The sequence below is a fragment of the Salmo salar genome, chromosome ssa10, assembly GCF_905237065.1.
Source record: "Salmo salar chromosome ssa10, Ssal_v3.1, whole genome shotgun sequence".
In the NCBI taxonomy this organism is placed as follows: domain Eukaryota; kingdom Metazoa; phylum Chordata; class Actinopteri; order Salmoniformes; family Salmonidae; genus Salmo; species Salmo salar.
This window is the reverse complement of record NC_059451.1, coordinates 40,381,044-40,669,401: the sequence shown is the minus strand read 5'-3', so window position 1 is coordinate 40,669,401 and position 288,358 is coordinate 40,381,044. Positions and strand designations below refer to the sequence as shown.

The following is a 288,358-nucleotide window of genomic DNA, read 5'->3' as shown; positions in this document are numbered from 1 at the left end:
ATTTGATCCCGATCAAACATCTCTGGAGAGATCTAAAAATAGCTGTGCAGTGACGCTCCTCATCAAACCTGACAGAGCTTGAGAGGATCTGCAGAGAAGAATAGGAGAAGCTCTCCAAATACAGGTGTGCCAAGATTGTAGTTTCATACCCAAGAAGACTTTAGGCTGAAAATCACTGCCAGAGATGCTTCAACAAAGTACTCAGTAAAGGGTCAGAATACTTATGTAAATGTGATATTTCAGTTTTTTTATATACGCTTTCAAAATGTAAAAAGAAAAGTGTTTTAACTTTGTCATTATGGGGTATTGTGTGGAGATAAATGAGGAAAAAAATACATTTTAATCCATTTTAGAATAAGGCTCTAAAGTAACAAAGTATAGAAAAAGTCAAGGGGTCTGAATACTTTCCGAATGCAGTGTAAACTGGGCTCTCTCTCCCCTTGGATCCTTTCTACTTATTTCTGGTTTTTAGGAGTTGGTTGAAGTGATTTGTCTGGTTTCAAGGTGAAGGGTGACGATGGAGAAGCTGTATCTATTCTGCAGCCATTTTGTTGTTGTTTTTTATGTTCTTGTTTACGCCAATGATGACATTATTGATGTTTATGTTGTTGTGTGCATAATGTACCCCGTCCCTCCCTGCCCACCACTCCGCAAGACAATATCTGCTTCTACTTAATCCTTACAACGTGTGTGTGTGTGTGTGTGTGTGTGTGTGTAACTGCATGTGTGTGTTCATATAAGTGTATGTCTGTGTTTTTGTGTGTGTGTGTGTGTGTGTGTGTGTGTAACTGCATGTATGTGTTCATATAAGTGTATGTCTGTGTTTTTGTGTGTGTGTGTGTGTGTGTGTGTGTGTGTGTGTCTTTGCCAAGACCAGTTGGATGTGTTCAGCCCACTGCTGGCCTCACGATTCCAGGTTCAAACCCAGTGTTGACATTCTTTCCCTGAGTGCCTTCAGATGGTTATCTGCACAGGGCCTGTGTGCTAATGGCAGCCTATTCCTTATGGGCCCTGGTCAAAAGTTGTATAGGGAATAGGGTGCCATTCGGGATGCAACCATACTGTCCAGCATAGCACACGGCCTCATGTGGCTCTGGTCAATAATAGTGCAGTAGGCAATAGTAGTTCTGGCTGACCCTGATCATATGGTGGATAGTTCGTCCCTTTCCTATATTAGGGAGCGATGTTTAAATCCCCCTCCTCCCCCTCTTCTCCCATCGCCTATCTCCCCTTCTGACCCGGTCAGGTGGTCTGGGCTCTGCTATGTCTTTAACGATTTGTCAAGGAATCTTTGCCAACTACGTGGTCTATAAATATCAGGAGCGAGCGACTGACTTCCTCTCGCTTTCTCTCTCTTTGCTCCCCCCCTCGTCTGTCTGTCTCTCTCTCTTTCTCTCTCTCTCTGCTCCCCCCTCTCCCTGTCTCCCTGTCTGTCTGTCTGTCTGTCTGTCTGTCTGTCTGTCTGTCTGTCTGTCTGTCTGTCTGTCTGTCTGTCTGTCTGTCTGTCTGTCTGTCTGTCTGTCTGTCTGTCTGTCTGTCTGTCTGTCTGTCTGTGTCTGTCTGTCTGTCTGTCTGTCTGTCTGTCTGTCTGTCTGTCTGTCTGTCTGTCTGTCACTCACTCCCTCTGTCTCACTCTCTCTCTCTGCTCCCAAAGCAAGTTAAATGGATAAACAAAAGTGAAATATACAATGAAGAGTGAAGAGTAAACATTACACTCGCACAAGTTCCAAAATAATAGAGACATTTCAAATGTCTTATTATGTTGTATTTACAATGGTGTTTGTTCACCACTGGTCACCCTTTTCTTGTGGCAACAGGCCACAAATCTTGCTGCTGTGATTGCATACGGTGGTATTTCACCCAATAGATATGGGAGTTTATCAAATTTGGATTTTTGTTTTCGAATTCTTTGTGGATCTGTGTAATCTGAGGGAAATATGTGTCTCTAATATGGTCATATATTTGGCAGGAGGTTAGGAAGTGCAGCTCAGTTTCCACCTCATTTTGTGGGCAGTGTGCATATAGCCTGTCTTCTCTTGCGAGCCAGGTCTGCCAACGGCGGCCTCTCTCAATAGCAAGGCTATGCTCACTGAGTCTGTACATAGTCAAAACTTTCCTTAATTTTGGGTCAGTCACAGTGGTCAGGTATTCTGACACTGTGTACTCTCTGTTTAGGGCCAAATAGCATTCTAGGTTGCTCATTTTTTTTGTTAATTCTTTCCAATGTGTCAAGTAATTATCTTTTTGTTTTCTCATGATTTGGTTATGTCTAATTATGTTGCTGTCCTGGGGCTCTGTGGGGTCTGTTTGTGTTTGTGAACAGAGCCCTAGGACCAGCTTGCTTAGGGGACTCTTCTCCAGGTTCATCTCTCTGTAGGTGATGGCTTTGTTATGGAAGGTTTGGGAATCGCTTCCTTTTAGGTGGTAGTAGAGTTTAACAGCTCTTTTCTCTCTCTCTCTCTCTCGCTCTCGCTCTCTCTCTCTCTCTCTCTCTCTCTCTCTCTCTCGCTCTCTCTCTCTCTCTCTCTCTCTCTCTCTCTCTCTCTCTCTCTCTCTCTCTCTCTCTCTCTCTCTCTCTCTCTCTCTCTCACTCTCTCTCTCTCTCTCTCTCTCTCTCTCTCTCTCTCTCTCTGTCTCTGTCTCTGTCTCTGTCTCTGTCTCTCTGTCTCAGTCTCGGGACCTAGAACAGCTTGCGAGACACTGGTCTCAGTCTCATTCTCAGGTCATTATAGTGTTTAGACTATTTCAGACTCGCGAACTCTGGAATTCTGACAGTATCCAAACACACCATAATCTTGGTAAAGATGTTCCTGAAGCTAACTTAATGGTGTTCCATCTCCTTGCCAATGCATAGACCATCCTCTATGACAATCTAACAACACACACTCATCCTCAAGCTTTTTGGACTTGATTTGAAAACGTTTCTAAACCATGACATCACTTCCTGTTGTTTTGACAGAGAACACAAGCGGGGAGCAGGCCGGGGCAGGGGCTGAACGGCGTGCCAACGGCACCATGACGACGACCACAACGGTGGCGGTGGGCGCGGTAGGTGTGGAAGGCGGAGGTGGTGGACATCGGGGGGCGATAGAAGCCAAACCGCCACTGCACACCAAGCTAGACGTGATCAAGAAGGAGCAGAATAAGAAGAGCCAGAGCTACAAGGTGGAGTCAGTGTCTGGGGGAGTCATCTCCGACATGCACAACTTCTCCCTGGATAACAAAAGGGAGACCGAGTATGTAAGTAATGACTATTTCCAGCACCATGGATAAAGACACTTAACTAATACCTACCACCACCTATCTCTCACATACTGTACAAATGACCTTACCAAACACAGATACACACGCACACACACACGCACACAAGTTCCCACCCCTCCCATCATCTTTACTGAAACACACACTCACACTCACTATATGTCTATCTTGTGGTTTGTTGTATTTTCATCATGTGTTTGTTAACATACATTTATTTACATTTATAGTGTTATTACAGTGATATTGAGATGTAAATACATTTCTAATACATTTACACTGACCTATATATATATATATATATATACATTTACACTGACCTATATATATATATATATATATATATATATATATATATATATATATATATATGGTCAGTGTAAATGAATTAGAAATGTATTTACATCTCAATATCACTGTAATAACACACTATATATATATATATATATATATATATATATATATATATATATATATATATATATATATATATATATATAGTGTTAATGCAGGATTTTGCTGTGTTATTACAGTGTTATTACAGGGTTAGTACAGTGTTAGTAAAGTGTTATTACAGAATAATTACAGGGTTAGTACATTCTTAATACAGGGTTAGTATAGCATTATTACAGGGTTAGTACAGTGTTATTACAGTGTTATTAGAGGGTTATTACAGTGTTAGTACAGGGTTAGTATAGTGTTATTACAGTGTTATTACAGGGTTAGTACAGGGTTATTACATGGTTATTACAGGGTTAGTACAGTGTTTATTACAGGGTTATTACAGGGTTAGTACAGTTTTATTATAGGGTTAGTATAGTGTTAGTACAAGGTTAGTACAGTGTTAGTACAGTGTTAGTACAGGGTTATTACAGTGTTAGTACAGGGTTAGTACAGTGTTAGTACAGTTTTATTACAGGGTTATTACAGCGTTAGTACAGGGTTAGTACAGTGTTATTACAGTGTTATTTTAGGGTTAGTACAGTGTTATTACAGGGTTAGTACAGTGTTATTACAGGGTTAGTAGTTTTATTACAGGGTTAGTAGTTTTATTACAGGGTTAGTACAAGGTTATTACAGTGTTAGTACAGGGTTAGTATGGTGTTATTACAGTGTTAGTACAGTGGTATTACAGGGTTAGTACAGTTTTATTACAGGGTTAGTAGTTTTATTACATGGTTAGTAGTTTTGTTACAGGGTTAGTACAGGGTTATTACAGTGTTAGTACAGGGTTAGTATGGTGTTATTACAGTGTTAGTACAGTGTTATTACAGGGTTAGTACAGTGTTATTACAGTGTTAGTACAGTGTTATTACAGGGTTATTGTAAGGTTAATACAGTGTTATTACAGTTTTAGTACAGTGGTTTTACTGGGTTGGTACAGTTTTATTACAGGGTTATTATAGGGTTAGTACAGTGTTATTACAGTGTTATTACAGGGTTATTATAGGGTTATTACAGTGTTATTACAGTGTTAGCACAGGGTTAGTATGGTTTTATTACAATTGTTATTAGAGAGTTAGTACAGAGTTAGTATAGTGTTATTACAGTGTTGTTACAGGGTTGGTACAGTGTCATTACAACTTTATTAGTGTTATTACTGTGTTATTACAGGGTTAGTACAGGGTTAGTACATTTTTATTACAGGATTAGTACAGGGTTAGTACAGTGTTATTACAGGGTTAGTACAGTGGTTAGTACAGTGTCATTACAGTTTTATAAGTGTAATTACTGTGTTTCTACAGGGTTAGTACAGGGTTAGTACAGTGTTAGTACAGGGTTAGTACAGTGTTATTACAGGGTTAGTTCAGGGTTAGTACATGGTTAGTACAGTGTTATTACAGGGTTAGTACAGGGTTAGTACAGTGTTATTACATGTTAGTACAGGGTTAGTACAGTGTTATTTCAGGGTTAGTGCAGGGTTAGTACAGTGTTATTACATGGTTAGTACAGGGTTAGTACAGTGTTATTACAGGGTTAGTGCAGTGTTATTACATGGTTAGTACAGAGTTAGTACAGTGTTATTACATGGTTAGTACAGGGTTAGTACAGTGTTATTACAGGGTTAGTACAGGGTTAGTACAGTGTTATTACAGGGTTAGTACAGGGTTAGTACAGTCGTTAGTAATGTTTTACTGACGTGTTGTGTGCTGTCTGTGTAGGGCCCATGCAGGAGAGAGATGGAAAGCATCCTGAACAGTCTTAAAATCTCCAATGTGCTCAACCCCAGAGGCTTCCGCATCCCTAACTGTGACAAAAAGGGCTTCTACAAGAAAAAACAAGTGAGAACACGCGCACTTACGCACACCTAACAAACCCCATTTGTTGTTCGTAGTGAGTCAGCAGGGTGCATTTATCTGTAACGTTAGCTGTAATACCAGGTTATTATTGATGTTGATAATGTTGTTGATGTTGCTGTTGTCAAGGCAACGTCAAAGAAGGCTGTGGGGGGCCTGGGCGAGATTTCTTTCTGAAGCCTTTTTAGTGAGTGAGTGAGTGTGTGAGTGTGTGTGAGTGTGTGTGTGTGTTGGGGGGGGCTTGTATTACTGTCCTCGTGGGTACCGTAAATCCCCAAAAGTCCCCACAAGGATAGTGAAACAAGTAAAATGCTCCATTGTGGGGACATTTCCCAGGTCCCCACGATGACAAAGGCTTTTTTAGGCTTGAGTGTTAGATTAATAACCTCTTATGGATCCCTTAAGCACGAATCCCGCTCGAATCCCGTTAGCGGGATTGATTTGACAACATCCAATGAAATTGTAGCGCGCCAATATTATGAATATCAATATTCAACCTTCACGAAAATAGAAGTGTAATACATCAAAATAAAACGTAACTTCTTGTTAATTCAACCGCTGTGTCAGATTTCAAAAAGGCTTTACGGCGAAAGCAAACCATGCGATTATCTTAGGACAGCGCCCCGCATACAAACACATGAAAATCATTTTTCAACCAGGCAGGTGCGACACAAAAGTCAGAAATAGCCATATAATAAATGCCTTACCTTTGAAGATCTTTTGCTTTTTGCAATCTCAAATGTCTCAGTGACACAATGAATGGTTGTTTTCTTCGATAAATTCCTTCTTTATATCCCCAAAATGTCAATTTATTTGGCACGTTTGATTCAGAAATACACCGGTTCCAACATGACTACAAAGTATCTAATAAGTTACCTGTAAACTTGGTCCAAACATTTCAAACAACGTTCCTAATCCAACCTCAGGTATCCTAAAATGTAAATAATGGGTTAAAATTTAAGACGGAATAAACTGTTACTAATACGGATAAAAACAACGTGAGGCACGCTCCAGTTCACACGCAACAAAAGACTAAAGCCCTTCAGAGTGACGCCTACAAAGAACAGCCCAACTTCTTCATTTCTCAAAAGAAAAACATCGAACAATTTCTAAAGACTGTTGACATCTAGTGGAAGCCATAGGAACTGCACTCTGGGCCCTAATAAATCACATCTCCCATAGAAAACAATTGGAAAACACAGTGACCCGAAAAAATGTTTTCCCTGGATGGATTGTGCTCGGGGTGTCACCTGCCAAATCAGTTCTGTTATACTCACAGACATTATTCTAACAGTTTTAGAAACTTCAGTGTGTTTTCTATCCACATCTACAAATTATATGCATATCATAGCTTCTGGGCCTGAGTAGCAGGCAGTTTACTTTGGGCACACTTTTCATCCGGACGTGAAAATACTGCCCCCTATCCCAGAGAGGCTTGCAATTAGGGTTAGAGGTAGAATTAGGGTTAGGGGTTAGGTGTTAAGTTTAGGGTTAGGAGTTAGGGTTAGGGGTTAAGGTTTGGGTTATGGTTACATTTTGGGTTAGAGTTAGGGTAAGGGTTAGGTTTAGGATTAGGGGTGAGGGAAAATTGGATTTTCCATGGATATCAATTCTAGGTCCCCACAAGGATAGTAAAACATATTCTGTGTGTGTGTGTGCGTGCGTGCGTGCCTGTGTGTGCGCGTGGTGTGTGTGTGTGTGCTGAGTCAGGATGGTCTCTGAGTCATGGTGGTGTTAATTGACATTTTTTATTTCTCAGAATTGTATCTGTGAATATGCACTACATGACCAAATGTATGTGGACACCTTCTTGTCGAACGTCCCTTTCCAAAATCATGGGCATTAATATGGAGTTCGTCTCCCCTTTGCTGCTGTAACAGCCTCCACTCTTCTGGGAAGGCTTTCCATTATATGTTGGAACATTGCTGAGGGGACTTGCTTCCATTCAACCACAAGAGCGTTAGTGAGGTCAGCACTGATGTTGGGCGTTTAGGCCTGGCTTACAGTTGGCGTTCCAATTCAGTCCAAAGGTATTATATGGGGTTGAGGTCAGGGCTTTGTGCAGGCCAGTCAAGTTCTTCCACACCCATCTCAACAAACCTTTTCTGTATGGACCTCGCTTTGTGCAGGGGGCATTGTCATTATGAAACAGAAAACAACCTTCCCCAATCTGTTGCCACAAAGTTGGAAGCACATAATCGTTTAGAATGTCATTGTATGCTGTAGCGTTAAGATTTCCCTTCACTAAAATTAAGGGGCCTGAACCATGAAAAACATCCCCAGACCATTATTCCTCCTCCACCAAACTTTACAGTTGGCACTATACACTGGGGCAGGTAGTGTACTCCTGGCATCCGCCAAACACAGATTTGTACGTCGAACTGCCAGGTGATGAAGCGTGATTCATCACTCCAGAGAAAGTGTTTCCACTGCTCCAGAGTCTAATAGTGGCAAGCTTCACACCACTCCAGTTGACTCTTGACACCGCACATGGTGATTCTAGGCTTGTGCGGCTGCTTGGCTTTGGAAACCCATTTCATGAAGCGCCTCTGGAAGCAATGTCGGCACAAGAACTGTTAGAGTTCTTGTGCCGACATTGCTTCCAGAGGCAGTTTGGAACCCGGTAGTGAGTCTTGTTTGGAGAGAGTGTAGTTATGTTGGTGCTGTAGCCTACTAGCACTATGGCATGGTTTCTATTTGGTGACCTTTGGCCCACTAAGATGTTCTCTTAGAAACATGTGTCCCTCAGACGACTGGATGCGAGTTTATATAAACCTGTATGTGCTGTGCCAGCTCCTGCCCCACACAGTGTAGGGAGATAGAGTTAGAGGGGTGCAGGGGAGATAGAGTTAGAGGAGTGCAGGGGGGAGATAGAGTTAAAGGGGTGCAGGGGAGATAGAGTTAGAGGGGATCAGGTGGAGATAGAGTTAGAGGGGTGCAGGGGAGATAGAGTTAGAGGGGTGCAGGGAAGATAGAGTTAGAGGGGTGCAGGGGAGATAGAGTTAGAGGGGTGCAGGGGAGATAGAGTTAGAGGGGTGCAGGGGGAGATAGAGTTAGAGGGGTGCAGGGGGAGATAGAGTTAGAGGGGTGCAGGGGGAGATAGAGTTAGAGGGGTGCAGGGGGAGATAGAGTTAGAGGGGTGCAGGGGAGATAGAGTTAGAGGGGTGCAGGGGAGATAGAGTTAGAGGGGATCAGGGGAGATAGAGTTAGAGGGGTGCAGGGGGAGATAGAGTTAAAGGGGAGCAGGGAAGATAGAGTTAGAGGGGATCAGGGGAGATAGAGTTAGAGGGGATCAGGGGAGATAGAGTTAGAGGGGTGCAGGGGGAGATAGAGTTAAAGCGGTGCAGGTGGTAGGGAGATAGAGGTAGGGGTGCCAGGGGTGTTGAGGTAAACCCGTTGAGGTCAATGTTTGCGGTCACAGAAGACTTATGACCGGGAAACACAGTGAATAGGAGACCGTGTGAACCATCTAGGGTGACAATACTAAGCAGAAAGGAGGGTATGGAGAGGAAGAGAGGGGTTAGACAGAGGGGGAAGAGCGGAATTAAACGAGCACAGTCATGAAAGCAAGCTGTTCAAGTCAAGGGTCCCCTAGACTAAAATAATAATCCTGTCTGCAGAGGCTGTGTGTGTGTGTGTGTGTGTGTGTGTGTGTGTGTGTGTGTGTGTGTGTGTGTGTGTGTGTGTGTGTGTGTGTGTGTGTGTGTGTGTGTGTGTGTGTGTGTATAATGTGAGTAGCCCAGAAGATAGACGAGGGGGGAGCCATACCTGAGAAGGCTGCAGTGAAGTCTAAATTTAGTTGCAGTTATATGAATTGGCTCAGTGTACCAATGAAAGCCAAGCATGCCTTACCCTGTCCCACTCACTGACTCACCCCCCCCCCCTTCTCTCTTTCTCTCTACAAGTCATCTCCCCCACTCTCTCTAAACCTCCCTTTCTCTTCCACTCCCGTCTATTCATTCACCTGGTCTTTCCCACCATCTTCCTCCCTTCTCTCCTCCCTTCTCCCTCCTCCCTTCTCTCTTGCCCTTTCAGTCCATCCATCCTCCCACCTGGTCCAACTTTGTTGGGTGGATAAGGAATCTCCTTGTCACGGAGGGTAGGGACAGGCTTCAGTGGGTATGTGTGTTTGGACACACCCCCTATCCTCCCCACTCCGCCTCGCTCCCTCCCTCCCTCCCTCTCTTTCTCTTCCCCTGCATCCATCTATCTCCCCTCTGTGCCCCTCCTCCTGCAATCCCTCCCTCCCTCCCTCCCTTCCTCGCCAGCAGAACCAGGCTATAAGGTCTAACTCATTGAGCATGGCTCAGAATGCGTTCTGGAAGCGTACTCTGTCGCTGGCCACAATGGCTTTATAATAACTGACTACCCCCTCAGGGACAGAAACAGATATTTTCATTCTGTCTCTCCCTGTCCCTGTTTCTCCCTCCTTCTCTCTCTCCCTCCATTTCTCTCTCTCCCTCCATTTCTCTTTCTACCTCCATTTCTCTCTTCCTCAGTTTCTTTTGCTGGGTAATGAATTACAGTCTGTTTGGCCCGACTATCTCTCTCTTTTTTCTTCTCCTCAAATCCATCCTTTTTATTTCTCTCACATACTGCTATCTCTCAATATATAATGTTGCTATGCATCTCTCGCTCTACCACCACTCCAGTTGATTTTCTCTTATGGTCCTATCTTTTTACACTACCTGTTGAATGATTCCCTGTACAGCAGGATGCATGACCACAGTGCTACAGTCCATCTACGGGGCAGCAGAGCAGTCTCTATCACTGTTGAATGTATGCCTGTGCTTGTTTCAGAGTGGCTGCACTTAGCCCTGCTTTATGTAGAAAAGCAATATCCTGCAGCCATGTGTGGGCCAGGAAGGCCCCCCCCCCATACCCCTTGACTTAATCCACATTTTGTTGTGTTACAACCTGAATTCTAAATGGATAAAAACAATTATATTATTTCTTACCCATCTACACACAAAGTGAAAATATGTTGTTAGACATTTTTGCAAATGTATTGAAAATTAAATTTACATAAGTATTCACACCCTTGAGTCAGTACTTTGTAGAAGCACCTTTGGCAGCGAAGAGCTTTCCACACCTGAATTGTACAATATTTGCCCATTATTCCTGTTTAAATTCTTCAAACTCTGTCAAGTTGGTTGTTGATGATTGCTAGACAGCCATTTTCAAGACTTGCTGTAGATTTTCCAACAAATATCAGTCAGAACTGTAACTAGGCCGCTCAGAAACATTCAATGTCATCTTGGTAAGCAACTCCAGTGTAGATTTGCCCTTGTGTTTTAGATTATTGTCCTGCTGAAAGTTGAATTTGTCTCCCAGTGTCTGTTGAAAGCAGACTGAATCAGGCTTTCCTCTAGGATGTTGCCTGTGCTTAGCTCCATTCAGTTTATTTTTATCCTAAAAAACTCCCGATGACAAGCATACCCATAACATGATGCAGCCACCACCGTGCTTGAAAATACAAATACAGTGATGTGTTGTGTTGGATTTTCCCAAAACATAACGCTTTTTATTCAGGACAAAAAGTAAATGTATTTGACAAATTTTTACTTAATTGCCTTGTTACAAACAGGATGCATGTTTTGGAATATTAGTGTTTCCTTCTTTTCACTGTGTCATTTAGGTTAGCATGGTAGAGTAACTACAATGTTGTTTATCCATCCTCAGTTCTCTCATACCACAACCATTAAACTCTGTAACTGTTTTTAAAATCACCATTGGCTCATGGTGAAATCCCTGAGCAGTTTCCTTTCTCTCTGGCAACTGAGTAAGGAAGGACGCCTGTATCTTTGTAGTGACTGGATGTATTGATACACCATTCAAAGCTTAATTAATAACTTCACCATGCTCAAAGGGATATTCAGCTTCTAGCTTGTTTCTCTTCTACCAATCGGTGCCCGATTTTGCGAGGCATTGAAAAACCTCCTTGGTCTTTGTGGTTGAATCTCTGCTTGAAATGCAAAAATCTGATGAAATCTGATTGAGGGACCTTACAGATAGTTGTATGTGTGGGGTTCAGAGATGGGGTAGTCATTCAAAATCATCTAAGGATCGGTGTCCCGCTGGAGGGTGCGCAATTCAAATAAATAATCATAAATATGATGGATTTTAAACATTTAGGTACATATAAGTGTCTTATATTGGCTGAAAGCTTCAATTCTTGTTAATCTAACTGCACTGTTTAAAGTAGCTATTCCAGAAAAAACATGCCATGCGATTGTTTGAAGACGGCGCCCCACATCAAAATATTTTTCCACTGGCACAGGTTTCATACATTCACATATAACGATTAAATATTCACTTACTTTTTAAAAATCTTCCTCTGATTTGTCATCTAAAGGGTCCCAGCTATAACATGTAGTGTCTTTTTATTAGATAAAATCCTTCTTTATATCCCAAAAAGTCAGTTTAGTTGGCGCCATCGTTTTGGGAAATCCACTTGTTCAACTTGCAGAGAAAGGTATCCGAAAATCTACCGATAAACTTTGTTTCAACAAGTCAAAATACATTTCTATCTACTCCTCAGATACCCTAAAATTGTATGTTCAATAGGAAGCTGATTTTAGCAGGTGCATAATGTCTTCATGGCGCCCGCAAACACGAATTTCCAAGACTGTGTCCTTTAACTAAAACTTTTATTTCTTATTCGTTTTTGAAGTTACAAGCCTGAAACCTTGAACATAGACTGCTGACACCCTGTGGAAGCCATAGGAATAGCACCCAGGGAGCTAATTTTCAAAATGGCGTTTCTCTTGCTAAGAGGATGATCTCAAAAAAAATTCTGGTTGGTTTTTCTTTGGATTTTCTCATACCATATCTATTGTGTTATATTCGCTTACATTACTTTTAACACTTCTACAAACTTCAAAGTATATTCTTTCCAATGGTACCAATTATATGCATATCCTGGCTTCAGGGCCTGAGCTACAGGCAGTTTACTTCCCCTTCATTCAGGCAGGAAGTGGAGAAAAAAGGGGCCTAGCCCTAAGTTAAATTCAGGCTGTAACGCAACAAAATGTGGAAAAAGTAAAGTGGTGTGAATACTTTACATTCGGAGAGTATTCAGACCCCATGACTTTTTCCACATTTTGTTACGTTACAAACTTATTCTGAAATAGATTGAATAGTTTTTTCACCTCAAAAATCTACACACAATTACCCATAATGACAAAGCAAAATTAGGTTTACAGAATTGTTTAACCTGTTTGGAATAGGGGGCAGTATTTTCACGTCCGGATGAAAGCATGCCCAAAGTAAACTGCCTGCTACTCAGGCCCAGATTTGGATCGAAAACACTCAAAAGTTTCTAAAACTGTTAAAATAATGTTTGTGAGTATAACAGAACTTATTTGGCAGGCGAAACCCCGTGGACAAACCATCCAGGAATTTCTTTGTTGTTGAGGTGACTCTGTTTTCAATTTGTTTCCTATAGGAACCTAGATTTCTGTGGCACTTGGCTGCAGTTCCTATTGCTTCCACTAGATGTCAACAGTCTTTAGAAATTGGTTGATGTTTTTCTTTAGAGAAATGAAGAAGTATGGCTATTCAGAACGAGGGTCCAGCCGAGTGGATTAAACTGTTTTGATGCGCACTCCAGGTCACGCGCTTCACGTTGTTTTTATCCGGTATTGAACACAGTTTATCCCGTCTTAAATTTTATCAATTATTTACGTTTTAAAATACCCAAAGTTGGATTAGGAAAGTTGTTTGAAATGTTTGGACAGCGTTTACAGGTAACTTATTAGATATTTTGTAGTCATGCTGGGCGAGTTGGAACCGGTGTTTTTCTGAATCAAATGCGCCAAATAAATGGACATTTTGGAGATATAACGACGGAATTAATTGAACAAAAGGACCATTTGTGATGTTTATGGGACATATTGGAGTGCCAGAGAATAAAGGAAAGCCGCACACTCTAAGAGCTCAGATGCAAAAAATTTATAACCAACGTTTCGACAGCGAAGCTGTCTTCATCAGGGTATCATCACAAACACTGCGAGATGAGTAATTTATATAGTGTCAAGACACACAGGTGTTTGTAATCATGGCCCAGTATGGCCTAATATCATTGGTTAACTCAAATATATAAAAAAAATGGCATACAAAGAACATACAAAAAGACAAACAAATGGATAGCATACGATCATAGCATTTGTAGTCTAAAATGTATCTAACAAACAATTACAATGGCAAAATCACAATAATCACAAGAATGGCTTCAGATCAAAGTCTATGTTGAGACCGAAGGGAGCAAGGGTCTTTAAATTAAAGATCCAGGCAGCCTCTCGTTTTAACAATAAATTATCAAGGTCGCCCCCTCTCCTCGGGAGGGTGACATCTTCAATGCCAATATAACGCAGAGACGAAATCGAATGGTTTGCTTCCAAAAAGTGGGCCGCAACTGGGTAAGTCAAGTTTTTGCACCTAATGGTGCTACGGTGCTCTGAGATACATACTTTTAATTCACGCTTTGTTTTACCCACATAATTTTTACCACAGGTACAAGTTATAAGATAAATAACTGCCTTAGTGGAACACGTAATAACACCTTTAATTGGGATAGATTTCCCTGTTTGGGGGTGTTTGAAGGATCTACATTTATAAGTGCCATTGCATTGAGCACAGCCATAACACTATGTAATTTCCATCCAGTATGGGCGCAAATAGGCGTTGTTCAGGAATATCTTGGGGTGGTAAATCAGAGTGTACCAATTGGTCTCTGAGATTTCTGCCCCGCGAGAATACGACCAGGGGAAGATCAGAAAACACATTACCGAGACTATCATCATATTTCAGAATATGCCAATGTTTGTGAACGATTCCTTTAATTTGTTCAGAGCACTTTGAAAAGCGGGTAGTGAGAACGCAAGAATGCGTCTTTTTGCGAGACTGACCTTGAAAAAGGTCATGTCTCGTTTTGTTTTGAATTTTCTCAATGGCAATATTAATCTGATCATTGTTGTACCCCCTCTCCTTGAACTTATCCTGAGTCTCAGCCATATTTCTGTCGAAATCTGATTGTTTAATACAAATTCTTTTGATTCGACAGAATTGGCTGTAGGGCAAACTATTTTTCAAGGGAAGTGGGTGACAACTATCAGCCCTCAACAAACTGTTACGATCAGTAGGTTTCCTGTAAAGATCAGTGTATAAAACATTATCTTCACACAAGATCAGAAGATCAAGAAAACTGATTTGACGTGTATCAGATTGCATAGTAAATCTCAAATGTTCAGAACAGGAGTTAAGAAAAGCATAAAACGCCTGAAGCAGTTCTGCATCACCCCTCCATAGAACAAAAATATCGTCAATACATATTGGAGTGCCAACAGAAAAAGCTCTTCAATGGTAAGGCATTAATTATATCGTTATTTCTGAGTTTTTTGTCATGCCTGGCAGGTTGAAATGTGATTGTCATGTGTTTGTTTGATGGAGTGCTGTCCTCAGATAATTGAATGGTTTGCTTTTGCCGTAAAGCATTTTTGAAATCTGACACGGTGGCTGGATTAACAAGAAGTTAAGCTTGAATTTGGTGTATTGCACTTGTGAATGTATGAAAGTGAAATATTTCTAATAATTGTTTTTGAATTTCGCGCTCTGCAATTTCACTGGATGTTGTGGAAACGTTCCACTAGCGGAACCCCTAGCCATAACAGGTTTTAAAATACTGAAATATAACATTTACGTAAGTATTCAAACCCCTTACTCAGCAATTTGTTGAAGCAACTTTGGCAGCAATTACAGCCTCGAGTTTTGTTGGGTATGACGCTGCAAGCTTGGTACACCTGTATTTGGGGAGTTTCTCCCATTCTTCTCTGCAGATCCTGTCAAGCTCTGTCAGGTTGGATGTGGAGCATTGCTGCACAGCTATTTTCAGGTCTCTCCAGAGATGTTCAATTAGGTTCAAGTCTGGGCTCTGGCTGGGCCACTCAAGGACATTCAGAGACTTGTCCCGAAGCCACTCCTGTGTTTTCTTGGCTGTGTGCTTAGGGTCGTTGTCCTGTTGGAAGGTGAACCTTCGCCCCAGTCTGAGGTTCTGAGTGCTCTGGAGCAGGTTTTCATCAAGTATCTCTCTGTACTTTGTTTCGTTCATCTTTCCCTCGATCCTGAAGTCTCCCAGTCCCTGCCGCTTAAAAACATCCCCACAGCATGATGCTGCCACCACCATGCTTCACCGTAGGGAGGTTGCCAGGTTTCCTCCAGACGTGATGCTTGGCTTTCAGGCCAAAGAGTTCAATCTTGTTTTCATCAGACCAGAGAATCGTGTTTCTCATGGTCTCAGAGTCTTTAGGTTCCTTTTGGCAAACTCCAAGTCGGCTGTCATGTGCCTTTTACTGAGGAGTGGCTTCAGTCTGGCCGCTCTACCATAAAGGCCTGATTGGTGGAGTGCTGCAGAGATGGTTGTTCCTCTGGAAGGTTTTTTCATCTCCACAGAGGAACTCTGGAGCTCTGTCAGAGTGACCATCGGGTTCTTGGTCACCTCTCTGACCAAGGCCCTTCTCCCCCGACTGCTCAGTTTGGCCGGGCAGCCAGCTCTAGGAAGAGTCTTAGTGGTTCCAAACTTCTTCCATTTAAGAATGATGGAGGCCACTGTGTTCTTGGGGACCTTCAATGCTGCAGAAATTTTTTGGTACCCTTCCCCAGATCTGTGCCTCAACACAATCCTGTCTTGTAGCTCTGCAGACAATTCCTTCGACCTCATGGCTTGTTTTTTTCTCTAACATACAGTATCGTCTGTGGGACCTTATATAGACAGGTGTGTGCTTTTCCAAATCATGTCCAATCAATTGAATTTACCACAGGTTGACTCCAATCAAGTTATAGAAACATCTCAAGAATGATCTGTGGAAACATGATGCACCCGATCTCAATTTCGTGTCTCATAGCAAAGGGTCTGAATACTTATGTAAATAAGGTAATTCAGTTTTTTATTTTCTAATACATTTGCAAACATTTCTAAAAACCTGTTTTTGCTTTCTCATTATGTGGTATTGTATGTAGATTGATGAGGATTTTTTTATGGTAACAAAATGTGGAAAAAGTCAAGGGTACTCAAGAATACTTTCCGAAGGCACGGTGTATATATATATTCATTCCATGCATTACAATGAGCCCGTCCTCCTATAGCTCCTCCCACCAGCCTCCACTGATATATATATATATATATATATATATATATATATATATATATATATATATATATATATATATACACTGCTCAAAAAAATAAAGGGAACACTAAAATAACACATCCTAGATCTGAATGAAAGAAATAATCTTATTAAATACTTTTTTCTTTACATAGTTGAATGTGCTGACAACAAAATCACACAAAAATAATCAATGGAAATCCAATTTATCAACCCATGGAGGTCTGGATTTGGAGTCACACTCAAAAGTAAAGTGGAAAATCACACTACAGGCTGATCCAACTTTGATGTAATGTCCTTAAAACAAGTCAAAATGAGGCTCAGTAGTGTGTGTGGCCTCCACGTGCCTGTATGACCTCCCTACAACGCCTGGGCATGCTCCTGATGAGGTGGCGGATGGTCTCCTGAGGGATCTCCTCCCAGACCTGGACTAAAGCATCCGCCAAATCCTGGACAGTCTGTGGTGCAACGTGGCGTTGGTGGATGGAGCGAGACATGATGTCCCAGATGTGATCAATTGGATTCAGGTCTGGGGAATGGGCAGGCCAGTCCATAGCATCAATGCCTTCCTCTTGCAGGAACTGCTGACACACTCCAGCCACATGAGGTCTAGCATTGTCTTGCATTAGGAGGAACCCAGGGCCAACCGCACCAGCATATGGTCTCACAAGGGATCTGAGGATCTCATCTCGGTACCTAATGGCAGTCAGGCTACCTCTGGCGAGCACATGGAGGGCTGTGCGGCCCGCCAAAGAAATGCCAACCCACACCATGACTGACTCACCACCAAACCGGTCATGCTGGAGGATGTTGCAGGCAGCAGAATGTTCTCCACGGCGTCTCCAGACTCTGTCACGTCTGTCACGTGCTCAGTGTGAACCTGCTTTCATCTGTGAAGAGCACAGGGCGCCAGTGGCGAATTTGCCAATCTTGGTGTTACATTTACATTACATTTAAGTCATTTAGCAGACGCTCTTATCCAGAGCGACTTACAAAATGGTGCATTCACCTTATGATATCCAGTGGAACAACCACTTTACAATAGTGCATCTAAATCTTGTGTTCTCTGGCAAATGCCAAACGTCCTGCACGGTGTTGGGCTGTAAGCACAACCCCCACCTGTGGACGTCGGGCCCTCATACCACCCTCATGGAGTCTGTTTCTGACCGTTTGAGCAGACACATGCACATTTGTGGCCTGCTGGAGGTCATTTTGCAGGGCTCTGGCAGTGCTCCTCCTGCTCCTCCTTGCACAAAGGCGGAGGTAGCGGTCCTGCTGCTGGGTTGTTGCCCTCCTATGGCCTCCTCCACGTCTCCTGATGTACTGGCCTGTCTCCTGGTAGCGCCTCCATGCTTTGGACACTACGCTGACAGACACAGCAAACCTTCATGCCACAGCTCGCATTGATGTGCCATCCTGGATGAGCTGCACTACCTGAGCCACTTGTGTGGGTTGTAGACTCCGTCTCATGCTACCACTAGAGTGAAAGCACCGCCAGCATTCAAAAGTGACCAAAACATCAGCCAGGAAGCATAGGAACTGAGAAGTGGTCTGTGGTCACCACCTGCTGAACCACTCCTTTATTGGGGGTGTCTTGCTTATTGCCTATAATTTCCACCTGTTGTCTATTCCATTTGCACAACAGCATGTGAAATGTATTGTCAATCAGTGTTGCTTCCTAAGTGGGCAGTTTGATTTCACAGAAGTGTGATTGACTTGGAGTTACATTGTGTTGTTTAAGTGTTCCCTTTATTTTTTTGAGCAGTATATATATATAAATAAGAGCACACACTCTCAAATACGCACACAACACACTCACACCTATAAAGGCAGCATTATGAATGTGTGGGGTGAATGAAGTGTGCACTGTTAGCATCAGCCATGTGGACACCTCGTGTCTAATACTAGGATCAGAGCTATGGCTCAGGGGCTAGGGCTAAGAGGCTAAAGGCTAATGTTTAGGGTTTAGTGGTTTAGGGGCTAGGGCTCAGGGGCTAGAGGTCAGGGGCTAGGGCTAAGTGCAAGGGCTCAGGGCCTAGGGTTTAGGAGCTAGGGTTTAGGGGCTTTCGTTTAGGGTTTAGTGGTTAAGGTTCAGGGGCTTGAGGTCAGGGGCTAGGGTTCAGTGGCTAGGGCTCAGGGAGTATGGGCTAGGGTTTTGCATTTAGGGGCTAGGGCTTAAAGGCTACGTTTTAGCATTCAGGGCTTATGTGCTAGGGTTTAGGGTCTATGAGTTAGGCTGCAATGTACTGAAAATGAAGTGATTCCTTTTTTTGGTATCTTTATTATTACCATGTCCTGCAGGCAAATTACCTAGTGGCCTCATGGGTGGAATGTTCTAATTTATTTTTCATCATTTCATAATGAACAAACTTTTAATTTTTTTTAAAGGCCAAAATCTGGATTTCCTATGTCAAACTCAAAATTGTATAAATATCAACTCTTTATCAGACATGGACAGGTGTCTTCATTTTTTAAAGCCCATAATCATGTGTGTGAGGTGTATAGTTTTGGCTCAAAGTAGATTTGTTTAAGACTACCAAGAAATCCACAAATCCAAATTGGCTATACTTAAACTACTTAACATTATCCTTAGCTCTGGCCTCTTCCCCAATATTTGGAATCAAAGTCTGATCTCCCCATTACACAAAAGGAGACAAATTTGACCCCAATAATTGCCTTAGAATCTGCGTTCACAGCAACCTCTTGAAAAAACCTCTGCAGTATCATCAACAGCAGACTCCACATTTCCTCAGTGGAAACAATGTACAGAGCAAATGTCAAATTGGCTTCTTACCAAGATAAGGTATGACAGACCACATATACACCCTGCAAACCCTTATCGACAAAGAAACAAAAACAAAAGCAAAGTCTTCTCATGCTTTGTTGATTTCCAAAAAGCTTTTGACTCAATTTGGCATGAGGGTCTGATCTACAAATTGAGGGAAAACGGTGTTGGTCGCGAAACATATGAAATTATAAAATTAACGTACACAAACAACAAATGTGCATTAAATGAAAATTTGCACACAGATTTCTTTCCTCAGGGCTGTGGAGTGAGACAGGGATGTAGCTTGAGCCCCACCTTCTTCAACATGTCTTCAGAAAGTATTCACATCTCTTGACTTTTTCCACATTAAGTTGTGCTACAGCCTGGCTTTAAAATGTATTATTAAAATTAAAATGTAAATTTAGATTTTGTGTAACATGATTTTTTTAATGACTACCTCATCTACAGTATGTACCCCACACATACAATTATATGTAAGGTCCCTCAGTCGAGCAGTGAATTTCAAACACAGATTCAACCACAGAGACCAGGGAGGTGTTCCTATGCCTCGCAAAGAAGGGCACCTACAGTATTGGTAGATGGGTAAAAAAAGCAGACATTAAATATCCCTTTGATTATGGTGAAGTTATTAATTACACTTTGGATGGTGTATCAATACACCCAGTCACTACAAAGATACAGCCGTCCTTCCTAACTCAGTTGCAGGAGAGGAAGGAAACCGCTCGTGGATTTCACAATGAGGTCAATGGTAACTTTAACAGTTGCAGAGTTTAATGGCAGTGATTGGAGAAAATGGATGGATCAACAACATTGTAGTTACTCCACAATACTAACCTAAATGACAGTGAAAAGAAGGAAGCCTGTAAAGAATAAAATAATCCCAAACTTGCACCCTGTTTGCAACAAGGCACTAAAGTAAAACTGCAAAAAAATTGGCTAATAAATTATCTTTATGTCCTGAATACAAAGCATTATGTTTGGGGTAAATCCAACATAACACATCACTGAGTACCACCCTCCATATTTTCAAGCATCGTGGTGGCTGCATCATGTTATGGGTATGCTTGTCATCGGCAAGGATTAGGGAGTTTTTTTAGGACAAAAATACATGAAATAGAGCTAAGCACAGGGAAATTCCTAGAGGAAAACCTGGTTCAGTCTGCTTTCTAACAGACACTGGGAGACAAATTCCCTTTTCAGCAGGACAATAACCTAAAATCTACACTGGAGTTGCTTACCAAGATGACATTGAAAGTTCCTGAGTGGCCTACTTACAGTTTGGGCTGAAATCGTCTTGAAAATCTATGGCAAGACTGTCTAGCAATGATCAACAACCAACTTCACAGAGCTTGAAGTATTTTAAAAATAATAATGTGCAAATACTGTACAATCCACATGTGCAAAGCTCTTAGAGACTTACCCAGAAAGACTCATCGCTGTAATCACTACCTAAGGTGATTCTAACATGTAGTTACTCACGTGTGTGAATACCGATGTAAATGAGATATTTCTGTATTTACATTTTTTTTTAATAAAAAAAATCTAAAAACATGTTTTCACTTTGTCGTTATAGAGTATGGTGTATAGATGAGTGACCAACATTTCATTCATTTTGAATTCAGGCTGTAACACAACAGAATGTGGAATAGGTCAAGGGCTATGAATACTTTCTGAAGGCACTGTATCAATGAATTGGCAAGAGCTCTACATCATTCTGATGCACCCGGCCTCACACTACTGGACTCAGAAATCAAATGGCTACTGTTTGCAGATGATATGGTCCTTCTGTCCCCAACCAAGGAGGGCCACAGGTTATTTCAGACTTAGGCCTTGACAGTGAATCTCAGAAAGACAGAAATAATGGTGTTACAAAAAAGGTCCAGATGTCAGGACCACAAATACAAATTCTATCTAGACACCATTGCCCTAGAGCACACATATAATTATACCTACCTCGGCCTTAACATCAGCACCACAGGTAAGTCTGTGAACGATCTGAAGACAAGGCAAGAGAAACATAAAACTCAACATCCCAATTAGAATCCGGCTAAAAATACTTAAATCGTTTGGAGAACCCATTGCCCTCTATGATTCACGTCTGGGGTCCACTCACCAACTAAGAAATCCCAAATTGGACAAACAATATCCTTCGCATACAACGTAAAACTTCAAATAATGCATGCAGAGCAGAATTAGGACTATATATGCTAATTATCAAAACTCAGGAAAGAGTTGTTAAATTCTACAACCACCTAAAACGGACCGATGCCCAAACATTCCATCACAAAGCCATAACCTTCATAGAGATGAGGCAAAAGAAGAGTCCTCTCTGCCAGCTGGTTCTGGCTCTCTTCACAAACACAAACCGACGCCATAGGGCCCCTAGGGCCCCTAGAAAACAACAAGATAACTATTTCACACACTGGAAAGAATTAACCAAAAACAGAGCAAACTGGAATCAGAATCTGGCCCTAAACAGAGAGTAAACAGTGGCAGAGTACCTGACCAATGTTACTGACCGGCTATGTGTCCACTGTCCACAAAATGAGGTGGAAACTGAGCTGCACTTCCTAACCTCATGCCAAATGTATGGCCATATTAGAGACACATATTTCCCACAGATCACACAAACCCACAAAGAATTTGAAAACAAATAAAACATAGATAAACTCCCATAACTGTTAGGCGAAATGTCTCAGTGTGCAATCACAGCAGCAAGATTTGTGACCCATTCAAATCAAATCTTATTGGTCACATACACATGGTTAGCAGATGTTAATGTGAGTGTAGCGAAATGCTTGTGCTTCTAGTTCTGACCGTGCAGTATCTAACAAGTAATCTAACAATTTTCACAACAACTACCTTAAACACACAAGTGTAAAGGAATGAATAAGAATATGTACCTAAAAATATATGGATGAGCGATGGCCAAACGGCATAGGCAAGATGCAGTAGATGGTATAGAGTACAGTATATACATATGAGATGAGTAATGTAGGGTATGTAAACATTATATAAAGTGGTATTGTTTAAAGTCACTAGTGATACATTTATTACATAAAAATTTGTATTATTAAAGTGGCTAGAGATTTGAGTCAGTATGTTGTTAGTGATGACTGTTTAACAGTCTGATGGCCTTGAGATTTAACAGTCTGATGGCCTTGTTTTTCAGTCTCTCGGTCCCAGCTTTGATGCACCTGTACTGACCTCACCTTCTGGATGATAGCAGGGTGAACAGGCAGTGGCTCGGGTGGTTGTTGGCCTTGATGATCTTTTTGGCCTTCCTGTAACATAGGGTGGTGTAGGTGTCCTGGAGGGCAGGTAGTTTGCCCCCGATGATGCGTTGTGCAGACCTCACTACCCTCTGGAGACCCTTACAGATGTGGGCGGAGCAGTTGCCGTACCAGGCGGTGAAACAGCCTGACAGGATGCTCTCGATTGTGCATCTGTAAAAGTTTGTGAGTGTTTTCGGTGACAAGCCAAATTTCTCCAGCCTCCTGAGGTTGAAGAGGTGCTGTTGCGCCTTCTTCACCATGCTGTCTGTGTGGGTGGACCATTTCAGTTTGTCCGTGATGTGTACGCTGAGGAACTTAAAACTTTCCACCTTCTCCACTACTGTCCTGTCGATGTGGATAGGGGGGTGCTCCCTCTGCTGTTTCCTGAAGTCCACGATCATCTCCTTTGTTTTGTTGACTTTGAGTGTGAGGTTATTTTCCTGACACCACACTCCGAGGGCCCTCACATCTTCCCTGTAGGCCGTCTCGTTGTTGTTGGTAATCAAGCCTAGCACTGTTGTGTCGTCTGCAACTTGATTATTGAGTTGGAGGTGTGCATGGCCACACAGTCATGGGTGAACAGGGAGTACAGGAGAGGGCTGAGAACGCACCCTTGTGGGGCTCCAGTGTTGAGGATTAGCGGGCTGGAGGTGTTGTTTCCTACCCTCACCACCTGGGGGCAGCCCGTAAGAAAGTCCAGGACCCAGTTGCACAGGGTGGGGTCGAGACCCAGAGTCTCGAGCTTAATGTCGAGTTTGGAGGGTACTATGGTGTTAAATGCTGAGCTGTAATCGATGAACAGCATTCTTACGTAGGTATTCCTCTTGTCCAGATGGGTTAGGACATTGTGATTGCGATTGCGTCGTCTGTGGACCTATTGAGGCAGTAAGCAAATTGGAGTGGGTCTAGGGTGTCAGGTAGGGTGGAGGTGATATGATCCTTGACTAGTCTCTCAAAGCACTTCATGATGACGGATAGTCATTTAGCTCAGTTACCTGAGCTTTCTTGGGAACAGGAATATTGGTGGCCCTCTTGAAGCATGTGGGAACAGCAGACTGGGATAGGGATTGATTGAATATGTCCGTAAACACACCAGCCAGCTGGTCTGCGCATGCTCTGAGGACGCGGCTAGGGATGCGAGGGTTAACACGTTTAAATGTTTTACTCACATTGGCTGTGGTGAAGGAGAGCCCGCAGGTTTTGGTAGCGTGCCGTGTCAGTGGTACTGTATTGTCCTCAAAGCGAGCAAAGAAGTTGTTTAGTTTGTCTGGGAGCAAGACGTCGGTGTCCACGATGGGTCTGGTTGTCTTTTTGTAATCTGTAATTCACTGTAGACCCTGCCACATACGTCTCCTGTCTGAGCTGTTGAATTGCGACTCTACTTTGTCTCTATACTGACGCTTAGCTTGTTTGATTGCCTTGAGGAGGGAATAGCTACATTGTTTGTATTCGGTCATGTTTCTGGTCGCCTTGCCATGATAAATAGCAGTGGTTCTCGCTTTCAGTTTTGCGCGAATGCTGCCATCAATCCACATTTTCTGGTTGGGGAAGGTTTTAATAGTCACCGTGGGTACAACATCACAGATGCACTTACTAATAAACTCGCTCGTTACCATAAGAAAAGGGCAACCAGCCAAACAACATTGTAAATATAACCAATATTTGTATTTTTACAGTATTCATCTTCCCCTACCATTTGTACTTCAAATACTGTTACGACACCGTACACAGCTGATAACATAACATTTGTAATGCCTTTATCTTTTTGAAACCTTTGTGAGTCTAATGAGTTACTGTTAGTTAGTTTCTAATTTCTTATTGTTTAAACTCAGCAAAAAAAGAAACGTCAATTTTTCAGGAACCTGTCTTTCAAAGATAATTCATAAAAATCCAAATTAACAGTTTAAACACTGTTTCCCATGCTTGTTCAATGAACCATAAACATGAACATCCACCTGTGGAACGGTCGTTAAGACACTAACAGCTTTCCTCCGGTAGGCAATTAAGGTCACAGTTATGAAAACTTAGGACACTAAAGAGGCCTTTCTACTGACTCTGAAAAACACCAAAAGAAAGATGCCCAGGTCCCTGCTCATCTGCTTGAACGTGCCTTAGGCATGTTGCAAGGAGGCATGAGGACTGCAGATGTGGCCAATGGAATAAATTGCAATGTCCTTACTGTGACACGCCTAAGACAGCGCTACAGGGAGACAGGACGGATAGCTGATCATCCTCTCAGTGGCAGAACACGTGTAACAACACCTGCACAGCATCGGTACATCCGAACATCACACCTGCGGGACAGGTACAGGATGGCAACAACAACTGCCCGAGTTACACCGGGAATGCACAATCCCTCCATCAGGGCTCAGACTGTCCGCAATAGGCTGCCTAGAAGGCCAGCATCCCGGAGTCGCCTCTTCACTGTTGACTTTGAGACTGGTGTTTTGCGGGTACTATTTAATGAAGCTGCCAGTTGAGGACTTGTGAGGCGTCTGTTTCTCAAATTAGACACTCTAATGTATTTGTCTTCTTGCTCAGTTGTGCACCGGTGCCTCCCACTACTCTTTCTATTGTGGTTAGAGCCAGTTTGCACTGTTCTGTGAAGGGAGTAGTACACAGCGTTGTACTAGATCTTCAGTTTCTTGGCAATTTCTCGCATGGAATAGCCTTCATTTCTCAGAACAAGAATAGACGGACGAGTTTCAGAAGAGAGATCTTTGTTTCTAGCCATTTTGAGCCTGTAATCGAACCCAGAAATACTGAATCTCCAGATACTCAACTAGTCTAAAGAAGGCCAGTTTTCAACTGTGCTAACATAATTGCAAAAGGGTTTTCTAATGATCAATTAGCCTTTTAAAATGATAAAGTTGTATTAGCTAACACAACGTGCCATTGGAACACAGGAGTGATGGTTGCTGATAATGGGCCTCTGTACGCCTTTGTAGATATTCCATAAAAAAATCTGCTGTTTCCAGCTACAATAGTTATTTACAACATTAACAATGTCTACACTGTATTTCTGATCAATTTGATCTTATTTTAACGGACAAAAAAAAATGTCAGCAGACTAGAACAGCAGCGCTGGTTTCCCAGTGTTACGAGATGTGCCAAGCCAATAGATGGCGCTGCTGTTATGTATATCTGAGTGTGATATTATATAGTACTAGTGAGCCAAGTTAGGCATTACTTACTATGCACTGAATGGAGCTGTATGCATGCTAAAGAGTGATGCTGAAGTAAAGACTTTCTAATCATCATTACCTTGCTCTTGTATAGAATGAACACCATACAAAACATGGTGTCAGAAGTCAGAACCAAATAGGTATATCCTTGACGAATCAAAATATCAAAATGACACACGGATAAATGCACAGTAGGAAGGGACGTGCCAACTTGCTAACCAGCTACAAAATATTAGAATAACGACAACGACAACAATGGCTTACCCAGTAATTCCACTACCAGAGCCTATGGACATGAAGGGCGATACGTACAACAACTGGACATTTTATCCAGCACAATGGAAAAACTATGAGATAGCTACCGGTGTGGACAAAAAGAATGCAAAAGTCCACATAGCAACTCTGCTAACCGTGATTGGAAATTAATGTTATCTCTTACAGCGGCATCTTCATATGGCTGAAGCAGAGAGAACTGACCCGGTAAAAATGATAGAAGCGCTAGTGAAACACTTTGAGCCATCCAGGAACGTGATCTATGAGAGGTAAATGTTTAATGCTTGTCAACAAAGTCATTGTGAAACATCAGAGCAGTACATTTCAAATTTGAGGAAGCTTGCAGACACGTGAATTTGGTGCATTACGAGAGGACTAGTCCGTGACAGGCTTGTCATAGGCACTAAAGATATAGCTGCGCAAGCACGCATGCTCAGAGAACCGAACCTCACTCTGAATAAAGCCATTGACGTATGGTTCAAGTGAACAACACAAATGCAAATCAGGAAAAATGGTAGAGGTGAACCAGAGACTGTAAATTATACCTCCCGTGAGCGATGTTCAGAATCAAAATGCCAAACATATGGTCGTAAACAGACAGAGTTTACAGGGGATAATAACAAACATTGAATGCCAAACGAATTACCCTGTCATTACTGTGGTTCAGTGCATGCCAAAGCTAAATGCCCAGCACATGGTGTCACCTCTAAAGCATGTGGCAAACGAAACCACTTTGCCAGAGTTTGTAAACAAGCACAACACAAACCTCAATCTATTAGAGGAAGTTAATGAGTCAGATGACCAAACATCAGATGCAATGTGGTACATCTCACAGGTTAATTCTGTGGAAGACAAGGCAAAAAAAAGTGTTAATTAACCTTAAGCTAGCTCCACTCTGTGATGAGCCATTGACATATGACCCCAGCCATACAATTAAATGTCAACTAGACACAGGATCAACAGTGAATGTCATAAGCTATGGGGACTTACAGTGAGTCATGCAAGATGGCAATCCAGTTGTCCTACCCAGCAAAGCTATACTATATGACGGCACACTGATAAAGCCAATAGGAGAATGCAATCTCAAAGCAGATCATGATGGAAAAATGTTTTATATCAAATTTCAGGTCATGGAGACATCCTAACTTCCTCTGCTGTCAGCTGACACGTGTGAAAGACTCAGCCTACTACATGTGCACCATAGCCATGTGTTACATCACGTCGACACCCCAAGCACCACATCAACTGAGGTTATCAAGACAACTGAGGAGATCATCTCCAAGTACAAGGACGTATTGGATGGGCTTGGCTGCCTTCCTGGAGAGCTACACCTAGAAGTAGACAATGCAGCTCGGCATTTGCAGCAGCTACCAAGACCTATTCCACTGAAGGAAAGGGTCACAAAGGACATACATTCAATGGACAATGCAGACATCATCATGAAAGTCACAGAGCCAACACTGTGGATCAGCAACATGGTTGTCATTGAAAGACCTTACTGAGATCACACTTCCAGATGCCCTCAATAGAAGAGATTCTACCAGAGATATCCAACGCAAAGGTATTCTCAGTTCTCAATACCAAAGATGGATATTGGAAAGTCAAACTTGATGAAGTGAGCAGCTATCTAACAACTTTCTGGACACCTGTAGGTAGGTATAGATGGCTGAGAATGCCATTTGGAATCAAGCCAGCAGCGGAAGAATACCAACGCAGACAGTGTGAAGCACTACAGGGACTAAAAGGAGTGCGTGTGATTGCAGATCACTACTCTATGGATGTGGTGACACACAGGAAGAGGTGATGGCAGATCATGACAGAAACCTCACAGCTCACCTGCAGAGAGCAAGAGATGTCAACCTGAAGCTGAACAAAAATAAACTCAGGTTAAAGCTACCTAGTGTGACATACATGGGTCATCTTCTCACCACAGAGGGCCTTCGCCCTGACCCAGAGAAAATAACAGCCATTCAGAACATGGGTACACCAACCAACGTCAAGTCACTACAGCGGCTGTTGGGGTTTGTGAACTATCTTGCAAAATTCATGCCTCGCCTATCTGATGTGTGTGACCCGCTCAGAAGACTGACTAACAAGGACATTGAATGGACATGGCAACCACAGCATGACGCAGCAGTTGAGACTATCAAACAGTTAGTCACACAACACCCAGTGCTCAAATACTACGACCTGAATGATGAAGTCACACTGCAGTGTGATGTCAGTGGGACAGACAAGTTTGGGCGCAGCCCTTCTACAGAAAGGACAACCTGTTGCATTTGCCTCCAGAACATTGACTCAGAGAGAACAAAGATATGCACAGATTGAGAAAGAATGCATCTCCATTGTTTTTGCATGTGACAAGTTTGAACGGCATTTGCATGGCAGAGAGATCATTACAATACACAGCGACCACAGACCGCTTAAGACGATCTTCAAGAAATCCCTACTCACAGCACACAAGCAACTGCAGAGAATGTTGCTAAGGCTACAAAGATACCAACTCCATGTGCAATACAAACAAGGCAAATAACTACATGTAGCTGACTTCCTGTCCAGAACAGCTCAATCAACCACAGAGCACAGACAAATTCAAACACCAGCCACGGTCTACACCAGGGGTCACCAACACGGTGCCCGCGGGCACCAGGTCGCCCCCAGGGACCACATGAGTCGCCCACAGGCCTGGTCTAAAAATGGCACAACTCACTAGTGAGCTGCGTCTGAAATGTAATTGTATTCTGTTGTTATTCTTTTAATCACACTTGCATTTATATATATATTTAAAAATGACAATATCTTAAAAATATTTTCATTATACATGAGTTTAGATAAGTTTAGGTGAACTCTGACCTACTCTAGTTCAAAGGTCAGTATTGTGCACGTGAAAAAAACAGTGCTTGTGGAGAGTAAGCTAGCGGGCGCTGCGAAGAAAACAAAAGTGATCGGCGTTGAGCACGTGATGACTCCCGTTGTAAAAATCATAAACAACATCCGCTCCAAAGCAAAACAGCACAGGATTTTCAAGGTGCTATTGGAGGAGATGTCAGCTGAATATGGTGACCTGCTGCTACACACAGAAATCCGATGGCTCAGCAGAGGGTGAGTTTTACTTCGTTTTTTGTCACTTTTGGGTGAAGTCAAAGAGTTCAAGCAGTCCAAAGGCAAAGACGTCTCACTGCTAGAGGACACAGAGTGGACACTTGACCTTGCATTTTTGACAGACATTACTGGGAAACTAAATGACTTGAACTGCAAGCTGCAAGGCAAAGGTAAGACTGTTGTTGATCTGATAAGTGCTTTAAATGCATTTAAAGCCAAGATGAACATTTTCTCTGTGGATTTACAGAAAAGAAAGGTGCTGCACTTTCCCTCTGTGCAGTCGGTGCTGAAAGACAATGCTTCTGCATCTGAGACGTTTGACAAAGTTGCAGAAAAGTACTGTGAAGTCATAAACAGACTTGGGCAAGAATTTGAGAATAGGTTTTGTGACCTTCATCAACTTGAGCCATGTGTGTCGTTCATTTCCAATCCTTTCATGAATGTGGACACAAGATTCTTTGCTGAGCAACTAAGTGCAACGTTCAACTTGGATGCTGGACAGGTGGAGATTGAAATCATAACATTGCAAAATGACCTCCACCTCAAAGCCTACCAGGCTGCACCAAACTTTTGGTGCCTTGTTGACACAGAGAAGCACAGTGGAGTATGCACAGCAGCTATGAAGGTTGGTAGCCTGTTTGGTTCAACCTATCTCTGTGAATCAGCATGAACTTCATCAAGAACAAACACAGAACACGCCTCACTGATGCACATCTGAAAGACTCACTCACAATTGCAGTGTCAAGTTACACACCAGATTACAATACACTGGTGAACAGCATGCAATGCCAGTCTTCCCACTAACAAAGAAACAGATACCAGATGTTGTCAGTGGCAACATGGCAGTGCCATGGCGAAGTTGAATTAAAATATTGAAGAATTGTGTTCAATTTAAAAGTGTGTTAAAAAATGCAGCAGATTTGGTCATTAGTTCAGAATGTGACAAGATTTATTTAAAAATAAGTAGATTTTTCTAACATTACATAATTGATAACTTTTTGAGACATAGTGCAACATAGTTCATGATTTGTTAAAAGGGTTTGTCAGTGGCTAGTGAAAATGGGACATTTTTCCTATGAAATGTAGTGATATAAGTGATCATCTGAAAATGTAACAATTACTGAGATTAAAGTGCTGAATATTGATATCTGTTTCGCACCTTATTGTCATTGTTGATAATTATTGTGAGAAATTATTAACGTGATCAGTGTCTTCACATAGATGAGTATCATTAATCATTATTAATAATGTATAACTAAAGGCAAACTGAGCAAATTTGTTATTTCAGAAGAGCGTATCAAACTGGTAGCCCTTTGTATGACTCAGTACCCATGAAGTAGCTCTCAGTTTCAAAAAGGTTGGTGACCCCTGGTCTACACTATGGGTCTAGTCACAACTGACCTGGAACAGGTGGATCACACCAGTGATGTCAACCTCTCAACTAAGACAATGGAGTCAATCAAAGCACACTGTTCCAAAGACCTACTGTTTCAGGCTCTGTACGCACAAATCACCAACAGCTGGCCTGGAACCAAACAGTCTGTGAGTTACACACTGAAGGATTTCTGGATGTACAAAGAGGAGCTCACCACAGAAACTGATAATCAAAGGAAACAGGGTCTTCATCCCTGACATGTTACACACTGACTTTCTACACAAAATACACTCTGGCCACTCAGGCACAGAGGCCAGTCTCAGAAAGGCACGTGATGCTGTTTTCTGGCCAAGGATTCCAGAGGACGTTAAGATCTTTATCAGCAAATGTGCCATGGACCCATGGAAAGCAATATTGGCATGGCGGAATACTCCAACAGCGACTCATGTCCAGACACACACACACGATCCTACCAACCATGAAAAAACTGCTCAAACCCCAAAAATGTAATTCCAAGAAAACAAGCCAAAGGGCTGACCGCAAAACATCACTATGACAAACATGCCTGTGACATGCCCAACATCATCCAAGGACAAACAGTAAGGGTTCTTCTCCACCCCAACAACTCAGTCAGCACTTGAACAACTCAGTGACCGGTTGTATAAAGTACTAGTGAATGGTAAAAAAATACTGCACAAACAGAAAAGACATTCGTCTAGTGACAACAACTCAGGATCCCCCCGAACAATCGGCAAACAAACACGGATGAGGATGACTGGGGACCGTGGAACGAACCCGCCATCCTGTGAAAAACAGGCTGCTGATATGGAAGCAGCCCCACTGCCTGAAAATATCACTTTGAGACACACCAGAACCAGGGCAAATATCAGGCCACCTGTGAGATACTCCAGAGACTATGTTGTTTAATCTGAAAGGTTATACATTTTTGGTATTTTTTTTCGTAAGAGGGAAGAGGGTAGCCTGCTTATTGACTTTGAAGTTGATGCTTATTGAAGGTACTTGAATAAGAACACAGTTAGATGTTTTTGTTTTCACTGGCAAGGGTCTAACCCCAGGTCTTCTGTCTATGAGTCGAGGAGGAGTTATCTTCATTTGTTCGGTAAAGAAAGATGTTACGAGATGTCGCCAAGCCAATAGATAGCGCTGCTGTTATGTATATCTGAGTGTGATATTATATAGAACTAGTGAGCCAAGTTAGGCATTACTTACTATGCACTGAATGGAGCTGTATGCATGCTACAGAGTCATGATGAAGTAAAGACTTTCTAATCAACATTACCTTGCTCTTGTATAGAAAAAACACCATACAAAACACCCTGCGGCCCTCCAACTGGCCTTGGTAAATACTATAGCAACTCCATGTTCACCTTCTCACGCCTTCTCTCACTTTAGATCTTTCTCTTTCTCCTCTTTCTCTCTTTAGATCCCTCCCTCCCTCCCTCTCTGTCTCTTGCTCTCTATCAACAACAAGGTGCTTTTTTCTCAGCATAACCCCACAGATTTAAAAACTTACTGTAGCATCCCGCAAGCCTGATACACAGAACCCTTCAGAGAGAGATTGAAAACACACATACATACATGCATGCACTCACACACTCACTCACACACCCACACCCACACCCACTCACACACACAAATGTTTGTTTTACTATCCTTGTGATGACCAAACAATTGTTTTCCATTCAAAATCCTATTTTCCCTAACCCCTAACACTAACCACTAAGCCTAAAAAAGCAATTTTCCTTGGACCAGTGAAATGTCCCCACTTGTCCGAATGTTCCTTGTTTTGGTCATCCACAGGGATAGTAAAACCAAACCACACACACATTCTTGCCCGGGGATGTGATGTTTGAGTTCTGCTGAGGCATGACCTGCACACGATTTTGATAATCATCCAAGTTGAGAAAGGAGAGCGAGAGAGAGAGCGAGAGAGAGAGCGAGAGAGAGAGCGAAAGAGAGAGCGAGAGAGAGCGAGAGAGAGAGAGAGAACAGTCTGGCAGGTGGCTGTGGAGGACAGGTGTTATTATTACATTAGAAAAGTAAATCAGTGTAATTTTAAATCCTTTCCGTGGAAACACTAATCTGTTTACATTCTGTGGTCGTGTCCAAATACCCATATTTGCGTCCTAAATAGTAGGCCTTTTAAATATGTGAAAAAATTAAGTTTAATAGTATGCAACATTTCTAAAATCTAGTATACTTTAAATGCCCGGATGTCACACTCATTTGGGCTTTGACAGCAGCAGATCCATCCTCTCTCTGTCAAAGTTGACAAGAGTTTTATTTGATACACTGTAGGTTGTTAATATATTGCATTAAATCAATCTCTCTCTCTCTTTCTCCCCCTCTCTCTCTCTCTGCAGTGCCGTCCTTCCAAAGGGAGGAAGAGGGGTTACTGCTGGTGTGTGGATAAGTACGGTCAGCCTCTCCCTGGCTATGATGGAAAGGAGAGAGGAGAAGCCCAGTGTTACAACCTGGAGAGCAAATGAGAGGCAGAGAGAGGATGGGGTGATGGAGAGAAAGAATGAGGCAAGAAGGAGAGAGGAATGGGAGAGAGAGATACTTTTTTTTTACTCCTGCCTTGCACGTAACCATCGAAAGAGTGCCGGACCGTTGACCTCAGGTCACATGACTGCCGGATGGGGGAGGGAGAGGGAGGGAGGAGGAGGGAGGGGAAGAGAGGGGGAGGGAGGTGAAGGGAGGGGCAGACTGGGACAGCACAGCCTAATAGGCCAAGCCTTCTGTCCATCATCTGCAGCTATCTGCTCTGTGCTATGGGAACCTCTAGCTACCCCTCGTATGAAAACAAGAGAGAGAGAAACTAAACATCTGCACTATTATTTTAGAGAGAGAGGAAGGAGGGACTTTTCCACTCACTTTAAAGAGGACTTGTCTGTGACTGTGACCCAACGCAACATGCTTGGGTATGTTTGTGTGTGTATGCATGCATGTGTGTGTGCGTGCATGTGTGTATGCCTGCGTGTGAGCATGAGTGTGAGCATGTATGAGTGTTTGTGTGTGTGTGTGTATGTGTGTGTAAATGCTGTCTTTCAATAAGCTCAGTTTAGAGGTGTAAGAAAACCTCTTGACATCCAAACCCTGCCCCCTTCTATCCTGTCGTGCAGAGACTCCCCTTTCTCAGGGTCCATCATTATGAAGGCTTATGGGTAGGCCGGCCTCTGACCTCTTCCCTGCCATGTTGGACACTACTGGCCTTCCCCACTGTCTCCATAGCAACCAGCTTGTCCCGCCGATGTGCTGCGTCACATTTACAGGTTTAGGGGGAAGGAATGGAATGGAGACGGTGCCGAATAACGGTGCCTTAAACCCACACTGCCCCTCTCCCCCTCTTCCCCCATCCCTGACCCCTACCCCTCCCTTTCTCATATTCCTTGGTTAGCCCTCTGCAGTCCTCATAGGACCCCAGGAAGAGTAGCTGCTGCTTTTGCAAAAGTTAATGGGGATTCAAAAAAATAAATAAACAGGTTTAATGTTACCACCCTGCAGCCTTGGTCTGGTTAGCTAGCTGGCGGGTTGGGTTAGCATAGTTAGCCAAACTACCACTTCTTCATTCAGGAAATTGGGCCAGTGGTGTTGTCATGTCAACATGGTCCCTCTATCTGCAGTACTCTTCCTGTCTATGGTGCATATGGCCTGGTGTGGGGTCCTTTAGACTGGGCCTGCACAGTGAGACCGGGCTGCTTTCTCTGCCATAGGTGCCAGCTTCGAGGCCAAGCACAACCACTTAAAGCACTTTAGCTGCACCCAACCAACTTCCCTACAGCGCTCCTCGCAGTTAAAGACAATTTGTACCCATTGTAGCGTAGTAGTCATACCTTTTCATTGGTGGCAACATTTAACAAGGTTTATAGCACTGTAGAACAAAACATCAACAACAAAAAAACAAAACAATGTTACACAAGCACTTCTGACTGTGACTTTACTCAGCCTAGAGAACAAATGCCCCTCCTCAGAATTTCCATTCTATGCAAAGTGTGTTTTATTTTTGTTGATATTGTTCTTGGAGATGCTTGTATGATCTTATGCCAACATAACTCCACCAGGTGGATGCAGCACCAAATATGCATTCAAGAAGCAGACAGGGGGTCTGAGGGAGGGGGCGTGGTCTTCCTAGAAGTGCTCCCTGCTTCCTGTATGACGCTTTCACATATCCTGTGTCTGAAATGGCACCATATTTCATATATAATGCCCTATGGGCCCTGGTCAAAAGTGATGCACTATATAGGGAATAGGATGCCATTTCAGATGCAGACTTGAACAGTGGAGTGTGCAGGACAAGGAATGCTAGCCCAGTAGCTCGGTAGCATGGAATTGGATGCACACACACTTTAAAACAAACAACAACAACGACATCTTAAAACCAACCAACCTGCTGAGGCTACAAACCATTCTATTTGAAGACTTGATTTCGGGGGAGGATAATTAAATTATGTTTAAGCTATTGCCCCGCCCCTTCCCAGTTCTTTGTTAGTCTTTTTCTATATTCAAAATGTTTTCCTGGCTATGTGGCTGACACATGTACGGTACTTCAAATTAAATAAATAAAGAAGTTATTTATCTAAGAAAGAACTATAAACTGATCCAAAGTACGTTTTTTTATTACCAACAATTCAGTGACTCACTGATTGTACAACAAACTCGAAGTTGATTCAGCGTATTTTGGGGAATGTAATCACTAATGAATGTTACATTTTTTTATTAACATTTTCTTCTATAATTATTTTTGTAAACTTTATACATCTCTGGTTTGTTGGCCACGGTAACTGTCAGTCGGTCAGGCACTCAGGTCACTGGTCTGTAGTCTAATCGGTTTGTAACACAGTTGGGGTCAGTTTTATTTCTATTCAGTCAATACAATAATCTGAAATTCTTCATGAGGAAATGTTGAATTTGAATTTCAACTGACTTTTCTGATTTAACTGAATGGAATGGAGCCCAATCCTGTTGTGTAATCCAATGGGTCTGTAGTCAAGTGAAACTCTCAGTCAGTCCATCAGTCACTGCTCCAGCACTTCTCTCTGTACACACCAATGTTCACACCAACGTTCACACAAACGTGCACAGCAATGTGCACGCGATGCCATCCCGTCTCAGTCTCGGTCCACTGTGCAAATCCAGGGGCACCTCTGTCTCTGTAACATTTTCTCACTTTTCTGGTGGTCATGTAAGAATCTCTCTTTTGTTCACGGGTAATTGTACTTTATTTTTTCATTTTGTTTCAAGTTTTATTGTTTAAAGAGTTTGATTCTTTAAAGAAAAAAAGCTTTTCATGTTACTAAACTAGAAAATCACACAGCTATTATTTTCTTTGAGAAAGGAACATTATTTTGTTAAAATATAATTTGTATTTAATGTCTTTTTAAAATAAAAAATAAACACTATTTTCATTTACTGTTGAACGGCTCGAGGGTGTTTTTCGAGTTAGTCTGTGTTACCTCAGAGAGCTGAGAAGTACATTCAGTACTCAATACTGTCCTACTTCAGAGTTATAGTAAGTAGGCCTACATTCAATAAACTGTTTACATCAAATGTTCTAGCAGACAGGGAGGCAGTTGGCAACCAAAAAGATGACCAGAGGAATCTATTTTGATCGTTGATGAAAAGGTTCAGAGGTACTGTTTTTCTCATCACAAATCCTTTCTATCCCAGCTCCCTCTCTCCCTCCCTACCAAATCCCTCCCTCTCTCTCTATTTCCCTCTCTCTTTCTCTCGCTCTCTCTATTTCTCTCTCTTCTTCAGCCTTGGAATATGGCAAAAATAATAAAGCTGTGGTGCCAGGCAGGCTGGCAGTGGGCACGTTGGGGTGGTTGAGGGAAACACACACACACACATAAAGAGAGAGAGAGAAGGCGAGAGAGAGAGAAAGAAAGAAAGCGAGAGGTGAGAGAGATAGCGAGAGAGAGAGAACACAGCACACTGTAGACACACAACCTAGAGCCTCAGGCACTGCTACAGCGCAACAAGACAGAACACCATGAAGTTTGAGCAAGGTGTATGTGTGTTTATATGGTTGGGTTGGTTGTTTGGTTGGAGTTCCACAATATATTGAGGAAACAGTTTTATTAGCAACGCATTCCTCTGTGTTACAGATAATGGCTGTGTCTGAAATGGCACCCTAATCCCCATAGGGCTTTGATAAAAAGTACTGCTCTATATAGGGAATAGGGTGCAATTTCAGACGCAGTCGAAGTTTGTAGCTTTATGCTAGGGCTGTTTATGCACATACTCCTATATGGCTGAGGCATTCACCACATGACTACGCAGTCACACACACTGCCCAGGGCATCAAGATTTATCTTATCGTCAGGAATTATTTGATCATTAAAAAGAGTAGGCTGCTCCAGCCGGATTACATACAGTTGAAGTAGGAAGTTTACATAGACCTTAGCCAAATACATTTAAACTCAGTTTTTCACAATTCCTGACTTTTAATCCTAGTAAAAATTCCCTGTCTTAGGTCACTTAGGATCACCACTTTATTTTAAGAATGTGAAATGTCAGAACAATATTTCAGCTTTTATTTCCTTCATCCCATTCCCAGTGGGTCAGAAGTTTACATACAGTCAATTAGTACTTGGTAGCATTGCCTTTAAATTGTTAATCTTGGGTCAAACATTTCAGGTAGCCTTCCACAAGCTTCCCACAATAAGTTGGGTGAATTTTGGCCCATTCCTCCTGACAGAGCTGGTGTAACTGAGTCAGGTTTTTAGGCCTCCTTGCTCGCACACGCTTTTTCAGTTCTGCCCACAAATTTTCTATGGAATTGAGGTCAGGGCTTTGTGATGGCCACTCCAATTCCTTGACTTTGTTGTCCTTAAGCCATTTTGCCACAACTTTGGAAGTATGCTTGGGGTCATTATCCATTTGGAAGACCCATTTGCGACCAAGCTTTAACTTCCTGACTGATGTCTTGAGATGTTGCTTCAATATATCCACATAATTTTCCTCCCTCATGATGCCATCTATTTTGAAGTGCACCAGTCCCTCCTGCAGCAAAGCACCCCCACAACATGATGCTGCCACCCCTATGCTTCACGGTTGGGATGGTGTTCTTTGGCTTGCAAACACCTTTTTCCTCCAAACATAACGATGGTCATTATGGCCGAACAGTTTTATTTTTGTTTCATCAAACACGAGGACAATTCTCCAAAAAGTACGATCTTTGTCCCCATGTGCAGTTGCAAACCGTAGTCTGGCTATTTTATGGCGGTTTTGGAGCAGTGGCTTCTTCCTTGCTGAGCGGCCTTTCAGGTTATGTCGATATAGGACACGTTTTACTGTAGATATAGATACTTTGTACCTGTTTACTTCAGCATCTTCACAAGGTCCTTTGCTGTTGTCCTGGGATTGATTTGCACTTTTCACACCAAAGTACGTTCATCTCTAGGAGACAGAACGCGTCTCCTTCCTGAGCGGTATGACGGCTGCGTGGTCCCATGGTGTTTATACTTGCGTATTATTGTTTGTACAGATGAACGTGGTACCTTCAGGCATTTGGAAACTGCTCCAAAGGATGAACCAGACTTCTAAAGCTTCTAAAGCCATGACATCATTTTCTGGAATTTTCCAAGCTGTTGAAAGGCACAGTCAACTTAGTGTATGTAAACTTCTGACCCACTGGAATTGTGATACAGTGAATTATAAGTGAAATAATCTGTCTGTAAACAATTGTTGGAATAATTACTTGTGTCATGGACAAAGTAGATGTCCTAACCGACTTGCCAAAACAAGACATTTGTGGAGTGGTTGAAAAATGAGTTTTAACGACTCCAACCTTAGTGTATGTAGACTTCCGACTTCAACTGTACATAAGAAATTATTAATAAAACAAATGCAGTAAAGCCCAAAGGCTATTTCCAAGATGAACAAGATAATATATTTGAGGTTAAATGTTTTTATTAAATATATCACTTTTAATTTTTAATTTTAATTTTTTACAATACAACTCAATTACAAAAGTGTCCATACACATGAGTGAGCAGTCAGTCACTTTGGAATAAAAATGACATCTCTCTCTCTCTCTCTCTCTCTCTCTCTCTCTCTCTCTCTTTCCTTCTAGCTCTCTCTCACACTTTCTCTCTTTTCCTTCTTGCTCTTTCTTTCTCTCTCTTTCTTTCTCTCTCTCTTTCTCTATCTCTCTTTCTCTCTCCAACAGCAGCATGTAGACAGAGCACGCACATCACAAATCAAACACGGTCAAACCACACAGTCAAACGACAACAATTTGTTCTTTGTGGTCATAATGCGTTCATGGTCAGAAAAAGAACGGTGATGCCAGTCAGTAAAGTAAAATGAAAGTCCTCTTTGTAAAGTGAAAGTCCTCTTTGACAGGAGGATGTATCAAAATAATAAAGACAGACAGTCAGCAGAGACAAACAAGCACCAGGAGGTAGGTCAAGGTAGATACCCGTCAGAACAGGGGCAATACAGGAGCATTACCCATCATGCAATTCTGCAAACCCCACAGGACCATAGGATATTGAGTTTCTTAGAAGGTAAGTATGCCCAAATTAGTTGTTTTCTGCATTCACTGATGTAGTTGAGTGTCAGCATTTATGAATCGTATCAGAAAAAAAACACAACAAATAAACCATGGCAATGAACATGAAAAACAATGAAAAGTAACATAATAACAATTAGAAATCCTTCTAAAAGACATTTTGGTCACACAGTGCTTTTGTTCTTGTTTGGTTCGTTTTAAAAAGTAAACCAGCAGACAAACTCCTAAAGACCAGAGCGAGATCAACTCGGCAATATGGAGTAACTTAGGGCATAGATACATATGTGCACATCATACACTGATAAAAATACACATATAATAATAATAATGATAACAATGCTAATAACAATAAGTCAAAATTATATAAATATTCTTAACATAAAAATAACAAAATGAAGAGATACATAGTGTGAAATAAATAAAGCTGTAGAGTTAAAGTAAATGCATGAAAATATTAACAATGACAGTGTGTACCTGAATATCAAACACCACCATTTACAATTAATAAATAACAGGTATCGAAAGAAAATAAGTGGTTTAGAGTGTGTGTGTGTGTGTGTGTGTGTGTGTGTGTGTGTGTGTGTGTGTGTGTGTGTGTGTGTGTGTGTGTGTGTGTGTGTGTGTGTGTGTGTGTGTGTGTGTGTGTGTGTGTGCACGTGCATACGTGCGTGTTCTGCATCAGTGGTTGATCTCATAAGCGCACTCAGCATCTCCCTCCAGATCAGTGGATCCCAGAATCTTCTTTCCGTTCCAGAAGGACACACACCAACACCTGCCTTTCTGTCCATCAAGAGATGACTCACACTGTGAGAGAGATGGTGAGAGAGAGATAAAGACAAATTAGAATGCCTGGGTTTTTTTTACACGCCGTAACACACCTCCACCTAACACACCTGTTCAGATATGCTATGACCTTCATCTGTGTGCAGCCGCACCTCATGGGGCAAACATACACCCATTCCAAGACAAACGTGTGTACAGGCACACACACGGAAAGGCACACACGCGTGTATAGTCATGCCGCGCCAAGGGGATGACACTAGAGTGAAACTAGCTGAATGTGCTCCAAGGTGTAAGCAGTGCTGTACACATCTCTGCACACACATTACTCTTTCTGGAGCTGTGGTTGGACACACACACACACACACACACACACACACACACACACACACACACACACACACACACACACACACACACACACACACACACACAGTGTGTCTACCTGTTTGGCTTTGTAGAGTCCGTGTTTGTCACAGTTTGGCAGATAAAACCTGATCAGTTTGTCTCCTAGCTTCTGTTGTGACTTAGCAATCTTCTCCAGAGCTCTCTGTAACTCCACATGACAGGGACCCTGGGAGGAGAGGGAAAGAGAGAGATAAGGAGTTTTAAGTGTATTTCTTTGTACTGTGTAGGCATATTTTAAGTGTTTTATTCATCTTCACTTGCTTCTAAATCCGTCTCTGAAGGGGCTACATGGGAGACCTGACCCTACCTGTATAGAATTATCTAAGGGCATGCTATCAAAGTAGTGCTGCTAGATAGAGTAGAGTACTGCCTTCTCACTAGTCATCAAAGGTAGCTGTTCTATCCAATCAACCCACACAGTCAAGGCCTGTTGTGACAAAACACTGGTATTTTGTAAAATTGTTTCATGATAGGTCATAAGGTAGGCTAATGCACACACACACCCGCACCCACACGCACGTGCACACACACTTCAAAGTCACTCGAGCGCCCCCTTGCGGTATGATGCTAACTACCCACAACCCAACCATCCTTTGACTCTCCAAAAGTTTTAAGAACGTTAAATTATAATTGCAAAACGGTTAGTACATTTTCCGTGAGCGCTCACCTGCTCCACCAATTTCTTTCGGATTGCGTTAACTTTGGCTTTCATGCTCTCCAGCGCGTCCGCGGCGGCCCGGGGATCGAAGGGCTTGCTGTGGCCGTGGAGATAGAGGCTGGAGCCGGGGTCTGATACCATGGCAGCGTTCTCTGTCTCGGCATAGTCCGCCGCTCCTTGGTCTGGAGAAAAGAGGGAATGAGTTTCAAGAAGGGGAAAAGCCAGTAGAAATCACAATCTTGATTGCACTTATGCACTAGTACATTTGCAAATGATGAATAATGTGCAGTCTAATTACTATTGGGATATAGTTATCCATATTATTAGGCTAATAGGCTTTTTAAAATATATGTTATTATTAGCTTATGTCAACTATAGACATTATATTATGTATATATCCCAATATATATTGCATATATGCTATTTATAATCTAGCTATAGCCAAAACATTCTGCAATTAGGGGTTACATACCGGGGTTTTGGGGCACAGGGCTCCTCTCGGGCTCGGGGATCTCCGTGCATACAGCCTGGCCTCGAGTGAGGGAGTGCAGCGGCCGGAGGTCGCCGGGTCTCGGGGTGCACCTCAGTCCGGACCCGCATGGCGCCGTGTAGATTCCGCACAGATCCCCCGTCTTCAGGGCGCAAGCGAGGCAGCATCCACAACCAGGCTCACGCAGAACCTCCGCACAGCCGGGCGCCACCGCTGGACACTCGCTCAGCTTCTCCGGAGAGCACGGAGCGCATCGGATCGGCTCTTGCGCTAACACCGGGGACCCCAGGACAGACCGGACCAGAACAGAGCAGCATACCGCTGCTGCCACCAATACATTTCTGTGAAATAATCCACTCATGGTATAAGGAGAGTCTGGAATAAGGAAGAATAGTAGTTTATCAAAGGTAAGGAGAGTTAGAAAAAACACTATTCGTTCCTGTTCCTTAGTTTCTTTCCTTTGATTTTGGAAAAATGACTACTACTTGCGCGCAGCCTTATTTATACCCTGGTCATTGTAAAATGTTTGACGCATCTGCATTATGAATGACTTCTAAAAAGAAGGTGTAATGATCCGACGGCTTCTGATTGGCCCTCATATGTCCAGTCAGAGACCTCATTTGAATACAACACGCAAAACACAATATCGTATTTATTTTGGAACAGGCTGTGCTCGCACGTCGCGCTCTCTGTAGACAGAACATCAACCAGTGACAGTGTGACGACATAACCGTTTGGTGTTGCAAGTGAGGAAAAGGAATTCTGTATTCTCACACTATTGCCAGAATAACATTCTGTCATCCCTGTCAGTCTATATAGCCCATCATGAATTGATCTGATTTAGTAGGCTGATGCTGAACGGAAGCAGTTTAGTTCAGCAAACAAGTGAAGACCTATTTCACCGCCACAGTGTGGTACAATGCCTGCTATTCATGATTTTTTTAAATTTAAATATCCTTTCAAACTTCTTACACAACTTCCAGCAAAAACGAATAATGACTGCTGATTACGCCGGTTAGCTGGTTAGCCTGCCGGGGCTGCACCTAGTAGGCTACTGTAAATGTCCAGCACTAATTGAATTTGAGAAGGCATCCATGCACCGCGCAGATAATCCGGTGCAAATGGGGGTCACGGTGTACAGTGCTTTCTGAGTCACCCCAATAGGCACAGACTTCAATTCAACCTCTATTCCACGTTATTCAACGTCATTTCGTTGATTCAACCAGTGGGATGCACGGCAGCGGGTCACCGACAGTGGAATGCGACCTCCACTCCCGGGTACTGACGGAAGCCCCATTTTGGTCTCCACAGCGCCGGAGCTGACCGGAGGAGTACAATTGTAGTTACCCGTTTCCTTTCCGGTGTTAATAATAGACCGTGCGGAACGAGGCTGCACTGACATGGCCAGAGACACGTCCCGGGTCCCGCGCGCACGTGTGTGTGTGTGTGTGAGAGAGAGAGAGAGAGAGAGAGAGAGAGAGAGAGAGAGAGAGAGAGAGAGAGAGAGAGAGAGAGAGAGAGAGAGAGAGTGCTCTTGGCACACCACAGGGGTACTGGGGACAGTGCTGAAATAGATTACCATGTTACACTCACACCCTATGTCACAGGGCAACAGACCTGGCAATGGTGGATGACTGTGTTATTCATTTAGGAGGCTGAAAGTGGAGAGGCCAATATTACAGCTAGGAATTGGTCACGCTAGGGAATGTTCTCAGGGGTGACCGCCAGGGGCCAGAGATGGTGAGCAATGCATAGAGGGGTGAACTGAGGATACCAACCATGACTGTAATGGTGGACGAAGGGGGGTCCCAAATGGCACCCTATTCCCTTTATAGCGCACTACTTTTAAACAAGGGTCTGTATCCCAAATGAGTTCCTATTAGCCTTACAGTGCACTAGCTCTACTTTTGACCAGGGCTCTCCTTGTGTCACCACTAAGCAATATGTCATCATGCTACATGCAATGACTTGTAAGAGTGCATCATCTTCCTACCAAGTGGTTAAGATTAGACCCACTTCTCATGTAACCGACTGAGTTACTGTTTGTACTCCTTCTATAGCCCCAAGCTGAATAAATACTGTATATAATGAGACGTTTAACATCTGAAACCAGTTGAAGTCTGAGGTGATCTAGTCAACGATCTTCTGGAATGATGCAATACTAGTAATAGCCCACTGGGCACAGACGTCTTTTCAACGTTTATTCCACATTAGTTCAACGTAATTTCATTGAAATGACGTGGGAACAGCATTGATTCAACCAGTGTATGCCCAGTGGGAGGCAACTCAAGTCTTATTGAAGGAAAGGATGCTCTACAGCAGGGGTTCCACATTTTTTTCACTCAGGGCCCCCTTTCCAGCATTGGGGAACGTCCCGTGTCCCCCGCACACACACACGCCACGTCTATTTATATGGGCACAAGAACTGTTCATGATACTACCCAATTCCGAAATTACACATTGTGCATTGTATTATTACAACATTCAAGAGTAAGTTTAAAGCCGGACTGAGTTCCGCCCCACGTGCAGACCCACAGTTTGGGAACCATTGATCTATAGCTACGGCACATCTTGAAGACCATTGATGCAAATGCAGAGGGAGAAAAAGAAATAGATTTTGCATTCCTTTTTATGTTGTTAAAAATTTTTATAATGAGAATTCATTTAGGATCTGATTGAATTCCAGCCAATAATTTTATTTCATATGTCAAACTATGCAGTGAGTTGACTAGTTCATGTTACAATTCAAAATCAAAGAGCCTCTTTGTGTCTAATCATTGGCATTCTATCTGCCCATTATATTTCCTTTTACTCCATTAATTAAAAGGCCAATCTGGGATTGATACATACATTATTTTACTTTAAAATGAATTATATATAGCCATTGACAGGGGTGGAAAGAGAACTGAAATATCCTACTCATGTAGAAGCAGTGCTAATGTAATGACATTTTACTCAAGAAGAAGTAAAATTACTGATGTAAAAAAACTACTCAAGTAAAAGTAAAAAGTAGCTCCTTTAAAATATACTCAGAGTAAAAGAGTTGATTGTAATTTAGTTATATTTAAAATAAAAACATTGACCTGACTCCCTCTTTCTCTCACTCACTCACTCACTCACTCACTCACTCACTCACTCACTCACTCACTCACTCACTCACTCACTCACTCACTCACTCACTCACTCACTCACTCACTCACTCACTCACTCACTCACTCACTCACTCACTCACTCACTCACTCACTCACTCACTCACTCACTCACTCACTCACTCACTCACTTTCGTTCACTGACCAAGAGTAGAAAGAGTACTGATATATCCTACTCAAGTAGAAGTACTATTACTTTAATGAAATTTTAGATGTAAAATTATTAACTTTGAAAAATACTTTTAAAAGCTACTTAATTACAGTAAAGAGTTGCTGTAATTAGTTACTTTACACCTCTGTTCATTGATCTCTGGTCATTAGCTTAGTACAAAAAAAACAGTGGTGGTGTGAACGCTTTGTTGTTGTTTGAATCCCAGATTGCCCCCTTATGGTATGGGCTGGCTGGCAGTCAATAGGTAAACTGCCCTGTAATGCACTGGAGAATGTGGACCAAAGGCTGTGTTTATACAGACAGCCCAATTCTGATATTTTTACTTTTGACTAATCACATTAGATCTTTTCACATCAGCTCTTTTTCAGAGCTGATCTGATTGGTCAAAAGACCAATTAGTGAAAAAAATATAAGTTTTGGGCTGCCCGTGTAAACACAGCCATAGTGACCTAGGGTTCCCTGAACCATTAAACACACATGTTCTATTGCACCAGTCATGCTCTAACGTCTATCCCACCTTATTAAATTATTGTAGTTTAGGGCTTTATGATCAGTTTAAATCAGTGTTGCATGTGCTGCTATAGTCTCTCGTGACAGCACGTGAGATTTGGTTCTGGGTTCCGAACCTCAGATTAGGTGTGCTTAAGTGCTGACATTGATGTGGAATGGCCAAAGGAATGGTCATTGGAGCCTATCGTCCCAAATGGCACACTACTGCCTATGTGCTCTGCTCAAAAGTAGTGCACTATATAGGGAATAGGGGGCCGTTGGGGATACAGACCAGGTTGGCAAGGTTGCCCAGGTTGCCAAGAGGTGACCCAATGTTCTAGAGCAGGGATGGGCAACTGGCAGCCCCCCTTTGAAGCCCCACGGATCAATTTCCAAAAATGAAAACATTTTAAATAACAATAACAATTTTTAGGAACTCATTCGGGATCTCTACTTACTGTTGAGAGTCAGAATAGTAAAATACACAAGTTGCAAATTTGTTTGTGCATCAGCAGTTTTTCTCTTGTTATGTCAGTCGCTGGCAATCAATCAATTGGCCCATGTCAGCTAACATGTTTTAGATTTGTAAGTTAGTCTAGCCAGCTACTGTATCTAAATTTGTTGCAGTAATGGTCGGATTACGGACCTGGAGGCCCCCTTTGATTTTGGAAGTCACTCTCACTCAGATATCATATTAACATTTGTATTAGTTTTACCTTAATTTAACTAGGCAAGTCAGTTAAGATCAAATTCTTATTTACAATGACGGCCTACACCGGTCAAACCCGGACTACGCTGGACCAATAGTGCGCTGCCCTATGGGACTCCCAATCACGGATGGTTGTGATACAGCCTGGATTCGAACCAGGGTGTCTGTAGTGACGCCTCTAGCACTGAGATGCAGTGCGTTAGACCTTGCTCCACTCGGGGCAAAATGTGTAGAACTGAATGAAATTGGCTTAAAAACGGCAAATATTTCTCTGAACCCTTTGGCAAAATGTGTAGAATTGCAGGAAATGAACTGTAAAACTGAAATATTTTCTCTCCGCCACATTGCAAAATGAGTAGAATTGCATGAAATGAGTTATGAAACTGCAAAATCTTCTCTCCGCCCTATGACAAAATGTTTAGAATTGCATCAAACTTGGTTTACTGGGTGACTGCACTTCCTGATTGGGCCTAGTTTTAGATTTGGTTAATTAAGAAATGCTTGTGGCCATGACTGAATTCAGACGTCAGTTGGTTTCGGGTTGATGTGACACCCTTGTGTGTGTTTACAGTTGGGAAGAGTTACGCAAAATTATTTCACCAATTAGCTTCAGCCGGCTGGTGTGTGACAGTGGCAAAGTTGGTTTGACTTAAGATAGCCTATCTCCGGGGCTAGTTAGGGACCGTCAATAAATTGCACAATGTAAATGAGACAATGTTTTCATGTTGGACAACTTTTAATTTTCTAATTAAATGCTTTCTATATGTGTATATGACTTTCTACAATTTGTAGTTGATTTGAGTTTTTCAAGAGATTGAAATTAGGAGCTATTGGAATATTCACATATAAGCTATACGTCCATTAGTTCCGTCTTGGCACCGTCCTGGCCAATATGTCATCATCTGTCACCAGAGACCATATCTGTGGCCCAAATGGTACCTTATTCCCTACAGTGCCATCAGAAAGTATTCGTACTACTTGACTTATTCAACATTTTGTTGTGTTACAGCCTGAATTCAAAATTGATGGAAAATGTCATTCTCATCCATCTAAACACAATATCCCATAATGGCATAATGAAAACATTGATTTTGCCTATGCTTAGCTCCATTCCCAAATTGTTTTAATCTTGAAAAACTCCCCAGTCCTTAACGATTGCAAGCATACGCATAACATGATGCTGCCACCACTTTGCTTGAGCTTGAAAATATGGAAAGTGGTACTCAGTAATGTTTTGTATTAGATTGGCCCCAATTGTTTGCAGTTTTACTTTAGTGCCTTGTTGCAAACAGGATGCATGTTTGGGAATATTTCTATTCTTTACAGGCTTCCGTCTTTTCACTTTGCCAATTAGGTTACTATTGTGGAGTAACTACAATGTTGTTGATCCATCCTCAGTTTTCTCCTATCACAGCCATTAAACTCTGTAACTGTTTTAAAGTCCCCATTGGCCTCATGGTGAAATCCCTGAGCGTTTTACTTCCTGTCCGGCAACTGAGTTAGGAAGTACGCCTGTATCTTTGTAGTGACTGGGTGTATTGATACAACATCCAAAGTGTAATTAATTAGTTGATCATGAGCAAAAGGATTTTCAATGTCTGCTTTTTTTTACCCATCTACCAATAGGTGCCCTTCTTTGCAAGGCATTGGAAAACCTATCTTGTCTTTGTGGTTGAATCTGTTTGAAATTCACTGCTCGACTGAGGGGCCTTACAGGTAATTGTATGTGTGGGGTACAGAGATGAGGTAATCATTCAAAAATAATGTTAAACTCTATTATTGCACACAGAGTCCATGCCACTTATTATGTGACTTGTTATGCAGATTTTTACTCCTGAACTTATTTAGGCTTGCTATAACAAAGGGGTTGAATACTTATTGACTCAAGATATTTAACTTTTTATATTTCATTAATTTGTCAGAAATTCCCAAAACATAATTCCACTTTGACATTATAGGATAGTGTGTAGGCCAGTGAAAAAACCCCAATATTTAATCAATTTTAAATTTGGGCTGTAACACAATAAAATGCGGAAAAAGTCAAGGGGTGTGAATACTTTCTGAAAGCACAGTACAGTACATAGTGCACTACTTTTGACCAGAGCCCTTGGACGGCAACATAAAGAGAATAGTGTGCCAATTAGGACACACACCATAGCTCCATAGTGTAATATCCCGGCTAAGGTCCTGAAACCCCTGTCACCGCCAAATTACAACTAGCACCATTCGAACCGTGTGTTGCCCCCCTCAGAACATCCTCGCTGCCTTGCGTGGACTTGTACCAAATGACACCCTATTCCTTATAAAGTGCACCACTTTTGACCAGTATTCATAGGACTGGTCAAAAGTAGTCCACTATAAAGGGATTAGGGTGCTATTTGGGATGAAGCCTGAAATCAGCAGAGGGAAAGGTCCGGATGATGGAGCGAGAAGGAGACAAAACTATGGGATTAATATACAGCAAGCACAGCATGTGAACAACACACTCCACTGCGCCTCCATGACAGGCCTTATCTATGTCCCAAATGTCACCATATTCCTTACAAAGGTAGTGCACTGTATAGAGAATATGGTGCCATTTGGAGCACAGGCTGTGGAAAGATCTTACCTCTTACCGCTGTCAGATCAGAAGAGAAGAACAACCTAACAAAACCAAGTCATCCCAGGTCAGGGGCAGACAGACCCAGTTCCCTCAAAAACAGCACGACATTTCAAATACAAGCATGACTAGTCACAGTCCCCCCTCACCTCTTCAGTTTGTGTTTTTGGGTAACAGGCCTGCTACGTAACTTTTGAAACCTGGACATAAAATGACGCTCTGGTTATTTTTCAAGAATTGAATGTGTGTCTGACACGTGGCTGGCGAGTGACTGAGAACACTAGATGAAAGGGCTCGTGCTCGGCTCACGTTGGCAAGAAGTTACACCTAAAAAAAGTCTACAGAAAACCTACTGTTTTGCTAAAACCCTAGTGTAGCTCCCCTGTAAAGAGGGTATTTGAGGGTCTTTCTCTCTGTAGTCACATAATCACAATCAAAGGTTAAGGTGGCATTGAACATTATCCAACTGGATTGTGTTTACTACAGAGAAGAGGCCTGATGTCACACGCATACACAGCCACACACACAAATACGCACCTGTAAGTAAAGGACATGTCCATTTATGGTAAGCTAAACTTTGCCTTGTGTGTGACGTAGTAGCAAGGATAACTGAGGACAACCAGAAAGAGAAAACAGAGGTGATCTAACACATAAACACAAGACTGTACAAACAGATCTGGGATCAGGCTATGATCCGAATCTGCATCCCAAATACTAGAATAAAGACCTATGAGCCCTGGTCAACAGTAGTGCACCACATAGGGAATAGGCTGGCATTTGAGATGGAACCATCACCCTCCTCCTATGGGAATCAGCTCATAAGAAAGAATGTGATGTGAGTGGTCTCAATGACTCTAAGCCCCTAGAGTTGTTATTTCTCTCTCCTCCGCCCCTCTCAAGATTCCTTTTATCAGTTAATCCCCATCCTATTAACCAGCCTGGCTGCACAGGTCACACACACGCACACACACAAACACACACAAAGACACATACACACACATGCAGGTCACAGCACGTTGAGCTGTGGGAGAGAAACATTGAAACAGATATAGAGTCACACGCGGTTGGGCCGGTGAAGGAGGTTACTGCTGGTAGAGTGTGTTTTGTTTTGGGTCCAGAACGAACCTGGGCTCGGTTTCCCAAAAGCAGGTGAAGGCTGAATTCCTTGTTATAACCTTTGTAGGACCATCGTTAAATCTCTGAGCTGTTTCCCAAAACCATCTTAACTAAAGTTGCCCCTAAAAACGCTTGTTCTTTTCCGAATGCCTCAGACCACTCGTAGAACAGTTATTTTCCCTACCGCATCACTTTATACACAGAAGACCTCCACTAAATATAGAATCATCTCTGATAACTTCACAATGAAGTTGACCAGAAATACAAAGTTGCCAATGGCTTTGCAATTGTTACCAACAAGCAAATGAAAAAGGAGATGATTTCATTAAAAGACGTGATAATATCTCTCCAGGAGCTGATCCATAATAAGTATTGTGGAATAATTATAACATTGAAGTTAGATTTGAATAGAGAATGCTGATCGTTGAGCAGCACTATCTTTCTTTCGATCCTATCAGTATCAACATGCCTTAAATAAGCACTTTGTGACTGTTCTGTTTGCGTGTTGTTTTGGGAAACACATTACATCTTTGGCTGCTGTAGAAAAGACGCATCAGAAGTCCCCATAAGAATAGTAAACAAACTCAAATTTAACCAACTGGAGACATTTTGTTAGTCCCCACAAGGTCAAATGCTATTTGTAGGGGGTTTAGGGTTAAGGTTAGAATGAGTGTTAGGGTTAAAAGTATGTTAGGAGCAAGGGTTAGTTTTAGTGTTAGGGTTAGGAGCTAGGGTAAGGTTTATGGTTAGGATTAAGGTTCGGTTTTTTGGTTAACGTCAGGGTTAGGTTTAGGGTTAAGGTTAGGGTTAGGGTAAGAGTACGGGTTAGGGTTAGGGTTAGGTTTAGGGTTAGGGGTTAGGGAAAATAGGATTTTGAATAGGACTGAATTGTGTCCCCCCACAAGGTTAGCTGTACCAAACTGTGTTTGTGTGTGTGATTGTACACTTGTGTGTGGGAAACTAAGGAAATCCAGGCTCCCATGCACCAGCATCCATTGTGTTTGATTTCCTCCTCTTTCTGTGTGTAGCTGCTGTGCTCTCCCCCTCTCTCTCTCTCTCTCTCTCTCTCTCTCTCGCTCTCTCTCCCTCGCACCCCCCTTTCGCTGCAGCAGCTTTAATAAGAGAGAGAGAGATAGAGAGGAAGAGAGAGAGATAGAGAGAGAGAGAGAGAGAGAGAGAGAGAGAGAGAGAGAGAGAGAGAGAGAGAGAGAGAGAGAGAGAGAGAGGAAGGTGGAGGAAGCCAGGCTAGAGGCTCATCTTGGCCAACTTGATTAGACACAATCCCATGAATGAATCAGGGGAACTATTTTTGATTTGCCAAAGTTCATTAGAACATGCATAATACACCGGGGGGAAGTTAACTGGCTTGGTAGATTTGATTTCCAGATTTACCTTATGCAACTATGACACACTTCACAGAGACTAGAATAAACAAAGTTATTCTTACTGTGAAACTACACTGACACCGTGACGAGAGTTTACTCTCAGACCTCCGTCAACGTAATAACCAGATTAAATCGGGTACGTTTTTTATCCGGCCGTGAAAATACTGCCACCTATCCTAAACAGGTTAACACACTTAGTTCTGCACTGTCTGTCTGTCTGTCTGTCTGTCTGTCTGTCTGTCTGTCTGTCTGTCTGTCTGTCTGTCTGTCTGTCTGTCTGTCTGTCTGTCTGTCTGTCTGTCTGTCTGTCTGTCTGTCTGTCTGTCTGTCTGTCTGTCTGTCTGTCTGTCTAAACAACATTTATTCTTACCAGCATACTTATGATTTGTTTAAACACTTAGTTCTGCACATAGAAATCAACGGTAGGCAACAACACATCTGTCAAGCTGATCCTCAACACTCGGGCCCATCAGTGGTGCATGCTTAGTCCCCTCCTGTACTCCCTGTTCACCCACGACTTGCTGACGATGCAACAGTGGTAGGCCTGATCACCGACAACGATAAGACAGCCTATAGGGAGGAAGTCAGAGACCTGGCAGTGTGGTGCTAGGACAACAACCTCTCCCTCAATGTGAGCAAGAAAAAGGAGCTGATCGTGGACTACAGGAAAAGGAGGGCCGAACAGGCCCCAATTAACATCGACGGTGCTGTAGTGGAGCGGGTCGCCAGTTTCAAGTTCCTTGGTGTCCACATCACCAACAAACTATCATAGTCCAAACACAGCAGACAGTCGTGAAGATGGCACGACAACACCTTTTCCCCCTCAGGAGGCTGAAAATTGATTTGGCATTGGTCCTCAGATCCTCAAAAAGTTCTACAGCTGCACCATCGAGAGCATCCTGATCGGTTGCATCACCGCCTGGTATGGCAACTGCTCGGCATCCAACCATAAGGTGCTACAGAGGGTAGTGGGTACGGCCCAGTACATCACTGGGGCCAAGCTTCCTGCCATCCAGGACCTATATACTAGGCGTGTCAGAGGAAGGCCCCAAAAATCGTCAAAGAATCCAGTCACCCATGTCATAGACTGTTCTCTCTGCTACCGCACGGCAAGCGGTACAGGAGCACCAAGTCTAGTTCCAAAAGGCTTCTTAAGTTAAAAGAGCTTCTACCCCCAAGCCATAAGACTGCTGAACAATTAATCAAATTGCCACTATTTCTATATTATGTGATTGTTATAAAATTGTCATACCATGGATCTTTTAGCTATTTGATTTGGAATTTTAGGACCTCCGTAGGTATCATTTTTATATTTTGTATTTTATTTGATAAAATATTGAATTTGGCCTTTACAACTATAGCCCATAGAAACGCATTGAATTACAAATTCATAAATGGAAAAATAGACAGTCTAAAAAGAAATCATAAGGGATACGATTTTGAAGTGTTTATCCTATATCTAGAAGATATAGGAAAGCTCAGGAAATATTTTGTTTTTTTGGACACATTATTTATTTAACCCCCTATTGGGGTGGGGGGGGGGCACGGAACTACATCCATACTTCCATTCATGTTTTAAACCGGAATCGGGTTACCTTTAGAGGAGTCCCATGACACTTTTCGGGATGTCTCACGGTCTGACAAGCACAGCTTTAGCTCAGCCACCTTCCACTGCAGATGCGGTAGGCCGACATAGGCTGATGTGGTGAATTAAGACGCAGCCCATGCAGAAAAACAGATATCTCTAGCTTAAACTGACAGATTTTGATGGGGATTTGTATTATGATACTTAGATCTGACAAACACTTTGGAAGGGGTAGTAGTTGGTAGAGTTTGGTATGAGGGTTTTGCCATGGATGGCAGTCGGGGAGGCCAGCCCCCGGTCGTGGATCAGGGGAGGCAGGTACCAATGAACAAAGTCGGAAACCAACAGGACCCTGAACAACTTCTACCCCCAAGCCATAAAACCGCTAAATATACTGAACAAAAATATAAACGCAACATGTAAAGTGTTGGTCCCATGTTTCATAAGATCCCAGAAAAGTTCCATATGCACAAAAAGCTTATTTCTCTCAAATTTTGTGTGACAATTTGTTTACATCCTGTTAGTGAGCTGGGGACAATAAAAGACCACTCTAAAATGTACAGCTTTGTCACACAACACAATGCAACAGATATCTGAAGTTTTGAGGTAGCGTGCAGTTGGCATGTTAACTGCAGGAATGTCCACCAGAGCTGTTGCTAGATAATTTAATGTTAATTTCTCTACCATAAGCAGTCTCCAACGTCGTTTTAAAGAATTTGGTAGTACGTCCAAGCAGCCTCACAACCACGGACCATGAGTAACCATCCCAGCCCAGGACCAGCCACCCGGACAGCAGATGAAACTGGGGGTTTGCACAACCAAAGAATTTCTGCAGAAACTGTCAAAAACCATTTCAGGAAAGCTTATCTGCGTGCTTGTTTGTCCTCACCAGTGTCTTGACATGACTGCAGTTTGACGTCGTAACCGGCTTCCATGGGCAAATGCTCACCTTCGATGACTACTGGCACGCTGGAGAAGTGTGCTCTTCACAGATGAATCCGGGCAGATGGCAGAGTGCCCAATGGTGGTGGTGGGGTTATGGTATGGGAAGGCATAAACTACGGACAACGAACACAATTACATTTTATCTACGTCAATTTGAATGCACAGAGATACCGTGAGGCGATTCTGAAGCCCATTGTTGTGCCATTCATCCGACACCATCACCTCATGTTTCAGCATGATAATGCATGGTCCCATGTCGCAACGATCTATACACAATTCCTGGAAGCTGAAAATGTCCCAGTTCTTTCATGGCCAGTATACTTGCCAGACATGTCACCCATTGAGCATGTTTGGGATGCTCTGGATCGACTTGTATGACAGCGTGTTCCCGTTCCCGCCAATACCCAGCAACTTCGCACAGCCATTAAAGAGGAGTGGGACAACATTCCACAGGCCACAACCAAAAGCCTTATCAACTCAATGCAAAGGAGATATGTTGCGCTGTATGAGGCAAATAGTGGTCTCACCAAATACTGACTGTTTTTTTATCCACACCCCTACCTTTTTTTATGGTATCCATGACCAACAGATCAATTTTTGTAATCCCAGTCATGTGAAATCCATAGATTAGGGCCTAATGAATTCATTTCAAATGACTGATTTCCTTATATGAACTGTAACTCAGTAAAATCTTGGAAATTGTTGCATGTTGCATTTATATTTTTGTTCAGTGTAGTAGTTACTTAAATAGTAATAGCTACCCAGACTATCTGCATTGTCCCTTTTTATACTAACTTTCACTCATCACACACTGCTGCTACTATTTATTATCTGTCCTGATACTTAGTCACTTTAGTCTTAGTTATATCTACATATCTACCTCAATTGCTTCATACGCCTGCACATCGACTAGGTACTGGTACCCCTGGTACCCCCCCCATTGTGCAAGAAGCTTGATGGGTGAGTCGATGGTGAGGCCAGCCCCTGGTAGTTGACCAAGGTTGGTAGCTGGCCTCCCGGCAGGATCGAACTCTAGTTGTGAACCAAGGTTACACTGAGCCTGCTGGCTGGGCCAACCGCTGGCTGTAAGCTGAGATGGACCGGGTTTGTTTGGCCCGCAATGGTGCAGAAAGCCTGAGAATGAGTTGATGGTGAAGCCAGCTCCCGGTCATGGACCGAGTTTGGTAGCTGGTCTCCCTGCAGGATCAGCCCACAGTTGTGCACTGAGGTTGTCCTGAGCCTGCTGGCGGGCGGATAACTGTCTCAGCATAAACTGCAGTACGACTGTTTCTTCCGCAAAGTGTGAAGAAGGATGATGTTTAAATTCTAGGAGGGTGGTTGATGAAGCAATTACATTCAGGTGAGTGAGGCGAGCTAGTGGCTAATGAAGATTGGATGTTGGTGAGCTAATTGGCATGGTCAGAGGAATTCCATATATATATATATATAAATGGACATGCCGAGCGTCTGCGTTACAATTATGGGTGTCAAGGGTCATGTTCCAATATGAATGTAAGTGCCCATATATGGAGTTCTTGCTCTAAGGCTGCGTTCCAGTACAGAAGAACAAGACCATATATGGAAGTTCCTGTTGTGGATTATGTGTGCCATCTGAAGCTTAAAGCTCTCCTCCCGAAAATGTGTTAAAAACTACACTTGGCCTTCCATTGACACCGGGTGATGTAGATGTCCTGAAGGGCATGCCCCTTGTGATGGGATGGGATGCCCGCACACCCCTCTGGAGAGCCATGCAGTTGAGGGGGAAGCAGTTACCATACCAGGCAATGATGCAGCCCGACAGAATGCTCTCAATGGTGCACCTGAAGAAGTTTGTGAGGGTCTTAGGAGCCGTTCCGAATTTCTTCAGCCGCTTGAGATTGTAGAGGCGCTGTACCATCTTCTTCATCACATTGTCGGTGTGGCGAGACCATTTCAGGCCCTGAGTGATGTGCACATAGAGGAACTTGAAGCTTTTGACCCTATCCACTGCGACCCTGTCAATGCAATATGGTCTCAGAGTATTTCGTATTATTCAATGTAAATCTGAGACTCCATTCGGTATGATATGGTACGTTTCGTATGGTACAGTATGTATCAATTTGTGGATGTCCACCCTTTTCATCTGATATGTTACGAATTACAATTCATATTATATTTTATGAATTTGCTTAATGTACAATATGTTACGAATTTGCAAAATGTACTTTGTTACTAATTTGAAAAACGTTTAGTATGTTACGAATTCTAGGTGGCTAGGTGGCTAACGTTCGCTAGCTGTCTAACTTTAGCTAGGCTAGGGGTTAGGGGTTAGGGTTCAATTCAGGAGTTAGGTTAAAGGGTTAGGGTTAGGGGAAGGGTTTGCTAAAAGGGTTAAGGTTAGGGTTAGGGGAGGTGCTATCTAACGTGCTAAGTAGTTGCAAAGTAGCTAAAAAAGTAGTAAATAGCTACTAATCAGCTAAAATGCTAAAGTTGTCCACTTTTGCGTCATACGCCCATCCGCCCCAACCAACCACCTAACTTTCATTTTTGCCTTAAGTAACAATCTACCTTATTTAACCATACCAAACGTAACATATCATACTCATTTGAGTATGTTAAGTCTATTCTATGAAACCAGGCTGGTCGATGAGGATGGGGACACGCCCTCTCTTCTGTCTTCTGTAGAAATATAATGCTCTAATTCTATGGTTCTGCAAGATGGAAAAGTTAGAGTTTTTTAATCTGCATCATACTGTCCACCTATTTTATTTTTCTTGAATGTCAAAAGCTAGCGAAATTACTGAATTTCATGAACAGTCTGTTCTATGTAGTCTATTTCTATACTGTTTAATCTACTCAGTCTGTATCATGCAACTGTGGGTCTGGGCTGTCATGGAAATAGCCTACTACAACAACAACAATAACAACAGAAAAATGTTCTGTAATTGAGGTACATAACATTCCGTCCTGTTTCATCAGGCAGGGATTCCACCAATGAGCAAACAGAACAGGACTCCTCATCATGACATCAACTCAAGCTTGTTTATACCTGGTGCTAATGTTTTTTATTGTGTACACATCCTGATTGTGCTGACATTTGTTGACAGATGAAGACGATCAGAAGACATTGTGATCTGATTGTGATCAGATATTCCTGACCACATCAGGATATAGTCAGGGACACATTGTGTCTGGATATCTCAAAAACGTAGATGGATCTGAACAGTAAAACAATTTAAATCATTATAATCCTGCCTATCAAAATCATTCATATGTGGCACCATTGAATATGTGTCTTGAACCCCCTAAGGTCAATGTCTGCGCCCCCACGGAAATCTAATTAGCAGAATACAAAAATTATTAGCATTTGAACAGTTTGGTCTACAAACTCACTTGGAAAGATGAGACTCTCACGAACATGGTGTTCTCCATTTCCGATGGTGTTCTCCGTTTTGCTCTACGACCCCCACAAATGTCTTGGGACTCGTCTGAAGTCGGTACGTGTCCCTTCCACGGGACGGTTGAGCTAACATAGGCTAATGCGATTAGCATGAGGTTGTAAGTAACAAGAACATTTCCCAGGACATAGACATATCTGATATTGGCAGAAAGCTTAATTTCTTGTTAATCTAACTGCACTGTCCAATTTACAGTAGCTATTACAGTGAAAGAATACCATGCTATTGTTTGAGGAGAGTGCACAATTTTGAACGTGAAAAGTTATTAATAAACAAATTAGGCACATTTGGGCAGTCTAGATACAAACATTTAACATTTAACTGAAATGCAATGGTTCATTTGATCAGTCTAAAACTTTGCACATACACTGATGCCATCTAGTGGCCAAAAATCGAAATTGCACCTGGGCTGGAATAATACATTATGGCCGTACTCTTGCATTTCAATGATTGTTAAAAATATACAAAAGAACGGTTGTTTTTTTTGTTTGCATTATCTTTTACCAGATCTATTGTGTTATATTCTACTACATTCCTTTCACATTTCCATAAACGTCAAAGTGTTAACTTTCAAATGGTACCAAGAATATGCATATCCTTGCTTCAGGTCCTGAGCTACAGGCAGTTAGATTTGGGTATGTCATTTTAGGTGAATTTTTTTTAAAAAAGGGGCTTTTAAAAAATAAGTTTCCTAATCATTCTTATCCCTCAGATATAGAACAGAAATATCAGAACAAACTTCATTTAGATTTTTTTAGGGGGGACTATCTGTTGTTCCATGTAGTGAATATGTTATTCAATGCGTTTGTAAGGTCAAAAATTATTTATCATCGAACAATTAAAATATCAATTTTTTGGGATACTTCAAAGGGTCTTACATTTCTAAATCAAATAGCAAAATTATCCTTGGTATGACCTTCTTAAAACAATTCCATATAGCTTAGTAGAACCCCTCTGCCTGCTTAGACAGAGCTTAGACTCTCATTGGTTAAACTAAAGAAATGTACACTATATTGAAAGAATATCCTTAAAATAATTGACATACAGGCATTGACCAAGAAATCCTGTCACAATGAAGACAATGTGGACGGATAAGAGACACATATAGTATCAGAAGACACGTCTGAAAATGTGGGCACAATCAGAATGTGGACAAGATCAGGACCAATGATTCAGGAATAAACAATGCAATAAAGAGGATCAATAGGAGAGGTTCTGTCCCAAATGGTACCCTATTCCCTATATAGTGCAAGGCCTTTAGGGATCCTGTCAAAAGTAGTCCACTATTAAAGTAATATAATACGGTGCCATTTGGGAGACAACCAAGGCTATGGTTAAAGGGTTAGCATGGGATGTCATTGTCCTCTCATTCAATCGATCTGCTTTACAGGTCAATGGCCTCGGTCTCGATGATTCAGACTTGTTTCTTCCTGTTCAAAAATACAATACTGTACACTTGGAGAAATTGACACAGTTGGATTTGGCAAGTAGGGCCATACGTTTCTCAAAAAATACTTATTGGTTGTCAAATTGCGCAAATTGCACATGCAATTCTCAAGGTTGGGTTGGCGACATGAAAGATTGCCCCTCAAATTCAAATCTGGACCTCAAAGCCAGCTCCACTGCTTTATTTTCATTCTGACCCTATAATCAGGGACTGATTTAGACCTGAGACACCAGATGAGTGCAATTAATATTCAGGTACAACACAAACCAGTTTGTTTAGCTGGACCTTGTCGGTGTGAGTGTGTTAGTCTCTCTCTCTCTCTCTTTTTCTGTATCTTTCTTTCTTTCTTTCTCTCTCTCTCTCTCTCTCTCTCTCTCTCTCTCTCTCTCTCTCTCTGTCTCTGTCTCTGTCTCTGTCTCTCGCTGAGAATTTAATTCAATTCAATTTAAGGGATTTATTGACATGGGAAACATATGTTAACATTGCCAAAGCAAGTGCAAGTAGCTAATAAACAAAAGTGAAATAAACAATAAAAATTAACAGTAAACATTGCCCTCACAGAAGTTCCAAAAGAATAAAGACATTTCAAATGTCATATTATGTCTATTTACAGTGTGGTAACGATGTGCAAATAGTTACAAAAGGGTAAATTAATAAACATAAATATGGGTTATATTTACAATGTTGTTTGTTCTTTACTGGTTGCCCTTTTCTTGTGGCAACAGGTCACACATCTTGCTGACGACACCATTCTGTATACTTCTGGCCCTTTGGACACTGTGTTAACTAACCTCCAGACGAGCTTCAATGCCATACAACTCTCCTTCCGTGGCCTCCAACTGCTCTTAAATGCAAGTAAAAATAAATGCATGCTCTTCAACCGATCGCTGCCCACACATGCCCGCCCATCCAGAATCACTACTCTGGACGATTCTGACTTAGAATATGTGGACAACTATAAATACCTAGGTGTCTGGTTAGACTGTAAACTCTCCTTCCAGACTCACATTAAGCATCTCTAATCCAAAATTCAATCTAGAATCGGCTTTCTATTTCGCAACAAAGCATCCTTCACTCATGCTGCCAAACATACCCTCGTAAAACTGACTATCCTACCCATCCTCGACTTCGGCGATGTCATTTACAAAATAGCCTCCAACACTCTACTCAGCAAATTGGATGCAGTCTATCACAGTGCCATCCGTTTTGCCACCAAAGCCCCATATACTACCCACCACTGCGACCTGTATGCTCTCGTTGGCTGGCCCTCGCTTCAAATTCGTCACCAAACCCACTGGCTCCAGGTCATCTAGAAGTCTTTGCTAGGTAAAGCCCCGCCTTATCTCAGCTCACTGGTTACCACAGCAGCACCCACCGGTAGCACGCGCTTCAGCAGGTATATTTCACTGGTCACCCCCAAAACCAATTCCTTCTTTGGCCGCCTTTCCTTCCAGTTCTCTGCTGCCAATGACTGGAACGAACTGCAAAAATCCCTGAAGATGGAAACTCATATCTCCCTCACTAACTTTAAGCACCAGCTGTCAGAGCAGCTCACAGATCACTGCACCTGTACATAGCCCATGTGTAAATAGCTCATCCAACTACCTCATCCCCATACTGTTATTTATTTGATTTATTTTGCTCTTTTGCGCCCCAGTATCTCTACTTGCACATTAATCTTCTGCACATCTATCACTCCAGTGTTTAATTGCTATATTGTAATTATTTCGCCACTATGGCGTATTTATTGCCTTTCCTCCCTTATCCTGCCTCATTTGCACACACTGTATATAGACTTTTTCTATTGTATTATTGATTGTATGTTTGTTTATTCCATGTGTTGTTGTTTGTGACGCACTGCTTTGCTTTATCTTGACCAGGCCGCAGTTATAAATGAGAACTTAACCAACAATGCAGTTCTAATAAATACCTAAAAAAAGTAAGAAATAAAAGTAACAAATAATAATAGAGTAGCAGTAAGATAACAATAGCGAGGCTACATACAGGGTGTACAGGTAAAGAGTGAATGTGCGGGAGCATTGGTTAGTCGAGGTAATTGAATGTACATGTAGGTAGAGTTATTAAATTAGTTATACATGTAGGTAGAGTTATCAAAGTGACTATGCATACATAATAACAGAGAGTTGCAGCAGCATAGAGGGGGGGTGGGGGCAATGCAAATAGTCTGGGTAGCCATTTGATTAGATGTTCAGGAGTCTTATGGCTTGGGGGTAGAAGCTGTTTAGAAGCCTCTTGGACCTAGACCTGGCGCTCCGGTGCCGCTTGCCATGCGGTAGCAGAGAGAACAGTCTATGACTAGGGTGGTTGGAATCTTTGATAATTTTTAGGGCCTTCCTATGACACCACCTTGTATAGAGCTCCTGGATTGCAGGAAGCTTGACCCCGGTGATGCACTGGGCCGTGCACACTACCCTCTGTAGTGCCTTGCGGTCAGAGGCCGAGCAGTTGCCATACCAGGCAGTGATGCAACCTGTTAGGATGCTCTCGATGGTGCAGCTGTTGAACGTTTTGAGGATCTGAGGACCAATGCCAAATCTTTTCAGTCTCCTGAGGGGGAATGTCTTGGTGTGCTTGGACCATGTTAGTTTGCCTGGTGATGTGGACGCCAAGCAACTTGAAGCTCTCAACCTGCTCCACTACAGCCCCATCGATGAGAATGGGAGTGTGCATGGTCCTCCTTTTCCTGTAGTCCACAATCATCTCCTTTGTCTTGAGGGAGAGGTTGTTGTCCTTGCACAACACGGTCAGGTCTCTGACCTTCTCCCTAAAGGCTATCTCGTCATTGTCGGTGATCAGGCCTACCACTGTTGTGTCATCGGCAAACTTAATGATGGTGTTGGAGATGTGCCTGGCCGTGCAGTCATGAGTGAACAGGTAGTACAGGAGGGGACTGAGCATGCACCCCTGAGGGGCCCCCATGTTGAGGATCAGCGTGGTGGATATTTTGTTACCTACCCTTACCACCTGGGGACAGCCCGTTAGGAAGTCCAGGATCCAGCTGCAGAGGGAAGTGTTTAGTCCCAGTGTCCTTAGCTTAGTGATGAGCTTTGGTGGCACTATGGTGTTGAACACTGAGCTGTAGTCAATTAATAGCATTCTCATATAGGTGTTCATTTTGTCCATGTGTGAAAGGGCAGTGTGGAGTGCAATAGAGATTGCATCATCTGTGGATCTGTTGGGGTGGTATGCAACTTGGAGTGGGCCTAGGGTTTCTGGGATAATGGTGTTGATGTGAGCCATGACCAGCATTTCAAAGCACTTCATGGCTACAGATGTGAGTGCTACGGGTCGGTAGTCATTTAGGCAGGTTACCTTGGTATTCTTGGGCACAGGGACTATGGTTGTCTACTTGAAACATGTTTTTATGGGAGTTTATCAAAATTGTGTTGTTTTCAAATTCATTTTCAATCTGTGTAATATAGTTCTATATTTGGCAGGAGGTTAGGAAGTGCCGCTCAGTTTCCATCTCATTTTGTTGGCAGTGTGCACATTGCCTGTCTTCTCTTGAGAGCCAGGTCTGCCTATGGCGGCCTTTCTCAATAGCAAGACTATGCTCACTGAGTCTGTACATAGTCAAAGCTTTCCTTAAGTTTATGTCAGGTATTCTGTCACTGTGTACTCTCTGTTTAGGGCCAAATAGCATTCTAGTTTGCTCTGTTTTTTTGTTAATTCTTTCCAATGTGTCAAGTAATTATCTTTTTGTTTTCTCATGATTTGGTTGGGTCTAATTGTCTTGCTGTCCTGGGGCTCTGTGGAGTCTGCTTGTGTTTATGAACAGAGCCCCATGACCAGCTTGCTTAGGGGACTCTTCTCCAGGTTCTTCTCTCTGTAAGTTATGGCTTTGTTATAGAAGGTTTGGGAATCCCTTCCTTTTTGGTGGTTGTAGAATTTAAGAGCTCATTTCTGGATTTTGATAATTAGCGGGTATCGGCCTAATTCCGCTATGCATGCATTATTTGGTGTTCTACGTTGTACAGAATTCTGCATGCAGTCTCAATTTGGTGTTTGTCCCATTTTGTGAATTCTTGGTTGATGAGCGGACCACAGACCTTACAACAATGAAGGGCAATGGGTTCTATAACGGATTCAAGTATTTTTAGCCAGATCCAGCTTCGTTCAAGATTTGTGGAAGTTACCTGTGGCGCTGATGTTTAGACCGAGGTATGTATAGTTTTTGTGTGATCTTGGGCAACGGTGTCAAGATGGAATTTGTATTTGTGGACCAGGCGACTGGAACTTTTTTGGAACACCATTCTTTTTGTCTTACTGAGATTTATTGTCAGAGCCCAGGTCTGACGGAATATGTGCAGAAGATCTAGGTGCTGCTGTATGCCCTCCTTGGTTGGTGACAGAAGCACCAGATCATCAGCAAACAGTAGGCATTCGACTTCAGATTCTAGCAGGGTGAGGCCGGGTGCTGCAGACTATTCTTGTGCCCTCGCTAATTTGTTGATATACAGTTGAAGTCGGAAGTTTACATTCGCTTACGTTGGAGTCATTAAAACTCGTTTTTCAACCACTCCACAAATCTCTTATTAACAAACTATAGTTTTGGCAAGTCAGTTAGGACATCTACTTTGTGCACGACACAAGTCCTTTTTCCAACAATTGTTTACAGACAGATTATTCACTGTATCACAATTCCAGTGGGTCAGAAGTTTATATACACTAAGTTGACTGTGCCTTTAAACAGCTTGGAAAATTCCAGAAAATGATGGTATGGCTTTAGAAGCTTCTGACAGGCTAATTGACATCATTTGAGTCAATTGGAGGTGTACCTGTGGATGTATTTCAAGGCCTACCGTCAAACTCAGTGCCTCTTTGCTTGACATCATGGGAAAATCAAAAGAAATCAGCCAAGACCTCAGAAAAAAAATGTAGACCTCCACAAGTCTGGTTCATCCTTGGGAGCAATTTCCAGATGCCTGAAGGTACCACGTTCATCTGTACAAACAATAGTGCGCAAGTATAAACACCATGGGACCAAACAGTCGCCATAATGCTCAGGAAGGAGACGCATTCTGTCTCCTAGAGATGAACGTACTTTGGTGTGAAAAGTGCAAATCCATCCCAGAACAACAGCAAAGGACCTTGTGAAGATGCTGGAGGAAACGGGTACAAAAGTATCTATATCCACAGTAAAACGAGTCCTATATTGACATATCCTGAAAGGCCGCTCAGCAAGGAAGAAGCCACTGCTCCAAAACCGCAATAAATTAGACAGACTACGGTTTGCAACTGCACATGGGGGACAAAGATTGTACTTTTTGGAGAAATGTCCTCTGGTCTGATGAAACAAAAATAGAACTGTTTGGCCATAATGACCATCGTTATGTTTGGAGGAAAAAGGGGGAGGCTTGCAAGCCGAAGAACACCATCCTGATCGTGAAGAACAAGGGTGGCAGCATCATGTTGTGCTGCAGGAGGGACTGGTGCACTTCACAAAATAGATGGCATTATGAGGTAGGACGATTAAGTGGATATATTGAAGCAACATCTCAAGACATCAGTCAGGAAGTTAAATCTTGGTCGCAAATGACCCCAAGCATACTTCTAAACTTGTGGCAAAATGGCTTAAGGACATCACAGTCAAGGTATTGGAGTGGCCATCACAAAGCCCTGACCTCAATCCTATAGAAAATTTGTGGGCAGAACTGAAAAAGCGTGTGCGAGCAAGGGGGCCTACAAACCTGACAGTTACACCAGCTCTGTCAGGAGGAATGGGCCAAAATTCACACAACTCATTGTGGGAAGCTTGTGGAAGGCTACCCAAAACATTCGAGTTAAACAAGTTAAACAATTTAAAGACAATGCTACCAAATACTAAATGACTGTATGTAAACTTTTGACCCACTGGGAATGTGATGAAAGAAATAAAAGCTGAAATAAATCATTCTCTTTACTATTATTCTGACATTTCACATTCTTAAAATAAAGTGGTGATCCTAACTGACCTAAGACAGGGACTTTTTACTATGATTAAAAGTCAGGAATTGTGAAAAACTGAGTTAAATGTATTTGGCTAAGGTGTATGTAAACTTCCGACTTCAACTGTATATGTTGAAGAGGGTGGTTTCTTAAGCTGCATCTCTCTCTCTCTTGTTACACCACAGTAACGTTTAATCCTCTCTCTCTCTCTCTTTCTCTGTCTCTCTTTCTCTCTCTCTATAACACACACCCACAGCCACATTGGACACACACACGAACAAGGGAACAAGGTCATCAACACGAACACGTACACACACTCTTGGGCAATAGACTTGTTGTTTTCTCCCCTCCCTCCCTCTATCCCTCCTACGCTCCCAGTGTCCAGATTCCTGCAGCGTTTACAGTAGGGGATGTCACGTCACACACACAGGGTCATTGGGTAAGCAGCAGTAAAAGGATCATTAACCCTGACTACTTACGTACTGTATCTCCTGATCTGATCCGCTGCCGGTTTTATGCTTTATTATACCCAACGGCTATAGTCTGACTCACACTGTGTCTGTTGATAACATGTTGCTCCTATGGTCTGTATACTGCAATAAACATGGTCTATGTTCCAAACAGCACTCTATTCCCTATACATTTCATATAGGCCCTGGCTAAAAGTAGTGCACTATATAAGAAATAGGGTCCATTTGGGATGCATTCATGGGCTGTGATTCTGAAGGGCAAGCTTCTGGTTTTTAATCTCAACGTTCCTAATGTTTGTTTTAGCTTTCCAAGCTGGGAGTGTTTATCTCGGCATTCCGAGCAGGGCCTTTTGATCTTATCCGCTCGGCAGGTGGTAAACACACACGCACGCACACACACACACACACACACACACACACACACACACACACACACACACACACACACACACACACACACACACACACACACACACACACACACACACCCACACACACACACAGTAATAATCAAGGTAGGGTCTATCAATAGATGAGACGATAGTCACGTCTATATTGGGTTTTGAGCCAGCAATGCATGTTAAAGTGAATTATTCTCCTCGTCATTTCTCCTTCAATAATCCATATTACGGAACCAAATTTGGCACACCGGTTCACAACAAAATTCCCTAAATTGTCAGCAGATGGTTACTTGATCCCCTCGCTAGTTTTCTTGCTGAACGATGGATAGACATTTTGCATTCTCCCATAGGGATTCTTTTTTCAAGACATTTAAGAAATTCTGCTAAGTTGTCAACAGTGACACTCAAATGACAGAGAAAGATTACATATCAGGAGTGCCTTCTTTTTGAATATCCGAGAACGGTGTTCTTGATGTAATTAAAAACAATATTTTCTCTGCTATCTTTTACAGCAAAGAATGAAGGAAAGCTAACTAATTACATGGGGGTTAACAGGCTAATATTTCATTTTTGTTAAAGGAGAAACAGAAAAAGATAGAATTAGGATTACATATCATACAGCCTCATTGGAGATTTTTCTGTTCTATGTACCGAGCTGTGACCAAAACTGAAACCTAGCCACTCTCTCGTACCTTAGCAACATTAACTGCACAAGTTTTTAGCTATCTAGCTAACGTTATATCCCGACAACATTGACGCTCAATATATTTTTGTTCTCAGCTATATTCAAAATGTATTTCAAGCCAGATAGCCTACATTATTGAAATTCTATCTATTTTGTTGGTTGACATTGTAACGTTAGTTGCTAGCTACCGAGCTTGCTAGCCAGGCTCCCTGGTTCACGTTTCGTCCAAGCAGCCCAGCTATGACACATGTTGGCAAGCTGTTGTACCTTGACAACATTGACTATGAACATACAGTGGGGGAAAAAGTATTTGATCCCCTGCTGATTTTGAAGGTTGCCAACTTACAAAGAAATGATCAGTCTATAATTTTAATGGTAGGTTTTTATGAACAGTGAGAGACAGAATAACAACAAAAAAATCCAGAAAAACGCATGTCAAAAATGTTATAAAATGATTTCCATTTTAATGAGGGAAATAAGTATTTGACCCCTCTGCAAAACATGACTTAGTACTTGGTGGCAAAACCCTTGTTGGCAATCACAGAGGTCAGACGTTTCTTGTAGTTGGCCACCAGGTTTGCACACATCTCAGGAGGGATTTTGTCCCACTCCTCTTTGCAGATCTTCTCCAAGTCATTAAGGTTTCGAGGCTGATGTTTGGCAACTCGAACCTTCAGCTCCCTTCACATATTTTCTATGGGATTAAGGTCTGGAGACTGGCTAGGCCACTCCAGGACCTTAATGTACTTCTTCTTGAGCTACTCCTTTGTTGCCTTGGCCGTGTGTTTTGGGTCATTGTCATGCTGGAATACCCATCCACGACCCATTTTCAATGCCCTGGCTGAGGGAAGGAGGTTCTCACCCAAGATTTGACAGTACATGGCACCGTCAAATGATGTGGTGAAGTTGTCCTGTCCTCTTAGCAGAAAAACACCCCCAAAGCATAATGTTTCCACCTCCATGTTTGACGGTGGAGATGGTGTTCTTGGGGTCATAGGCAGCATTCCTCCTCCTCCAAACACGGCGAGTTGAGTTGATGCCAAAGAGCTCCATTTTGGTCTCATCTGACCACAGCACTTTCACCAGTTGTCCTCTGAATCATTCAGATGTTCATTGGCAAACTTCAGACGGGCATGTATATGCATTCTTGAGCAGGGGAACCTTGCGGGCGCTGCAGGATTTCAGTCCTTCATGGCGTAGTGTGTTACCAATTGTTTTCTTGGTGACTATGGTCCCAGCTGCCTTGATATCATTGACAAGATCCTCCCGTGTAGTTCTGGGCTGATTCCTCACCATTCTCATGATCATTGCAACCCCACGAGGTGAGATCTTGCATGGAGCCCCAGGCCTAGGGATATTGACAGTTCTTTTGTGTTTCTTCCATTTGCGAATAATCGCACAAACTGTTGTCACCTTCTCACCAAGCTGCTTGGCGATGGTCTTGTAGCCCATTCCAGTCTTGTGTAGGTCTACAATCTTGTCCCTGACATCCTTGGAGAGCTCTTTGGTCTTGGCCATGGTGGAGAGTTTAGAATCTGATTGATTGATGGCTTCTGTGGATATGTGTCTTTTTTACAGGTATCAAGCTGCGGTTAGGAGCACTCCCTTTAAGAGTGTGCTCCTAATCTCAGCTCGTTACCTGTATAAAAGACACCTGGGAGCCAGAAATCTTTCTGATTGAGAGGGGGTCAAATACTTATTTCCCTCATTAAAATGCAAATCAATTTATAACATTTTTGAGATGCGTTTTTCTGGATATTTTTGTTGTTGTTCTGTCTCTCACTGTTCAAATAAACCTACCATTAAAATGATAGACTGATCCTTTCTTTATCAGTGGGCAAACATACAAAATCAGCAGGGAATCAAATACTTTTCCCCCCCACTGTACTTCTTTTGTTCTATTATCTTAGCCTTATTCACAATTCAATTAACTATATATCTGAGCTCAGATCAGCTACAAACGTTAATTTTGTTGCATCAAATCAACCTTTCCACCATAGCTAGCTAGTTAGCTACGCTACCTAGTCAAACCAATGCTCTAAAAGTACATACAATAGCAAAATGCTGTGACAGTTTCATCAAACAGAAGTGGAACATTATAGCTATGTCAATTCTTACCTCGATTGTTGGTATTAGTTCCTCATTGGCCATATCTCCAATATTATGTGAAGTCTCATCACAAAATCATATATATAAGTGTCCAGGCAATGCTGTTCTGTGCTAAGATGGCTGTTCACTGATGTTGCAGCATCATAGCCTGCTTTATCCTCACTTTCTGTCAATTGTGTAATTGATAAACAACTTAGTTATTGAAATGCAAGCAACAGGTGATGAGGCCAACTACAGAAAGTATTACAATACCAAAACATAAACAAAATAACAATATTTCACTCAAGTCAACCTTACGAACATGATTGTAATAGTCATCAGTACTATTCATATTAACCTTCTGGACCTCAGCACAAACAAACAAGAATATGAAACAAAGACTATTCACTTTATTTAAAATGATGATGTAATGGTGAATTAATCACGCATTGTTAAATGTGGTAGCTGCAAGCTGCCTGTGTTTACATCCCTCTCAGTCCAATCTGCAAAGATGTCTAAAGTAAAGGGAGAGAGATGACAATAGGAAAGGGTGGCGGCCTACAGTAGGTGTAGGTTCAGGTCACCTGTAGAGTTACCCTCCTGTAGTTTATCAACCAGCTAGTCATTAGAATCAGGTGCACTAGATTAGGGTTGGAGAAAACTTACAAGACGGTAACTCTCCAGGAGAGCCCTGTATCAGATCACACTGGATCTTGTGTCGAGTCTGTTGATCTGGATCTGGATCTGGTCATCCTCATTGTGGTACTCCAGTCCTCGGGGGCCTGATTGGTGTCACACTTTTTCCCCAGCCCCAGATAGCACACCTGAATTCTCTAATTGTATTCCAAGGACTAGTGTGGCCCTTCTCTATGATAGACTGTCACCATGATCACCTGAAAAACATAAATAGTGTCATTATTATTTTGTTTGCAAACTGTAGCAACACTTAAAAAAACAAGCAGTGCTCTCATATCTAACATACATGATTGTGTTCGGCAAAGTAATCACAGATACATGTAACAAACATTCATTGAAGTATAGTCAATGTGTTCACAGAGTTGGATCATGTCTACATACAGTAGCCAGGGAGAGGTGAGGTGGGGAATGTGATTAGTCTAGTTAAAACAGCATTTCTTAATCCTCGTCCTGGGGACCCAAAGGGGTGCACATTTTTGTTTTTGCACTAGCACTACACTGCCGATTCAAATGATCAACTTATCAAGTGTTGATGATTTGAATCAGGTGTGTAGTGCTAATGCAAAAACAGTATGGCTGCGTTTCAAAATCAAAGTAGACAGCACTCTGCCCTAAACCCTTAGCCCTTGAATGACATTTTACATCATCACATCCGAGTGTACCATAAATGTCCATTGCACAAGCGAGGGAGAGTGATGATCGGAGAGGCAATGTCCTTGGTGGAAATCTTGAAGTTCAGCTTAAAAACAACCAACCTAAAGCTATTAATGTACCTCGTAAGCTAACGTATCTAGCTAGCACTCCTGTCAGGGAGCTAGCTACAGTTACCCATAGCTGGCTAGCTAGTTTTATAGTTTGGTCATGTATTCCAATACATTTCAGAATTCCCAAAAATGTGTTTATGAATCTAGCTACGTTTTATAGGCTCCTCGCTATGAGACTAAGCCAATCTGCCAATGCTAAAAACAATGTCTATATATATTTTTAGCAAGCTAGCTTCATACTTTTTCCTGACATTCCGAAAATGCAGCCTTGTTGATTACATTTTACATTTCGCGGCCACCAGAGTTTGACATACTACTTAAGTGCAGCAGTTTGCATTGAATTGTGGGTCATATCAACCCCGCAAGTGACCAAAGTTGGTCACTCGCTCCCTCGAGCTAAATCGAGGACCGACGGGGCAACGTTAGTGAATTGGACCTCCACTTAAGATGGCAATCAAACTGCATCCAGTTTCGACGGGGATTCCCCAGAGGGAAAGTGGCTAGTGCAAAGGGCTGAGGGGATAAAAATAACATGTTTGGACTGCAGTCATAATCTTCCTCCACTGTCCCTGTCCCACACTGGGCTAAAAAACAGTGATCAACTGGTCGCAAAGCACACGTGACTGTCCTCCTTGACAATGTGCCAACGGTTTGAGCCACCCAAAAGGTATCAATTGGATGCCTCCATCCACAACATTTCAAGCGTGGTGAGTGAGCTGACAGCACGTTCTTAACTCTTCTACACATTCGTACGTGATCATTGTATTATTGTATTATTGTATGTATGTGATTCCTCTCCTCAAGATCCACCTGCCCTCTACACTACTCATTCATGTCTCCTCTCTCTCTTAGACCATGGTACTGTACTTGAAGTGGTGTGGAGTCTCCTAGTTGAACATCTCACTAACAGACAGATATACAAGGGAATGGTGGTTAGTGTGTGTGTCATAGTGTGTGTCTCACTGAGTCTGTCGCCAGAGTGGTATACTATGAAACAAGCTAGATCAACTCAAGCTTTTATGAAGACTTTATCCGTACTACGATATTGCTTGCACGCCTGCCGCTAACTGCAGCAGGCTTGTAACTGAGTTTGTATGTCGCACATGGCTAGTAAAACAGCAAACTCTTCATTGAGACAATGCTGACACATCAAACCATGGGCGAGCCAGTGCCACATGCTCATTTGTGACGAAATCTAAATGAAAGAAAAGTTGAAATAGGCTTTTAGAAATGCAATCTTTATCTTATTATTTATAGCTAATACAGTCTTTGATGTGCTTCAGTGTGCTTATCAATGCACAAGCACCTTTTTTTCACTCCTGTCTCTCCTTCTATCTGTGGTACAGCTTGTTGCCTTGTGGCCATAGACATATAATTGGGGACATATAACCAGGGTTAGCGGTGCTGGAACCTTTAACCCTGGTATTTTGACTGTTAAACTCATGGGTACACTAGCAATGGCTGCCAGTCTGTCCTCGAATGAGAGTTGCCATTTATGGATTACATGTCTGTGGTTGATAGCGGCTGTCAGTCTTCCTTTCGCAAATTTCATAATACAATTGTGCAAAATATGTACAGTTTGGAAATCAAATTCTGTCCTTATTAAATGTGTAATGTGATAGTTATTACTTAATTTCTTTACCGACCAAAAGAAAACATTTGATTAATAAAATATTTAAATCAGTTGTCTTCCTTTTTTAAACATTTTTATACAGGGAAAACCAGGGTCTCATTTACAAGGGGGGCCCTGTGAGCATGAGCATACACAATTACAGACATATAATGTAAGATAATATAAATACAATACAATAAATACAACAAGGTTAATCAAAACAAACACAACTCTCACATATCACCTCCCTTAAACTCGATCTAAACTGTCCAATGGAGACTGGCGAGTCTAATTTCAAGGCGGCCTGAAGTCTATTCCCTGAGCTGGCGGCATGAAAACTAAAAGCATTTTCCCACAGCTCAGTGGAGACCTGCGCAAATTCCAGAACCAACCAGTCCAGAGAGCGGGTCTGAAAATTGCTGGATCTCCAATTAATACGTGAGATGAGGTAGTGGGGGAGTCTCTGAAGAACCACTTCATATACACAAAGTAGCCAATCCTGGGCCCTTCTGGTAGTCAGAGACTCCCAACCAACAGAACTATACAAAATGCAGTAATGTGCATGAAAATTGTCCCCAGTGATAAAGCGCAGTGCTGAGTGATCTAAAGGTTTTAAAACAGAGACTGTCGCATACATGTAGATTAAATAACCATAATCATGTACAGAGAGAAGCATTGCTTGAACAATCTTCCTTCTACTTTACAAAGTGAGGCAGGATTTATTTCAATAATAGAAACCAATCTTAATTCTCAGCTTTTATGTCAGTTTTTCAATGTATGTTTTAAAAGAGAGTTTATCATCAATCCAAATACCCAAGGACTTATAACGGGGAACTTGTTCAATTTGGGTTATCTTCAATGGGAAAATACGCAGTAAGCATTTTGGGGAATTAAGTCAAAATCATGCTGACGGTCAAGAATGGCCTGCTGTACTGAAAGGGCACAGGAGTAAATAACTGTATAATCCACGTAGAGATAAATGCTTCAGGTTTTAACAGATAGAACAATATTATTTATAAAAATAGTGAAGAGAAAAGAGCCCAAAATAGACCCCTGTGGAGCACAGTTTTTAACCTGTTGGGGCTAGGGGGCAGTATTTGCACGGCTGGATAAAAAAATGTACCCGATTTAATCTGGTTACTAATCCTACCCAGTAACTAGAATATGCATATACTTATTATATATGGATAGAAAACACCCTAAAGTTTCTAAAACTGTTTGAATGGTGTCTGTGAGTATAACAGAACTCATTTGGCAGGCAAAACCCTGAGACATTTTCTGACAGGAAGTGGATACCTGATGTGTTGTATTACCTTTAAACCTATGCCATTGAAAAACACAGGGGCTGAGGAATATTTTGGCACTTCCTATTGCTTCCACTAGATGTCACCAGCCTTTACAAAGTGTTTTGAGTCTTCTGGAGGGAGATCTGACCGAACAAGAGCCATGGAACGATGATGGCCCATTAGACACCTGGCGCGCGAGTTCATGTTGGGTACCCTCGTTCCAATACGTTATAAAAGAGAAAGCATTCGTCCACCTTGAATATTATTCATGTTCTGGTTAAAAAAGGCCCTAATGATTTATGCTATACAACGTTTGACATGTTTGAACGAACGTAAATATATTTTTTCCCCTCGTTCATGAAGTGAAGTCCGGCGGGCTTAGATCATGTGCTAACAAGACGGAGATTTTTGGACATAAATGATGAGCTTTTTTGAACAAAACTACATTCGTTATGGACCTGTGATACCTGGAAGTGACATCTGATGAAGAGAATCAAAGGTAATGGATTATTTACATAGTATTTTCGATTTTAGATCTCCCCAACATGGCGGCTAGTCTGGATCGCAACGCGTATTTTTCTGGGCGCAGTGCTCAGATTATTGCAAAGTGTGATTTCCCAGTAAGGTTATTTTTAAATCTGGCAAGTTGATTGCGTTCAAGAGATGTAAATCTATAATTCTTTAAATGACAATATAATATTTTACCAATGTTTTCTAATTTTAATTATTTAATTTGTGATGCTGACTTGACTGCTGGTTATTGGAGGGAAACGATTTCCTCAACATCAATGCCATAGTAAAACGCTGTTTTTGGATATAAATATGAACTTGATAGAACTAAAAATGCATGCATTGTCTAACATAATGTCCTAGGAGTGTCATCTGATGGAGATTGTAAAAGGTTAGTGCATCATTTTAGCTGGTTTTATGGTTTTGGTGACCCTGTCTTTGAATTGACAAAACATTACACACAACTCTTGTAAATGTACTGTCCTAACATACTCTAAATTTATGCTTTCGCCGTAAAACCTTTTTGAAATCGTAAAACGTGGTTAGATTAAGGAGATGTTTATTTTTCAAAGGGTGTAAAATAGTTGTATGTTTGAAAAATGTGAATTTTGACATTTATTTGGATTCAAATTTGCCGCTCTTGAAATGCACCTGCTGTTGATGGAGTGCACCATGGGTGGGAGGCTTGCGTCCCACCTAGCCCATAGAGGATAAGTCTTTATTGAAGACTCATATCTTCAGTAGGTCGTATGATTGAGTGTAGTCTGGCCCAGGAGTGTGTAGGTGAACGGAAAGGCACTGGCGAGACAAATCACCCTTGCTGTCTCTTCCTGGCCGGTTCCCCTCTCTCCACTGGGATTCTCTGCCTCTAACTCTATTACGGGGGCTGAGTCACTGGCTTACTGGTGCTCTTGCATGCCATCCCTAGGAGGAGTGCGTCACTTGAGTGGGTTGAGTCACCGATGTGATCTTCCTGTCCGGGTTGGCGCCCCACCTCGGGTTCATGCTCTGTGGGAGATATTCATGGGCCATACTGGGCCTTGTCTCAGGGTAGTAAGTTGGTGGTTTGAAGATATCCCTCTAGTGGTGTGGGGGCTGTGCTTTGGAAAAGTGGGTGGTGTTATATCCTGCCTGGTTGGCCCTGTCCGGGGGTATCGTCGGACAGTGCCACAGTGTCTCCCGACCCCTCCTGTCTCAGCCTCCAGTGATTATGCTGCAATAGTTTATGTGTCGGGGGGCTAGGGTCAGTCTATTATATCTGGAGTATTTCTCATGTCATATCCGGTGTCCTGTGTGAATTTAAGTATGCTCCCTCTAATTCTCTCTCTCTCTTTTTCTCTTCTCTCTGAGAACCTGAGCCCTAGGACCATGCCTCAGGACTACCTGGCCTGATGACTCCTTGCTGTCCCCAGTCCACCTAGTTGCACCTACTTGCTGATCCCAGCCCAGTTTCAACTGTTCTGCCTGCGGTTATGGAACCCTGACCTGTTCACCGGACGTGCTACCTTGTCCCGGACCTGCTGTTTTCGACTCGCTCTCTCTAACCGCACCTGCTGTCTCTAACTCTGAATGATCGGCTATGGAAAGCCAACTAACATTTACTCCTGAGGTGCCTTTACAACCACCGTGATTATTATTATTTGACCCTGCTGGTTGTCTATGAACGTTTGAACATCTTGGCCATGTACTGATATAATCTCCACCCGGCACAGCCAGAAGAGGACTGGCCACCCCTCAGAGCCTGGTTCCTCTCTAGGTTTCTTCCTAGGTTCATGCCTTTCTAGGGAGTTTTTCCTAGCCACCGTGCTTCTACATCTGCATTGCTTGCTGTTTGGGGTTTTAGGCTAGGTTTCTGTATAGCACTTTGTGACATCGGCAAATGTAAAAAGGGCTTCATAAATACATTTGATTGATTGTGTCCTGTCCGTTAGATAGTTTGTGAACCAGTTTCAAGATGCCTGATCTAGGCCTACAGTGTCTTCAGAAAGTATTCACACCCCTTGACTTTTTACACATTTTGTTGTGTTACACCCTGAATTTACACACAACACCCCATATGTCAAAGCGGAATTATGTTTTTAGAAATGCTTAACCTCTATGGGCTAGGTGGGACGCAAACCTGACTCTGAAGGGGAGGGTCCGGGTGGGCCTTCCTACGGCGGCGGCTCGGGTGCGGGACGTGGACCCGGCTGGTGGGCGACCCTGGCTGCGCCCGGCTGGCGGGCAACCCTGGCAGCTCCGGCCACTCCGGGCTGGCGGGTGGCTCCGGCGGATCCGGGCATGCGGGCGTCTCCGGCGTCTCCGGGCTGGCGGGCGGCTCCGGCGGCTCCGGACTGGCGGGCGGCCCTGGTGGCTCCGGGCTGGCGGGCGGCTCTGGCTGCTCCGGGCTGGCGGGCGGCTCTGGCGGCTCTGGCCCAGGATTCACCAGGCTGGGGAGACATGAAGGAGGCCTGGCCCTGGGCGCAGGCACAGGACCCACCAGGCTGGGGAGACATGAAGGAGGCCTGGCCCTGGGCGCAGGCACAGGACCCACCAGGCTGGGGAGACATGAAGGAGGCCCAGGGCGCAGGCACAGGACTCACCAGGCTGGCGGGCGGCTCTGGCGGCTCCGGCAGCTCCGGGCTGGTGGGCGGCTCTGGCGGCTCTGGCCCAGGATTCACCAGGCTGGGGAGACATGAAGGAGGCCTGGCCCTGGGCACAGGCACAGGACTCACCAGGCTGGGGAGACATGAAGGAGGCCTGGCCCTGGGCGCAGGCACAGGACTCACCAGGCTGGCGGGCGGCTCTGGCGGCTCCGGACTGGCGGGAGGTTCTGACGGCTCCGGACTGGCGGGCGGCTCTGGCGGCTCCGAACTGGCGGGAGGCTCTGGCGGCTCTGGACTGGCGGGCGGCTCTGACGGCTCCGGACTGGCGGACGACTCTGTCGGCTCTGGACAGGGAATGCGCACTGTAGGCCTGATGCATGGGACTGGCTTTGGAGACGCCAGACTAGTAACACACACCTTCAGGCTAGTGCGGGGAGCAGGAACAGGTCATACTGGAAAGAGAGTGCGAGAGGCAGGCACCTGAAAAGCATGGGTAGTTGACTCAGGCCTCACCCCTGGTCCAGCCGAACTACCCGTGTGCCCCCCCCAAAAAAATTGGGTGCTGCCTCCCGTTCTTCCCGGGTAGGCTCCGATATCTTTCGATCACCTGGCCCCATGTCCAGTCTTTCCTCCCCAGCCACTCCTGACGAGACCAGGTGTCCATCTCCTCCCGAGCACGCTGCTTGATCCAGTTGTGGTGGGTAGTTCTGTAACGATCGTCTGGAAGAGGGGACCAAGATGCAGCGTGGTAAGTGGTCATAATGAGACACTTCAAAAACAAAAAGGGAAAACGAAAGCCAACAGTTCTGCCAAGTGAACACACACAAGACAGAAAACAACTACCCACAAAACCCCAAAGGAAACAGGCTGCCTAAGTATGATTCCTAATCAGAGACAACGATAGACAGCTGCTTCTGATTAGGAACCCTACTCGGCCCAAAACAAAGAAATACAAAAACATAGAAAAAGGAACATAGAACGCCCACCCAATGTAACACCCTGGCCTAACCAAAATAAAGAACAAAAAACCCCTCTCTATGGCCAGGGCGTTACACTTGCGTCAGTAAGCATTCAACCCCTACGTTATGGGAAAATAAGTACAGGAATGTGCTTAACCTTTTACTACAGAGTGTTTCTTGGTAGTCTTAAACAAATTTACTTTGAAACAAAAGTTTACACCTCACACACATGGTTATTGGGTTACAAAAAAGAAGACACCTGTACCATGTCAGATATGTAATGTAACAGTTGAAATGTACTACATTTTGAGTTTGTATACCAATATTATACTTCATATACATCACAGAAGACTCAAATATAGCAAAACTGTTTGACATAGAAACACTGGATTGTCAGTTTATTTTTATTTCTATCTTTATTAATTATGAAATTATGACAAATATGAATAACATTCCACCCATGAGGCCACTAGGTCATTTTACTGCTGGATAAATGCTACCTAGTCACATGATGAGTTGCATGGACTCAGTCTGTGTGCAATAATAATAGTTATTTTTGAATGACTACCTAATCTATGTCCCCCACACATACAATTATCTGTATGGTCCCCCATTTGAGCCATGAATTTAAAACAAAGCTTCAACCACAAAGACCAGCGAGGTTTTCCAATGGCTCACAACGACGGGCACCTATTGGTAGATGGGTAAAAAAAAAAGCCAACATTGAATATCCCTTTGAGCATGGTGAAGTTATTAATTACACTTTGGATAGTCCTTCCTAACTCAGTTGCCGGAGAGGAAGGAAACTGCTCATTGATTTCACCATGGCTAGTTGAAACGCAATAGAAGAAAACTTAGGATAGATCAACAAAATTGTAGTTACTCCACAATACTAACTTAAATGACAGAGTGAAAAGAAGGAAGCCTGTACAGAATAAAAATATGTCAAAACGTGCATCCTGTTTGCAGTAAGGCACTAAAATCAAACTGCAAAAAATGTGGAACATTTTATGTCCTGAATACAAAGTGTTATGTTTGGGGCAAATCCAACACAAGCACTCTTCAGATTTTCAACCAAGGTGGTGGCTGTATCATGATATGGGTATGCTTGTCATCTGCAAGGACTAGGGAGCTTTTTTTAGGATTAAACAAAACAGAATAGAGCTAAGCACATGCTAAATCCTAAAGGATTGTAACGATCCTGCTTTCTGACAGACATTGGGAGACAAATTCACTTTCAGCAGGACAATAGCCCAAAACACAAGGACAAATATACACTGGATTAGCTTACCAAGACAACATTCAATGTTCCTGACTGGCATTGTTACAGTTTTAACTTAAATCTTCATGAAAATCTATGGCAAGACTTGAAAATGGCTGTCTAGCAATGATCAACAACCAACTTGACAGAGTTTGAAGAATTTTAAAAATAATAATGTGAAAATATTAGAATTGTCACGTGTGCTCTCTCTCCGGCCTCTTGGTCACTAGGCTGCTGATTATTGCACACACCTGTCACCATCGTCCCGTGCACCAGTGCCTCATGACACTCACCTGGACTCCATCAACTCATTGATTACCTGCTCTATTTATGTCACTCCCTTTGGTTCCTTCCCCAGGCGTTATTGTTTCTGTTTCAGTTTCATGTCTGTGTGTTGTTCGTGTTTCTTGTTTTGTATTATGTTTTGTTCATTTATTAAATTATTCACTCCCTAAACTTGCTTCCGTTATAGAATAATGCCTCACCAAAGGGAAGCATCAGGGAGTTTTTTTGTGTTGGAGGTGATGTTGGGTCCGGGTGTCAGTACCGGTGCTACCAGGGAGGCCTCAGTCGGTTCGTCGGACTCTCATGCCTCAGCTGGCTCGACAGGTTTCCATACCTCAGCGGGATCGATAGGCTCCCATGCATCAGCTGGCTCGACAGGCTCCCATGCCTCAGTGGGTTCGATAGGCTCTCATGCCTCAGCTGGCTCAATAAGCTCCCATGACTCAGCGGGCTCGATAGGCTCCCATGCCTCAGCGGGCTCGATAGGCTCCCATGCCTCAGCTGGGTGAACAGGTTCCCTGCCTCGGCTGAACAACCGGGGAGTTTTCAGCCGGCTCATCAGGCTCTCCCGCCTCAGACGGTTCATCAGGTTTCTGCACCTCAGCAGAGGCATCCGGTCCACTCCTGATCCCTGGGATCAACCCTTTGGTTGGCGTACTACAGCCAGAGTCGCGCGCCGGCAAGGGGGTACTGTCATGTATGCTCTCTCTCCGTCACTCTAGGTCGCCATGCTCCCGCGCCTCAGCCAGATTGACATGTTCACACGCCTCAGCAGAGGTGACCAGTCTGCTCCTGATCTCCGGGATTGTCGTTTTGGTCGGTGTCCTGCGGCTGGAGCCGTGTGTCGGAGGGGGGTACTGTCACATGTGCTTCCTCTCCGGCCTCTAGTTCACCAGGCTGCTGAATATTGCGCGCACCTATCACCATCGTCCCGCGCACCAGTGCCTCATGACACTCACCTGGACTCCATCACCTCCTTGATTACCTGCCCTATTTATGTCACTCCCTTTGGTTCCTTCCCCAGGCGTTATTGTTTCTGTTTCAGTTTCATGTCTGTGCGTTGTTCGTGTTTCTTGGTTTGTATTATGTTTTGTTAATTTATTAAATTATTCACTCCCTAAACTTGCTTTCCGACTCCCAGCATACACGTTACAAGAATCCAGGTGTGCAAAGCTCTTAGAGACTTACCCAAAAAGACTCACAGCTGTAATCGCTGCCAAAGGTTACTTATTGAAATGGAGATATTTCTGATTTCATTTTTAATACATTTTTAATACATTTCTAAAAACATGTTTTCACTTTGTCATTATTAGGTGTTGTGTGTAGATGGATGAGATTTAAAAAAAAATCTGTAATCAATTTTGAATTCAGGCTGTAACACAACAAAATGTGGAATAAGTCAAGTGGTATAAATACTTCTTGAAGGCACTGTATGTTCAATATCTAACGTTGTTAGCTAGACACAAACATAGCAATGCATAGAATGATCTGCAGAAAAAGGTGCACAAGGAAACTTTTAACCAAGCTATATTAGCTAACGTTAGCTAGCAAGCTAACTTTAAGTGCTGTTATTGTGAAGTGGAAACGGCTAAGAGCGACAACGGCTCAGTAGTGAAGTGGTAGGCCACACAAGCTCACAGAACAGGACCACCAAGTGCTGTAGCACGTAAAAATCATCTGTCCTCAGTTGCAACACTCACTGCCAAGTTCCAAACTGCCTCTGGAAGCAACGTCAGCACAATAACTGATCGTCGGGAGCTTCATGAAATGGATTTCCATGGCCGAGCAGCCGCACAGAAGCCTAAGATCACCATGCGCAATGACAAGCGTCGGCAAGAGTGGTGTAAAGCTCGCCGCCATTGGACTCTGGAGAGGTGGAAACGCTCTCTCTGGAGTGATGAATCACGCTTCACCATCTGGCAGTCCGACAGACTAATCAAGGTTTGGTGGATGCCAGGATAACGATACCTGCCCCAATGCATAGTGCCAACTGTAAAGTTTGGTGGAGGAGGAATAATGGTCTGTGACTGTTTTTCATGGTTCGGGCTAGGCCCCTTAGTTTCATTGAAGGAAAATCTTAATGCTACAATATACAATGACATTCTAGACGATTCTGTGCTTCCAACTTTGTGGCAAGAGTTTGGGCAATGCCCTTTCCTGTTTCAGCATGACAATGCCTCCGTGCACAAAGCGAGGTCCATACAGAAGTGGTTTGTCGAGATCAGTGTGGAAGAACTTGATTGGCCTGAACAGAGCCCTGACCCCAACCCCATCGACACCTTTGGGATGAATTGGAACGCCGACTGCGAGCAAAGCCCAATCGTCCAACATTAGTGCCCAACGTCACTAATGCTGAAGCAATAAAAGATTGACCCTTTAAATGCAATAATATATATCTCAAGAGCATAGCACAACTGTCTTATCCTATCATAACTCAAAATATAAGGTTGTGTTATGCCATTGTTTAGAAGAGGAACATAAACCATGAATAGCTTCAAAATATGTTCAAATGCTGTCAACTACCTTGTCCATTCCCCATCTGAGTAGGCTTATGTATTAGGCTAGGTCAAATGTAGGGTTAAGCAGCGGTTTCGTGGACACAGATTACACCTAGTCCTGGACTAGAAAGAACTTTAGCTGGAGATTTTCCATTGATCTTGCTTTTTAGTCCAGGACTAGACTTATTCTGTGTCCGGGAAAACCTCCCCATAATGTTTAAATGTGTGGAATGGGATGATGTCTTTCATGAAAAAACACATTTACATTACCAAGTACATTAATAGGGTGAACCTACTCTAAGAGTATGTATTAGGTTGTTTGAGAGAAGGTTTGAATCCTAAATCAACCCATCCAATGTGGTTACATCTGTTGTTGATTTACAGTAGATCAATAAAGCTACAGGTCTCTAGCAGTAGTCAAGCTGCTTATGCTGAAAATCCTTGTTAGTGCATAGGTGTCTGTGTGTGTTTGTGCGTGTGTGTGTGCATGTTAATGGAATGTTATTTATTATTTGTATGGATCAGGGACCCCATCACATTGTTCATACCCTGGTCCTCTATTTTTATTCTTTATTGACTTTTTGCCTGTGTCAATTACACCCTATTTCCTATGTAGTGCACTACTTTTGACCAGGGTGGTGCACTAAATAGGGAATAAGGTGCCATTCGGGTTGCATACATCGACTAATTTGAAAAACAAAGCCCTGATATCATGTCAGGTCATGTAGCTATGACAACCAACTGCCATGTCACTCAGGTATGTGTAACCCCCAGACAAAGCAGGGGTGAAGTGGGGAAAATGCAGCTAGGTAAAAGGACCTTAGCATGATCATCAGAAATCTGATAATTCTGTTCAATTACCACCGTTGAATGGCAATACGAACAACACACACACACACACACACACACACACACACACACACACACACACACACACACACACACACACACACACACACACACACACACACACACACACACACACACACACAGGACTTGAGACATCCACACCTCTCTCCTCTTACACAAATGCTGACATGCTTGTTTTGTTTATCCTTTTCCTTTTTTCCCAATGAGAGTGGAACCCTCTGGTGTGTGTATGCCAGACTGAGTTTCCACCACCGTCACTACCACTGGAACACCGTGTAGGCACCACTCCTAACTACGCAAGCTGCTGGCGCTGCCCCATGTACAGGAAGTGTGTGTGTGTGAGAAAGAGGGAGAGAAAGAGCGAGAGTGTACTGCATGTCTGTGTGAAAGATGGAAAGAGAGAAAGGCATTGTGTGTGTGTGTGTGTGTGTGTGTGTGTGTGTGTGTGTGTGTGTGTGTGTGTGTGTGTGTGTGTGTGTGTGTGTGTGTGTGTGTGTGTGTGTGTGTGTGTGTGTGTGTGTGTGTGTATGTGTGTGTGTGTGTGTGTTATTGGAATGTTATGTATTATTTGAATGGATCAGGGACCCTGGTCAAGGGAGAACTCCTATGTTCTTATTCTTTATTGACTCTCAGAGAAAAAGCAAGGGTGATTTGGGGATAATGTAGCTAGGAAAAATGGCATTGTCATGATCATCAGAAATTTGCTGATTCTGTTCAATTCCCACTGTTGAATGGCAATACAAAACAGCACACACACACACACACACACACACACACACACACACACACACACACACACACACACACACACACACACACAATACCTTTCTCTGGCTGACTTGCTTAAACAAATGTGGTTTCTACTGACAATTGAGATGTACAAACTATGGCATAAGGGGACGACGAGTGGATAAGAGGCAATCCGTAATTTCGATTAAGACAATAATGAGCGAGCTAGAACGGATGTTGTCAATATAACTATTTGTTCAGCACTTTTGAAATGTACAGTGACAGAATTCGAAATGTACAGTGCCAGAATTCAGAACATGGGCCATTCTTACATTATTCTCCCTGTACAGAAAGTCATTACATTACATTTACATTTAAGTCATTTAGCAGACGCTCTTATCCAGAGCGACTTACAAATTGGTGCATTCACCTTATGATATCCAGTGGAACAACCACTTAACAATAGTGCATCTAAATCCTTTAAGGGGGGGGGGGTTAGAAGGATTACTTTATCCTATCCTAGGTATTCCTTAAAGAGGTGGGGTTTCAGGTGTCTCCGGAAGGTGGTGATTGACTCCGCTGTCCTGGCGTCGTGAGGGAGCTTGTTCCACCATTGGGGTGCCAGAGCAGCGAACAGTTTTGACTGGGCTGAGCGGGAACTGTGCTTCCTCAGAGGTAGGGGGGCCAGCAGGCCAGAGGTGGATGAACGCAGTGCCCTTGTTTGGGTGTAGGGCCTGATCAGAGCCTGAAGGTATGGAGGTGCCGTTCCCTTCACAGCTCCGTAGGCAATCACCATGGTCTTGTAGCGGATGCGAGCTTCAACTGGAAGCCAGTGGAGAGAGCGGAAGAGCGGGGTGACGTGAGAGAACTTGGGAAGGTTGAACACCAGACGGGCTGCGGCGTTCTGGATGAGTTGTAGGGGTTTAATGGCACAGGCAGGGAGCCCAGCCAACAGCGAGTTGCAGTAATCTAGACGGGAGATGACAAGTGCCTGGATTAGGACCTGCGCCGCTTCCTGTGTGAGGCAGGGTCGTACTCTGCGAATGTTGTAGAGCATGAACCTACAGGATCGGGGCACCGCCTTGATGTTAGTGGAGAACGACAGGGTGTTGTCCAGGATCACGCCAAGGTTCTTAGCACTCTGGGAGGAGGACACAAGGGAGTTGTCAACCGTGATGGCGAGATCATGGAACGGGCAGTCCTTCCCCGGGAGGAAGAGCAGCTCCGTCTTGCCGAGGTTCAGCTTGAGGTGGTGATCCGTCATCCACACTGATATGTCTGACAGACATGCAGAGATGCGATTCGCCGCCTGGTTATCAGAAGGGGGAAAGGAGAAGATTAATTGTGTGTCGTCTGCATAGCAATGATAGGAGAGACCATGTGAGGATATGACAGAGCCAAGTGACTTGAAAAAAACTCAGAACCATAGGATAAATAAAGGGAGCATATAAGCAGATAATGAAAGCTCTTACAAAATTCGATGTTGACATTTCTCTAAAACAGGCTACAGGCTACATTTGCACCACCAACAGCTAACAGCTTACTACACATCATCCACTTAGTATTACTTTCTTAGCTACCGTATACATATCTTTCTGGCATATTACATAATTTATGCAGCAGCATACAAAAAAATGTTGGACTCACCTTGTTGTGCTGTGCTCACTTGAACAGGAAGGTGGCTTGAATTTTGTCATCAAACTTTGTCATCAAAGTCTGTCATTCTCTGGAATTTCTGGTGTTTTCAAGACAACTGGGAACTCTGAAAAAAACAAGGTCAAAACCTGTTGGGGATAGGGGGCAGTATTTGCACGGCCGGATAAAAAAACGTACCCGATTTAATCTGGTTACTACTCCTGCCCAGTAACTAGAATATGCATATAATTGTTTGATTTGGATAGAAAACACCCTAAAGGTTCTAAAACTGTTTGAATGGTGTCTGTGAGTATAACAGAACTCATATGTCAGTCAAAACCCTGAAACAAATCCTGACAGGAAACTGAAATCTGATGTGTGGATATCACTTCAAACATTTGCCATTGAAACACACAGGGGCTTGTGAATCATTTAGCACTTCCCATGGCTTCCACTAGATGTCCCCAGTCTTTACAAAGTGGTTTGAGTCTCCTACTATCAAAATTGACTGAAAGAGAGGCTGTTTATCTTGGTCACAGGGGATGGGCCATTACCATTGTGACGTCGGCGCCCATGGGTACTCTCCCTTTTCGAAACGTTTTGAAAGACAATGCAACCGTCCCAATGGAATATTATTGAAGCCCTGGTTGAAAAAGCCCCTAAAGATTTATGTTATATAACGTTTGACATGTTTGAACGAACTTAAATATATATTTTTTGCTCATTCCTGACGACAAGTCAGACGCACACGGTACATTTTCACTAGCCTTCGGAGCGCGCTAACACTATTGGGACATAAATTATTAACTTTTTTTAACAAAACGACATTTGTTATGGACCTGGGATTCCTAGAAGTGCCTTCTGATAAAGATAATCAAAGGTAAGGGATTATTTACAATAGTATTTTTGATGGTTGATCGTTCCAAGATGGCTCCAACATTTATGGCCTAGACTTTTTTTCTGGGCATACCACGTCGTTTATTGCAAAGTGTGATTTCCCAGTAAAGTTATTTTTAAATCTGGCAAAGAGATGGCATTCAAGACATGTTAATCTATAAGTCTTTGAATGACAATATTACATTTTAACAATGTTTTCGAATAGTAATTTTGTAAATTGTAGCACTAATTCACCGGGAGCATTTGAGGGAAAAGATTTTCTGAACGTCATGCGCCGATGTAAAATGCTGTTTTTATATATAAATATGAACTTTATCGAACAAAAAATGCATGTGTTGTGTAACATGATGTCCTAGGAGTGTCATCTGATGAAGGTTGTCAAAGGTTAGTGCTGCATTTAGCTGTGTTTTGGGTATTTGTGATGCATGCTAGTTGCTTTGAAAATGGCTGTGTGATTATTTCTGGCTGGGTACTCTGCTGACATAATCTAATGTTTTGCTTTTGCTGTAAAGCCTTTTTGAAATCGGACAATGTGGTTCTATTCAGGAGAGGTGTATCTATAAAACGGTGTAAAATAGTCATATGTTTGAGAAATTGAAGTTATAGCATTTATGAGGTTTTGCATTTACCGCGACGCGATTCCACTGGCTGTTGATTAGGGTGGGACGCAAGCGTCCCACTGGCCCAGACAAGTTAAATCATGATGTCAGTGATCTTCAGGTCGAAGCTCTAGAAAGAAGCTCAAGTTCCCGACTTAGAAATCCGAGTTGGATCACCATTCAAATCTTATTTTCCCAGTCGGAGCTCGTTTTCTTCCGAGTTCCCAGTTATCTTGAACTCACCGAAGTCGGAAATGTTCCAGTTGAACGCAGCAGAAGTCATGCTGGATTGACAGCATGGCCAATGTTGAATGTTTATCCTTTAACCTGTTAGGGCTAGGGGGCAGCATTTGCACGTCTGGATAAAAAAATGTACCCGATTTAATCTGGTTACTAATCCTACCCAGTAACTAGAATATGCATATACTTATTATATATGGATAGAAAACACTCTAAAGTTTCTAAAACTGTTTGAATGGTGTCTGTGAGTATAACAGAACTCATTTGGCAGGCAAAACCCTGAGACATTTTCTGACAGGAAGTGGATACCTGATGTGTTGTATTGACTTTAAACCTATCCCATTGAAAAACACAGGGGCTGAGGAATATTTTGGCACTTCCTATTGCTTCCACTAGATGTCACCAGCCTTTACAAAGTGTTTTGAGTCTTCTGGAGGGAGATCTGACCGAACAAGAGCCATGGAACGATGATGTCCCATTAGACACCTGGCGCGCGAGTTCATGTTGGGTACCCTCGTTCCAATACGTTATAAAAGAGTATGCATTCGTCCACCTTGAATATTATTCATGTTCTGGTTAAAAAAGGCCCTAATGATTTATGCTATACAACGTTTGACATGTTTGAACGAACGTAAATATATTTTTTTCCCCTCGTTCATGACGAGAAGTCCGGCTGGCTTAGATCATGTGCTAACAAGACGGAGATTTTTGGACATAAATGATGAGCTTTTTTGAACAAAACTACATTCGTTATGGACCTGTGATACCTGGAAGTGACATCTGATGAAGAGAATCAAAGGTAATGGATTATTTACATAGTATTTTCGATTTTAGATCTCCCCAACATGACGTCTAGTCTGTATCGCAACGCGTATTTTTCTGGGCGCAGTGCTCAGATTATTGCAAAGTGTGATTTCCCAGTAAGGTTATTTTTAAATCTGGCAAGTTGATTGCGTTCAAGAGATGTAAATCTATAATTCTTTAAATGACAATATAATATTTTACCAATGTTTTCTAATTTTAATTATTTAATTTGTGACGCTGACTTGACTGCCGGTTATTGGAGGGAAACGATTTCCTCAACATCAATGCCATAGTAAAACGCTGTTTTTGGATATAAATATGAACTTGATAGAACTAAAAATGCATGCATTGTCTAACATAATGTCCTAGGAGTGTCATCTGATGGAGATTGTAAAAGGTTAGTGCATCATTTTAGCTGGTTTTATGGTTTTGGTGACCCTGTCTTTGACTTGACAAAACATTACACACAACTCTTGTAAATGTACTGTCCTAACATACTCTAAATTTATGCTTTCGCCGTAAAACCTTTTTGAAATCGTAAAACGTGGTTAGATTAAGGAGATGTTTATCTTTTAAATGGTGTAAAATAGTTGTATTTTTGAAAAATTTGAATTTTGACATTTATTTGGATTCAAATTTGCCGCTCTTGAAATGCACCTGCTGTTGATGGAGTGCACCACGGGTGGCACGCTAGCGTCCCACCTAGCCCATAGAGGTTAAGCTTGGAAAAGAGACCCTTAAAACCTGAATTGGACCACACACCCACTCCACTGAATAGCAGGCTAGCGATTTCTTTACAAGGCATGCAGTTAGCCACTAATTCCTTCCCAACCACTCATTGTTGAATTTGCCATTTCCAACTTGTTGTGTAATGTTTATGTCCAATGGCCGATGAGCACCGGAACCCAGCATCTCTCCTCCGGACCGTACCCCTCCCACTCCATGAGGTACTTAAGGCCCCTCACCCGACGCCTCGAATCCAGTATAGAGCGAACGACATACGCTGGGGCCCCCTCGATGTCCAGAGGGGGTGGAGGAACCTCCCGCACCTCAGACATCTGGAGCGGACCAGCCACCACCGGCCTGAGGAGAGACACATGGAACGAGGGGTTAATACGGTAAACGGGGGGGAGCTGGAACCTGTAACACACCTCGTTCAGTCTCCTCACTTTGAATGTCATCACAAACTGCGGACCCAGCTTCCGGCAGGGCAGGCGGAGGGGCAGGTTCTGGCTCGAGAGCCAGACCCGGTCCCCCGGTGTCCCATGTCTCCTCCACACGCCGGAACCAGTCGTCCACCACGGGAGCTTCGGTCTGACTCTGATGCCAAGGAACCAGAACCGGCTGGTACCCCAGTATGCACTGGAAGGGGGAGAGGTTAGTGGAGGAGTGGCGAAGTGAGTTCTGGGCCATCTCTGCCCAGGGCATGAATTCCGCCCACTCCCCTGGCCGGTCCTGGCAATAAGACCGCGGAAACCTACCCACATCCTGGTTAACTCTCTCCACCTGCCCGTTACTCTCAGGGTGAAAACCCGAGGTAAGGCTGATCGAGACACCCAGACGTTCCATGAACGCTCTCCAGACCCTCGAATTGAACTGGGGACCCCGATCAGACACTATATCCTCAGGCACCCTGAAGTACCGGGAGACGTGAGTAAACAAGGCCTCCGCAGTCTGTAGGGTTGTAGGGAGACCGGGCAGAGGAAGGAAAGGGCAGGACTTAGAGAAACAATCCACAACAACCAGGATCGTGGTGTTTCCCTGTGATGGGGGTCAGGAAATCGATAGACAGGTACAACCATGGCCAGAGCTTACCTCTGGGCAGGTGCCTAGGAGCCTTACACTGAGCGCACAGCGAGCAAGAGGAAACATAAACCTTCACATCCTTGGCCAAAGTGGGCCACCAGTACTTCCCACTCAGACAGCGCACCGTCCAACCGATGCCTGGATGACCAGAGGAAGGTGACATGTGGGCCCAAAATATCAGCCGATCATGGACAGCAGACGGAACGTACAGACGCCCAGCAGGACACTGGAGGGGAGCAGTCTCTGCACGTAATGACTGCTCAATGTCCGCGTCCAGCTCCCACACTACCGGTGCCACCAGGCAGGAGGCCGGGAGTATGGGGGTGGGATCCATGGGCCGCTCCTCTGTGTCATACAGCTGGGACAGTACGTCTGCCTTCACGTTCTGGGAACCTGGTCTGTAAAAAAGTGTGAAAACAAAATGGGTGAAAAACATGGCCCACCTTGCCTGGCAAGGGTTAAGTCTCCTCGCTGCCCGGATGTACTCCAGATTGCGGTGGTCAGTCCAGATGAGAAAAGGGTGTTTAGCCCCCTCAAGCCAATGTCTCCAAGCCTTAAGAGCCTTGATGACAGCCAACAGCTTCCGGTCCCCCACGTCATAGTTTCGCTCCGCCGGGCTGAGCTTCCTCGAGAAGAAGGCACTGGGGTGAAGCTTCGGTGGCGTACCCGAGCGCTGAGAGAGCACGGCTCCTATCCCAGCCTTGGACGCGTCCACCTCCACTATGAATGCCAAAGAGGGATCCGGATGGGCCAGCACGGGAGCCGTGGTAAACAGAGCCCTCAGGTGACCAAAAGCCCTGTCCGCCTCAGCCGACCACTGCAAACGTACCGGTCCCCCCTTCAGCAGTGAGGTAATGGGAGCCGCTACTTGACCAAAACCCCGGATAAACCTCCGGTAGTAATTGGCAAACCCTAAAAATCGCTGCACCTCCTTTACCATGGTGGGAGTCGGCCAATTACGCATGGCTGAAATGCGGTCACTCTCCATCTCCACACCTGAGGTGGAAATGCGGTACCCTAGGAAGGAGCCGGACTGTTGGAAGAACAGGCATTTCTCAGCCTTGACGTACCGGTCATGCTCCAACAGTCGACCAAGCACCCTGCGCATCAGGGACACATGCTCAGCGCGTGTAGCGGAGTATATCAGAATGTCCTCAACATACACCACTACACCCTGCCCGTGCAGGTCCCTGAAAATCTCGTCTACAACGGCTTGGAAGACTGATGGAGCATTCATCAACCCGTACGGCATGACGAGGTACTCATAATGCCCTGAGGTCGTACTGAACGCCGTCTTTCACTCGTCTCCCTCCCGGATACGCACCAGGTTGTAAGCGCTCCTGAGATCTAGTTTGGTGAAGAAGCACGCCCCGTGCATTGACTCAATCGCAGTGGCAATAAGAGGTAGCGGGTAACTGTACCTCACCGTGATCTGATTTAGGCTGTGGTAGTCAATACACGGGCGCAGACCTCACTCCTTCTTCTTCACAAAAAAGAAACTCAAGGAGGCGGGTGAAGTGGAGGACCAAATGTACCCTTGACGCAGGGGTTCGGAGACATATGTTTCCATAGCCGCTGTCTCCGCCTGTGACAGGGGATACACATGACTCCTGAGAAGTGCAGCGTCTACCAGGAGATTTATCGCACAATCCACCCGTCGATTGGATGGTAATTGAGTCGCCTTCTTTTTGGAGAAGGCGAGAGCCAAATTGGCATATTCGGGGGGAATGTGCACGGTGGAGACCTGGTCTATACTTTACACCGTAGTAGCACCAACGGAAACCCATAAACACCTCCCTGAGCACTCTCGCGACCACCCCGTGAGAGCCCTCTGTTGCCATGAAATGGTGGGGTCATGACGAGCTAACCAGGGAAGGCCTAGTACCACGGGAAACACAGGAGAGTCAATGAGGAAGAGACTGATTCTCTCCTCGTGACCCCCTGAATCACCATGCCCAGGGGGATGGTAGACCTGTGCGCTTTGTGCATATTGTCCAGTAAGGCTTTGATGGTGTCAGAGTTCTCATCGAACCAGTCCTGATGTTTCCTACCTCTGTAGCCAATGGAGTGGGCCGCTGCCTTTGTTTATTTTGTTTATTAAACAAAGCCCTGATATCATGTCAGGTCATGTAGCTATGACAACCAACTGCCATGTCACTCAGGTATGTGCAACCCCCAGACAAAGCAGGGGTGAAGTGGGGATAATGCAGCTAGGTAAAAGGACCTTAGCATGATCATCAGAAATCTGCTAATTCTGTTCAATTCCCACCGTTGAATGGCAATACGAACAACACACACACACACACACACACACACACACACACACACACACACACACACACACACACACACACACACAATCCTTTTCCTTTTTTCTCAATGAGAGCGGAACCCTCTGGTGTGTGTATGCCAGGCTGAGTTTCCACCACCGTCACTACTACTGGAACACCTTGTTGGCACCACTCCTAACTACGCAAGCTGCTGGCGCTGCCCCATATACAGGAAGTGTGTGTGTGTGAGAAAGAGGGAGAGAAAGAGCGAGAGTGTACTGCATGTCTGTGTGAAAGATGGAAAGAGAGAAAGGCATTGTGTGTGTGTGTGTGTGTGTGTGTGTGTGTGTGTGTGTGTGTGTGTGTGTGTGTGTGTGTGTGTGTGTGTGTGTGTGTGTGTGTGTGTGTGTGTGTGTGTGTGTGTGTGTGAAAGAGAGGGAGTGAAAGACCGAGAGTGTATTGCATGTCTGTGTGAAAGATGAAAAGAGAGAAAGCCAGTGTGTGTGTGTTTCACATTTTAATATCACAAGCACAAGTACAGTGAACTGCCTTTCTTGCAAACTCAAAACCCAACAACACAATAATCAATATCAATTTATTACTAGAAAAACACACAAGAAATAATAATTAGAAACATGAAATACACAATAGAGTAAGTAAGTAGGCATACTATATACAGGAAATATACACCATATTTGCATGTGCAGGAACACTGGAGTGATGGAGGTAGATATGTATAGGTGTAAGAGGACTAGGCAACAGGATATAAGATAAAACAGAGTAGCAGCAGCTTATATGTGAGTGGGTGTGTGTATAGAGTCAGTATAAATGTATGTGCATATTATGTGTGAGTGAGAAAATGATGGAGTGTTTGTGTGAGTGTTGGAGTGAAAGTGTGTGTGAGTGTGTAGGGCCCTGTGAGTGTGCATAGAGAGCTATTAGCTATTGTTAGCTATTTATCAGTCGTATTGCTTGGGAATAGAAGCTGTTCAAGAGCCTGTTGGTGTCAGACTTGGTACACCGGTAACCTCTTGCCATGCGGCAGTAGAGAAAATATTCTATGGCTTGGGTGGTTGGGATCTTTGATGATTTTCAGGGCCTTCTTTTCACACCACCTGGTATAGAGTTCCTGAATGGCAGGGAGCTCAGCCCCAGTGATGTACTGGGCTGTCCGCACAACCCTCTCTAGCGCCATGAGATCAAGGGAGGTACTATTGCCATACCAAGCATTGATGCAGCCAGTCAATATGCTCTCAATGTTACAGCTGTAGAACCTTTGTGGATTTGGGGGCCCATGCCAAACTTTTTCAACCTCCTGAGTGTGTGTGTGTGTGTGTGTGTGTGTGTGTGTGTGTGTGTGTGTGTGTGTGTGTGTGTGTGTGTGTGTGTGTGTGTGTGTGTGTGTGTGTGTGTGTGTGTGTGTGTGTGTGTGTGTGTGTGTGCATATAAGAGAGAGAGAGACAGAGAAAGAGAGAGCGAGAGAGAGCGCAAGAGTGAGAGAGTGTGTCTGTGTGTGTTTTCTTTATCCCCATCTTCCCAGATCTTTTGGTCATTCTCCCCTTGAGAGGAATACATATTCTGGGGATCAGTGATGTCTTAGTGTCAACAGATTTCCTCTCTTCTCTGGACAAGATTCCTGTTATGTTGTCAGTTATTACCCCACATGACGTCCATACACTGTTACGACACAACCAACCACAACACAGGGAGAGACAGAGAGAGGCCGCACTATGACCAACAGCCTGACCCCATGGTGTGTTGTTGCCCCATCTCCTTACATCCGTCTATTTTCTCTTCTGTCGGGCCCAGTGTTATGTGATTTTATGCATTATTAGTTTAGTTACCTCTTGTCATAGGAATTTTCTATCCCAATGATAATAATTAACAATCAATAAGCCTTGACTAATTCCCAAGGTTTGTAAGACAATGGGTTAATAATTAGGCAAGGACTCAGCTTTCTGCAAAAGGTTTGTACGTTTTTTTCAGAGAACGTTCTGCCCAACATTGACAAAGAAGTTCATTTTATCCTCTCTCTCCGCTTACGCACATACCTCCACACAAACAGTAGAAAACCTACGCACATACATACACACAAACAGTAGATGAATGTATCCCTCCCCGGACTTCTCACAACTGTTAATCACTATCCAGCGCTGTCTGTGCTTTCCCCCCCGAGATTACTGAGACCTTCAGAGTTACTCCCATATTTCCTACAAAGCCTCTCAAAGTTGCTAGGTCAGGTAGAACAAATGTCTACAGCTCTCTTAGGTCCACTAATACGCACACATATTTCTCTCCCTCTCCAGGCTCTACTAGACCTTTATGGGACTTGCGTTCAGTACTTTAACTATTCATTCTACATCAACTACTAATTACTAATTAGATACGTTTCAGAGTGGATTCTTTACTCATTTACCTATAATCATTTATTTCACTTATCACCTCTCCATAAGCAACTACTCTGGTTGCCACACACACACACACACACACACACACACACACACACACACACACACACACACACACACACACACACAAAAACACAAAGGGTTGAGGAGATTGACGCAAGAGCTTTCGTTGATTATTATTTAATAATACGTCAATATCATAGCAGTGCAAACACATAGTATAAAATAGTTTCTCCATAAGGTAATGTACATTCACATAAAACATATCAACCAATACTGTTTTGTTAACAAAAGGAAAATTGGACATTGGAAATATTTAACCATCATTCAGGTTAGTATGTCATGTCTCTCTACATACAATATACAGTGAGCAATACCTAAACATATCACAATATTTCAACCCGTATAATATATGAAAATATCGATATCTAGTTCACAGGAAATATAGAATATAGAACCCTTGTCCATCAATGTTACTGGTTGTCCAAAGCAGAGGTATATAAAAAATCTTTTTTTCTCTCAGAGACTGATATGATGAAATGTAGAAAGATTGAATCTGATCTGAATCTGATACAGAAGTATGAAGAGTTTGAGACTTTCTGGTTGATATGATATGCAGAATCACTTCCATGTTAACAAAATATGGTGATTGTTGATCGTGCTACAGCGTTCCAATAAAGTTTATCTTGAGTTACAAAAGCACAAAGATCACTTTAAATAAAATGACAAATGGAATCAGTAAAAACACAGTCAATGAAACCCCATAGCCACAGATCTGTGTGCTACTGATGTACACTGGATGAGAGCTTCCCAAATGCCACCCTATTCCATATATTCCATATACGGAATAGAGTACCATTTGGGATGCAGATATGTTTGATATGTTTACGACAATATGTTGGCACATTGATACATCACCTAATCCATATCATTATGACCACAGAGGGTCACAGAGTATTCCCCCCCCCCTCAACTCCCGGCCTCCTACCATCCTGTAATGTCTCAGTTAGGTCCAACATGACTCACAAACTGAAGTCGATTTCAGACATTTGTTCAACTGCCGCAAACATCAAATTGAAGATCGTACGACCACACCACAGCACAACGCCCCCAAAAAAGTCACAGGTTGAAAAGCAGCAAATATTCAAGAGCACTGCTTTCCTTGGCTTAGTTTCACATGCAAGAGGACTGTTGTGTATGTTGGTCTGTTTGTTTCGTTGTGTCTTTACCTCATACAGACGAGATGCATAGCAGGCCCGAGAGGAGAGGCCTTCAGAGTAACTGGCTACGGTGGCCTGTAAGAGACATACAGTGCCATGATAGAAATAATTTGACTCTGCATGAAAAGGGGAGAGAATACGAAGGAGGATGGTTGCTCTTCAGTGACAGAATTGTACGCCTCTTCCTGCTTCAAAACCACAGGTCTCAATACATTTTTGATAAAAATAGATGTTAAACTCCATGAACATGGTCTTTTTGTCATTGAAAATATCACTCAATAAATAAGCAGACAAAAATGCAATTTTTAAACCACCAAAGAATTGTAACCTCACCACACTCAACACAAAAAAAGAACTCTCTGTAACATGCTTTTCTTTTTTTTCACAGAAATACATACTTTTTTTGTCACGGCAACGCATGCTCTTACAAGTTAACAGCACTATCCAATCAGGATGCTCTTGCAGGTAACAGCACTATCCAATTAGGACTCTCTTGCAGTTAACATCACGGTCCAATCAGGATGCTCTTAAACAGCACTATCCAATTGAGATGCTCTTATAACAGCACTATCCAATCAGGATGCTCATTAACAGCACGATCCAATCAGGATGCTCATTAACAGCACGATCCAGTCAGGATGCTCTTACAATAAACAGCTATCCAATCAGGATGCTTTTACAATGAATAAACATGTATCCAATCAGGATGCTCTTACAATAAACATATATCCAATATATATGAATAAACATATATCCAATTGGGATGCTCTTACAATAAACAGCTATCCAATCAGGATGCTCTTACAATGAATAAACATCTATCCAATCAGGATTCTCTTACAATAAACATCTATCCAATCGAGATGCTCTTACAATAAACAGCTATCCAATCAGGATGCTCTAACAGCATTATTCAATCAGAGCTGAGCTACTGAGCCAGCTGACCTCACGGCAAAACGTAATCTAAGGACTTCTAGCAACAAATCAAGGAGCCAATAGTGATTCTCACTGAAATACAGTTGGCAACTGCTACTGCAAGCAGGACAGGGACATTCCGTTTTAGAAGAACACACTCTGTTTTATTGCTACACATTTACTGGAATGACGGAAGGAAGATTCTGGAAGTTAGAAGCATCATTTATCCACTTTAACATAAACACACAGCAAACTGGACTCCAATGCAGCGGAAGGTGTCATCATGCATCCAACAATACTGGTGACCAACCCTGAACTGATACAAGGCAATGCCCCATCTCTAAGATAATAGCTGTCCTTCTTAAATTCAAAGTTTTGTACATTTAAAAAGCTGTAATAAAGACTACAACACTTTGCAATAGACAATGTGGTCTGGCAGTTTGTATTGGAGGAATATGGTCAAGAAAATGTAATATGGTCCAGTCTGTGACAGACATTCTTGGCAGAATTACATTTATATAGAAAAGGGGGGAAATCTACATGCTTGGATGAAATCTACATTGATCTGAAAGGCAATACAATTATAACACTTTCAGTAAACTCTGCCTGTGGAGTGGTCCGTCGGTAAGGCAACAGCTCTGATATAAGATGCATAAGTAGGGTTACAAAATTCTGGTAACTTTCCCAAAAATCCCAGGTTTCCAGAAATCCTGGTTGTAGAATTATTGTATTTACAGTTTATCCATTACTAATTCCAAGTATCTTCCAACCTGGATTTACAGTTTATCCATTCCTAATTCCAAGTATCTTCCAACCTGGATTTACAGTTTATCCATTCCTAATTCCAAGTATCTTCCAACCTGGATTTCTGAAAAACCTGTGAATTTTGGGAAAGTTACCGGAATTTTGCAGGAATGGAATGGTAAGGTAAGGTAAGGTAAAGAAATGGTTAGGTAAGATATGGTAAGTTGAAGGAATGGTTAGGAAAGGTAAGGTGAAGGAATGGTTAGGTAAGATAAGGTAAGGTGAGGTGAAGGAATGGTTAGGAAAGGTAAGGTAATGGAATGGTTAGGTAAGGTAAGGTAAGATGAAGGAATGGTTAGGTAAGCTAAGGTAAAGGAATTGTTAGGTAAGGTAAGGTAAGGTAAAGGAATGGTTAGGCTAGGTAAGGTAAGGTGAAGGAATGGTTAGGTAAGGTAAGATAAGGTGAAGGAATGGTTAATTAAGGTAAGGTAAGGTGAAGAAATGGTTAGGTAAGGTAAGGTAAAGGAATGGTTAGGTAAGGTAAGGTAGGGTAAAGGAATGGTTAGGTAAGATAAGGTAAGATGAAGAAATGGTTAGGTTAGGTAAGGTGAAGGAATTGTTAGGTAAGGTAAGGTAAGGTGAAGGAATGGTTAGGTAAGGTAAGGTAAGGTGAAGGAATGGTTAGGTAAGGTAAGGTAAAGGAATGGTTAGGTAAGGTAAGGTAGGGTAAAGGAATGGTTAGGTAAGATAAGGTAAGATGAAGAAATGGTTAGGTTAGGTAAGGTGAAGGAATTGTTAGGTAAGGTAAGGTAAAGGAATGGTTAGGTAAGATAAGGTAAGGTGAAGGAATGGTTAGGTAAGATAAGGTAAGGTGAAGGAATGGTTAGAAAAGGTAAGATGAAGGAATGGTTAGGTAAGCTAATGTAAAGGAATTGTTAGGTAAGGTAAGGTAAGGTAAGGTAAAGGAATGGTTAGGTAAGGTAAGGTAAGGTGAAGGAATGGTTAGGTAAGGTAAGGTAAGGTAAGGTGAAAGAATGGTTAGGTAAGGTAAGGTAAGGTAAAGGAATGGTTAGGTAAGGTAAGGTAAAGGAATGGTTAGGTAAGGTAAGGTAAGGTGAAGGAATGGTTAGGTAAGGTAAGGTAAGGTGAAGGAATGGTTAGGTAAGGTAAGGTAAGGTGAAGGAATGGTTAGGTAAGGTAGGGTAAAGGAATGGTTAGGTAAGATAAGGTAAGATGAAGAAATGGTTAGGTTATGTAAGGTAAGGTGAAGGAATGTTTAGGAAAGGTAATGTAAAGGACTGGTTAGGTAAGGCAAGGCAAGGTAAGGTAAGGTAAGGTAAGGTAAGGTAAGGTAAGGTAAGGTAAGGTAAGGTAAGGTAAGGTAAGGTGAGGGAAGGGTTAGGTTAGGTAAGGTAAGGTAAAGGAATTGTTAGGTAAGGTAAGGTAAGTTAAGGTAAAGGAATGGTAAGGTAAGGTAAGGTGAAGGAATGGTTAGGTTAGGTAATGTGAAGGAATGATTAGGTAAGGTAAGGAAAAGGAAAAGTTAGGTTAGGTTAGGTTAAGGTAAGGTATGGTTAGGTTAGATAAGGTGAAGGAATGGTTAGGTAAGGTAAGACCAGGGAATGGTTACATAATGTGAAGGAATTTTTAGGTAAAGTAAGATGAAGGCAATGTCATGCGAGTGAAGTTTGCATGGTACAGATTTAGGACCTTTGGCTAGTAGAAATTGTGGTCCACTAGCCCGGCTGGCCAGTGACCAAAATCCTTAAGTTCCATCTCCTCACAGAGAGAGAAAGGACTGGGTCTAGGACTATTTTTCTTTCCGTCTGCACTGTGGAAGCGCATTCTCTAGTGACAGTCCAGTAAAGTGGAACCATATTCTCTAGTGACAGTCCAGTAAAGTGGAACCACATTCTCTAGTGACAGTCCAGTAAAGTGGAACCACATTCTCTAGTGACAGTCCAGTAAAGTGGAACCATATTCTCTAGTGACAGTCCAGTAAAGTGGAACCACATTCTCTAGTGACAGTCCAGTAAAGTGGAACCATATTCTCTAGTGACAGTCCAGTAAAGTGGAACCATATTCTCTAGGGACAGTCCAGTAAAGTGGAACCACATTCTCTAGTGACAGTCCAGTAAAGTGGAACCACATTCTCTAGTGACAGTCCAGTAAAGTGGAACCATATTCTCTAGTGACAGTCCAGTAAAGTGGAACCACATTCTCTAGTGACAGTCCAGTAAAGTGGAACCATATTCTCTAGTGACAGTCCAGTAAAGTGGAACCACATTCTCTAGTGACAGTCCAGTAAAGTGGAACCATATTCTCTAGTGACAGTCCAGTAAAGTGGAACCATATTCTCTAGGGACAGTCCAGTAAAGTGGAACCACATTCTCTAGTGACAGTCCAGTAAAGTGGAACCACATTCTCTAGTCACAGTCCAGTAAAGTGGAACCATATTCTCTAGTGACAGTCCAGTAAAGTGGAACCACATTCTCTAGTGACAGTCCAGTAAAGTGGAACCATATTCTCTAGTGACAGTCCAGTAAAGTGGAACCACATTCTCTAGTGACAGTCCAGTAAAGTGGAACCCACTCCTTCTTTCTCATCTCTATTTCACTCTCACTTTCAGTGACATTCTAACAGCTCTACTCTATCTCTCTCGATCGCCACAGTCAAGGAAGATTCCTTGGTCACTATGGAGACAGTCTTCATGTCAGCCACTCACTCACACCTCCATCGCCGTGGGAACAGCCACAGAGGGCAGGTAGAGGATGGTGCTGTTTGTGGAGGTGGTTGCTGCTGTGGCTGTGCCGGGGGTGGGGTTTCGCATTGTGGAATAGGTGGTCATGGTGGGGGCGGGGTTCAGTTTGGTGCAGATGTTGCTAATGGCTGAACGGTTGAATAGACTTGTCCGGGAGCGATCCAGGTTCCTGGGCTGGTGCTGTGACCCCCTGCCGGGGATCCGGCCCTCCAGGAAGTAGGTAAGCATCTGTCCTTTGCCCTTGACGCTGACCTTCCCACGGCACACAAAGTCATATTGACCCTTGATGATGCGCTGCACATCTTCTGTCACCTGGGGGTAATGTAGGACACATGATAACAAAAGACAGCTGAATGATCACCTGCATAGTGTGTGTGTGTGTGTGTGTGTGTGTGTGTGTGTGTGTGTGTGTGTGTGTGTGTGTGTGTGTGTGTGTGTGTGTGTGTGTGTGTGTGTGTGTGTGTGTGTGTGTGTGTGTGTGTGTGTGTTTGTGTGTTTGTGTGTGCGTTATGTGTGTGTGATTGCGTGTGCGTGTGTCTGTACATTTGTGTGTGTTTGGGGTGCTGTACCTGTATCTTGCCCGGTAGTCCGGTGGTGTCCATCCTGCTGGCCACGTTGACTGTGTTCCCCCAGATATCATACTGAGGTCTCCGTGCTCCGATCACTCCTGCTACTACTGGACCCACATTAATACCTACACACTCACGCGCACACACATGCACACACACACACAGTGAAAATACATACATAATACATATCAGTACATATCAGTATGGTCCTCACTGTGGTTAACACTACAACATCAAGTTTCTGCTGTCAGCTCTCTTAGGTCCACTAATACGCACACACATTTCTCTCCCTCTCCAGCCTCTACTAGACCTTTATGGGACTTACGTTCAGTACTTTAACTATTCATTCTACATCAACTACTAATTACTAATTAGATACGTTTCAGAGTGGATTCTTTACTCATTTACCTATAATCATTTATTTCACTTATCACCTCTCCATAAGCAACTACTCTGGTTGCCACACACACACACACACACACACACACACACACACACACACACACACACACACACACACACACACACACACACACACACACACACACACACGCACACACACACTGACAGAGAGTCTGCTGACAGTATGGAAGTGTGTACATCAGGCATTGCAGTGACTAGCAGGTTCAGGTTCCACACAAGATAACGAATACAATAGAACCCAGGTCGGTCATTACTAGTTACCACAGCCACAAAGTCATAATCACGGTTAAACCCTGCCTATTTCCACAATTTATCTTGTTAAAATCTGATTTTAAACCTAACCCTAACCGTAACCCTAACCTTATACCTAACCCTAACCTTAAATGAACACAAAAAAGCCAACACGTGCGTGTTTGTGTGCCTGCTCGTCTGTGTGCATGTGCACATGCATGCATTTGTGTTCGTGTGTGTGTGTTTTCACTCACCCACTCTCAAGACAAAGTCGTTGTACGACTGGTAGTTGATGGCATCCAGTACATCATACATCTCAACAGCAAAATCTGCCACTGTGCATAAGTGTGAGGAGGTGGACTTCTTAGCCTTGGAATCACAAGACAAGAGGAGGGAATTAAGTACAAAATGGAACTCACTCATTTTCCTCCCCAGGTCACATAAGTTGCACATTCTTATACAAGCTATGAAGGAAGTTATCTGCAAAGTTAATGCAGCTCATACCATAAGGATTTAAAATATTAATGACAAAAATAACAAACTATGACGTTTGCATAAAGTTTGGATTTAAGTCTCAAAATGACTGCCTTGTTTGTCCACCTTCGAGGATTTAATGTAAAGCCAGAAGAGCGTTTTATAAAAGGCAGACATGCTTACATCTCTCACTCTCTCACTCTCTCGCTCTCTCTCTCCTCAAATTCAAATTCAAATTCAAGCTGCTTTATTGGCATGAAAAACATTGTGTCAATATTGCCAAAGCAACAATGTATACAATACACATTGTAATATAATTATAAACAATAACAAATAAGAATATAAAATGGCAGTAAATAATAATACAAAATTAAATACAAAAATAATAACAATAAAATGGTAACAGTCAATAGTAGAATGTAATGTAATAAATATAAAAATCTAAATATGGAAAATTAAACTATAACTAATTTATAACTAAATAACGGTCATCTTCACCATTACATCAGTACTACAACTACTATCATCATTACCACTACTACTACCACCACCATCACTAAACTGCTCTCATTACCATTACCACCCATACCACTACTGTTTGGAATGATAAACAACAATAATAATAATAGTAATAACAATAATAGTAATAATAAGTAAGTTACTGATTACTATGCAGATGTTATTATTCAGTGTCCCTCAGGCTATGGCAGGCAAATACATATTTGGCTGCAAGAGGAGCCATTGCTCCTCCACCCATGAGTATTTTTAGTTTTTCTTCTGGGTTTAATAATTTAAAATTTGGAATAAATGTAGTCATTTCTGTTTGTGAGGAATATTTATCACAGTAAAGGAGAAAGTGCATCTCTGTCTCTACCTCTCCTGTCGTGCAGTGACCACATACACGCTCCTCTTTGGGTAGCCATGTCTTTTTATGTCTGCCGGTTTCTATTGCCAATCGGTGGTCACTGAGCCTGTACTTGGTAAGGATCTGTCTCTGCTTCGTATCTCTGACAGAGTAGAGATAATCAGCCAGTTGGTCACTCAGCCTGTACTTGGTAAGGATCTGTCTCTGCTTCGTATCTCTGACAGAGTAGAGATAATCAGCCAATTCATATTCTCTGTTTAGGGTCAGATAGCAATTTAGTCGGCTTTGGGATTTTGTTTCGTTTTTCCAATGTTGTAATATGAGTCTTTGATTGGTTCATGATTTTGTTTATTTGAATTCTTTCTTTTGAAGCAGTGCTGGTGTCAACTTGGTTGGTGAGGTCCAACACCAGCTGACTGAAAGGGTTCGTTTCTGGGCTCAGCTCTTGGGTTTGAAGTGCTTTAAATTGCAGACTTGAATTTGGACTTGAATTTAGATGTAGCCCAAATTTTAATGATATTTTCTGTATTTTCATTATTACTGGAAAGCTGCCTAATTCTGCCCTACATGCATTAGTTGGTGTATTTCTTTGGACTTGTAGGATTTTCTGACAGAATTCTGCATGTAGGGCTTCAATTGGATGTTTGTCCCACATTTTAAAGTCCAGTTTATTGAGTGGCCCCCAAACCTCACTTCCGTAAATAGCTATTGGTAGGATTACACTGTCAAATATTTTGGTCCAAATTATAATTGGGATGTTGATTTTGAATAATTTCATTTTTATTGCATACAATGCTCTGCGGGCGTTTTCTTTGAGTGCATTCACTGCCATATTAAAGTTTCCCGATGCAGATATGGTCAGACCAAGGTAGGTGTAATTTTTAGTGTGTTCAATGATGGTGTTGTTCAGGGTGAATTTATATTTGTGTTTCTGACATCTGGTTTTCTTTTGGAAAATCATGATTTTCGATTTTTGGAAATTTACTGCCAGGGCCCAATTATGGCAATATTGCTCTAGAATATTAATGTTCTGTTGAAGACCTTCTTTGGTTGGTGATAGAAGTACCAAGTCATCAGCATATAGCAGGTATTTCACCTCTGTGTCAAATAGTGTGAGTCCTGGGGCTGGAGAATGGTCCAACATGTCTGCTAATTCATTGATATAAATGTTGAAAAGGTTTGGACTCAAACTGCAGCCTTGTCTCACACCTCAACATTGTGAAAATAATTCTGTTCTTTGGTTTTTGATTTTTGTTGCACATTTATTTTCTGTGTACATACGTTTTATTAAGTCCTACACCTTACCACCAAGCCCACTTTGGAGAATTTTGTAGAATAGCCCTTCGTGCCAAATAGAATCAAATGCTTTTTTAAAGTCAACAAAGCAAAGATTTTTGCCCTCTTTTTTTTGGTGGACGTGTTTATTAATTCGTGTGTGTAAGGTGTATATATGGTCAGTAGTGCGATGGTTAGGGAGAAAGACAATTTGACATTTACTTATTACATTTTTTTTCTTGAAGAAAGGTTTGAATTCTTGAATTCAAAATGCTACAGAAAACCTTTCCCAAGTTACTGTTTACGCAAATTCCCCTGTAATTATTGGGGTCTGATTTGTCTCCACCTTTGTGGATAGGGGAGATGAGCCCCTGGTTCCAGACATCAGGGAAGCAGCCAGAAGTTAAAACCATGTTGAACAATTTAAGCACAGCATTTTGCAACTCAGGTGTGCTGTTTTTCAGCATTTCATTTCTGATGTTGTCTAGACCACAAGCCTTCTTTGATTTAATACATTTGAGCTTTTCATTTAGTTATTGTTGGGTTATTGGGTAATCTAATGGATTTTGGTTGTTTTTAATGACTGATTCAAGGATGTTCAATTTTTCTTTAATTTCTAATTGGTTCTGTTGTAAGTCTTTTTGTGGGATGTTTTTGTATAGATTATCAAAATAAGTTTTCCAAATTCCTACATCTTGTATGGCTAATTCTTGTGGCTTTGTTTTGCTTAAATTGTTCCACATGTCCCAGAACTGATTTTGGTCAATTGCGTTTTCAATTTCATCAAGTGTCTTGTTGGTATAATTCAATTTCTTGTGTTTCAGTGTTTGTTTATATTGTTTCAGAGTTTCAAACTATTCATATCGTAGCTCTGGGTTGTTTTGTTGCTTATGTTTTTCGTTTGACATTTGTCTTAGGTGTTTTTTTATTGTTTTACATTCAGTATCAAACCATTTGTCAGAAGCATTTTGTTTTTTGTTTCTGATGTTGCATTTCTTTGGTTTTCTCAAATTTGATTTTGATGCTGCTTTTTGGAATATGCAGTTGATGTTTTGAGTAGCCGAATTGACACAATCTTTATTGTTTTGGTATTGTGAGTTATTGAAAAACTGTATAGAGTTCATCATTTCATTTGAGTTTAACGTTTCAATGAATCTCTCTGCACTGTTTGGAGCCCATCTGTACGATGGGTTTATGTCGTAGAGTTTATTGGGTTGTTTTTTTGAATGGGTATTGCCGGTTAATTTCTTCAGAAACATGTTGATCTGACTGTGATCTGACAATGGTGTCTGTGGTCTGACAGTCAATGCACTAATGGTTATCTGCAAAGTTAATCTGCGAAGTTATCTGCAAAGTTAATGCAGCTCATACCATAAGGATTTAAAATATTGCCGGCTAACAAACTATGACGTTTGCATAAAGTTTGGATTTAAGTCTCAAAATGACTGCCTTGTTTGTCCACCTTCGAGGATTTATGGGTCAATGTCAGTGATGGCATAATCGACTAAACTTGTCCCAAGAGCTGAGCAGTAAGTAACCCGATCTAAAGAGTCCCCTCTGATTCTACCATTAAGCATGTTCAGGCCTAAGGCTCGACAGAGATTCACTAACTCCTTCCCATTTTTATTCAGTATTTGGTCAGGACTGTTTCTATTATTTATAATAGGGCTACTGTACAAGGAGGGGTGTCCAAATATGTGGTGGTTACCTTCCGCATCGTTGTAGCAGGCTCAGAACCTGTTATTGCATTGAAATCTCTACAAAGAAGCACTTTACCATCTGCCTGAAATGTAATGATTTCTGTGTGGAGATTGTCAAAAAACTGATCATCATAATATGGTGAATCTGAAGGAGGAGCATAAGCTGCACATATGTATACATTATTGTCACAGTAGATTGTACCTTTGTTAAGTTTTAGCCAAATGTGACTGGTACCTTTTTTCATTTCATTCAGTGCTAAGTCCTGCTTATGCCAAATGATGATTCCACCTGAGTCTCGGCCCCGTTTAACATTTTTATGTTTGATTGATGGTAGTAGACTTTCTCTATAGCCTGAGGGACACTGAGTATCTATGTCTCCACGACACCATGTTTCCAGTAGGATTATGATGTCCTGTCCCTTGATGTTTTTAATTAATTCTGGATTTGTTGTTTTGGAACCAAAATGTGAAGATTACAGGCCCTGGATATTCCAAGAGCTGATAGTTAATGATCTCATTTATAATAAGTGATATTCACTGGTTTGAGTAAAGTACATTGAAAAAAACCAAAATAATAATAATATATATATACACATATACATACATACATACATACATACACACACATACACATACACATACACACACGCACACGCACACACACACCATTACATATAATAATTATTATAATACCGGTGCCAATAAAATTAAGAATAGTTGTAAACAAATGAATAAGAATGGAATAAGAATGCATAAAACATAAGTACAATGCTGCAACCCTCGTGTGTGTGCGTGCGCGTGCGTGCGCGTGTGCGCGCACGTGCATGTGAATTAAAGGGTCTGTCTAGCCCAGTAGTCTGCATATTAGTTGCAGTAGTTGGCACAACTCTCCAATCTTTGATTGTTCTAGGTGTCTTTTGCCAGAGGTTACCTCAGCATATGTAGGCTGATGATCTGAATGATACATGGTGTGGACTGCATCATGTGGTGTACTTCTCTGAAGGACAGTGTTCTGTCCGACCCTGGAGTAGTGGTCAGAGCTGTGTTGTGATGGGCCAGGTCCAGTAGAGCTGTGTTGTGATGGGCCAGGTCTAGAAGAGCTGTGACGTGATGGGCCTGGTCTAGTAGAGCTGTGTTGTGAAGGGCCTGGTCTAGTAGAGCTGTGTTGTGATGGGCCTGGTCTAGTAGAGCTGTGTTGTGATGGGCCTGGTCTAGTAGAGCTGTGTTATGATGGGCCTGGTCTAGTAGAGCTGTGTTGTGATGGGCCTGATCTAGTATAGCTGTGTTGTGATGGGCCTGGTCTAGTAGAGCTGTGTTGTGATGGGCCTGGTCTAGAAGAGCTGTGACGTGATGGGCCTGGTCTAGTAGAGCTGTGTTGTGAAGGGCCTGGTCTAGTAGAGCTGTGTTGTGATGGGCCTGGTCTAGTAGAGCTGTGTTGTGATGGGCCTGGTCTAGTAGAGCTGTGTTATGATGGGCCTGGTCTAGTAGAGCTGTGTTGTGATGGGCCTGATCTAGTATAGCTGTGTTGTGATGGGCCTGGTCTAGTAGAGCTGTGTTGTGATGGGCCTGGTCTAGTAGAGCTGTGTTGTGATGGGCCTGGTCTAGTACAGCTGTGTTGTGTATGATATACTGTAGTTAAGTGTACCTTGGAGCCAGTGGTAGGTACCAGGCCTACTGCAGCCATGTATGTGCTGCCGATAGTTTTGATCTTCTCAATGTCCTTATAGCACTCTTTATCCATCAGCTATAGGCAGAGAGAGAGAGAGAGAGAGGAGGGAGAGAGAGAGAGAGAGAGAGAGAGAGAGAGAGAGAGAGAGAGAGAGAGAGAGAAAGAAAGAAAGAAAGAAAGAAAGAAAGAAAGAAAGAAAGAAAGAAAGAAAGAAAGAAAGAAAGAAAGAAAGAAAGAAAGAAAGAAAGAAAGAAAGAAAGAAAGAAAGAAAGAAAGGTAATTATATATAGGTATACAGAGTTATTAGAGAGACGTGACCAGTAAGCATTATAAATAATAGGTCAGGGTTGGGTTCATTCCAGTTGAAGTCAGTCAATTCAGGAAGCGATTTGATTTATTTTTTTAAAACAGAAATGGACAAACTTTAGACACATAGCTTCTCTTTTTCAGTTCATTGAGAAGTCGTTAAAAATAGATGAAATGTTTCAAGTAGGGAATTGGAATTTTTCGAAAGTTTACTTCCTGAATTGACTGCCTTCAGTTCAAACTGACCCCAACCCTGTAATCAACTTTCAGCCAAACCAACCTCCTCCCCACATGAATATCTTCCTCTCCCTGAAGAGAGCAATGAACTAACTGTATGATCACACCACCACTCTAATATCTGACCAGCTAATGTCAACACTGTCAGTACACATGGAACAGTAGAAAGTGAAAGTAGAGGAGATGTTGGTCCACATTCCAATTGGCACCCTATTCCCTATGCACTGCTTTTGACCAGGGTCCATAGGACTATAAAATAAATAAGGTGCCATAGGGCCCTGGTCAAAAGCAGTGCACTATATAGGGAATCGGGTGTCATTTGGGCTCCGATTGCAGAAGTATCTGCACTGTTCGTTTTTCAATTATCTTTTTTTTTGCAAATAAAATAAATCAATGTTGGGCTCTGGACAAAAGCAGTGCACTATATAGGGAATAGGGTGCCATTTGGGATGCCTCACCTCGTCAAAGTCTGCGATGATCTCGTTGAGCAGCCTGAGACACTCCACTCCCATGTTGTTGCCGTCCAGCTCAATGTAGAAGTCATTGAAATTAGCGATGGAGGCAAACAGCACTCCTACCTGACTATACGACTGGTAGTACAGGTCCTAACACAGATCAGACAGGGAACCTAGCCGTTAGGTAGGACTATTACACAGGTATTAACAGGTCCTGAAATAGTTTTTACAAAGGGTTAAAGGAAAAGTTCATGATTTTACAATTTGATGTTAGATGGTTCATCACCCTGAAAGAACAGTTATTACAGAGTTAACAGTACCAGTCCTAGATCAGATAGGCAGACAGGGAGATACACTCGTTATATACACAGTTGTTACGTGGTTATAACAGTACAGGTTCTAAAACAGGGAGGCAGATAGGTAGACAAGAAACAAGACTTACATAGGGCTATTGCACAGGTATTAACAGGTCTTCGGACAGTTACAGAGGGTTAACAGTACATGTCATTGAACAGATACGAGGAACTAAAAGTTAGATAGGGCTAATACACAGATATGAGCAGGTCCTGAGACAGTTGTTACAGAGGGTTAACAGTACATGTCCTAGAATAGACAGGCAACCAGAGCTAGATAGGGCTATTACACTGGTCCTGGGACAGTTGTTACAGGGGTGGCAGAACAGGTCCTACAGCACCTTGGCATATTGAAACAGTGCATTGATGGACATAGGGATACATGGGATCGAGAGATGTAACCATTCTACAACATTCCAGGGTTTAAGGGTCACCGCTGTTCCCGGTATCCCTATGTCCATCAACACACTGTACCAATATGACAGGGCGCTGCAGGACCTGTACTCTTAACCCTATGTAATAACTATCCTCTCTCTCTCCCTTGCTCTAGGACCTGTTCTACCACCCCTGTAACAACTGTCCCAGGGTCACTTCCTGGTTCCACTGTTTACAAAAAAATCTGTGACGGGAATACATGTGTCCTGGTTGGGAAGTCTACAGGATGTTTGATTTAATCACTTCCTCTTCCTGAGAGGGGGGAGTGGGAGGGTCCTGGGAGAGGAACAGACATTATTAGAATGGATATTGATCAATCAGCAGACACAACGACGGAGAACCTGTCACATCACACCTTAACCAAACCCCAACCAAACCGCAACCAAACCACAAACAAACATCAACCACAACCAAACCACAATCAAATCTCAAACAAATATCAACCACAACCACAACCACAACCAAAGTGCAACCAAACCACAAACAAACCACAACCACCATACAACCTTGGAGGTAAAAGAGGCAATTCTTAACATTTACTGTTCAAAAGCTCTCAGGCAACATCAAAACATGACCACGTCATGATGTGGTCAGATCACACTTCAACCCAAACATGACCTCAAAATGACCTGATCACACCAGCTACTCAAATGCACCACTACCCAAACATGACCGGGAGATGACCCAGCAGGGAACGGCAGGGACAGGGGGACGAAGCACAGGGGGAACTGAGGGACAAGGCACGGGGGGGGCAGGAGGAACAGGGGGATGAGGCATAGGGTGAACAGGGGAACAAGGTGCAGGGGGGACGGGGGACAAGGCGTAGGGGGGATGGGGCAGCAGGGGCATGTGATGCAGTGGGATAGGGTGACGGGGGACAGGGAGAGAGGGGTACGGGGGTGAGACCCACCATGTTGCGGGGGTTGGACATGAGGAAGTGCTGCGCAACGTGTGCAGGTAGGAGATTGAACAGGATCCTCTTGTTGTCCAGCTTCACCTTCTCCATGTCGCCTCTCTCCTCCTCTGCCTGCACAAAATACATGGAAACAAAAACACTATCACTGATGCAATACATGTATTAGTATAGTATGGCAACCTATTCCTTATATGGCTCTGGTCAAAAGTAGTGCACTGCATAGGGATAGGGTGCCATTTGGGTTACAACCAACAAATAACCAACACACCTAGATACAGACAGAATGAAAGAGTGATAGTCCTTTAGTTTGTAGAGATATCCAAAAAGGGGGCTTGGTTTTCACTTGGCGCTCACAAAGTAATCTATTTCAGCTGTAATAGCTTTTCCTCATCACTAGATGGGGGTAATGACTCACAAACACTAATGACTCACACACACATATACGCACATACACACACAAACACTCACCTGAGTGGCCCACAGGTAGTCTAGGCGTAGTTTGAGGTCCAGCTGTCTACAGTGTAGAGCCAGAGCTACAGAAAACAACAGGAGACCCAGCACTGGATCATACCGCCGAGGGTGGAGCATACCTCCCCTACACACACACACACACACACACACACACACACACACACACACACACACACACACACACACACACACACACACACACACACACACACACACACACACACACACACACACACACACACACACACACACACACACTCTGCATTAAAACACACACTTACCAAACTTACCAATAAAGCATACCCTGCCCATATTGAACCACACTCCTCTCACCCCCTCACCCAAGCCCCTGCCCCCTTACCTCATGGCGATGCGGTACCCGCTGGTCTCCATGGCAACAGTGTAAAGGACAGAGAGAAGGAAGAGCAGGAGTATCTTAGGTAACGAGGAGACGCGGAGGTAAGGGATGACGGTGAGAGTTCCGGCCACACAGGAGAGGAGAGCGTAGGAAACGTTCGGACACACCCCCTCCGCTACCGTACTGTTCATTGGCCCTGGCTCGCTCGGCGTGTCCATGGAAACAGTCTCCACGGAGCTGCTACTGGAGTTACCTCCCATAATCCAGACCCAGGGTAAACAGCTCACCTGGAGGAGGTAGGAAAAGGGTGAGGGGTAAAGGGGAAGGAGACGGGTTAAAAAGAAAGGGAGAGATTATGAGGGGAAAGGAGCTCTTGTATGTCAGTCTAATAGTGGAGCTAACCTGAGTTTTAAAGCATGTCTTAGAGTTGCCAGATTTCAAACCTACATAATGACTTCTAAACACACACACTTACCACAGAGGCTTGGGTGACAGAGTAGGTCAACAGGACTAGAAACACACAGAGCGCTGTTCGGATCTGAATGGTGAGACACCCTGGAAAACACTAAAGCGAGGAGAGGGAGATGGAGAACGAGGAGTTGAAGTACCAGTTCATCTCAATGATAGTTGTATGCATCTTGTCATTACTGGGGAGCGGAAAAGAGAACAGAGTCTGAAAAGAGAATGAGTCTCTTTCTGTGAGAGGAGAAAAATGACTGGAGGGGGACGAGCAGTAAGTCCACTCCACAGACACTACACTACTATAGAGGAGGAGAGGGAGACTATTCCCTATTTAGTGCACTACTTTAAAGCAGGGCCTATAGGTATGACCCTGTGTTTTGTTGGTAACACTTTACTTGACACCCAGCATCATAACACGTTATGACACAGTCATAACTATGTCATAATATGTCATAACAGCTGACATAACTTGTCATAATATGGTCATAACACTGTCATGGCCAATATATTTACACCTGTTGTGACATATATTGCATTATTTTATGGCTGGTTATGACACCTACAAAAAAAATGAGCTTTTATGACCATCATAATCATTTAAGCCAGATAGGCCTATTACGTACATGCCTTTATATCAGTCAACAGTCAAAAAGAGGGTGTCTTGTCCTGCTCCTGAAATCTGCTCCTGCATTCATCCCAGTCATCAGCAACAGAGCATTGGGGTAGGTGCATGTCTGACATCAGTGAGTGCTCAATTACAATGATAATTTAACATGGTCAATTTCATTTTTATATATATAACAAACATACTATTGATGCGTAGGCTATGGTGTAATGGAATGCCTTATGTGCCTTTTGCCTTATGTGGTAGGTTTTGTGGGTTTTGACACTCTTATATAGATGTCATAACCAGCCATAAAATAATGGTCTAAATATATGTGTCATTACAGTGCTATGACCATATTATAACAGGTTATGACACGTTATGTCAGCTGTTCTGACATATTATTACACGCTTATGACCGTGTCATAACGTGTTATGTCGCTGGGTGTCAACTAAAGGGTTACCAAATAGATAGACTAGCACTAGGTAGGCAGACTTCCCTACCTGAACACTTGTGATGTAAAGATACATCACACAGACCACATGGAAGCACAAACACATCACCAGCAACAGCAGCACCAACAGTCCCCTAGAGAGAGAGAGAGAGAGAGAGAGAGAGAGAGAGAGAGAGAGAGAGAGAGAGAGAGAAGATAATAAGTACGTAGTGACTTATCAACTTTTCTAACGTCTTGTTACTTTCGAGACTTCTCTCTTTGTGTGTGTGCGTGTGTGTGTGTGTGTTTTATCTTTGTGTGTGTGTTTATGTGTGTGTGCAACAAGATATCAAGGTCTGGCTTCAGTATTCAACGTTTGTCCAGGGGGAGAGATAAACGTTGAGTTTTGACAGTTAAATTGAGTTATTAATTCTGATTGGTTAAGTTGAGATAGGGTTTTGATTGGTTAAGTTGAGATAGGGTTTTGATAGGGTTAAAAACCCAGCATGCCACTGGGACTGAACCCTCAGAGCCGGAGCTCTAGCAAGCCGTGAGCCTACTAGTGTTGTCACGATACCAACATGTTGACTTCGATACCAATACCAGGTTTAGTATCACCATACTTGACACCAAAACTATATTCAATACCAAAACAATACTCGATACCAAAACGCTACCACGACAAAAAAAAGAAGCGTATTAGCTGAAGACACAGAATAACAAATGGAATTCTTCTTTTTTTTTTACATTGAACATTGTAATAATATGTTGATAACTGGAAGAACAACAACAAATACAAATAGAATACCTTCTATTCTATAATCAATTTATTTTCTAAATTAAGAATAAAGACATTAAATAACTCAAAAAGATCTTACATCTTACAGTTGTGTCAAGTTGGCTGAATGTCCTTTGGTGGTGGACCATTCTTGATACACACGGGAAACGGTTGAGCGTGACAAACCCAGCAGCGTTACAGTTCTTCACACAAACTGGTGCGCCTGGCACATACTACCATACTCCGTTCAAATTAACTTAAATCTTTTGTCTTGCCCATTCACCCTCTGAATGGCACACACACAATCCATGTCTCAATTGTCTCCTTGGCTGAAAAACCTTTCTTTAACCTGTCTCCTTCCCTTCATCTACACTGATTGAATGGGATGTGACATCAATAAGCGATTATATCGTACACCTGGTTTCACCTGGTCATCTATGTCATGGAAAGAGCATGGGAAGTGCTTAATGTTTTGTACACTCGGTGTATATTGTTGTCATAGCTAGGCTATGAATGCATGACTCAGAATAATTGAATAATTGTTCATGTTATTGTCACTTAAACATAATTCAAATTGAGTTGCTAGTAGAATAACGTTACAATGCAAATGTCATGTGTAAAATTGTCTTTTGGCGTTTTAGAAACCTTCCTTGTACTGCACTGCTTTGTAAAACATTTTGCTTAGTTGTTTTGGTGGGCTGACCCTCATCATCTGCTCTGTAATCAAAGTATTCCCATAGTTCACATCTGCAGCCAGTTTTGCCAACAAGCTGCGGGCGTGGAGGTAAGATGTTTTCGTTAGAAGAAGCCAATCTGTTAGCATTTTCTCTCTCCTCTCGCTTGCTTCTCAAAAGGGGCTTGGGTTGAGTCAGCTGCATGCACAAGCACATCCTGACTAGCTACTGCCCCCTTGAGAAGATCCAGACAAACTACTAGACAGACTCGATCCTCTCAATGGGTATATGACGTAAGAAACATTTGACAGAAGTACAGAAAGCAACAAAACTTCTAGTAACAAATCGTTTTTTCATATTCTAGTATTGAAAAAGTACCAACGTTTTGGTACACATTGCAACAATAGAGCCTACTTGATGGTTATAGTGCTCATCGTTGCCCCTAGTGGTCGGTATTGAAGGCATCTCCTAACGTCCTAGGGACCTGGATAAACATCCAATACTGCTTTGGATCTGGTGTGTGTGTGTGTGTATGCGTGTGTGTGTGCGTGTGTGCGTGCGTGCGTGCGTGCGTGCTTGCGTGCGTGCGTGCGTACGTACGTACTGTGGTATCATCAGAAGATAGATAAGGCCAAAGAGAGCAGCGAGGACCAGAGAGACAATCACTGCACTGATGAAATTACCGTCATACTCCTGGTTATACTGGAGAGAGAGAGAGAGAGAGAGAGAGGGAGAGGGAGAGAGAGAACGAGAGAGCGAGAGAGAGAGAGAGGTAGAGAGAGAGAGAGAGAGAGAGAGAGAGAGAGAGAGAGAGAGAGAGAGAGAGGTGGGGCAAAAGATGAGTTGCAGTTAAACAAATGTAACAATTATGTAAACACTGTAGCCAAAGGACAGTCAGTCTATGTGGAACCATACTGACCCAAAGAACCCTTTGAGCCCTTTAATGGTTCTTTGCAATTGAAAAAATAGTTATTTCCTTTAGTGATAAATTATTTAAAATGTAGGGGCTGTGGCTATTCAGAATATTTTGGGGTGTGGTTTGCTCACAGCTCTTTTTGTGCAACCATGAGTGATAGTGTCATTCCAGTTGATCTAATCGGTTATGTTATGCTATTACATGTTAAATATGAATAAGTCAGTAGTTCTTAATTCTCTGCTCAAACACTCTCATCTATTCCAGAACTGGCACACCTGATTCAAACACAATAATAAAACCTATGGATTTTAACAATATAATATGGCTATTAAACTGGAATAAAATCCCTACATGGTTCTACAAAGAATCTTTGAAATTGAAAAAGATTCTTTGTAGAACCATTCTCCATAAATGTTCTATAAAGAACCCTGAAGTGCCTTCAGAAAGTATTCACACTGCTTTACCTTTTCCACATTTTGTTGTGTTACAGCCTGAATTTAAATGGATTACATTTAGATTTTGTGTCACTAATCTACACACAATACCCCATAATGACTAAGTAGAAATATGTTTTTAGAAATGTTTACAAACTAATAAAGAATGAAAAGATTAAATGTGTTGAGTCAATAAGTATTCAACCCTTTTGTTATGGCAAGCCTAAATAAGTTCAGGAGTAAAATCATGTTTAACAAGTCACAAAAGTTGCATGGACTCACTGTGTGCAAGAATAGTGTTTAACATGATTTTAAAAAAAATATATATATTTTTTTATTTTATTTCACCTTTATTTAACCAGGTAGGCAAGTTGAGAACAAGTTCTCATTTACAATTGCGACCTGGCCAAGATAAAGCAAAGCAGTCCGACAACATATAACAACACAGAGTTACACATGGAGTAAAACAAAGTGCAAAGTAGAAATAGAAATAATGGGGTGCAAAGGAGAAAAATAAATGAATAAATACAGTAGGGGAAGAGGGAGTTGTTTGGGCTCAATTATAGATGGACTATGTACAGGTGCAGTGATCTGATAGCTGCTCTGACAGCTGGTGCTTAAAGCTAGTGAGGGAGATAAGTGTTTGCAGTTTCAGAGATTTTTGTAGTTCGTTCCAGTCATTGGCAGCAGAGAACTGGAAGGAGAGACGGCCAAAGGAGGAATTGGCTTTGGGGGTGACCAGAGAGATATACCTGCTGAAGCGCGTGCTACAGGTGGGTGCTGCTATGGTGACCAGTGAGCGGAGATAAAGGGGGACTTTACCTAGCAGGGTCTTGTAGATGACCTGGAGCCAGTGGGTTTGGCAACGATTATGAAGCGAGGGCCAGCCAACGAGAGCGTACAGGTCACAGTGGTGGGTAGTATATGGGGCTTTGGTGACAAAACGGATGGCACTGTGATAGACTGCATCCAGTTTGTTGAGTAGGGTATTGGAGGCTATTTTGTAAATGACATCGCCGAAGTCGAGGATCGGTAGGATGGTCAGTTTTACGAGGGTATGTTTGGCAGCATGAGTGAAGGATGCTTTGTTGTGAAATAGGAAGCCAATTCTAGATTTAACTTTGGATTGGAGATGTTTGATGTGAGTCTGGAAGGAGAGTTGACAGTCTAACCAGACACCTAGGTATTTGTAGTTGTCCACATATTCTAAGTCAGAACCGTCCAGATTAGTGATGCTGGACAGGCGGGCAGGTGCAGGCAGCGATCGGTTGAAGAGCATGCATTTAGTTTTACTTGTATTTAGGAGCAGTTGGAGGCCATGGAAGGAGAGTTGTATGGCATTGAAGCTCGTCTGGAGGGTTGTTAACACAGTGTCCAAAGAAGGGCCAGAAGTATACAGAATGGTGTCGTCTGCGTAGAGGTGGATCAGAGACTCACCAGCAGCAAGAGCGACATCATTGATGTATACAGAGAAAAGAGTTGACCAAAGAATTTAACCCTGTGGCACCCCCATAGAATCTGCCAGAGGTCCGGACAACAGGCCCTCCGATTTGACACACTGAACTCTATCAGAGAAGTTATTGGTGAACCAGGCGAGGCAATCATTTGAGAAACCAAGGCTATTGAGTCTGCCGATGAGGATGTGGTGATTGACAGAGTCGAAAGCTTTGGCCAGGTCAATGAATACGGCAGCACGGTATTGTTTCTTATCGATGGCGATTACGATATCGTTTAGGACCTTGAGCGTGGCTGAGGTGCACCCATGACCAGCTCTGAAACCAGATTGCATAGCGGAGAAGGTGCGGTGGGATTCGAAATGGTCGGTAATCTGTTTGTTGACTTGGCTTTCGAAGACCTTAGAAAGGCAGGGTATGATAGATATAAGTTCTGTAGCAGTTTGCGTCAAGAGTGTCCCCTCCTTTGAAGAGGGGGATGACAGCAGCTGATTTCCAATCTTTGGGAATCTCAGACGACACGAAAGAGAGGTTGAACAGGCTAGTAATAGGGGTTGCAACAATTTCGGCAGATCATTTTAGAAAGAAAGGGTCCAGATTGTCTAGCCCGGCTGATTTGTATGGGTCCAAATTTTGCAGCTCTTTCAGAACATCAGCTGAATGGATTTGGGAGAAGGAGAAATGGGGAAGGCTTGGGCGAGTAGCTGTGGGGGGTGCAGTGCTGTTGACTGCAGTAGGGGTAGCCAGGTGGAAAGCATGGCCAGCCATAGAAAAATGCTTATTGAAATTCTCAATTATAGTGGGTTTATCGGTGGTGACAGAGTTTCCTATCCTCAGTGCAGTTGGCAGTTGGGAGGAGGTGTTCTTATTCTCCATGGACTTTACAGTGTCCAATAACTCTTTTGAGTTTGTGTTGCAGGAAGCAAATTTCTGCTTGAAAAAGCTAGCCTTGGCTTTTCTAACTGCCTGCGTATATTGGTTTCTAACTTTCCTGAAAAGTTGCATATCACGGGGGCAGTTCAATGCTAATGCAGAATGCCACAGGATGTTTTTGTGTTGGTTAAGGGCAGTCAGGTCTGGAGAGAACCAAGGGCTATATCTGTTCCTGGTTCTACATTTCTTGAATGGGCATGCTTATTTAAGATGGTGAGGAAGGCATTTAAAAAAAATAACCAGGCATCCTCTACTGACGGGATGAGGTCAATATTCTTCCAGGATACCCGGGCCAGGTCGATTAGAAAGGCTTGCTCGCTGAAATGTTTCAGGGAGCGTTTGACAGTGATGAGTGGAGGTGGTTTGACCGCTGACCCATTACGGATGCAGGCAATGAGGCTGTGATCGCTGAGATCTTTGTTGAAAACAGCAGAGGTGTATTTGGAGGGCAAGTTGGTTAGGATGATATCTATGAGGGTGCCCGTGTTTACGGCTTTGGGGTGGTACCTGGTGGGTTCATTAATAATTTGTGTGAGATTGAGGCCATCAAGCTTGGATTGTAGGATTGCTGGGGTGTTAACCATGTCCCAGTTTAGGTCACCTAGCAGCACGAGCTCTGAAGATAGATGGGGGGCAATCAGTTCACATATGGTGTCCAGAGCACAGCTGGGGGCCGAGGGTGGTCTTTAGCAGGCGGCAATGGTGAGAGACTTGTTTTTAGAGAGGTGGATTTTTAAAAGTAGAAGTTCAAATTGTTTGGGTACAGACCTGGATAGTAGGACAGAACTCTGCAGGCTATCTCTGCAGTAGATTGCAACACCGCCCCCTTTGGCCGTTCTATCTTGTCTGAAAACGTTGTAGTTAGGGATGAAGATTTCAGAGTTTTTGGTGGACTTCCTAAGCCAGGATTCAGACACGGCTAGGACATCCGGGTTGGCAGAGTGTGCTAAAGCAGTGAATAAAACAAACTTAGGGAGGAGGCTTCTGATGTTAACATGCATGAAACCAAGGCTATTACGGTTACAGAAGTCATCAAAAGAGAGCGCCTGGGGAAGGGGAGTGGAGCTAGGCACTGTAGGGCCTGGATTCACCTCTACATCACCAGAGGAACAGAGGAGGAGGAGGATAAGGGTACGGCTAAAAGCTATGAGAATTGGTCGTCTGTGACGTCCGGAATAGAGAGTAAAAGGAGCAGGTTTCTGGGGGCGATAAAATAGCTTCAAGGTATAATGTACAGACAAAGGTATGGTAGGATGTGAATACAGTGGAGGTAAACCTAGGCATTTAGTGATGATGAGAGAGATATTGTCTCTAGAAACATCATTGAAACCAGATGTCATAGCATGTGTGGGTGGAGGAACTGAAAGGTTGGATAAGGTATAATGAGCAGGGCTAGAGGTTCTACAGTGAAATAAGCCAATAAACACTAACCAGAACAGCAATGGACAAGGCATATTGACATTAAGGAGAGGCATGCTTAGCCGAGTGATCAAAGGGTCCAGTGAGAATTAGACAGCTAGCCGAGCCATAGGTAGCAAGCTGGTAGAAGATGGAGGGAGGTCTGTTTTTAGCCACCTCGTGCGTTTCCGTCTGTAGATTAGTGGGGTTCCGTGTGGTAGGGGGGACCAGTCTAATTGGCAAAATAGTTATGGTTATAGTGGCCCAAGAAAATTGTCCGATAGACTTATTCAGATAGCAGCCGATAAGACAGCTAACAATTAGCGGGCCGCAGATGGGCGTTCAGGTTACGTCGAGACGGAGGGGCCAGTTGGATAACTCCCTCGGGCAGATAACGTCGGTAGTCCAATTGTGAAGGCCCGATGGGGCTCCGCATCGGCAGTAAAACGGGTCCGGATAGGTGATTGTAGCCCAGGAGTGGCTGATCGAACTCTTCAGCTGGCTAGCTCCGGAATAATTTATGTTAGCTCCGGGACCGACGTGTGCCAATAGTCACTCAGGTAGCAGCTAGCTAGCTGCAAGATCCAGGTGTAAATGTCCAGAGCCTGTGGTAGAAATCCGGGGATATGGAGAGAGAAATAGGTCCGGTATGCTCTGGTCTGAGTCGCGCTGTACAAAAACTGCCGATAGCATTTTGAGTTAATGGATAGCTGATGACCGCTAACTGTGGCTAGCTGAACTCCAATGTTAGCCAGTGAACTGGCTAACCTCTGGCTAGCTCTGTTGTGGATTTCAGATTTGAGGTAAATAATACATTTTTTTAAAATTATTGGTGAGGCGGGTTGCAGGAGAGTGTTTTGAGGTTGAGTTTTTAGAAGAAAAAAAAATATGTAAAAAGATATGCGAAGAAAATATGTAAATATATATATACACGGGACACGACAAGACGAGGACAAAGACGTCTAACTGCTACGCCATCTTGGAATTGTAATGACTACCCCATTTCTGTACCCCACACATACAATTATCTGTAAGGTCACTCAGTCGAGCAGTGAATTTGAAGCACAGATTCAACCATAAAGACCGGGGAGTTTTTTTAGCTGAGTTTATGTATTCCCTTGTCTTGCAGTGTATCTTATTGCACGTTTTTCTGTCGTCCTGGGCTTATAGATCGAGTCAATCCTTCACCAGATGAACCGCAACATGCTAAAGAGATATCCTTCCTGAATGCATTTGAAAGTTTTTAATATTGTGAGAGTGAAGAGCAAAATTCCTCTCAAGATAATTAACATTACAGTTACACCAACTGGTAGGCTAATCACACAATTGTACAAAATGGTAAGAGAACTGGTGAAGAAAGTTACCCCTCTACATACGCATTTCTTTACCGGAATATCTAAATGAAAATTCTGGCAGATCCATAAAATCTCCTTGTACAGTAGTTGATCTAACTAAATTAGAGGATTCTAAATTAATATCTAAGAGGCTTTAATACAATTATATATTATAATGCAGGGTGAATTAAAAAAATCAGTTTTAAAATGTTATGTTTATTAAGTAGTCTTGCTTGTCTCAGAGCAGCGCAAAACGGTGCTAAAATTGTTGACCACACGGGAGGAGGTTATTGCTTGTTGGAGGGGATTTTCACACCTACAATAGCCGGGCCATTAAACTAATTGTTGGATAACAGATCGGCTCTCGGAACTCATTAACACGCGTTACTGTGTGTGTTTCGATATTCTCTCGCTCTTCTCTCTCTCTCTCTCTCTCTCTCACACACACTTGCTGTCTTGACCTCTGAATGCTCGGCTATGAAAAGCCAACTGGCATTTATTCCTAAGGTGCTGACTGGTTGCACCCTCTATAACCACTGTTTATATTATTTGACCCTGCTGGTCATCATTTTTACATTGTATTCAATTTCCAGTGAGACTATTCAAGCCACCAACTCACTGATGGTTGAAGATGATGGGCGATCGGCAAATGCAGTCTGGAATCTGCTGGCATCACAGCACAACATCAACATCGCTCTAATCACAGTCAGATCAGGGACTGTAGTGATGCCTCTTGCACTGAGATGCTGTGCCTTAGACTACTGCGCCACTCGAGAGCCATGACCAATATGACCAATATACTACATACACTGCTCAAAAAAATAAAGGGAACACTTAAACAACACAATGTAACTCCAAGTCAATCACACTTCTGTGAAATCAAACTGTCCACTTAGGAAGCAACACTGATTGACAATAAATTTCACATGCTGTTGTGCAAATGGAATAGACAACAGGTGGAAATTATAGGCAATTAGCAAGACACCCCCAATAAAGGAGTGGTCCTGGAGGTGGGGACCACAGACCACTTCTCAGTTCCTATGCTTCCTGGCTGATGTTTTGGTCACTTTTGAATGCTGGTGGTGCTTTCACTCTATGGGTAGCATGAGACGGAGTCTACAACCCACACAAGTGGCTCAGGTAGTGCAGCTCATCCAGGATGGCACATCAATGCGAGCTGTGGCAAGAAGGTTTGCTGTGTCTGTCAGCGTAGTGTCAAGAGCATGGAGGCGCTACCAGGAGACAGGCCAGTACATCAGGAGACGTGGAGGAGGCCGTAGGAGGGCAACAACCCAGCAGCAGGACCGCTACCTCCGCCTTTGTGCAAGGAGGAGCAGGAGGAGCACTGCCAGAGCCCTGCAAAATGACCTCCAGCAGGCCACAAATGTGCATGTGTCTGCTCAAACGGTCAGAAACAGACTCCATGAGGGTGGTATGAGGGCCCGACGTCCACAGGTGGGGGTTGTGCTTACAGCCCAACACCGTGCAGGACGTTTGGCATTTGCCAGAGAACACCAAGATTGGCAAATTCGCCAGGTTGCCCAAGGTTGGCAAATTGGCCAGGTTGCCCAGGCCGGCGGAGATACAATCTTCGGCAAAATCATTCGCAAGGAGATTCCTGCAAAAATATTATTTGAAGATAATGCTCTTCTGTGCTCTTCACAGATGAAAGCAGGTTCACACTGAGCACATGTGACAGACGTGACAGAGTCTGGAAACGCCGTGGAGAATGTTCTGCTGCCTGCAACATCCTCCAGCATGACCGGTTTGGCGGTGGGTCAGTCATGGTGTGGGGTGGCATTTCTTTGGGGGGCCGCACAGCCCTCCATGTGCTCGCCAGAGGAAGCCTGACTGCCATTAGGTACCGAGATGAGATCCTCAGACCCCTTGTGAGACCATATGCTGGTGCGGTTGGCCCTGGGTTCCTCCTAATGCAAGACAATGCTAGACCTCATGTGGCTGGAGTGTGTCAGCAGTTCCTGCAGGAGGAAGGCATTGATGCTATGGACTGGCCCACCCGTTCCCCAGACCTGAATCCAATTGAGCACATCTGGGACATCATGTCTCGCTCCATCCACCAATGCCACGTTGCACCACAGACTGTCCAGGAGTTGGCGGATGCTAACTCCAGGTCTGGGAGGAGATCCCTCAGGAGACCATCCACCACCTCATCAGGAGCATGCCCAGGCATTGTAGGGAGGTCATACAGGCACGTGGAGGCCACACACACTACTGAGCCTCATTTTGACTTCTTTTAAGGACATTACATCAAAGTTGGATCAGCCTGTAGTGTGGTTTTCCACTTTAATTTTGTGTGTGACTCCAATTCCAGACCTCCATGGGTTGATAAATTGGATTTCCATTGATTATTTTTGTGTGATTTTGTTGTCAGCACATTCAACTATGTAAAGAAAAAAGTATTTAATAAGATTATTTCATTCATTCAGATCTAGGATGTGTTATTTTAGTGTTCCCTTTATTTTTTAGAGGAGTATATATTCTATTTTTCAGAACATTAACCATGTGTGTTCTCTTGTTTTGTACTGTTCTGTAGTTCAGAACCAATGATTTGTCTGACACTGGAGTTGCTTACCAAGATGACATTGAATGTTCCTGAGTGGCCTAGTAACAGGTTTGACTTAAATCGTCTTGAAAATCTAGGGCAAGACTTGGAAATGGCTGTCTAGCAATGAACAACAACCAACTTGACAGAGCTTGAAGAATAAAACAATAAATAATGTGCAAATATTGTACAATCCAGGTGTGCAAAGTTCTTAGAGACTTACCCAGAAAGTGATACATTTTTTGGAAATTTTCTTCTACTTTGACATTACAGAGTATTTTGTGTAGATCATTGAACAAAAATTACAATTAAATCCATTTCAATCCGACTTTGTAACACAATAAAATGTGGAAAAAGTCAAGGTGAGTGAATAATTTCTGAAGGCACTGTAGTCCCCAAAAGGGTTGTAATCATAGCGGAACCCAGAACCGTTTTTTAATGGTTCTTTATAGAACCGTAAGGTTCTGTATAGCACCATACAGGGTCCATTTATAAGCTTATGAGCATGGTTGTTTATAGAACCTTCAAGAAAAGGTTCCATATAGTACCAAAAAGGGTTCCGCTATGGTTACAAGCTAAAGAACCCTTACTTGGAAACATATAGAATCATTTGTATTTAGTGTGTATCGTCAAAAATATTGTAATCAGATTAGATACTTTTGAAAAACTAGATGACCTCTAGATGATTACTTCTTGGATCACTTTTAGAAAGGATGTTTCTGTTTTCTCAATGACATTCAATTCAGCATTGAAAAAAAAAGCAAGTTTAAGTTTGTTCCACCTGAGCGAGTATGACCACAAGTCAGAGACCACTATGGTGACACAGCAAATGTGTTTAATAGATTCTCTTTGTCTTCTTCTAATGCCTGTTAATGGGAAAGTAATCAAAAAGTAACTTAAAGTAATCAGATAGCATTACTGAGTTTGGGTAATCCAAAAGTGAAATTACTGACTGCAATTTTTGACCACTAACTAGTAACTGTAACGGATTACATTTAGAAAGTAACATTCCCAACCCTGCACACACGCACTCACACAAGCACACACGCAGGCACACACACAAACATACACACACACACACACATACATATACACACAATCACAGTTCTTCTGTTCTCTGCGTCTTTGTGTCAGACTCCCACTCAAACGAAGGAGAAAGTCATCCGGCGGGCGCATGTGGCTCAGAGGCTCCCAAATCATTAGCAGTACCCCCTCCTGAGAGTGTGGGTGGACCACTTTAAACTCCACAACCAAAGATGACAGGCGTGGGAGAGAGAGAGGAGAGGGGAAGGGGGGAGAGAAAGAGAGAAGATAGAGAAAGAGAGAGAGAGAGGGGATAGGAGAGGGCAAAGGGAAGAGAAAAATAAAGAGTAAGAGAGAGGAAAGAGAGAGAAAGAGAGAAGGAGAGGAGAGAGTGAGAGAGGAGAAGGGGAAAGGAAGAGAAAAATAAAGAGTAAGAGAGAGAGAGAGAAAGAAAGAAAGAGAGAGAGAGAAAGAGAGAGAAAGAGAGAAAGAGCGAAAGAGAGGAGAGAGAGAGAGAGAGAAGATGAAGGTAGTCACGAAGCATTCCCCTTCTTTGCCACCCACACACTGAGAAAGAAAGACAGTGAGAAGGCAGATTTTTACTGTGTGTGTGTGTGTGTGTGTGTGTGTGTGTGTGTGTGTGTGTGTGTGTGTGTGTGTGTGTGTGTGTGTGTGTGTGTGTGTGTGTGTGTGTGTGTGTGTGTGTGTGTGTGCTCTACATACCCTGCGCTCCCTGTCTGTGTTCCTGTAGGAGAGTGTGATGAAGTTGAGGTCGGTTGTCTGTGAGTCTGTCTGACGAGCCTCGATTAGCCGGCCAATGTAGCGGTTAACCCGTGTACCAGGCGGGTGCTGCACGGAGCCCGAGAACGACGTCCGGCTACGCACCTTCTCCGATGCCGTCCGCAACGCACGCCTCTGTCAGGGACACGGGACAGAGGACAATGTGCTAATATTAGGACAGCATCAGAGTCACAAGGACTTGAACCCTAACCACAGGAGAACCTGGAAGTGGCCGTTCAACCTTTATACAAATGTTAATTCCAAGGTTATATGAGTTATTATACTGTAGGTCCTACAGCTTATATAGTTTGGCCGCAAACAGTTATTGGAATAAATAATGAATCATGGCATACAGGAAAATATAGGAAACATACACTCAATCCGGGTCGGACCCCCCTTTGCCCCCAGAACAGCTTGAAGGAAAACATTCCCCACACCATTGACACCAGACAGGATGGGGCCATGGACTTACGACAAATTCTGACTCTGCCATCAGCATGACTCAACAGGAACCCGGATTCGTCGGACCAGGTGATGTTTTTCCAATCCTCGGTTGTCCAGTGTTGGTGATCACTTGCCCACTGGAGCCACTAATAAACTGGCCACTGAGTGTATACCAACTGTATTGGTAAGAATAACATTCCCTTCAATTGATAATGCCCGCGTTAGTGTATCAAACGGTGAGACTGTGAGTGTATCAAACGGTGAGACTGTGAGTGTATCAAACGGCAAACCGTGCCAATACAGCCTCCAAACACCGGCTTCGAGGGCATTATCACTTAATTATCACTATTATACAACGGGTTAACAACATATTCAACTATTTTCATAAAAACAAATATTTAGATTAATTTATTCATACTATTTCATCCTTCTACAAGATATAGTCCCGACACAATTCTAGGGTTGCTACCCAAGCCGACTGGTCATTCGTTCTATCGGTTCGTGTCACGTCCTGACCAGCAGATGGAGCTGGTGTAGTAGTTTGGGGGCTCAGGACGTGGCAGTCTGGTGTGTGTCTTGTGACTCCTGATCAGGAACAGCTGGGAATCGTTGTTCCTGATTGGGAGTCACATATGTAGGAGTTGTTTGTCACTGGGGTTTGTGGGTAATTGTTTCTGTTTGAGTATTTTCCTCACAGGACTGTTTGCTGTCGTTTTTTTGTTCATTTTGTAGTGTTCTCTTGTTTATTTGAATGAAAACTCTAATGATGAACACATCCTCTGCTGCACCTTGGTTCCATCTTCCAGACAGCCGTTACAGAATTACCCACCAACAACGGACCAAGCAGCAGAGGAAGGAGCAGCACAAGGAGAGGCACCAGGAGAAAAGCTATCTGGAGTCATGGACTTGGGAGGAAATCCTGGACGGGAAAGGACCATGGACTCAAGCTGGGGATTATCGCCGCCCACAGTGGGAGATCGAGGCGGCGAGAGCTGAGAGGCGCTGGTATGAGGAGAGGGAGCGCAACGGACACGGGAGGCAGCCCCACAATTTTTTTGGGGGGGGCACACAGGGAGATTGGCGGAGTCAGGTGGTAGACCTAAGCCAACTCCCCGTGCTTACCGGAAGCAGCGTGGTACTGGTAAGACACCGTGTTATGCTGTGGAGCGCACGGTGTCCCCAGTGCGCGTTCAAAGGCCGGTGCGCTACATACCAGCCCCCCGCAAGTGCCATGCGAGTGCAGGCATCGAGCCAGGGCGGATGGTGCCAGCTCAGCGCGTCTGGTCTCCAGTGCGCCTCCTCGGTCCAGGTTATCCTGCGCCGGCGTTGCGCACTGTGTCTCCAGAGCGCTGGGAGGGTCCAGTTCGCCCAATGCCTGCTCTCTGCCCGTGCCGGGCCAAAGTGGGCATTCAGCCTGGAGTGTGGGTAAAGAGTGTCCGTACCAGAACTCCAGTGCTCCCCCACAGCCCGGTTTATCCTGTGCCTCCTCCTCGGACCAGGCCTCCAGTGGGTCTCCCCATCCTGGTCCATCCTGTGCCACCTCCCAGGACCAGGCCTCCAGTGGGTCTCCCCATCCTGGTCCATCCTGTGCCACCTGCCAGGACTAGGCCTCCAGTGGGTCTCCCCATCCTGGTCCGTCCTGTGCCACCTCCCAGGACTAGGCCTCCAGTGGGTCTCACCTGTCCAGAGCTGCCCGCCAGTCAACAGTCGTCAGAGCTGCCCGCCAGTCAACAGTCGTCAGAGCTGCCCGCCAGTCAACAGTCGTCATCAGAGCTGCCCGCCAGTCAACAGTCGTCATCAGAGCTGCCCGCCAGTCAACAGTCGTCATCAGAGCTGCCCGCCAGTCAACAGTCGTCGGAGCTGCCCGCCAGTCAACAGTCGTCGGAGCTGCCCGCCAGTCAACAGTCGTCGGAGCTGCCCGCCAGTCAACAGTCGCCAGAGAGGCCAGACTGCGCTGAACTGCCGGAGAGGCCAGACTGCGCTGAACTGCCGGAGTGGCCAGACTGCGCTGAACTGCCGGAGTGGCCAGACTGCGCTGAACTGCCGGAGTGGCCAGACTGCGCTGAACTGCCGGAGTGGCCAGACTGCGCTGAACTGCCGGAGTGGCCAGACTGCCCTGAACTGCCGGAGTGGCCAGACTGCCCTGAACTGCCGGAGTGGCCAGACTGCCCAGACTGTCCCGAGCGGCCAGACTGCCCCGAGCTGCCAGACTGCCCAGACTGCCCCGAGCTGCCAGACTGCCCAGCCTGCCCCGAGCTGCCAGACTGCCCCGAGCTGCCAGACTGCCCAGACTGCCCCGAGCTGCCAGACTGCCCCGAGCTGCCAGACTGCCCCGAGCTGCCAGACTGCCCCGAGCTGCCAGACTGCCCAGACTGCCCCGAGCTGCCAGACTGCCCAGACGGCCCCGAGCTGCCAGACTGTCCCGACTGCCTGGAACGGCCAGAGCCTGAGCCGCCTCCAGGATAGGTGGGTTGGGGAGGGAGGGTGTAGCACAGTGCCGTCGTTGACGGCAGCCACCCTCCCTTCCCTCCCTTATTGTTTAGGGTTACTGTTTAAGGGTTTTGTTGGGGATTTTGTTTGTTGGTGGTTTTTTGTTGTTGTGGTTAGGTGCATTCCGGGGTCTGCACCTTGAGGGGGGGGTACTGTCACGTCCTGACCAGCAGATGGAGCTGGTGTAGTAGTTTGGGGGTCAGGACGTGGCAGTCTGGTATGTGTCTTGTGACTCCTGATCAGGAACAGCTGGGAATCGTTGTTCCTGATTGGGAGTCACATATGTAGGAGTTGTTTGTCACTGGGGTTTGTGGGTAATTGTTTCTGTTTGAGTATTTTCCTCACAGGACTGTTTGCTGTCGTTTTTTGTTCATTTTGTAGTGTTCTCTTGTTTATTTGAATTAAAACTCTAATGATGAACACATCCTCTGCTGCACCTTGGTTCCCTCTTCCAGACAGCCGTTACAGTTCGGTTGCCAGAGACGCGACCCAGTCATTAAGTCGTTTGTTCTAAATGTTCTATTGCCATACTACTGGCTGGCAACGTTCTTATGCCTTGCTTGCTAGCAAGCCAACTACGGCTAACTTACAGTCACGTCAAACAGTGCAGCCAGAATAACAACAAATTAGCCGCATTTGCATTTATTTAAGCTGTTTTCTAGTGACATTAACACCCATAACAATGAGCTAATGATGCGCAATATCACCTGGTATAGAAAATGTGCTCTCTCATCGGGACACTTTTGTTCAGAGGAGCTAGCCAACAACACAGCTAACACAACACCAACACAGCTAACACAGCACCAAAACAGCTAACACAACATCAACACATCTAACACAATCACTTCAAACGGAAGCTGGAAAGACCGCAAACTAGCTGCATTTCGTTTTGTTTGACCTGTTTTCTATTGACATTTCTTGGTATATGTTCTTAAAAATTATGATTTTAACTGGCTGAGACAAGCTGTCTGTCTGCCTGTCTGTCTCGTCCCAACTCCCGACCCCTAAACGTACATTATTATGGAGATCAAATTTAAATATTGAAACAATCTTGCAAATATCAAAGAGACAGACCACAAGTTTTATACAGATCTCCGCTATTGAAAAACAATTGCTAATCTAAAAGAAATGGGAGATAATGTCTAGATGCTTTTTACAGTGGAGATCAAATGTATAAATTGTCTGGCTGGGCTGATGAGACAGTGGATTACACAGTGAGATGGAACAGGGCTTTAGTCGGTGGTAAATTGTGGAATAGACACCGGCTGGTTTTAACCAATCAGCGTCCATGATCAGACCCCACCCGTTGTACAATTGAATTTTATTGGGTGTCATAATGCTAGCATTAGCAATCAGTTCTACAATGTAATATTACTGGGTGTCAAAATGCTAGCATTAGCAATGAGTTCCACAATGTAAAACTTTTGGGTGTCATAATGCTAGCATTAGCAGTGAGCTCTACAGTGAGTTCTAAAGCTAGACAAAGCCCTGACAGTTATTAGAGGATTACACAGTTACAGGGCTATTCCTGAGCGAGAAATGATGCCTCCACACACACACCAATCATAACACACTGAGTCATCACTGAGTCACAGTTTTCAACACACACCCACCCTATAATATAGCGGTTTGTTTTGGTGTTAGAGTTAGCAATGATATCTGTTGCCTTGGTTTTAACCAAGTTTCTGTAATTTACACTGTGAGTGTGTTGGCACAGGGAGGTTTATAGGAGTGATACAGATTAGCGTGTGTGTCTGTGTGTGTGTGTGTGTCTGTGTGTGTCTGTGTGTGTGTGTCCGTGCGTGTGCGTTCAGGATTAGGAAACCAAGCAGGATTTCACAGCTGGACATAAAAACCCGTTAAAAGGTTTCTAGCACTCAGACATATTATTTCCCAGAAATACGAATACACACACACACACAACACCCACACGCTAACAGCAACACACACACACACCTTGTCATCGTCGTCGCAGGTCATGACGTTAGAGAAGGGGATCTCCGCCTTGAACATCTTCCTACAGTGCATGAGCTGAACCAGCAGGTAGCACACTGTCTTAAACTTCATCTTCTTGGCTGGCTTGATATCCGACAGGATCAAACCTGGGAAGATCTGAGGAGAGAAAGGAGAGAGAGGGAGAGGGGGAGAGAGGGGGAACAGAGGGAGCAGGCAGAGAGAAAGAGGGTAGGGGAGAGAGAAGGGATGGGGAAGAGAGGGGAAAGGAGAGGGAGTGGGGGAGGGGAGAGGGGAAAGCAGGGGGAAGAGAGAGTTGTTTAAGTACTAGAGAAAGATCGTCAGCCTTTATAATAGAAACTCTATAAAATAGTCTATTAACTGGTAGTGTTATGTGATAGAGTCTAATAACTGGTAGTGTTATGTGATAGAGTCGAATAACTGGTAGTGTTATGTGATAGAGTCTAATAACTGGTAGTGTTATGTGATAGAGCCTATTAACTGGTAGTGTTATGTGATAGAGTCTATTAACTGGTAGTGTTATGTGATAGAGTCTAAAACTGGTAGTGTTATGTGATAGAGTCAATTAACTGGTAGTGTTATGTGATAGAGTCTAATAACTGGTAGTGTTATGTGATAGAGTCTATTAACTGGTAGTGTTATGTGATAGAGTCTATTAACTGGTAATGTTATGTGATAGAGTCTATTAACTGGTAGTGTTATGTGATAGAGTCTAATAACTGGTAGTGTTATGTGATAGAGTCTAATAACTTGTAGTGTTATGTGATAGGGTCTATTAACTGGTAGTGTTATGTGATAGAGTCTAATAACTGGTAGTGTTATGTGATAGAGCCTAATAACTGGTAGTGTTATGTGATAGAGTCTATTAACTGGTAGTGTTATGTGATAGAGTCTATTAACTGGTAGTGTTATGTGATAGAGTCTATTAACTGGTAATGTTATGTGATAGAGTCTATTAACTGGTAGTGTTATGTGATAGAGTCTAATAACTGGTAGTGTTATGTGATAGAGTCTAATAACTTGTAGTGTTATGTGATAGGGTCTATTAACTGGTAGTGTTATGTGATAGAGTCTAATAACTGGTAGTGTTATGTGATAGAGCCTAATAACTGGTAGTGTTATGTGATAGAGTCTAATAACTGGTAGTGTTATGTCATAGAGTCTATTAACTGGTAGTGTTATGTGATAGAGTCTAATAACTGGTAGTGTTATGTGATAGAGTCTATTAACTGGTAGTGTTATGTGATAGAGTCTAATAACTGGTAGTGTTATGTGATAGAATCTAATAACTGGTAGTGTTATGTGATAGAGTCTAATAACTGGTAGTGTTATGTGATAGAGTCTATTAACTGGTAGTGTTATGTGAGAGGAAGAGAGAGAGATTTAAAATGATCACATCAGGACTATCAGTCCTAACACTTCCTGAGGAAGAAAAGATGAGACAGATCAAAGAGTGTCTGTGTATGTGTGTGTGTGTGTGTCACAATCCTATATTAGCGAGGACTATAACGTATTCACCCACTCCTATGAACGTGTTTGTGTGTGTGTGCCTATCTGTGTGTGTGCATGCGAGAGAGCATGTGTGTGTGTGTGTGTGTGTGTGTGTGTGTGTGTGTGTGTCTGCCTGCTCTAGATGATACGTTAGACCTCTTGTGGTTATCAAGTGTTTCAGGTACAACAACTAAAAACAGACAATTTAAACTGAGAGCAGTGTGACAGTATGATTCACCTGTATGATCTATGTGTATTATCCACATGTATGATCCACATATATGATCTATGTGTATTATCCACATGTATGATCCACATATATGATCTATGTGTATTATCCACATGTATGATCCACATGTATGATCTATGTGTAATATCCACATGTATGATCTATGTTTATTATCCACATATATGATCCACATGTATATGTGTATTATCCACATGTATGATCTATGTTTATTATCCACATGTATGATCTATGTTTATTATCCACATGTATGATCTATGTTTATTATCCACATGTATGATCTATGTGTATTATCCACATGTATGATATATGTGTATGATCCACATGTATGATCCACATGTCTGATCCACATGTATGATTCACATGTCTGATCCACATGTATGATCCACATTTATAGAGCATTACTGGGACTAGGGGACACTGACCCACACCTTAATAGGATAAATCACCTCATAGGATAAATCATTCAGTGGAATCATCATGCGTGAACTCCGGAGTTGAATCCTCCGCTGTCTAGAGTAGATTACACAGAATGGTGCAAAGGAAGTTGAAGTTGACTAATCTGGGCAACCAAATCATACATGAGGGGTGACCAGCCACTGCATTAGGTTCTGGGTGGAGCACAGGAGATGTTGGACTAGTGTAAGTAGCGGGACCAGGATATGGACCCCGGTGCACTATAAAAGGAAATAGGGTGCCATTTTGGATTAAAACAGTATGAGTCACTGTGTACCTTAAGTCTGTTGGAGGGTACAATGTAAGATTGTTGTGGTTGTGTGGTTGTGTATATACGGTTATTGGACTGTGTGTGTGTGTGTGTGTGTATGGTTGTGTACCTTTCGCCTGTGGGAGGGTACTATGAAGAAGGTCTCAATGTTGTGTTTCTGTAGGAAGGCGTGTCTATCATGGCCAAAGCCAGGCTCCACCTCATAGTCTCCATTCAAACACTCTAGAGTAGTCCTGGTTATGTGGACCTTACTGAGGGAGGGGGGGGTGAGAAGGAAGGGATATACAGGGAAAGTGGAGAGAGAGAGGTAGGGGGAGTAATTATGGATATGTAATTCATTAAGGGAGAATCAGAAACTTTTCATCTCTTCCAGGTTTGAGATAGATCATTAATCATTAATTACATTTCAGTTCATCTATTGAGCACACTGAGATTGGAATGAAATGGATCCCTACCCTGCTATCTCTGCCCATTAGTTGGTTCTTGTTTACTTGGCTCCTGAGTGACACAGCGGTCTAAGGCACTGCATCTCAGTGCTTGAGGCGTCACTACAGACACCCTGATTCGAATCCAGGCTGTATCACAACCAGCCGTGACTGGGAGTCCCATAAGGCGGCGCCTAATTGGCCCAGCATCGTCCGGGTTTGGCCGGTGTAGGCCGTCATTGTAAATAAGAATTTGTTCTTAACTGACTAGTTAAAAATAAGGTTAAATAAAATAAAATTTAAAATACTTTAATTGCATTGAATTGAAAGCACTCCCCTTTTTGTACACTCAACATTTCACGAGTCTAGGACAAATAAAATGCATTAAAAATAGCTTCTGTAGTTTTGTGATTGTATGTTCATAAATAGTAAAAATGCTTTTGAAGTTTCAGTTTTGGAGATACAAGGCTTTCTTTCAATAGCGAGACAATTCTTCCCCAAAAGAGCTTGACAAAACATTCCATGTCATCAATATGTGGCGTTTCCCAAATGACACCTTACTCCCTATATATGGGCTATTCATTGGCTCTGGTCAAAAGTTGTGCACTACTGTATATAGGGAATAGGGAGCCATTTAGGACTCAGCCATAGTTTCCAGTAGTCATACATACCCAGGCAGTCCTCCTGCCTCCATCACATTGGCCAGAGTGACATCATTGGACCAGACATCATACTGCCACTTCCGGAGTCCCAGAACCCCACAGAGTACCCGGCCCGTGTGCAGACCCACACGCATGTTCAGATCCACCTCTGTAGCCTCCACCACAGACCTAGGAAGAGATAGAAGCCTCGTGAAATGTACAGACTCCTTCTAGCCTAAAGCATTGTTGTAGACCGCTTTATATAATCAGAATTAAAAAAAAATCACTTTGAAATCTTAAACTAACAAGTGGTATGCTTTTGCCCTTTACTTTAACAACGGGTACAGGCCTGAGTATGCACTCTTAGAAGTAAAGGTGACTGGAATAACCTTTTAAAAATTGCCACCCGAGTGGAACCTTTCCAGTTTAAAAGGTTCCTCGAGGAACCCCTCTGAAAAGGGTCTTCGAGGAACCCCTCTGAAAAGGCTCTTGGAGGAACCCCTGTGTAAAAGGCTCTTGGAGGAACCCCTGTGTAAAAGGCTCTTGGAGGAACCCCTGTGTAAAAGGCTCTTGGAGGAACCCCTGTGTAAAAGGGTCTTCGAGGAACCCCTGTGTAAAAGCTCAAACCAGAAACTTATAATAATATATTGTAGAGGTGACAGTCTATCAGAATATTGGAGGTGTGGCTTCTTTGAGGCGTGGCTTTCAGACAGTTCTTTTTGGACACCCTTTATGTTAAATGTTATTCCTGTTCATCATGCTAAGTTTCTACACCACAAACATAAATGTTCCTTTAATATTTATGCATATTACATAGTGATGGGAAACTGTGGCTTCCTGAACCTTTTGGGCCTTTCACGAAATTCTGCTGAAGAATTGTTAATTATTCAGAGCTTTTAACAGAGTGCATATTAGTGACATCTGCTGGTCAGGAATAAATATCAGCATGTTTGATGTTTAACCCTTTCACACGTACCATCACACGGGGTGTGATCGTTCTACAGTGGTCCCTGAAGCGTACGATCACACCCCGTGTGATTAGAACACTCATTTAGAACGGCCAGTTTCGAATGACACAACAATCAGCATTTGAGCTGGCCACACTTTTTTCAGAAACTATTTACACAAACACAGTCCTTACAAGGTTATCTCCAGAATGTGAGCAGTTTATTTTTGGATGCAATGTTCAGATATTCATAGAAGTATATATAGCACAACACAATCATCCTAACTGGAAAAATGTAGGCTACATTTGTCCTAGCGCTAACTGAGGAAAGATTGACCCAACACAAGCAGTCATATTTTCTAACTCTCGGCTGACGTAAACTACAATATGAATTAGCTAATAGCAATTACTATGTATAATTAATCACATCACGGGTGAGCTCACCATTGATCAAAATAATTAGGTAAAACACTTTCTAGAAATCAAAAGTTATCCGACGATTAGTTTCAGCGCACAGCCATGCATTTTTTCCTCACAGAAACCGAAGATAATAAGAGAAGACAAGATGAGTTTGGTCTGTTTGTTTGCATGTTGAAGGGGTGTGTCATCTACCGTCTTTCACATCCCACCATTCATTTCCGGAAGTCCTCAAAAAATGAGTTAACTCTTACTCACCTCATTTTGTTATAACATCTTTGGTCAAACAGACGATGACGTGAAACCCAGAATGCATTGTATGTCAACAAACATGGCTCCATACACATAGCTGGAATTAGCTTAGCTCATCATAATCAGTACAACCTTCAAAACATTATTTTACACACATACTATGCGCCCATTACAATTTATGCAAAAATCGGAACGCATGATTTATCACGAGTAATTGAAAAACGTGAATAAAATACTAAATATATCAATAATACCACACAAAACATTGTATGATAGTGATTTATTGATACAAATGGCGCGTGCAGGCAGTCAATCACGGTAGCCTCTCACTCCCACTCTGAGCCATTCAGTGTTGTTGTTTATGTAACAATCACATTCTGGAATGGAGAGAACGTTTGAACATCACGTGCATAAAAAAACTCACGCTGGGGCGACCGTTAGAGATATTTGGAACTCACGCGTGAAAGGGTTAAATAGACTTGTTTCCCATTGCATCCATCAAAACTTTGTGGCGTAATGGACAGATGTGTGCGTTGGTACACTCGTTTTAGTTGTGGGGTTCCAGATTCTGTGATATTATTTAGGACGCTGAAGACAAAAGATTATCATAGGCTACAATAAATAGTATTGAACAACAATGGGAAGATAATTTTTCAACCATAGCCAGGATTTAATCTTATTCCTATGCTGGTGTCTGATCCCAAATCCCCATCCCTACCTGCTGAACTACCGTTCAGGTACTATAAACTCAAACAAATCTAAGTAAATTGGTAAATAAGCTGTCCAGTGGAGGTTGGTGTTTGAAAGCAACTTTGAAGATGACAGAATCAGCGGGATCTTGCATTTTGCAACACACGGTTCGAAAATGCATGTGATCGAACAAAGCTTCAGAAGTCATCGATTGTGTGGTAATGTTACTTTGAAGCTATCTGTCTATGCTTGAAGAAAGCAACCTAGTTAAAAAATGTAAAAAAACATTTACAAAAGATGGAGGCTCTGTCATCTTTGTGTATGTTGGTGACAGGGAAGTCAGGCGCAGGAGAAACCAAATTGGTTATTCTGGAGTATTTAATTTTAAAAACAAACTCCACAACCAAAGTACAAAATAACATGGGTAACATAATATCCGATCGCACACCGATACAAAACACACGTAACATAACATAACAAAAAAAAATCACCGACAATGACATGAGGGGAAACAGAGGGTTAAATACACATGTAATTGATGGGATTGGAAACAGGTGTGTAGGAAAACAAGACAAGACCAATGGAAAATGAGAAACTGATCAATGATGGCTAGTAGGCCGGTGACGTCAACCGCTGAACACCACTCGAGCAAGGAGGGGCATCGACTTCGGCAGAAGTCGTGACAGTACCCGCCCCCCCCGACGCGCGGCTCCAGCTGCGCGTCGACACCGGCCTCGGGGACGACCCGGAGGACGAGGTGCAGGGCGATCCGGATGGACACGATGGAACTCTCAAAGCAGGGAAGAATCTAACACAACCCAGCATCTCTCCTCCGGACCGTACCCCTTCCAGTCCACAAGGTACTGAAGACCCCTCGCCCGACGTCTCGAATCCAGGATGGATCGAACGGAGTACGCCGGGGCCCCCTCAATGTCCAGAGGGGGCGGAGGAACCTCCTGCACCTCAGCCTCCTGGAGTGGGCCAGCCACCACCAGCCTGAGGAGAGACCATGGAACGAGGGGTTAATGCGGTAATAGGAGGGGAGCTTTAAACTATAACATACCTCGTTCACTCTCCTCAGGACTTTAAACGACCCCACAAACCGCGGACTCAGCTTCCGGCAGGGCAGGCGGAGGGGCAGGTTTCTGGTCGAGAGCCAGACCCGGTCCCCCGGTGTGAACACCGGGGCCTCACTGCGTCGACGGTCTGCAGCAATTTTCTGCCGCCGCACGGCGCGCTGAAGGCGGACATGAGCAGCATCCCAGGTTTCTTCCGTGCGCCGGAACCATTCGTCCACCGCAGGAGCCTCGGTCTGACTCTGATGCCAAGGGGCCAGAACCGGCTGATACCCCAACACACACAGAAAGGGAGAGAGGTTAGTGGAGGAGTGGTGGAGCGAGTTCTGAGCCATCTCTGCCCAGGGCACAAACTACGCCCACTTCCCAGGCCGGTCCTGGCAATAAGACCTCAGAAACCTAACCACATCCTGTTTAACTCTCTCCACCTGCCCGTTACTCTCAGGGTGAAAACCCGAGGTAAGACTGACGGAGACCCCCAGACGTTCCATGAACGCCTTCCAGACCCTAGAAGTGAACTGGGGACCCCGATCAGACACTATATCCTCAGGCACCCCGAAGTGCCGAAAGACGTGTGTAAACAGAGCCTCCGCCGTTTGTAGGGCCATAGGGAGACCGGGCAAAGGGAGGAGACAACAGGACTTAGAAAAACGATCCACAATGACCAGGATCGTGGTGTTACCTTGTGAAGGTGGAAGATCGGTTATGAAATCCACCAACAAGTGCGACCACAGCCGTTGTAGAACGGGTAAGGGTTGTAACTTACCCCTGGGTAGGTGTCTAGGAGCCTTGCACTGGATGCACACTGAGCAGGAGGAAACATAAACCCTCACGTCCTTAGCTAAGGTGGGCCACCAGTACCTCCCACTAAGACAGCACATCGTCCACCCAATCCCAGGATGACCAGAGGAGGGTGACGTGTGAGCCCAGTAGATCAATCGGTCGCGGACAGCAGACAGAACATACAGACGCCCAGATGGACACTGAGGGGGAGCGGGCTCTGCACGTGAGGCCCGCTCAATGTCCGCGTCCAGCTCCCATACTACCGGTGCCACCAAACACGAGGCTGGGATTATGGGAGTGGAATCCATGGACCGCTCCTCTGTGCCATACAGCCGGGACAGTGCATCTGCCTTAACGTTCTGGGAACCTGTTCTGTAAGAGAGGGTAAACACAAAACAGGTGAAAAACATGGCCCACCTTGCCTGGCAAGGATTCAGTCTCCTCACCTCCCAGATGTACTCCAGATTGCGGTGGTCAGTCCAGATGAGAAAAGGGTGTTTAGCCCCCTCAAGCCAATGTCTCCACACCTTCAAAGCCTTGACGACAGCCAACAACTCCCGGTCCCCCACATCATAGTTTCGCTCCGCCGGGCTGAGCTTCTTAGAAAAGAAGGCACAGGGGTGGAGCTTAGATGGCGTACCCGAGCGCTGATAGAGCACAGCTCCTATCCCAGCCTCAGACGCGTCCACCTCCACTATGAATTGCAAAGACGGATCCGGATGAACCAACACAGGAACCGAGGTAAACAGAGCCTTCAGTTTCCTAAAAGCCCTGTCTGCCCCAGCTGACCACTGCAAACGCACCGGACCCCCCTTCAATAGTGAGGTAATGGGAGCCGCTACCTGACCAAAACCCCGGATAAACCTCCGGTAGTAATTGGCAAACCCTAAAAATCGCTGCACCTCCTTTACCGTGGTTGGAGTTGGCCAATTACGCACGGCTGCAATGCGGTCACTCTCCATCTCCACTCCTGACGTAGATATGCGATACCCTAAGAAGGAGACGGACTGTTGAAGGAACAGACATTTCTCAGCCTTGACATACAGGTCATGCTCCAACAGGCGACCAAGTACTCTGCGCAACAGGGACACATGCTCAGCGCGTGTAGCGGAGTATATCAGAATGTCATCGATATACACCACTACACCCTGCCCGTGCAGGTCCCTGAAAATCTTGTCTACAAAAGATTGGAAGACTGATGGATCATTCTTCAAACCGTACGGCATGACGAGGTACTCATAGTGCCCTGAGGTGGTACTAAATGCTGTCTTCCACTCATCCCCCTCTCGGATACGCACCAGATTGTACACACTCCTGAGATCCAGTTTAGTGAAGAAGCGCGCCCCGTGCATTAACCTGTTATGGCTAGGGGGCAGTATTTTCACGGCTGGATAAAAAACGTACCCGATTTAATCTGGTTACCACTCCTACCCAGTAACTAGAATATGCATATACTTATTACATATGGATAGAAAACACCCTAAAGGTTCTAAAACTGTTTGAATGGTGTCTGTGAGTATAACAGAACTCATTTGGCAGGCAAAAACCTGACAAGGTTTCAGGCAGGAAGTGGACTGTCTGACAAGGTGTCTTTCTTCTTGTCTCTGTTTATTGAAGAGTGAGGATCTTAGCTGTCCCGTGACACTTCCTACGGCTGCCATAGGGTCTCAGAAGGCGGTAAAAAGCTGAATCTTGGCTTTGCAGGCTCTGGCTGAAAAAAAGTAGCGCGTTTGGGTAGTGGCTGGTTACAGTACTGTGAGACTTTGTTTACTTTCCTCTGTTTAGCGGTCGGAATATTATCGCTTTTTTATGAGAAAAATGGCATAAAAATGGATTTTAAACAGCGGTTGACATGCTTCGAAGTACGGTAATGGAATATTTAGATTTTTTTTGTCACGAATTGCGCCATGCGCACGACCCTGATTTACCATTTCAGATAGTTCTCCAATATCCAATGATAGGCGTGGCGCGAATTACAAATTCCTCAAAAATACAAAAACTTCAATTTTTCAAACATATGACTATTTCACAGCATTTTAAAGATAAGACTCTCCTTTATCTAACCACACTGTCCGATTTCAAAAAGGCTTTACAACGAAAGCAAAACATTAGATTATGTCAGCAGAGTACCAAGCCAGAAATAATCAGACACCCATTTTTCAAGCTAGCATATAATGTCACAAAAAACAAAACCACAGCTAAATGCAGCACTAACCTTTGATGATCTTCATCAGATGACACGCCTAGGACATTATGTTATACAATACATGCATGTTTTGTTCAATCAAGTTCATATTTATATCAAAAACCAGCTTTTTACATTAGCATGTGACGTTCAGAACTAGCATTCCCACCGAACACTTCCGGTGAATTTACTAAATTACTCACGATAAACGTTCACAAAAAACATAACAATTATTTTAAGAATTATAGATACAGAACTCCTTTATGCAATCGAGGTGTTCCGATTTTAAAATAGCTTTTCGGTGAAAGCACATTTTGCAATATTCTGAGTAGATAGCTCGCCATCACAGGCTAGCTATTTTGACACCCACCAAGTTTGACCCTCACCAAACTCAGATTTACTATAAGAGAAATTGGATTACCTTTCCTGTTCTTCGTCAGAATGCACTCCCAGGACTTCTACTTCAATAACAAATGTTGGTTTGGTTCCAAATAATCCATAGTTATATCCAAATAGCGGTGTTATATCCATTACCGTACTTCGAAGCATGTCAACCGCTGTTTAAAATCCATTTTTATGCTATTTTTCTCATAAAAAAGCGATAATATTCCGACCGGGAGTCGTTGTTTTCGTTCAAAGACGAAATAATAAAAACATGGGGTCGCCTCGTGCACGCGCCTCCAGTCTCTGTTCTCTGATCGACCACTATCTAAATGCGCTAGTGTTTTTCAACCAGGGCCTGCAAAGCCACCATTCAGCTTTTTGCCGCCTTCTGAGAGCCTATGGGAGCCGTAGGAAGTGTCACGTTACAGCAGAGATCCCCTGTTTTGGATAGAGATGATCAAGAAGGCCAAGAAATGGTCAGACAGGGTACTTCCTGTACAGAATCTTCTCAGGTTTTGGCCTGCCAAATGAGTTCTGTTATACTCACAGACACCATTCAAACAGTTTTAGAAACTTTGGAGTGTTTTCTATCCAAAGCTAATAATTATATGCATATTCTAGTTTCTGGGCAGGAGTAATAATCAGATTAAATCGGGTACGTTTTTTTATCCGGACGTGAAAATACTGCCCCCTATCCATAACAGGCTTAGTCTGTAAGTCATGTCCGGCTGCAGAGGTCGATGTTTTGGAAACCACAGTGGGATCCACTGAGGGACCAAACAAAGCTCTGTACGTCATTTATCACCTGGTAACTACTTGTCAAACTTTTCTTTGGGTTTGAATTAAACTTTTTTAACTCACTTTTACATATTAACAAAATGTGATAGTTATCAAGAGCAACTACCAGAGTTGTTCACATTTTCAATCACTGTATGAGACATAAAAAACTGTGCTAAGATTTCAGAATAGATTCCTCTGCTAAGAAGGTGAAATATCTAGATAAAAACAAAAAGCTTCCAGCAGGGGACGGCATTCTTACTTCCAAGTTCCGACATTTGACAGATATGTAGTATGACATTCGAAGCTTTTAACATCATCATCACATGGTATTGTTTCTTCGATACAAGCATCGTTACGTTGTGTTGAATCCAGGCCCCCAGGGTCACAAGCTCTGCTTGTCGGCTACTGCGTAGCAACCTAGCGGTGCCAAAAGCCCTGATCTGCCCTAGAAAGCCTATCTAAATTATGATCGCCAGAATGGCCAAACACATTTTTTTTAGATGATTGTTTTGGACTCTAAAATGTGTTTATTATGCTAAATTTTGATCCCCATGGGGAATCACTTTTAAGTTCACTACAAATCGAGACATTTCATTAAATAGTGATCCATTCTGACTACTACATTTGTCATCACACAGCACTACGTGCTAACACAGACCAATGACGGGCCGGCAGGCTACGAATAGGCTCCTGGCTGACTCTCTCAGGCAGGATGAAAATTAATACATTGACCATGATCCTTTGCTAGTTACAGCTATATTCATGATCCTTGGCGCTTCAAATCAAAATACTTCCGGCTTCATGCGCCATAAGGAGTTTTCCATTGGAATACATGGATGACGTCAGCGCTATCGCGATCAACTGGTTCTTTAATGTCTATGGTTGAATCAGTAGTGCTTTGAAAACTGCATCGGAGCATCAGTCCTCCGGTATGAATCGTCCCATCACTACATATTCTAATATAATAATAATATTAACATAGCTAATTAGATACATTAATAAAATGGTAACTATTACAACTTTGGGATTTACATGGACTCTTGAGGAATTTATACACCTCTGTAAGCATCATTGAAGTTACAAAACTGTCAGTGTTCAACATTAACATGTGATAACAATACACCAGTCTCAATCTTGTTTTATGCTAAGAGTCCCAAAAACGAGAACCAAGCTTCTAAAAAGGAAATTTCAGCACCCTAGTCTTGGAATTCCCGCCAAGCCAACCAAAAAGTCCAGGACCTGGTGTCCCTGGAGGAGTTCAAAGGACAAATAGATGAACAGAAATGCAATTATTTCTAACTACTAGCATGGGTTGCCTTATGTAAGGAAATACACACACATATCCACTGTTTGTTTGCTATTACATTTGTGTTGTTGTCTTCTGTCTGTGTTGTCCATTTTGCCTTAAATTGTTTTTTTTTGTTTTTTTCGTCAGCCACCGCCCCACCGGAAGCCTTTTGCCGCTAACCAGGCCTAGCCTGGTTAAATAAATAACAATAAAAAACAGAACAGATGAACAGGAATGCCATTTACTCTAACGGGTGGCCAAAAAAGTTAAATCTGTAAGCCATGGCCCTAATCTGCAGCCTGAGGTTCCCCCAGGAACCCTTTGCAACATTGAAATGTTAAAGGTTCCTCCAAGAACCCCTCAACTAACCAAAGGTGCAAATATGAACAATTGGCCAATGGCAATGGTTCCTTGAGGAACTCCAGTTGTTCCTTGAGGATCTCAGGGGTTCCTCGAGTCACCACTAATTCTAAGAGTGGATCACTGCTACTCCAAGGCCCTCCCCGGCCCTCCTTTCAGCAAATCTGACCACGACTCCCTTTTGTGTGTATAGGAGATGTTGTACCTACTGTGACTATTAAAACCTACCCTAACCAGAAACCGTGGGCAGATGGCAGCATTCACGCAAAATTGAAAGCGCGAACCACCGCATTTAACCATGAAAAGGTGACTGGGATTATGGCCGAATACCAGCAGTGTAGTTATTCCCTCCGCAAGGCAATCAAAGAAGTGAAATGTCAGTACAGAGACAAAGTGGAGTCGTAATTCAACAGCTCAGACACGAGACGTATGTGACAGGGTCTACAGACAATCACGGACCACAAAAGGAAAACCAGCCACGTCACGAACACCGACGTCTTGTTTCCAGTCAAACTAAACACCATCCTTGCCCGCTTTGAGGATAATACAGTGCCACGGACGCGGCCCGCTACCAAGGACTGTGGGCTCTCCTTCCCCGTGGCCAACGTGAGTAAGACATTCAAACGTGTTAACCCTCGCAAGACTGCCGGCCCAGACGGCATCCCTAGCCGCGTCCTCAGAGCATGTGCAGACCAGCTGGCTGGTGTGTTTACGGACATATTCAATCTCTCCCTATCCCAGTCTGCTGTCCCCACATGCTTCAAGATGGCCACCATTGTTCCTGTACCCAAGAAGGCAAAGGTAACAAAACTAAATGACTATCCCCACCTCCCCCCCCGTAGCACTCACTTCCGTCATCATGAAGTGCTTTGAGAGACTAGTCAAGGATCATATCACCTCCACCTTACCTGTCACCCTAGACCCACTTCAATTTGCTTACCACCCCAATAGATCCACAGCATGCAATTGCCTTCACATTGCACACTGCCATATCCCATCTGGACAAGAGGAATACCTATGTAAGAATGCTGTTCATTGACTATAGCTCAAAATTCAACACCATAGTACCCTCCAAGCTCATTATTAAGTTTGAGGCCCTGGGTCTCAACCCCGCCCTGTGCAATTGGGTCCTGGACTTGCTGACGGGCCGCCCCCCGGTGGTGATGGTAGGAAACAACATCTCCACTTCGCCGATCCTCAACACTGGGGCCCCCAAGGGTGCGTGCTCAGCCCCCTCCTATACTCCCTGTTCACCCATGACTGCGTGGCCATGCACGCCTCCAACTCAATCATCAAGTTTGCAGACGACACAACAGTAGTAGGCTTGATTACCAACAATGACGAGACACCCTACAGGGAGGAGGTGAGGGCACTTGGAGTGTGGTGTCAGGAAAACAACCTCTTACTCAACGTCAACAAAACAAAGGAGATGATCGTGGACTTCAGGGAACAGCAGAGGGAGCACCCCCTTATCCACATCGATGGGACAGCAGTGGAGAAGGTGGAAAGTCTTAAGTTCCTCGGAATACACATCACGGACAAACGTAAATGGTACACCCACACAAACAGTGTGGTGAAGAAGGCGTAACAGCGCCTCTTCAACCTCAGGAGGCTGAAGAAATGTGGCTTGTCACCTAAAACCCTTATAAACCTTTACAGATGCACAATTGAGAGCATCCTGTCAGGCTGTATTACCGCCTGGTACGGCAACTGCACCGACCACAACCGCAAGGCTCTCCAGACGGTGGTGCGGTCAGCACAACGCATCACCGGGGGCAAACTACCGGCCTTCAGGACACCTACAGCACCCGGTGTCACAGGAAGGCCAAAAATATCATCAAGGACAACAACCACCCGAGCCACTGCCTGTTCACCCCGCTACCATCAAGAAGGAGAGGTCAAAACAGGTGCATCAAAGCTGGGACCGAGTGACTAAAAAACAGCTCCTATCTCAAGGCCATCAGACTGTTAAACATCCATCACTAACACAGAGAGGCTGCTGCCTGCATACAGACTTGCAATCATTGGCCACTTGAATAAATGGGTCACTAGCTACTTTAATAATGCCCCTTTAATGATGATTAAATATCTTGCATTACTCATCTCATGTGTAAATACTGTATTTTATACCATCTATTGCATCTTGCCTATGCCGCTCTGTCATTGCTCATCCATATATTTTTATGTATATACAGTTGAAGTCGAAAGTTTACATACATTTAGGTTGGAGTCATTAAAACTTGTTTTTCAACCACTCCACACATTTCTTGTTAACAAACTATAGTTTTGGCAAGTCGGTTAGGACATCTACTTTGTGCATGACACAAGTAATTTCCAACAACTGTTTACAGATTATTTCACTTATAATTCACTGTTTCACAATTCCAGTGGGTCAGAAGTTTACATACACTAAGTTGACTGTGCCTTTCAACAGCTTGGAAAATTCCAGAAAATTATGTCATGGCTTTAGAAGCTTCTGACAGGCTAATTGACATAATTTGAGTCAATTGGAGGTGTACCTGTGGATGTATTTCAAGGCCTACCTTCAAACTCAGTGCCTCTTTGCTTGACATCATGGGAAAATCAAAAGAAATCAGCCAAGACATCAAAAAAACTATTGTAGACCTCCACAAGTCTGGTTCATCCTTGGGAGCAATTTCCAAACTCCTGAAGGTACCACGTTCATCTGTACAAACAATAGCATGCAAGTTTAAACACCATGCGAACACGCAGCCATCATACCGCTCAGGAAGGAGACACGTTCTGTCTCCTAGAGATGAACGTGCTTTGGTGTGAAAAGTGCAAATCAATCCCAGAACAACAGCAAAGGACCTTAAAATAATTTAAAGGCAATGCTACCAAATACTAATTGAGTGTATGTAAATTTCTGACCCACTGAGAATGTTATGAAAGAAATCAAATCTGAAATAAATCATTCTCTCTACTATTATTCTGACATTTCACATTCTTAAAATAAGTGGTGATCCTAAGTGACCTAAGACAGGGAATTGTTACTAGGATTAAATGTCAGGAATTGTGAAAAAAACGGAGTTTAAATGTATTTGGTTAAGGTGTATGTAAACATCCGACTTCAACTGTATCCTTATTCCATTCCTTTACTTAGATTTGTGTGTATTAGGTAGTTGTTGTGGAATTGTTTGATTAGATGTTAGATATTGCTGCAACGTCGGAACTAGAAGCACAAGCATTTCGCTACACTCGCAATAACATCTTCTAGCCATGTGTATGTGACCAATACAATTTGATTTGATTTGTAGAGCTGATACCTACATGTATGTGTGTGGTGTGTGTGTGCGTGCGTGCGTGTGTGTATGTGTGTTCGTGCATGCCTGTGTGCAGTCCCTGTCTTAGTGGTATGGCTTTGAGGAGATAAAGTGGGACTATTTCCACCACAGTCTCTCCTTTCCTCCACATCAGTATATATAGAGGGAGAGAAGGGGAATCTAGAGGGAGAGTGTGGATAATTCAAGAAGAGAGAGAAAGAGAGAACCATATGGAATAGAGAGAGAAAGAGAGGACCATATGGAATAGAGAGAGAAAGAGAGGACCATATGGAATAGAGAGAAAGAGAGGACCATATGGAATAGAGAGAGAAAGAGAGGGCCATATGGAATAGAGAAAGAGAGGACCATATGGAATAGAGAGAGAAAGAGAGAACCATATGGAATAGAGAGAGAAAGAGAGGACCATATGGAATAGAGAGAGAAAGAGAGGACCATATGGAATAGAGAGAGAAAGAGAGGATCATATGGAATAGAGAGAGAAAGAGAGGATCATATGGAATAGAGAAAGAAAGGAGAGAGAAGGGGGAGAGTAGTGTGTAAGAGCAAGGGAGGAGATAGGAGTGTGTATGAGCGAGGTGTGGAGAGAGGACAATGTATGAGCAAGGGAGGAGAGAGGTGTGTGTATGAGCGAGGGAGGAGAGAGGAGTGTGTATGAGCCAGGTGAGGAGAGAGGACTGTGTATGAGCGAGGGAGGAGAGAGGAGTGTGTATGAGAGAGGTGAGGGAGGAGAGAGGAGTGTGTATGGCAACACTTGTCCTGGGTGATAATGAGCTCCAGCATGGACATCCATCCGCTCAACAGAAAGACAGGAAAACAACACAACAGCAGAAATGCTCTGCTCCTCATTCTGGAGTATGGGATCAACACTGTGACACTATGTCTCTCTGAGTGTGTGTGTGTGTGTGTGTGTGTGTGTGTGTGTGTGTGTGTGTGTGTGTGTGTGTGTGTGTGTGTGTGTGTGTGTGTGTGTGTGTGTGTGTATGATTTGCGTATCCTGAAAATAATTTTGTATGAAAGTGTGCGGTCCCTGTATGCTCACTGTGTGCGTGTGTGTGTGCATGCGTTTGAGTGTGTGTGTGTGGTCAGTGCAGACTCACGTGATAGTGTCGATCATGTCCAGGCCCATCTCTACACAACAGTGTGCATGGTCTGCCTTGGGTTGGGTCAGACCTGACACACAGTAGTAACAGTCCCCCAGAATCTTTATACGCCGACAGTGGTTCTCCTGGTGAGAGGGGGGGAGGGGTAGAGGGAGAGGGAGGGAAGAAGAGGGAGGAGTTGGAGAGGGAGAGAAGAGCGGGGTAGAGGAGAGAGTGGGAGAGGGGGGGCAGAGTGGTGGAAGAGGGGGAGGAGAGAGAGGGGTGGAAGAATGGGGAGAGAGAGGAAGAGAGAGAGAGCAATGGAGAGGTAAAGACATGGGGAGGTAGAGAAACAGAGGACAATGGAGAGGTGAAGACATGGGGAGGTAGAGAGACAGAGAGCAATGGAGAGGTGAAGAAATTGGGAGGTAGAGAGACAGAGAGCAATGGAGAGGTGAAGACATGGGGAGATAGAGAGACAGAGAGCAATGGAGAGGTGAAGAAATTTGGAGGAAGAGAAACAGGGCAATGGAGAGGTGAAGACATGGGGAGGTAGAGAGACAGAGGGCAATGGAGAGGTGAAGACATGGGGAGGTAGAGAGACAGAGAGCAATGGAGAGGTGAAGACATGGGGAGGTAGCCAAAAAAAGAGGACAATGGAGAGGTGAAGACATGGGGAGGTAGAGACAGAGAGCAATGGAGAGGTGAAGACATGGAGAGGTAGAGAGACAGAGAGCAATGGAGAGGTGAAGACATGGGGAGATAGAGAGACAGAGAGCAATGGAGAGGTGAAGAAATTGGGAGGAAGAGAAACAGGGCAATGGAGAGGTGAAGACATGGGGAGGTAGAGAGACAGAGGGCAATGGAGAGGTGAAGACATGGGGAGGTAGAGAGACAGAGAGCAATGGAGAGGTGAAGACATGGGGAGGTAGCCAAAAAAAGAGGACAATGGAGAGGTGAAGACATGGGGAGGTAGAGACAGAGATCAATGGAGAGGTGAAGACATTCGGAGGTAGAGAGACAGAGAGCAATGGAGAGGTGAAGACATGGGGAGATAGAGAGACAGAGAGCAATGGAGAGGTGAAGAAATTTGGAGGAAGAGAAACAGAGGACAATGGAGAGGTGAAGACATGGGGAGGTAGAGAGACAGAGGTCAATGGAGAGGTGAAGACATGGGGAGGAAGAGAGACAGAGAACAATGGAGAGGTGAAGACATGGGGAGGAAGAGAGACAGGAATGTTTATGATTGCAAACAGTGATGATCAAAAAAAGGGTCCTTCTCAGTCAAAACCTGTAACAGGGCTTCCATGATAAACCTGCAACAGGGCTTCCATGATATGTCTTCCTGTTACAGGGCTTCCATGATAAACCTGTAGCAGAGCTTCCATGATAAAACTGTAGCAGAGCTTCCATGATAAACCTTTCTCAAGCATCAAGTTTTATTAGTCATATGTACAGTCGTTGCCAAAAGTTTTGAGAATGACACAAATATGAATTTTCACAAGTCTGCTGCCTCAGTGTCTTTAGATATTTTTGTCAGATGTTACTATGGAATACTTAGGTATAATTACAAGCATTTCATAGATGTCAAAGGCTTTTATTGACAATTACATGAAGTTGATGCAAAGAGTCAATATTTGCAGTGTTGACCCTCTGCAATCTGCCCTGGCATGCTGTCAATTTACTTCTGGGCCACATCCTGACTGATGGCAGCCCATTCTTGCATAATCAATGTTTGGAGTTTATCAGAATTTATGGGTTTTTGTTTGTCCACCCACCTCTTGAGGATTGACTACAAGTTCTCAATGGGATTAAGGTCTGGGGAGTTTCCTGGCCATGGACCCAAAATATCGATGTTTTGTTCCCCGAGCCACTTAGTTATCACTTTTGCCTTATGGTAAGGTGCTCCATCATGCTGGAAAAGGCATTGTTCGTCACCAAACTGTTCCTGGATGGTTGGTAGAAGTTGCTCTCGGAGGATGTGTTGGTACCATTCTTTATTAATGGCTGTGTTCTTAGGCAAAATTGTGAGTGAGCCCACTCCCTTGGCTGAGAAGCAACCCCACACATGAATGGTCTCAGGATGCTTTACTGTTGGCATGACACAGGACTGATGGTAGCGCTCACCTTGTCTTCTCCGGTGTCGTGTCTTTGGCTATGCCGGATTAAGTCATATGACATGCTATTCTATAAAATCATTTCTCTGTAATTAATATTAACTGATTAAGCTAATCAGGTAGATAATTAACTAGAAAGTCGGGGCACCACAAAATAATGTTTATAGAGCTTTTATCTTCCGAATAAACTCCTAAAGACCAAGTAATCTTTTACATCAATAGCAGTCAATATTTAATCGTCACTTTGTTTAGTCTCATCTGAAAATTGTACATTCTTAGTTATCTTCATGAACCCTGGCTAACAAGTTGAATCAGCAATACAAATTTGGTTTAATTAGTTATTTATTAAATACCTAACTAATTACACAGAATTACATCTACACAGAATGGATCATACATTGATTACAAATTATGTCATAAAGAAAACGCCCTGGTGGACGGAGCCGACATGACGGCTGGTTACACAAAGGAAAGGGGGTTGGGTTTGAGTGAAAGAGCGGGAAGACTGAGTAACAAAGGGAGAAGCTATGCTATCGTAAATACAATATCTTATACATTCTAAATTACTGCCCATTTGAAAAAGAAGAATGCAATAAATATTTACTCTGAGCTGCGCTTGGGTAGATTGGTCGTTGATGGAAGGCCGGTTTGTCCTTTATGGATCTCTGGTCCTCTGAAGACTGTCTAGTGGTGAACTGGAGCATGGTAGAATGAATACTCTGTCCGTCCTCTCCTAGCCCACGTTTAACGGGTGGAGGGGGTAGCACTTCTTTAGTGAATAAGAGTTCAAAGTTCATACCAAGTTGCCATGCTATATGCGCATGCTATATTCTGGCTGGTATAGTTGAAATTCATCCTTCCAGCATGTAGGTTGTCACCTTCACATTGGAATTCGATGCTAATTTCGTTAGGTTCTCTAAGGTTGGCTTTGTTCTGTAGGTGGTCTTTGTCCATTCAAAGTGGTGACCTCAAGTCCACACGTCCTTGAACCAGCTTATTATCTGAGCCCTTTTAATGTAGGACTGTCGCCCTAATGTCTTCGTAACGCAAAGTTACATTTTCGGCTTTATATAGGAGGGGAGAGAAAGGCGTGTTTCATAGATTATAACCAATGTCTCTTCACATGGGCGGGGCCACTGAGTGAGCAGAGCTTTAACCTTATGAAAACCCAATTCTCTCATTTGGAAGGTAAAATTACATTTAATATTTTCACAAATAGTTTCATATTTAAACATTTAAATTGCACAAGAATTCCATGTGAATCTGATAACTATAATGTGTAGACTTTCCAAGATACAGTTTATGTCATCCTATCATTAGTAATAATGTCTCAGACGCCAAATGATCTGGCATAATAATCATTAAGTACCAACGCATATTTTCAACTGGTTGGATTACCGAAATATGGTTCCTTTCCCCCACCTTTTGATGTTCTCAGACTCTATATGTTTAACAAAGGCTTTTCAAGAGTCCTTCTGTAGAGTCAAGAGAGAGGAAAGGGAGAAAGGTATTTATGGGGGGGGTCATAAACCTCACCCACAGGCCAACGTCATGACACCGGACAAGCTTTTTTCCGGATGCCCCAAACAATCGGAAAGGGGATTCATCAGAGAAAATTACTTTACCCCAGTCCTCAGCTGTCCAATCCCTGTACCTTTTGCAGAATATCAGTCTGTCCCTGATGTTTTTCCTGGAGAGAAGTGGCTTCTTTGCTGCCCTTCTTGACAACAGGCCATCCTCCAAAAGTCTTCGCCTCACTGTGCGTGCAAATGCACGCACACCTGCCTGCTGCCATTCCTGAGCAACCTCTGTACTGGTGGTGCCCCGATCCCGCAGCTGAATCAACTTTAGGAGACGGTCCTGGCGCTTGCTGGACTTTCTTGGGCCCCCTGAATCCTTCTTCACAACAATTGAACCACTCTCCTTGAAGTTCTTGATGATCTGATAAATGGTTGATTTAGGTGCAGTCTTACTGGCAGCAATATCCTTGCCTGTGAAGCCCTTTTTGTGCAAAGCAATGATGACGGCATGTGTTTCCTTGCAGGTAACCATGGTTGACAGAGGAAGAACAATGATTCCAAGCATCACCCTCCTTGAAGCTTCCAGTCTGTTATTCGAACTCAATCATCATGACAGAGTGATCTCCAGCCTTGTCCTCGTCAACACTCACACCTGGGTTAATGAGAGAATCACTGACATGATGTCAGCTGGTCCTTTTGTGGCAAGGCTGAAATGCAGTAGAAATGTTTTTTTGTGGATTCAGTTCATTTACATGGCAATTAATTGCAATTCATCTGATCACTCTTCATAACATTCTGGAATATATGCAAATTGCCATCATACAAACTGAGGCAGCAGACTTTGTGAAAATTAATTTTTGTGTCATTCTCAAAACTTTTGGCCACGACTATACAGGATACACATGGTATACACCGTCCAACGAAATGCTTACCTGCAGGTTCCTTCTCTACAAACAACAATAAGAAATGATAATATATAAGAATATGAACATAAAGTGCCTCAGTGGAATCTAATAAACATTTTAGCATCAGTATAATACATGAAGGCACAATTCATAGTACAAAATGTACATTTGTTTTGGGGAAGGGGGAGTTGGGAGGCAAGTGTTTAAATCGTGAAGTATTTAATATTAAGTCTGGTAAGTGGTGTGTATGTGTGTGCATGTCTGTCTGTCTGTCTGTCTGTCTGTCTGTCTGTCTGTCTGTCTGTCTGTCTGTCTGTCTGTCTGTCTGTCTGTCTGTCTGTCTGTCTGTCTGTCTGTCTGTCTGTCTGTCTGTCTGTCTGTGTGTGTGGGGGGGGGGGGGGACATGGGGACAAAGATTGTACTTTTTTGGAGAAATGTCCTCTGGTCTGATGAAACAAAAATATCGCTGTTTGGCCATAATGACCATCGTTATGTTTGGAGGAAAAAGGAGGAGGCTTGCAAGCCGAAGAACACCATCCCAACCATGAAGCACGGGGGTGGCAGCATCATGTTGTGGGGGTGCTTTGCTGCAGGTGGGACTGGTGCACTTCACAATATAGACGGCATCATGAGGATGGAAAATTACGTGGATATATTGAAGCAACATCTCAAGACATCAGTCAGGAAGTTAAAGCTTGGTTGCAAATGGGTCTTCCAAATGGACAATGACCCCAAGCATACTTCCAAAGTTGTGGCAAAATGGCTTAATTAAAACCTTTTCGGGCTAGTGGGCCCTATTTTCACGTCCTGATGAAAAGCATGCCCAAAGTAAACTGCCTGCTACTCAGGCCCAGATGCTAGGATATGCATATAATTGGTATATTTGGATAGGAAACACTCTAAAGTTTCTAAAACTGTTAAAATTATGTATGTGAGTATAAAACAACTTATTGGGCAGGCAAAACCCCGAGGACAAACCATCCAGAAAAAAATTGTTTTGAGGTGACTGTGTTTTCAATTGTTTTCTATGGGAATCCAGATTTCTGAGGCATCTGGTTGTAGTTCCTATGGCTTCCACTAGATGTCAACAGTCTTTAGAAATTGGTTGATGTTTTTCCTTTGAGAAATGAAGAAGTAGCCCATTCCTTTCTGAGTGTAGAGCCAAGTGTACTGTTTTGTTTGGGGCGCACGACCTGGCACTCGGTCCACTTTCATTTTATTCGCTATTGAAAACAGTTTATCCTGTCTTAAATTTTATTGATTATTTACATTTTAAAATACCTAAAGTTGGATTAGGAAAGTTGTTTGAAATGTTTGGACCAAGTTTACAGGTAATTTATTAGCTAATTTGTAGTCATGTTAGGCGAGTTGGAACCAGTGTTTTTCTGAATCAAACGCGCCAAATAAATGGACATTTTGGGGATATAAGAACGGAATTTATCGAACAAAAGGACCATTTGTGATGTTTATGGGACATTTTGGAGTGCCAACAGAAGAAGATCTTCAAAGGTAAGGCATGAATTATATTGTTATTTCTGAGTTTTGTGTCGCGCCTGGTGGGTTGAAATATGATTGTCATGTATTTGAATGATGGGGTGCTGTCCTCAGATAATTGCATCGTTTGCTTTCGCCGTAAAGCCTTTTTGAAATCTGACACGGTGGCTGGATTAACAAGACGTTAAGCTGTAATTTGGTGTATTGCACTTGTGATTTTATGAAATAATTTATTTTGAATTTCGCGCTCTGCAATTTCACCGGACGTTGTCGAAACGTTCCGTCTAGCTGTAACAAGTTTTAAGGACAACAAAGTCAAAGTATTGGAGTGGCCATCACAAAGCCCTGACCTCAATCCCATAGAACATTTGTGGGCAGAACTGAAAAAGCATTTGCGAGCAAGGAGGCCTACAAACCTGACTCAGTTACACCAGCTCTGTCAGGAGGAATGGGTCAAAATTCACCCAACTTATTGTGGGAAGATCGTGGAAGGCTACCCAAAATATTTGACCCAAGTTAAATAATTTATAGGCATTGCTACCAAATACTAATTGAGTGTATGTAAACTTCTGACCCACTGGGAATGTGATAAAAGAAATAAAAGCTAAAATAAATCATTCTCTGTAATATTATTCTGACATTTAACATTCTTAAAATGAAGTGGTGATCCTAACTGACCTAAGACAAGGAATTCTTACTAGGATTAAATGTCAGGAATTGTGAAAAACTGAGTTTAAATGTATTTGGTTAAGGTGTATGTAAACTTCCGACTTCTACTGTAACAATTCATAACAATAAACACAAGTCTAAAAGTAAAAGAATGAAATCGATAAATACTAAATATTAGGACGAGCAACGTCGGAGTGAGAAAAACGAGAATACAGTAGAGTACAGCATATACATATGAAATGTGTAAAACAGTATGTAAACATTATTAAAGTGACCAGTGTTCCATTATTAAAGTGACCAGTGATTCCATGTCTATGTACATAGGGCAGCACCCTTTAAGTTGCTTTGTTGAGTAACCGGGTGGCAGCCAGCTAGTGACAGTGACTAAGTTCAGGGCAGGGTACTGGGTGGAGGCTGGCTAATGATGGCTATTTAACAGTCTGATTGCCTTAAGATAGAAGTTATTTTCAGTCTTCGGTCACAGCTTTGATACACCTGTTCTGACATCGCCTTCAGGATTACAGTGGGGTGAACAGGGCGTGGCTCGGGTGGTTGATGTCCTTGATGAGCTTTTGGGCCTTCCTGTGGCATCAAGTGCTGTAGGTGTCCTGGAGGGCAGGCAGTGTATCCCAGGTGATGCATTGGGCAGACCACACCACCTTCTGGAGAGCTCTGCGGTTGTGGGCGGTGCAGTTGCCGTACCAGGCTGTGATACAGACCGACAGGATGCTCTCAATGGTGCATTTGTAAAAGTTTGTGAGGGTCTTCACCACACTGTCTGTGTGGGTGGACCATTTCAGATTATCAGTGATGTGTATGAAGCATTTCACCTTCTCCACTGCGGTCCCATCGATGTGGATGGGGGCGTGCTCCCTCTGCTGTCTCCTTTAGCTGTCTCCTCTCCTGTCTCCTCATTAAAATGCAAATCAATTTATAACATTTTTGACATACGTTTTTCTGGATTTTTATATTGTTATTCTGTCTCTCACTGTTCAAATAAACCTACCATTAAAACTATACACTGATCATTTCTTTGTCAGTGGGCAAACGTACAAAATCAGCAGGGGTTCAAATACTTTTTTCCCTCACTGTATGTCACTTCATTGAGGCAGACGCGATCCCCAGGATAGAAACCAGGGGTCTCACTGCGGTGGCGATCTGCCTCTCTCTTCTGACGATGGACGGCATGCTGGAGTCTCACGTGTGCGTCGCTCCACACCTACTCCGCTCGCCGGAACCACTCATCTAACGCAGGAGCCGCGGTCTGGCCCGGGGTCCACGGGGCCAGGGCCACATGGAAACCCAAAACACACTGGAATGGGGTCAACCCAGTGGAGGAGTGACTTAGGGAGTTCTGGGCGTACTCTGCCCAGGGAAGGAATCGTGCCCACTCACCCTGCCGGTCCTGACAGTGAACTGTCACGTATTCTTTCTCTCCGGCATTCTAGGTTGCCATGCTCTCGCACCTGAGCCAGATCGACAGGTTCCCGCACCTCAGCAGAGTTGACCGGTCCGCTCCCCGGGATCATCATTTTGGTTGGCGTCCTGTGGCAGAAGACGCGCATCGGGGAGGGGGTACTGTCACGTGTGCTCCCTCTCCGGCCTCTAGGTCTCCAAGCTGCTGTTTATTGCGTGCACCTGTCACAAGCATCAACGCCTAATGACACTCACCTGGAGTCCATCACCTCCTTACCTGCCCTATTTATGTCACTCCCTTTGGTTCCTTCCCCAGGCGTTATTGTTTCTGTTTCATGTCTGTGCGTTGTTTGTGTTTCTTGTTTTGTATTATGTTTCGTTTATTGATTAAATGATTCACTCCCTGAACTTGCTTCCCGACTCGCAGCGCATATGTTACAGAGTAAGACGCTCACCTCTCTCTCTGCCCTCCGCTGGATGATAAAAAATGCATTTAAACAGAGCCATGAACCCCTCATAAGAATCTAGCTCCTCCTCTCCTCTCTCCCAGACGGTCGTAGCCCATTCCAATGCCCGCCCGGTCAGCAGAGAAATAACCGTGGCAACCTTAGACCTCTTGGTGGTGGGGGCTCCCAACTGGTGTGAAAAATAGAGGGAGCACTGAAGGAGGAAGCCACGGCATTTGGATGGTGTACCGTCGTATTTATCCAGATCGCATCGCTGACTTGAGCGAGTTGCTGAATGGGCCGTTGCACTGGCTCGTTGGGTAGACTGGCTCTAGAGTATCCTCTGATTCTGGACTGCAACGTCTCTCAGGGGTGTTGGAGATGCTACAGACTATGGAGAACCTCTTCCATGGCCGTCCCCAGTTGAGCCAGCTGATCATGGTTTTGACTTAGAAGGTACCTTTGTTCGTCGACCGTCTGAGAGATTTCTGACTTTCCTATTGCTTCTATAGTTTGAGTTGTAATTCTGCAATAACGGAGCTGTGAGTCGGGAAGCAGGTGCAAGTGAAACGTTAAATAAAACAACAAAACCAGTAACAAATCAATACCATAAGGCTACACACCGGTAAACAAGAACAATAACAACTGGTGAAAAAATATAAGGGAGTGACATAGAAAGGGGAGGAAATAATGAAGGGAACGAAGTCCAGGTGTGCGCAATGATAAATCCCAGGACCGGTGGTTAGTATCCTCTCCACGAACCCAAAGGCTCTTTTAAGGGCCACCTAATAAATGCAAATAAGTGTGTGTGTGTTGGGAGGGGGCTGTCAAAACTATAAACAAAATAATGGTCAAAATATCTGCTCCGGGATGCAAACCCGCAATGTTCTGATACACAAGCTGTAACTTTAATCATTGCACTATGATGCCTGTTCTTAACACATTGACCTCAACAAACTGTTTAAATGTCTGGAAGTGTTCCTTCACTAAGTAGTGATTGCGCGTTTATTGATTTTGTTTGGTTAAAATACACTATATATACAAAAGTATGTGGACACCCCTTGAAATTAGTGTGTTCGTCTATTTCAGCCACACCTGTTGCTGACAGGTGTATAAAATTGAGCACACAGCCATCTCAATAAACAAACATTGTCAGCAAAATGGCCATATTGAAGAGCTCAGTTACTTTTAGCGTGGCACCATTATAGGATTCCACCTTTCCAACAAGTCACTTCCTCAAATGTCTGCCCTGCTAGAGCTGCCCTGGTAAACTGTAAGTGATGCTATTGTGAAGTGGAAACATCTAGGAGCAACACCGGCTCAGCTGCGATGTGGTAGGCCACACAAGCTCACAGAACGGGACCGCCGAGTGCTGAAGTGCGTATCACGTAAAAAGGGGTCTTAGGGGCCAAACCGAATTGGGAGCTTCAAGAAATGGGTTTCCATCGCCGAGCAGCCGCACACAAGCCTAAGATCACCATGCAGAAAGCCAAGCTCGGCTGGAGTGGTGTAAAGATTGCCATCTTTGGACTGTGGAAACGCATTCTCTGGAGTGATGAGTCACTCTTCACCATCTGGCAGTCCGACAGACAGATCTGTTTTTGGCAGATGCCAGGAGAATGCTACCTGCCCCAATGCATAGTGCCAACTGTAAAGTTTGCTGGAGGAGGAGTAATGGTCTGGGGTTGTTTTCATGGTTTGGGCTAGGCCCCCTTAGTTCCAGTGAATAGAAATCTTAACGCCAGCATACAATGACATTCTATCTAGACGATTCTGTTCTTCCAACTTTGTGGCAACAGTTTGGGGAAGACCATACAGAATTGGTTTGTTGAGATCAGTGTGGAAGAACTTTACTGGCCTGCACACCTTTGGGCTGAATTGGAATGCCGACTGTGAGCCAGGCCTAATTATCCAACATCAGTACCAAACCACTCTCTAATGCTCTTGTGGCTGAATGGAAGCAAGTCCCCACAGTAATGTTCCAACATCTAGTGGAAAGCCTTCCCAGAGGAGTGGCGCCTGTTAAAGCAGCAAAGGGGAGACCAACTCCATATTAATGCCCATGATTTTGGAATGAGATGTTCAACGAGCAGGTGTCCACATACTTTGGACATGTAGTGTACAATAGTCTAAAACAGTTAATTTGTTGAAAACAGACTCATTTAATCAAGTAGTTAACAAGCATTTCATGTTATTTTAAGTGCACGCTGCTGCAGGCTGGCTGCAACCTGATATCATAACATTTCGTATTATTCTGAATCTAAATCCGTAACACTCCATTTAGTGTGATATGTTCAGTTTCGTATGGTATGTCTTACTTTGTGGATTACAGTGATCCATTTCACAAGATATGTTATGAATTCGTATAATATGTTAAGAATTTTCAATTTGTACAATATGTTATGAATTTGCAATACGTATGATATGTTACGAATTACAATTTCTTGTCGCTAACGTTAGCTAGGTGTCTAACGCTAATGTTAGCTACGTGGCTAACCTTGGCTAGGCTAGGGGTTAGGGTTAAGGTTAGGTTAAAGGGTTGATGTTAGGGTTAAGGGAAGGGATAGCTAACATGCTAAGTAGGTGCAAAGTAGCAAAAAAGTGGTAAGTAGTTGCAAAGTTGGTAATTAGCTAAAATGCTGGTTGTCCATGAGGAGTTTCGAACTTTTGGGTTGCTAGATATTCGTGTTATATGCTCATTTTTCCACCCTGACTAACCACTCTCGTTTTTGCCTTAGAGGAGAAGTTTCCTATTTCTGAAGAAAATCAAAATCTTTCTGTAAATTACACTTTTGTTTGTGATTTGGCTTGTCTTTGAGAAACTTATCGCGATTCACCTCCTTATTGCTCAATGTGCAGTATCAGGGCAAGCAAAAGACAGGAATGAGCTCCAAAAACACCCAAATAGGTCCTTTTAGAAATGGAGACGCTCTCAGTATAGTGATGTAGGTCTTTAGATGTTGTACACATGAAATTGTGGCGTTGCTAACTTTATCCGCAATGTTATAATCCATTTTATGCGACTTCCATGTATTATAGGGACACGCTCGGGCTGCACAGCTCCGTGGGGGAAACAGCATGAATCGACCGAAATGGATTATAAAGTTGCAGATACATTTCGGAATTTCATGTGTAAAACATCTTAAGTCATACCTCACTATACTGAGAGCCTGTCCGTTTCTAAAAGGACATATTTGGGTGTTTTTGGAGCTCGTTCACGTCTTTTTGTTCATGTCAGGATTTACATTTACTATGTTAAGTCTAGTCTATGAGACCAGTCTGGCACACAGCAAGTCGGGTAAGCAAGTAATGATTCTGATGTTATTGTTTTAACCTGGTTCAGTATGTGGAGCCCCCTGACTACGTTTTACTTGTGGATGGCGATTTCAGGTTTTCTGTGAACTCACTGAAAAGTAAATTGACACTGTGTTAAAATCAATCAGCATACATTTGGATTATAAACGTCAAGACGACAGAAGATGGAGTTTATGCCGGAGCTGGAATTTATTCGACATGGGTTTGAAACAGCAATGCTGACAGTATGGTAAGCATGCACAATGGAGGTTCTGATTACATGTGCGTTTCTGGTTGAACCATTTACTATATGTGGTTCAACATCAGTGGAGACTCCTCAGAGGACGAAGGGGAGGACCATCCACCTCAGTGAATTTCATAAAAATAAAAATAGTGAAACATTAAAAAAGTTATAATTTTTAGATAAAACTATACTAAATATATATTCACATGTCCCTAAATAATTTATTAAAACACACTGTTTTGCAATGAAGGTCTACAGTTGCCTCAGCAGCACTATGTAGGTTGGCACCATGGTGTAGCAGGAGGACAGCTAGCTTCTGTCCGCCTGTGTACATTGACTTCAATACAAAACCTAGGAGGCTAATGGTTCTCACCCCCTTCTATAGACCTACACAGTAATTATGAAAACTTACGGAGGAACATATCAGAGCTCTTGCAGCATGAACTGACATGTTGTCCACCAAATCAAAGGATCAGCGAATGAATCTAGCACTAAAAGCATAAGCTACAGCTACCTAGCACTACAGTGCATAAAATGTGGTGAGTAGTTTGTATTTGTATTTATTAAGGATCCCCATTACCTGCTGCCAAGGCAGGGTTACAGACACACTTATGCACTTAAATCACACCTAAAGCAAAAGAACAGTACATTACATTTTACATTTACATTACATTTAAGTCATTTAGCAGACGCTCTTATCCAGAGCGACTTACAAATTGGTGCATTCACCTTATGATATCCAGTGGAACAACCACTTTACAATAGTGCATCTAAATCTTTTAAGGGGGGGGGTTAGAAGTATTACTTTATCTTATCCTAGGTATTCCTTAAAGAGGTGGGGTTTCAGGTGTCTCCGGAAGGTGGTGATTGACTCCGCTGTCCTGGCGTCGTGAGGGAGCTTGTTCCACCATTGGGGTGCCAGAGCAGCGAACAGTTTTGACTGGGCTGAGCGGGAACTGTGCTTCCTCAGAGGTAGGGGGGCCAGCAGGCCAGAGGTGGATGATCAGGCCCTACAGTTTGGGTGTAGGGCCTGATCAGAGCCTGAAGGTATGGAGGTGCCGTTCCCTTCACAGCTCCGTAGGCAATCACCATGGTCTTGTAGCTGATGCGAGCTTCAACTGGAAGCCAGTGGAGAGAGCGGAGGAGCGGGGTGACGTGAGAGAACTTGGGAAGGTTGAACACCAGACGGGCTGCGGCGTTCTGGATGAGTTGTAGGGGTTTAATGGCACAGGCAGGGAGCCCAGCCAACAGCGAGTTGCAGTAATCCAGACGGGAGATGACAAGTGCCTGGATTAGGACCTGCGCCGTTTCCTGTGTGAGGCAGGGTCGTACTCTGCGAATGTTGTAGAGCATGAACCTACAGGATCGGGTCACCGCCTTGATGTTAGTGGAGAACGACAGGGTGTTGTCCAGGATCACGCCAAGGTTCTTAGCACTCTGGGAGGAGGACACAAGGGAGTTGTCAACCGTGATGGCGAGATCATGGAACGGGCAGTCCTTCCCCGGGAGGAAGAGCAGCTCCGTCTTGCCGAGGTTCAGCTTGAGCTGGTGATCCGTCATCCACACTGATATGTCTGACAGACATGCAGAGATGCGATTCGCCGCCTGGTTATCAGAAGGGGGAAAGGAGAAGATTAATTGTGTGTCGTCTGCATAGCAATGATAGGAGAGACCATGTGAGGATATGACAGAGCCAAGTGACTTGGTGTATAGCGAGAATAAGAGAGGGCCTAGAACTGAGCCCTGGGGGACACCAGTGGTGAGAGCGCATGGTGCGGAGACAGATTCTCGCCACGCCACCTGGTAGGAGCGACCTGTCAGGTAGGACGCAATCCAAGCGTGGGCCGCGCCGGAGATGCCCAACTCGGAGAGGGTGGAGAGGAGGATCTGATGGTTCACAGTATCAAAGGCAGCAGATAGGTCTAGAAGGATGAGAGCAGAGGAGAGAGAGTTAGCTTTAGCAGTGCGGAGAGCCTCCGTGACACAGAGAAGAGCAGTCTCAGTTGAATGCCCAGTCTTGAAACCTGACTGATTAGGATCAAGAAGGTCATTCTGAGAGAGATAGCAGGAGAGCTGGCCAAGGACGGCACGTTCAAGAGTTTTGGAGAGAAAAGAAAGAAGGGATACTGGTCTGTAGTTGTTGACATCGGAGGGATCGAGTGTAGGTTTTTTCAGAAGGGGTGCAACTCTCGCTCTCTTGAAGACGGAAGGGACGTAGCCAGCGGTCAAGGATGAGTTGATGAGCGAGGTGAGGAAGGGGAGAAGGTCTCCGGAAATGGTCTGGAGAAGAGAGGAGGAGATAGGGTCAAGTGGGCAGGTTGTTGGGCGGCCGGCCGTCACAAGACGCGAGATTTCATCTGGAGAGAGAGGGGAGAAAGAGGTCAAAGCACAGGGTAGGGCAGTGTGAGCAGGACCAGCGGTGTCGTTTGACTTAGCAAATGAGGATCGGATTTCGTCAACCTTCTTTTCAAAATGGTTGACGAAGTCATCCGCAGAGAGGGAGGAGGGGGGAGGGGGAGGAGGATTCAGGAGGGAGGAGAAGGTAGCAAAGAGCTTCCTAGGGTTAGAGGCAGATGCTTGGAATTTAGAGTGGTAGAAAGTGGCTTTAGCAGCAGAGACAGAAGAGGAGAATGTAGAGAGGAGGGAGTGAAAGGATGCCAGGTCCGCAGGGAGGCGAGTTTTCCTCCATTTCCGCTCGGCTGCCCGGAGCCCTGTTCTGTGAGCTCGTAGTGAGTCGTCGAGCCACGGAGCTGGAGGGGAGGACCGAGCCGGCCTGGAGGATAGGGGACAGAGAAAATCAAAGGATGCAGAAAGGGAGGAGAGGAGGGTTGAGGAGGCAGAATCAGGAGATAGGTTGGAGAAGGTTTGAGCAGAGGGAAGAGATGATAGGATGGAAGAGGAGAGAGTAGCGGGAGAGAGAGAGCGAAGGTTGGGACGGCGCAATACCATCCGAGTAGGGGCAGAGTGAGAAGTGTTGGATGAGAGCAAGAGGGAAAAGGATACAAGGTAGTGGTCGGAGATTTGGAGGGGAGTTGCAATGAGATTAGTGGAAGAACAGCATCTAGTAAAGATGAGGTCAAGCGTATTGCCTGCCTTGTGAGTAGGGGGGGAAGGTGAGAGGGTGAGGTCAAAAGAAGAGAGGAGTGGAAAGAAGGAGGCAGAGAGGAATGAGTCAAAGGTAGACATGGGGAGGTTAAAGTCACCCAGAACTGTGAGAGGTGAGCCATCCTCAGGAAAGGAACTTATCAAGGCGTCAAGCTCATTGATGAATTCTCCAAGGGAACCTGGAGGGCGATAAATGATAAGGATGTTAAGCTTGAAAGGGCTGGTAACTGTGACAGCATGGAATTCAAATGAGGAGATAGACAGATGGGTCAGGGGAGAAAGAGAGAATGTCCACTTGGGAGAGATGAGGATTCCAGTGCCACCACCCCGCTGGCTCGATGCTCTAGGGGTATGCGAGAACACGTGGACAGACGAAGAGAGAGCAGTAGGAGTAGCAGTGTTATCTGTGGTAATCCATGTTTCCGTCAGCGCCAGGAAGTCTAGGGACTGGAGGGTAGCATAGGCTGAGATGAACTCAGCCTTGTTGGCTGCAGACCGGCAGTTCCAGAGGCTGCCGGAGACCTGGAACTCCACGTGGGTCGTGCGCGCTGGGACCACCAGGTTAGAGTGGCAGCGGCCACGCGGTGTGAAGCGTTTGTATGGCCTGTGCAGAGAGGAGAGAACAGGGATAGACAGACACATAGTTGACAAGCTACAGAAGTGTTGTTTCTTGTATTATTGTCTCTTGTGTCTTTAGAGAACTGTTTCACTTTGATATCCTTTTTCTTCTGTCCTGATTTTCTCTTTCTTTTATTCTGTTAACCTCTCTAGGCTAGGCGGGACGAATTCGTCCCACCTACGTAACAGCCACTGCTATCCTGTGGCGTGATTTTCAAAACCTTAAAAATCCTATTACTTCAATTTCTCAAACATATGACTATTTTACAGCCATTTAAAGACAAGAATCTCGTTAATCTAACCACACTGTCCGATTTCAAAAAGGCTTTACAACGAAAGCAAAACATTAGATTATGTCAGCAGAGTACCAAGCCAGAAATAATCAGACACCCATTTTTCAAGCCAGCATATAATGTCACCAAAACCCAGAAGACAGCTAAATGCAGCACTCACCTTTGATGATCTTCATCAGATGACAACCCTAGGACATTATGTTATACAATACATGCATGTTTTGTTCAATCAAGTTCATATTTATATCAAAAACCAGCTTTTTACATTAGCATGTGACGTTCAGAACTAGCATACTTCCGGGGAATTCGCTAACATTTTTCTAAATTACTCACGATAAACGTTCACAAAAAGCATAACAATTATCTTAAGAATTATAGATACAGACCTCATCTATGCACTCGATATGTCCGATTTTAAAATAGCTTTTTGGTGAAAGCACATTTTGCAATATTCTAAGTACATAGCCCAGGCATCACGGGCTCGCTATTTAGACACCCGGCAAGTTTAGCACTCACCATAATCATATTTACTATTATAAAAGTTTCATTACCTTTTGTTGTCTTCGTCAGAATACACACCCAGGACTGCTACTTCAATAACAAATGTTGGTTTGGTCCAAAATAATCCATCGTTATATCCGAATAGCGGCGTTTTGTTCGTATGCGTTCCAGACACTATCCGAAATAGCAAAGAAGTGTCACGCGCATGGCGCAATTCGTGACAATAAAATTCTAAGTATTCCATTACCGTACTTCGAAGCATGTCAACCGCTGTTTAAAATCAATTTTTACGACATTTTTCTCGTAGAAAAGCGATAATATTCCGACAGGGAATCTCCTTTTCGGCAAACAGAGGAAAAAATCCCAAAGGCGGGGGCGGTCGGGGTCACGCGCATAAGCCAGTGTCCCTTGATCGGCCACTTGAGAAAGGCGATAATGTGTTTCAGCCTGGGGCTGGAATGACGACATTCTGTTTTTTCCCGGGCTCTGAGCGCCTATGGACGACGTGGGAAGTGTCACGTTAGAGCAGAGATCCTTAGTAAATGATAGAGATGGAAAAGAAGTTCAACAAATGGTCAGACAGGCCACTTCCTGTAAAGGAATCTCTCAGGTTTTGACCTGCCATTTGAGTTCTGTTATACTCACAGACACCATTCAAACAGTTTTAGAAAATTTAGGGTGTTTTCTATCCATATGTAATAAGTATATGCATATTCTAGTTACTGGGTAGGAGTGGTAACCAGATTAAATCGGGTATGTTTTTTATCCAGCCGTGTCAATGCTGCCCCCTAGCCCTAACAGGTTAACTAGATATTCTTTGTTGTTCTTCGTTAGCTAGCTAGCTTCTTCCAAAAGAGTCCCTAGCAACTGCTTAGCAACTGGTAAACAATTCAGCTAGCTAAGATAACTACAATTTTATGAAAAATAGTTATTTTTCAAAAGCCTATCTTCTTTGTTTGTTGCTTGTTTTTTCTCCTATTCAGTCTTGCAGTTTTCTTTTGCTTTTTTCCGATGTACTTCACTCTAAAAACCATGTATATTTCAATATTTGTAGGAGCTCATACATCATATAGCATTATTACACCACTACAAATCTACAATACAAAATGTATAATACAACAATATTACAATGATCAGTACATGTGTGTAAAGTGTGTACGCTAGCGTGTGTGTGCTTATGCGTGTATCTGTTCCTGTGTGTGTATCTCTTCACAGTCCCCGCTGTTCCATAAGGTGTATGTTTATCTGTTTTTAAATCTGATGCTACTGCTTGCATCAGTTACCTGATGTGGAATAGAGTTCCATGTAGTCATGGCTCTATATAGTACTTTGTGCCTCCTATAGTCTGTTCTTGACTTGGGGACTGTGAAGAGACCTCTGGTGGCATGTCTTGTGGGGTATGCATGGGCATGGGTGTCCGAGCTGTGTGCTAGTAGTTTAAACAGACACCTCGGTGTATTCAGCAGTTGACTCAAAGATTGAGAAAGACAATAGTTAAACAGTTTTTAATTAATGAATTTATTCCAAAATTAAGGAGAAGCAAGAGAGAGAGAGCATGCTAGCTATATTTCGTGGGTAAATATTTTTTATTTATTTTCACTTTCACTTAGTTAGCATATGCCAAGAGAATCCCAATAACAAGGGAACCTGAGGAGACTTAATCAGTGTCATGACGTTGGCCTGTGGGTAAGGTTTATAACCCCCCCATAAATACCTTTCTCCCTTCCCCTCTCTCTCTGACCCTACTGAAGGACTTTTGAATAGCCTTTGTTAAATATAGAGAGTCTGGGAACATCAAACAAGTGGGGGGAAAGGAACCATATTTCGGTAATAGAACCAGTTGGAAATATACCACGTACTTGAGTATGGATGTCAGTTCGGTTGTCATCTGAGACATTATGACTGATGACAGGACGACATAAACTGTACCTGGGAAAGTCTACACATTCTAGTTATCAGATTCACATGGAATTGTTGTGCAATTTAAATGTTTGATATTGAAACTGTTTGTTAGGAGATTAAATGTAATTTTAGCTTCCAAATGAGAGAATTGGGTTTTCATAAGGAAAGAGCCCTGACTAATCAGTGGCCCGCCCCTGCGAAGAGACAGGGGTTATAAACGATGAAACACACCCTTCTCCCCTCTCCACTATATAAGCCGGTGACAAAATGTAACCAGCCTGTTCCGGGTACGTGAGGTCTGCAGCCTCTGCGTTAATAATAGGACTCACATGTCAAGTACAGAACTAAGCCAACCTCAGCGTGAGCTTTGGTTGTGAATGGTATGAAGTTTGAACTGTTATTCACTACAGAAGTGATACTTCCTAGCCGTTGAGTTAGCAGCGGCCGCTGTAGACGTGGGCTAGGAAAGGACGGACAACGTGTCCAGTCTAACACACAACGAAGATACTACAACGTATCCATTTTACCACCAGTGACATTCTTCCAAGGCCAGGAAGATCTCTGTTGGCCAACACGGCCAGCATCTACAACCATAATACCGAAGCGCAGCTCAGAGTAAATATTTATTGCATTTTCCTTTTCCAAATGGGCGGTAATTTAGAATGCATACGATACTGTATTTACGATGGCATAGCTGCTTTCTTCGTTCCTCAGTCTTCCCGCTCTTTCATTCAAGCCCAACCCCCTTTCTTTGTGTAACAAGCCGCCATGCCGGTTTAGCCCACTAGGGCACATTCTCCTATCATTTCCTTGTAACCATATCTGTTTGTTATGCATTTCAGTGAATTATTAAATGATTTTAAGACAATTGATGTATGGATGTCTCATAGTGAAGACTGGGTTCGTGCAGATAACCAACAATTTACGACGTTTGGAATGAGACGTAAACTAACACATCATTAAAGGAGACTAATTGTTCAGATATTATAATATCTGAAAGTTATATTAGGAAAATTATAACTTTGTAATCTGAATATTTTCCTTGGTCCCCCGACCTTCTAGTAAATTACAGTTACACGATTAATCAGTTTAATCGCGTAATAATAATAATTACAGAGTTATTTGATATACATGTCTTCCATTTTAATGATGCCAAAGACACGACATCAGTATAAATTGGATTTCCTCGCTGTGGTTCCCTGACACTCATAGGTTGATGGGAGTGGTATTGTGAGTGACCCGGCCTATAGAGCGCCCGTCCAGCACTCTAACATCCATGGGAATGGAGAGGGGCTGAGTTGGGATGCCCTGCTCTGACACCAGGGTAGCTTCCAAAAAACTCTCATCGGCCTCAGAGATTTTGACTGATTCCTCCACAGTAGGATGGCATGGAAAGGGGTGCAAGTAAGGGGAGAGGAAAAGTTCTCCATAAGGCCCACCAGAGTACTCGCTCCTTCTTGATACGCCTGCTTCTTTAATGGACAGGTAGCTATGAAATGTCCCATAGCTCCACAAAATACACAGCTCTGGGTGTGGAGTCAGCGTAAGTGCTCAGCCGGAGTCAATCTAGCCTTGTCCAGGGGCCTGGACTCCGAAGGAGGTGAGTCGACAGCCCTCTGTGATTCCGGAGAGAACTCGGGTGACATCAGGTTCACTCGGGATTCTTCGGAGGCGAGGTGGGAATCGAGGGCGAACGAGGGCAACAAGCCACGGGTTACCTCTCCCTCCTTCGTTCTTGAAGGCGCCCATCGATCCGGATGGTCAAGGCTATGAGGGAGTCAAGGTCCATGGGCACCTCCCGGGCTGCAAGCTCATATTTGACCACCTCCGATAATCCGTGAAGGAGCATGTCAAACAATGCTTCTGGGTTCCTGGCACTCAGCCGCCAATGTGCGAAAATCCACCGCGTAGTCTGCCACACTACGGGAGTCTTGACGTAGCTGGAGCAGCTTACGAGCAGCCTCTCTCCTGGACTACGGAGAATCAAACACCTTCCGAACTTCCGCCACGAACTCCTCTAGACTGAGGCATGACGGTGGACTTTTGCTCCCACACTGCCGTAGCCCAGGCGAGTGCCCTCCCGGACATCAGCGTTATGATGTACACTATCCTCGAGCGGTTCGAGGGGAACGAAGAAGGCTGCAGCTCGAAAACGAGAGAGCATTGGGAGAGAAAAGCCCAGCAGGTTCCGGAATCTCCAGCATTGCACTCCGGAGGAGGGAAGTGGGGTTCTCGGGACACTGGGGTAGGCTGGGAGATTCCGGGTGTGACCTGCTGCCCAGTGGGGAAATTCCTGGTCATGGCGTTCTGCAAGGGTATGGAGTCCCTACATAAGACATTGCAGTAACTCCTCGTGTCGTCCAATGGTGGCTACTTGCAGGGAGACAGCATTGTGGAGCTGGTCTGAGTCTGCTGGGTCGGTCATGGCAGGAAGCGTTCGCCTCTTCCTCTGAATGGGGAGGCCTCCATGGGAAGAGACATTCCAAGATCAGGAATATCCTTAGCTTGATGGCTAGCAGCTAAGCTTAGCTAGCTAGCTAGCTAAGGTTAGCAGCTCTGTCAAGCAGGCTTCAAACTGTCTGTTAAGTGGGATTTCGGGGACAACAAATAACATTCCTAGATGTTGAAAGCTAACCGCATCGCGGAATTCATGTAAAAAGCAGTAATTTTTTGGGTCAAAAACAACTGTGTGCAGCTGTGCAGCCTGACAAAGACAAATACAACGATTCATCACCATACTGGAAACACTTATCTCCCTCACTAGCTTTAAGCACCAGCTGTCAGAGCAGCTCACAGATCACTGCACCTGTACATAGCCCATCTATAATTTAGCCCAAACAACTACCCCTTCCCCTACTGTATTTTTATTTTTTATTTTTCTCCTTTGCACCCCATTATTTATTTTTCTAATTTGCACTTTCTTCCACTAGAAATCTACCATTCCAGTGTTTTACTTGCTATATTGTATTTACTTTGCCACCATGGCCTTTTTTGCATTTACCTCCCTTATCTCACCTCATTTGCTCACATTGTATATAGACTTATTTTTCTACTGTATTATTGGCTGTATGTTTGTTTTACTCCATGTGTAACTCTGTGTTGTTGTATGTCTCGAACTTCTTTGCTTTATCTTGGCCAGGTCGCAATTGTAAATGAGAACTTGTTCTCAACTTACCTACCTGGTTAAATAAAGGTGAAATAAATAAAAATACTGTAGGTCAATTTGTGTGCAGTATTTGGCTGCTCTAACAAGGCAGGAAAGACAACAGGATTATTGTTTTTTTACAGATTACCAATCATAAAAATCATAAAAAACCAAGGTAATATGACTCAAGAACTGTCAGAATGGCGAAGAAACCTTTTTGCCTGTCAAGACCTGAACCCAGACAGCTATATGAATCAGAATGTACTTTCTTGTAGCCAGCGTTATGACGACTTGGAAATCAGGTTACAGGATTTGATTTAATGAGACCCAATCATTTCCACTGTGTGTCTGGAAATAATGAGTAGGACTCAATATGAGAATGTAGAATATCAGAGATATTCAGTGTGTGTGTGTGTGTGTGTGTGTGTGTGTGTGTGTGTGTGTGTGTGTGTGTGTGTGTGTGTGTGTGTGTGTGTGTGTGTGTGTGTGTTTCAGGCTAACTCTAATAGCTCCGACATGCTCTTGAAGTAGAATCCCTCCCACACATTCCCACAGAGATTAGCTATTTGTCACAGAGCACAAATTCACCAGCATCAACAACACACACACACAAATACCCACACAGACAGAGATATAAAGACACACACAGACACATGCAGATGCACGTACACATTCACAAGAACACACACTAGAACACACACCTACTGTTGATGCACATACACAACCACAGACAGAGGAGTACACACACAGGTACACAGGTAACCAGGTACACAAAGACCTAACCAGAAAACACTGGGATTTCCAGTTAGCACCATATCACACATCAGCACATCAGAGACACGTAAGGGTAGACATACAATAATTAGGCTGAAGGCACCGACCTTCACACACACACACACAAACACACACACACACAGGGGAGAGATGTATGGCAAGTGCAGTGAGAGGCGGAGATGAGATGAGAGGAGACGGGGAGCTCCGGTTTTCTGCTCCCAGGAGCAGAAAAATTCTGGCGTGGGAGGAAGGATACGAGAAATCACAACCTGGATCATTATCCTAGAGCAAGGCAGAGTGCATGTGTGCGTTTTCGTGTGTGTGTGTGTGTGTGTGTGTGTGTGTGTGTGTGTGTGTGTGTGTGTGTGTGTGTGTGTGTGTGTCACGTAAATAAGTCAGACAGGCTTAGCTGCTGTGACAGACCCGGTTGTAGCAGTGAATTTCCCTTGCCTGTTGGCAAAAACACGACAGGGTATAAATCTCAATTAGGCCACAGCTGCAACTACACAAAAACACACACAACACATGCGCACACGCATACACAAACATGCGCACACACATGCACGCACACATGCACGCACACACACGCGCTCACACACAAAAACACTCACTGAATTTCTTCTATATTGACTTTCTTATATCAAAATCCCTAACTGATTCATAGACAGAAAGACACATATTGCACTGCAGTTATGTCCTTCACATCTATCATGTAGGGCACTGCTGTCTCCCATATACAGTTGAAGTCGGAAGTTTACATACACCTTAGCCAAATACATTTAAACTCAGTTTTTCACAATTCCTGACACTTAATCCAAGTAAAAATTCCCTGTCTTAGGTCAGTAAGGATCACCACTTTATTTTAAGAATGTGAAATGTCTGCCACACCCTGACCTGAGAGAGTCATTTTTCTCTATTTGGTTAGGTCAGGGTGTGACATGGGGTGGGCATTCTATGTGTTTTATGTCTATGTTGTTTTTTCTTTATTGGCCGAGTATGGTTTCCAATCAGAGGCAGCTGTTATTCGTTGTCTCTGATTGGGAATCATACTTAGGCAGCCCCTTTTCCCCACAGTCAGTTGTGGGATCTTGTCTTTGTGTTGCATGTGTTTGCATGCATAGCTTTTCATTCGTTGTATTGTTTATTGTTTTTTGCTGGATCACATTTAAAATAAAGTATGATGAACCCAACTCACGCTGCGCCTTGGTCTACCTTTAACGACGGACGTTACAATGTCAGAATAATAGTAGAGAGAATGATTTATTTCAGCTTTTATTTCTTCCATCACATTCCCAGTGGGTTAGACGTTTACATAAACTCAATTAGTATTTGGTAGCATTGCCTTTAAATTGGGTCAAACATTTCGGGTAGCCTTCCACAAGCTTCACACAATAAGTTGGGTGGATTTTGGCCCATTCCTCCTGACAGAGCTGGTGTAACTGAGTCAGGTTTTTAGGCCTCCTTGCTCACACACGCTTTTTCAGTTCTGCCCACACATTTTCTATAGGCTTGAGGTCAGGGCTTTGTGATGGCCACTCCAATACCTTGACTTTGCTGTCCTTAAGCCATTTTGCCACAACTTTGGAAGTATGCTTGGGATCATTGTCCATTTGGAAGACCCATTTCCGACCAAGCTTTAACTTCCTGACGGATGTCTTGAGATGTTGCTTCAATATATCCACATGATTTTCCATCCTCATGAGGCCATCTATTTTGTGAAGTGCACCAGTCCCTCCTGCAGCAAACACTCCCACAACATGATGCTGCCACCCCCAAGCTTCACGGTTGGGATGTTGTTCTTCGGCTTGCAAGCCTCCCCCTTTTTCCTCCAAGCATAACGATGGTTATTGTGGCCAAACAGTTCTATTTTTGTTTCATCAGAACAGAGGACATTTCTCCAAAAAGTACAATATTTGTCCCCATGTGCAGTTGCAAACCGTAGTCTGGCTTTATTATGGTGGTTTTGGAGCAGTGGCTTCTTCCTTGCTGAGCGGCCTTTCAGGTTATGCCGATATAGGACTAATTTACTGTGGATATAGATACTTTTGTACCTGTTTCCTCCGGCATCTTCAAAGGTCCTTTGCTGTTGTTCTGGGATTGATTTGCACTTTTCACACCAAAGTACGTTCATCTCTAGGAGACAGAACGTGTCTCCTTCCTGAGCGGTATGACGGCCCTATGGTGTTTAAACTTGCGTACTATTGTTTGAACAGATGAACGTGGTACCTTCAGGCGTTTGGAAATTGCTCCCAAGGATGAATCAGACTTGTGGAGGTCTACAATTGTTTTTCTGAGGTCTTTGCTGATTTATTTTGTTTTTCCCATGATGTCAAGCAAAGAGGCACTGAGTTTGAAGGTAGGCCTTGAAATACATCCACAGGTACACCTCCAATAGACTCAAATGATGTATGTTAGCCTATCAGAAGCTTTTAAAGCCATGACATCATTTTCTGGAATTTTCCAAGCTGTTTAAAGGCACAGTCAACTTAGTGTATGTAAACTTCTGACCCACTGGAATTGTGATACAGTGAATTATAAGTGAAATAATCTGTCTGTAAACAATTGTTGGAAAAATTACTTGTCATGCCAAAGTAGATGTCCTAACTAACTTGCCAAAACTATAGTTTGTTAACAAGACATTTGTGGAGTGGTTGAAAAATTATTTTGAATGACTCTAACCTTAGTATATGTAAACTTCCGACTTCAACTGTGTCTCATTGTCTGCATCCCAAATGCCCCTCTATTTACTATATACTGTAGTGTTAACTTAAAATGACACAACGACTAGGTTCCAGTATAACAACATTTATTAAACCGTATTTCCACAATACATTGTTGCCATAGCGCTCAGGCCAGGTCCATCAATTGTGAGACTACCGCGCAGGAGTACTAATAACAAAGTGATAGCACCTGTCATAATCTTCGTCTTCTGAGGAGGAAGAAATATTGGACCAATACGCAGCATGGTAAGTGTCCATACTTATACTTTTATTTTTTTAAACGTGAATACTAAACAAAACAAGAAAACAAATGACAGTCCTGTAAGGCTACACAGCTATACAAAGAAACAACCACCCACAGACACAATATAAAATAAACCCACTTAAATATGGCCTACAATTAGAAGCAACGACAACCAGCTGCTTCTAATTGGAGGTTGTTCCCAAAACTAACATAGAAATAGACAAACTAGAAAACCCACATAGAAATAGAAAACATAGAACATAAACCAAAAACCCCGAAACACACAAAACAAACACACCCCTGCCACGTCCTGACCAACTACAATAACAAAATGACCCCTTACTGGTCATGACGTGACAGCACCGTAATAACAGAAATATAGTGATACTTAAAACATGAACTTATAGTGCACTACTTTTGATCACTACTCTCTATCTCCCTTAGAGCCCTGGTCAACAGTAAGGGAAAGACCTAGTCAGTTGTACAACTGAATGCATTCAACTGAAGTGTGTCTTCAGCATTTAACCCAACCCCTCTGTATCAGAGAGATGGGGGGAGGGGGGCTGCCATTAACTGCTAAGGGACAGAATGACAGATTTTTACCTTTCGGTTATTGGCCCAACGTTCTAACCCCTAGGCTAACTACCATTACTATCAATAGAATAGGGTGCCATTTGGTACTAAACTAAGGTGTAGGACATGCTATGTGAATGTAAAGCATTACACAGAGTGACCTAACCTCCCTCTTAATCTCTTAATTCATTCTCTCCATTTATTTTATCCTCTGTTTAAATCTCTGCATTCCTTTCATCCTCCGTCCTTCATCATTCTTTAAAGGAGACCAGCAAAAATATCAACCTGATAGTCTCAACGCTAGATAGAAACTTACTTAGAAATATACTCTACCTCTCTCTTGTTATCTCTCTCTGTATATCTCAATCTTGTTCTCTCCCTCCCTCCCTCCCTCCCTCCCTCCCTCCCTCCCTCCCTCCCTCCCTCCCTCCCTCCCTCCCTCCCTCCCTCCCTCCCTCCCTCCCTCCCTCCCTCCCTTTATATTCTTTCACTCTCTCTCACCCCCATCTCTCTCTCCAAGTTAAGCTCATTGCTGAGACACCGTTTCAGACTCAAGAGGGGATAATGCTGATCATGTGACATAGCCATGGGTGTGTGTGTGTGTGTGTGTGTGTGCGTGTGTGTGTGTGTGTGTGTGTGTGTGTGTGTGTGTGTGTGTGTGTGTGTGTGACATGCATGTGTAGCGTGCGTGCATGCGTTAGTAGTTTCAAGAGATATGCTCATAAAGTGTGGTAGCATAGAGACAGGAAGACATAAAATAAGCTTTGCTCTCCTCGTGCTTTAAGACATAAAAGAAGCTTTGCTTTCCTTATTAGTAAAAACTTTGGGATTCAACCCTTAAAGTTGACAAAGACTGGTTTGAGTGTGTTGAATATATTTTTGTGTTCTAGGGGTTTCTACTACTCAGTTATACTCCTCCTGTTCCTCTATAATAGAGAGCCAGTGGTGGATACTTGCCAGAGACAGAGAGAATTAAATTAAAGGAAAAGAGAGAGAAAATGACTGAAAGAACAAGAGAGATGGATCTTCAATTTACTTTCCTACCTTATTATGTCAAGGAATGTATCGATCAGCAGAATGATACAAGGCCTGAGGGACAGAGTGGATGAGAGAGAGAGGAATGGAAGAAGGGTGGCGAGGAGGAGAAGGTCAAGGAGCAGAGAGAATTAGAGCGAGATAGATAGAGGGATCATCCGAAAGAACAGAATTGGAGCGTGAGATAAGGAAAAATGACGAGTAAAATAGATTTCTAGAGACACAGGAAGGAAAGAGAAAATGAGGTGGAGGAAATGAAGGAGGCATGCTTGCGCATGTGCATCCATCTTTGAGTGGATTTACATATTGTATTTCGTACAGTACGGCATAATTTTCCTCTTGCAAACACACACATGCTATGAGTCACCGTAACATTTGAAAAAAAACAGGATATCTGATACTGTAGCTGTGGGGTGTAGCTCAGTGTGAGAGAAAGACAGAGAGAGAGAGAGCGAGAGAGAGAGAGCATGAAAGAGAGAGAGAGACAGGGAGATAGATGTTGTAATGTATGTGTATCTGTAGGGTGAAGCTTAGTAAGCCTGTCTAGAGCTGTGGCCTGGTAAAGCAAATTAGGAGCATGATAAGCTTTCTACTGCCAGACTACTGTAATCATATTAATAATGCATGTGCCACCTACCAGCCACACACACCCACCAGCTCTCACAGTCTCACGTCAGAATTAGATGTTCATCCATGTTTCTCAAACGTCACATTTTTGAAGTTGTTCAAAACGTAACATTTCTAAGTGTTTAAGGTTAGGGTTAAGTTCAGACATTAACTCCAAATTCTTAAGGTTAAGCATTAACTCCGAATGGTTAAGGTAAGGGTTAAGGTTTGGGATGGGCTTAAAATAAAAATATAAAAAACTACTTTATATCGCTGGATTCAAACTTGCATCCTTTGGAATCAAAGGCCGAAACCTACTTGAAGGCATCAGTGCTCACTGTTGCCCCTAGTTGCCCATTTCCACATCATCTCCCGACGTCCTCAGACATGCGTGGACGTGGAGAACTGACTTGAATCACGGGTGACCTGGCTGAGCCGCACACACGCACGCATGCACACCACACACACCACAGCTTATATCACACACACACACACACACACACACACACACACACACACACACACACACACACACACACACACACACACACACACACACACACACACACACACACTGAGGTTAGGGGACCAATAGGATGGAGGGACTCACTGTGGCCAGCTCGTCAAACTTCCCGAAGAGTTCGTTGAGCAGTTTGACCAGTTCCTGGGCAGTACACTGAGACGCCAGACTGGTAAACCCCACAATGTCTGCAAACAAGATACTGGAGGGGAGGGAGGGGAGGGGGGAAAGAAAGAAAGATAGACATTATTATAATTTTTCTAACAATGACAACCTAAAAAGGTCTAGTCATGCCAAATTGCCCTTCTCAGTCACAAATAACATTATTTTCTTGTAGCACAGTTGAGCTTATTTGAGTCAGACACTGTCAACATTACTTTGTTGATGAATATGAATGTACTGAACTAAGAAGAAGATGTGTTTGTCAGCTTATCCCAGTTTATCATAGGGACAAAAACCAAATCATCGCAATCACACACATGCACGAACGCACACACATACAACACACAGACTCCCATGAACGAGTGAGTAAAGGAGAGTATCTTATAGAACAGTCTGGTCAAAAGTAGTGCACTATAAAGGGAGTAGGGTGCCATTTGGGATGAAGTCAGTGTTGCTTTAGTTTGAATAGAGTATTAAAAGCCATTTGTCCACAGCACAGATGGTTAGAACAACAAGGTGTTATTTACTGAACAAAAACATAAACGCAACATGCAACAATTTCAAAGGTTTTACTGAGTTACAGTTCATATAAGGAAATCAGTCAATTCAAATGAATTCATTAGGCCCTAATCTATGGATTTCACATGACTGGGAATACAGATATGCATCTGTTTGGTGTGGATCAGAAAACCAGTCAGTATCTGGTGTGACCACCACTTGCCTCATGCAGGGCGACACATCTCATTCGCATAGAGTTGATCAGGCTGTTGATTGTGGCCTGTGGAATGCTGTCCCACTCCTCTTTAATGGCTATGCGAAGTTCTTGGATATTGGCGGGAACTGGAACATGCTGTCGTACTCGTCAACCCAGACCATCCCAGACGTGCTCAATGGGTGACATGTCTGGTGATTATGCAGGCTATGGAAGAATTGGGACATTTTCAGCTCCCAGGAATTGTGGGCAGATCCTTTGAGCATGGGGCCGTGTATTATTATGCTGAATAATGACGTGATGGTGGCGGATGAATGGCACGAAAATGGGCTTCAGGATCTCATCATGGTATCTCTGTGCATTCAAATTGCCATAGATAAAATGCTATTGTGTTTGTTGTCCGTAGCTTATGCCTGACCATACCATAACCCCACCGCCAACACAAAGGCATACACGTGGCCTGCGGTTGTGAGGCCGGTTGGACGTACTGCCAAATTCTCTAAAACAACGTTGGAGGTGGCTTATGGTAGAGAAATGAACATTCCATTTTCTGGAAACAGCTCCAGTGGACATTCCTGCAGTCACGGCCCCTCAAAATTGAGACATCTATGGCATTGTGTTGAGTAACCAAACTGCACATTTTAGAGCAGACTTTTATTGTCTCCAGCACAAGGTGCACCTGTGTAATATTCACGCTGTTTAATCAGCTTCTTGATATGCAACACCGATCAGGTGGATGGATTATCTTGGCAAAGGAGAAATGCTGACTAACAGGGATGTAAACAAATTTGTGCACACAAATTGAGAGAAATAAGCTTTTTGTGGCTATGGACAATTTCTGGGATATTTTATTTCAGCTCATGAAACACGGGTCCAACACTTACTTTACATGTTGCATTTATATTTTTGATCAGTGTAGATCTAATTCACTGTGAATATAATCACCAGCCCTTGACTTTAACACGAAGAGAATGTATAGATAGAAGTGTGTAACTGTAACGGCTGTCGTAGTAATGAAACCAAGGTGCTGCGGAGGACGTGTGTTCATCTTGAAATTTAATTGAAAAAGAGAACACTACAAAAATAAACAAAAGACGACAGCAAAACAGTCCTGTCAGGAAATACTCTAAACAGAAAGCACTAGACAGAAACAATCATCCACAAAAACCCAAAGGAAAAACAGGCTACTTATGTGTGACTCCCAATCAGCAACAACAAACTACTGCTGTGCCTGATTGGAAGCCACACGGCCAAAATCAACGAAACAAACCAACCTAGAAAAAAGAACATGGAACGCCCACCCAATGTAACACCCTGGCCTAACCAAAATAAAGAACAAAAACCCCTCTCCATGGCCAGGAAGTTACAGTACCCCCCCCCCAAAGGTGCAGACTCCGGCCACAAAACCTGACTCTGAAGGGGAGGGTCCGGGTGGGCCTTCTTACGGCGGCGGCTCAGGTGCGGGACGTGGCCTCCGCTCCACCCTCGGCGTCGCCCACTTAGGTGGCGCCCCTGGCCGCGCCGGAGGACTGGTGGGCGACCCTGACTGCACCCGGCTGGCGGGCGATTCTGGTTGTGCCCGGCTGGCGGGCGACCCTGGCTGCGCCCGGCTGGCGGGCGATTCTGGTTGCGCCCGGTTGGCGGGCGATTCTGGTTGCACCCGGTTGGCGGGCGACCCTGGCTGTGCCTGGCTGGCGGGCGTCCCTGGCTGCGCCCGGCTGGCGGGCGGCTCCGGCGGCACTGACCCAGGATTCACCAGGCTGGGGAGACATGAAGGAGGCCTGGCCCTGGGCGCAGGCATAGGACTCACCAGGCTGGGGAGACATGAAGGAGGCCTGGCCCTGGCCGCAGGCACTGGACTCACCAGGCTGGGGAGACCCACTGACGGGCGCCGGACAGGCGGGCGGCTCTGGCGGCTCCGGACAGGCGGGCGGCTCTGGCGGCTCTGGACAGGCGGGCGGCTCTGGACAGGCGGGCGGCTCTGGTGGCTCCGGACAGGCGGGCGGCTCCGGCGGCTCCAGACAGGCGGGCGGCTCTGGCGGCTCCGGACAGGCGGGCTCCTCTGGCGGCTCCGGACAGTCGGGCGGCTCTGGCGGCTCCGGACTGGTGGGCAGCTCTGGCGGCTCCGGACTGGCGGGTGGCTCTGGCGGCTCTGGCCCAGGACACACCAGGCTGGGGAGACTTGAAGGAGGCCTGGCTCTGGGCGCAGGCACTGGACTCACCAGGCTGGGGAGACCCACTGGAGGCCTGGTCCGTTGAGGAGGCACAGGACTGACCAGGATGGGGAGACCCACTGGAGGCCTGGTCCGTGGAGGAGGTACAGGACTGACCAGGATGGGGAGACCCACTGGAGGCCTGGTCCGTGGAGGAGGCACAGGCTTGAGCAAGATGGGGAGACCCCCTGGAGACCTGGTCCGTGGAGGAGGCACAGGACTGACCAGGATGGGGAGACCCACTGGAGGCCTGGTCCGAGGAGGAGGCACAGGATAAACCGGGCTGTGGGGAAGCACTGGAGTTCTGGTACGTAGGCTCTTTATCCACACTCCAGGCTGAATGCCCACTTTGGCCCGGCACGGGCGGAGCGCAGGCATTGGGCGAACTGGGCCCTCCCAGCGCCCTGGAGACACAGTGCGCAGAGCCGGAGCAGGATAACCTGGACCGAAAAGGCGCACTGGAGACTAGATGCGCTGAGCTGGCACAATCTGTCCTGGCTCAATGCCTGCACTCACATGGCACTTGCGGGGGGCTGGCCTATAGCGCACCGGGCTATGAACGAGCACTGGAGACACCGTGCGCTTCACAGCATAACACGGTGCCTTACCAGTACCACGCTGCTTCCGGTAAGCACGGGGAGTTGGCTCAGGTCTACCGCCTGACTCCGCCAATCTCCCCGAGTGCCCCCGCCAAAATGTTTTTGGGGGCTGCCTCTCGTGTCTGCTGCGCTCCCTTTCCTCATACCAGCGCCTCTCAGCTCTCGCCACATCAATCTCCCACTGCGGGCGGCAATAATCCCCAGCTTGAGCCCATGGTCCTTTACCGTCCAGGATTTCCTCCGAAGTCCACGATTGTAGATAGCTCCTCTACTGGTTCTTCTCCTTGCGCTGCTCCTTCCTCCGATGCTTGGTCCGTTTTTTGGTAGGTGATTCTGTAACGGCTGTTGTAGCAATGAAACCAAGGTGCAGCGGAGGACATGTAACTTCTTCAGTAAGCCATAATGTGAGAGAGAGTAACTTCTTCAGTAAGCCATAATGTGAGAGAGTGTAACTTCTTCAGTAAGCCATAATGTGAGAGAGTGTAACTTCTTCAGTAAGCCATAATGTGACAGAGAGTAACTTCAGTAAGCCATAATGTGAGAGAGTGTAACTTCAGTAAGCCATAATGTGAGAGAGTGTAACTTCAGTAAGCCATAATGTGAGAGAGTGTAACTTCAGTAAGTCATAATGTGAGAGAGAGTAACTTCAGTAAGTCATAATGTGAGAGAGGGTAACTTCAGTAAGCCATAATGTGAGAGAGTGTAACTTCAGTAAATCATAATGTGAGAGAGTGTAACTTCAGTAAGCCATAATGTGAGAGAGTGTGTAACTTCAGTAAGCCATAATGTGAGAGAGTGTAACTTCAGTAAGCCATAATGTGAGAGAGTGTAACTTCAGTAAGTCATAATGTGAGATAGTGTAACTTCAGTAAGCCATAATGTGAGAGAGTGTAACTTCAGTAAATCATAATGTGAGAGAGTGTAACTTCAGTAAGCCATAATGTGAGAGAGTGTGTAACTTCAGTAAGCCATAATGTGAGAGAGTGTAACTTCTTCAGTAAACCATAATGTGAGAGAGTGTAACTTCAGTAGGTCATAATGTGAGAGAGTGTAACTTCTTCAGCAAGCCATAATGTGAGAGAGTGTAACTTCTTCAGGAAGCTATAACGTGACAGAGAGTAACTTCAGTAAGCCATAATGTGAGAGAGTAACTTCTTCAGTAAACCATAATGTGAGAGAGTGTAACTTCAGTAAGTCATAATGTGAGAGAGTGTAACTTCAGTAAGCCATAATGTGAGAGAGTGTAACTTCAGTAAGTCATAATGTGAGAGTGTACCTTCAGTAAGCCATAATGTGAGAGAGTGTAACTTCAGTAAGTCATAATGAGAGAGAGTGTAACTTCAGTAAGCCATAATGTGAGAGAGTGTAACTTCAGTAAGTCATGTGAGAGAGTGTAACTTCAGTAAGCCATAATGTGAGAGAGTGTAACTTCAGTAAGCCATAATGTGAGAGAGTGTAACTTCAGTAAGTCATAATGTGAGATAGTGTAACTTCAGTAAGCCATAATGTGAGAGAGTGTAACTTCAGTAAGTCATAATGTGAGAGAGTGTAACTTCAGTAAGTCATAATGTGAGTGTAACTTCAGTAAGCCATAATGTGACAGAGAGTAACTTCAGTAAGCCATAATGTGAGAGAGTGTGTAACTTCAGTAAACCATAATGTGAGAGAGTGTAACTTCAGTAAGTCATAATGTGGGAGAGTGTAACTTCTTCAGCAAGCCTTAATGTGAGAGAGAGTAACTTCTTCAGTAAGCCATAATGTGAGAGAGTGTAACTTCTTCAGTAAGCCATAATGTGAGAGAGTGTAACTTCTTCAGTAAGCCAAAATGTGACAGAGAGTAACTTCAGTAAGCCATAATGTGAGAGAGTGTAACTTCAGTAAGTCATAATGTGAGAGAGTGTAACTTCAGTAAGCCATAATGTGAGAGAGTGTAACTTCAGTAAGTCATAATGTGAGAGAGTGTAACTTCAGTAAGCCATAATGTGAGAGAGTGTAACTTCAGTAAGCCATAATGTGAGAGAGTGTAACTTCAGTAAGTCATAATGTGAGATAGTGTATCTTCAGTAAGCCATAATGTGAGAGAGTGTAACTTCAGTAAGTCATAATGTGAGAGAGTGTAACTTCAGTAAGTCATAATGTGAGAGAGTGTAACTTCAGTAAGCCATAATGTGAGAGAGTGTAACTTCAGTAAGTCATAATGTGAGAGAGTGTAACTTCAGTAAGCCATAATGTGAGAGAGTGTAACTTCAGTAAGTCATAATGTGAGAGAGTGTAACTTCAGTAAGCCATAATGTGAGAGAGTGTAACTTCAGTAAGTCATAATGTGAGAGAGTGTAACTTCAGTAAGCCATAATGTGAGAGAGTGTAACTTCAGTAAGTCATAATGTGAGAGAGTGTAACTTCAGTAAGCCATAATGTGAGAGAGTGTAACTTCAGTAAGCCATAATGTGAGAGAGTGTAACTTCAGTAAATCATAATGTGAGATTGTGTAACTTCAGTAAGCCATAATGTGAGAGAGTGTAACTTCAGTAAATCATAATGTGAGAGAGTGTAACTTCAGTAAGCCATAATGTGAGAGAGTGTGTAACTTCAGTAAGCCATAATGTGAGAGAGTGTAACTTCTTCAGTAAACCATAATGTGAGAGAGTGTATCTTCTTCAGTAAACCATAATGTGAGAGAGTGTAACTTCTTCAGTAAGCCATAATGTGAGACAGAGTAACTTCTTCAGTAAGCCATAATGTGAGAGAGTGTAATTTCTTCAGCAAGCCATAATGTGAGAGAGTGTAACTTCTTCAGTAAGCCATAATGTGAGTTAGTGTAACTTCAGCAAGCCATATTGTGAGAGACTGTAACTTCTTCAGTAAAACATAATGTGAGAGAGTGTACCATCAGTAAGCCATAATGTGAGAGAGTGTAACTTCTTCAGCAAACCAAAATGTGAGAGAGAGTAACTTCAGTAAGCCATAATGTGAGAGAGTGTAACTTCAGTAAGTCATAATGTGAGAGAGTGTAACTTCAGTAAGCCATAATGTGAGAGAGTGTAACTTCAGTAAGTCATAATGTGAGATAGTGTATCTTCAGTAAGCCATCATGTGAGAGAGTGTAACTTCAGTAAGTCATAATGTGAGAGAGTGTAACTTCAGTAAGCCATAATGTGAGAGAGTGTAACTTCAGTAAGTCATAATGTGAGAGAGTGTAACTTCAGTAAGCCATAATGTGAGAGAGTGTAACTTCAGTAAGCCATAATGTGAGAGAGTGTAACTTCAGTAAATCATAATGTGAGATTGTGTAACTTCAGTAAGCCATAATGTGAGAGAGTGTAACTTCAGTAAGTCATAATGTGAGAGAGTGTAACTTCAGTAAGCCATAATGTGAGAGAGTGTAACTTCAGTAAGTCATAATGTGAGAGAGTGTAACTTCTTCAGTAAACCATAATGTGAGAGAGTGTATCTTCTTCAGTAAGCCATAATGTGAGAGAGTGTAACTTCTTCAGTAAGCCATAATGTGAGAGAGAGTAACTTCTTCAGTAAGCCATAATGTGAGAGAGTGTAATTTCTTCAGCAAGCCATAATGTGAGAGAGTGTAACTTCTTCAGTAAGCCATAATGTGAGTTAGTGTAACTTCAGCAAGCCATATTGTGAGAGACTGTAACTTCTTCAGTAAAACATAATGTGAGAGAGTGTACCATCAGTAAGCCATAATGTGAGAGAGTGTAACTTCTTCAGCAAACCAAAATGTGAGAGAGAGTAACTTCAGTAAGCCATAATGTGAGAGAGTGTAACTTCAGTAAGTCATAATGTGAGAGAGTGTAACTTCAGTAAGCCATAATGTGAGAGAGTGTAACTTCAGTAAGTCATAATGTGAGAGAGTGTAACTTCAGTAAGCCATAATGTGAGAGAGTGTAACTTCAGTAAGCCATAATGTGAGAGAGTGTAACTTCAGTAAGTCATAATGTGAGATAGTGTATCTTCAGTAAGCCATAATGTGAGAGAGTGTAACTTCAGTAAGTCATAATGTGAGAGAGTGTTACTTCAGTAAGCCATAATGTGAGAGAGTGTAACTTCAGTAAGTCATAATGTGAGAGAGTGTAACTTCAGTAAGCCATAATGTGAGAGAGTGTAACTTCAGTAAGTCATAATGTGAGAGAGTGTAACTTCAGTAAGCCATAATGTGAGAGAGTGTAAGTTCAGTAAGTCATAATGTGAGAGAGTGTAACTTCAGTAAGCCATAATGTGAGAGAGTGTAACTTCAGTAAGTCATAATGTGAGAGAGTGTAACTTCAGTAAGCCATAATGTGAGAGAGTGTAACTTCAGTAAGTCATAATGTGAGAGAGTGTAACTTCAGTAAGTCATAATGTGAGAGAGTGTAACTTCAGTAAGCCATAATGTGAGAGAGTGTAACTTCAGTAAGTCATAATGTGAGAGAGTGTAACTTCAGTAAGCCATAATGTGAGAGAGTGTAACTTCAGTAAGTCATAATGTGAGATTGTGTAACTTCAGTAAGCCATAATGTGAGAGAGTGTAACTTCAGTAAGTCATAATGTGAGAGAGTGTAACTTCAGTAAGCCATAATGTGAGAGAGTGTAACTTCAGTAAGTCATAATGTGAGAGAGTGTAACTTCAGTAAGCCATAATGTGAGAGAGTGTAACTTCAGTAAGTCATAATGTGAGAGAGTGTAACTTCAGTAAGCCATAATGTGAGAGAGTGTAAGTTCAGTAAGTCATAATGTGAGAGAGTGTAACTTCAGTAAGTCATAATGTGAGAGAGTGTAACTTCAGTAAGCCATAATGTGAGAGAGTGTAACTTCAGTAAGTCATAATGTGAGATTGTGTAACTTCAGTAAGCCATAATGTGAGAGAGTGTAACTTCAGTAAGTCATAATGTGAGAGAGTGTAACTTCAGTAAGCCATAATGTGAGAGAGTGTAACTTCAGTAAGTCATAATGTGAGAGAGTGTAACTTCAGTAAGCCATAATGTGAGAGAGTGTAACTTCAGCAAGCCATAATGTGAGAGAGTGTAACTTCTTCAGTAAGCCATAATGTGAGTTAGTGTAACTTCAGCAGCCCATATTGTGAGAGACTGTAACTTCTTCAGTAAAACATAATGTGAGAGAGTGTACCATCAGTAAGCCATAATGTGAGAGAGTGTAACTTCTTCAGCAAACCAAAATGTGAGAGAGAGTAACTTCAGTAAGCCATAATGTGAGAGAGTGTAACTTCAGTAAGTCATAATGTGAGAGAGTGTAACTTCAGTAAGCCATAATGTGAGAGAGTGTAACTTCAGTAAGTCATAATGTGAGAGAGTGTAACTTCAGTAAGCCATAATGTGAGAGAGTGTAACTTCAGTAAGCCATAATGTGAGAGAGTGTAACTTCAGTAAGTCATAATGTGAGATAGTGTATCTTCAGTAAGCCATAATGTGAGAGAGTGTAACTTCAGTAAGTCATAATGTGAGAGAGTGTAACTTCAGTAAGCCATAATGTGAGAGAGTGTAACTTCAGTAAGTCATAATGTGAGAGAGTGTAACTTCAGTAAGCCATAATGTGAGAGAGTGTAACTTCAGTAAGTCATAATGTGAGAGAGTGTAACTTCAGTAAGCCATAATGTGAGAGAGTGTAACTTCAGTAAGCCATAATGTGAGAGTGTGTAACTTCAGTAAGCCATAATGTGAGAGAGTGTAACTTCAGTAAGCCATAATGTGAGAGAGTGTAACTTCAGTAAGTCATAATGTGAGATAGTGTAACTTCAGTAAGCCATAATGTGAGAGAGTGTAACTTCAGTAAATCATAATGTGAGAGAGTGTAACTTCAGTAAGCCATAATGTGAGAGAGTGTGTAACTTCAGTAAGCCATAATGTGAGAGAGTGTAACTTCTTCAGTAAACCATAATGTGAGAGAGTGTAACTTCAGTAGGTCATAATGTGAGAGAGTGTAACTTCTTCAGCAAGCCATAATGTGAGAGAGTGTAACTTCTTCAGGAAGCTATAACGTGACAGAGAGTAACTTCAGTAAGCCATAATGTGAGAGAGTGTAACTTCAGTAAGTCATAATGTGAGAGAGTGTAACTTCAGTAAGCCATAATGTGAGAGAGTGTAACTTCAGTAAGTCATAATGTGAGAGTGTACCTTCAGTAAGCCATAATGTGAGAGAGTGTAACTTCAGTAAGTCATAATGAGAGAGAGTGTAACTTCAGTAAGCCATAATGTGAGAGAGTGTAACTTCAGTAAGTCATTGTGAGAGAGTGTAACTTCAGTAAGCCATAATGTGAGAGAGTGTAACTTCAGTAAGCCATAATGTGAGAGAGTGTAACTTCAGTAAGTCATAATGTGAGAGAGTGTAACTTCAGTAAGCCATAATGTGAGAGAGTGTAACTTCAGTAAGTCATAATGTGAGAGAGTGTAACTTCAGTAAGTCATAATGTGAGGTGTAACTTCAGTAAGCCATAATGTGACAGAGAGTAACTTCAGTAAGCCATAATGTGAGAGAGTGTGTAACTTCAGTAAGCCATAATGTGAGAGAGTGTAACTTCAGTAAGTCATAATGTGGGAGAGTGTAACTTCTTCAGTAAGCCATAATGTGAGAGAGAGTAACTTCTTCAGTAAGCCATAATGTGAGAGAGTGTAACTTCTTCAGTAAGCCATAATGTGAGAGAGTGTAACTTCTTCAGTAAGCCAAAATGTGACAGAGAGTAACTTCAGTAAGCCATAATGTGAGAGAGTGTAACTTCAGTAAGTCATAATGTGAGAGAGTGTAACTTCAGTAAGCCATAATGTGAGAGAGTGTAACTTCAGTAAGTCATAATGTGAGAGAGTGTAACTTCAGTAAGCCATAATGTGAGAGAGTGTAACTTCAGTAAGCCATAATGTGAGAGAGTGTAACTTCAGTAAGTCATAATGTGAGATAGTGTATCTTCAGTAAGCCATAATGTGAGAGAGTGTAACTTCAGTAAGTCATAATGTGAGAGAGTGTAACTTCAGTAAGCCATAATGTGAGAGAGTGTAACTTCAGTAAGTCATAATGTGAGAGAGTGTAACTTCAGTAAGCCATAATGTGAGAGAGTGTAACTTCAGTAAGCCATAATGTGAGAGAGTGTAACTTCAGTAAGCCATAATGTGAGAGAGTGTAACTTCAGTAAGCCATAATGTGAGAGAGTGTAACTTCAGTAAGCCATAATGTGAGAGAGTGTAACTTCAGTAAGTCATAATGTGAGAGAGTGTAACTTCAGTAAGCCATAATGTGAGAGAGTGTAACTTCAGTAAGTCATAATGTGAGAGAGTGTAACTTCAGTAAGCCATAATGTGAGAGAGTGTAACTTCAGTAAGTCATAATGTGAGAGAGTGTAACTTCAGTAAGCCATAATGTGAGAGAGTGTAACTTCAGTAAGCCATAATGTGAGAGAGTGTAACTTCAGTAAATCATAATGTGAGATTGTGTAACTTCAGTAAGCCATAATGTGAGAGAGTGTAACTTCAGTAAATCATAATGTGAGAGAGTGTAACTTCAGTAAGCCATAATGTGAGAGAGTGTGTAACTTCAGTAAGCCATAATGTGAGAGAGTGTAACTTCTTCAGTAAACCATAATGTGAGAGAGTGTAACTTCAGTAGGTCATAATGTGAGAGAGTGTAACTTCTTCAGTAAGCCATAATGTGAGACAGAGTAACTTCTTCAGTAAGCCATAATGTGAGAGAGTGTAATTTCTTCAGCAAGCCATAATGTGAGAGAGTGTAACTTCTTCAGTAAGCCATAATGTGAGTTAGTGTAACTTCAGCAAGCCATATTGTGAGAGACTGTAACTTCTTCAGTAAAACATAATGTGAGAGAGTGTACCATCAGTAAGCCATAATGTGAGAGAGTGTAACTTCTTCAGCAAACCAAAATGTGAGAGAGAGTAACTTCAGTAAGCCATAATGTGAGAGAGTGTAACTTCAGTAAGTCATAATGTGAGAGAGTGTAACTTCAGTAAGCCATAATGTGAGAGAGTGTAACTTCAGTAAGTCATAATGTGAGAGAGTGTAACTTCAGTAAGCCATAATGTGAGAGAGTGTAACTTCAGTAAGCCATAATGTGAGAGAGTGTAACTTCAGTAAGTCATAATGTGAGATAGTGTATCTTCAGTAAGCCATAATGTGAGAGAGTGTAACTTCAGTAAGTCATAATGTGAGAGAGTGTAACTTCAGTAAGCCATAATGTGAGAGAGTGTAACTTCAGTAAGTCATAATGTGAGAGAGTGTAACTTCAGTAAGCCATAATGTGAGAGAGTGTAACTTCAGTAAGTCATAATGTGAGAGAGTGTAACTTCAGTAAGCCATAATGTGAGAGAGTGTAACTTCAGTAAGTCATAATGTGAGAGAGTGTAACTTCAGTAAGCCATAATGTGAGAGAGTGTAACTTCAGTAAGTCATAATGTGAGAGAGTGTAACTTCAGTAAGCCATAATGTGAGAGAGTGTAACTTCAGTAAGTCATAATGTGAGAGAGTGTAACTTCAGTAAGTCATAATGTGAGAGAGTGTAACTTCAGTAAGCCATAATGTGAGAGAGTGTAACTTCAGTAAGTCATAATGTGAGAGAGTGTAACTTCAGTAAGCCATAATGTGAGAGAGTGTAACTTCAGTAAGTCATAATGTGAGATTGTGTAACTTCAGTAAGCCATAATGTGAGAGAGTGTAACTTCAGTAAGTCATAATGTGAGAGAGTGTAACATCAGTAAGCCATAATGTGAGAGAGTGTAACTTCAGTAAGTCATAATGTGAGAGAGTGTAACTTCAGTAAGCCATAATGTGAGAGAGTGTAACTTCAGCAAGCCATAATGTGAGAGAGTGTAACTTCTTCAGTAAGCCATAATGTGAGTTAGTGTAACTTCAGCAAGCCATATTGTGAGAGCCTGTAACTTCTTCAGTAAAACATAATGTGAGAGAGTGTACCATCAGTAAGCCATAATGTGAGAGAGTGTAACTTCTTCAGCAAACCAAAATGTGAGAGAGAGTAACTTCAGTAAGCCATAATGTGAGAGAGTGTAACTTCAGTAAGTCATAATGTGAGAGAGTGTAACTTCAGTAAGCCATAATGTGAGAGAGTGTAACTTCAGTAAGTCATAATGTGAGAGAGTGTAACTTCAGTAAGCCATAATGTGAGAGAGTGTAACTTCAGTAAGCCATAATGTGAGAGAGTGTAACTTCAGTAAGCCATAATGTGAGAGAGTGTAACTTCAGTAAGCCATAATGTGAGAGAGTGTAACTTCAGTAAGTCATAATGTGAGAGAGTGTAACTTCAGTAAGCCATAATGTGAGAGAGTGTAACTTCAGCAAGCCATAATGTGAGAGACTGTAACTTCTTCAGTAAACCATAATGTGAGAGAGTGTACCTTCAGTAAGCCATAATGTGAGAGAGTGTAACTTCTTCAGCAAACCATAATGTGAGAGAGTGTAACTTCAGTAAGCCATAATGTGAGAGAGTGTAACTTCAGTAAGCCATAATGTGAGAGAGTGTAACTTCAGTAAGCCATAATGTGAGAGAGTGTAACTTCAGTAAGCCATAATGTGAGAGAGTGTAACTCAGTAAGCCATAATGTGAGAGAGTGTAACTTCAGTAAGCCATAATGTGAGATAGTGTATCTTCAGTAAGCCATAATGTGAGAGAGTGTAACTTCAGTAAGCCATAATGTGAGAGAGTGTAACTTCTAGTAAGCCATAATGTGAGAGAGTGTAACTTCAGTAAGTCATAATGTGAGAGAGTGTAACTTCTCAGTAAGCCATAATGTGAGAGAGTGTAACTTCAGTAAGTCATAATGTGAGAGAGTGTAACTTCAGTAAGCCATAATGTGAGAGAGTGTAACTTCAGTAAGTCATAATGTGAGAGAGTGTAACTTCAGTAAGCCATAATGTGAGAGAGTGTAACTTCAGTAAGTCATAATGTGAGAGAGTGTAACTTCAGTAAGCCATAATGTGAGAGAGTGTAACTTCAGTAAGCCATAATGTGAGAGAGTGTAACTTCAGTAAGTCATAATGTGAGAGAGTGTAACTTCAGTAAGCCATAATGTGAGAGAGTGTAACTTCAGTAAGTCATAATGTGAGAGAGTGTAACTTCAGTAAGCCATAATGTGAGAGAGTGTAACTTCAGTAAGTCATAATGTGAGATTGTGTAACTTCAGTAAGCCATAATGTGAGAGAGTGTAACTTCAGTAAGTCATAATGTGAGAGAGTGTAACTTCAGTAAGCCATAATGTGAGAGAGTGTAACTTCAGTAAGTCATAATGTGAGAGAGTGTAACTTCAGTAAGCCATAATGTGAGAGAGTGTAACTTCTCAGTAAGCCATAATGTGAGAGAGTGTAACTTCAGTAAGCCATAATGTGAGAGAGTGTAACTTCAGTAAGCCATAATGTGAGAGAGTGTAACTTCAGTAAGCCATAATGTGAGAGAGTGTAACTTCAGTAAGCCATAATGTGAGAGAGTGTAACTTCAGTAAGTCATAATCTGAGATAGTGTAACTTCAGTAAGCCATAATGTGAGAGAGTGTAACTTCAGTAAGTCATAATGTGAGATTGTGTAACTTCAGTAAGCCATAATGTGAGAGAGTGTAACTTCAGTAAGTCATAATGTGAGAGAGTGTAACTTCAGTAAGCCATAATGTGAGAGAGTGTAACTTCAGTAAGCCATAATGTGAGAGAGTGTAACTTCTTCAGTAAACCATAATGTGAGAGAGTGTAACTTCAGTAGGTCATAATGTGAGAGAGTGTAACTTCTTCAGTAAGCCATAATGTGAGACAGAGTAACTTCTTCAGTAAGCCATAATGTGAGAGAGTGTAATTTCTTCAGCAAGCCATAATGTGAGAGAGTGTAACTTCTTCAGTAAGCCATAATGTGAGAGAGAGTAACTTCAGTAAGCCATAATGTGAGAGAGTAACTTCTTCAGTAAACCATAATGTGAGAGAGTGTAACTTCAGTAAGTCATAATGTGAGAGAGTGTAACTTCAGTAAGCCATAATGTGAGAGAGTGTAACTTCAGTAAGTCATAATGTGAGAGAGTGTAACTTCAGTAAGCCATAATGTGAGAGAGTGTAACTTCAGTAAGCCATAATGTGAGAGAGTGTAACTTCAGTAAGTCATAATGTGAGAGAGTGTAACTTCAGTAAGCCATAATGTGAGAGAGTGTAACTTCAGTAAGTCATAATGTGAGAGAGTGTAACTTCAGTAAGCCATAATGTGAGAGAGTGTAACTTCAGTAAGTCATAATGTGAGAGAGTGTAACTTCAGTAAGCCATAATGTGAGAGAGTGTAACTTCAGTAAGTCATAATGTGAGAGAGTGTAACTTCAGTAAGTCATAATGTGAGAGAGTGTAACTTCAGTAAGCCATAATGTGAGAGAGTGTAACTTCAGTAAGTCATAATGTGAGAGAGTGTAACTTCAGTAAGCCATAATGTGAGAGAGTGTAACTTCAGTAAGTCATAATGTGAGATTGTGTAACTTCAGTAAGCCATAATGTGAGAGAGTGTAACTTCAGTAAGTCATAATGTGAGAGAGTGTAACTTCAGTAAGCCATAATGTGAGAGAGTGTAACTTCAGTAAGTCATAATGTGAGAGAGTGTAACTTCAGTAAGCCATAATGTGAGAGAGTGTAACTTCAGCAAGCCATAATGTGAGAGAGTGTAACTTCTTCAGTAAGCCATAATGTGAGTTAGTGTAACTTCAGCAAGCCATATTGTGAGAGACTGTAACTTCTTCAGTAAACCATAATGTGAGAGAGTGTAACATCAGTAAGCCATAATGTGAGAGAGTGTAACTTCTTCAGCAAACCAAAATGTGAGAGAGAGTAACTTCAGTAAGCCATAATGTGAGAGAGTGTAACTTCAGTAAGTCATAATGTGAGAGAGTGTAACTTCAGTAAGCCATAATGTGAGAGAGTGTAACTTCAGTAAGTCATAATGTGAGAGAGTGTAACTTCAGTAAGCCATAATGTGAGAGAGTGTAACTTCAGTAAGCCATAATGTGAGAGAGTGTAACTTCAGTAAGCCATAATGTGAGATAGTGTATCTTCAGTAAGCCATAATGTGAGAGAGTGTAACTTCAGTAAGTCATAATGTGAGAGAGTGTAACTTCAGTAAGCCATAATGTGAGAGAGTGTAACTTCAGTAAGCCATAATGTGAGAGAGTGTAACTTCAGTAAGCCATAATGTGAGAGAGTGTAACTTCAGTAAGTCATAATGTGAGAGAGTGTAACTTCAGTAAGCCATAATGTGAGAGAGTGTAACTTCAGTAAGTCATAATGTGAGAGAGTGTAACTTCAGTAAGCCATAATGTGAGAGAGTGTAACTTCAGTAAGTCATAATGTGAGAGAGTGTAACTTCAGTAAGCCATAATGTGAGAGAGTGTAACTTCAGTAAGTCATAATGTGAGAGAGTGTAACTTCAGTAAGTCATAATGTGAGAGAGTGTAACTTCAGTAAGCCATAATGTGAGAGAGTGTAACTTCAGTAAGTCATAATGTGAGAGAGTGTAACTTCAGTAAGCCATAATGTGAGAGAGTGTAACTTCAGTAAGTCATAATGTGAGAGTGTGTAACTTCAGTAAGCCATAATGTGAGAGAGTGTAACTTCAGTAAGTCATAATGTGAGAGAGTGTAACTTCAGTAAGCCATAATGTGAGAGAGTGTAACTTCAGTAAGCCATAATGTGAGAGAGTGTAACTTCAGTAAGCCATAATGTGAGAGAGTGTAACTTCAGTAAGTCATAATGTGAGAGAGTGTAACTTCAGTAAGCCATAATGTGAGAGAGTGTAACTTCAGTAAGTCATAATGTGAGAGAGTGTAACTTCAGTAAGTCATAATGTGAGAGAGTGTAACTTCAGTAAGCCATAATGTGAGAGAGTGTAACTTCAGTAAGTCATAATCTGAGATTGTGTAACTTCAGTAAGCCATAATGTGAGAGAGTGTAACTTCAGTAAGTCATAATGTGAGATTGTGTAACTTCAGTAAGCCATAATGTGAGAGAGTGTAACTTCAGTAAATCATAATGTGAGAGAGTGTAACTTCAGTAAGCCATAATGTGAGAGAGTGTGTAACTTCAGTAAGCCATAATGTGAGAGAGTGTAACTTCTTCAGTAAACCGTAATGTGAGAGAGTGTAACTTCAGTAGGTCATAATGTGAGAGAGTGTAACTTCTTCAGTAAGCCATAATGTGAGACAGAGTAACTTCTTCAGTAAGCCATAATGTGAGAGAGTGTAATTTCTTCAGCAAGCCATAATGTGAGAGAGTGTAACTTCTTCAGTAAGCCATAATGTGACAGAGAGTAACTTCAGTAAGCCATAATGTGAGAGAGTAACTTCTTCAGTAAACCATAATGTGAGAGAGTGTAACTTCAGTAAGTCATAATGTGAGAGAGTGTAACTTCAGTAAGCCATAATGTGAGAGAGTGTAACTTCAGTAAGTCATAATGTGAGAGAGTGTAACTTCAGTAAGCCATAATGTGAGAGAGTGTAACTTCAGTAAGCCATAATGTGAGAGAGTGTAACTTCAGTAAGTCATAATGTGAGAGAGTGTAACTTCAGTAAGCCATAATGTGAGAGAGTGTAACTTCAGTAAGTCATAATGTGAGAGAGTGTAACTTCAGTAAGCCATAATGTGAGCGAGTGTAACTTCAGTAAGTCATAATGTGAGAGAGTGTAACTTCAGTAAGCCATAATGTGAGAGAGTGTAACTTCAGTAAGTCATAATGTGAGAGAGTGTAACTCAGTAAGTCATAATGTGAGAGAGTGTAACTTCAGTAAGCCATAATGTGAGAGAGTGTAACTTCAGTAAGTCATAATGTGAGAGAGTGTAACTTCAGTAAGCCATAATGTGAGAGAGTGTAACTTCAGTAAGTCATAATGTGAGATTGTGTAACTTCAGTAAGCCATAATGTGAGAGAGTGTAACTCAGTAAGTCATAATGTGAGAGAGTGTAACTTCAGTAAGCCATAATGTGAGAGAGTGTAACTTCAGTAAGTCATAATGTGAGAGAGTGTAACTTCAGTAAGCCATAATGTGAGAGAGTGTAACTTCAGCAAGCCATAATGTGAGAGAGTGTAACTTCTTCAGTAAGCCATAATGTGAGTTAGTGTAACTTCAGCAAGCCATATTGTGAGAGACTGTAACTTCTTCAGTAAAACATAATGTGAGAGAGTGTACCATCAGTAAGCCATAATGTGAGAGAGTGTAACTTCTTCAGCAAACCAAAATGTGAGAGAGAGTAACTTCAGTAAGCCATAATGTGAGAGAGTGTAACTTCAGTAAGTCATAATGTGAGAGAGTGTAACTTCAGTAAGCCATAATGTGAGAGAGTGTAACTTCAGTAAGTCATAATGTGAGAGAGTGTAACTTCAGTAAGCCATAATGTGAGAGAGTGTAACTTCAGTAAGCCATAATGTGAGAGAGTGTAACTTCAGTAAGTCATAATGTGAGAGAGTGTAACTTCAGTAAGCCATAATGTGAGAGAGTGTAACTTCAGTAAGTCATAATGTGAGAGAGTGTAACTTCAGTAAGCCATAATGTGAGAGAGTGTAACTTCAGTAAGTCATAATGTGAGATTGTGTAACTTCAGTAAGCCATAATGTGAGAGAGTGTAACTTCAGTAAGTCATAATGTGAGAGAGTGTAACTTCAGTAAGCCATAATGTGAGAGAGTGTAACTTCAGTAAGTCATAATGTGAGAGAGTGTAACTTCAGTAAGCCATAATGTGAGAGAGTGTAACTTCAGTAAGCCATAATGTGAGAGAGTGTAACTTCTCAGTAAGCCATAATGTGAGTTAGTGTAACTTCAGCAAGCCATAATGTGAGAGAGTGTAACTTCTTCAGTAAAACATAATGTGAGAGAGTGTACCATCAGTAAGCCATAATGTGAGAGAGTGTAACTTCTTCAGCAAACCAAAATGTGAGAGAGAGTAACTTCAGTAAGCCATAATGTGAGAGAGTGTAACTTCAGTAAGTCATAATGTGAGAGAGTGTAACTTCAGTAAGCCATAATGTGAGAGAGTGTAACTTCAGTAAGTCATAATGTGAGAGAGTGTAACTTCAGTAAGCCATAATGTGAGAGAGTGTAACTTCAGTAAGCCATAATGTGAGAGAGTGTAACTTCAGTAAGCCATAATGTGAGATAGTGTATCTTCAGTAAGCCATAATGTGAGAGAGTGTAACTTCAGTAAGTCATAATGTGAGAGAGTGTAACTTCAGTAAGCCATAATGTGAGAGAGTGTAACTTCAGTAAGTCATAATGTGAGAGAGTGTAACTTCAGTAAGCCATAATGTGAGAGAGTGTAACTTCAGTAAGTCATAATGTGAGAGAGTGTAACTTCAGTAAGCCATAATGTGAGAGAGTGTAACTTCAGTAAGTCATAATGTGAGAGAGTGTAACTTCAGTAAGCCATAATGTGAGAGAGTGTAACTTCAGTAAGTCATAATGTGAGAGAGTGTAACTTCAGTAAGCCATAATGTGAGAGAGTGTAACTTCAGTAAGCCATAATGTGAGAGAGTGTAACTTCAGTAAGTCATAATGTGAGAGAGTGTAACTTCAGTAAGCCATAATGTGAGAGAGTGTAACTTCAGTAAGTCATAATGTGAGAGAGTGTAACTTCAGTAAGCCATAATGTGAGAGAGTGTAACTTCAGTAAGTCATAATGTGAGATTGTGTAACTTCAGTAAGCCATAATGTGAGAGAGTGTAACTTCAGTAAGTCATAATGTGAGAGAGTGTAACTTCAGTAAGCCATAATGTGAGAGAGTGTAACTTCAGTAAGTCATAATGTGAGAGAGTGTAACTTCAGTAAGCCATAATGTGAGAGAGTGTAACTTCAGTAAGTCATAATGTGAGAGAGTGTAACTTCAGTAAGCCATAATGTGAGAGAGTGTAACTTCAGTAAGTCATAATGTGAGAGAGTGTAACTTCAGTAAGTCATAATGTGAGAGAGTGTAACTTCAGTAAGCCATAATGTGAGAGAGTGTAACTTCAGTAAGTCATAATGTGAGATTGTGTAACTTCAGTAAGCCATAATGTGAGAGAGTGTAACTTCAGTAAGTCATAATGTGAGATTGTGTAACTTCAGTAAGCCATAATGTGAGAGAGTGTAACTTCAGTAAATCATAATGTGAGAGAGTGGAACTTCAGTAAGCCATAATGTGAGAGAGTGTGTAACTTCAGTAAGCCATAATGTGAGAGAGTGTAACTTCTTCAGTAAACCATAATGTGAGAGAGTGTAACTTCAGTAGGTCATAATGTGAGAGAGTGTAACTTCTTCAGTAAGCCATAATGTGAGACAGAGTAACTTCTTCAGTAAGCCATAATGTGAGAGAGTGTAATTTCTTCAGCAAGCCATAATGTGAGAGAGTGTAACTTCTTCAGTAAGCCATAATGTGACAGAGAGTAACTTCAGTAAGCCATAATGTGAGAGAGTAACTTCTTCAGTAAAACCATAATGTGAGAGAGTGTAACTTCAGTAAGTCATAATGTGAGAGAGTGTAACTTCAGTAAGCCATAATGTGAGAGAGTGTAACTTCAGTAAGTCATAATGTGAGAGAGTGTAACTTCAGTAAGCCATAATGTGAGAGAGTGTAACTTCAGTAAGTCATAATGTGAGAGAGTGTAACTTCAATAAGCCATAATGTGAGAGAGTGTAACTTCAGTAAGTCATAATGTGAGAGAGTGTAACTTCAGTAAGCCATAATGTGAGAGAGTGTAACTTCAGTAAGCCATAATGTGAGAGAGTGTAACTTCAGTAAGTCATAATGTGAGAGAGTGTAACTTCAGTAAGCCATAATGTGAGAGAGTGTAACTTCAGTAAGTCATAATGTGAGAGAGTGTAACTTCAGTAAGTCATAATGTGAGAGAGTGTAACTTCAGTAAGCCATAATGTGAGAGAGTGTAACTTCAGTAAGTCATAATGTGAGAGAGTGTAACTTCAGTAAGCCATAATGTGAGAGAGTGTAACTTCAGTAAGTCATAATGTGAGATTGTGTAACTTCAGTAAGCCATAATGTGAGAGAGTGTAACTTCAGTAAGTCATAATGTGAGAGAGTGTAACTTCAGTAAGCCATAATGTGAGAGAGTGTAACTTCAGTAAGTCATAATGTGAGAGAGTGTAACTTCAGTAAGCCATAATGTGAGAGAGTGTAACTTCCAGCAAGCCATAATGTGAGAGAGTGTAACTTCTTCAGTAAGCCATAATGTGAGTTAGTGTAACTTCAGCAAGCCATATTGTGAGAGACTGTAACTTCTTCAGTAAAACATAATGTGAGAGAGTGTACCATCAGTAAGCCATAATGTGAGAGAGTGTAACTTCTTCAGCAAACCAAAATGTGAGAGAGAGTAACTTCAGTAAGCCATAATGTGAGAGAGTGTAACTTCAGTAAGTCATAATGTGAGAGAGTGTAACTTCAGTAAGCCATAATGTGAGAGAGTGTAACTTCAGTAAGTCATAATGTGAGAGAGTGTAACTTCAGTAAGCCATAATGTGAGAGAGTGTAACTTCAGTAAGCCATAATGTGAGAGAGTGTAACTTCAGTAAGTCATAATGTGAGAGAGTGTATCTTCAGTAAGCCATAATGTGAGAGAGTGTAACTTCAGTAAGTCATAATGTGAGAGAGTGTAACTTCAGTAAGCCATAATGTGAGAGAGTGTAACTTCAGTAAGTCATAATGTGAGAGAGTGTAACTTCAGTAAGCCATAATGTGAGAGAGTGTAACTTCAGTAAGTCATAATGTGAGAGAGTGTAACTTCAGTAAGCCATAATGTGAGAGAGTGTAACTTCAGTAAGTCATAATGTGAGAGAGTGTAACTTCAGTAAGCCATAATGTGAGAGAGTGTAACTTCAGTAAGTCATAATGTGAGAGAGTGTAACTTCAGTAAGCCATAATGTGAGAGAGTGTAACTTCAGTAAGTCATAATGTGAGAGAGTGTAACTCAGTAAGCCATAATGTGAGAGAGTGTAACTTCAGTAAGTCATAATGTGAGAGAGTGTAACTTCAGTAAGCCATAATGTGAGAGAGTGTAACTTCAGTAAGTCATAATGTGAGAGAGTGTAACTTCAGTAAGTCATAATGTGAGAGAGTGTAACTTCAGTAAGCCATAATGTGAGAGAGTGTAACTTCAGTAAGTCATAATGTGAGAGAGTGTAACTTCAGTAAGCCATAATGTGAGAGAGTGTAACTTCAGTAAGTCATAATGTGAGATTGTGTAACTTCAGTAAGCCATAATGTGAGAGAGTGTAACTTCAGTAAGTCATAATGTGAGAGAGTGTAACTTCAGTAAGCCATAATGTGAGAGAGTGTAACTTCAGTAAGTCATAATGTGAGAGAGTGTAACTTCAGTAAGCCATAATGTGAGAGAGTGTAACTTCAGTAAGTCATAATGTGAGAGAGTGTAACTTCAGTAAGCCATAATGTGAGAGAGTGTAACTTCAGTAAGTCATAATGTGAGAGAGTGTAACTTCAGTAAGCCATAATGTGAGAGAGTGTAACTTCAGTAAGCCATAATGTGAGAGAGTGTAACTTCAGTAAGCCATAATGTGAGAGAGTGTAACTCAGTAAGCCATAATGTGAGAGAGTGTAACTTCAGTAAGTCATAATGTGAGATTGTGTAACTTCAGTAAGCCATAATGTGAGAGAGTGTAACTTCAGTAAATCATAATGTGAGAGAGTGTAACTTCAGTAAGCCATAATGTGAGAGAGTGTGTAACTTCAGTAAGCCATAATGTGAGAGAGTGTAACTTCTTCAGTAAACCGTAATGTGAGAGAGTGTAACTTCAGTAGGTCATAATGTGAGAGAGTGTAACTTCTTCAGTAAGCCATAATGTGAGACAGAGTAACTTCTTCAGTAAGCCATAATGTGAGAGAGTGTAATTTCTTCAGCAAGCCATAATGTGAGAGAGTGTAACTTCTTCAGTAAGCCATAATGTGAGAGAGTGTAACTTCAGTAAGTCATAATGTGAGAGAGTGTAACTTCAGTAAGCCATAATGTGACAGAGTGTAACTTCAGTAAGTCATAATGTGAGAGAGTATAACTTCAGTAAGCCATAATGTGAGAGAGTGTAACTTCAGTAAGCCATAATGTGAGATTGTGTAACTTCAGTAAGCCATAATGTGAGAGAGTGTAACTTCAGTAAGTCATAATGTGAGAGAGTGTAACTTCAGTAAGCCATAATGTGAGAGAGTGTAACTTCAGTAAGTCATAATGTGAGAGAGTGTAACTCAGTAAGCCATAATGTGAGAGAGTGTAACTTCAGTAAGTCATAATGTGAGAGAGTGTAACTCAGTAAGCCATAATGTGAGAGAGTGTAACTTCAGTAAGTCATAATGTGAGAGAGTGTAACTCAGTAAGTCATAATGTGAGAGAGTGTAACTTCAGTAAGCCATAATGTGAGAGAGTGTAACTTCAGTAAGTCATAATGTGAGATTGTGTAACTTCAGTAAGCCATAATGTGAGAGAGTGTAACTTCAGTAAGTCATAATGTGAGAGAGTGTAACTTCAGTAAGCCATAATGTGAGAGAGTGTAACTTCTTCAGTAAGCCATAATGTGAGTTAGTGTAACTTCAGCAAGCCATATTGTGAGAGACTGTAACTTCTTCAGTAAAACATAATGTGAGAGAGTGTACCATCAGTAAGCCATAATGTGAGAGAGTGTAACTTCTTCAGCAAACCAAAATGTGAGAGAGAGTAACTTCAGTAAGCCATAATGTGAGAGAGTGTAACTTCAGTAAGTCATAATGTGAGAGAGTGTAACTTCAGTAAGCCATAATGTGAGAGAGTGTAACTCAGTAAGTCATAATGTGAGAGAGTGTAACTTCAGTAAGCCATAATGTGAGAGAGTGTAACTTCAGTAAGCCATAATGTGAGAGAGTGTAACTTCAGTAAGTCATAATGTGAGATAGTGTATCTTCAGTAAGCCATAATGTGAGAGAGTGTAACTTCAGTAAGTCATAATGTGAGAGAGTGTAACTTCAGTAAGCCATAATGTGAGAGAGTGTAACTTCAGTAAGTCATAATGTGAGAGAGTGTAACTTCAGTAAGCCATAATGTGAGAGAGTGTAACTTCAGTAAGTCATAATGTGAGAGAGTGTAACTTCAGTAAGCCATAATGTGAGAGAGTGTAACTTCAGTAAGTCATAATGTGAGAGAGTGTAACTTCAGTAAGCCATAATGTGAGAGAGTGTAACTTCAGTAAGTCATAATGTGAGAGAGTGTAACTTCAGTAAGCCATAATGTGAGAGAGTGTAACTTCAGTAAGTCATAATGTGAGAGAGTGTAACTTCAGTAAGCCATAATGTGAGAGAGTGTAACTTCAGTAAGTCATAATGTGAGATTGTGTAACTCAGTAAGCCATAATGTGAGAGAGTGTAACTTCAGTAAGTCATAATGTGAGAGAGTGTAACTTCAGTAAGCCATAATGTGAGAGAGTGTGTAACTTCAGTAAGCCATAATGTGAGAGAGTGTAACTTCTTCAGTAAACCGTAATGTGAGAGAGTGTAACTTCAGTAAGTCATAATGTGAGAGAGTGTAACTTCTTCAGTAAGCCATAATGTGAGACAGTGTAACTTCTTCAGTAAGCCATAATGTGAGAGAGTGTAATTTCTTCAGCAAGCCATAATGTGAGAGAGTGTAACTTCTTCAGTAAGCCATAATGTGAGAGAGTGTAACTTCAGTAAGTCATAATGTGAGAGAGTGTAACTTCAGTAAGCCATAATGTGAGAGAGTGTAACTTCAGTAAGTCATAATGTGAGAGAGTGTAACTTCAGTAAGCCATAATGTGAGAGAGTGTAACTTCAGTAAGTCATAATGTGAGATTGTGTAACTTCAGTAAGCCATAATGTGAGAGAGTGTAACTTCAGTAAGCCATAATGTGAGAGAGTGTAACTTCAGTAAGCCATAATGTGAGAGAGTGTAACTTCAGTAAGCCATAATGTGAGAGAGTGTAACTTCAGTAAGTCATAATGTGAGAGAGTGTAACTTCAGTAAGCCATAATGTGAGAGAGTGTAACTTCAGTAAGTCATAATGTGAGAGAGTGTAACTTCTTCAGTAAGCCATAATGTGAGAGAGTGTAACTTCAGTAAGCCATAATGTGAGAGAGTGTAACTTCTCAGTAAGTCATAATGTGAGAGAGTGTAACTTCAGTAAGCCATAATGTGAGAGAGTGTAACTTCAGCAAGCCATAATGTGAGAGAGTGTAACTTCTTCAGTAAGCCATAATGTGAGTTAGTGTAACTTCAGCAAGCCATATTGTGAGAGACTGTAACTTCTTCAGTAAAACATAATGTGAGAGAGTGTACCATCAGTAAGCCATAATGTGAGAGAGTGTAACTTCTTCAGCAAAACCAAAATGTGAGAGAGAGTAACTTCAGTAAGCCATAATGTGAGAGAGTGTAACTTCAGTAAGTCATAATGTGAGAGAGTGTAACTTCAGTAAGCCATAATGTGAGAGAGTGTAACTTCAGTAAGTCATAATGTGAGAGAGTGTAACTTCAGTAAGCCATAATGTGAGAGAGTGTAACTTCAGTAAGCCATAATGTGAGAGAGTGTAACTTCAGTAAGTCATAATGTGAGATAGTGTATCTTCAGTAAGCCATAATGTGAGAGAGTGTAACTTCAGTAAGTCATAATGTGAGAGAGTGTAACTTCAGTAAGCCATAATGTGAGAGAGTGTAACTTCAGTAAGTCATAATGTGAGAGAGTGTAACTTCAGTAAGCCATAATGTGAGAGAGTGTAACTTCAGTAAGTCATAATGTGAGAGAGTGTAACTTCAGTAAGCCATAATGTGAGAGAGTGTAACTTCAGTAAGCCATAATGTGAGAGAGTGTAACTTCAGTAAGCCATAATGTGAGAGAGTGTAACTTCAGTAAGTCATAATGTGAGATAGTGTAACTTCAGTAAGCCATAATGTGAGAGAGTGTAACTTCAGTAAGTCATAATGTGAGAGAGTGTAACTTCAGTAAGCCATAATGTGAGAGAGTGTAACTTCAGTAAGCCATAATGTGAGAGAGTGTAACTTCAGTAAGTCATAATGTGAGAGAGTGTAACTTCAGTAAGCCATAATGTGAGAGAGTGTAACTTCAGTAAGCCATAATGTGAGATTGTGTAACTTCAGTAAGCCATAATGTGAGAGAGTGTAACTTCAGTAAGTCATAATGTGAGAGAGTGTAACTTCTTCAGTAAGCCATAATGTGAGAGAGTGTAACTTCTTCAGTAAGTCATAATGTGAGAGAGTGTAACTTCTAGTAAGCCATAATGTGAGAGAGTGTAACTTCAGTAAGCCATAATGTGAGAGAGTGTAACTTCAGTAAGCCATAATGTGAGAGAGTGTAACTTCAGTAAGTCATAATGTGAGAGAGTGTAACTTCAGTAAGCCATAATGTGAGAGAGTGTAACTTCAGTAAGCCATAATGTGAGAGAGTGTAACTTCAGTAAGCCATAATGTGAGAGAGTGTAACTTCAGTAAGCCATAATGTGAGAGAGTGTAACTTCAGTAAGTCATAATGTGAGATTGTGTAACTTCAGTAAGCCATAATGTGAGAGAGTGTAACTTCAGTAAGTCATAATGTGAGAGAGTGTAACTTCAGTAAGCCATAATGTGAGAGAGTGTGTAACTTCAGTAAGCCATAATGTGAGAGAGTGTAACTTCTTCAGTAAACCGTAATGTGAGAGAGTGTAACTTCAGTAGGTCATAATGTGAGAGAGTGTAACTTCTTCAGTAAGCCATAATGTGAGACAGAGTAACTTCTTCAGTAAGCCATAATGTGAGAGAGTGTAATTTCTTCAGCAAGCCATAATGTGAGAGAGTGTAACTTCTTCAGTAAGCCATAATGTGACAGAGAGTAACTTCAGTAAGTCATAATGTGAGAGAGTTAACTTCTAGTAAACCATAATGTGAGAGAGTGTAACTTCAGTAAGTCATAATGTGAGAGAGTGTAACTTCAGTAAGCCATAATGTGAGAGAGTGTAACTTCAGTAAGTCATAATGTGAGAGAGTGTAACTTCAGTAAGCCATAATGTGAGAGAGTGTAACTTCAGTAAGTCATAATGTGAGAGAGTGTAACTTCAGTAAGCCATAATGTGAGAGAGTGTAACTTCAGTAAGTCATAATGTGAGAGAGTGTAACTTCAGTAAGCCATAATGTGAGAGAGTGTAACTTCAGTAAGCCATAATGTGAGAGAGTGTAACTTCAGTAAGCCATAATGTGAGAGAGTGTAACTTCAGTAAGCCATAATGTGAGAGAGTGTAACTTCAGTAAGTCATAATGTGAGAGAGTGTAACTTCAGTAAGCCATAATGTGAGAGAGTGTAACTTCAGTAAGTCATAATGTGAGAGAGTGTAACTTTCAGTAAGCCATAATGTGAGAGAGTGTAACTTCAGTAAGTCATAATGTGAGATTGTGTAACTTCAGTAAGCCATAATGTGAGAGAGTGTAACTTCAGTAAGTCATAATGTGAGAGAGTGTAACTCAGTAAGCCATAATGTGAGAGAGTGTAACTTCAGCAAGCCATAATGTGAGAGAGTGTAACTTCTTCAGTAAGCCATAATGTGAGTTAGTGTAACTTCAGCAAGCCATATTGTGAGAGACTGTAACTTCTTCAGTAAAACATAATGTGAGAGAGTGTACCATCAGTAAGCCATAATGTGAGAGAGTGTAACTTCTTCAGCAAACCAAAATGTGAGAGAGAGTAACTTCAGTAAGCCATAATGTGAGAGAGTGTAACTTCAGTAAGTCATAATGTGAGAGAGTGTAACTTCAGTAAGCCATAATGTGAGAGAGTGTAACTTCAGTAAGTCATAATGTGAGAGAGTGTAACTTCAGTAAGCCATAATGTGAGAGAGTGTAACTTCAGTAAGCCATAATGTGAGAGAGTGTAACTTCAGTAAGTCATAATGTGAGATAGTGTATCTTCAGTAAGCCATAATGTGAGAGAGTGTAACTTCAGTAAGTCATAATGTGAGAGAGTGTAACTTCAGTAAGCCATAATGTGAGAGAGTGTAACTTCAGTAAGTCATAATGTGAGAGAGTGTAACTTCAGTAAGCCATAATGTGAGAGAGTGTAACTTCAGTAAGTCATAATGTGAGAGAGTGTAACTTCAGTAAGCCATAATGTGAGAGAGTGTAACTTCAGTAAGTCATAATGTGAGAGAGTGTAACTCAGTAAGCCATAATGTGAGAGAGTGTAACTTCAGTAAGTCATAATGTGAGAGAGTGTAACTTCAGTAAGCCATAATGTGAGAGAGTGTAACTTCAGTAAGTCATAATGTGAGAGAGTAACATCAGTAAGCCATAATGTGAGAGAGTGTAACTTCAGTAAGTCATAATGTGAGATTGTGTAACTTCAGTAAGCCATAATGTGAGAGAGTGTAACTCAGTAAGTCATAATGTGAGAGAGTGTAACTTCAGTAAGCCATAATGTGAGAGAGTGTAACTTCAGTAAGCCATAATGTGAGAGAGTGTAACTTCTTCAGTAAGCCGTAATGTGAGAGAGTGTAACTTCAGTAAGTCATAATGTGAGAGAGTGTAACTTCTTCAGTAAGCCATAATGTGAGAGAGAGTAACTTCTTCAGTAAGCCATAATGTGAGAGAGTGTAATTTCAGCAAGCCATATTGTGAGAGTGTGTAACTTCAGTAAGTCATAATGTGAGAGAGTGTAACTTCAGTAAGTCATAATGTGAGAGAGTGTAACTTCAGTAAGCCATAATGTGAGAGAGTGTAACTTCAGTAAGTCATAATGTGAGAGAGTGTAACTTCAGTAAGCCATAATGTGAGAGAGTGTAACTTCAGTAAGTCATAATGTGAGATTGTGTAACTTCAGTAAGCCATAATGTGAGAGAGTGTAACTTCAGTAAGTCATAATGTGAGAGAGTGTAACTTCAGTAAGCCATAATGTGAGAGAGTGTAACTTCAGTAAGCCATAATGTGAGAGAGTGTAACTTCAGTAAGTCATAATGTGAGAGAGTGTAACTTCAGTAAGCCATAATGTGAGAGAGTGTAACTTCAGTAAGTCATAATGTGAGAGAGTGTAACTTCAGTAAGTCATAATGTGAGAGAGTGTAACTCAGTAAGCCATAATGTGAGAGAGTGTAACTTCAGTAAGTCATAATGTGAGAGAGTGTAACTTCAGTAAGCCATAATGTGAGAGAGTGTAACTTCAGCAAGCCATAATGTGAGAGAGTGTAACTTCTTCAGTAAGCCATAATGTGAGTTAGTGTAACTTCAGCAAGCCATATTGTGAGAGACTGTAACTTCTTCAGTAAAACATAATGTGAGAGAGTGTACCATCAGTAAGCCATAATGTGAGAGAGTGTAACTTCTTCAGCAAACCAAAATGTGAGAGAGAGTAACTTCAGTAAGCCATAATGTGAGAGAGTGTAACTCAGTAAGTCATAATGTGAGAGAGTGTAACTTCAGTAAGCCATAATGTGAGAGAGTGTAACTTCAGTAAGTCATAATGTGAGAGAGTGTAACTCAGTAAGCCATAATGTGAGAGAGTGTAACTTCAGTAAGTCATAATGTGAGAGAGTGTAACTTCAGTAAGTCATAATGTGAGAGAGTGTAACTTCAGTAAGTCATAATGTGAGAGAGTGTAACTTCAGTAAGCCATAATGTGAGAGAGTGTAACTTCAGTAAGCCATAATGTGAGATGTGTAACTTCAGTAAGCCATAATGTGAGAGAGTGTAACTTCAGTAAGTCATAATGTGAGAGAGTGTAACTTCAGTAAGCCATAATGTGAGAGAGTGTAACTTCAGTAAGTCATAATGTGAGAGAGTGTAACTTCAGTAAGCCATAATGTGAGAGAGTGTAACTTCAGTAAGTCATAATGTGAGAGAGTGTAACTTCAGTAAGCCATAATGTGAGAGAGTGTAACTTCAGTAAGTCATAATGTGAGAGAGTGTAACTTCAGTAAGTCATAATGTGAGAGAGTGTAACTTCAGTAAGCCATAATGTGAGAGAGTGTAACTTCAGTAAGTCATAATGTGAGAGAGTGTAACTTCAGTAAGCCATAATGTGAGAGAGTGTAACTTCAGTAAGTCATAATGTGAGATAGTGTAACTTCAGTAAGCCATAATGTGAGAGAGTGTAACTTCAGTAAGTCATAATGTGAGAGAGTGTAACTTCAGTAAGCCATAATGTGAGAGAGTGTAACTTCAGTAAGCCATAATGTGAGAGAGTGTAACTTCAGTAAGTCATAATGTGAGAGAGTGTAACTTCAGTAAGCCATAATGTGAGAGAGTGTAACTTCAGTAAGTCATAATGTGAGAGAGTGTAACTTCAGTAAGCCATAATGTGAGAGAGTGTAACTTCAGTAAGTCATAATGTGAGAGAGTGTAACTTCAGTAAGCCATAATGTGAGAGAGTGTAACTTCAGTAAGTCATAATGTGAGAGAGTGTAACTTCAGTAAGCCATAATGTGAGAGAGTGTAACTTCAGTAAGTCATAATGTGAGATAGTGTAACTTCAGTAAGCCATAATGTGAGAGAGTGTAACTTCAGTAAATCATAATGTGAGAGAGTGTAACTTCAGTAAGCCATAATGTGAGAGAGTGTAACTTCAGTAAGTCATAATGTGAGAGAGTGTAACTTTCAGTAAGTCATAATGTGAGAGAGTGTAACTTCAGTAAGCCATAATGTGAGAGAGTGTAACTTCAGTAAGCCATAATGTGAGAGAGTGTAACTTCAGTAAGCCATAATGTGAGAGAGTGTAACTTCAGTAAGTCATAATGTGAGAGAGTGTAACTTCAGTAAGCCATAATGTGAGAGAGTGTAACTTCAGTAAGTCATAATGTGAGAGAGTGTAACTTCAGTAAGCCATAATGTGAGAGAGTGTAACTTCAGTAAGCCATAATGTGAGAGAGTGTAACTTCAGTAAGCCATAATGTGAGAGAGTGTAACTTCAGTAAGCCATAATGTGAGAGAGTGTAACTTCAGTAAGTCATAATGTGAGAGAGTGTAACTTCAGTAAGCCATAATGTGAGAGAGTGTAACTTCAGTAAGTCATAATGTGAGAGAGTGTAACTTCAGTAAGCCATAATGTGAGAGAGTGTAACTTCAGTAAGTCATAATGTGAGATTGTGTAACTTCAGTAAGCCATAATGTGAGAGAGTGTAACTTCAGTAAGTCATAATGTGAGAGAGTGTAACTTCAGTAAGCCATAATGTGAGAGAGTGTAACTTCAGTAAGTCATAATGTGAGAGAGTGTAACTTCAGTAAGCCATAATGTGAGAGAGTGTAACTTCAGTAAGTCATAATGTGAGAGAGTGTAACTTCAGTAAGCCATAATGTGAGAGAGTGTAACTTCAGTAAGTCATAATGTGAGAGAGTGTAACTTCAGTAAGCCATAATGTGAGAGAGTGTAACTTCAGTAAGCCATAATGTGAGAGAGTGTAACTTCAGTAAGTCATAATGTGAGAGAGTGTAACTTCAGTAAGCCATAATGTGAGAGAGTGTAACTTCAGTAAGTCATAATGTGAGATTGTGTAACTTCAGTAAGCCATAATGTGAGAGAGTGTAACTTCAGTAAATCATAATGTGAGAGAGTGTAACTTCAGTAAGCCATAATGTGAGAGAGTGTGTAACTTCAGTAAGCCATAATGTGAGACAGTGTAACTTCTTCAGTAAACCGTAATGTGAGAGAGTGTAACTTCAGTAGGTCATAATGTGAGAGAGTGTAACTTCTTCAGTAAGCCATAATGTGAGACAGAGTAACTTCTTCAGTAAGCCATAATGTGAGAGAGTGTAACTTCTTCAGCAAGCCATAATGTGAGAGAGCGTAACTTCTTCAGTAAGCCATAATGTGACAGAGAGTAACTTCAGTAAGCCATAATGTGAGAGAGTAACTTCTTCAGTAAACCATAATGTGAGAGAGTGTAACTTCAGTAAGTCATAATGTGAGAGAGTGTAACTTCAGTAAGCCATAATGTGAGAGAGTGTAACTTCAGTAAGTCATAATGTGAGAGAGTGTAACTTCAGTAAGCCATAATGTGAGAGAGTGTAACTTCAGTAAGTCATAATGTGAGAGAGTGTAACTTCAGTAAGCCATAATGTGAGAGAGTGTAACTTCAGTAAGTCATAATGTGAGAGAGTGTAACTTCAGTAAGCCATAATGTGAGAGAGTGTAACTTCAGTAAGTCATAATGTGAGAGAGTGTAACTTCAGTAAGCCATAATGTGAGAGAGTGTAACTTCAGTAAGTCATAATGTGAGAGAGTGTAACTTCAGTAAGCCATAATGTGAGAGAGTGTAACTTCAGTAAGCCATAATGTGAGAGAGTGTAACTTCAGTAAGCCATAATGTGAGAGAGTGTAACTTCAGTAAGCCATAATGTGAGAGAGTGTAACTTCAGTAAGCCATAATGTGAGAGAGTGTAACTTCAGTAAGCCATAATGTGAGAGAGTGTAACTTCAGCAAGCCATAATGTGAGAGAGTGTAACTTCTTCAGTAAGCCATAATGTGACAGAGTGTAACTTCAGTAAGCCATAATGTGAGAGAGTAACTTCTTCAGTAAACCATAATGTGAGAGAGTGTAACTTCAGTAAGCCATAATGTGAGAGAGTGTAACTTCAGTAAGCCATAATGTGAGAGAGTGTAACTTCAGTAAGTCATAATGTGAGAGAGTGTAACTTCAGTAAGCCATAATGTGAGAGAGTGTAACTTCAGTAAGTCATAATGTGAGAGAGTGTAACTTCAGTAAGCCATAATGTGAGAGAGTGTAACTTCAGTAAGTCATAATGTGAGAGAGTGTAACTTCAGTAAGCCATAATGTGAGAGAGTGTAACTTCAGTAAGTCATAATGTGAGAGAGTGTAACTTTGTAAGCCATAATGTGAGAGAGTGTAATTCAGTAAGCCATAATGTGAGAGAGTGTAACTTCAGTAAGCCATAATGTGAGAGAGTGTAACTTCAGTAAGCCATAATGTGAGAGAGTGTAACTCAGTAAGTCATAATGTGAGAGAGTGTAACTTCAGTAAGCCATAATGTGAGAGAGTGTAACTCAGTAAGTCATAATGTGAGATTGTGTAACTTCAGTAAGCCATAATGTGAGAGAGAGTGTAACTTCAGTAAGTCATAATGTGAGAGAGTGTAACTTCAGTAAGCCATAATGTGAGAGAGTGTAACTTCAGTAAGTCATAATGTGAGAGAGTGTAACTTCAGTAAGCCATAATGTGAGAGAGTGTAACTTCAGTAAGTCATAATGTGAGAGAGTGTAACTTCAGTAAGCCATAATGTGAGAGAGTGTAACTTCAGTAAGTCATAATGTGAGAGAGTGTAACTTCAGTAAGTCATAATGTGAGAGAGTGTAACTTCAGTAAGCCATAATGTGAGAGAGTGTAACTTCAGTAAGTCATAATGTGAGAGAGTGTAACTTCAGTAAGCCATAATGTGAGAGAGTGTAACTTCAGTAAGCCATAATGTGAGATTGTGTAACTTCAGTAAGCCATAATGTGAGAGAGTGTAACTTCAGTAAAGTCATAATGTGAGAGAGTGTAACTTCAGTAAGCCATAATGTGAGAGAGTGTGTAACTTCAGTAAGTCATAATGTGAGAGAGTGTAACTTCTTCAGTAAAACCGTAATGTGAGAGAGTGTAACTTCAGTAGGTCATAATGTGAGAGAGTGTAACTTCTTCAGTAAGCCATAATGTGAGACAGAGTAACTTCTTCAGTAAGCCATAATGTGAGAGAGTGTAATTTCTTCAGCAAGCCATAATGTGAGAGAGTGTAACTTCAGTAAGCCATAATGTGACAGAGTGTAACTTCAGTAAGCCATAATGTGAGAGAGTAACTTCTTCAGTAAAGCCATAATGTGAGAGAGAGTGTAACTTCAGTAAGTCATAATGTGAGAGAGTGTAACTCAGTAAGCCATAATGTGAGAGAGTGTAACTCAGTAAGTCATAATGTGAGAGAGTGTAACTTCAGTAAGCCATAATGTGAGAGAGTGTAACTCAGTAAGTCATAATGTGAGAGAGTGTAACTTCAGTAAGCCATAATGTGAGAGAGTGTAACTTCAGTAAGTCATAATGTGAGAGAGTGTAACTCAGTAAGCCATAATGTGAGAGAGTGTAACTTCAGTAAGTCATAATGTGAGAGAGTGTAACTTCAGTAAGCCATAATGTGAGAGAGTGTAACTTCAGTAAGCCATAATGTGAGAGAGTGTAACTTCAGTAAGTCATAATGTGAGAGAGTGTAACTTCAGTAAGCCATAATGTGAGAGAGTGTAACTTCAGTAAGTCATAATGTGAGAGAGTGTAACTTCAGTAAGCCATAATGTGAGAGAGTGTAACTTCAGTAAGTCATAATGTGAGATTGTGTAACTTCAGTAAGCCATAATGTGAGAGAGTGTAACTTCAGTAAGTCATAATGTGAGAGAGATGTAACTTCAGTAAGCCATAATGTGAGAGAGTGTAACTTCAGCAAGCCATAATGTGAGAGAGTGTAACTTCTTCAGTAAGCCATAATGTGAGTTAGTGTAACTTCAGCAAGCCATATTGTGAGAGACTGTAACTTCTTCAGTAAAACATAATGTGAGAGAGTGTACCATCAGTAAGCCATAATGTGAGAGAGTGTAACTTCTTCAGCAAACCAAAATGTGAGAGAGAGTAACTTCAGTAAGCCATAATGTGAGAGAGTGTAACTTCAGTAAGTCATAATGTGAGAGAGTGTAACTTCAGTAAGCCATAATGTGAGAGAGTGTAACTTCAGTAAGTCATAATGTGAGAGAGTGTAACTTCAGTAAGCCATAATGTGAGAGAGTGTAACTTCAGTAAGCCATAATGTGTGAGAGTGTAACTTCAGTAAGTCATAATGTGAGATAGTGTATCTTCAGTAAGCCATAATGTGAGAGAGTGTAACTCAGTAAGTCATAATGTGAGAGAGTGTAACTTCAGTAAGCCATAATGTGAGAGAGTGTAACTTCAGTAAGTCATAATGTGAGAGAGTGTAACTTCAGTAAGCCATAATGTGAGAGAGTGTAACTTCAGTAAGTCATAATGTGAGAGAGTGTAACTTCAGTAAGCCATAATGTGAGAGAGTGTAACTTCAGTAAGCCATAATGTGAGAGAGTGTAACTCAGTAAGCCATAATGTGAGAGAGTGTAACTTCAGTAAGTCATAATGTGAGAGAGTGTAACTTCAGTAAGCCATAATGTGAGAGAGTGTAACTTCAGTAAGTCATAATGTGAGAGAGTGTAACTTCAGTAAGCCATAATGTGAGAGAGTGTAACTTCAGTAAGTCATAATGTGAGATTGTGTAACTTCAGTAAGCCATAATGTGAGAGAGTGTAACTTCAGTAAATCATAATGTGAGAGAGTGTAACTCAGTAAGCCATAATGTGAGAGAGTGTGTAACTTCAGTAAGCCATAATGTGAGAGAGTGTAACTTCTTCAGTAAACCGTAATGTGAGAGAGTGTAACTTCAGTAGGTCATAATGTGAGAGAGTGTAACTTCTTCAGTAAGCCATAATGTGAGACAGAGTAACTTCTTCAGTAAGCCATAATGTGAGAGAGTGTAATTTCTTCAGCAAGCCATAATGTGAGAGAGTGTAACTTCTTCAGTAAGCCATAATGTGAGAGAGTGTAACTTCAGTAAGTCATAATGTGAGAGAGTGTAACTTCAGTAAGCCATAATGTGAGAGAGTGTAACTTCAGTAAGTCATAATGTGAGAGAGTGTAACTCAGTAAGCCATAATGTGAGAGAGTGTAACTTCAGTAAGTCATAATGTGAGATTGTGTAACTTCAGTAAGCCATAATGTGAGAGAGTGTAACTTCAGTAAGTCATAATGTGAGAGAGTGTAACTTCAGTAAGCCATAATGTGAGAGAGTGTAACTTCAGTAAGCCATAATGTGAGAGAGTGTAACTTCAGTAAGTCATAATGTGAGAGAGTGTAACTTCAGTAAGCCATAATGTGAGAGAGTGTAACTCAGTAAGTCATAATGTGAGAGAGTGTAACTTCAGTAAGTCATAATGTGAGAGAGTGTAACTTCAGTAAGCCATAATGTGAGAGAGTGTAACTTCAGTAAGTCATAATGTGAGAGAGTGTAACTTCAGTAAGCCATATTGTGAGAGAGTGTAACTTCAGCAAGCCATAATGTGAGAGAGTGTAACTTCTTCAGTAAGCCATAATGTGAGTTAGTGTAACTTCAGCAAGCCATATTGTGAGAGACTGTAACTTCTTCAGTAAAACATAATGTGAGAGAGTGTACCATCAGTAAGCCATAATGTGAGAGAGTGTAACTTCTTCAGCAAACCAAAATGTGAGAGAGAGTAACTTCAGTAAGCCATAATGTGAGAGAGTGTAACTTCAGTAAGCCATAATGTGAGAGAGTGTAACTTCAGTAAGTCATAATGTGAGAGAGTGTAACTTCAGTAAGACATAATGTGAGAGAGTGTAACTTCAGTAAGCCATAATGTGAGAGAGTGTAACTTCAGTAAGTCATAATGTGAGAGAGTGTAACTTCAGTAAGCCATAATGTGAGAGAGTGTAACTTCAGTAAGTCATAATGTGAGAGAGTGTAACTTCAGTAAGCCATAATGTGAGAGAGTGTAACTTCAGTAAGTCATAATGTGAGATTGTGTAACTTCAGTAAGCCATAATGTGAGAGAGTGTAACTTCAGTAAGTCATAATGTGAGAGAGTGTAACTTCAGTAAGCCATAATGTGAGAGAGTGTAACTTCAGTAAGTCATAATGTGAGAGAGTGTAACTTCAGTAAGCCATAATGTGAGAGAGTGTAACTTCAGTAAGTCATAATGTGAGAGAGTGTAACTTCAGTAAGTCATAATGTGAGAGAGTGTAACTTCAGTAAGTCATAATGTGAGAGAGTGTAACTTCAGTAAGTCATAATGTGAGAGAGTGTAACTTCAGTAAGCCATAATGTGAGAGAGTGTAACTTCAGTAAGTCATAATGTGAGAGAGTGTAACTTCAGTAAGCCATAATGTGAGAGAGTGTAACTTCAGTAAGTCATAATGTGAGATTGTGTAACTTCAGTAAGCCATAATGTGAGAGAGTGTAACTTCAGTAAATCATAATGTGAGAGAGTGTAACTTCAGTAAGCCATAATGTGAGAGAGTGTGTAACTTCAGTAAGCCATAATGTGAGAGAGTGTAACTTCAGTAAGTCATAATGTGAGAGAGTGTAACTTCAGTAAGCCATAATGTGAGAGAGTGTAACTGCAGTAAGTCATAATGTGAGAGAGTGTAACTTCAGTAAGCCATAATGTGAGAGAGTGTAACTTCAGTAAGTCATAATGTGAGAGAGTGTAACTTCAGTAAGCCATAATGTGAGAGAGTGTAACTTCAGTAAGTCATAATGTGAGAGAGTGTAACTTCAGTAAGCCATAATGTGAGAGAGTGTAACTTCAGTAAGTCATAATGTGAGATTGTGTAACTTCAGTAAGCCATAATGTGAGAGAGTGTAACTTCAGTAAGTCATAATGTGAGAGAGTGTAACTTCAGTAAGCCATAATGTGAGAGAGTGTGTAACTTCAGTAAGCCATAATGTGAGAGAGTGTAACTTCAGTAAGTCATAATGTGAGAGAGTGTAACTTCAGTAAGCCATAATGTGAGAGAGTGTAACTTCAGTAAGTCATAATGTGAGAGAGTGTAACTTCAGTAAGCCATAATGTGAGAGAGTGTAACTTCAGCAAGCCATAATGTGAGAGAGTGTAACTTCTTCAGTAAGCCATAATGTGAGTTAGTGTAACTTCAGCAAGCCATAATGTGAGAGACTGTAACTTCCAGTAAAACATAATGTGAGAGAGTGTACCATCAGTAAGCCATAATGTGAGAGAGTGTAACTTCAGTAAGTCATAATGTGAGATTGTGTAACTTCAGTAAGCCATAATGTGAGAGAGTGTAACTTCAGTAAGTCATAATGTGAGAGAGTGTAACTTCAGTAAGCCATAATGTGAGAGAGTGTAACTTCAGTAAGTCATAATGTGAGAGAGTGTAACTTCAGTAAGCCATAATGTGAGAGAGTGTAACTTCAGTAAGTCATAATGTGAGAGAGTGTAACTTCAGTAAGCCATAATGTGAGAGAGTGTAACTTCAGTAAGTCATAATGTGAGAGAGTGTAACTTCAGTAAGTCATAATGTGAGAGAGTGTAACTTCAGTAAGCCATAATGTGAGAGAGTGTAACTTCAGTAAGTCATAATGTGAGAGAGTGTAACTTCAGTAAGCCATAATGTGAGAGAGTGTAACTTCAGTAAGTCATAATGTGAGATTGTGTAACTTCAGTAAGCCATAATGTGAGAGAGTGTAACTTCAGTAAATCATAATGTGAGAGAGTGTAACTTCAGTAAGCCATAATGTGAGAGAGTGTGTAACTCAGTAAGCCATAATGTGAGAGAGTGTAACTTCTTCAGTAAGCCGTAATGTGAGAGAGTGTAACTTCAGTAAGTCATAATGTGAGAGAATGTAACTTCTTCAGTAAGCCATAATGTGAGACAGAGTAACTTCTTCAGTAAGCCATAATGTGAGAGAGTGTAACTTCTTCAGCAAGCCATAATGTGAGAGAGTGTAACTTCTTCAGTAAGCCATAATGTGAGAGAGTGTAACTTCAGTAAGCCATAATGTGAGAGAGTGTAACTTCTTCAGTAAGCCATAATGTGAGAGAGTGTAACTTCAGTAAGTCATAATGTGAGAGAGTGTAACTTCAGTAAGCCATAATGTGAGAGAGTTAACTTCAGTAAGTCATAATGTGAGAGAGTGTAACTTCAGTAAGCCATAATGTGAGAGAGTGTAACTTCAGTAAGTCATAATGTGAGAGAGTGTAACTTCAGTAAGCCATAATGTGAGAGAGTGTAACTTCAGTAAGTCATAATGTGAGAGAGTGTAACTTCAGTAAGCCATAATGTGAGAGAGTGTAACTTCAGTAAGCCATAATGTGAGAGAGTGTAACTTCAGTAAGCCATAATGTGAGAGAGTGTAACTTCAGTAAGTCATAATGTGAGAGAGTGTAACTTCAGTAAGTCATAATGTGAGAGAGTGTAACTTCAGTAAGCCATAATGTGAGAGAGTGTAACTTCAGTAAGCCATAATGTGAGAGAGTGTAACTTCAGTAAGCCATAATGTGAGAGAGTGTAACTTCAGTAAGTCATAATGTGAGATTGTGTAACTTCAGTAAGCCATAATGTGAGAGAGTGTAACTTCAGCAAGCCATAATGTGAGAGAGTGTAACTTCAGTAAGCCATAATGTGAGAGAGTGTAACTTCAGTAAGCCATAATGTGAGAGAGTGTAACTTCTCAGTAAAGCCATAATGTGAGAGAGTGTAACTTCAGTAAGTCATAATGTGAGAGAGTGTAACTTCAGTAAGCCATAATGTGAGAGAGTGTAACTTCAGTAAGTCATAATGTGAGAGAGTGTAACTTCAGTAAGCCATAATGTGAGAGAGTGTAACTTCAGTAAGTCATAATGTGAGAGAGTGTAACTTCAGTAAGCCATAATGTGAGAGTGTAACTTCAGTAAGTCATAATGTGAGAGAGTGTAACTTCAGTAAGCCATAATGTGAGAGAGTGTAACTTCAGTAAGTCATAATGTGAGAGAGTGTAACTTCAGTAAGCCATAATGTGAGAGAGTGTAACTTCAGTAAGTCATAATGTGAGAGAGTGTAACTTCAGTAAGTCATAATGTGAGAGAGTGTAACTTCAGTAAGCCATAATGTGAGAGAGTGTAACTTCAGTAAGTCATAATGTGAGAGAGTGTAACTTCAGTAAGCCATAATGTGAGAGAGTGTAACTTCAGTAAGTCATAATGTGAGATTGTGTAACTTCAGTAAGCCATAATGTGAGAGAGTGTAACTCATGTAAGTCATAATGTGAGAGAGTGTAACTTCAGTAAGCCATAATGTGAGAGAGTGTAACTTCAGTAAGTCATAATGTGAGAGAGTGTAACTTCAGTAAGCCATAATGTGAGAGAGTGTAACTTCAGCAAGCCATAATGTGAGAGAGTGTAACTTCTTCAGTAAGCCATAATGTGAGTTAGTGTAACTTCAGCAAGCCATATTGTGAGAGACTGTAACTTCTTCAGTAAAACATAATGTGAGAGAGTGTACCATCAGTAAGCCATAATGTGAGAGAGTGTAACTTCTTCAGCAAACCAAAATGTGAGAGAGAGTAACTTCAGTAAGCCATAATGTGAGAGAGTGTAACTTCAGTAAGTCATAATGTGAGAGAGTGTAACTTCAGTAAGCCATAATGTGAGAGAGTGTAACTTCAGTAAGTCATAATGTGAGAGAGTGTAACTTCAGTAAGCCATAATGTGAGAGAGTGTAACTTCAGTAAGCCATAATGTGAGAGAGTGTAACTTCAGTAAGTCATAATGTGAGATAGTGTATCTTCAGTAAGCCATAATGTGAGAGAGTGTAACTTCAGTAAGTCATAATGTGAGAGAGTGTAACTTCAGTAAGCCATAATGTGAGAGAGTGTAACTTCAGTAAGTCATAATGTGAGAGAGTGTAACTCAGTAAGCCATAATGTGAGAGAGTGTAACTTCAGTAAGTCATAATGTGAGAGAGTGTAACTTCAGTAAGCCATAATGTGAGAGAGTGTAACTTCAGTAAGCCATAATGTGAGAGAGTGTAACTCAGTAAGTCATAATGTGAGAGAGTGTAACTTCAGTAAGCCATAATGTGAGAGAGTGTAACTCAGTAAGTCATAATGTGAGAGAGTGTAACTTCAGTAAGCCATAATGTGAGAGAGTGTAACTTCAGTAAGTCATAATGTGAGAGAGTGTAACTTCAGTAAGTCATAATGTGAGAGAGTGTAACTTCAGTAAGCCATAATGTGAGAGAGTGTAACTTCAGTAAGCCATAATGTGAGAGAGTGTAACTTCAGTAAGCCATAATGTGAGAGAGTGTAACTTCAGTAAGTCATAATGTGAGATTGTGTAACTTCAGTAAGCCATAATGTGAGAGAGTGTAACTTCAGTAAGTCATAATGTGAGAGAGTGTAACTTCAGTAAGCCATAATGTGAGAGAGTGTAACTTCAGTAAGTCATAATGTGAGAGAGTGTAACTTCAGTAAGCCATAATGTGAGAGAGTGTAACTTCAGTAAGTCATAATGTGAGAGAGTGTAACTTCAGTAAGCCATAATGTGAGAGAGTGTAACTTCAGTAAGTCATAATGTGAGAGAGTGTAACTTCAGTAAGTCATAATGTGAGAGAGTGTAACTTCAGTAAGCCATAATGTGAGAGAGTGTAACTTCAGTAAGTCATAATGTGAGAGAGTGTAACTTCCGTAAGCCATAATGTGAGAGAGTGTAACTTCAGTAAGTCATAATGTGAGAGAGTGTAACTTCAGTAAGCCATAATGTGAGAGAGTGTAACTTCAGTAAAGCCATAATGTGAGAGAGTGTAACTTCAGTAAGCCATAATGTGAGAGAGTGTAACTTCAGTAAGCCATAATGTGAGAGAGTGTAACTTCTCAGTAAGTCATAATGTGAGAGAGTGTAACTTCAGTAAGCCATAATGTGAGAGAGTGTAACTTCAGTAAGTCATAATGTGAGAGAGTGTAACTTCAGTAAGCCATAATGTGAGAGAGTGTAACTTCAGTAAGTCATAATGTGAGAGAGTGTAACTTCAGTAAGCCATAATGTGAGATAGTGTAACTTCAGTAAGCCATATTGTGAGAGACTGTAACTTCTTCAGTAAAACATAATGTGAGAGAGTGTACCATCAGTAAGCCATAATGTGAGAGAGTGTAACTTCTTCAGCAAGACCATAATGTGAGAGAGAGTAACTTCAGTAAGCCATAATGTGAGAGAGTGTAACTTCAGTAAGTCATAATGTGAGAGAGTGTAACTTCAGTAAGCCATAATGTGAGAGAGTGTAACTTCAGTAAGTCATAATGTGAGAGAGTGTAACTTCCAGTAAGCCATAATGTGAGAGAGTGTAACTTCAGTAAGCCATAATGTGAGAGAGTGTAACTTCAGTAAGTCATAATGTGAGATAGTGTAACTTCAGTAAGCCATAATGTGAGAGAGTGTAACTCAGTAAGTCATAATGTGAGAGAGTGTAACTTCAGTAAGCCATAATGTGAGAGAGTGTAACTTCAGTAAGTCATAATGTGAGAGAGTGTAACTTCAGTAAGCCATAATGTGAGAGAGTGTAACTTCAGTAAGTCATAATGTGAGAGAGTGTAACTTCAGTAAGCCATAATGTGAGAGAGTGTAACTTCAGTAAGCCATAATGTGAGAGAGTGTAACTTCAGTAAGCCATAATGTGAGAGAGTGTAACTCAGTAAGCCATAATGTGAGAGAGTGTAACTTCAGTAAGCCATAATGTGAGAGAGTGTAACTTCAGTAAGCCATAATGTGAGAGAGTGTAACTTCAGTAAGCCATAATGTGAGAGAGTGTAACTTCAGTAAGTCATAATGTGAGAGAGTGTAACTTCAGTAAGCCATAATGTGAGAGAGTGTAACTTCAGTAAGTCATAATGTGAGAGAGTGTAACTTCAGTAAGCCATAATGTGAGAGAGTGTAACTTCAGTAAGTCATAATGTGAGAGTGTGTAACTTCAGTAAGCCATAATGTGAGAGAGTGTAACTTCAGTAAGCCATAATGTGAGAGAGTGTAACTTCAGTAAGCCATAATGTGAGAGAGTGTAACTTCAGTAAGTCATAATGTGAGAGAGTGTAACTTCAGTAAGCCATAATGTGAGAGAGTGTAACTTCAGTAAGCCATAATGTGAGAGAGTGTAACTTCAGTAAGCCATAATGTGAGAGAGTGTAACTTCAGTAAGTCATAATGTGAGAGAGTGTAACTTCAGTAAGTCATAATGTGAGAGAGTGTAACTTCAGTAAGCCATAATGTGAGAGAGTGTAACTTCAGTAAGTCATAATGTGAGAGAGTGTAACTTCAGTAAGCCATAATGTGAGAGAGTGTAACTTCAGTAAGTCATAATGTGAGAGTGTGTAACTTCAGTAAGCCATAATGTGAGAGAGTGTAACTTCAGTAAGTCATAATGTGAGAGAGTGTAACTTCAGTAAGCCATAATGTGAGAGAGTGTAACTTCAGTAAGCCATAATGTGAGAGAGTGTAACTTCAGTAAGTCATAATGTGAGAGAGTGTAACTTCAGTAAGCCATAATGTGAGAGAGTGTAACTTCAGTAAGTCATAATGTGAGAGAGTGTAACTTCAGTAAGCCATAATGTGAGAGAGTGTAACTTCAGTAAGTCATAATGTGAGAGTGTGTAACTTCAGTAAGCCATAATGTGAGAGAGTGTAACTTCAGCAAGCCATAATGTGAGAGAGTGTAACTTCTTCAGTAAGCCATAATGTGAGTTAGTGTAACTTCAGCAAGCCATAATGTGAGAGACTGTAACTTCTTCAGTAAAACATAATGTGAGAGAGTGTAACATCAGTAAGCCATAATGTGAGAGAGTGTAACTTCTTCAGCAAACCAAAATGTGAGAGAGAGTAACTTCAGTAAGCCATAATGTGAGAGAGTGTAACTTCAGTAAGTCATAATGTGAGAGAGTGTAACTTCAGTAAGCCATAATGTGAGAGAGTGTAACTTCAGTAAGTCATAATGTGAGAGAGTGTAACTTCAGTAAGCCATAATGTGAGAGAGTGTAACTTCAGTAAGCCATAATGTGAGAGAGTGTAACTTCAGTAAGTCATAATGTGAGATAGTGTATCTTCAGTAAGCCATAATGTGAGAGAGTGTAACTTCAGTAAGTCATAATGTGAGAGAGTGTAACTTCAGTAAGCCATAATGTGAGAGAGTGTAACTTCAGTAAGTCATAATGTGAGAGAGTGTAACTCAGTAAGCCATAATGTGAGAGAGTGTAACTTCAGTAAGTCATAATGTGAGAGAGTGTAACTTCAGTAAGCCATAATGTGAGAGAGTGTAACTTCAGTAAGCCATAATGTGAGAGAGTGTAACTTCAGTAAGTCATAATGTGAGAGAGTGTAACTTCAGTAAGTCATAATGTGAGAGAGTGTAACTTCAGTAAGTCATAATGTGAGAGAGTGTAACTTCAGTAAGCCATAATGTGAGAGAGTGTAACTTCAGTAAGCCATAATGTGAGAGAGTGTAACTTCAGTAAGTCATAATGTGAGAGAGTGTAACTTCAGTAAGCCATAATGTGAGAGAGTGTAACTTCAGTAAGTCATAATGTGAGAGAGTGTAACTTCAGTAAGCCATAATGTGAGAGAGTGTAACTTCAGTAAGTCATAATGTGAGATGTGTAACTTCAGTAAGCCATAATGTGAGAGAGTGTAACTTCAGTAAGTCATAATGTGAGAGAGTGTAACTTCAGTAAGCCATAATGTGAGAGAGTGTAACTTCAGTAAGCCATAATGTGAGAGAGTGTAACTTCAGTAAGCCATAATGTGAGAGAGTGTAACTTCAGTAAGTCATAATGTGAGAGAGTGTAACTTCAGTAAGCCATAATGTGAGAGAGTGTAACTTCAGTAAGCCATAATGTGAGAGAGTGTAACTTCAGTAAGCCATAATGTGAGAGAGTGTAACTTCAGTAAGCCATAATGTGAGAGAGTGTAACTTCAGTAAGTCATAATGTGAGAGAGTGTAACTTCCGTAAGCCATAATGTGAGAGAGTGTAACTTCAGTAAGTCATAATGTGAGAGTGTGTAACTTCAGTAAGCCATAATGTGAGAGAGTGTAACTCAGTAAATCATAATGTGAGAGAGTGTAACTTCAGTAAGCCATAATGTGAGAGAGTGTAACTTCAGTAAGTCATAATGTGAGAGAGTGTAACTTCAGTAAGCCATAATGTGAGAGAGTGTAACTTCAGTAAGCCATAATGTGAGAGAGTGTAACTTCAGTAAGTCATAATGTGAGAGAGTGTAACTTCAGTAAGCCATAATGTGAGAGAGTGTAACTTCAGTAAGTCATAATGTGAGATTGTGTAACTTCAGTAAGCCATAATGTGAGAGAGTGTAACTTCAGTAAGTCATAATGTGAGAGAGTGTAACTTCAGTAAGCCATAATGTGAGAGAGTGTAACTTCAGTAAGTCATAATGTGAGAGAGTGTAACTTCAGTAAGCCATAATGTGAGAGAGTGTAACTTCAGCAAGCCATAATGTGAGAGAGTGTAACTTCTTCAGTAAGCCATAATGTGAGTTAGTGTAACTTCAGTAAGCCATATTGTGAGAGACTGTAACTTCTTCAGTAAAACATAATGTGAGAGAGTGTACCATCAGTAAGCCATAATGTGAGAGAGTGTAACTTCTTCAGCAAACCATAATGTGAGAGAGAGTAACTTCAGTAAGCCATAATGTGAGAGAGTGTAACTTCAGTAAGTCATAATGTGAGAGAGTGTAACTTCAGTAAGCCATAATGTGAGAGAGTGTAACTTCAGTAAGTCATAATGTGAGAGAGTGTAACTTCAGTAAGCCATAATGTGAGAGAGTGTAACTTCAGTAAGCCATAATGTGAGAGAGTGTAACTTCAGTAAGTCATAATGTGAGAGAGTGTATCTTCAGTAAGCCATAATGTGAGAGAGTGTAACTTCAGTAAGCCATAATGTGAGAGAGTGTAACTTCAGTAAGCCATAATGTGAGAGAGTGTAACTTCAGTAAGTCATAATGTGAGAGAGTGTAACTTCAGTAAGCCATAATGTGAGAGAGTGTAACTTCAGTAAGTCATAATGTGAGAGAGTGTAACTTCAGTAAGCCATAATGTGAGAGAGTGTAACTTCAGTAAGTCATAATGTGAGAGAGTGTAACTTCAGTAAGTCATAATGTGAGAGAGTGTAACTGCAGTAAGTCATAATGTGAGAGAGTGTAACTTCAGTAAGCCATAATGTGAGAGAGTGTAACTTCAGTAAGTCATAATGTGAGAGAGTGTAACTCAGTAAGCCATAATGTGAGAGAGTGTAACTTCAGTAAGTCATAATGTGAGAGTGTGTAACTTCAGTAAGCCATAATGTGAGAGAGTGTAACTTCAGTAAAGCCATAATGTGAGAGAGTGTAACTTCAGTAAGCCATAATGTGAGAGAGTGTAACTTCAGTAAGCCATAATGTGAGAGAGTGTAACTTCTTCAGTAAACCGTAATGTGAGAGAGTGTAACTTCAGTAGGCCATAATGTGAGAGAGTGTAACTCTTCAGTAAGCCATAATGTGAGACAGAGTAACTTCTTCAGTAAGCCATAATGTGAGAGAGTGTAATTTCTTCAGCAAGCCATAATGTGAGAGAGTGTAACTTCTTCAGTAAGCCATAATGTGAGAGAGAGTAACTTCAGTAAGTCATAATGTGAGAGAGTAACTTCTTCAGTAACCATAATGTGAGAGAGTGTAACTTCAGTAAGCCATAATGTGAGAGAGTGTAACTTCAGTAAGCCATAATGTGAGAGAGTGTAACTTCAGTAAGTCATAATGTGAGAGAGTGTAACTTCAGTAAGCCATAATGTGAGAGAGTGTAACTTCAGTAAGTCATAATGTGAGAGAGTGTAACTCAGTAAGCCATAATGTGAGAGAGTGTAACTTCAGTAAGTCATAATGTGAGAGAGTGTAACTTCAGTAAGCCATAATGTGAGAGAGTGTAACTTCAGTAAGTCATAATGTGAGAGAGTGTAACTTCAGTAAGCCATAATGTGAGAGAGTGTAACTTCAGTAAGTCATAATGTGAGAGAGTGTAACTTCAGTAAGCCATAATGTGAGAGAGTGTAACTTCAGTAAGCCATAATGTGAGAGAGTGTAACTTCAGTAAGTCATAATGTGAGAGAGTGTAACTTCAGTAAGCCATAATGTGAGAGAGTGTAACTTCAGTAAGTCATAATGTGAGAGTGTGTAACTTCAGTAAGCCATAATGTGAGAGAGTGTAACTTCTAGTAAGTCATAATGTGAGAGAGTGTAACTTCAGTAAGCCATAATGTGAGAGAGTGTAACTTCAGTAAGTCATAATGTGAGAGAGTGTAACTTCAGTAAGCCATAATGTGAGAGAGTGTAACTTCAGCAAGCCATAATGTGAGAGAGTGTAACTTCTCAGTAAGCCATAATGTGAGTTAGTGTAACTTCTCAGTAAGCCATAATGTGAGAGACTGTAACTTCTTCAGTAAGCCATAATGTGAGAGAGTGTACCTTCAGTAAGCCATAATGTGAGAGAGTGTAACTTCTTCAGCAAACCATAATGTGAGAGAGTGTAACTTCAGTAAGCCATAATGTGAGAGAGTGTAACTTCAGTAAGCCATAATGTGAGAGAGTGTAACTTCAGTAAGCCATAATGTGAGAGAGTGTAACTTCAGTAAGTCATAATGTGAGAGAGTGTAACTTCAGTAAGCCATAATGTGAGAGAGTGTAACTTCAGTAAGTCATAATGTGAGAGAGTGTAACTTCAGTAAGCCATAATGTGAGAGAGTGTAACTTCAGTAAGTCATAATGTGAGAGAGTGTAACTTCAGTAAGCCATAATGTGAGAGAGTGTAACTTCAGTAAGCCATAATGTGAGAGAGTGTAACTTCAGTAAGTCATAATGTGAGAGAGTGTAACTTCAGTAAGCCATAATGTGAGAGAGTGTAACTTCTTCAGTAAGCCATAATGTGAGAGAGAGTAACTTCAGTAAGCCATAATGTGAGAGAGTGTAACTTCTAGTAAGCCATAATGTGAGAGAGTGTAACTTCAGTAAGCCATAATGTGAGAGAGTGTAACTTCTTCAGTAAGCCATAATGTGAGAGAGTGTAACTTCAGTAAGCCATAATGTGAGAGAGTGTAACTTCAGTAAGCCATAATGTGAGAGAGTGTAACTTCAGTAAGTCATAATGTGAGAGAGTGTAACTTCAGTAAGCCATAATGTGAGAGAGTGTAACTTCAGTAAGTCATAATGGAGAGAGTGTAACTTCAGTAAGCCATAATGTGAGAGAGTGTAACTTCAGTAAGCCATAATGTGAGAGAGTGTAACTTCAGTAAGCCATAATGTGAGAGAGTGTAACTTCTCCAGTAAGCCATAATGTGAGAGAGTGTAACTTCAGTAAGCCATAATGTGAGAGAGTGTAACTTCAGTAAGCCATAATGTGAGAGAGTGTAACTTCAGTAAGCCATAATGTGAGAGAGTGTAACTTCTCAGTAAGCCATAATGTGAGAGAGTGTAACTTCAGTAAGCCATAATGTGAGAGAGTGTAACTTCAGTAAGCCATAATGTGAGAGAGTGTAACTTCAGTAAGCCATAATGTGAGAGAGTGTAACTTCAGTAAGCCATAATGTGAGAGAGTGTAACTTCAGTAAGCCATAATGTGAGAGTGTGTAACTTCAGTAAGCCATAATGTGAGAGAGTGTAACTTCAGTAAGCCATAATGTGAGAGAGTGTAACTTCAGTAAGCCATAATGTGAGAGAGTGTAACTTCAGTAAGCCATAATGTGAGAGAGTGTAACTTCAGTAAGCCATAATGTGAGAGAGTGTAACTTCAGTAAGTCATAATGTGAGAGAGTGTAACTTCAGTAAGCCATAATGTGAGAGAGTGTAACTTCAGTAAGTCATAATGTGAGAGAGTGTAACTTCAGTAAGCCATAATGTGAGAGAGTGTAACTTCAGTAAGTCATAATGTGAGAGAGTGTAACTTCAGTAAGTCATAATGTGAGAGAGTGTAACTTCTTCAGTAAGCCATAATGTGAGAGAGTGTAACTTCAGTAAGTCATAATGTGAGAGAGTGTAACTTCAGTAAGCCATAATGTGAGAGAGTGTAACTTCTTCAGTAAGCCATAATGTGAGAGAGTGTAACTTCAGTAAGCCATAATGTGAGAGAGTGTAACTTCAGTAAGCCATAATGTGAGAGAGTGTAACTTCTTCAGTAAGCCATAATGTGAGAGAGTGTAACTTCAGTAAGCCATAATGTGAGAGAGTGTAACTTCAGTAAGCCATAATGTGAGAGAGTGTAACTTCTTCAGTAAGCCATAATGTGAGAGAGTGTAACTTCTTCAGTAAGTCATAATGTGAGAGAGTGTAACTTCAGCAAGCCATAATGTGAGAGAGTGTAACTTCAGTAAGCCATAATGTGAGAGAGTGTAACTTCAGTAAGCCATAATGTGAGAGAGTGTAACTTCAGTAAGCCATAATGTGAGAGAGTGTAACTTCTCAGTAAGCCATAATGTGAGAGAGTGTAACTCAGTAAGTCATAATGTGAGAGAGTGTAACTTCAGTAAGCCATAATGTGAGAGAGTGTAACTTCAGTAAGTCATAATGTGAGAGAGTGTAACTTCAGTAAGCCATAATGTGAGAGAGTGTAACTTCTAGTAAGCCATAATGTGAGAGAGTGTAACTTCAGTAAGTCATAATGTGAGAGAGTGTAACTTCAGTAAGCCATAATGTGAGAGAGTGTAACTTCAGTAAGTCATAATGTGAGAGAGTGTAACTTCAGTAAGCCATAATGTGAGAGAGTGTAACTTCAGTAAGTCATAATGTGAGAGTAGTGTAACTTCAGTAAGCCATAATGTGAGAGAGTGTAACTTCAGTAAGTCATAATGTGAGAGAGTGTAACTTCAGTAAGCCATAATGTGAGAGAGTGTAACTTCAGTAAGTCATAATGTGAGAGAGTGTAACTTCAGTAAGCCATAATGTGAGAGAGTGTAACTTCAGCAAGCCATAATGTGAGAGAGTGTAACTTCTTCAGTAAGCCATAATGTGAGTTAGTGTAACTTCAGCAAGCCATATTGTGAGAGACTGTAACTTCTTCAGTAAAACATAATGTGAGAGAGTGTACCATCAGTAAGCCATAATGTGAGAGAGTGTAACTTCTTCAGCAAACCAAAATGTGAGAGAGAGTAACTTCAGTAAGCCATAATGTGAGAGAGTGTAACTTCAGTAAGTCATAATGTGAGAGAGTGTAACTTCAGTAAGCCATAATGTGAGAGAGTGTAACTTCAGTAAGCCATAATGTGAGAGAGTGTAACTTCAGTAAGCCATAATGTGAGAGAGTGTAACTTCAGTAAGCCATAATGTGAGAGAGTGTAACTTCAGTAAGCCATAATGTGAGATAGTGTATCTTCAGTAAGCCATAATGTGAGAGAGTGTAACTTCAGTAAGCCATAATGTGAGAGAGTGTAACTTCAGTAAGCCATAATGTGAGAGAGTGTAACTTCAGTAAGCCATAATGTGAGAGAGTGTAACTTCAGTAAGCCATAATGTGAGAGAGTGTAACTTCAGTAAGCCATAATGTGAGAGAGTGTAACTTCAGTAAGCCATAATGTGAGAGAGTGTAACTTCAGTAAGCCATAATGTGAGAGAGTGTAACTTCAGTAAGCCATAATGTGAGAGAGTGTAACTTCAGTAAGCCATAATGTGAGAGAGTGTAACTTCAGTAAGTCATAATGTGAGAGAGTGTAACTTCAGTAAGCCATAATGTGAGAGAGTGTAACTTCAGTAAGCCATAATGTGAGAGAGTGTAACTTCCAGTAAGTCATAATGTGAGAGAGTGTAACTTCAGTAAGCCATAATGTGAGAGAGTGTAACTTCAGTAAGCCATAATGTGAGAGAGTGTAACTTCAGTAAGCCATAATGTGAGAGAGTGTAACTTCAGTAAGCCATAATGTGAGAGTGTGTAACTTCAGTAAGCCATAATGTGAGAGAGTGTAACTTCAGTAAGTCATAATGTGAGAGAGTGTAACTTCCAGTAAGCCATAATGTGAGAGAGTGTAACTTCAGTAAGTCATAATGTGAGAGAGTGTAACTTCAGTAAGCCATAATGTGAGAGAGTGTAACTTCAGTAAGTCATAATGTGAGAGAGTGTAACTTCAGTAAGCCATAATGTGAGAGAGTGTAACTTCAGTAAGCCATAATGTGAGAGAGTGTAACTTCAGTAAGCCATAATGTGAGAGAGTGTAACTTCAGTAAGCCATAATGTGAGAGAGTGTAACTTCAGTAAGTCATAATGTGAGATTGTGTAACTTCAGTAAGCCATAATGTGAGAGAGTGTAACTTCAGTAAGTCATAATGTGAGAGAGTGTAACTTCAGTAAGCCATAATGTGAGAGAGTGTAACTTCTAGTAAGCCATAATGTGAGAGAGTGTAACTTCAGTAAGCCATAATGTGAGAGAGTGTAACTTCTTCAGTAAGCCATAATGTGAGAGAGTGTAACTTCTTCAGTAAGCCATAATGTGAGTTAGTGTAACTTCAGCAAGCCATATTGTGAGAGGTGTAACTCTTCAGTAAGCCATAATGTGAGAGAGTGTAACATCAGTAAGCCATAATGTGAGAGAGTGTAACTTCTTCAGTAAACCAAAATGTGAGAGAGAGTAACTTCAGTAAGCCATAATGTGAGAGAGTGTAACTTCCAGTAAGCCATAATGTGAGAGAGTGTAACTTCAGTAAGCCATAATGTGAGAGAGTGTAACTTCTCAGTAAGTCATAATGTGAGAGAGTGTAACTTCAGTAAGCCATAATGTGAGAGAGTGTAACTTCAGTAAGCCATAATGTGAGAGAGTGTAACTTCAGTAAGCCATAATGTGAGAGAGTGTAACTTCTTCAGTAAGCCATAATGTGAGAAAGTGTAACTTCAGTAAGTCATAATGTGAGAGAGTGTAACTTCAGTAAGCCATAATGTGAGAGAGTGTAACTTCAGTAAGCCATAATGTGAGAGAGTGTAACTTCAGTAAGCCATAATGTGAGAGAGTGTAACTTCAGTAAGTCATAATGTGAGAGAGTGTAACTTCAGTAAGCCATAATGTGAGAGAGTGTAACTTTCAGTAAGTCATAATGTGAGAGAGTGTAACTTCTTCAGTAAGCCATAATGTGAGAGAGTGTAACTTCAGTAAGCCATAATGTGAGAGAGTGTAACTTCAGTAAGCCATAATGTGAGAGAGTGTAACTTCAGTAAGCCATAATGTGAGAGAGTGTAACTTCAGTAAGTCATAATGTGAGAGAGTGTAACTTCAGTAAGCCATAATGTGAGAGAGTGTAACTTCAGTAAGCCATAATGTGAGAGAGTGTAACTTCAGTAAGCCATAATGTGAGAGAGTGTAACTCAGTAAGCCATAATGTGAGATAGTGTAACTTCAGTAAGCCATAATGTGAGAGAGTGTAACTTCAGTAAGCCATAATGTGAGAGAGTGTAACTTCAGTAAGCCATAATGTGAGAGAGTGTAACTTCAGTAAGTCATAATGTGAGAGAGTGTAACTTCAGTAAGCCATAATGTGAGAGAGTGTAACTTCAGTAAGCCATAATGTGAGAGAGTGTAACTTCAGTAAGCCATAATGTGAGAGAGTGTAACTTCAGTAAGCCATAATGTGAGAGAGTGTAACTTCAGTAAGCCATAATGTGAGAGAGTGTAACTTCAGTAAGCCATAATGTGAGAGAGTGTAACTTCAGTAAGCCATAATGTGAGAGAGTGTAACTTCAGTAAGCCATAATGTGAGAGAGTGTAACTTCAGTAAGCCATAATGTGAGATTGTGTAACTTCAGTAAGCCATAATGTGAGAGAGTGTAACTTCAGTAAGTCATAATGTGAGAGAGTGTAACTTCAGTAAGCCATAATGTGAGAGAGTGTAACTTCAGTAAGCCATAATGTGAGAGAGTGTAACTTTTCAGTAAAGTCATAATGTGAGAGAGTGTAACTTCAGTAGGCCATAATGTGAGAGAGTGTAACTTCTTCAGTAAGCCATAATGTGAGAAGAGTAACTTCTTCAGTAAGCCATAATGTGAGAGAGTGTAACTTCTTCAGCAAGCCATAATGTGAGAGAGTGTAACTTCAGTAAGCCATAATGTGAGAGAGAGTAACTTCAGTAAGCCATAATGTGAGAGAGTGTAACTTCTTCAGTAAGCCATAATGTGAGAGAGTGTAACTTCAGTAAGTCATAATGTGAGAGAGTGTAACTTCAGTAAGCCATAATGTGAGAGAGTGTAACTTCAGCAAGCCATATTGTGAGAGAGTGTGTATCTTCAGTAAGCCATAATGTGAGAGAGTGTAACTTCAGTAAGCCATAATGTGAGAGAGTGTAACTTCAGCAAGCCATAATGTGAGAGAGTGTAACTTCTCAGTAAGCCATAATGTGAGAGAGTGTAACTTCTTCAGTAAGCCATAATGTGAGAGAGTGTAACTTCTTCAGTAAGCCATAATGTGAGAGAGTGTAACTTCAGTAAGCCATAATGTGAGAGTGTGTAACTTCAGTAAGTCATAATGTGAGAGAGTGTAACTTCTTCAGTAAGCCATAATGTGAGAGAGTGTAACTTCAGTAAGCCATAATGTGAGAGAGTGTTAACTTCTTCAGTAAGCCATAATGTGAGAGAGTGTAACTTCTTCAGTAAGCCATAATGTGAGAGAGTGTAACTTCAGTAAGCCATAATGTGAGAGAGTGTAACTTCAGTAAGCCATAATGTGAGAGAGAGTAACTTCTTCAGTAAGCCATAATGTGAGAGAGTGTAACTTCTTCAGTAAGCCATAATGTGAGAGAGAGTAACTTCTTCAGTAAGCCATAATGTGACAGAGTGTAACTTCAGTAAGCCATAATGTGAGAGAGTGTAACTTCTTCAGTAAGCCATAATGTGAGAGAGTGTAACTTCTGTAAGCCATAATGTGAGAGGTGTAACTTCTGTAAGCCATAATGTGAGAGAGTGTAACTTCTTCAGTAAGCCATAATGTGAGAGAGTGTAACTTCAGTAAGCCATAATGTGAGAGAGTGTAACTTCAGTAAGTCATAATGTGAGAGAGTGTAACTTCTTCAGTAAGCCATAATGTGAGAGAGTGTAACTTCAGTAAGCCATAATGTAAGAGAGTGTAACTTCAGTAAGCCATAATGTGAGAGAGTGTAACTTCAGTAAGCCATAATGTGAGAGAGTGTAACTTCAGTAAGCCATAATGTGAGAGAGTGTAACTTCTTCAGTAAGCCATAATGTGAGAGAGTGTAACTTCAGTAAGCCATAATGTGAGAGAGTGTAACTTATTCAGTAAGCCATAATGTGAGAGAGTGTAACTTCTTCAGTAAGCCATAATGTGTGAGAGAGTAACTTTTTCAGTAAGCCATAATGTGAGAGAGTGTAACTTCTTCAGTAAGCCATAATGTGAGAGAGTGTAGACTTCAGTAAGCCATAATGTGAGAGAGTGTAACTTCAGTAAGCCATAATGTGAGAGAGTGTAACTTCAGTAAGCCATAATGTGAGAGAGTGTAACTTCTCAGTAAGCCATAATGTGAGAGAGTGTAACTTCAGTAAGCCATAATGTGAGAGAGTGTAACTTCAGTAAGCCATAATGTGAGAGAGTGTAACTTCTTCAGTAAGCCATAACGTGAGAGTGTAACTTCAGTAAGCCATAATGTGAGAGAGTGTAACTTCTTCAGTAAGCCATAATGTGAGAGAGTGTAACCTCAGTAAGCCATAATGTGAGAGAGTGTAACTTCAGCAAGGCCATAATGTGAGAGAGTAACTTTTCAGTAAGCCATAATGTGAGAGAGTGTAACTTCTTCAGTAAGCCATAATGTGAGAGAGATGTAACCTCAGTAAGCCATAATGTGAGAGAGTGTAACTTCTCAGTAAGCCATAATGTGAGAGAGTGTAACTTCAGTAAGCCATAATGTGAGAGAGTGTAACTTCTTCAGTAAGCCATAATGTGAGAGAGTGTAACTTCAGTAAGCCATAATGTGAGAGAGTGTAACTTCTCAGTAAGTCATAATGTGAGAGAGTGTAACTTCTCAGTAAGCCATAATGTGAGAGAGTGTAACTTCAGTAAGCCATAATGTGAGAGAGAGAAACTTTTTCAGTAAGCCATAAATTGAGAGAGTGTAACTTCTTCAGTAAACCATATTGTGAGAGAGTGTAACTTCTTCAGTAAGCCATAATGTGAGAGAGTGTAACTTCAGTAAGCCATAATGTGAGAGAGTGTAACTTCTTCAGTAAGCCATAATGTGAGAGAGTGTAACTTCAGTAAGCCATAATGTGAGAGAGTGTAACTTCAGTAAGCCATAATGTGAGAGAGTGTAACTTCTTCAGTAAGCCATAATGTGAGAGAGTGTAACTTTCAGTAAGCCATAATGTGAGAGAGTGTAACTTCAGTAAGCCATAATGTGAGAGAGTGTAACTTCAGTAAGCCATAATGTGAGAGAGTGTAACTTCAGTAAGTCATAATGTGAGAGAGTGTAACTTCAGTAAGCCATAATGTGAGAGAATGTAACTTCGTCAGTAAGCCATAATGTGAGAGAGAGTAACTTCTTCAGTAAGCCATAATGTGAGAGAGTGTAACTTCAGCAAGCCATATTGTGAGAGAGTGTAACTTCAGTAAGTCATAATGTGAGAGAGTGTAACTTCAGTAAGCCATAATGTGAGAGAGTTGTAACTTCAGTAAGCCATAATGTGAGAGAGTGTAACTTTCAGTAAGCCATAATGTGAGAGAGTGTAACTTCAGTAAGCCATAATGTGAGAGAGTGTAACTTCCAGTAAGCCATAATGTGAGAGAGTGTAACTTCTTCAGTAAGCCATAATGTGAGAGAGTGTAACTTCAGTAAGTCATAATTTGAGAGAGCGTAACTTCTTCAGTAAGCCATAATGTGAGAGAGTGTAACTTCAGTAAGCCATAATGTGAGAGAGTGTAACTTCAGTAAGCCATAATGTGAGAGAGTGTAACTTCTTCAGTAAGCCATAATGTGAGAGAGTGTAACTTCTTCAGTAAGCCATAATGTGAGAGAGTGTAACTTCTTCAGTAAGCCATAATGTGAGAGAGTGTAACTTCAGTAAGCCATAATGTGAGAGAGTGTAACTTCTTCAGTAAGTCATAATGTGAGAGAGTGTAACTTTTCAGTAAGCCATAATGTGAGAGAGTGTAACTTCAGTAAGCCATAATGTGAGAGAGTGTAACTTCAGTAAGCCATAATGTGAGAGAGTGTAACTTCAGTAAGCCATAATGTGAGAGAGTGTAACTTCCAGTAAAGCCATAATGTGAGAGAGTGTAACTTCTTCAGTAAGCCATAATGTGAGAGAGTGTAACTTCAGTAAGCCATAATGTGAGAGAGTGTAACTTCTTCAGTAAGCCATAATGTGAGAGAGTGTAACTTCTCAGTAAGCCATAATGTGAGAGAGTGTAACTTCTTCAGTAAGCCATAATGTGAGAGAGTGTAACTTCTTCAGTAAGCCATAATGTGAGAGAATGTAACTTCTTCAGCAAGCCATAATGTGAGAGAGAGTAACATCATCAGTAAGCCATAATGTGAGAGAGTGTAACTTCAGTAAGCCATAATGTGAGAGAGAGTAACTTCTTCAGTAAGCCATAATGTGAGAGAGTGTAACTTCAGAAAGTCATAATGTGAGAGAGTGTAACTTCAGTAAGCCATAATGTGAGAGAGTGTAACTTCAGTAAGTCATAATGTGAGAGAGTGTTACTTCAGAAAGTCATAATGAGAGAAAGTGTAACTTCTTCAGTAAGCCATAATGTGAGAGAGTGTAACTTCAGTAAGCCATAATGTGAGAGAGTGTAACTTCAGTAAGTCATAATGTGAGAGAGTGTAACTTCTTCAGTAAGCCATAATGTGAGAGAGTGTAACTTCTTCAGTAAGCCATAATGTGAGAGAGTGTAACTTCAGTAAGCCATAATGTGAGAGAGTGTAACTTCCAGTAAGCCATAATGTGAGAGAGTGTAACTTCTCAGTAAGCCATAATGTGAGAGAGTGTAACTTCAGTAAGCCATAATGTGAGAGAGTGTAACTTCAGTAAGCCATAATGTGAGAGAGTGTAACTTCTTCAGTAAGCCATAATGTGAGAGAGTGTAACTTCAGTAAGCCATAATGTGAGAGAGTGTAACTTCCAGTAAGCCATAATGTGAGAGAGTGTAACTTCAGTAAGTCATAATGTGAGAGAGTGTAACTTCTTCAGTAAGCCATAATGTGAGAGAGTGTAACTTCTTCAGTAAGCCATAATGTGAGAGAGTGTAACTTCCAGTAAGCCATAATGTGAGAGAGTGTAACTTCAGCAAGCCATAATGTGAGAGAGTGTAACTTCTTCAGTAAGCCATAATGTGAGAGAGTGTAACTTCAGCAAGCCATAATGTGAGAGAGTGTAACTTCTTCAGTAAGCCATAATGTGAGAGAGAGTAACTTCTTCAGTAAGCCATAATGTGAGAGAGTGTAACTTCTTCAGCAAGCCATAATGTGAGAGAGTGTAACTTCTTCAGTAAGCCATAATGTGAGAGAGTGTAACTTTCAGTAAGCCATAATGTGAGAGAGTGTAACTTCTTCAGTAAGCCATAATGTGAGAGAGTGTAACTTCAGTAAGCCATAATGTGAGAGAGTGTAACTTCTTCAGTAAGCCATAATGTGAGAGAGTGTAACTTCTTCAGTAAGCCATAATGTGAGAGAGTGTAACTTCAGTAAGCCATAATGTGAGAGAGTGTAACTTCAGTAAGCCATAATGTGAGAGAGTGTAACTTCAGAAAGCCATAATGTGAGAGAGTGTAACTTCAGTAAGCCATAATGTGAGAGAGTGTAACTTCAGTAAGCCATAATGTGAGAGAGTGTAACTTATTCAGTAAGCCATAATGTGAGAGAGTGTAACTTCTTCAGTAAGCCATAATGTGAGAGAGAGTAACTTCCAGTAAGCCATAATGTGAGAGAGTGTAACTTCTTCAGTAAGCCATAATGTGAGAGAGTGTAACTTCTTTCAGTAAGCCATAATGTGAGAGAGTGTAACTTCTCAGTAAGCCATAATGTGAGAGAGTGTAACTTCTTCAGTAAGCCATAATGTGAGAGAGTGTAACTTCTTCAGTAAGCCATAATGTGAGAGAGTGTAACTTCTCAGTAAGCCATAATGTGAGAGAGTGTAACTTCTTCAGTAAGCCATAATGTGAGAGAGTGTAACTTCAGTAAGCCATAATGTGAGAGAGTGTAACTTCAGTAAACCATATTGTGAGAGAGTGTAACTTCTTCAGTAAGCCATAATGTGAGAGAGTGTAACTTCAGTAAGTCATAATGTGAGAGAGTGTAACTTCTTCAGTGAGCCATAATGTGAGAGTATGTAACTTCGTCAGTAAGCCATAATGTGAGAGAGAGAAACTTTTTCAGTAAGCCATAATGTGAGAGAGTGTAACTTCTTCAGTGAGCCATAATGTGAGAGTATGTAACTTCGTCAGTAAGCCATAATGTGAGAGAGAGAAACTTTTTCAGTAAGCCATAATGTGAGAGTGTAACTTCTTCAGTAAGCCATAATGTGAGAGAGCGTAACTTCGTCAGTAAGCCATAATGCGAGGGAGTGTAACTTAAGTAAGCCATAATGTGAGAGTGTAATTTCAGTAAGCCATAATGTAAGAGAGTGTAACTTCAGAAAGTCATAATGTGAGAAAGTGTCAATTCTTCAATAAGCCATAATGTGAGAGAGAGTAACTTCTTCAGTAAGCCATATTGTGAGAGAGAGTAACATCATCAGTAAGCCATAATGTGAGAGAGTGTAACTTCAGCAAGCCATATTGTGAGAGAGTGTATGACTTCAGTAAGTCATAATGTGAGAGAGTGTAACTTCTCAGTAAGCCATAATGTGAGAGAGTTGTAACTTCTTCAGTAAGCCATAATGTGAGAGAGTGTAACTTATTCAGCAAGCCATAATGTGAGAGAGTGTAACTTCTTCAGTAAGCCATAATGTGAGAGAGTGTAACTCTTCAGTAAGCCATAATGTGAGAGAGAGTGACTTCTTCAGTAAGCCATAATGTGAGAGAGTGTAACTTCAGTAAGCCATAATTTGAGAGAGTGTAACTTCTTCAGTAAGCCATAATGTGAGAGAGTGTAACTTCAGTAAGCCATAATGTGAGAGAGTGTAACTTCAGTAAGCCATAATGTGAGAGAGTGTAACTTCTTCAGTAAGCCATAATGTGAGAGAGTGTAACTTCAGTAAGCCATAATGTGAGAGAGTGTAACTTCTTCAGTAAGCCATAATGTGAGAGAGTGTACTACTTCAGTAAGCCATAATGTGAGAGAGTGTAACTTCAGTAAGTCATAATGTGAGAGAGTGTAACTTCAGTAAGCCATAATGTGAGAGAGTGTAACTTCTTCAGTAAGCCATAATGTGAGAGAGTGTAACTTCAGTAAGCCATAATGTGAGAGAGTGTAACTTCTTCAGTAAGCCATAATGTGAGAGAGTGTAACTTCTTCAGTAAGCCATAATGTGAGAGAGTGTAACTTCTTCAGTAAGCCATAATGTGAGAGAGTGTAACTTCAGTAAGCCATAATGTGAGAGAGTGTAACTTCAGAAAGCCATAATGTGAGAGAGTGTAACTTCTTCAGTAAGCCATAATGTGAGAGAGTGTAACTTCTCAGTAAGCCATAATGTGAGAGAGTGTAACTTCAGTAAGCCATAATGTGAGAGAGTGTAACTTCAGTAAGCCATAATGTGAGAGAGTGTAACTTCTCAGTAAGCCATAATGTGAGAGAGTGTAACTTCTTCAGTAAGCCATAATGTGAGAGAGTGTAACTTCAGTAAGCCATAATGTGAGAGAGTGTAACTTCTAGTAAGCCATAATGTGAGAGAGTGTAACTTCAGTAAGCCATAATGTGAGAGAGTGTAACTCTTCAGTAAGCCATAATGTGAGAGAGTGTAACTTCTTCAGTAAGCCATAATGTGAGAGAGTGTAACTTCTCAGTAAGCCATAATGTGAGAGAGTGTAACTTCAGTAAGTCATAATGTGAAGAGTGTAACTTCAGTAAGCCATAATGTGAGAGAGTGTAACTTCAGTAAGTCATAATGTGAGAGAGTGTAACTTCTTCAGTAAGCCATAATGTGAGAGAGTGTAACTTCTTCAGTAAGCCATAATGTGAGAGAGTGTAACTTCTCAGTAAGCCATAATGTGAGAGAGTGTAACTTCTCAGTAAGCCATAATGTGAGAGAGTGTAACTTCAGTAAGCCATAATGTGAGAGGTGTAACTTCAGTAAGCCATAATGTGAGAGAGTGTAACTTCTTCAGTAAGCCATAATGTGAGAGAGTGTAACTTCAGTAAGCCATAATGTGAGAGAGTGTAACTTCTTCAGTAAGCCATAATGTGAGAGAGTGTAACTTCAGTAAGCCATAATGTGAGAGAGTGTAACTTCAGTAAGTCATAATGTGAGAGAGTGTAACTTCTTCAGTAAGCCATAATGTGTGAGAGAGTAACTTCTTCAGTAAGCCATAATGTGAGAGAGTGTAACTTCTTCAGTAAGCCATAATGTGAGAGAGTGTAACTTCTTCAGTAAGCCATAATGTGAGAGAGTGTAACTTCAGTAAGCCATAATGTGAGAGAGTGTAACTTCTTCAGTAAGCCATAATGTGAGAGAGTGTAACTTCAGTAAGCCATAATGTGAGAGAGAGTTACTTTTTCAGTAAGCCATAATGTGAGAGAGTGTAACTTCTAGTAAGCCATAATGTGAGAGAGTGTAACTTCAGTAAGCCATAATGTGAGAGAGTGTAACTTCTCAGTAAGCCATAATGTGAGAGAGTGTAACTTCAGCAAGCCATAATGTGAGAGAGTGTAACTTCTAGTAAGCCATAATGTGAGAAAGTGTAACTTCTTCAGCAAACCAAAATGTGAGAGAAAGTAACTTCTTCAGTAAGCCATATTGTGACAGAGAGTAACTTCCAGTAAGCCATAATGTGAGAGAGTGTAACTTCAGTAAGCCATAATGTGAGAGAGTGTAACTTCAGTAAGCCATAATGTGAGAGAGTGTAACTTCAGCAAGCCATATTGTGAGAGAGTGTGTAACTTCAGTAAGCCATAATGTGAGAGAGTGTAACTTCTTCAGTAAGCCATAATGTGAGAGAGTGTAACTTCAGTAAGCCATAATGTGAGAGAGTGTAACTTCTTCAGTAAGCCATAATGTGAGAGAGAGTAACTTCTTCAGTAAGCCATAATGTGAGAGAGTGTAACTTCGTCAGTAAGCCATAATGTGAGAGAGTGTAACTTCTTCAGTAAGCCATAATGTGAGAGAGTGTAACTTCAGTAAGCCATAATGTGAGAGAGTGTAACTTCTTCAGTAAGCCATAATGTGAGAGAGTGTAACTTCAGTAAGCCATAATGTGAGAGAGTGTGTAACTTCAGTAAGTCATAATGTGAGAGAGTGTAACTTATTCAGTAAGCCATAATGTCAGAGAGTGTAACTTCAGCAAGCCATAATGTGAGAGAGTGTAACTTCAGTAAGCCATAATGTGAGAGAGTGTAACTTCAGTAAGCCATAATGTGAGAGTGTGTAACTTCCAGTAAGCCATAATGTGAGAGAGTGTAACTTCTTAGTAAGCCATAATGTGAGAGAGTGTAACTTCAGCAAGCCATAATGTGAGAGAGTGTAACTTCAGTAAGTCATAATGTGAGAGAGTGTAACTTTCAGTAAGCCATAATGTGAGAGAGTGTAACTTCTTCAGTAAGCCATAATGTGAGAGAGTGTAACTTCAGTAAGCCATAATGTGAGAGAGTGTAACTTCTCAGTAAGCCATAATGTGAGAGAGTGTAACTTCTTCAGTAAGCCATAATGTGAGAGAGTGTAACTTCTCAGTAAGCCATAATGTGAGAGAGTGTAACTTCTTCAGTAAGCCATAATGTGAGAGAGTGTAACTTCCAGTAAGTCATAATGTGAGAGAGTGTAACTTCTAGCAAGCCATAATGTGAGAGAGTGTAACTTCAGTAAGCCATAATGTGAGAGTGTGTAACTTCAGTAAGTCATAATGTGAGAGAGTGTAACTTCTTCAGTAAGCCATAATGTGAGAGAGTGTAACTTCTTCAGTAAGCCATAATGTGAGAGAGTGTAACTTCAGTAAGCCATAATGTGAGAGAGTGTAACTTCTTCAGTAAGCCATAATGTGAGAGAGTGTAACTTCAGTAAGCCATAATGTGAGAGAGTGTAACTTCTTCAGTAAGCCATAATGTGAGAGAGTGTAACTTCAGTAAGCCATAATGTGAGAGAGTGTAACTTCAGTAAGTCATAATGTGAGAGAGTGTAACTTATTCAGTAAGCCATAATGTGAGAGAGTGTAACTTCTTCAGTAAGCCATAATGTGAGAGAGTGTAACTTCAGAAAGTCATAATGTGAGAGAGTGTAACTTCAGTAAGCCATAATGTGAGAGAGTGTAACTTTTCAGTAAGCCATAATGTGAGAGAGTGTAACTTCTTCAGTAAGCCATAATGTGAGAGAGTGTAACTTCTTCAGTAAGCCATAATGTGAGAGAGTGTAACTTCAGTAAGCCATAATGTGAGAGTGTGTAACTTCTGTAAGTCATAATGTGAGAGAGTGTAACTTCTTCAGTAAGCCATAATGTGAGAGAGTGTAACTTCAGTAAGCCATAATGTGAGAGAGTGTAACTTCAGTAAGCCATAATGTGAGAGAGTGTAACTTCTTCAGTAAGCCACAATGTGAGAGAGTGTAACTTCAGTAAGTCATAATGTGAGAGAGTGTGAACTTCAGAAAGTCATAATGTGAGAGAGTGTAACTTCAGCAAGCCAAATTGTGAGAGAGTTTAACTTCTTCAGTAACTCATAATGTGAGAGAGTGTAACTTCAGTAAGCCATAATGTGAGAGAGTGTAACTTCTTCAGTAAGCCATAATGTGAGAGAGTGTAACTTCAGTAAGCCATAATGTGAGAGAGTGTAACTTCTTCAGTAAGCCATAATGTGAGAGAGTGTAACTTGAGAAGCCATAATGTGAGAGAGTGTAACTTCTTCAGTAAGCCATAATGTGAGAGAGTGTAACTTCTTCAGTAAGCCATAATGTGAGAGAGAGTAACTTCTTCAGTAAGCCATAATGTGAATGAGAGTAACTTCTTCAGTAAGCCATAATGTGAGAGAGTGTAACTTCAGAAAGTCATAATGTGAGAGAGTGTAACTTCAGTAAGCCATAATGTGAGAGAGTGTAACTTCAGAAAGTCATAATGTGAGAGAGTGTAACTTCAGTAAGCCATAATGTGAGAGAGTGTAACTTCAGTAAGTCATAATGTGAGAGAGTGTAACTTCTTCAGTAAGCCATAATGTGAGAGAGTGTAACTTCAGAAAGCCATAATGTGAGAGAGTAACTTTTTCAGTAAGCCATAATGTGAGAGAGTGTAACTTCAGTAAGTCATAATGTGAGAGAGTGTAACTTCTTCAGTAAGCCATAATGTGAGAGAGTGTAACTTCTTCAGTAAGCCATAATGTGAGAGAGTGTAACTTCAGAAAGCCATAATGTGAGAGAGTGTAACTTCCAGTAAGCCATAATGTGAGAGAGTGTAACTTCTCAGTAAGCCATAATGTGAGAGAGTGTAACTTCTTCAGTAAGCCATAATGTGAGAGAGTGTAACTTCTCAGTAAGCCATAATGTGAGAGTGTAACTTCTTCAGTAAGCCATAATGTGAGAGAGTGTAACTTCTTCAGTAAGCCATAATGTGAGAGAGTGTAACTTCTTCAGTAAGCCATAATGTGAGAGAGTGTAACTTCTTCAGTAAGCCATAATGTGAGAGAGTGTAACTTCTTCAGTAAGCCATAATGTGAGAGAGTGTAACTTCAGTAAGCCATAATGTGAGAGAGTGTAACTTCAGTAAGTCATAATGTGAGAGAGTGTAACTTCCAGTAAGCCATAATGTGAGAGAGTGTAACTTCTTCAGTAAGCCATAATGTGAAGAGTGTAACTTCTTCAGTAAGCCATAATGTGAGAGAGTGTAACTTCCAGTAAGCCATAATGTGAGAGAGTGTAACTTCAGTAAGCCATAATGTGAGAGAGTGTAACTTTCAGTAAGCCATAATGTGAGAGAGTGTAACTTCAGTAAGCCATAATGTGAGAGAGAGTAACTTCTTCAGTAAGCCATAATGTGAGAGATTGAAACTACTTCAGTAAGCCATAATGTGAGAGAGTAAAATCTTCAGTAAGACATAAAGTGAGAGAGTATGTAACTTCAGTAAGCCATAATGTGAGAGAGTGTAACTTCTCAGTAAGCCATAATGTGAGAGAGTGTAACTTCTTCAGTAAGCCATAATGTGAGAGAGTGTAACTTCTTCAGTAAGCCATAATGTGAGAGAGTGTAACTTCCAGTAAGCCATAATGTGAGAGAGAGTAACTTCTTCAGTAAGCCATAATGTGAGAGAGTGTAACTTCAGTAAGCCATAATGTGAGAGAGTGTAACTTCAGTAAGCCATAATGTGAGAGAGTGTAACTTCAGTAAGCCACAATGTGAGAGAGTGTAACTTCAGTAAGCCATAATGTGAGAGAGTGTAACTTCTTCAGTAAGCCATAATGTGAGAGAGTGTAACTTCAGTAAGCCATAATGTGAGAGAGTGTAACTTCAGTAAGTCATAATGTGAGAGAGTGTAACTTCTTCAGTAAGCCATAATGTGAGAGAGTGTAACTTCTCAGTAAGCCATAATGTGAGAGAGTGTAACTTCAGTAAGCCATAATGTGAGAGAGTGTAACTTCAGTAAGCCATAATGTGAGAGAGTGTAACTTCTTCAGTAAGCCATAATGTGAGAGAGTGTAACTTCTTCAGTAAGCCATAATGTGAGAGAGTGTAACTTCTCAGTAAACCATATTGTGAGAGAGTGTAACTTCTTCAGTAAGCCATAATGTGAGAGAGTGTAACTTCAGCAAGCCATAATGTGAGAGACTGTAACTTCTTCAGTAAGCCATAATGTGAGAGAGTGTAACTTCTTCAGTAAGCCATAATGTGAGAGAGTGTAACTTCTTCAGTAAGCCATAATGTGAGAGAGTGTAACTTCTTCAGTAAGCCATAATGTGAGAGAGTGTAACTTCTTCAGTAAGCCATAATGTGAGAGAGTGTAACTTCTTCAGTAAGCCATAATGTGAGAGAGTGTAACTTCAGTAAGCCATAATGTGAGAGAGTGTAACTTCAGTAAGCCATAATGTGAGAGAGTGTAACTTCAGTAAGCCATAATGTGAGAGAGTGTAACTTCTTCAGTAAGCCATAATGTGAGAGAGTGTAACTTCTTCAGTAAGCCATAATGTGAGAGAGTGTAACTTCAGTAAGCCATAATGTGAGAGAGTGTAACTTCTTCAGTAAGCCATAATGTGAGAGAGTGTAACTTCTTCAGTAAGCCATAATGTGAGAGAGTGTAACTTCAGTAAGTCATAATGTGAGAGAGTGTAACTTCTTCAGTAAGCCATAATGTGAGAGAGTGTAACTTCAGCAAGCCATAATGTGAGAGAGTGTAACTTCTTCAGTAAGCCATAATGTGAGAGAGTGTAACTTCTTCAGTAAGCCATAATGTGAGAGAGTGTAACTTCTCAGTAAGCCATAATGTGAGAGAGTGTAACTTCTTCAGTAAGCCATAATGTGAGAGAGTGTAACTTCAGTAAGCCATAATGTGAGAGAGTGTAACTTCAGTAAGCCATAATGTGAGAGAGTGTAACTTCTTCAGTAAGCCATAATGTGAGAGAGTGTAACTTCAGAAAGTCATAATGTGAGAGAGTGTAACTTCAGTAAGTCATAATGTGAGAGAGTGTAACTTCAGCACGCCATATTGTGAGAGATTGTAACTTCAGTAAGCCATAATTTGAGAGAGTGTAACTTATTCAGTAAGCCATAATGTGAGAGAGTGTAACTTCAGCAAGCCATATTGTGAGAGAGTGTAACTTCAGTAAGCCATAATGTGAGAGAGTGTAACTTCTTCAGTAAGCCATAATGTGAGAGAGTGTAACTTCTTCAGTAAGCCATAATGTGAGAGAGTGTAACTTCAGTAAGTCATAATGTGAGAGAGTGTAACTTCAGTAAGCCATAATGTGAGAGAGTGTAACTTCTTCAGTAAGCCATAATGTGAGAGAGTGTAACTTCTTCAGTAAGCCATAATGTGAGAGAGTGTAACTTCTTCAGTAAGCCATAATGTGAGAGAGTGTAACTTCAGTAAGCCATAATGTGAGAGAGAGTAACTTCTTCAGTAAGCCATAATGTGAGAGAGTGTAACTTCTTCAGTAAGCCATAATGTGAGAGAGTGTAACTTCTCAGTAAGCCATAATGTGAGAGAGTGTAACTTCTTCAGTAAGCCATAATGTGAGAGAGTGTAACTTCAGTAAGCCATAATGTGAGAGAGTGTAACTTCTCAGTAAGCCATAATGTGAGAGAGTGTAACTTCAGTAAGCCATAATGTGAGAGAGTGTAACTTCAGTAAGCCATAATGTGAGAGAGTGTAACTTCTTCAGTAAGCCATAATGTGAGAGAGTGTAACTTCTTCAGTAAGCCATAATGTGAGAGAGTGTAACTTCTTCAGTAAGCCATAATGTGAGAGAGTGTAACTTCTTCAGTAAGCCATAATGTGAGAGAGTGTAACTTCAGTAAGCCATAATGTGAGAGAGTGTAACTTCTTCAGTAAGCCATAATGTGAGAGAGTGTAACTTCTTCAGTAAGCCATAATGTGAGAGAGTGTAACTTCTTCAGTAAGCCATAATGTGAGAGAGTGTAACTTCTTCAGTAAGCCATAATGTGAGAGAGTGTAACTTCTTCAGTAAGCCATAATGTGAGAGAGTGTAACTTCAGTAAGCCATAATGTGAGAGAGTGTAACTTCTTCAGTAAGCCATAATGTGAGAGAGTGTAACTTCTTCAGTAAGCCATAATGTGAGAGAGTGTAACTTCAGTAAGCCATAATGTGAGAGAGTGTAACTTCAGTAAGACATAATGTGAGAGAGTGTAACTTCTTCAGTAAGCCACAATGTGAGAGAGTGAAACTCTTCAGTAAGCCATAATGTGAGAGAGTGTAACTTCTTCAGTAAGCCATAATGTGAGAGAGTGTAACTTCAGTAAGCCATAATGTGAGAGAGAGTAACTTCTTCAGTAAGCCATAATGTGAGAGAGTGTAACTTCTTCAGTAAGCCATAATGTGAGAGAGTGTAACTTCAGTAAGCCATAATGTGAGAGAGTGTAACTTCTTCAGTAAGCCATAATGTGAGAGAGTGTAACTTCTTCAGTAAGCCATAATGTGAGAGAGTGTAACTTCAGTAAGCCATAATGTGAGAGAGTGTAACTTCTTCAGTAAGCCATAATGTGAGAGAGTGTAACTTCTTCAGTAAGCCATAATGTGAGAGAGTGTAACTTCTTCAGTAAGCCATAATGTGAGAGAGTGTAACTTCTAGTAAGCCATAATGTGAGAGAGTGTAACTTCTCAGTAAGCCATAATGTGAGAGAGTGTAACTTCTTCAGTAAGCCATAATGTGAGAGAGTGTAACTTCAGTAAGCCATAATGTGAGAGAGTGTAACTTCTTCAGTAAGCCATAATGTGAGAGAGTGTAACTTCGTCAGTAAGCCATAATGTGAGAGAGAGTAACTTCTTCAGTAAGCCATAATGTGAGAGAGTGTAACTTCTTCAGTAAGCCATATTGTGAGAGAGTGTAACTTCAGTAAGCCATAATGTGAGAGAGTGTAACTTCTTCAGTAAGCCATAATGTGAGAGAGTGTAACTTCTTCAGTAAGCCATAATGTGAGAGAGTGTAACTTCAGTAAGCCATAATGTGAGAGAGTGTAACTTCTTCAGTAAGCCATAATGTGAGAGAGTGTAACTTCAGTAAGCCATAATGTGAGAGAGTGTAACTTCTTCAGTAAGCCATAATGTGAGAGAGTGTAACTTCTTCAGTAAGCCATAATGTGAGAGAGTGTAACTTCTTCAGTAAGCCATAATGTGAGAGAGTGTAACTTCAGTAAGCCATAATGTGAGAGAGTGTAACTTCTTCAGTAAGCCATAATGTGAGAGAGTGTAACTTCTTCAGTAAGCCATAATGTGAGAGAGTGTAACTTCTCAGTAAGCCATAATGTGAGAGAGTGTAACTTCAGTAAGCCATAATGTGAGAGAGTGTAACTTCTTCAGTAAGCCATAATGTGAGAGAGTGTAACTTCTTCAGTAAGCCATAATGTGAGAGAGTGTAACTTCAGTAAGCCATAATGTGAGAGAGTGTAACTTCAGCAAGCAATAATGTGAGAGAGTGTAACTTCTTCATTAAGCCTTAATCTGAGAGAGTGTAACTTCAGTAAGCCATAATGTGAGAGAACGTAACTTCTTCAGTAAGCCATAATGCGAGGGAGTGTAACTTCAGTAAGCCATAATATGAGACTGTAACGTCAGTAAGCCATAACGTAAGAAAATGTAACTTCAGAAAGTCATAATGTGAGAAAGTGTAACTTCTTCAGCAAACCAAAATGTGAGAGAAAGTAACTTCTTCAGTAAGCCATATTGTGACAGAGAGTAACTTCATCAGTAAGCCATAATGTGGGAGAGTGTAACTTCAGTAAGCCATAATGTGAGAGAGTGTAACTTCAGTAAGTCATAATGTGAGAGAGTGTAACTTCAGTAAGCCATAATGTGAGAGAGTGTAACTTCAGTAAGCCATAATGTGAGAGAGTGTAACTTCTTAGTAAGCCATAATGTGAGAGAGTGTAACTTCTTCAGTAAGCCATAATGTGAGAGAGTGTAACTTTTTCAGTAAGCCATAATGTGAGAGAGTGTAACTTCTTCAGTAAGCCATAATGTGAGAGAGTGTAACTTCTTCAGTAAGCCATAATGTGAGAGAGTGTAACTTCTCAGTAAGCCATAATGTGAGAGAGAGTAACTTCTTCAGTAAGCCATAATGTGAGAGAGTGTAACTTCTTCAGTAAGCCATAATGTGAGAGAGTGTAACTTCTTCAGTAAGCCATAATGTGAGAGAGTGTAACTTCAGAAAGTCATAATGTGAGAGAGTGTAACTTCAGTAAGCCATAATGTGAGAGTGTGTAACTTCTGTAAGTCATAATGTGAGAGAGTGTTACTTCTTCAGTAAGCCATAATGTGAGAGAGTGTAACTTCTTCAGTAAGCCATAATGTGAGAGAGTGTAACTTCTTCAGTAAGCCATAATGTGAGAGAGTGTAACTTCTTCAGTAAGCCATAATGTGAGAGAGTGTAACTTCTTCAGTAAGCCATAATGTGAGAGAGTGTAACTTCTCAGTAAGCCATAATGTGAGAGAGTGTAACTTCAGTAAGCCATAATGTGAGAGAGTGTAACTTCTTCAGTAAGCCATAATGTGAGAGAGTGTAACTTCAGTAAGCCATAATGTGAGAGAGTGTAACTTCTTCAGTAAGCCATAATGTGAGAGAGTGTAACTTCTTCAGTAAGCCATAATGTGAGAGAGTGTAACTTCTTCAGTAAGCCATAATGTGAGAGAGTGTACTTCAGTAAGCCATAATGTGAGAGAGTGTAACTTCCAGTAAGCCATAATGTGAGAGAGTGTAACTTCAGCAAGCCATAATGTGAGAGAGTGTAACTTCAGTAAGCCATAATGTGAGAGAGTGTAACTTCTTCAGTAAGCCATAATGTGAGAGAGTGTAACTTCAGTAAGCCATAATGTGAGAGAGTGTAACTTCTTCAGTAAGCCATAATGTGAGAGAGTGTAACTTCTTCAGTAAGCCATAATGTGAGAGAGTGTAACTTCAGTAAGCCATAATGTGAGAGAGTGTAACTTCTTCAGTAAGCCATAATGTGAGAGAGTGTAACTTCCAGTAAGCCATAATGTGAGAGAGTGTAACTTCAGTAAGCCATAATGTGAGAGAGTGTAACTTCTTCAGTAAGCCATAATGTGAGAGAGTGTGTAACTTCAGTAAGCCATAATGTGAGAGAGTGTAACTTCTTCAGTAAGCCATAATGTGAGAGAGTGTAACTTCAGTAAGCCATAATGTGAGAGAGTGTAACTTCAGTAAGCCATAATGTGAGAGAGTGTAACTTCTTCAGCAAGCCATAATGTGAGAGAGTGTAACTTCTTCAGTAAGCCATAATGTGAGAGAGTGTAACTTCTTCAGTAAGCCATAATGTGAGAGAGTGTAACTTCTTCAGTAAGCCATAATGTGAGAGAGTGTAACTTCTTCAGTAAGCCATAATGTGAGAGAGTGTAACCTCAGTAAGCCATAATGTGAGAGAGTGTAACTTCTTCAGTAAGCCATAATGTGAGAGAGTGTAACTTCAGTAAGTCATAATGTGAGAGAGTGTAACTTCAGCAAGCCATATTGTGAGAGAGTGTAACTTCTTCAGTAAACCATAATGTGAGAGAGTGTAACTTCTTCAGTAAGCCATAATGTGAGAGAGTGTAACTTCTTCAGTAAGCCATAATGTGAGAGAGTGTAACTTCAGCAAGCCATAATGTGAGAGAGTGTAACTTCTTCAGTAAGCCATAATGTGAGAGAGTGTAACTTCAGCAAGCAATAATGTGAGAGAGTGTAACTACAGAAAGCCATAATGTGAGAGAGTGTATAACTTCAGTAAACCATAATGTGAGAGAGTGTAACTTCTTCAGTAAGCCATAATGTGAGAGAGAGTAACTTTTTCAGTAAGCCATAATGTGAGAGAGTATAACTTCTTCAGTAAGCCATAATGTGAGAGAGAGTAACTTCTTCAGTAAGCCATAATGTGAGAGAGAGTAACTTCTTCAGTAAGCCATAATGTGTGAGAGTGTAACTTCAGTAAGCCATAATGTGAGAGAGTGGTACTTCTTCAGTAAGCCATAATGTGAGAGAGTGTAACTACAGCAAGCCATATTGTGAGAGTGTGTAACTTCAGTAAGTCATAATGTGAGAGAGAGTAACTTTCAGTAAGCCATAATGTGAGAGAGTGTAACTTCTTCAGTAAGCCATAATGTGAGAGAGAGTAACTTCTTCAGTAAGCCATAATGTGAGAGAGTGTAACTTCTTCAGTAAGCCATAATGTGAGAGAGTGTAACTTCTTCAGTAAGCCATAATGTGAGAGAGTGTAACTTCTTCAGTAAGCCATAATGTGAGAGAGTGTAACTTCTTCAGCAAGCCATAATGTGAGAGAGTGTAACTTCTTAGTAAGCCATAATGTGAGAGAGTGTAACTTCTTCAGTAACCCACAATGTGAGAGAGTGCAACTTCTTCAGTAAGTCATAATGTGAGAGAGTGTAACTTCAGTAAGCCATAATGTGAGAGAGTGTAACTTCTTCAGTAAGCCATATTGTGAGAGAGTGTAACTTCTTCAGTAAGCCATAATGTGAGAGAGTGTAACTTCTTCAGAAAGCCATAATGCGAGGGATTGTTACCTCAATAAACAATAATGTGAGAGAGTGTAACTTCTTCAGTAAGCCATAATGTGAGAGATTGTAACTTCAGTAAGCCATAATGTGAGAGAGTGTAACTTCTCAGTAAGCCATAATGTGAGAGAGTGTAACTTCTTCAGTAAGCCATAATGTGAGAGAGTGTAACTTCTCAGTAAGCCATAATGTGAGAGAGTGTAACTTCTTCAGTAAGCCATAATGTGAGAGAGTGTAACTTCTTCAGTAAGCCATAATGTGAGAGAGTGTAACTTCTTCAGTAAGCCATAATGTGAGAGAGTGTAACTTCTTCAGTAAGCCATAATGTGAGAGAGTGTAACTTCAGTAAGCCATAATGTGAGAGAGTGTAACTTCTTCAGTAAGCCATAATGTGAGAGAGTGTAACTTCTTCAGTAAGCCATAATGTGAGAGAGTGTAACTTCTTCAGTAAGCCATAATGTGAGAGAGTGTAACTTCAGCAAGCCATAATGTGAGAGACTGTAACTTCTTCAGTAAGCCATAACGTGAGAGAGTGTAACTTCTTCAGTAAGCCATAATGTGAGAGAGTGTAACTTTAGTAAGCCATAATGTGAGAGAGTGTAACTTCAGTAAGCCATAATGTGAGAGAGTGTAACTTCTTCAGTAAGCCATAATGTGAGAGAGTGTAACTTCAGTAAGCCATAATGTGAGAGAGAGTAACTTTTTCAGTAAGCCATAATTTGAGAGAGTGTAACTTCTTCAGTAAGCCATAATGTGAGAGAGTGTAACTTCTTCAGTAAGCCATAATGTGAGAGAGTGTAACTTCAGTAAGTCATAATGTGAGAGAGTGTAACTTCTTCAGTGAGCCATAATGTGAGAGAGTGTAACTTCGTCAGTAAGCCATAATGTGAGAGAGAGTAACTTTTTCAGTAAGCCATAATGTGAGAGAGTGTAACTTCTTCAGTAAGCCATAATGTGAGAGAGAGTAACTTCTTCAGTAAGCCATAATGTGAGAGAGTGTAACTTCTTCAGTAAGCCATAATGTGAGAGAGTGTAACTTCTCAGTAAGCCATAATGTGAGAGAGTGTAACTTCTTCAGTAAGCCATAATGTGAGAGAGTGTAACTTCTTCAGTAAGCCATAATGTGAGAGAGTGTAACTTCAGTAAGCCATAATGTGAGAGAGTGTAACTTCAGCAAGCCATAATGTGAGAGAGTGTAACTTCTTCAGTAAGCCATAATGTGAGAGAGTGTAACTTCTTCAGTAAGCCATAATGTGAGAGAGTGTAACTTCTTCAGTAAGCCATAATGTGAGAGAGTGTAACTTCAGCAAGCCATAATGTGAGAGACTGTAACTTCTTCAGTAAGCCATAATGTGAGAGAGTGTAACTTCAGAAAGCCATAATGTGAGAGAGTGTAACTTCCAGTAAGCCATAATGTGAGAGAGTGTAACTTCTTCAGTAAGCCATAATGTGAGAGAGAGTAACTTCTTCAGTAAGCCATAATGTGAGAGAGTGTAACTTCAGTAAGCCATAATGTGAGAGAGTGTAACTTCAGTAAGCCATAATGTGAGAGAGTGTAACTTCTTCAGTAAGCCATAATGTGAGAGAGTGTAACTTCTTCAGTAAGCCATAATGTGAGAGAGTGTAACTTCTTCAGTAAGCCATAATGTGAGAGAGTGTAACTTCTTCAGTAAGCCATAATGTGAGAGAGAGTAACTTCTTCAGTAAGCCATAATGTGAGAGAGTGTAACTTCAGTAAGCCATAATGTGAGAGAGAGTAACTTCTTCAGTAAGCCATAATGTGAGAGAGTGTAACTTCTTCAGTAAGCCATAATGTGAGAGAGTGTAACTTCAGTAAGCCATAATGTGAGAGAGTGTAACTTCAGTAAGCCATAATGTGAGAGAGTGTAACTTCTTCAGTAAGCCATAATGTGAGAGAGTGTAACTTCTTCAGTAAGCCATAATGTGAGAGAGTGTAACTTCAGCAAGCCATATTGTGAGAGAGTGTAACTTCAGTAAGCCATAATGTGAGAGAGTGTAACTTCTTCAGTAAGCCATAATGTGAGAGAGTGTAACTTCAGTAAGTCATAATGTGAGAGAGTGTAACTTCAGCAAGCCATAATGTGAGAGAGTGTAACTTCTTCAGTAAGCCATAATGTGAGAGAGTGTAACTTCTTCAGTAAGCCATAATGTGAGAGAGTGTAACTTCAGAAAGTCATAATGTGAGAGAGTGTAACTTCAGTAAGCCATAATGTGAGAGAGTGTAACTTCAGTAAGCCATAATGTGAGAGAGAGTAACTTCTTCAGTAAGCCATAATGTGAGAGAGTGTAACTTCTTCAGTAAGCCATAATGTGAGAGAGTGTAACTTCAGTAAGTCATAATGTGAGAGAGTGTAACTTCAGTAAGCCATAATGTGAGAGAGTGTAACTTCAGTATGCCATAATGTGAGAGAGTGTAACTTCTTCAGTAAGCCATAATGTGAGAGAGTGTAACTTCAGTAAGCCATAATGTGAGAGAGTGTAACTTCTTCAATAAGCCATAATGCGAGGGAGTGTAACTTCAGTAAGCCATAATGTGAGAGAGTGTAACTTCTTCAGCAAGCCATAATGTGAGAGAGAGTAACATCATCAGTAATCCATAATGTGAGAGAGTGTAACTTCAGTAAGCCATAATGTGAGAGAGAGTAACTTCTTCAGTAAGCCATAATGTGAGAGAGAGTAACTTATTCAGTAAGCCATAATGTGAGAGAGTGTAACTTCAGCAAGCCATATTTTGAGAGAGTGTGTAACTTCAGTAAATCATAATGTGAGAGAGTGTAACTTCTTCAGTAAGCCATAATGTGAGAGAGCGTAACTTCAGAAAGTCATAATGTGAGAGAGTGTAACTTCAGCAAGCCATATTGTGAGAGTGTGTAACTTCTTCAGTAAGCCATAATGTGAGAGAGTGTAACTTCTTCAGTAAGCCATAATGTGAGAGAGTGTAAATTCAGAAAGTCATAATGTGAGAGAGTGTAACTTCAGCAAGCCATATTGTGAGGGTGTGTAACTTCAGTAAGTCATAATGTGAGAGAGTGTAACTTCTTCAGTAAGCCATAATGTGAGAGAGATTAACTTCTTCAGTAAGCCATAATGTGAGAGAGTGTAACTTCAGAAAGTCATAATGTGAGAGAGTGTAACTTCAGTAAGCCATAATGTGAGAGAGTGTAACTTCTTCAGCAAGCCATAATGTGAGAGAGAGTAACTTTTTCAGTAAGCCATATTGTGAGAGTGTAACTTCTTCAGTAAGCCATAATGTGAGAGAGAGTAACTTCTTCAATAAGCCATTGTGTGAGAGAATGTAACTTCTTCAGTAAGCCATAATGCGAGGGAGTGTAACCTCAATAAACCATAATGTGAGAGAGTGTAACTTCTTCAGTAAGCCATAATGTGAGAGAGTGTAACTTCTTCAGTAAGCCATAATGTGAGAGAGTGTAACTTCAGTAAGTCATAATGTGAGAGAGTGTAACTTCAGCAAGCCATATTGTGAGAGAGTGTAACTTCTTCAGTAAACCATAATGTGAGAGAGTGTAACTTCTTCAGTAAGCCATAATGTGAGAGAGTGTAACTTCTTCAGTAAGCCATAATGTGAGAGAGTGTAACTTCAGCAAGCCATAATGTGAGAGAGTGTAACTACAGAAAGCCATAATGTGAGAGAGTGTATAACTTCAGTAAACCATAATGTGAGAGAGTATAACTTCTTCAGTAAGCCATAATGTGAGAGAGAGTAACTTCTTCAGTAAGCCATAATGTGAGAGAGCGTAATTTCTTCAGTAAGCCATAATGTGAGGGAGTTTAACTTCAGTATGCCATAATGTGAGAGAGTGTAACTTCAGCAAGCCATAATGTGAGAGAGTGTAACTTCTTCAGTAAGCCATAATGTGAGGGAGTTTAACTTCAGTATGCCATAATGTGAGAGTGTAACTTCAGTATGCCATAATGTGAGAGAGTGTAACTTCAGTAAGCCATAATGTAAGAGAGTGTAACTTCAGAAAGTCATAATGTGAGAAAGTGTAACTTCTTCAGTTAGCCATAATGTGAGAGAATGTAACTTCTTCAGCAAGCGATAATGTGAGAGAGAGTAACATAATCAGTAAGCCATAATGTGAGAGAGTGTAACTTCAGCAAGCCATATTGTGAGAGAGTGTAACTTCTTCAGTAAGCCATAATGTGAGAGAGTGTAACTTCTTCAGTAAGCCATAATTTGAGAGAGAGTAACTTCTTCAGTAAGCCATAATGTGAGAGAGTGTAACTTCTTCAGTAAGCCATAATGTGAGAGAGAGTAACTTCTTCAGTAAGCCATAATGTGAGAGAGTGTATAACTTCAGTAAGCCATAATGTGAGAGAGTGTAACTTCTTCAGTAAGCCATAATGTGAGAGAGAGTTACTTCTTCAGTAAGCCATAATGTGAGAGAGCGTAACTTCTTCAGTAAGCCATAATGTGAGGGAGTTTAACTTCAGTATGCCATAATGTGAGAGAGTGTAACTTCAGAAAGTCATAATGTGAGAAAGTGTAACTTCTTCAGTTAGCCATAATGTGAGAGAATATAACTTCTTCAGCAAGCCATAATGTGAGAGAGAGTTACATCATCAGTAAGCCATAATGTGAGAGAGTGTAACTTCAGTAAGCCATAATGTGTGAGAGAGTAACTTCTTCAGTAAGCCATAATGTGAGATAGTGTACCTTCAAGGAGGGTTAGAGGAGGGAGGTGAGGAGGGTTTTGAGGAGGGGGGCGAGGAGGGTTGGAGGAGGGGGGCGAGGAGGGTTGGAGGAGGGGGGTGAGGAGGGTTTTGAGGAGGTGGGTGATGAGGGTTGGAGGTGGGGGGCGAGGAGGGTTGGAGGAGGGGGGTGAGGAGGGTTGGAGGAGGTGGGTGATGAGGGTTAGTGGTGGGGGGCGAGGTCGTCCCTGAGTCACATCAAAAGACCCGGATCAGGGCGTTGTCACACCTTTACCACTCGCCACACAACACTGAATTTTTTTGAGTGTGTCAATGTGTGTGCGTATGCGTGTGTTTGTGCGCATGTGTGCGTGCATATGTGTGCGTGTTATGAACACTGCCTCTCCACAGCAACATGCACACACACACACACACACACACAGACCCGGGAGCTGTTGCTGTACCCTAGCTGGTTGGAAGATAGTCAAGGCTGTGGTGCTGAGAGGAGAAGGAGAGAGGAGAGAGGAAAAGAGAGAGGAGAGAGGAGAGAGGAAAAGAGAGAGGAGAGAGAGGAGAGAGGAAAAGAGAGAGGAGAGAGAGAGAAGAGGAAATGAGAGAGGAAAGCCCTTGATTGGAGTGCTGCTGACTGCAGTCCACTCCTACTCCCATCATCACTGATACATAAAGCTGTCTCTTTGCTGCCTAGTTAATGTGTAATCATTGGTTCAACTGTCACCCTGACTCTGGCTCAGTGGTGTCTGGTGGGAGGAGATGAATGAAACAGTATCAAACTAAATAATGGAAATCATGTGTTTGATCACTTTTCCATTTATTCCATTTCAGCCATTACAATGAGCCCATCCTGCAATATCTCCCCCCACCATCCACTACTGCTCTGGCTCAGCATCAGCCTCTGAAACACACATTGGAGTGATGGTTTCTGGACATTCTTATTCATCTGACCAGGTGACTGTGAGCCCTGCCAGTCTCTAGTACCCCCTGATCTGACCAGGTGACTGTGAGCCTTGCCAGTCTCTAGTACCCCTGATCTGACCAGGTGACTGTGAGCCCTGCCAGTCTCTAGTACCCCCTGATCTGACCAGGTGACTGTGAGCCTTGCCAGTCTCTAGTACCCCTGATCTGACCAGGTGACTGTCAGCCCTGCCAGTCTCTAGTACCCCCTGATCTGACCAGGTGACTGTGAGCCCAGCCAGTCTCTAGTACCCCCTGATCTGACCAGGTGACTGTGAGCCCAGCCAGTCTCTAGTACCCCCTGATCTGACCAGGTGACTGTGAGCCCTGCCAGTCTCTAGTATCCCCTGATCTGACCAGGTGACTGTGAGCCCTGCCAGTCTCTAGTACCCCCTGATCTGACCAGGTGACTGTGAGCCCTGCCAGTCTCTAGTACCCCCTGATCTGACCAGGTGACTGTGAGCCCTGCCAGTCTCTAGTACCCCCTGATCTGACCAGGTGACTGTGAGCCCAGCCAGTCTCTAGTACCCCCTGATCTGACCAGGTGACTGTGAGCCCAGCCAGTCTCTAGTACCCCCTGATCTGACCAGGTGACTGTGAGCCCAGCCAGTCTCTAGTACCCCCTGATCTGACCAGGTGACTGTGAGCCCTGCCAGTCTCTAGTACCCCCTGATCTGACCAGGTGACTGTGAGCCCTGCCAGTCTCTTGTACCCCCTGATCTGACCAGGTGACTGTGAGCCCTGCCAGTCTCTAGTACCCCCTGATCTGACCAGGTGACTGTGAGCCCTGCCAGTCTCTAGTACCCCCTGATCTGACCAGGTGACTGTGAGCCCTGCCAGTCTCTAGTACCCCCTGATCTGACCAGGTGACTGTGAGCCCTGCCAGTCTCTAGTACCCCCTGATCTGAAATTCATTACCTCTCACTTAGCCAAACCATTATTTTTTTATCCTGACGTCATTTGAGGAAGACACGATGACACGGTGGATCAAGAACAAGATGACCGTCAAGCCTCCTGCCACCCGTTAAAAAACCTGTTGTTGCCCTAGCGTCACTCACGTACGTACCTGACGTTGTCATGACGCTGGATGTAGATCTTATGAAAGATCCTCTCGGGCGGCTTCAGGAAGTCCTCCTTCATCTCCATGGCAACGTTCCTGGGCAACAGGCTCATCAGGAGGCGCTCCTAAAGCAGGAGTGGGAGAAGCCAAAAGACAGAGTGGGCGGAGGTAAATTATGAAGTCATATTATGCAAAAGTAAAAAAACAAACTCACTCATTATTAATAGAATGCCTCCCAAATTACACCCTATTTCATTATATAGTGCACTACATTTGAACAGAGCCCAGTCCGCCCATGTCGGACACAGCCCTAGCCTCCAGAGGTTACAGCAGCAGAGGTCAAATGGATGCATTTTGATCAAAAGCATTACAGTAGCCTACAATAGATATACATACAGGTAACTGCCAAAATAAAGGAAACACCAACATAAAATGTCTGATGAGGGTGTTGGGCCACCACGAGCCAGAATAGCTTCAATGCACCTTGGCATAGATTCTATAAGTGTCTGGAACTCTATTGGAGGGATGCAATACCATTCTTCCATGAGAAATTCCATCATTTGGTGTTTTGTTGATGGTGGTGGAAAATGCTGTCTCAGGCGCCACTCCAGAATCTCCTATAAGTGTTCAATTGGGTTGAGATCTGGTGACTGAGACAGCCATGGCATATGGTTTACATCGTTCTCATGCTAATCAAACCACTTGTAACCTGTAGATGGGGGCATTGTCATCCTTTGGGGGCATACCATGGTAGCCAAAATAATAGCCAAAAAATGGCCTGCCCAGCATTTTAATACATGACCCTAAGCATGATGGGATGTTAATTGCTTAATTAACTCAGGAAACACAACTGTGTGGAAGGACCTGCTTTCAATATGCTTTGTATCCCTCATTTAATGTTTCCATTATTTTGGTAGTCACTTGTTGTAATGCGTGTCGTGTGTGGAGGACCAAGACGCAACAAGGAAGTGTATACTCATCTTCTTTTCTTTAATATTGAAGAAGGAGAAACAAATGAACCACGTATACAATTAACGGAAACGACACTAACAATTCTGTCAGGTGATAAGCACAAAACAGAATACAACTACCCACAATCCACAATACAAACAAACCCCTAATTATAGGACCTTCAATCAGAAGCAACGAGGAGCCGCTGCTTCCAATTGAAGGTCAAGAACAAAACTGCACATAGAAACAGAGTGACTAGAATAAACATAGAAAATGCCCTAACATAGAACATATACCAAACCTCTAGACCACTCTAATCAAACAGCCCTTGTCTATACACATAGATTAACAATCCCCGAAACATATAAACAAAATACCCCCTGCCACGTCCTGACCATACTAAACACTAACAAATAACACCTTTACAGGTCAGCACGTGACAGTGTCCCCCCCCCCAAAGGTGCAAACCCCGGATGCACCTAACAAAAGGAAAATACGAAAATAAACCCCAAAACCAAAAAATCCCAGCTTATATGGGAGGGAAGGGAGGGCGGCCACCGTCACCGACGATGCCTCTGCAACGCTCCCCCCTTCCCGCATACTCGTCACTACGGCGGTGGCTCTGGAGCGGGACGTATCCCTCGCTCCGCCACTTGCTCACCCCTCTTCTTGGCAGACTCTGGTTGCCCTGGACTGTCGTGTGACTCTGGCCGTGGACTGTGGGCGTCTTCTCTCTCGGGCATAGGTGCCGGACACTCGAGCTGAGGCACTGTCGTCGGGCACTCTGACTGAGACGCTGTTGTCTGCCACTCTGGGTTAGGCGCTGTCGCTGGGCACTCTGGGCGAGACGCTGTTGCTGTGCCATCTGGGCGAGGCGCGTGCACTCAAGGCCTGGTACGTGGGGCTGGCATAGGGGACACCGGACTAGGCCCACGTACCTCAGGGCTAGTGCTAGGGGCAAGAGTAGGACGAGTTGGGCTGGGCTGCCGCACTGGGAGCCTAGTGCGTGGAGCTGGCTTCGGAGGAGTCAAACTAGAGACACGCAACTGTAGGCTTGTGCGAGGAGCCGGAATAGGTCGCGCTGGACTGGGCTGCTGTCCTGGAAGCCTGGTGCGCGGTGCTGGCTTCGGGGGAGTCAGACTAGAGACACGCACCTGTAGGCTTGTGCGGGGAGCAGGGATAGGTCGCGCTGGACTGGGCTGCTGTCCTGGAAGCCTGGTGCGCGGTGCTGGCTTCGGGGGAGTCAGACTAGAGACACGCACCTGTAGGCTTGTGCGGGGAGCAGGGATAGGTCGCGCTGGACTGGGCTGCTGTCCTGGAAGCCTGGTGCGCGGTGCTGGCTTCGGGGGAGTCAGACTAGAGACACGCACCTATAGGCTTGTGCGGGGAGCAGGGATAGGTCGAGCTGGACTAGGCTGCCGTTCGGGAAGCCTGGTGCGCGGTGCTGGCTTCGGAGGAGCCAGACTGGATACAAGCACCTGAGGGCTTCTACGAGGAGCAGGAGTAGGATACACCGGGCCTTGGGTGAGTACTGGAAGTCTCGAGCTCACCTTCTGCACAACCCGTCCTGGCTGGATGGCAGTAGTAGCCCTGTACGTTCGGGGTGCTGGTACAGGGCGGACTGGGCTATGCAGGGGCCTGATGGTCGCCGTGCATAGAGGAGGTGTCCTGTAGCCTGGACTTCAGAGGCATACCGGTGGCCAGATGTATTGGGCTGGCATCCTCCTTCCAGGCTGGATGCCCACTCTAGCACGGCCTTTGCTTGGGGCTGAGATCACACGCACCGGACTGTGTGTGCGCATTGCCGAGATCTTGCGTACTTCTTCGTACTTCGGCGCTCTCCACTCTATGTGCTCCCCATAATAAGCACGAGGTGTTGGCTTCAGGGGCATCCTTTGCCCAGCCACCCACCCCGTGTGCCCCCCCAAAAAGAATTCTTGGGGCTGCCTCTCAGGCTTCCTTGCTAGCCGTATCCCAACGTACTTCTCCCAGTCCTCACCATTCCTTTGCCACGGACCTTATCCCGCCAGGATTTCCTCCCATGACCACGATTCCCTGTAATCCTCCTGCTTCCTTGGCTGCTCCCTCTTCTGTTGCTTGGTCCGGGTCTGGTGTGTAGTTGTATTCTGTTTTGTGCTTATCACCTGACAGAACTGTTAGTGTCGTTTCCGTTAATTGTATACGTGTTACATTTGTTTCTCCTTCTTCAATATTAAAGAAAAGAAGATGAGTATACACTTCCCTGTTGTGTCTTGGTCCTCCACACACGACACGCGTTACACTTGTGTACATGCAGTGCATTCAGAAAGTATTCAGACCCCTTGACATTTCCACATATTGTTGCGCTACAGTCTTATTCTAAAATTGATTAAATTCATTTTGTTCCTCATCAATCTACACACAATAACCCATAATGACAAAGCAAAAACAGGATTTTAGAGAAAAAAAATACCTGATTTACATAAGTATTCAAACCCTTTGCTATGAGACTCGAAATGGAGCTTAGGTGCATCCTGTTTCCATTGATCATCCTTGATGTTTCTACAACTTGATTGGAGTCCACCTGTTGTAAATTCAATTGATTGGACATGATTTGGAAAGGCACACACCTGTCTATATAAGATCCCACAGTTGACAGTGCATGTCAGAGCAAAAACTAAGCCATGAGGTTGAAGGAATTCTCCGTAGAGTGCCGAGACAGGATTGTGTCGAGGCACAGATATGGGGAAGGGTACCAAAAAATGTCTGCAGCATTAAAAGTCCCCAAGAACACAGTGGCTTCCATCATTCTTAAATGGAAGAAGTTTGGAACAAACAAGGACTCTTCCTAGAGCTGTCTGCCCGGCCAAACTGAGCAATCGGGGGAAAAGGGCCTTGGTCAGGGAGGTGACCAAGAACCCGATGGTCACTCTGACAGAGCTCCAGAAGGACAACCATCTCTCCAGCACTCCCCCAATCAGGCATTTGTGGTAGAGTGGCCAGATGGCAGCCACTCCTCAGAAAAAGGCACATGACAGCCTGCTAGGGGTTTGCTAAAAGGCACCTAAAGGTTCTCTGGTCTGATAAAACCAAGATTGAATGCTTTGGCCTGAATGCCAAGCTTCATGTCTGGAGGAAACCTAGCACCATCCCTACGGTGAAGCATGGTGGTGGCAGCATCATACTGTAGGGATGTTTTTCAGTGGCAGGGACTAGAAGACTAGTCAGGATCGAGGGAAAGATGAATGGAGAAAATTACAGAGAGATCCTTGATGAAAACCTGCTCCAGAGCACTCAAGACCTCAGACTGGGGAGAATGATGAAATATCACATTTTGTAAATGTGATATTTCAGTGTTGTATTTGTAACACATTTGCAAAAATTTCTAAAAACCCGTGGGGTATTGCGTGTAGATTGATGAGGGATTAAAAAAAAAATCTATTTTAGAATAAGGCTGTAACGCAACAAAATGTAGAAAAAAATAAAAGGGTCTGAATACTTTCCGAATTCACTGTATAATGTGTATGTATAAGGCATAACATACATATACTCTGCAAATATATAACAACTATTGAGAACAACACACCCATTCTTGATTCTCCCTCATTCAGTAGTGTAGCGTCCATCCCTGTAGCTTCTCAGAGTGTGGTGTCAGAGATGCCCAGCCCTAGCCTGGTATGACATTAATACCAGCATGCTCCAGATCCTCCCTGGTCTTGATGCCAGTCCTGACCTTAACAACCACCATGAGCTCAACACCACCACCGCTGGTCTTATTAAGGGTAAAGAGCAACAGAGAGTCGGAGACCTACTTCTCTCTCTCTCTCAGTCGCAAAACATTCCTCTTTATACTTCGATTTCAGTCCTCTCAATAGCCTGCATGGGCCCATATTCACAAAGCTTCTCAGATTAGGAGTGTTTGTTGTTGTTTTTGCCTTTTAGATTATAATGAATGGACAAGGGGGCCTGATCCTAGATCAGCAGTCCGTCTGCGAGATGCTTTATGAATACAGGCTCTGGTCCCATTCTATATGTACTGTAGCCAATTCTACTATCGGAACCAACACAGAGAGGAATTAGCTAAAACGCAAACAAATCGGACCGATCAGGCTATTGCCATGAGAGCACAGGCCTTGACCCTACATGACTGCACCTACTACCAAGAATACAAAACATTGTTTTGGCAGCAGCTGTAGCAACACAGATAAGCTGCGCAAGAATTAACAATTGATCAGGATTTCTGTAAAAACAAAAATGAAAATATGAAAGTGCGATCTACCAGGAACCAGTCTGAGATGTACAACATATAACATATGCACATTAGAGTGGGCTTTTATTCTCCCTCTGGAATAATCTAGTACTCATCCTCTCTCCCCTCCTCCATTAATTATTTCTGGTGACGCTCTCTTCACCGGTCCTGCTGCATTAATCGCTCACTATAAATAAATGACTTTTCCTAATTGTCTCTGAGCTGCTGTGGATAAAACCAACTATTCAATTTGCAGACTGTTAAAAATCCTGATTACACTCACTGTACAAAACATTAGGAACACCTGCTCTTTCCATGACATAGACTGACCAGGTGAGTCCAGGTGGAAGCTATGATCCCTTATTGATGTAATTTGTTAAATACACTTCAATCAGTGTAGATGAAGGGGAGGAGACAGGTTAAAGAAGGATTTAGTAAGCCTTGAGACAATTGAGACATGGATTGTGTATGTGTGCCATTCAGAGGGTGAGTGGGAAAGACAAAAGATTTAAGTTCCTTTGAACTGGGTATGGTAGTGGGTGTCAGGGCACCGATTTTGTGTGAAGAACTGCAATGCTGCTGGGTTTTTCACACTCAACAGTTTCCTGTGTGTATCAATAATGGTCCACCACCCAAAGGACATCAAGCCAACTTGACACAACTGTGGGAAGCATTGGAGTCAACATGTGTCAGCATCCTTGTGGAATGCTTTCATAATATTATCATGAAACTCATTACAAAATGTATAATACTCAGCAAGTAAAATGTTTAAAAATAATAACAACACCACACTGAAATAAATGTAAAAAAAACAGGTTTTGGTTATTACTGTCAGAATAGCAGACTGGATTGGTTATAGGAAAAATATAATAGACTGGTTTGGTTATTATGAGCCAAATGGCAGACTGGTTCAGTGGGGGTTTACATCATGACAAGGTGCTGTTCCCAGATCCCAATCAGGGTGCTGTGTGCGTTTTGGTACCCAGATAAACTGGTGACCTTTAGCGGGCAGCGTGGGGAGGCCATGAAAGCAATCTGCCTGTGTAATAATGACCTGTCAGAGATCAGAGCTGTTACTGCAGGACAGGGAAACAACACAACATTTCATCAGCTAATCTACAAACAACAGGTGTGTGGGGGGGGGGGCTTGTGTGTCTGAGTGTGTGTGTAACGGGGTATGGGCGTTAAGAAAATTGATTCTTATAAGCGACTTCTATAGGTAGGTATATTGGGCTGAGGAGGAGAGGAAGGGTGGGTGTCTAATGTTGTTTGTGTGTGTGAGGAGGGGGGTGGAGTGTGTGTTGTGTGGTGTAATGCGTACGCTACGGTAATTGTTCTTTCCTCATATAGCTGCTGTCATAGTTACTGTGGGCCTGTGGGCATATTGTTGCAGAAGCTACATTGGCACCTGCAACCTTTAGAAAGTCACTCTGAAATGTATCAAGCTCTAACACACATTCTTTACACAAGATGCACTCTAAAGAATGATGGGTTAAAAACCAACCCAGCGCTGGGTAAAGTGGACAGAACACACGTGGGTTATTTTTGACCCAGCAGTTTGGCCACTGAACTATGACCAGATGGGCAGTATTTCCGTTACATGTATTTAAAATAAGTATTTTAATTACTTCTGAGTATTTTGTATTACAATGGGCTGAACTTCTCTCCAATGTATTTTGTAACAAGATACTTTTGAAAGTGTAAGGCTTGGGTGAAGTGGGTGAGGAGTCAGGCACAGGAAGCAGAGAATACAGGGTAGTGTTTTTAATGAACACAACGGCGAACACAAGCCACCCCAACAGCGATCCAGAGCGCACACAAAACCAAAGTGCCCCAAACACAGGGGACAGAAAATAGTCGGCGCAAAACACGCACTACACCTTAAACACAATGTGCGTGTACATAAGCAACACACAGATCAATAATCCCGCACACAGAGCAGGCGGGCCTACTGGCTAAAATAGCCCAGCTAATCAGCCCAAACAAAAACAGGTGCAAACAATAAACAGAAAGGGAGAAAAAAGGGAATCAGTGGCAGCTAGTAGGCCGGTGACGACGACCGCAGAGCGCCACCCGAGCAGGAGGGGGAGCTACCTTCGGTAGGAGTCGTGACAGAAAGCTGTAATGTGTATTTTCAAAATACCTTTCTATACCATTTCTGTATAGCGGTTCACAACTTTGTGGCCCCTTTCACCCTAAGTTGGTATCAGAAGTCTTATGGCACCATGGTGTGATAAGAGCTTCTGCTAAATGAACTAAACGTAAATGTAGATGTAAAAATGAAACGAGGCCAATGACAATACCTAATGTTCATTTCCACATATACAGTTGAAATCGGAAGTTTACATACATTTAGGTTGGAGTCATTAAAACTCGTTTTTCAACCACTCCACAAATGACTTGTTAACAAACTATAGTTTTGGCAAGTCGGTTAGGACATCTACTTTGTGCATGACACAAGTCATTTTTCCAACAATTGTCTACAGACAGATTATTTCACTTATTTACTGTATCACAATTCCAGTGGGTCAGAAGTTTACATAAACTAAGTACACTGTGACTTTAAACAGCTTGGAAAATTCCAGAAAATTATGTAATGGCTTTAGAAGCTTCTGAAAGGCTAATTGACATCATTTGAGTCAATTGGAGGTGTACCTGTGGATGTATTTCAAGGCCTACATTCAAACTCAGTGCCTCTTTGCTTGACATCATGGGAAAATCAAAAGAAATCAGCCAAGACCTCAGAAAAAAATTGTAGACCTCCACAAGTCTGGTTCATCCTTGGGAGCAATTTCCAAACGCCTGAAGGTACCAAGTTCATCTGTTCAAACAATAGTACGCAAGTATAAACACCATGGGACCACGAAGCCGTAATACCGCTCAGGAAGGAGACGCGTTCTGTCTCCTAGAGATTAAAGTACTTTGGTGCGAAAAGTGCAAATCAATCCCAGAACAACAGCAAAGGACCTTGTGAAGATGCTGGAGGAAACAGGTACAAAAGTATCTATATCCACAGTAAAACGAGTCCTATATCGACATAACCTGAAAGGCCGCTCAGCAAGGAAGAAGCCACTGCTCCAAAACCGCCATAAAAAAGCCAGACTATGGTTTGCAACTGCACATGGGGACAAAGATCGTACTTTTTGGAGAAATGTCCTCCGGTCCGATGAAACAAAAATAGAACTGTTTGGCCACAATGACCATTGTTATGTTTGGAGGAGAAAGGGGGAGGCTTGCAAGCCGAAGAACACCATCCCAACCGTGAAGCACGGGGGTGGCAGCATCATGTTGTGGGGGTGCTTTGCACTCTTATCCAGAGTGACAGTGCATTCAACTAAGGTAGATAATCAACCACATATCATAGTCATAGTAAGTAACCGTTAATGAGAATGTTGTTGCAGTTCGGCCGGCTACTTGCAAATGTCTAAAGACCAATATATCAAAATGAAACGTTATATATTTCTGCAAAGCATTTTATTTTGTCATTTGTATTTTTAAATAAATGTGCAAGTAGCCGGCCGAACTGCAACAACATTCTCGGTAATGATCACAGAAACGTCTTACTTGCTATGACTGTGATATGTTGTTGTTTATCTACCTTAGTTGAATGCACTGTCACTCTGAATAAAAGCATCTGCTAAATTATCAAAATGTAAATGCATTAAAACATGTATTTCAAATACATGTAACAGAAATACTGCCCATCTCTGATCGTAGCTCAATAACTCAGCATCAAAAACACAACCCAAAAGGTGTTCGGTCCAATATTTACCCAAATGTAGTTGTTTTTACCTCAGCAATTTTAAAGTGGGTGATGTGTTGCCTATGCAAGAAAATAACTCTGCTTGAAAATATGTCCATGTACTGTACTGTCAACATGTACTGTATGTGCATATTTGTGTGTGTGCACATGCCTGCGTGCTTACGCACATACAGCATCAGTCAAAAGTTTGGAACCACATACTCATTAAAGGGTTTCTCTTTGTTTTTAAAATTGTCTACATTGTACAATAATAGTGAAGACATCAAAACTATGAAATAACACATATGGAATCATGTAGTAACCAAAGAAGTGTTAAACAAATCAAAATATATTTTATATTTGAGATTCTTCAAAGTAGCCACCCTTTGCCATGATGACAGCTTTGCACACTCTTGGCATTCTCTTAACCAGCTTAATGAGGTAGTTACCTGGAATGCATTTCAATTAAGGTGTGCCTTGTTAAAAGTTATTTTGTGGGTTTTCTTTCCTTCTTAATGCGTTTGAGCCAATCAGTTGTGTGTGACAAGGTAGGGGTGGTAACAGAAGATATCCCTATTTGGAAAAAGACCAAGTCCATATTATGTCAAGAACAGCTCAAATAAGCAAAGAGAAACAACAGTCCATCATTATTTTAAGACATGAAGGTCAGTCAATGCGAAACATTTTAAGAACTTTAAAAGTTTCTTCAAGTGGAGTCACAAAAACCATCAAGCGCTATGATGAAACTGGCTCTCATGAGGACCGCCACAGGAAAGGAAGACCCAGAGTTACCTCTGCTGTAGAGGATAAGTTCATTAGAGTTACCATCCTCAGAAATAGCAGCCCAAATAAATGCTTCATAGATTTCAAGTAACAGATACATCAACTGCGTGAATCCGGCCTTCAAGGTCGAATTGCTGCAAAGAAACCACTACTAAAGGACACCAATAATAAGAAGAGACTTGGTTGGGCCAAGAAACACGAGCAATGGACATTAGACCGGTGGAATCCTGTCCTTTGTTCTGTTGAGTCCAAATTTTAGATTTTTGGTTCCAACCGCCATGTCTTTGTGAGACGCATAGTAGGTGAATGTATGATCTCTGCATGTTTGGTTCCCACTGTGAAGCATGGAGGTGGAGGTGTGATGTGTGGGGGTGCTTTGCTAGTGACACTGTCTGTGATTTATTTAGAATTCAAGGCACACTTAACCAGCATGGCTACCACAGCATTCTGCATCAATACCATCTGGTTGGCGCTTAGTGGGACTATCATTTCTTTTTCAACAGGACAATGACCCAAAACACACCTCCAGGCTGTGTAAGTGCTATTTTGACCAAGGAGAGTGATGGAGTGCTGCATCAGAGGACCTGGCCTCAACCCAATTGAGATGGTTTGGGATGAGTTGGACCACAGAGTGAAGAAAAAGCAGCCATCAAGTTCTCAGCATATGTGGGAACTCCTTCAAGACTGTTGGAAAAGCATTCCTCATGAAGCTGGTTGAGAGAATGCCAAGAGTGTGCAAAGCTGTCATAAAGGCAAAGGTTGGCTACTTTGAAGAATCCAAAATATATTTCGATTTTGATTCCATATGTGTTATTTCATAGTCTTGATGTCTTCACTATTACTCTTAAAGTTCTAAAAATAAAGAAAAGCCCTTGAATGTAGGTGTGTCCAGACTTATGACTGGTACTGTATGTATATGTGTGTGCTTGTATGTGTCTGCGTGCATGTGTGTGTGCCTGTGTGTGTGTGTGTGTGTGTGTGTGTGCTCTCTCACCTGCTTCTCATTCTCATCCTCTAGTCGTAGCCTTTCCTCTATGCAGCTCCTAGCCTGCAGAAAGACCTTCCTTTGAGCACGCTCAGTCAGCACCCTGACAAAGACTCCAGATAGGTTGACACTGGTGAACAGTACAGCGTTGGCCACCAGCTGCAGATCACACGGGACAAGAACAATGTATACAGTCAGTGTGTGTGTCATTTAGTACTAAAGTACTAAATGACAACACACAGGGGCAACAGGAATTACAAAATAAACCATTGAAGTTATCTATACAATAGACCATAAATGTAGACCACAAAGAGGGAGTAGCGGAGAGATACGGAGAGAGAGCAGACGGAGAAGGCTATTTATCATTGATACTTGGTTATTGATTCTGTGTGTAGTTAATGTGATGACTGAACTCTGGTAACCTTAAACACACCAGGCCATTTTCAAAGGGTAAAGGTTGATTGTTATAGAACACCCACCCAATACCCGATATTAAATATACCCGATACTAAATATACCCAATATTAAATATACCCGATGCTAAATATGCCCAATATTAAATATACCCGATATTAAATATACCCGATACTAAATATACCCTATACTAAATATCCCCGATACTAAATATACCCAATACTAAATATACCCGATATTAAATATACCCGATACTAAAGATACCCGATACTAACTATACCCGGTACTAAATATACCCGATACTAAATATACCCGATATTAAATATACCCGATACTAAAGATACCCGATACTAAGTATACCCGATACTAAATATACCCAATACTAAATATACCCGATACTAACTATGCCCAATACTAAATATACCCGATACTAAAGATACCCGATACTAGATATACCCGATACTAAATATACCCGATACTAACTATACCCGATACTAACTATACCCGATACTAAATATACCCGATACTAACTATACCCGATACTAACTATACCCGATACTAAATATACCCAATATTAAATATATGGATTTAGTAGGAAGACTTTGAAGAATTTTGTTTGTTCATTCTTTTTTTTTTATCACTTAATCTGCTTCTGTTATTTCTTTATATTATTCAGTTTTTTTTCTTTCATTCATCCATTCTTTGTCAATACCTTTCTTTCTTTACTTCAGTTCCTGCTTCCTTCCTTTCTTACTTTCATAGAACACTGTGACTGCTAATGTAAACCACTTTGATTCTAAAGTCAACATGCTTATTCAAACCATTTAACATAAACCATTTCATATTGATCGGAGAGCATATTGTGTATACCTAAGGTCCTTCTGTAACCTATATCACCATGACAGGTATTGGACATTTTAATGACAGAATGGTTGGTATTCTGTTGAATGGATTTATGAATACATGCACATTGGGTTATATAGTAATTCGTTGTTGTGGTGGTGTTGGCACAAGTTGTTGTTGTTGTATTTCTGTTGTATAATAATGGTGGATTTGTGTTTTCAGTGGGTATACCAAAACATCATGGTTTATAATCTATAATTTCTATATGGATGGTTTATTTTGGAAAGTGGACTAAATTGTGTGTATATGTGTGTGTGTGTGCCTGTGTGTGTGTGTGTGTGTGTGTGTGTGTGTGTGTGTGTGTGTGTGTGTGTGTGTGTGTGTGTGTGTGTGTGTGTGTGTGTGTGTGTGTGTGTGTGTGTGTTATGTTTTGTTAGATGATTTGTACGTGAAAAGCTCAGCATGCACTACGCTGTTCGTTTCAGCACCACCGCGAGTGGACAGCGTCTGCTGCGTGTGGTTCAACGGTCGGAGGTTTGTATAGCTTGAAAGCCAAAGTGTACCAGGGGAAAGTTTGATACAAAACCTCTCTCACCACCAGGGTCCACAACACCACCACACCACTTGTAACAACAGCTGTGCAGCACTAGCCTATCGATAGACACTGATATTCAATGGAAAATGGAGGGAAATGCACAACTAGTCACACTGAAACAAAGCTCAGGCTATAACAGTGAAAACAGGGGACTTAAAGAGAAGGCTGGTTAGTCAAGGCTTAGGTCGGTAGAGCTCGTTCTAAATGACAGACTAGCTGACTAACCGGGGATTCTAAATGAGAGTCTGAGCGGGAGTACCGAGGGTGCAGGACTTACCGGTCTCCAGAGCTTGTGTTTTCTGGACGTGACTGATGTCGTGGTGACGATGAAGTGGGAAACGGCCACCATCATACCAAACAGCACCGCGAGCAGCGTCCGCACCGGGAGCAGCACGTATGCCACGAGAGTGACCAGCATGAGCTGCCACACGCCTTGCTCCGGTGCGGGGGGAGCCCCCACGCCGGCGGCGCCAAGCGCGAGGGGGAACGGGCAGCAGAGGAGCGCGAAGGTGAAGCTGAAGAGCAGCGCGAGCTTGGCAATCTGCTGCAGCTGCGTCACTTGCAGGTACTTGACGTTGGTGACTATAAAGAGAGAGACGAACACTACGCTGTGCACCGGGTGAGAGCCCTTGGACACCGTGAGCCGGGGACCGGACAGAAGCTCCATCAGCGCGAGCGACGAGGCGGCCACGATGAGCACCGCGAGGGCTTTGAGCGTCGCGGTCTGCTCCAGCTTCAGGTTGTAGTTTTGGAAGAGCGTCTCGAGCTCTTTGCTTTCGAACTCGTCCTCGCACGCGACGGCAGCGATGGTTGTACCGGTGGCGGCCGGACAGTGACCCTCCTTCCGGGTCTGGACTCTTTCAAACGGAATTTCCTCCATGTTCGGGCCATTCATAAAGCGGGCTCGGCGCGCGCCCCCAGACTTGGCGTCGGTCCCTCTCCTTTCATGAATTAAACGGGAGCTGCTGGCAGCCCGTGCATCCTAGATTTCAGCGGCTTGAGCTGGAGAGGAAGGGGGTGGGGTGTCCGCAGCAGTGACAGTAGAGCTCGTGACTTTAATATCCTCACTCCACCGGCTGCTATCCACAGGTTGACTGTTTCGTCGTCAGAAAAGTAGCCTGAACCAATGTGCCACACAGGAGCACATCTCTCTCTCCCCTTCGCTCACTCCCTGTCTCTCTCTCTCTCTTTCGCGCTCTAGGGGCAGACCACCAGCAGCGCTGTCTCTGCTCTGCTCAGACACATGTAATGTTGAAGTACTGGAGAGGTGAGGAGGAGCCCACAGAGCAAAAGTAGTATATTTCTAAAACCATGCCACTCCAGTTAATATGATATGTTATGTTAGGTTACATAACACTGGCCTACCAATGTTATAGTGTCATACAATATAATACGAATTGTAGCACATAAAGTATGTTATGAATTACAATTCGTACAATATATTACACATTTGTATTACATATGATATGTTACAAATTCACATTTGTTGTCACTAACGTTTTAGTTTAAAGGCTTAAGGTATAATACATTTTGCTCTGAGACCAGGCTGGGTTGGATCATGCTTGCAGTGCACCATTCCAAACAATACAGGTCTCCCTAAGATAAGAACGATCATTCTGTCAAGTCAAAACCAAAGGCTGCTTTCATTTGACAAGCACATCTCGAGCTGCTCTATTTTTCCCCCAAAAAAGAGAGCTGTCTTTCCTCTACACAAACACAGACAAATGCACGCTACACACACGTACGCACGCACGCACAGACACAGACACAGAGAGAGAGAGAGAGAGAGAGAGAGAGAGAGAGAGAGACCAGTGATTCCCCGGATCTCCTGACTGCTGTATTTCCAGACTATTAATAGCATGCGCCACCAGTAAGCATCACAGGTGATCTTTTAATAAAGCGCAACAACATCTGGTTTCTACCGTTTCCTTATGTTTCAACCCCCTTGAGTTCCTCATGACACAAACCGTCACCGTTATCTAACGGTCTCTCAGCAGGTGTTAGGAATTATCCGGTTTATTCATCTATTCTCGCGCATCTAAAGAATGAATTGAATATTGCCATGAGCTAAGTGGATTTTGACGTGTGTACATATGCGGTGAAGTCGCACCGAGATCTCTAGTCAGAAGATGGCTTTGATATTAATCAGCTGGCCTTCACTTTTAATTGGACAGGGTGGGGAATAATACTTCTCTCCCTCTCTCTCTTTCTCCCAACCCTCTCTGTGTGTGTCTCTCTCTTCCTCTGTGGTGTTTGTGTGTGCACGGTGTGTGTCAAAAAGTCTACAATAAATCAATTAGAAGCACAAAAGGAGGAAGAGACACTGCAATCCAAAGAAATTCATGCAAATTAGAAGAAGGCACACAAATAACAGATCACTGCAAACTCAAAATAAGTAATTAATACACAGAAAAGGTGCTGGTCTCCAATTGAGGGGGAAACAAGAGAGGGTAACATGGGACATGTGTGTGTGTGTGTGTGTGTTATGTGTTTGTGTGAATTGTGTGTGTTATTCATCTTGATTAAAACTAGTGAATATTCAAAGTAGCCTGTATCACTCAAAGAAGCAGTATATACTGTAAATGAATTTGTCACGTCCTGACCAGTATAGGGGTTATTTGTGATTGTAGTTTGGTCAGGACATGGCAGAGGGTATTTGTTTTATGTGGTTCGGGGTGGTGGTTTGTTTAGAAGGGTGTTTGATTGATTATTTCCGGGTTTTGGGTTATGTTCTATGTTTTTGTATTTCTATGTTCTTTCTAGTTTAGTATTTCTATGTTAGGTAATTGGGTGTTGGACTCTCAATTGAAGGCAGGTGTTTGTAGTTGCCTTTGATTGAGAGTCCTATATATAGGGATGTGTTTTGTTTGTTAATTGTGGGTAGTTGTTTTAGCACTGCTGTTATGTGTATAGCCTGCTAAACTGTTTCCTGTTGTCGTTTCTGTGTTTATTGTTTTTCCGTGTTCACAGTTTAATAAATATAATGATGAGCACGCAACCCGCTGCGCCTTGGTCCTCTCTTCACGAAGACAGCCATTACATAATTAAATACCACGCAGGCACATGGGCGGCAGGTGGCCTAGTGGTTAGAGTGTTGGGACAGTAAACAAATCCAGAGCCGACAAGGTGAAAAATCTGCCCATGTGCTCTTGAGCAAAGCACTTAACCCTAATTGCTGATGGTTGCTGCTCATAATGGCTGACCCTGGCATGACCCCACTCTCAGATGGTGTCTCAGGGGAGTTGGGATATGCAAAAAACACATTATAAGAACCCACCAAATGGCACCCTATTCCCATAGGGCTCTGGTCAAAAGTAGTGCGCTTTGTAGGGAATAGGGTGCCATTTGGGATGTAGTCTAGGTCTAAGGAAGTCAGTAGCGATGCACTTAACCATCCACTATAAGGTCTAGAGTTACACATCTAACAAGTTAGCCCTGATGTCTTGAAGGAGACAAACTATTTTTTACAATTTACATGGCTTTGCTTTTCTATAGCGTCAACAAGCCCATTTAAACACAGCCCAATCCAAGAATAGAGGAGGGGATGGATGGAACTGGTGTAGAGACAGAAGGGAGGGCTGGAATAGAGGAGGGATGGATGGAACTGGTGTAGAGACAGAATGGGGGGGCTGGAATAGAGGAGGGATGGATGGAACTGGTGTAGAGACAGAAGGGAGGGCTGGAATAGAGGAGGGATGGATGGAACTGGTGTAGAGACAGAAGGGAGGGCTGGAATAGAGGAGGGATGGATGGAACTGGTGTAGAGACAGAAGGGAGGGCTGGAATAGAGGAGGGGATGGATGAAACTGGTGTAGAGACAGAAGGGAGGGCTGGAATAGAGGAGGGATGGATGGAACTGGTGTAGAGACAGAAGGGAGGGCTGAAATAGAGGAGGGATGATGGAGCTGGTGTAGAGACAGAAGGGAGGGCTGGAATAGAGGAGGGATGGATGGAACTGGTGTAGAGACAGAAGGGAGGGCTGGAATAGAGGGATGGATGGAACTGGTGTAGAGACTGAAGGGGGGGCTGGAATAGAGGAGGGATGGATGGAACTGGTGTAGAGACAGAAGGGAGGGCTGGAATAGAGGAGGGGATGGATGGAACTGGTGTAGAGACAAGGGAGGGCTGGAATAGAGGAGGGGATGGATGGAACTGGTGTAGAGACAGAAGGGAGGGCTGGAATAGAGAAGGGATGGATGAAACTGGTGTAGAGACAGAAGGGAGGGCTGGAATAGAGGAGGGGATGGATGAAACTGGTGTAGAGACAGAAGGGAGGGCTGGAATAGAGGAGGGATGGATGGAACTGGTGTAGAGACAGAAGGGAGGGTTGAAATAGAGGAGGGATGATGGAGCTGGTGTAGAGACAGAAGGGAGGGCTGGAATAGAGGAGGGGATGGAACTGATGTAGAGACTGAAGGGGGGGCTGGAATAGAGGAGGGATGGATGGAACTGGTGTAGAGACAGAAGGGAGGGCTGGAATAGAGGAGGGGATGGATGGAACTGGTGTAGAGACAAGGGAGGGCTGGAATAGAGGAGGGGATGGATGGAACTGGTGTAGAGACAGAAGGGAGGGTTGAAATAGAGGAGGGATGATGGAGCTGGTGTAGAGACAGAAGGGAGGGCTGGAATAGAGGAGGGATGGATGAAACTGGTGTAGAGATAGAATGGAGGGCTGGAATAGAGGAGGGGGTGGATGGATGGAACTGGTGTAGAGACAGAAGGGAGGGCTGGAATAGAGGAGGGATGGATGGAACTGGTATAGAGACAGAAGGGAGGGCTGGAATAGAGGAGGGGATGGATGGAACTGGTGTAGAGACAGAAGGGAGGGCTGGAATAGGGAGAGGAGAGGGATTATCAGCTAATCTGGTGGGGTTGGGGGTGGTTGGGGGTACTGAGAGGACCCAGGAGAAAGGTTTACACCCCAGTCACACACAGTCAATGCTAGACAACATATACCACCACAGCTACAGCAGCATCTCCTCTAGACACCCTCTCTCTCCGTCCTCTCATTGGCCTATTCCTTGCTTTATGTTCTGTCTATTTCTTGCCTTACGTTACACGCTCACACACACGCATACTGAATGACATCTCAGGTTTTTGGACTATCCTTTCCTCACAGACAGAATGCTTGACAATCCCCCATTTCCATGGCAACAGAGGTGGTGAGGGCCACAGTTACGATGTCGTGAGGTGCTCCCCAATCACCATGGATGTGTCCCAAACGGTACCCTATTTCCCACATAGTGTACTACTAATGACCAGGACCTATACGGCTCTGGTCAAAAGTAGTGCACTAATTAGGGAATGGAGTGCCATTATGGATGAAGGCCATCCCTCACTGTCTGCCACTTACTGGCACTGTGTGTGTCCCAAATGGACTCTGGTCAAAAGTAGTGCACTGTGCCATTTAAAACACAACTGAGATAAATAGGGTAAAGTTGATGTATCTGAGCTGTCTGTAGCTCGGTGGCTCTGACACACCAACCGCCTTGCTGCTTTGCCCTGGGATCTCCCTGTGCTTTTGTGCTCAGTGACATTTGACTAAATTGATGGTCTGACATGGAGGAAGGGGTGGCACAGTTGAAAGATTAACCTCGCACACACACACACACACACACACACACACACACACACACACACACACACACACACACATATACACACATCAAATCAAATCAAATTTATTTATATAGCCCTTCTTACATCAGCTGATATCACAAAGTGCTGTACAGAAACCCAGCCTAAAACCCCAAACAGCAAGCAATACAGGTGTAGAAGCACGGTGGCTAGGAAAAACTCCCTAGAAAGGCCAAAACCTAGGAAGAAACCTAGAGAGGAACCAGGCAATGAGGGGTGGCCAGTCCTCTTCTGGCTGTGCCGGGTGGAGATTATAACAGCACATGGCCTAGATGTTCAAATGTTCATAAATGACCAGCATGGTCAAATAATAATAATCATAGTAGTTGTCGAGGGTGCGACAAGTCAGTAACACAAGAATAAGTGTCAGTTGGCTTTTTCATAGCCGATCTTTGAGAATATCTCTACCGCTCCTGCTGTCTCTAGAGAGTTGAAAACAGCAGGTCTAGGACAGGTAGCACGTCCGGTGAATAGGTCAGGGTTCCAGCAGGTCTGGGAAAGCAGGTCTGGGACAGGTAGCACGTCCAGTGAACAAGTCAGGGTTCCATAGCTGCAGGCAGAACAGTTGGAACTGGAGCAGCAGCACGGCCAGGTGAACTGGGGACAGCAAGGAGTCATCAAGCCAGGTAGTCCTGAGGCATGGTCCTAGGGCTCAGGTCCTCCGAGAGAGAGAAAGAAAGAAAGAGAGAAAGAGAGAATTAGAGAGAGCATATTTAAAACACACACACACATACACACACACACACACATTTGTTTTACTATACTTGTGGGGACACATCAGGTGATTCTCATTCAAAATCCTATTTTCCCTAACCTCTAACCTTACAAATTAATCTAACCCTAACCTTAACCTCAAACCCATAACCTTAAACCTAACCCCCTAACCCTTAACCCTAATTCTAACCCTAAACATAACCCCTAAGCCTAAAATAGCCTTTTTCCTAGTTGGGACCGGTGAAATGTCCCCACTTCTCCTAATTTTCCTTGTTTTACTATCCTTATGAGGACTTCTGGGCTTGGTTGCAGAAAACATCTAAAGTGTTTCCCTTAAGGATAATAATTTCCCCTCACCTGAGGGAATTGTTTAAGGACGTTGCATTGAGCCCCTCAAACATTTTCCTTAGGTAAGGGCATACTTAAAACCTCTCTAGGGTATGTGGGACGAAATCGTCCCACCTACTCAACAGCCAGTGGAATCCCGTGGTGCGATATTCAAATACCTTAGAAATGCTATTACTTCAATTTCTCAAACATATTACTATTTTACACCATTTTAAAGACAAGACTCTCGTTAATCTAACCACACTGTCCGATTTCAAAAAGGCTTTACAACGAAAGCAAAACATTAGATTATGTCAGCAGAGTACCCAGCCAGAAATAATCAGACACCCATTTTTCAAGCTAGCATATAATGTCACAAAAACCAAAACCACAGCTAAATGCAGCACTAACCTTTGATGATCTTCATCAGATGACACTCCTAGGACATTATGTTATACAATACATGCATGTTTTGTTCAATCAAGTTCATATTTATATCAAAAACCAGCTTTTTACATTAGCATGTGACGTTCAGAACTAGCATACCCACCATGAATTTACTAAATTACTCACGATAAACGTTCACAAAAAACATAACAATTATTTTAAGAATTATAGATACAGAACTCCTTTATGTAATCGCGGTGTCCGATTTTAAAATAGCTTTTCGGCAAAAGCACATTTTGCAATATTCTGAGTAGATAGCTCGCCATCACGGGCTAGCTATTTTGACACCCACCAAGTTTGGCACTCACCAAACTCAGATTTACTATAAGAAAGATTTGATTACCTTTGCTGTCCTTCGTCAGAATGCACTCCCAGGACTTCTACTTCAATAACAAATGTTGTTTTGGTTCAAAATAATCCATAGTTATTTTCAAATATCCTCTGTTTTGTTCTTGCGTTCAAGACACTATCCGAAGGGTGACGAAGGGTGACTCGCGGACGCGTATCGTGACAAAAAAAATCTAAATATTCCATTACCGTACTTCGAAGCATGTCAAACGCTGTTTAAAATCAAATTTTATGCGATTTTTCTCGTAAAAAAGTGATAATATTCCGACCGGGAGACGTCCTTTCCGTTCAAAGACTCAAAATCTAAAATGGACTCTTCACGTGCACGCGCGCACCCGTCTCATTGTTCTCAGATCGACCACTATCCAAATGCGCTACTGTTTTTCAGCCATGGGCTGCAAAGTCATCATTCAACGTTCTGGCGCCTTCTGAGAGCCTATGGGAGCCTTAGGAAGTGTCACGTTACAGCAGAGATCCTTTGTTTTCAATAAAGAGAGTGTAGAAGGCCAAGAAATGGTCAGAGAGGGCACTTCCTGTACAGAATCTTCTCAGGTTTTTGCCTGCCATATGAGTTCTGTTATACTCACAGACACCATTCAAACAGTTTTAGAAACTTTAGGGTGTTTTCTATCCAAATCAAACAATTATATGCATATTCTAGTTTCTGGGCAGTAATAATAACCAGATTAAATCGGGTACGTTTTTTTATCCGGCCGTGCAAATACTGCCCCCTATCCCCAACAGGTTAAGGTGTTTTACTGTAGTTTGAAGGCATGAATGGCAGAAAGAGTATCTGGTTATCATGGAGACAACCTGATTCACTGACTGAATGTCTCATCAAAGAGATCTCAATTATTTTGGGAGATCACAAAATAGAACTACATTCAAGATAGGATAAACAAATTGATTCAGAAGATAATGAAACACGTTTCTGTTAGTTCCTTTTTCTCAACATGTTTCTATTACTTTCTAGCATGTCAAGCTAACTTACAGAGTCGGTAGCTAGCCAGCCAGCTAGCTTTGTAGCCATGGATTATGCACCTTCCATTGTTTAGCTAAGTAGCTAGCTAGTTATACACCTATGTAACTGGTTGATGATTTCCTTTTGCAGAAGAAAGCAACATTCACCTCCACAAATTCTGTTTACAGTGATATCCATACTGAATGAAGCACTTAAAGGGACCTCATGGGCACCCTTAACGTTTTCACTAAATTTATGTGGGAAATTTGCCTTAAAATGTTTTGTGCAACTGTCTTAAAGTTAAGGAAACTTTAAGGGAAAAGATAAGGGGAAAAGGGAATTAAGATATTTTATGCAAACGTACCCTGATAGTAAAACCCAAAACACACACACACTCACAAACACACACCGAAGGGTGGCCCAGAACACAACCTACAGGAAGGATCAGAGAGAGGAAGGGGGTCTGAGACGGTGGGTGGGTGGACGGGCGGCTAGGGGCGGCTGGGAACAACAAAGTTACCTCTCTGTGAAAGGATTAGGTGACCCAGAAAGTCTGCTTTGATTTGTTTCCGCTTCATTTCCTGTCATCAAAGGTGGATAATTTCCTGTTTATAGACACAAACAGAGGAGTGAGGAATCAGACACGACACAGTGGGGAAATCTCAATGGCATACCCCTTGCGTCCTCTCTCCTCATCTATTTGTCAAAACCCATTGGATGAGAAAGACAGAGGTCCCGCCCCTCTGACATTCTTCTCCAATGGGTTTTGAGAAGGAGATGAGGAAAGAGGATGCAAGGGGTATGCAGTTGAGATCTTCCTTGTAAATCAGAGAGGGGGAAAGAGAGAGGGGGAGGGGAGACAGAGAGTGAAGGAGGGACAGAGAGAGGGAGACAGACAGACGGACAGACAGAGACAAAGAGATACTGGTCTCATTCAGAGATATAAAGCTGATGATGAGGCTGACACAAGAGCTTATCATGTTCATTGCATTCAGAAATTAAGCAGTATGCTCTCTCTCTCTCGCTTTCACTCGCTTTTTTGTGCGTGCATGCTTGCGTGTTTGTGTGTGTTCCCCTGTGGGCTGCGGTGTGTGGGAGTGTTATTGAGAGATATTTTTAAATCTGTGTGTCAGCTCTTCTCATCTATCGCTGCAAGTGAGATGTTGGAGGAGGTTGAAAAAAAATCTCATCTGTAACTACCATTTAAACAAACACACACACACATGCACATGCACACACACACATGCACACACACACTGAGAAAATGAACACCCAGTTGTGTCTTTGAAAATAAGGCTGCCAGTTTTCAATTTCCATCTGAGCATTTGTAGCTAAGAGAATTATACATGAACACCATTCAAAAAATGACTCCGATTATAAATGAATACATTTTAGATGAACACAAGCCCAGGAATCCCATAGCGCTATGGTTTAAAAGTAGTGCACTATATAGGGAAGGGGGTGCCATTTGGTATGCAGGCCTAGTGAAACTCCCAGGGTCTCCCATAGAAATGAGGGTGAGTAATGGATAACTAAGCCAACTGGTTAGCAGCTCTTTTAGTCCAATTCACATGTTTAACAAAATAACAATTTACTGTAACAGCTGTGAAGAGCTTGGATTGGGAAACTAAAAAAGGTCTTGCCTTATCCTGCCAGCACACACACACACACACACACACACACACACACACACACACACACACACACACACACACACACACACACACACACACACACACACACACACCACTCTTGTGTCACTTTATCAGCCTGTAGAAGATGATGAGAATGGTAATCCCCAGACAAAGGCCTCAGAGTAATGACTTTCTTCTTCTCTACCATTCAGCTGGTTTTAGTGAAGTGTAAAAACCTGTCGTTGTGTCGAGTAAACGCACACACACACACACACACACATGTGTGCGTGTGTAAAACTTGCACTTTTCCCAGACAGCTCCCCTGCACATCAAATATTAAAGTGACGGGATAAATTATTGATCTCAATCAATGTTACAAGATCACAGCTCTCAGCTGGATCAGATGTCTGTGTGGGAGATCATGATGAGGGCTAAATGCTACTCCATGCTCTTCTGTTGGAGTCTTATTGGACTTGTACTGCACTACAGGACACATATCTGGTCAGCTGGTTATTATTGTTCTGCTATTCTATGATCAAGCAGTCACATGCACCATGGGGAACATTTAGCCTACAGAGTATTGTACTGTTGTGTGTGTGTGTGTGTGTGTGTGTGTGTGTGTGTGTGTGTTTGCGTGCTGCAAAGGGGGTGCTGCTGGTGTATGTCTTCTCCCTCCTCCACTGTTATCCAAACACTGTTAGTGTAGCATGTTAGCTATTTTAGCATGCATCTAGAGCATCTGTGGTATCAAAACACTGTTAGCAGAGTTAGCATAGCATGTTAGCTATTTTAGCATGTATCTAGAGCGTCTGTGGTATCAAAACACTGTTAGCAGAGTTAGCGTAGCATGTTAGCTATTTTAGCATGCATCTGGAGCGTCTGTGGTATCAAAACACTGTTAGAAGAGTTAGCGTAGCATGTTAGCTATTTTAGCATGCATCTAGTGCGTATGTGGTATCAAAAACACTGTTACAAGATTTAGTGCAGCATGTCAGCTATTTTAGCTTGCATCTAGAGTGTCTGTGGTATCAAGCCACTGTTAGCAGAGTTAGCGTAGCATGTTAGTTATTTTAGCATGCATCTGGAGCATCTGTGGTATCAAAACACTGTTAGCTATCTCTGTTAGTAAGTATACCTCCAGAGCCCCGGGGGTCTGCTCTGGACTGATGGTTAGCATTACCATAATTGGCTAAATGTTAGTTGCTGCCCTAAATTAACACTTCCCAGCTCTCCATCCCTCCTTGTCCTCTACTCTCCACTCTCTTTCCACTCAGAGCACAAACGTAGCCTTCCTCTCCTCTTCTCCCCTTCTCTCCATCCCTCCTTGTCCTCTACTCTCCACTCTCTCTCCACTCAGAGCACAAACGTAGCATCCCCATCCTCTCTATCTTCTCATCTCTATCCATCTCCTCTAAACAGAACAGACATAGGGGTTGACCTGTCACTTCAAATGTCTCTCTCCCTTTCTATCTCTCCCTGCCCCATCTCTGTATCTCTGTCTTTTTCTCCCTTTTTGTCTCTTTCTTTATAGTTCTCTCTCTCGCTCCCTCTATACCTCTATACATCTTTCATGCCCTTCCATATATACTGCTCAAAAAAATAAAGGGAACACTTAAACAACACATCCTAGATCTGAATGAAATAAATAATCTTATTAAATACTTTTTTCTTTACATAGTTGAATGTGCTGACAACAAAATCACACAAAAATAATCAATGGAAATCCAATTTATCTACCCATGGAGGTCTGGATTTGGAGTCACACTCAAAATTAAAGTGGAAAACCACACTACAGGCTGATCCAACTTTGATGTAATGTCCTTAAAACAAGTCAAAATGAGGCTCAGTAGTGTGTGTGGCCTCCACGTGCCTGTATGACCTCCCTACAATGCCTGGGCATGCTCCTGATGAGGTGGCGGATGGTCTCCTGAGGGATCTCCTCCCAGACCTGGACACAAGCATCCGCCAACTCCTGGACAGTCTGTGGTGCAACGTGGCGTTGGTGGATGGAGCGAGACATGATGTCCCAGATGTGCTCAATTGGATTCAGGTCTGGGGAACGGGCGGGCCAGTCCATAGCATCAATGCCTTCCTCTTGCAGGAACTGCTGACACACTCCAGCCACATGAGGTCTAGCATTGTCTTGCATTAGGAGGAACCCAGGGCCAACCGCACCAGCATATGGTCTCACAAGGGGTCTGAGGATCTCATCTCGGTACCTAATAGCAGTCAGGCTACCTCTGGCGAGCACATGGAGGGCTGTGCGGCCCCCAAAGAAATGCCACCCCACACCATGACTGACCCACCGCCAAACTGGTCATGCTGGAGGATGATGCAGGCAGCAGAACATTCTCCACGGCGTCTCCAGACTCTGTCACGTCTGTCACGTGCTCAGTGTGAACTTGCTTTCATCTGTGAAGAGCACAGGGTGCCAGTGACGAATTTGCCAATCTTGGTGTTCTCTGGCAAATGCCAAACGTCCTGCACGGTGTTGGGCTGTAAGCACAACCCCCACCTGTGGACGTCGGGCCCTCATACCACCCTCATGGAGTCTGTTTCTGACCGTTTGAGCAGACACATGCACATTTGTGGCCTGCTGGAGGTCATTTTGCAGGGCTCTGGCAGTGCTTCTCCTGCTCCTCCTTGCACAAAGGTGGAGGTAGCGGTCCTGCTGCTGGGTTGTTGGCCTCCTCCACGTCTCCTGATGTACTGGCCTGTCTCCTGGTAGTGCCTCCATGCTCTGGACACTACGCTAACAGACACAGCAAACCTTCTTGCCACAGCTCGCATTGATGTGCCATCCTGGATGAGCTGCACTACCTGAGCCACTTGTGTGGGTTGTAGACTCCGTCTCATGCTACCACTAGAGTGAAAGCACCGCCAGCATTCAAAAGTGACCAAAACATCAGCCAGGAAGCATAGGAACTGAGAAGTGGTCTGTGGTCCCCACCTGCAGAACCACTCCTTTATTGGGGGTGTCTTGCTAATTGCCTATACTTTCCACCTGTTGTCTATTCCATTTGCACAACAGCATGTGAAATTTATTGTCAATCAGTGTTGCTTCCTAAGTGGACAGTTTGATTTCACAGAAGTGTGATTGACTTGGAGTTACATTGTGTTCTTTAAGTGTTCCCTTTATTTTTTTGAGCAGTGTATATCTCTATATGTCTGTCTTTATCCCTCCTTTATCTGACCAGGCCAGTCAATAGAGATTTCCTGCTCTTAATTATTTTGTTGGGGTGATAGTTGGAGAATGGTAGGAGGAGGGGAGGAGGGAGAAAGGGTGAGAGGAGGGAGGAAGGATAGGAGGAGGGAGGAAGGATGGGAGTAGGGAGGGAAGATGGGAGATGGGAGGAGGGAAGATGGGAGGGAGGATGGGGTACTCTATGTAAACACGCAGAGACCTATAAATAGAGTAATAGACAGAGAGGAAGAGGGAGGGAGGAAGGGAGAGTGAAAGGGAGAGGGAGATAGGGAGAGTGAAAGGGAGATACAGGGAGAGCAAGAATGAGATAAAGATAGAAAGAGAGGGCAAGCTTTGCTTAGAGAATAAAATTGCTTCCAAAAGTCAAGGATTAGTGCTTCCCTGGAGGATTTTTACTCCAAAAGCCCAATCCGGGGCAGCGCACCAACCCGAGTTATCTTAATTCAGTTAAGCCCTGACACACACACACACACATGCGCTCACACACACAGACACAACCCCCCCACACACACACACACACACACACGCACACACACGTGCACTCACACACACAGACACAAACCGCACACACACACACAAACACACGGTCACTTGCACACAAACATGCACAGAACCCTCGGGCAAATAAATATACAGAAATAAACCCTGTTCTAGATCATATCACTGGTAAAAGGATGAGGAAGATGAAGAGGAAGTGGAAGATGAAGAAGGAAAGTGGTGGGACACTGGAGAGGCCACTAGTTGATCATAGGGGGTAAACTATTATTAAGTGCGTATTCCACATGTGGCCTGAGGGTGAGGTATGGAAGTGGGATGCTCGCACACACACACGCACGCACGCACGCACGCACGCACGCACGCACACACACACACACACACACACACACACACACACACACACACACACACACACACACACACACACACACACACACACACACACACACACACACACACACAGATAGAGAGGGAGGGAGAGAGAAACAAAGCACTTAGAGGCTCATTAGCAGCAGATTACTCAGCACCTGAGCCTTCTAAACTGGTAAACACACACACACACACTACACAAACACACACACACACAATCACTAAAGACAGAGATGCTAGGAATAATTGACATTATATCATACAGTATTGTACAGTAGAACTATAATCATTTCAGGCATGCATTTCAGGTATACTCCCATGTTGGATATAATTTGGATGATATTTAGATTCACACACACACACTCCCTCTGAGAAGCACACACACTCCCTCTGAGAAGCACACACACTCCCTCTGAGAAGCACAAACACACTCCCTCTGAGAAGCACACACACTCCCTCTGAGAAGCACACACACTCCCTCTGAGAAGGACACACACTCCCTCTGAGAAGCACACACACTCCCTCTGAGAAGCACACACTCTCCCTCTGAGAAGGACACACACTCCCTCTGAGAAGCACACACACACTCCCTCTGAGAAGCACACACACTCCCTCTGAGAAGCACACACTCCCTCTGAGAAGCACACACTCTCCCTCTGAGAAGCACACACACTCCCTCTGAGAAGCACACACACACTCCCTCTGAGAAGCACACACACTCCCTCTGAGAAGCACACACACACTCCCTCTGAGAAGCACACACTCCCTCTGAGAAGCACACACACTCCCTCTGAGAAGGACACACACTCCCTCTGAGAAGGACACACTCTCCCTCTGAGAATCACACACAGTGTGTGGGCAGGTGTGTGAGAGATTGTGAAGACTCACTAGTGTATCTTAATAGTGTATGTTGCTTTAAATGGCATATAACATAATAACAATATAATAATACCACATATTGGTAAAGTGCACCATATTGTTGCTTTGCAAGTTGATGGGTGAGGTGGAGGGTCTGGATTGTAATTGAGTACTGTTAAATTTAAAACTACAAATTAGCTGTTTTACTCAAAGGAGTCAAGTCAATTGGTTTCCTCAAACCATTTGAAATAACAGAACTTATTATGTTTTAAAGCAGGGTGAGGTGGGTTGGTCTAAGGTGGGTCGTGCTAGGGGTGTGAGGTACGTGTGTCGAGGGTGGGTCGTGCTAGGGGTGTGAGGTACGTGGGTCGAGGGTGGGTCGTGCTAGGGGTGTGAGGTACGTGGGTCGAGGGTGGGTCGTGCTAAGGGTGTGAGGTACGTGGGTCGAGGGTGGTTGTGCTAGGGGTGTGGGGTACGTGGGTCGAGGGTGGGTGGTGCTAGGGGTGTTAGTTGAGGTGTGTTCACTAGATATATCTGTTTCTTTCCACCGTGGCTTCGCTAATATCATGGTTCCCATGGCAACACATTAGCATGGAACTCTGTTCTCCTTCAAGGGATACAGTAAACAGAATGTGTGCATGGATGAGTGTTCGCATGGATGTGTGTGTATGGATGTGTGTGTGCATGGATGTGTGTGTATGGATGTGTCTGTGCATGGCTGTGTGTGTACAGATGTGTGTGTATGGATGTGTGTGTGCATGGATGTGTGTGTATAGATGTGTGTGTGCACAGATGTGTGTACAGATGTGTGTGTATGGATGTGTGTGTGGATGGATGTGTGTGTATGGATGTGTGTGTATGGATGTGTATGTATGGATGTGTGTGTGCATGGATGTGTGTGTGTGTGTATGGATGTGTGTGTGTGTATGGATACGTGTGTGTATGGATGTGTGTGCGCATGGATGTGTGTGTGCATGGATGTGTGTGTGCATGGATGCGTGTGTGTGTGTATTGATGTGTGGGTGTGTGTGCATGGATGTGTGTGTGTATGGATGTGTGTGTATGGATGTGTGTGTATGGATGTGTGTGTAGGAATGTGTGTGTGCATGGATGCGTGTGTATGGATGCGTGTGTGCATGGATGTGTGTGTATAGATGTGTGTGTATGGATGTGTGTGTATGGATGCGTGTGTGCATGGATGTGTGTGTATGGATGCGTGTGTGCATGGATGTGTGTGCATGGATGTGTGTGTATAGATGTGTGTGTATGGATGTGTGTGTGCATGGATGTGTGTGTGTGTGTGTATGGATGTGTGTGTGTGTGTATGGATACGTGTGTGCATGGATGTGTGTGTGCATTGATGCGTGTGTGTGTGCATGGATGTGTGCGTGTGTATGGATGTGTGTGTATGGATGTGTGTGTGCATGGATGTGTGTGTGTGTACATGGGTGAGTGTGTGTGAATGTATGTGTGTGTATGGATGTGTGTGTGCATGGATGTGTGTGTGTGCATGGATGTGTGTGTGTGTACATGGGTGAGTGTGTGTGAATGTATGTGTGTGTGTGTATAGATGTGTGTACATGGATGTGTGTGTGTATGGATTCGTGTGTGTATGGATGTGTGTGTGCATAGATGTGTGTGTATAGATGTGTGTGTATGGATGCGTGTGTATAGATGTGTGTACATGGATGTGTGTGTGTATGGATTCGTGTGTGTATGGATGCGTGTGTGCATGGATGTGTGTGTATAGATGTGTGTACATGGATGTGTGTGTGTATGGATTCGTGTGTGTATGGATGTGTGTGTGCATGGATGTGTGTGTATGGATGTGTGTGTATGGATGTGTGTGCATGGATGTGTGTTTATAGATGTGTGTACATGGATGTGTGTGTGTATGGATGTGTGTGTGCATGGATGTGTGTGTATAGATGTGTGTGTATGGATGCGTGTGTGCATGGATGTGTGTGTGAATAGATGTGTGTGTGCACGGATGTGTGTGTACAGATGTGTGTGTATGGATGTGTGTGTGCATGGATGTGTGTGTATGGATGTGTGTGTATGGAATGCGTCTGCGCATGGATGTCTGTGTTTAGATGTGTGTGTATGGATGTGTGTGTGTATATGTGTATAGATGTGTGTGTATGGATGTGTGTGTGTATGGATGTGTGTGTGTGTATGGATGTGTGTGTATGGATGCGTGTGTGTGGATGTGTGTGTATGGATGCGTGAGTATGGATGTGTGTGCATGGATGTGTGTGTATGGATGTGTGTGAATGGATGTGTGTGTAAGGATGTCTGTGTGTATGGATGTGTGTAAGGATGCGTGTGTGTATGAATGCGTGTGTTTATGTATGTGTGTGTGCATGGATGCGTGTGTATGGATGTGTGTGCATGGATGTGTGTGAATGGATGCGTGTGTATGGATGTGTGTGTATGGATGTGTGTGTATGGAAGTGTGTGTACGGATGCATGTGTGTGGATGTGTGTGTATGGATGTGTGTGTGTATGGATGCGTGAGTATGGATGTGTGTGCATGGATGTGTGTGTATGGATGTGTGTGAATGGATGTGTGTGTATGGATGTCTGTGTGTATGGATGTGTGTAAGTATGCGTGTGTGTATGAATGCGTGTGTTTATGTATGTGTGTGTGCATGGATGTGTGTGAATGGATGCGTGTGTATGGATGTGTGTGCATGGATGTGTGTGTGTGTGTAGTTATGTGTGTGTATGGATGTGTATGGATGTGTGTGTGTGTATAGATGTGTGTGTATGAATGTGTGTGCTAATGAAAGTGTGTGCTCATGGATGCGTGTGTATGGATGCATGTGTGTATGGATGTGTGTGTGTATGGATGTGCAGGGATGTGTGTGTATGGATGTGTGTGTGCATGGATGTGTGTGTGTATGGATGTGTGTGCGTATGGATGAGTGTGTGTATGGATGCGTGTGTATGGATGTGTGTGTATGGATGTGTGTGTATGGATACGTGTGTGTGTATGGATGCGTGTGTTTATGGATGAGTGTGTGTATGGATGCGTGTGTGTATGGATGTGTGTGTTTGGATGCGTGAGTATAAATGTGTGTGCATGGATGTGTGTGTATGGATTCCTGTGTGTATGTATGTGTGTGTATGGATGTGTGTGTATAAATGTGTGTGCATGGATGTGTGTGTATGGATACGTTTGATCATGGATGTGTGTGTATGGATACGTGTGTGCATGGATGTGTGTGTATAGATGCGTTTGTATGGATGTGTGTGTGTGTATGGATGTGTGTGAGCATGAATGCGTGTGCATGGATGCAGTGTGTGTATGGATGTGTGTGTGTATGGATGTCCATGGATGTGTGTGTATGGATGTGTGTGCACATGGATGTGTGCGCATGGATGTGTGTGTATGGATGTTTGTGTATGGATGTGTGTGTATGGATGCGTGTGTGTATGGATGTGTGTGTGAATGGGTGTGTGTGTATGGATGTGTGTGTGTGTATGGATGTGTGTGTATGGATGTGTGTGTATGGATGCGTGTGTGTGGATGTGTGTGTATGGATGCGTGAGTATGGATGTGTGTGCATGGATGTGTGTGTATGGATGTGTGTGAATGGATGTGTGTGTAAGGATGTCTGTGTGTATGGATGTGTGTAAGTATGCGTGTGTGTATGAATGCGTGTGTTTATGTATGTGTGTGTGCATGGATGCGTGTGTATGGATGTGTGTGCATGGATGTGTGTGAATGGATGCGTGTGTATGGATGTGTGTGTATGGATGTGTGTGTATGGAAGTGTGTGTACGGATGCATGTGTGTGGATGTGTGTGTGTATGGATGCGTGAGTATGGATGTGTGTGCATGGATGTGTGTGTATGGATGTGTGTGAATGGATGTGTGTGTATGGATGTCTGTGTGTATGGATGTGTGTAAGTATGCGTGTGTGTATGAATGCGTGTGTTTTTGTATGTGTGTGTGCATGGATGTGTGGAATGGATGCGTGTGTATGGATGTGTGCGCATGGATGTGTGTGTGTGCAGTTATGTGTGTATGGATGTGTATGGATGGTGTGTGTGTATAGATGTGTGTGTATGAATGTGTGTGCTAACGAAAGTGTGTGCTCATGGATGCGTGTGTATGGATGCGTGTGTGTATGGATGTGTGTGTATGGATGCGGGTGTGTGATGGATGTGTGTGCGCATGGATGTGTGTGTGTATGGATGTGTGTGCGCATGGATGTGTGTGTGTATGGATGCGTGTGTATGGATGTGTGTGTATGGATGTGTGTGTATGGATACGTGTGTGTGTATGGATGCGTGTGTTTATGGATGAGTGTGTGTATGGATGCGTGTGTGTATGGATGTGTGTGTTTGGATGCGTGAGTATAAATGTGTGTGCATGGATGTGTGTGTATGGATTCCTGTGTGTATGTATGTGTGTGTATGGATGTGTGTGTATAAATGTGTGTGCATGGATGTGTGTGTATGGATACGTTTGATCATGGATGTGTGTGTATGGATACGTGTGTGCATGGATGTGTGTGTATAGATGCGTTTGTATGGATGTGTGTGTGTGTGTATGGATGTGTGTGAGCATGAATGCGTGTGCATGGATGCATGTGTGTGTATGGATGTGTGTGTGTATGGATGTCCATGGATGTGTGTGTATGGATGTGTGTGCACATGGATGTGTGCGCATGGATGTGTGTGTATGGATGTTTGTGTATGGATGTGTGTGTATGGATGCGTGTGTATGGATGTGTGTGTGAATGGGTGTGTGTGTATGGATGTGTGTGTGTGTATGGATGTGTGTGTATGGACGTGTGTGTATGGACGCGCGTGTGCATGTGTGTGTATGGACGCATGAGTATGGATGTGTGTGCATGGATGTGTGTGTATGGATGTGTGTGAACGGATGTGTGTATGGATGTCTGTGTGTATGGATGTGTGTAAGTATGCGCGTGTTATGAACGCGTGTTTATGTACGTGTGTGCATGGATGCGTGTGTATGGATGTGTGCATGGACGTGTGTGAATGGACGCGTGTGTATGGATGTGTGTGTATGGATGTGTGTATGGAAGTGTGTAACGGATGCATGTGTGTGGATGTGTGTGTATGGACGTGTGTGTGTATGGATGCGTGAGTATGGATGTGTGTGCATGGATGTGTGTGTATGGATGTGCGTGAACGGATGTGTGTGTATGGATGTCTGTGTGCATGGATGTGTGTAAGTATGCGTGTGTGTATGAACGCGCGTGTTTTTGTATGTGTGTGTGCATGGATGTGTGTGAATGGACGCGTGTGTATGGATGTGTGTATGGACGTGTGTGTGTATGGATGCGTGTGTTTATGGATGCGCGTGTATGGATGTGTGTGTATGGATGCATGTGTATGGACGCGCGTGTATGGATAACGCGTGTGCATGGACGTGCGTGTGCTTGGACGTGTGTGTGTGTTATGGATGCGTGTGTGTGTATGGATGTGTGTATGGACGTGTGTATGGATGTGTGTGTATGGAGTGTATGGATGAGTGTGTGTATGGATGTGTGTATGGATGCCCGTGTATGGATGCGTGTGTATGGACGCGTGTGTGTATGGACGCGTGTGTATGGATCGCGTGTGTATGGATGCGTGTGTGTATGGATGTGTGCGTATGGACGCGTTTGTATGGATACGTGTGTGCATTGACGTGTATGGATGTATGTGCATGGATGCGGTGTATGGATGTGCGCGCACACGGACGCGCTGTGTATGGATGTTTGTGTATGGATGCGTGTGTGTATGGATGCGCGTGTGTATGGATGCGTGTGTATGGATGCGTGTGTATGGACGCGTGCGCACGGATGTGTGTGTATGGATCGCGTGTGCATGGATGCGCGTGTGTATGGATGCGTGTGTGTATGTATGTGTGAATTGATGTGTGTGTATGGATGCGTTTGTATGGATGAGTGTGTGTATGGACGAGTGTGTGTATGGACGCGTGTGTGTATGGATGCGTGTGTATGGATACGCGGTGTGTATGGACGCGTGTGTGTATGGATGTGTGTGTGTATGGATGTGCATGGATGTGTGTGTGTATGGATGTGTGTGTATGGACGCTGCGTTTATGGACGCCGGGTGTATGGACGCGCGTGTATGGATGTGTGTGCATGGATGCACGTGTATGGACGCGTGTATGGATGCGTGTGTATGGATGCGTGTGTGCACGGATGTGTGTGTGTATGGATGTGTGTGTGTATGGACGCGTGTATGGATGTGTGTGTATGGATGTGTGTGTATGGACGCTTCGTGCATGGACGCACGTGTATGGACGCGTGTGTACGGACGCACGTGTGCATGGATGTGTGTGTGTATGGATGTGTGTGTGTATGGACGCGGTGTATGGACGTGTGTGTATGGATGTGTGTGTATGGAGTGTATGGATGAGTGTGCGTATGGATGTGTGTGTATGGACGCTTGTGTATGGATGCACGTGCGTGTGGATGTGTGTGTATGGATGTGTGTGTATGGATGCGTGTGTATGGATGTGTGTATGGACGTGCGTGCGTGTATGGACGCGCGCGTATGGATGCTGTGTACGGACGCACGTGTATGGACGTGTGTGTATGGATGTGTGTGTATGGACGCATGTGTGTGCGGATGTGTGTGTATGGACGTGTGTATGGATGCGTGTACGGACGCACGTGTATGGATGCACGTATGGACGAGTGTGTATAGACGCGCGTGCGTATGAACGTGTGTGCATTGACGCGTGTGTATGGACGCGTGTGTGCATGGATGTGCGTGCAACGCTTGATGTGTGTGTGTGTATGGACGCGCGTGTGTATGGATGTGTGTGATGGATGTGCGTGTATGGATGCTTGTGTATGGACGCACGTGTATGGACGCGTGTGTATGGATGTGTGTGTGCATGGATGTGTGTATGGATCGTGTGTGTATGGATGCGTGTGTATGGATGTGTGTGTATGGATGTGTGTATGGATGTGTGTGTATGGATGCGTGTGTATGGATGGTGTATGGACGAGTGTGCGTATGGATGTGTGTGCATGGATGCTTGGGTATGGATGCATGTGTGTGTGGATGTGTGTTTGATGGATGTGTGTGCATGGATGCGTGTGTATGGACGCGGTGTATGGATGTGTGTGTATGGATGCGTGTGTGCATGGACGCGTGTGTATGGACGCTTGTGTATGGACGCGTGTGTATGGACGTGTGTATGGATGTGTGTGCATGGATGCACGTGTGTATGGATGTGTGTGTATCGATGTGTGTATGGACGCGCGTGTATGGAGTACGTGTATGGATGCACGTGTATGGACGAGTGTGTATAGACGCGTGTGTATGAACGTGTGTATTGACGTGCGTGTATGGACGCGTGTGTGCATGGATGTGTGTGCACGCTTGATGTGTGTGTGTGTGTATGGACGCGTGTGTATGGATGTGTGTGTATGGACGCTTGTGTATGGATGCTTGTGTACGAACGCGTGGTATGGATGCGTGTGTATGGATGCGTGTGTATGGATGTGTGTGTATGGATGTGTGTTATGGATGCGTGTGTGTATGGATGTGTGTGTATTGATGTGTGTGTATGGATGTGTGTGCGTATGGATGTGTGTGTATTGACGCTTGTGTATGGACGCATGTGTGTGTGGATGTGCGTGTATGGATGTGTGTATGGATGCCGGGTATGGACGCGCGGTATGGACGTGTGTGTATGGACGCTGCGTGTATGGATGCGTGTGTATGGATGCTTGTGTATGGATGCACGTGTGTATGGATGTGTGTGTATGGATGTGTGTGTATGGATGCATGTGTGTATGGACGTGTGTGTATGGATGTGTGTATGGACGCGTGTGTATGGATGCACGTGTATGGACGTGCGTATGGATGAGTGTGTACAGGTGCGTGGTGTATGAACGTGTGTGTGTATTGACGCGTGTGTATGGACGCGTGTGCATGGATGTGTGTAACGCCTGATGTGTGTGTGTATGGATGTGTGTGTGTATGGATGTGCGTGCGTGATGAACGGACGCGCGTGTGTATGGACGCGCGTGTATGGATGTGTGTATGGATGCTTGTGTACGAACGCGCGTGTATGGACGCGCGTATCGACGTGCTGTGTATGGATGTGTGTGTTTGATGCGCGTGTATGGACGCTGTGTGTATGGATGTGCGTGTATTGACGTGCGTGTATGGACGCGTGTGTATGGACGTGTGTGTATGGACGTGTGTAAACGGACGTGTGTGTATGGACGTGTGTGCATGGACGTGTGTGTATGGACGCGTGTGTATGGACGTGTGTGTATGGATGTGTGTATGGATGTGTGTGTATGGACGCGGCATGTATGGATGCGTGTGTATGGATGTGTGTATGGATGCGTGTGTATGGACGTGTGTGTATGGATGTGTGTGTATGGATGCGTGTGTGTATGGATTTGTGTGTATGGATGTGTGTGATGAACATGAGTGTATGGATGCGTGTGTATGGACGCTTGTGTGTGTATGGAGGTGTGTGTATGGATGTGTGTGTGTGGACGTGCTGTGTATGGATGTGTGTGTATGGACGTGCGTGTATGGATGCACGTGTATGGACGCATGTATGGATGCACGTGTATGGATGATGCGTGCATAGACGCGTGTGTGTACGAATGTGTGTGTATTGATGTGTGTGTATGGACGCGTGTGCGCATGGATGTGTGCGTGCTGATGTGTGTGTGTGCGCTTGGACGTGTGTGTGTGCGTATGGATGTGTGAGTGCGTATGGACGTGTGTATGGACGCGTAGGCATGGATGTGTGCGTATGGAGTGAATGGATGCGTGTGTGTATGGATGTGTGTGTATGGATGTGTGTGTATGGATGCATGTTTATGGATGTGTGTGTATGGATGAGTGTGAATGGATGCTTGTGTATGAACGTGCGTGTATGGATGCGTGTGTATGGATGCGTGTGTGTATGGATGCGTGTGCATGGATGTGTGTGTGTATGTATGTGTGTGTATGGATGTGTGTGCATGGACGTGTGTGTATGGATGTGCGTGTGTTGAATGTGTGTGTGTATGTGTGTGTGTATGGATGCGTGTGTGCATGGACCGCGTGTGGTGGATGTGTGTGTATGGATGTGTGTGAATGGACGCGTGCGTGTATGGATGTGCGTGTGCATGGACGTGTGTGTATGGATGTGTGTGTGTATGTACGTATGTGTGTACGTATGTGTGTGTATGGACGCGTGTGTATGGATGCGCGTGTGCATGGATGTGTGTATGGACGCGCGTGTATGGATGTGTGTGTGTATGGATGCTGTGTGTATGGATGTGTGTATGGACGTGCGTGTATGGACGCGTTTGTTTATGGACGCGTATGTATTGACGCTGCGTGTGTATGGATGCGTGTGTGTATGGACGTGTGTATGGATGTGTGCTATGAATGTGTGTGTATGGATGTGTGTGTGTGTGTATGGATGTGCGTGAAGCATGAATGCGTGTGCATGGATGCATGGTGTGTATGGATGTGTGTGTGTATGGATGTCCATGGATGTGTGTGTATGGATGTGTGTGCACATGGATGTGCGCACGGATGTGTGTGTATGGATGTTTGTGTATGGATGTGTGTGTATGGATGCGTGTGTGTATGGATGCGTGTGTGAACGGGGTGTGTGTATGGATGTGTGTGTGTGTATGGATGTGTGTGTATGGATGTGTGTGTATGGATGCGTGTGTGTGGACGTGTGTGTATGGACGCTGTGAGTATGGATGTGTGCATGGATGTGTGTGTATGGCCGTGTGTGAACGGACGTGTGTATGAGATGTCTGTGTGTATGGATGTGTGTAGGTACGCGTGTGTGATGAACGCGTGTGTTTATGTATGTGTGTGCGCATGGACGCGTGTGTATGGATGTGTGCATGGACGTGTGTGAATGGATGCGTGTGTATGGATGTGTGTGTATGGATGTGTGTGTATGGAAGTGCGTGGCATGCGACGTACGTGTGTGGACGTGTGTGTGATGGATGCGTGAGTATGGATGTGTGTGCATGGACGTGTGTGCATGGACGTGTGTGAACGGATGTGTGTGTATGGATGTCCGTGTGTATGGATGTGTGTAAGTATGCGTAGTGTGTATGAATGCGTGTGTTTTTGTATGTGTGTGTGCATGGACGTGTGTATGGATGCGTGTGTATGGATGTGTGTGTATGGATGTGTGTGTGTATGGATGCGTGTGTTTATGGATCGTGTGTATGGATGTGTGTGTATGGATGCACGGATACGCGCGTGTGCGAACGCGCGGGTGCGTGGATGTGTGTGATGGATGTGTGGCTGACGTGCGTGTATGGACGCGTGTGTGTATGGATGTGTATGGAGCGGTTACGTGGTACGGCGTATGATAGTGCGTGGA

The 288,358-nt window shown here is 42.5% G+C and overlaps 3 protein-coding genes across 4 annotated transcripts in view; 1 reads left to right on the top strand and 2 right to left on the bottom strand.

The window, feature by feature from the left end:
• Nucleotides 1-33,228, top strand: part of igfbp3 (insulin-like growth factor binding protein 3) — a 38,682-nt gene extending 5,454 nt beyond the window's left edge. The window contains exons 2-5 of one of the 2 annotated variants that reach the window (XM_045687203.1): nt 2,960-3,240; nt 5,421-5,540; nt 12,603-12,604; nt 20,190-20,217. In XM_045687203.1, the coding sequence (XP_045543159.1) occupies nt 2,960-3,240; nt 5,421-5,540; nt 12,603-12,604; nt 20,190-20,202 (416 nt within the window). In that variant the 3' untranslated portion in view covers nt 20,203-20,217. 2 annotated transcript variants of the gene reach the window in all.
• Nucleotides 33,229-39,938: 6,710 nt separating this feature from the next.
• igfbp1a (insulin-like growth factor binding protein 1a) lies at nt 39,939-41,957 on the bottom strand. The gene is given in 4 exon segments (NM_001279140.1): nt 39,939-40,064; nt 40,486-40,614; nt 41,116-41,288; nt 41,579-41,957. Coding segments are annotated over 4 exon segments (807 nt in total).
• Nucleotides 41,958-97,291: 55,334 nt separating this feature from the next.
• adcy1a (adenylate cyclase 1a) lies at nt 97,292-265,110 on the bottom strand. The gene is made up of 20 exons (XM_045687762.1): nt 263,266-265,110; nt 261,146-261,295; nt 250,454-250,572; nt 173,316-173,427; nt 145,103-145,230; nt 131,570-131,728; nt 130,583-130,724; nt 127,991-128,146; nt 123,044-123,235; nt 112,870-112,967; nt 110,884-110,968; nt 109,789-109,878; nt 109,317-109,600; nt 108,953-109,079; nt 108,479-108,595; nt 106,784-106,930; nt 105,759-105,857; nt 100,054-100,168; nt 99,146-99,270; nt 97,292-98,888 (listed from the first exon to the last, which is right to left on the bottom strand). The coding sequence occupies exons 1-20, from the start codon at nt 263,881-263,883 to the stop codon at nt 98,541-98,543; spliced, it is 3,411 nt and encodes a 1,136-aa protein (XP_045543718.1). The 5' UTR covers nt 263,884-265,110; the 3' UTR covers nt 97,292-98,540.
• Between the last annotated feature and the right edge of the window lie 23,248 nt (nt 265,111-288,358).

What these genes read in the sequence shown, in the direction of transcription:
- adcy1a (XM_045687762.1), bottom strand. Translation starts at nt 263,883, where the DNA reads ATGAATGGCCCGAACATGGAGGAAATTCCGTTTGAAAGAGTCCAGACC. An exon ending in AGGATGAGAATGAGAAGCAG is followed by an intron (nt 250,573 to 261,145) that starts GTGAGAGAGCAC and finishes CTCCTGCTTTAG; the next exon opens with GAGCGCCTCCTGATGAGCCT. An exon ending in CAGCGTCATGACAACGTCAG is followed by an intron (nt 173,428 to 250,453) that starts GTACGTACGTGA and finishes CCTCCCCTCCAG; the next exon opens with TATCTTGTTTGCAGACATTG.